At 41.4% G+C, this 250,047-nt stretch overlaps 3 protein-coding genes and 4 pseudogenes across 5 annotated transcripts; 5 read left to right on the forward strand and 2 right to left on the reverse strand.

Annotated features, from left to right (window-relative positions):
- Positions 1-6,805: 6,805 nt before the first annotated feature.
- Positions 6,806-9,506, forward strand: LOC123821376 (annotated as a pseudogene).
- Positions 9,507-12,660: 3,154 nt separating this feature from the next.
- On the forward strand, positions 12,661-13,417 carry LOC123821430 (annotated as a pseudogene).
- A 10,347-nt stretch (positions 13,418-23,764) lies between these two features.
- On the reverse strand, positions 23,765-102,474 carry SLC26A8 (solute carrier family 26 member 8). Its single transcript, XM_045842744.1, has 20 exons — positions 102,354-102,474; positions 96,783-96,969; positions 84,897-85,036; positions 76,817-76,933; positions 75,240-75,421; positions 67,092-67,256; positions 66,276-66,425; positions 62,087-62,169; positions 45,822-45,969; positions 44,811-44,924; positions 40,169-40,246; positions 35,914-36,009; positions 34,716-34,822; positions 34,566-34,635; positions 34,042-34,134; positions 33,796-33,927; positions 29,707-30,078; positions 27,110-27,164; positions 26,827-27,011; positions 23,765-24,184 (listed from the first exon to the last, which is right to left on the reverse strand). Exons 2-20 carry the CDS (start codon positions 96,965-96,967, stop codon positions 23,765-23,767), a joined length of 2,892 nt encoding a protein of 963 aa, XP_045698700.1. The 5' UTR covers positions 96,968-96,969; positions 102,354-102,474.
- On the forward strand, positions 74,600-75,159 carry LOC123822156 (annotated as a pseudogene).
- A 1,996-nt stretch (positions 102,475-104,470) lies between the features above and the next one.
- On the forward strand, positions 104,471-168,945 carry MAPK14 (mitogen-activated protein kinase 14). Of its 3 annotated transcripts, none has more exons than XM_045844260.1 (12): positions 104,473-105,024; positions 129,667-129,796; positions 136,177-136,235; positions 143,783-143,894; positions 144,626-144,655; positions 145,002-145,049; positions 146,035-146,149; positions 146,731-146,802; positions 159,833-159,912; positions 162,231-162,309; positions 165,688-165,861; positions 166,589-168,945. In XM_045844260.1, the coding sequence occupies exons 1-12, from the start codon at positions 104,909-104,911 to the stop codon at positions 166,654-166,656; spliced, it is 1,083 nt and encodes a 360-aa protein (XP_045700216.1). In that variant the 5' UTR covers positions 104,473-104,908; the 3' UTR covers positions 166,657-168,945. The 3 variants fall into 3 exon arrangements, with proteins under 3 accessions (XP_045700217.1, XP_045700216.1, XP_045700215.1); XM_045844259.1 differs by lacking the exon at positions 159,833-159,912 and adding an exon at positions 155,727-155,806 and having other exon boundaries at positions 104,474-105,024; XM_045844261.1 differs by lacking the exons at positions 159,833-159,912; positions 162,231-162,309; positions 166,589-168,945 and adding an exon at positions 155,727-155,806 and having other exon boundaries at positions 104,471-105,024; positions 165,688-165,849.
- Positions 168,946-192,968: 24,023 nt separating this feature from the next.
- MAPK13 (mitogen-activated protein kinase 13) lies at positions 192,969-201,984 on the forward strand. The gene is made up of 12 exons (XM_045844258.1): positions 192,969-193,202; positions 194,037-194,166; positions 195,398-195,456; positions 198,977-199,085; positions 199,260-199,289; positions 199,706-199,753; positions 199,877-199,991; positions 200,135-200,206; positions 200,729-200,808; positions 201,033-201,111; positions 201,201-201,374; positions 201,654-201,984. Exons 1-12 carry the CDS (start codon positions 193,084-193,086, stop codon positions 201,734-201,736), a joined length of 1,098 nt encoding a protein of 365 aa, XP_045700214.1. The 5' UTR covers positions 192,969-193,083; the 3' UTR covers positions 201,737-201,984.
- A 5,311-nt stretch (positions 201,985-207,295) lies between these two features.
- On the reverse strand, positions 207,296-208,409 carry LOC123822099 (annotated as a pseudogene).
- Positions 208,410-250,047: the final 41,638 nt, after the last annotated feature.

The following is a 250,047-nucleotide window of genomic DNA, read 5'->3' on the forward strand; positions in this document are numbered from 1 at the left end:
CTTGGCATGAATCCGTCATACCTATTCTTACTCTGGGTGACCATTGCTTCTCTCTGAGAATTTACTAGTCTTTTGTTTAAGAACTCACTTGAGATTTTTTCTAGAGTCGATGTCAAATTCACTGGACTAAGTTCTCAAAATTGACCGTTTCTCCTTTTTTATTTACCTGTTTTTTTCCCCTCATCCTTCCAGCATGCTTCATTCTCCACACCTGTCCTAAAATCTCTGTAATTGTTTATATGAGCTAGTTGGTATTTATTTTTCCCCTATTCTAAAGCCTATACCTTGTTTTGTGCTTCGTGCTTTAAAGGTGACTTTAAATATTACTTCCTCCTCCCACCCCCAATTTGACAGGGCTTGTCCTCTTCTGGACTTTACCCTTCCAAAAGTCATTCTAAAAAGTAGTGGCCATTTTTGGTATTCATTATCAGTTACATGAATACCCCTCTCCCACAACTATTTTTCTGCAAGTCCTTTTAAAAGTAGAATTATTCAGAGAACATGAGCCATCATCATACTTTTTGCTGCTTGTGGGCAGTGTCAGAATTTAATTCCTGAAAATATCCCATTCCCCTTGAACTACTTACTTTTTAAGACCGCTCTGGGACCCTGGCTGAGTACTTTAGTTGGTTAGAGTGTCATCTTAATATGCCAAGGTTGCAGGTCCAATCCCTTGTCAGGGCACGTACAAAAATCAATCAATGTTTCTCTCTCTCTCCCTTCCTCTCTCTCTAAAAATCGATTAAAAAAAAAAAAAGACTGCCCTGGGATCTTCACTAATGCTTCTTTGAAATTTTTTAAATCTGAGCACTTAAAGAATAGGATATGTTTCATTACACCCAACATTCCCTGTCTTGGTTACCACAAACTCTTACACCTGGTCCAAAGTTTTGATTTGAATTAAATCCCAAACATCACTTCCCCTTATGGCTTCCCCAGTGTTCTGTGAGGTGAAATGGATAACAGAAGAAAATGCAAATATATCACATACTTTATTTTGAATGATAGAAGATTCCCAGTAGATAGCTGCATAATTGGAGAACACCAACAGAACTTATCTTGCCCTTGTGATATAGTTTTGTGAAATATATTGGGAAATAATTATATTCTAGACTTGAGGATCAGGAAACACAATGCATATTCAACAGAATAATTAAACAGAATTGAGTGAAGGAGTTGAGGTATGGGTAGGGTTAAGGGAAAGCCACAGGGATGATGGGGCATCCAGGGATGAATAGCAGGAGTCTTTACCACCTCTAAGCTTGAAGGGGCAAAGGGTGGAGGTGTTGCCAGAACATAGCAACAGCTTGTATGAGACTACTAGGGTTGCCATCACAAAGTGCCACAAACTGGGTGGCTTAAATGATAGAAATGCATTGTCTCAGTTCTGGAGGCCAGTAGTTGGAAATCAAGGTGTCAGCAGGGCTGGTTCCTTCTGAGGACTGTGAGGGAAGGGTCTCTCCTCTTTCCTTGGCTTGTAGATGACCATCTTCTCTGTGTCTCTTCATATTGTCTTCCCTCTATGTGTATCTCAATCTGTGTCCTATTTTCTCCTTTTCATAATTGACATCAATCATATTGGAAAAGAGCTCACCCCAGTGACCTCATTTTAACTTGATTACCTCTGTAAAGACTGCGTCTCCAAATAAGGCCACTTTCTGAGGTACTGGGTATTGGACTGCAATGTGTCTTTTTTGCAGGGACACAATTCGACCCATGAGAGCTATAGCGGTAAGAAAGGACTGCCTGACAGCAGCTGTGCCCTTTGATAAAGGGGTATAACCATTGCCCAGCAGGAAGTAAGTACCCAACTTCTTTCTCTTCTCATCCTCTCAGCCTAATGCCTCCCATTGACAAAACCCAGCTGGAAGTCAGGAGGGTACCTGGGTGATATGGGCCATGCAAGCCAGCTTCCTAGGGTACAGAGCAGGGTGGAGAAGGGTGACGGGTGATTACGGAAGGGCAAACAAACAATATCCAGCACAAGCCTGTCTGGCCAGTCCATAATGTACACCCAAATCAGCTAGCACTTTACAAGCAAGTAAGCCAGCTGGTTGGGCTCCATGGTCCCTGGAGAGGCTTGAGAACAGAAGCTACTTAGAGATACCTCCCTTTCTGGCTTTGTTCTATAAAAGCTTAAGCTTTACAAGGAAACTGCTGGAGTGAAAGGTTGCGGGAAGTAGGTGGAGGAGATAAAAGAGTAAAAACTTTGGCTTGGTTGGGTAGGAAACCATGTAAGTTCTTTGAAGTCTCAACTCTGTCCTTTTGGACACTCTGGCCATGCATGAAGGTTGGAAGAGGGGAGGAGGACATTCTCTAGCAATGAGGAGGTTACAGAGATCAGTGTTTCCAGAGGCAGGTAGGGCCTTGCTCTGCTCCCTGGAAGGGCTCTGGTAAGGCAGCAAGGTTTTGCAAACTGACCTAGGCTGGTCATGTCTAACACTTAGTTCCTTTTCACGGTTAACAATACCTGCCAGGGAAATTTGAAGTGATGAGGATTTGCCTGCCCCACATCATCATTCTTGGGATATAAAGAAAACAAGGTAACCTTTGTTAAACAATCACTAGTAGGCAGACACAAAAGAGCTCTTATGATCTCTGAGTTCTTCTGGGTTTCTTTTTTTGGATGCTCTGGCCACAGCTTGAATGAAAGGTTTACTCAAGGCAGGGACAGTGATATCCCAGGGGCAGGATGCTGTCACCCATGTAGTTGTCATCGGGCAACGAGAGAGGGAGGCTCCCTTGTACCTTGTTACCCTTTTTCAATCCTGATCAATGCCAGAGGTGTTATTGAAAACAGGATTTCGCTGCTGAAATGAGCTGCTTGTTAATTCGTGTCATGGCTGTTATAAAAAGAGCTATCATTGGCAGAAATGTTGGTGTTCATTTACTCTGACCCACTTTTTCAAAGCTACCTGATCAGAATGGTTGCTAACCTCTCCTGGCAAGGGAATTGCTGATTAGAACACAAGCTGCGCCTGGGTGGAACTTCAGGTAACTGACAGCTGCAAATGTCATCCTGCCTTTGCCAGAAGTTTGAATGTGCCCAAGCATTTTGTTTTGAAAAAGTCGATCTTTTGAAAATGCCAGTTAAAAAAGAAGCAATGTGGGAGTGTGACACTAGGAGAACGGTTAAGAAAGTTTCACAGTGTGTCTATGTGAGATGCCAAAACAGGGACATTTGGAAGCACATCTGAGGTCTGGAAGTCCCAGAGGAGCTTTTTTAAACATCTTCACCCAGGCTATGCTTCTCTTGCCTTGATTCCAAGGATAAAGGCCAAAGTATTTTAAGGTAAATTGTGAACATCATGAGAGGTGGTACCTTAGGTGGCCACCAGGCCAGGAAAGACCCTCTGCTATATTTAACTTGTTCAAGGATCATGCAGGCTTGGATGATAAAAATAACGGACTGAAAATCAGCAGTCCTTTCCCTATTTTGAGCAGTGCATAAACCTCCCAGTCTCTAACATTGCCCTAGGAAGAAGAGCACCACACTGACTGGGATTTAATTTCTCCAGCTCGGCAATCTTAGGATCAGAGTGAAGGCAATTTAGGAAATACACTGACATGGGCAATATCCTTTTTTCCCCAGATATTTTGCACCATGCTCACCCTCAGGACAAACATTTACTGAGTGCCCACGGCAGGCCAGGCATTAGACTGAGGGCTGTGAAAAGCAGAGAAGAAAAAAATCACAGGCCTTGCTCTGTAGGACTTAATAACTAACTCTTACGTGATAATTACTGGTTACTGGACACTGTTGTCTCTCAGCCCTCAAACAGCCCTACGAGATAGGTACTATTATTATCATCTGGTTGACAGATGAGGAAACTGAGGCACAACCAAAGTCACACAAACTATTAAGAGGCAGGGTTTTGCATCTTGATAGCCAGGCTCTCAAATTCATACTCACCCAAACACTGTATCGCCTGCCTAGTTTGGTGGGGGTTGGGGGTGGCCACATGAGTAATTAAATGCAATGCACAGTGGTAGATGCACCGAGTACCACAGGAGCTCAAAAAAAGAGGCCCGCTCAGCTGGGGACTTGAGGAGGGGTGAGGAGAGAGGTGTCCTCTGAATGAGATGACACATGGGCAGAGTTTGAAAGCATGAAAAGGAATCAGCTGGGAACAGAAGGGAAGAAAGACAACTCCAGCCAGAGAAGACCGCATGGTGTGTGTGGGGGAGCCATAAACAGCTCAGTATCACTGGAGTATAAAAATCAAGGGTGAGGAGGGAGAGAGTTTGCTCCAAAAATGCCTATCGGGTCCCTTTTGTGTGCAGGCACGGTGATTGGTGTTGGGAGTATTGCAGGGACAGGGCATCTAAGGAACTTGAACTTGAGCTATCAAGCATTGTGCTCCCTTACTCACTAAGGTAACTTTTTGAAACTACCCCCATTCAAAATACTCAACAAACTAGGGGTAGAAGGGAACTTCCTCAACCTCATAAAGGGCATCTGTGAAAAAAGCACAGCCAACATCATAGTCAGTGGTGAAAGACTGGACGTCTTCACTCCCAGGATCAGGAAGAAGACAGGGCATCCATTCTCACCACTTCCATGCAGGGTGGTACTGGAGGTTCCAGCCAGGGTCAGTAGGCATGACAATTATAGAAAATGCATATGAATTGCAAAGGAAATTGACATTTTAAAATAAAAGTGTTACATTACAATTTTGGATGCCATCCAATGGAATTTAAATACAATAGCAATTTGATACCTGCCATCATCCACTTATATGTGTAAAAAATGTAATATTACTTTGTTAACTACAAGAAATTTTATATTACCCCTTTTCTCCTTGGACGTGTATTTTTTTCTACTTTCCTCCCACAGACGTTTATCCTCAGGTAATATAATTTTTTCTTGAAAGTCTGTTATATTTCTCCATATTGAAATTTAATATGTAAGAATTTCCTGAGATCATAATCCTCTAAAACCTTTTTTACCTATCATTGCAAGTATTGTTATTGTATGGTTAATAAAAATAATGTATAGCATCACTTTTTGATAAAGGAAATTTTATTGCAGATGTATCTCAGTGCAGTGGTAGGTGATTTTTCTCAATACATCTTGTGTCTTTCTATTCTTCTTTTTTTTTTTGCAGTGGCTGAGAAAACTTATTCACATAAAATAAATAAATGGGAATGTAAAGTGTTTTGCTGTACTAATAGCATTCAGTGTTTCTGAAACTACTTCCAAATAATATGCCAAAAAATACATAGTAATCATCATCAAAACTTATTGTAATGACCCATCAGGAGGTTCTTATTTAATTTTATTGAAAGCAAATGATTGGAAACTGTCTGACTTTTGGAAGGATGTGTTGCCCAATCACTCAAGTTGTTTACTATATCAATGCAGACACACCCGTATTTCAATATGTCCCTTTGTTTGGACCCCTATGAGGTTCATGTGCCCCCTGACAGTGCATCGGAGAATGATTCTTTGGGGAGGGAGAGAGGCCTTTTTGTGTGTGTGTGTTTGTCTTGCATGCCCCTCTCTTCCTTGGAACGACAGTGACTTTTGTTCACTACTCTATCCTTGGGGCCTAGGGAAGTGTCAGGCACATAGTAGGCGCTCAGTGAATATCTGTGGGATGGAGCTCAGTGAATATCTGTGGGATGTAATGAAAGAATGCAAAAACCGGGGGTGTCAGGGTGTGTGGATAGGTGGGCAGGAGAGGAGGCAGAGACACAGAGACACCCAAGGCACTGATTCGGGTTTTTCAGTTCAAAGACACCAACTGAAAGTCCACCGTTCCCCAAATCAAAGTTGCACTGAGGAGAGGAAAGGTCTACTTTTTAGCATCCAACCTAGATTTGAATTCTGACACTGATATTGAATAGCTGTGACTTTGAACAAACTCTTCGCCTTACCCTGGATGAAAAAAGATAAATTGAGGATAAAAAGAGGCATAGAGGGAAGTGATGATGAAATATGGTAATGCCTGTAAGGTATCTGCACCATCTCATAGACTCAGGAAATAGGATCGCCCTCCATCTGAACCCTGCTTCTTTTTTTTTTAATATTTTATTTATTTATTTTTAGAGAGGGAAGGGAGGGAGAAAGAGAGAGAAAGAGAGAGACATCAATGTGCGGTTGCTGGGGGTCATGGCCTGCAACCCAGGCATGCGCCCTGACTGGGAATCGAAACTGCGAAACTGCGACACTTTGGTTCGCAGCCCGCGCTCAGTCCACTGAGCTACACCAGCCAGGGCTGAACCCTGCTTCTTTTCCTTTGCGGGGCACCACCCTTCTCTCTTACTAGGCTGGAAATTGGACTCACCCTCAAACCCCACCGTTGCAGATGCTAAGCAGTAGACAGATGGTAGTTAGGGACCTCAAGTGGAATCCAGGGGAGAGCGATTTCCTGTCCTACAGTTTCCTCACCTAGAAACAGGAATAGTGATAGCTCTGCCTCTCAGGTTGTTGTGCAGAAAGATGTGTTTAACTTTTGTGAAGTGTGTGGAAGAGAGCCTGGCACACAATAAAGGGTTAACAAATGAGAGCCACTGTCTTGGCCTGCCTGTAGGCCACTGATAAAAGTACATGTGTTTCCTGGAAGAGAAGGGGCAGCCCAGGGTAGTAGTGGGAAGGGACAGCGGGGATCTCATTCTGTCTCCCATGCACTATCTCTAGGATGTATTGAGATGTCAGACAGTTAGGTTCTACCAGAGGAATGAAAACCAGTGGACAAGTTTCAGTGGGTGTAGCAGGTCAAGGACATCAGAGGAATCACACGTTTCCTTCAAGGCTCCTGTCCTTCCAAAGCCCCTCCTGCTGTTGGTCATGATCTAATCAATGGATAAGGTGGGGAAAATGTAGAATAACTTCAAATACAGGTGTCAGAATGTCTTCAGTCTTAAGGGAGGAAGCCATGGTGAACTCCAACCTGTGTTTGTCAAAGACGAAAACATCGGTATGGGAGACTCAGCACCTCAGCAGCAAAGCAGTCCCATTATAGAAAATGTTGCTTTCCAATGGGATTAATTCTTTCAAAGACTTCGTCAAGGAGAAACCAAAATTATGCCATTAAAATTCCTGAGATTGTTGAAATAAGCTTTGAAACAGGTAATGATTCATGTGTTCAAGCTGGGAGCAAGACTTACAAGAAGAGATTGCTATTCTTCACATGCTCCATGGAGTGGGAAGAAAAAACATACCTGTTCTACAAAGACACAAAGTTCACAAGATTCTTATAAGAAGTTTGGTAGAACTCAGAGCAGATGTCAAAGGAGAGAGAGGTGATGCGATATAAGCTGCGTGCGCGATGGGGACTGCATTTCTAGCACATCCATGGGAAGTTGCTGTCTGAGACAGAGGTGCAGGGGAGTGTGGGCTTGTGTTGTCCCATGAAAAGTTACAAGCCATCAAAGCTCTTCTTTTGTAATAAAAAAAAATACACCTTTCTGAAAAATGCTTGAGAAATGTCCTTTTCCTGTTGGCTCAGGTTTAGGCCCAAAATGGCATTTGATTAAACAGCATTCAGTCCCTGTGAGCCCACATTCAACATTTTTTGGTACATTTGTTCCATCCTTGGCTTCTACAGAAGATGAAGAAGATAAGCTTAGAGAGAGAAGGTGGCTTACTTTTGAAGAAGGGGTTGACCTCCTCCCAATGACAAATGCATACATTTGAATCCACTGCGCAGGGTCATTTGTTATACAAACTAGGACCAAAGTTTGGCTCCTGGAATGACTGAGATAGGTGGGGACAATTATGCAATTTCACAAGCTAATTGTGACTCAGAAGAGGGCACAAGCACATTGCGTCTGCAGTCACGTAGGGAGAAGCACCTCCAGGTGTCTGGAGAGAGCCATGTCCATGCCAGCAGACACAGAGCTTGAAAAGTCTGGACACAGATTGATTACATTCACTGCCTCGTGCCAGTGTGCTTCAGATTACAGTAATTTCTGTTGCTGGAGAGTGATGGATGGTTACAAAGCAGAGGCTCCTATTTTATTTTATTTTATTTTTTATTATTGATTTGTGTGTGTGTGTTTGCGTGAAAGAGAGAGAGAGATTTGTTGTTCCATTTATTTATGCATTCATTCTTTGTTTGATTCTTACATGTGCACTGACCAGGGATCAAATTGCAACCTTGGTGTATCGGGACAACACTCTAACCAACTTAGCTACCCAGCCAGGGCCAAGGAGAAGCTCTTCTCAGAGGCAAACCTGAAGGTACATTTTTGCTCCCGGAATGCGCAAAAGTCCTCCTCTCTGTGAACTCCCCACACTACGACAGATCCCTGCCTGCCTGAATTGAACAGTAGAATCACAACTTTAGTTTTGGTGTTCATCACTCTTGTGAATTTCACTCCTCCGCTGTAACAGGACTTCTGCAACATTATAAAGATCCCAGTTCTTAAATGTTTTTGAACCAATTTACTATGTCACTAAACAGGACTTTCCCTCTTAGCCCACCAGTTTGTCTGTGGTGCCGTAATCTGCAGTTACATTGCATGTGATGGAATGAATGAGATTCCCTTACCATCAGTGTTACTGGATTTTTAAAAAAATCATTATATCAGAGTATCATTATAAACAATAAGTTAGCATTCTCACATTAAAATGAGAACCAGTCAAGGCAAGGTAAACCATCCTGTCTTCAAAGGGCATTAACTAGACCTGCTCTCATGTGCATACCTGTATTGCTATTCAGTGCAGTATGTAGGCTTAGTGTTAGTACCCACCAGATGTGATGTGCTGTTAGATAAAGGTGGTACCCATTGAGACAACAGATAGAGACAACATTTTGCCAATTTAGCTGTTTGGTTATTTGTTATTTTAATTTTTTTAAATTTATTGGGGTTTTTTAAAGAAAGAGAGAGAGATATCAATTTGTTCTTCCACTTATTTATGCACTCACTGGTTGCTTCTTGTATGTTCCTTGACCAGAGATCAAATCCACAACCTTGGCATATCAGGACGATGCTCTAACCAACTGAGCTACCCATCTAGGGCCAGCTGTTTAGTTTTTGATGGCTGTAGTTACTGAGTGAGGCAACTCTGGGGCATTTGCTATGAAGAACTTTATTTCTTACTGAAGAATAAAATATCAGTATTGAATGAGTATTTCAACAGTGTGACTAATGTTTGAAATTATTTTTCAGAAATTTTCTGCAAATTTCCAAAAGTAGCACTGTTTGTAGTTACTATAAATCAAGCTTTGGAAGTCCAAAAATTAAAGACTTCCTTCCTCTTAGGAAAAAAAATTTCAGTTTTCTGGCCACTTAGAGCAGTGCACATAAGTACTGATATAGTTCATTCTTGAGTAAACCGTTTTCTAAATAATAGTTCTTAAAATTTCAGATTTATACAATTGGTAATAGAATTTTATTTAAAGGCTTTGGGTATTATTTCTTTAATGAGTGCTTTTACTTAAACATTTAGAATAGCTGCTATAATGTAGTCCTGTGCGTGATTTTTTAAGAAGATTTTATTTATTTATTTTTAGAGAATAGGAAGGGAGGGAGAAAGAGAGGAAGAGAAACATTAATGTGTGGTTGCCTCTTGCACAGCCTCTACTGGGGACCTGGTTCGCAACCCAGGCATGTGCCCTGACTGAGAATCGAACCAGTGACTCCTTGGTTTGCAGGCCAGCGCTCAACCCACTGAGCCATACACTCCAGGGCTTTTATTAAAGTTGACAGATACAGTCTAATTGTCAATTCATTGAAGTTGGATCTTTTTGTCTGTCCATGATGAGTTTGTGAACCACGAAGAAAATGAGACTAGAAGATGCCCAAATAAATCAGATAATAGTAACTACAGTTGTTGCTGGTGTTGAGATTATTGTTAGATTGTAATTAGTAATTTGGATGGCAGTATTTATCTCTTTGTTGTAAACTCATAGCTGAATTACTTAAGCACAATTACAGAATTTCAGTGCGTTTTATTTTTTTAGAAAATCTGAAACTTAAATTGCAGATTTAAAAGCTACTGTACAATGATTGTATCTGTAAAAAAACTTTATTTAGCACCTTTTTGTTACTTACAGTAGTATACAATACTACTTGGGTGAGCTATTTTGGAAGTAATAACAACTTCTAGTGTTTGCTTCTTAGTATTAAACTGAATTTACACTTCTGTCGTAGGCATTTTGCAGTAAAGCAGTTAATTCATTCTTGTGTTTTTGTGTTAATGTGCTCTGAACTACTGGTCAGTGCTCCTTAGTTACTGCTGCTAGAGAATGTTGTTTCACATCTCTATGAGTACAAAATACTACCAAGTCTACAAAAAAGACTACAAAATTACCAAGACTACAAAAAAGAAAAGCTGTATTTGTATGCAACAGTAACTCTTTTACTGCTGTTGTATGTTTCTGCTTGCTGCCTCTTGTTATGGCTACTTGTTTGTGCTAATAAAGTATGTTTGGTGTTCTTGTAAAATACACATACACATACACACACCCTCCAAAAAAAACTAAAAACCTTTCTTAATGCCCCCAGCAGAGGGCGTGGTAGAGTTCTGCCTACCTCCTCTCCCTCCAAGTCTGCAAGGTCTTGAAACAATACAGGGGATCAGTGTATTCAGCATTATAGTCCCTGGGTTATATGCTTTCTCCCCCTGCAGCCTATGATTTTCCTTCAGAGCAGGGAGTCATTCTGTAAAATCTCAGATGAGCGTAGGGCTCAGCACATGGCAAGCACTCGAATGTCCCTTAAGTGAAAAAATCTGAAGGTAAAATGCTGACTTCACAGCTTGGCTGAGGACAGCCTGTCCTGAGGCTGGAAGTGTAGCCATGGACCAAGGCTCCCTAAAAAACTGGAGAGGGTGGGGGAATCTCTGGAAGTTCCTTAACTTTATTAAATCTGAAGAAACGATGATAGAAATAAACTTGTATGCCTGGGAGCTGCCTAGAGGGCTGGGGCTGGGTGTGGGCTGCTGGAGGGCTTCCCAGGTTATTTTAATCTTCCTGAGAACAAGAAATTCATGTTAGGATGGGTTATTTTTTTCTTAGATTTAATCAGAGCACCCCTAATTTGCTGAAATGTTGAAAGTTTCTATAACTCTGGGAGGGGAGAATCCCTCCTTTATGAAGACAAAGCTCATGGCTTCCAGGAAAGCAAAGGAAGCATCCAGAATGTTAACAGAATTTATTTCTACGGAGTGAAAAACAGGAGAATCTTTTTTCCTGCTGATTTTTGTGTTTTATAGATTTTTATTAAAGAACAAGTATTCTCATAATGAAAAGCTTTATTTTAACAAATCTATATTACAAGCTCAAAAATGTCTTCATTTGCAGATTTATAAAATAATGCAAACTTAAAGCATGAGGCTTCTCTGAATATGTTAAGTCCAATTTTCAGAGCACTGAGTAGAATATGTAGAAAATTTTTGTTTCAGTTTTGGGGAAAAATTAACTCTGGATTAAATGCTTCTCTGCCCTCACCTAACAAAGCATAAAAGTAATACCTGAAGTGAACAAATTATTTCCTAATAACTTAGCCATATCCCGTAACAAAGCTCAAGAATATTTATAGGAATACAATTGTATCCCATCCCCAACAGGACAAAATTTACAATACCTAGCATGATTGGTCTAGTGTCCAGTTAAAGTTAACAAGTATGCAAGAAGCAGAAAAATATGACCCTTAATGAGAAGAAAAATCAGCCAATTAAAATTGACCCAGAAAGTACATTGATGATAGAAATTACTTATTCTTTTTTTAAAAGATTTTATTTATTTATTTTTAGGGAGCAGAAGTGAGGGAAAAAGAGAGGGAGAAAAACATCAATGTGTGGTTGCCTCTCATGCACCCCTATACTGGGGACCTGACCCACAACCCAGACACGTGCTCTGACTGGGAATCGAACTGATGACCCTTTGGTTCACAGGCCGGCGCTCAGTCCACTGAACTACACCAGCTGGGACTGATGATAGAATCACTGAAAAAGAGCATTAAAACAACTTTAACTGTATTCCATATGTTTAAGAAACTATAGAAAACGATGAACATGTAGGGGAGATGTGAAAAAGACAAAAATTCAACTTCTAGAAAAGAAAACAATAATGCCTGAGATGGAAAAAATTCCTGGATGGAATCAACAGCTGATTTAGACACTGTAGAAGAAAAAGAATCAGTAAACCTGAAGATATAGCTGCAGAAGTTACCCAAAATAAAAAACAAAAAGAAAGACTAAAGAAAATAAAAAGAAAAAGGGAAAAGAAAACTGAGAGTATCAGTTTGCTATAGGACAAGTTCAAGTGGGCTAACATACATGTAAGTAGAGTTCCTGGAAGAGAAGGGAGAGGGAAAGATAAATATTTGAAGAAGAATGGCCAAAAATTTTGCAGCTTTGATAAAAACTATAAACCACAAGACCCAAAAACCTCAGTGAACCCCAAGCAGAAGAGACATGAAAACTACACCAAAGTACATTATAATCAATTTACTTAAAACCAGTAATAAAGAGCAATCCTTAATAAGACTAAGCCAAAAGAAAAGTTCTGGTAATTCTGTAAGAAAAAAAAAAAGAAAGAAAGAAATCGTGAAAGCAGCCAGAGATAAAAGACACATTGCATGCAGAGAAACAAGAAAAAGACGACAGCAGATTTCTCTTTAGAAACTATGCAAGCCAGCTCCCTTTTCTACTCATCCAGTCCTCCCCTTCCCCCCAACTTTGCATCCTGCGATCCAGTCCTTGGCCTGCGCTTTAGCCCTTTAGCAGTAGCTGCTGTTCCTTGGAAGTAGTAACTCCCCTCCCCCACCCCAGTCCTGGCCCCCAGTCCCAGCCACCAGTCCAGATGCTGACATGAAGATGAGCAGCTCAGAGGAGGTGCCCTGGATTTCCTGGTTCTGTGGGCTCCGTGGCAATGAATTCTTCTGTGAGGTGGATGAAGATTACATCCAGGAAAAATTCAACCTCATTGGACTCAATGAGCAGGTGCCTCATTATTGACAAGCCCTAGACATGATCTTGGACCTGGAGCCTGATGAGCTGGAAGACAACCCGAACCCGAGTGACCTGATTGAGCAGACAGTTGAGATGCTTTATGGATTGATCCACGCCCGCTATAACCTCACCAACCGTGGCATCGCCCAGATGTTGGAAAAATACCAGCACGGAGACTTTGGCTACTGTCCACGTGTGTACTGTGAGAATCAGCCAATGCTTCCCATCGGCCTTTTGGACATCCCAGGTGAGGCCATGGTGACGCTCTACTGCCCCAAGTGCATGGGCGTGTACACACCCAAATCCTCAAGGCACCACCACACGGGCGGCTCCTACTTCGGCACTGGTTTCCCTCACACGCTGTTCATGGTACACCCTGAGTACCGACCCAAGTGGCCCAGCAACCAGTTTGTGCCCAGGCTGTATGGTTTCAAGATCCATCCGATGGCCTGCCAGCAGCAGCTCCAAGCCGCCAGCAACTTCAAGAGCCCAGTCAAGACAATTTGCTGATTACCCACCGCATGCTCCTCAGTCTCCCACACCTCCATTCCTTTGCTGCCACCCTTTCAGGAACCCTCTGTGGTTCTTAGTTTAAATTAAAGGAGTCATCATTGTGGTGGGAATATGAAATAAAGTGGAAGAAAAGAAAAAAAAAGGAAGAAAGAAAGAAACTATGTAAGCCAGAAGAGTGAAACAACCTCTTTAAAATACTTCAACTGTCTACCTAGATTCTACTCAGTGAAAATATCTTTAAAAAACAAAGATGGAATAAAGACTTTTTCTGACATAAAAAAAATCTGAAAGACTTGCACTACAAGAATTGTGCAAGGAAGTGTTCCAAGCAGAAGGCAAATGATACCAGATGGAAATAGGGATTTACACATGGGAATGAAGAGCAACAAAAATGTAATGTGGGTAAATATTAGAATTTTTTCTTCTTATTTAAATCTTCTTAAAGATAATTGGCTTTTTAAAGTAAAAATAATAGCATGTAGAAGTAAAATGACAATAGCACAAAGCCTAGGAGGGAAGATGTGCAAGGGCACATCATAATGTTCTAATATAATACATGTGATCATATCACTTGAAGGTAGACTGTGATGTTAAATATGTATATTACAAATGCCGACTCAACCACTAAAACAACCCAATAAAGAGTTATAGCTAAAAATCCAACTATTAAAATTATAAAATAGAATCACTAAAAAATTCAATGCAGAAGGAAGCAGAAAAAGAATGAAACAAAAAACAGATGATACAAATAACAAGGTGATAGACTCAAACCTAACCATATCAATAATCACATTAAATGCAAATGGTCTAAATATCCTAAATAAAAGCGAGAGATTTTCAGACAAAGAAAAAAAGCAAGACCCAACTATATGCTGCCCACAAGAAAACCACTTTAAATATAAAGACACAAATATGTTAAAAATAAAAGAATAGAAAAAAGGTTTACCATGATAACACTATATTTTTTAAAAGTAGGAATGGCAATGTTAATATTAGATAAAATCAATTTCAGAGCAAAAATATCACCAGTCACAAAAAAGTATCATTTCATTAGGAATAAATGGGTCCCTTCATCAAGAAGCTATAACAAAGCTAAATGTTAAGCACCGAAGAGCAGATCATCAGAATACGTATGCAAATGTGACAGAATGAAAAGAGAAATAGACAAACCTACAATTATAGTTCCTAGAAGAAAAGAGAATTTGGGAATGAGAGTGTGGAATGGGGCTAGGAGCGAGATATTTCGCTGATTAACTTTTTAAATAATTAAGTTAATTTATTTTTTAGAGAGAAGGAAAGGGAGGACAAAAGGGAGAAAAACCCACAACCTAAGCATGTGCCCTGATGGGGAGTCAAATGGGTGATCTTTCACTTTGTGGGACGATGTCCAACCAACTGAGCCATACTCTTTAGGGTTCACTGATCAACTTTTGAAATAGTTTTTACTATTTTAAAAGATAATTAAACAATAAAACAGAACTCAGTTCTGGCTGAGAAATAGAAAAGAACAAAGTATTGACAAATATCAGTTAACATGAGGGAAAGTATAATTTGTTGGAACTTTTGTCTCAGGGAGGGGTGTGTGTGTGTTGTGCTATAAAACGTGGACTACAGTCAAAAAAGAGTGTATGGCACTGTCCCGGAAAACTCATCTCTCCTCCTTCTCCCCTCTGTATATTTTCTTTATCAATTTTTGGGTTGCTCACATCACACTGTAGTTTATTCTTCTATCCATCTGTCTTCTCATCCAGATTATGAATACCTTCATGGCAAGGACTATATTGAATATTTGATCTGTGCATGCATGGAGGAATAACAGAATAAATAACTGGGTAGGTGAATGAATGAGTGAAAAGATTCAGATATATAGAAAGCTGCTCCTCATGCCACATTCAGGTGGGGAAAAGAATGTGGGCTAAAATGATTTTCAGACCTTTTTTTTCTTTGATGACACAAACAACTTTTTGGAGTCAGTCTGAAACAGAGACTTCAGAAATGAACAACATGTATTTGATCTTCACAACAGTATGAAGTTTTTTCTCCTTGCTTGTCCCTTCTCCTTGTTTGATTAATTGAGTTCACTCTCCACTATTGTTCTCTTTACTGGTTTGGAAATTACATGTTTCATTTATTTTAATGGCTACCCTTAAAATATTGCTATACATATTTAATTTGAAAAATAGAGCTAATCACCATCTCTATCTTCCTCCTGGAAAATACAAGGAATCTAGAATATGTTGTTTCTGCACTGAAACAATTGTGTTAAAAAAATCTTCAACTGTACTCATAGATTTGTTTATTTCTCCTCTTGTTTCTGTAATTTTGCTCTAAATATATTGAAACTATGTTATTAAATGCACATGAAGTTAGGGTTATGATCTGTTTAATTGGCCCCTTTCATCACTGTGCAATGTGGCCTTTATCCCTTAGGAATACTTCTTATCTCCCATCTTCTTTGTCTGATATTAATATTGCCATTTCAACTTTCTCTTGGATACCCTTTGCTTGGTGTATTTAAAGTGTCTCTCTCATAAGCAGCATGCATAATTGGATTTAAAAAACATTCATTCAGAAAAACCTGTATCTTTTCATTGAAATGCTTAGTCTATTTAGTTATCGATATAGCTGAGTTTAAGACTGCCATCTTGGTATTTCTTTACTATTTGTCCCACATATTCTTTGTTCTTTTATTCAAGTTTCTGCCTACTTTGGGTTAGTCAAGGGTTTTTATTATTCCATTTATCTCCTATTAATTTTTAATTATACCTTTAAAAATATTATTTTAGTAGTTTCCCCAGATATAATATTTATCTTTCACTTATTACGATGTACCTTAAATTTGTTCTTTACAATTCATGAATAATTTAGCTCCATTTACCACTGTCTTTTGTATTTTTTTAGTCACATAGCATACTTTTACATTTTATAAACTGCCAAAAACAGTTATTATTGTTGCTTTAAGCAATCACAGTCAATATTCTTCCATATGGATCCATATATTTAACCTTCCCAATGTTCTTCATTCCTTTGTGCACTTCTGAGCTTCCTTCCCCCCCGGAGTAATTTTCCTTCAGCCTAAAGAACTTTAACATTTCTTGCAGAGAGAATCTGTAGGTGATGAATTCTCTCAATTTCTGTTGGTCTAATAACATCTTTATTTCATCTTAGTTTTTAGAGGATATTTTCACTGGGTACAGACCATTTTTTCTTTCAGAACCTAAATAATGTCATTCTATGTTCTTCTGGTTCTCCATAGGTTCTCTTAAAAGTTAGCAATAGTGTTGTTTCTCTGCAAGCATGTGTATTTACTCCAGCTGATATTAAGACTTGTTGTTCACCTTTGGTTTTTTGCAATTTGACTATGATAGGCCTATGCTTGGCCTTCTTTCTATTTATCTTGCTTAGAGTTTGTTAACCTTCTTCAATCTCTGAGTTGCAATCTTTCATGTTTTGGCAAATTCTCAGTCACCGTATCCTCAAATGTTACTTTATGCATTCTCTTTTTCCCGGCTAAAACACATATCTTAGGCCACCTGACTATGTTCTATGTGTCTTGAATGCTCTCTGCTGTTTTCCCCCCTATTTTTCCTCTATGTGCTTCATTTTGAATATTTTCTACTTACTCTTTTTGAGTTATATAATCTGTATTTTGGTTTATCTAGTCTGTTGTTAAACCTGTCCAATGAGTCTGTTATCTTCCCAATGAGTTTTTGTTTCCAACATTTTGTATTTCACTTTTAGAATGTCCATTTGATTCTTTTTTCCGTAGATTATAATTCTCTTTTGAAATTACTCATCTTCTTATTCATTTTGTACATCTTTTACTCTACTTTCTTGAACATATTTATAATAGTTATTTTGAAGTTCTTGACTGCTAACTCCAACACCTGGATTATCTGGGGGACTGCTTCTATTGTATACTTTTTCTTAATTATTAGATACTTTTCATGCCTCTTCAAATGTCTTATATATTTTTTTCTTAATTGTGTGCTGGGTGTTGTACAAAAAATAAAGACTGAAGTCAATATAATTTCTCCTCACATAGGATATGTACTTGTTAGGCAAATAAGGTAAGGGACTAATCATCTCAATTCTATTAGAAATTGAGCTGTGTTGTGGCTTTAGTTAAATTTAGTCCACCTCTGGTTTCAAATGTTTCAAGGTCATATGAAGGGATCTTTTCTCTTCAAGAAGTAGAGAGTATTTGCCCTCATGTTGAATCAAGGCTGGCCTTGTCACTTACTTTGATCAACAGAATGTGGTTGGTGACTCACTGCCTGGAGCAGCCATGTAAGGTCCAGGTACCCCCCTGGAGAGACCATATGGAGAGAGAGAGAGGCCTGGCAGCCTCCAGCTCTTCCTACCATCCCTGCTGAGGTGTCAGACATGTGTAAAGCCATCTTCAATTTCTAGCCCCAGTTGAATCTGTAAATGACTGCAGCCTTATGAATAGGCCCAGCTAAACGCAGCCTGATGGCAGAACTATGAACAAATAAATGCACAACTATTGTTTTAAGCTACTAAGCTTGGGGGTAGATTGTTATATAGCAACAGATTATTGAAACACAGAGTATTTGAGATACAATGAATCTCCCAGTAAGTGTTTGTTAAATTAAATTGTAAGAGATTAGATGGGTAATTAGACTAGATGATTCTTACAGTCCACCCTAGCACTGAGATCCTATTATCCCAAGATCATTAATGATTTTGTATCATGACATTACTTCCTCTATTTCTACTGATAAATGAGAGTTGAATCTAGATGCAACATAGTTAAGTCCTTGGGTGTCTTAGGCCATTTGGGCTACTGTAACAAATTACTACACACTGGGTAGCTTATAAATAACAGAAATTTCTCACAATTCCAGACTCTGGGAAGCCCAAGATCAAAGTGCTAGCAGATTTATTGTCTGGTGAACAGCCATTTCTTTGTTTGTGGATGGCCATTTTCTTGCTGTGTCCTCACAAGGCAGAAGGGAGGAGGGATCTCTCTGAGGCCTCTTTCACAAGGGCAATAATCCCATTAATAAGGGTGACCTCATCACCTTCCAAAAGCCTCACTTTCTAATACCATCACCTTGCAGGTTAGGATTCAAGATATGAATTTTGGGAGCAAACATACATCCAGACCATAGCATTCCACCCCTGATAACTCTCCCACTGGCCCCATGTCCTTCTTGTACATCATCAACTCAAAGGTCTAAGTCCAAGGTCTCACCTAAATATCATTTAAATCAGATATGGGTGATACGCAGGGTATGATCATTGAGCTTTCTGATATGTAACATATTTAGAGACGGCAACCTAGAGTCACCTATTTTGATCTGTTTCCCTTCCAAACCTACTTTTCTGCAGTTCTATTGATTCTATTTAATTCTTCCCATATAAAAGGCATGCCACAAAAACCATTACTATAGAACATAGGCTTCCCTGAGGTTTTTTAACAGAGAAAAATTTGTGCTAAAACATTTATACTTTCAGACCCAGACTATACTAGTTTCTCAGTCTTTAGAACTTGCCTCTAATTTCTTATTAGAGAGATAAAAGCTTTAATGATGACAATGCTATGAAAAGTAGCTAGCCATTGATCTGTGTGTCTGTTCTTATGCCATTACCAGACTGTTTTGATTACAGTGGCCTTGTAGTATGGTTTGATATAAGGTATTGTGATCCCTTCCACTTTGTTCTTCTTTTGTAAGATTGTTCAGGGTCTTTTTTTGTTCCATAGAAATTTTTGAAATATTTTTTCTTGATCTGTGAAATATGCCCTTGATATTTTAATAGGAGTTACATTGAATCTATAGATTGCTTTGGGTAGTATGAACATTTTAATGATGTTAATTCTTCCAATCCATGAACATGATATGTGCTTCCATTTATTCATATCTTCCTTAATTTCTTTCTTCAATGTTCTATAGTTTTCCATATACAGATCTTTTACCTCCTTGGTTCAGTTTATTCCTAGGTACTTTATTTTTCTTGTTGCTACAGTAAGTGGGATTTTTCCCCCTAGTTTCTCTTTCTGATATTTCATTGTTGGTATACAAAATTGCCATCAATTGCTGAATAATGACTTTGTATCCTGCTATTTTGCCAAACTCATTAATAGGTCAAGTAGTTTTTTGGTGGAGACTACAGGGTTTTTTATGTACACTATCATGTCATTTGTGAATAATGACAGTTTTACTTCCTCCTTTCTGATTTGGATGACTTTTCTTTTTCTTGTGTGATCCTTGTGGCTAGAACTTCCAGTACTGTGTTGAATAAGAGTGAAAAGAGCGGACACCCTTGTCTTGTTCCTCATCTTAGTGGGAAAAGTTTTAGTTTTGGACCATTGGGTATCATGTTGGCTATAAGTTTCTCGTACATGCTTTTATTATATTGAGGTATGCTCCATGTCCACTTTGATGAATGTTTTTTATCATAAATGGGTGCTGTACTTTATCAAATACTTTCCTAGCATCTATTGATATGATCATGTGGTTTATGCCCTTCCTTTTGTATATGTGGTGTAGTAAATCCAGAAAGAAACCTAAGTCTCTATGATCAATTAATATTTGACAAAGGGGGCATGAACACATAATGGAGTAAAGATAGCGTCTTCAATAAATGGTGTTGGGAAAACTGGACTGGTACATGCAAAAAAATGAAACTAGACCACCAACTTACACCATACACCAGAATAAACTCAAAATGCATAAAAGACTTAAATATAAGTTGTGATACCATAAAAGTCCTAGAGGAAAACATAGGCAGACCAATTTCAGATATCCCACATAGCAATATTTTTAGCAATAAATCTCCTAGAGCAAGGGAAATAATAGAAAAAATAAACAACTGGGACTACATCAAACTAAAAAGCTTCTACATGACTAAAGAAACCATCATCAAAATGAAAAGTAAACCAACCACATGGGAAAATATATTTGCCAATTATACCTCGGGCAAGGATTTGATCTCCAAAATATATAAAGAACTCACATGACTCCACTCCAGGAAGACAAAGAACCCAATTAAAAAATGGGCAAAGAATCTGAACAGACACTTCTCTGGGCACAGGACATGAATAGACACTTCTCCAAGGAGGATATACAGATAGCTCACAGCCACCTGAAAAGATGCTCAGCATCACTAGCCATCAGAGAGATGCAAATTAAAACCACACTGAGGTTTCACCTCATACCTGTCAGAATGGCCATCCTTAAATTAACAAACAACAAGTGCTGGCAAGGCTGTGGAAAAAAGGAAACATTGGACCACTGTTGGTGGGAATGCAGACTGGTGTAGCCTCCGTGGAGAACAATATGGAATTTCCCTAAAAAACTAAAAATGGTACTGTCTTTTGACCCAGCAATTCCACTGCTAGGAATATACCCTAAGAATCCTGAGTCACCAATTCAAAAGAACTTATGCACCTCTATGTTCATAGTGGCACTATTTACAATAGCCAAGTGCTGGAAACAGCCTAAGTGCCATCAGTAAATGAGTGGATCAAAAAACTGTGATACATTTACACAATGGAATACTACACAGCAGAAAGAAAGAACTCCTACCTTTTGCGACAGCATGAATGGAACTAGAGAGCATTATGCTAAGTGAAATAAGCCAGGTGGTGAAAGACGAATACCATATAAACTCATCTATAACAGGAATCTAATGGACAAAACAAACTAATGAGCAAAATAGAACCACAGGCAAGGAAACATGGATCAGACTTAAAGTGACCAGAGTAGGGGAGACAGGGATAATGGTGGAAAGAAGGGGAAGGGACTAGACAAAGAACATGTATGAATGGCCCACGGAAACAAACAATAGTGTGGGAATTAACTGTGGGAATGGGGGGTAGGATGGGAAGTGGAGGGCAAAGGGGGAAAAATTGAGACAACTGTAAGTAACAATAAAAATGATTTAAAAAGAAAAAAGTAGCTAACCAACCGAACCATAGCATTTTGTAAAGTTTGAAATGATGTAGAATTTTGGGTGATCTGTATTTGGAAGAAGTCTCAGCCTTTTAAGTATTACTCACGTTACTAGTTACTATTAACAATCAATTAGCCAATTTTCTTTATCTTACTACTTTGGATGAGGCTGGATGCTATGGATTTATAGCAGAATATTCTATAAAGATAGACTGTTATCCAAGCATCTGGTTGGTTTTCCTGAGGTCAAGCATCAAAGCCAAGATTTAAGTATGTTGTAGTTGTAGCAGGAAGAACCAAATTCTAAACTCTACCACTTGCAGCCCAGGTGCCAGAAGCCATCGATTTTGTGTCTAAAGACCTTCCTCCAACAGAAATGTGGGAATAGAAGGGAGTGGAAGTGAGAGGGTGGTTTCCCACCAAAACTGGGCTTTTCGTGCACTTTCCCATCTCCCATTTTAAATGTGTTTTCTTGGTTTTGACACAGTTCTGTGCCTGGCCTCCCCCTCTGACAGTTCTGGTTTGACCCAGTTTCTGGTGAAGGCTTTGGTGCCATGGTGATTACTCTTAGGCTCCATCTGGCTGTGTCGCTGGGTGCCCAGCTTCTGTACTCACCCATGGTCACCACTCTTGGTCCACCATTTGGTGGACCAAGCTCTGCCCTCCTGGCAGTCATTGGAACCTGCTTTAAGGCTAACTGCTACTTACCCTTCAGAGGCCAGTTCACATGCCATTACTACAGGAAGAACTTCCTGACACCCAAGATAGTTTGAGGTCCTCCTGATGTATGCCCTTGGAGTCTCCTGTGTTTTACCTGCAAGGTACTTACCACAACTTATAATTATTTTTGTCATCTGTTCATCTTACATCTTCAGCACCTGGGACAGTAAATGCCACATAGTAGGAGTTCAATAAATGTGTTGAGTAAGCATGAACAAGTGAAACTTGTGACTTGCGCCCTTGCCTCTTTTATCATATGATTGTATATGACTTTGGGCCAATTATAAAACTTATCTGAGCCTAAGTTTATGCATGAATAAAGTAGGGATAATACTGTTTTACTTACCCTACTGTTTGGGGTGCTGTGTATGTAGTAGGTGCTTAGTAAATGTTTGTAGAATGAGTGAATGCATATGTTATCTCTGTGATGAGACACCTGAATTTTAACAAGGATTTCTTTCATCTAACAGATGAGAGAAATTGAGTACCTGAGCAAGAGGAATTTTGTTTATTGAATGGGAAATAAAATTCAAGATTCCATATACCTTTGCCCAGGGATCTTTATTTCTCCTCTGGTTTTAACTTCATACTGGAATTTTTTAAATGGGGGAAGGGGAATTTTTTTAAGGGATTTGGACCAAACTTGTAGTGATTGACTTTTCCAATTCTTAAGGGGTTCATGCCTGTCACAGATTTTAACTAAGTTTGATCCAGCAAGAGCACAGATTCTGGATTGCATGTACCTTAAAAACCTAAAAAAGAAGCAGTGGTGAATGTTCATCTGAAGACCAGAGAGAGTTCTACAGAGTTAATCTTCCCATCAATTGGTACAGCTGCTTGGCCTTCTGAAACAGTGGCAGAATAAGATACTGACCTTGGAGATATGGCAAAAATGCTTTCAGCCTAACAATTCCTTGTCCTACATGCCTCAGAGGTTGGCCTAGCTTAACCTGCCTATTTCCACTATCAGTGCAGTAAATACACCTTGCATATAAAATATAAATTTCTTTTTCTTGCTCATCTCCTCTCCACCTTATTCATGCACTTCTGGTATTTCTCCCTCCCATTTCCTTAGTCCAGAGGTGTCAAACTCATTTTTGCTGGGGGCCACACCAGCCTCGAGATTGCCTTAAAAGGGCCAAATGTAATTTTAGGACTGTATAAATGTAACTACTCCTTAATTAGCAGCAAGGAACTCGGTGCTGCTGCCTGGTAGAAACAAGGTGCCCAGCCGGATAAAACAAGGTGGAGGTCCAGATTCAGCTCAAGGGCCTTGTTTGCCACCTGTGCCTTAGGCGTAAAGAATAGAGAGAAGGGAGAAAATGCAGGGAGGGTCCAAATGTAACTACACTTATATATTTTATTTGAGCCTCATCTCTTTGGAGAAAGGGAAGCAGCTGGAAGGAATAAGTTAGAGATGATCTGATAAAAAACACCAGAGGTGCAAAGAAGGAAATCCTTCATTAGAGTATCTGCTGAAGGTGAAATGAAGTGAGCCTGGAGACGCAATTCAGAGATAATTCTTGGTATTTAGCATTGTGATCTGGGAGTGAGATCACACTTCTGAGCAAGGAAGAACAGCAGGTGGAGGAACTCCAAAGCAAGTACTGTGAGTTTATAACTAGTCTGGGGCTTCTGACCAAATGACTCCATTTGGGTGGCAGGATTTGTCAAGGGAATCTGACCCTTATTCCCACTTTATCTCCTAGAGGTCTGCAGCATCATTGCCCTTAAATGAATATGAATTCATGTGTGGACGCCTCTTGTCCACTGACCATGTCCTAGGCTGAGTGTGACTCGGGGAGCTCGGAGGCCAGTACTGCTGCTGAGGGTACATCTGAGACCTTGACCTGGATCTGGGCTTGGGCTCAGGCTCAGGCTCAGGCTCAGGGTCAGGGTCAGGCTCGAGCTCCAGCTCAGATTCAGGTTCTAGCTCTGACTCAGGCTCCATCCCATGATCCAGGTCCAGCCCGGTCTGTAGTTCCGACTCCAGCATGGGCTCCAGTTCCATGTCTAGCTCTGACTCCTCCTCTGTTATTGGCTCTTGGATCTTGGTCAAGCCAGGTCTTATATTTTGGGGGACTTCTAGAATACTGCTGCTTGTTTTATATTTTGAATTCATATCCTGAAATACATACAATTCGATGGGTTAAAATTTCCAATTAAATTGAACTTTTGAATAGTCAAGGAATTTCAGAATGCAACAGGACTTAAGGTACTAGAAATCATGAGTTTCTGGCAAAGTAGAAAATATTTCTGGCCTAAATCTGCTTTTCATCTTTTTTGTACCCACTGGTTCCTCATTTACTCACTATTCTTTAGGCTCAATCCATAACTCCTGGTTTCTCTGGATTTTCTAACTAGTCTGGCTTTCATGATCAACCATGTGAATAGCAATGGTCTTGGCAGCATTCTGAAACATCTTGTCTTCTTGATCCTGTCTCTCCAACCCCCCGATGTAATCCTCAGCGGGGTGTGTATGGCCCTTTATGACCTGGCCTCTGGCCATCTTCTTTAGCTTTATGTCCACACTCTGCTCTAGCCATAAAGTTAACCAAAGATGCCTGACTACCGCTTACCTTTGTTCATGCTGCTCCCTGTGCCTGCCTTGCCCGTGTCCCTCTCAGCCACTTACACTTATTCATTGTTCCAGAGTCACATCAAAGATCACTAACCAGGAGCTTAGCTTCCTTTGTGTTCCACCTGTACCTCACTCACAGCTCTATCATAGCACCAGAAATGTATTGCCTTATTCATTTACAAATCTACCTCTCCTATTAGACCCTAAGCTCCTTGAGGTAGAGCAGGGCCTGGTTTCTGATATCCCTGGTACCAGGCACTGAGCTTGCAACAGAGCAGATGCCCCAAAGGCTCCAGAACCAGCCTTGCAGCAGCATTCCACAGAATTAACACCTTTCACCCTTTCTGAAACATTTTTTTCTCTTCCACCATATGACACTCTTTTGCTTTTCCTCCTTTCTTCCTGGTTGCTTCTTTCTGTTGTCTACTTCTTCTGAATGTTGGCACGCCCTGAGGCTTGACCCTGGGACCCATCCCTTCTCCATCTATACTACCCCCATAGGCAATTTTATTGAGTCCCATAATTTTCATTGCTGTCTATATGTGCTGATGACTTTTGGTCATAACCCTTTCCATGATTGGCTGGTTCATATATCCACTTCCATTCTTGACATCTCCACTTGAATGTTTAATAGGTATCTCAGTTTTAATACATTGTAATGGAAATTTTCCTTTCCTAGTCTTCCCCAGTTTAAATGCTAGCAAACATGATATATTCAATACCAAGCCTTAAGTTCTGATGAAAATGTTAGTAAACTAAAAAAAAACTTTTTAAAAACATAGTAAATATAGTGTCCATCTTAAGTCAACTATTACCACTATCCTTAGTAGAGAGACATAAGAAGCTTTTCTCATTAAATTCAGGAGTGAGATAAGACTCACCATTATTACTTAAATTGTTCTGGGAGGACTAGCTAATGCCATGATATGATACTAAAATAAGAATTCTAACAATTAGAAAATAACATTTATATTATTTATAGAAAATCTTTTTTATCTTGAAAACTCAAGAGAATTAACAATGGAACCTTCCTTGACTGGTAAGAGAATTCACAAAATGGCCAAATAATTAAAAAAAAAAATCAATAGCTTTCCTATATGTCATCAGTTGCCAGTTAGAAAATATAATGAAAAAGAAGATTTATTTTAAAAAGCAATAAAATTGTAAAAAGATCAAGTGTAAAGTACCTAGGATTTCTCTATATAAAGAAAGCCACAGAATCTTACAATGAATACAACATTTAAAAAGACTGAGTAAATGTAGAGGCTGCCCATGTAGAAAAAACATGTTCAAATCTAGCTGTTGGGGAGACAGTTATTCTGGATAAGCAGAGGCACACAACCTGTGCAGATTCTCAGCAAAGGTAAGGAAATACCTGGTAATACATTACTTAGAGAAATAAAAGGGCTACCTTTTACTTATTAAAATTTCTATAAACACGGCTCTGGTAATTCTTTTTTTGTCACAAATTCAAATGTTATCAAAATGTAGTAAGTCAACAAATCTGGGGTTTAATTAAAAATAATCTCTAATCATTAGGTGATATGTTGGTGCCCATCTGTGTTTTCTTTTTCTTTTTTTTGCGGGGGGAGGTCACTGTTAACCCTCAAAGATACTGATTTGAAAACACTGAGGTGGGCCTGGGTCTTTATTTGTTATTAACAAATGATTAAAAACTCTGGCTTGTATATCGTTCTCCTTTGCATTTGGTCAGGCTGAGTAAATCATATTACTCAGAATGGAAATAGCAGCCCAACTGTTAGACTGGCAGATTTTTTCCTCTGTGAGTTCATTAGTTTTATTATTTGTCCCATGTGTGGGGTGGGGTAGATTGCAAAGGCACAGCTAGAGAAGATGTTTGAAATATTTAGTCACTGATATGGCACTGGCACTAACTAAGCTCTCTGCAAAAGGGCCCCTGTGTTTCTGTGGGGTGGGATAACCCTGTCTTCAGTTGGGACAGGGCCCTGAATGGCACCCAGATGCCTTGGCAATGGGGGAACCTGGGACAGAGGTCCACTGCTGTTTGCCACCTGATAAGGAACATTTCATCGTCTCAAAGTCTGGCACAGCCCAACTCAAAAGCCTTTCCTGGACAGCGCTCATCTCTATCTGATCAGGTGTCTCTCCTGATCTTATCCCCCATGCCACCCCCCACCTCACCCTGATGCTTCACATCATCCAACCTTTTCTGTCTCTGAGTAGGTTTCTTGTATCACTGTCTCAGATTCATCCACGCTTAACTCGGAGGACTCTGGAAGCTTCCGTGACAAGGCAAATAGCACAGCATCATGGAGGGTGAGGAAGAGTTGGGCCTTGGTGATGCCAGCATCAAAGAAGTCGTTTCTCTCAAAGGCCTTGACCACAGAGGCTACAAACCAAATCCGGAACACACACAGGGTCAGACACCTGGGGAGGAGAGCACCCAGGTGCAAAATACAGCCCTCGAGTTGGGTGGAGGCTACTCACAGTGACTCCCTGCAATGAGCACCAGAATGTTGGCGTTCTGGAAGGCGTTGCACATCTGCAGGGAGGGAGCAAGTCAGCATTAGGGATTCTCGCATTCACTGGGAAAGAGCCTTCTAATTAGCTGAGCTGTAAAACCCCTTTGGTCATTCACTTGTCCGGGGTATATGTACCTTTACATACAGTTCAAACTCTGTAAATCTTTGATGGGTGGGCTTCTATATGCTGGGCAGTGTCTATGGTGCTGGGGCTACAAAAGAGAATCAGGCCATCTCACACGGGGTGGGGAGTGAGACAGAGGGTTGCCCACGGTCTAAAGGGGGAAACAGTTCACGTAAAGAGAGAATGTCATGTGAGGACAGTGCGAGGATAGAGACAGGCACAGGTATGATGGGAACACACTGTACGGTCCTCAAGAACAACTATCTCTTGATATTAGTCCTTAGTGTTTGCATGTAATCCCCTCCTCCCAGAGATGGTCAGATGAGACACGGTAGGAAGTGGAGCTCAGGAACCCTGAGGATCATATTCAGAGAAGCTCTGCAAAGTTGTACTTGACTTCAGTAAAACATCAGATATTTAGAAGTATCAGATTAATAAGCATCTGATATTGAGCTCAAGTTTACTTTAGCCAATATGTGTGCTCTGGGACAATAAATAAAGTTCAATTCAAAGCAAGTCAATGTTAAACTTAATACTCTGAGGCTGAATAGACCAACCCTGAGCACTAAGTTAAAAATGTGAAAAAAAAAAACCCCCACCAAAACACAAAACAACTAAAACAGACTACTTTTTTCACTTGCAAGAGGAAATAAAGTCATCCTTGATCGCATGGTAAATCATAAAGTTGTTTGGTAAAGAGCCACAATGGACATACTCTAAATGACACGCAATGGGAGACTGAAATCCCATGAATTAGGAACAAGTTTAAATTGAGTGGTTGTCTCTAGTAAGAACGAGTGCTGGGATTTTTCTTATTAAGTTCAAATTTTCAATTACAATATTTGAAATTATTTCCTCTAATATGGTGGCAAAGAACAATTACAAAAAGAATGAAAAAATCTGTATTTAAGTATAAACGTGCACCATGCATCTGAAGGCTGTGAAGGTCGGTATCTGGTAGTGCCTCCATGTTGGAGCTGGAGCAGGAAGTCATCAGCACGGGCAGCTGTGGATGGGTCCTGCCAAGGACCAGAAGGCAAGAGAGGAAAGGGAGGAGGAGGGGATGGCACAACTGCTTTAAGTTCTGATGATGCACATGCCATTTACTAATTGTGAGCCCAGGACTCTTAGGAAGAAATATGGCTTGTCTCTCAGGCTGTGTAAGATTTAAATGGGATCATGTATATAAATGTGCCCAACTCAGCATGTAGGCATTTAATAAGGTAGGATGGATGAACTCTGAAATAACAACTAGAGCACGAGCCTGGGAGAAGAGAACACAGCTTACTAGGATGACTTAAGATGGAAAAACCCAGAAGACAAGGCATTATCATGTATCCTTGATTCTGAAAACAGGATGGGAAAAAGCATCTCATGGCTGAGCCCCTGAACACTAATCTCTTCCACACCTCTGAATTTATAGGTGAGGAAATCAAGGCCCCATGCAATTTCATAAGTTACCTCTGGTCAGATGGACAGTAAGCAGAAGCTAGGGCAGAGCATACATCTGCAGACCACCCACCAGAGTTCTTGCTGCTTTGAAAATAGTATTCCTTTAGGAATAAGAAGGTTTGATAATATAGGATACCAGGATAAGAGATGGAAAATCAGCCAGAGAAGAGTATGTCAAGAACAGGTGCGTGTAGTCAGAGCTGGGAAGTGGGTACTCAGAATGTTTAAACCTGAGCCATCACCAACAGAGGCAAGAGTGAGTCAGCAGGCTTTAAACTGGGGTAAGCTGGCTGAAAAAAAAGATACTGTGCTTATTGGATATCAAACAATAAAACCAATATGGTTAGTTGTGTATCTCCACTGACTGGCCTGTATAAGAAAGAGAGACATGAAAACTGTTGGAGAAACCAGGGAGTGGAGAGAAACCAGAACACAGGGACACAGCTTTTGAAGGAAAGGTAGATCTTCCCTGCCCTTTTCACCCAAAGATGCAGCAGTGAAGGGGGGACCCTACGGGTACCACAGCTCCAGGCTTGCGGTGTCATCTCAAGACAACTGCAAATCTGAGTGTCTTTTACAATGTGGAGCTTGGAGCGGCTGAATAATGGAGAATTCTTGGTGAGCTTTTTTTCTGTAGCAATCAAGGATAGCAAGCATCCTTGAAAAGACTTGCAGCTAACTCCCAGGATACATGGGGAGTTGCTGGGTGAGGCACAGATTGCTGTTCCAAAGGTGTTAACAGTTTCCCAGTTTTCATTCCTTGAGCAATACTATGCCATACTTAGGGAGCCAAGCCCAGTTCAGTAAATAAGAGTTGGTTCATTTTCTATTTATTCTGGTTAACCTTAAACTATCTCAGTATCCAAGTTTCTAGTGGCCTAGGAATCACGTAGTAGCTGATCAGTGACTGATGCAATTTAGTCAGGGTTGGGGCAGTGCTGGTAGATGGGGATCATAGCTTTTGTTAAAGCCACCTCACTGCTTACCTGTCTTAATATGACGGAAGCCCATGAATCCACAAAATGCACCATGGAGAAATCCAGGATGATGGTGTGGGTAATGGGTAGAAGAGATGATTCTGAATAAGGGATGACTGATCTGCCCCTGACCTGGCTTTCAGCAGCAGCAGGAAATGGTAATGCTCTGTCTCTAGAGAGGTTTTTAGAAAGCCACATTCTCTCCACATCATCATAATTTTGCTCTTGATTTCTCTGAAACGTGGACGATGGTACATACGGTACTTGTTCATCGGATGAAGTTTGGCTCGTGTTTCTGCTGTCCAGACGTGTGCAGTGGATCAGGTTAATGGAGGATCTGTCATAGTCCCGTTTACTTTCAAACCTTTCTGTGTAAACAACCTGGACAGGAGTTAGGGGAGGGCTGCCATAAGACTCAGACAAGGGCTGGAAGTGCTCGCAACTGTGCCATTTCTGTCTACTAACTCCCTGTCCTCTCCCAAAGGAAACTTCTCCACAGTATATGCATCTTTTACTTGGGTGCCTCACTCTCACTTCAAGCTCATGACTAAGAAAACACATTCATCTTGCTTTATCCTCACCACTCAGGAGCTTCCCCTCTCAACTTCCCTACGTGCATCAATGACATCACTATGGTCCTAGTAAGCTGGACTTGAAGTCACCTTTGATTCATTTCCCTCATCCCTGGGTTCTAATTAGCCTCCATTGCCTTCTAATGCTTTGAAGTATTTCTCCCATCAGTTCCTTTTCTCAACACCACCTTCTTTTATCAGTGACATGGTCTTCTGACTTTCTTAAGAAGTAAAAAAAACTACCTGAGCAGGGATGTCTTTACCTTTCACTCTTTTCATCCTTCCAACAGGTCTGGATGCCTGCCATGGCTGAAGTTCACTATCAAGCACGAGGAATACAATAGCCTGCAAGATGTGAGCACCAGCTCTGCAGTCCAGGGACCCAGTTCTACCCGGGGAATGACATGTGTCCATTCAAAGGATAACTAACAATATATGTAGACAAGCGCTATAAGGCACATGGAAGAATGGAAGGAATTCATTTGCTAGAGTGGTACAATTTGGGAAACATCCTTTTTCCTCTTTCATAGTCTCTTAGTTCTGGACATATAGCAGGAGCTCGATAAATATCAGATGATTTTATTCTACTCTCAGGTGTATTTGCTGATGTCTTGCAAATGCCCTCTATAATACTCAGTGCAGAGTGGATAAACCATAAAAATTAGATATAGGATTGATTCTGTCCTCTTGGCAAGAAAGTTGGTATTTTCAGGGAGTTCAGTAGAACCTACACTTTGTTAGGGCATATGGCAACCAGCGTGGCTGCTCCGTGTTTGCAGGGGCCTGCGTGAGGAGGCCCCTTTGCCTGGGACAGGAGGTGTTTGTGTGTGGGTGTAAACCTGTGTGTGTGTGTGGGGGGGGCCTGTCTGGAGATAGAGCTGCTCTTCCCAAGTATGCGTGTAGACTGGGTTAGAAGCTCCACAGCTAGAGACTTCCGGCCAAGATGGAGGCATAGGTAGACACACTGTGCCTCCTCGCACAACCAAAATAAGGACAGCAACAATTTAGAAACAAGATAACAACCAGATCTGACAGAAAATTGAACTGTATGGAAGTCAGACAACCAAGGAGTTAAAATATACACATTCATCCAGACCAGTAGCAGGGGCAGAGTCCGGCAGCCAGGGGGTGAGGGGTTAGCACAAAGAGAAGTGGGACTGGGCACATAAGGCACCCTGGGCACATAAGGCATACTGAGCACACAGGCAGCTAGCAGACCCAGTGAGGTGGTGACTGTGAAGTGAGGCACTGCAAGCAAGGCTCCTGGCTGTCTGGGCCACGTTCATTCACAGATAAAGCAGGCAAAATTGGGCAGTGAGACAGACCAAGCAACCCAGGGTCCCAGTGCCAGGAAATAGAACACCTGTGGGGGTTGAGGTGCCAGGAGAGACTCCCAGCCTCACAGGAGAGTGTGTTGGAGATACCCATGGGGTCCTAGAATGTACACAAGCCCACCCACCTGGGAATCAGCACCAAAAAGGCCCAGTTCCTGGGAAGGAAAGGGAAGGGAAGGGAAGGGAAGGGAAGGGGCAGAAGGGACTAAAATCCGATGGAGAGAGGAGCAAGTGCCATTGTTCCTTCTCGGACCCATCCCCCACATACAATGTCACATCCCAGCGACTGGGTTGCCCCGCCCTGGAGAACACCTAAGGCTCCACCCCTCATACATAACAGGCATGACCAGACCACCGCCCCCCACCCCAAAAAGAAGGCTCAAACCGAAATACAAATCAAAGCTCCAGAGCCAATACTTTTAAGCGACTGAGAGATAGCCAACCTATCAGATACACAGTTCAAAGCACTGGTGATCAGGATGCTCACAGAATTGGCTGAATTTGGTCACAAACTAGATGAAAAAAATGAAGGTTACGATAAGAGAAATGAAGGGAAATGCACAGGGAACCAATAGTAATGGGAAGGAAACTGAGACTCAAAACAATAGAGGGGACCAGAAGGAAGAAAGAAACAACCAAACAGAAAAGAATGGAGAAATAAGAATTCAAAAAAATGAGGAGAAGTTTAGGAACTTCCAGGACATCTTTAAATGTTCCAATATCTGAATTATAGGAGTACCAGAAGGAGAAGAGGAAGAGCAACAAGTGGAAAAGGTATTTGAACAAATAATAAAGAAGAACTTCCCCAATCTGGCAAAGAAAATAGACTTCCAGGAAGGCCAGGAAGCTCAGAGAATCCTAAAGAAGTTGGACCCAAGGAGGAATACACCAAGACACATCATAATTACATCAGCCAAGGTAAAAATGAAGGAGAGAATCCTAGAAGCAGCAAGAGATAAGGGGATAGTAACCTGCAAAGGAGTTCCCATCAGACTGTCAGCTGATTTCTCAAAAGAGACCTTGCAGGCACAAAGGGGCTGGAAAGAAGTATTCCAAGTCATGAAAGTCAAGGACCTACATCCAAGATTGCTCTATCCAGCAAAGCTTTCATTTAGAATGGAAGGGCAGATAAAGTGCTTCTCAGATAAGGAGTTTATCATCATCAAGCCTTTATTTTATGAAATGTTAAAGGGACTTATCTAAGAAAAAGAAGATAAAAAACATGTCCAGTAAAATGACAGCAAAGTCACAATCATTAACAACCACACCTAAAGCAAAACCAAAAGAAACTAAGCAAACAACTAGAACAGGAACAGAACCACAGAAATGGAGATCAGATGGAGGGTTAGCAACAGGGGAGGGGGAGGGGGAGAGAAGGAGAAAAGATACAGAGAATAAGTAGCATAGATTGTAGGGAGAAAATAGACGGGGAGGGTATGAATAGTATGGGAAATGTAGAAGCTAAAGAAATTATGACCCATGGACATGTCTAAAGGGGGGAATGTGGGTGGGAGGGGGTGTGCAGGGTGAAGGGGAGTAAAGGGGAAAAATGGGACAACTGTAATAGCATAATCAATAAATTATATTTTTAAAAAAGCTCCACAGCTAGAAATGAGCAGCCCTGCCCTGGGGAAAGGGAATATTTAGACCAAGTCTGAGTTGGAAATAATGAACACTGTTCATCAGCTGAGATAACCTTCAGGTGCTGTAAAATTCCCATCTGTGCTTATGGCCATTCATAGCCTGTCATCACTTCTTTGGTCACAGGCAGGCAGCAGGAGACCCTGATAGATCCTTGTGGACCCCAGCCCCCTTGACCCTTCCTGAGTTGGGATTATAAGACAATTTTTAAGGCCCAATATTTTCAGAACTCTAAAGGCAGGCAGCTAAAGGTCTGGAAAATAGGCACAACTAGGGAATTACTCTGTACTTAGTAAGTCTCTAACCATTGAGTAGGGAGTCAAGAGTCACCACCATGTCCTCCTACCTACTTACAGTCAAGATCTGACCCTCAGAAGGGAACTCGCATCTTCATTTCTGAGTAGAAATCTTTAATTTCCAATTACCCATGGTCCATCTAAGAGTCAAAATCCCTGAGGGGCTTTGATTTTCTTTTCTTAAAACAACAATTAACTGCCTATACACATCTTTAGAAACATGGGGAAAAATGCAGAAAAGAAGAGGTTCCTAACCCTGGGTGGTGGCTCCAGTTCATCACAGTTGCAGAAACACCGACAAATCTTGCCTTCCTGTGAGCCATCTTCATTTTCATGAAACAGGCTGAACACTTCTTCTTCTTTAAGCGGCACCCTTACCATCTCCATCTGACGGACAGAAGAGGGCTCTCACCTAGATGGCAAGTGGCGGCAGGTGGCCAGGAGCAGGCCCAAGGGAAGGCAAGGGGAGCAGGTGGAGAAGAACCAGAAGGGAGCCCTCACCTCTTCCAACAGCTTGCGCTTCAGGTGGTGCACATTTACAAACGTGATGGAGTTGCAGCACTGGAAGATTTTCACCCCGGGAATGGCCGTGATCTGCAAGACAAATGTAAAGTTCGGAGAAATTGCTCAGGTCTCTTATGGAGTAAGGAAAAATCTTTAGAACCTCCTGGAGACTCTGTATTCTTTTTAAGAGACAAGAGCCGGCAAGTTTCTTCCTCCCATGTTCACCCCCTGCTTTTCCTGCTTTCTTTTTTCCCCTCCATTTCCTCACTCCTCTCTTTCACTTGGACCTTCCACCCCCTAAAGTACATTTTAAAATTATCCTCAACTGGCTGCAGGACTCTAGAATTTACCTACCTCGTCAAGTTCCCCACCTCAACCATTGTGTGCCCCTCTCCCCGCCTTTGTCAAGCATGTCTAGAGTGCAGCGAACAATGGCAAAGAGATTTTGTAGAAAAACTAAGCAGCAGACCCAGTCTACCCCACCCTTTGGGCAAAGGAGTGGGGCTGGTTTGGAGTCTTACCTCCCGATAGTCATTGATGCTTCTATAAATGTTGGTGTTAGGGATCTGACCCAAGAGGAGAATTTTAGTTCTGAAAGGAAATGCATTTGCCTTTAGGTTATAGTTGCCTCACCGGCCATAGCTAATGTCCTGTTGCCTGAGCCTAAGTACCTGTGTGACTGAACAGTGATCAAGAAGAAGGCAAAAGCTACGGAAACAAGTAGTCCGATGTCCAGTCCCAGGAAAATTGCAGATGTGAATGTCACCATCCAAATAACCTTATAGAAAAGGAGAAGGGAAAAAGAAAAACGTGATAACAAGCAGAATGAAAAAAATCACCAGTCCTACCTCCCGGGTCACCTTCTCCCTCTCCCTCCTGACACCTGGGATTTAGAGAACAAATTCCAACAGCTCCATGAGCTGACGCCATTATAAATGGCTGGGTTGCAAGGGACTCAAGAGAATTGCCAAGCAATTCTTTTATGCTTCCTTGGGTCATTTCTCTCTTCAATTCTCTCTTGAAACTTTAGTTTCCTCACATGCAAAATAGGGGTAAGAATATCTACTTTATAGGCTTTCTTGAGATTAGAAATGCCATTTGTAAAGCAACCCAGAGCACTCACCAAATGGCAGTTGCTTTTTTAAGATCTATAATAGTTATTGGGAGTTTCAGCATCCTTTGCAAGCCCTTCTCCATCACTCCCAGCAGGTTACTTGACTTTCCCCTTCACAGAGAAGATAGGCTGAAGCTCCCTCAAATGCTCACTTCCCCCTCCACCTGCCACTTGTTACTTAGCGTCTGTACTCAATGTTCCTCCACCTCCTCCAGTCCTGTCAGAAGTGCTCTCTCTCCCCTAGAGCCAGAAGCCCTGCCTGTGCCCCGGACCATATACTCTTAGCTCCTCAGGGACCTGAATCCAGAAATTATCCCCTTGTATCTCTCTCCTTCTACCCTCCCCCATCTTTTATTTCTTGCTGTTTCTCCTTTCTGTCCCCCAGTTCTGTGCTCCAGCAAGAAGGGGGAAGCTCCATCAGTTACTCTAGCAAGACATCTCCTTCTCTTAGTAGGTTTTGTGTCTCTGGGTTAAAAGTCATTCAAATATGCAGTGCATGACAAACCCTTTGTACTAAATGTCTTTGTAACTATAGCCACTTAATTAATTCCTTTTTATTTAATTTTGCATAGTTGGAGTGAGGTCTCAGTATTTCCATGCACCAACAACTCAACTCCCTATTTAAAGCAAACGTAGAGTCCTAGGCCTCAGAGTTGCTAGTGTCCTTCATGTTGATGTCTTTTGTTTGTCCCCTTTCCCTCTGTCCAACCTTCCCCTCCACCCGCCCCTAAGTCAGCCAGTGCATCTACACTCACACAGTCATATTGGCTCTGCCTCCACAGGTTGGGGAGGTAGTAAATGGTTTCAAGGTAGGGTAGGATGTTGCTCACAATAATACCGGCCAGCACAGCCTGTGGGGAAAAGATAAACTCTGCTTTATTTTCCCTTCAGGGGTAAACTCCCAAACCTTAACAAAGGAACCACCAAAAGTTAGCATTGCCACTTGCAGACATTAGGCATTGATATTTCATAAAAATATCATGTTCGTGCTTTAACTCATTATCTAATCGAATAAGTATTTACCACATTGTTCTTTGCTCTCCTCTGTGATTTGTCCAGCCCAGGACAAGGCAAGGCCAGGGTCTGATTCAGCCAGGAAGCCTCACCAAGCCCCTTTTAGATTCCGACAGTGGGAGGAAGCGTAGCCAGACTGCAGCCCTCTTGCCCCTCTGTGTCCATGCTGTCACTTTTGGCGCATGGGGGAGGACCCTCAGGGAAGGGCACCTTTGGCCTTTTGGCCTTGCTTTGTCTAGTTTGTTTGTCACATCTATGTTACTGCATTGTGTAGAACCATTGTCAGATTGGATGACAAATTAAGGGAACTTCCATTCAGAGAAACTCTGAAATAGTGTCAATTGGGCTTTTATTCCAGTCTAATCAAGATACACTATAATTGTTTCAACAAAGAGATTCCATTTATTTTTTGTCCATCAAATAGCAAGTTGAAAACATCCCATATGCATGGTTGTTGCATATGAAACAGTACAACCCTATTGGAAAATAATCTGGCAATATATCAATATATGGTGATATGCTTTCACACAGGAATTTTGTTTTACTTTAGAAATCTATGCTAAATATAGAAAAGGGCAGATGTACAAATTATTCATTGTTGTGTTATTTATAATAACAAAAATTCAGACAACCTAATTTTCCAATAATAAGAAAATAATTGCCCCAGGTTACATGCCTGGGTTGCAGGCCATAACCCCCAGCAACTGCACATTGATGTTTCTCTCTCTCTATCTCCCTCTCTTTCCTCTGTAAAAATAAATAAATAAAATCTTTTAAAAAAAGTGAATGTGTAAGATGCAACCAACTTTAAAAAAAAAAATAATTGCCCTAGCTGTTGTGGCTCAGTGGATGAGTCCCGGACTACAAACCAAAGTGTCGCCAGTTTGATCCCAGTCAGAACACACACCTGGGTTGCAGGCTAGGTCTCCAGTAGGGGGTTCACAAGAGACAACCACACATTGATATTTCTCTCCCTCTCTTTTCCTCTTTAAAAATAAATAAATAAAATCTTAAAAAGTATAATTTATTATAAATAAATTGTAATATGAAGTATCATGCTATATATTAAATACAAACAAGAATACAAAGTTGTATTTCCGGTTAGGTCACAACAGTGCAAAGCAACATCCATTCATAGAAAATAATATTGATCAGATATATGCCAAAATGTTAATAGTGGCTTATTTGTAGTTATGGATAATATTTTTATCTATTATGAATTTTTTAAGTTTTTTAAAAATAAGCATATCTACTTTTCTAATAGAAAGAAAGTTTCTTAAATATGAGAAAATGAAAATCTATACTTGTGCCCTGACTGGTGTGGCTCAGTTGGTTGGGCGTCATCCTGAATGGCAAAGGGTCGCCAGTTTGATGATTTCTGGTCAGGGCACACACCTGGGTTGCCAGTTTCATCCTGGTTGGGGGTGTGCAAGAGGCAACCGATCGATGTTTCTCTCTCACATCGATGGTTCTCTCCCTTTCTTTCTCCCTCCTTTCCCCTCTCTCAAAAAATTATTAAATAAATAAATAAATAAATAAATAAGCCTTTAAACAGAATCTGTACTGGTAAGATGTAAAAATCATCAGGTCCTTAAAGTAGAACTAACTTTCTTTAAGAAATATTTTCATGTGTTCATGAAGTTCTAGCACTGGCTTAACATTTCTCAGCCTTTTTCTAGTCCCCCTCTCCTCCATACACTCTTCCCTGGGAATCAGAACTGATCCCACCCAGTCCTGCCCTCCAGGACTGGCTGCATCCAAGCTTACTCTGGTTTTCTGAGGTTACTCAGTGAACAGTTGGATTCAACAGTAGAGGGGGGAAGAGCAAAGATGAAGTTAGCAGAAATCATCTTTTATTATTGATTTTACATTTACTGAACTTTGATCAGATAAAGTTGATCAGTATGTAATTTGGAAACATTTATTAAATTTCCTTTTGATATTAAAAAAAATATATATATATGTCAGTCCTAATCTTGATTACTAATTGCATGGGCTCTTTCCATCTGCTCTTGTTCAGGATTTCCTTTTTTTGAAGTTTGCACCAACTGAATGTCTAAGCTGCAAAGATCTGTATTTGTTGGAATTAAAGACTGTTTAGTTTAAAAAAAAAGAAGTCAGCAGAAATGACTTCTTTCCCATTTTCATCTTCTTTTCAGTTAAGAATCTCTAAACTTTCCACAATTTGCAGGGAGACATGGTGGGAAGAAAAAGAATTTCAACTTCATAGGGTTTTTGCAAGACTTTTGGCTTGAGAGAAGGAGTGGAAAGAGGAAACATTTTAATAAAACAATATATAATAAAAATTTTAACTTTCTGAATATTAAGGTTAGACATGCTCATGTGTTACACATGCTCATGTGTAAAATTAAGGAAGAATTTTGGTGGCATCCAAGAGATTACCATTGTTAACATTTTAGTGTGTTCTACACTTTTATTTCACACAAATTAAAACATTATTTAATATACTATTTTGTATCATGTTTTTAAAATTTTGTGTTGGTCCCCTTGCTAACTAATTGATATCTTAGGCAGGATGCCACCAAAATTCTTCCAATAAGGATTTTGCAACAAGCAATTCACAGTCTTTCAAAGAAGAGAGGAATCTTTAGTCCCCATAGGGCCCATTGGTACACTGATTCAGATGTTCCACTGATAGGATTGTGTCCACATTTCTCACCCAGAACATCCTAATGAGATGCTGTAAAAATCATGTCACATAGCATGGGTGACCAAAAGCAGGGGTTGTTCTGTCTCTAGCATATGTACAATAAAGGAGTGCTCCCTACTTTTATCACTAGCTTTCAGTGAATACTGACAGATTTTTATTTGTTTGGAATTTTTTTAAAAATCTGATTCTTCTAGCAACAAAGAAAAAAATATCACTGTTCAAAGTAAATCAGTGACTGGATTTGCTAAAATAGACTCCAAGAGTGATCGCACCAAAGGTGCTATACAAAGTAAATTCTGGAGATGACTTCTGCTGGGGATCAGAGGACAGCTTGTGTGATAAACACAAGCTTACTCCCACCCGCCAGGTGTACCCTCTGTGGCTGGGTTTCAAGGTCCCTGAATGACAGGAGTGGAAGGCAGCCACAGCCTTGAGGTGGTCCTGCTCTGCGGCAACCTGATATTCACCAGGTGGAATCAACATGTTCCAAAGGATGTGGGTGGCATTTACAACCACTCCAGCTTCAGGGACTGCCACCTCAGTGTGTAACCAAGCTGCCAACGCGAGAATGAAACCTCCTCCCACCTCCCTTAGTACTATCTAAAAAATGGCTAAAGGGAACATTAAAGAAATGTAAAAGGAAATTATGTTCTCTAAGCATTGATTTCTATTGTAACTTAGAACAAATTGATTAATCAATTATTAATTAATTAATGCACCTGGAATCTCTCAATGCAAGGTGGTCCGTTTCAAAGGGAAGGAATGACACATAAGTATACAGGAGCATCCTAGGTGATCACATTTATAGCTCAGCTTTCAGACCTTGCATTGTAAACTAACCAAGAGACAGTGTGGAAGCAAGAGAGAGATTGAGTTCACATGAATGCAAATCAAGGCCTGCTGGAAACGGTTTAGGAAACCAGATGGCACGAATGCACAGTGAGTTTCTAAGCCTGTGTTGGAATGGGCGTTCTGGCATCTGAAGTCTATTTTGATCATCTTTAACTGAATCCTTACTTGTAAAGCTTACTTAGAGCTTTAACCGTTAAAAGATGATTAATGAGAATGAGAATAGTAACAATAATGACTAATGTTTCTTGGGTGCTTATTATTAGTGCACACTGTTCTCTCTATATTACATATAATATCTTATTTAACTTTCAATCCTGTGAGGTAGATGCTATTATTTTAAAGGAAAAGGACAAGCACCAGGCCAGGGCAGACGCTGGAGACAAGCTGAATGCAATTCTCCTCAGAGATACCCACCAAGATGCAATCTGGAGATCAGGCTTTCTTGGCTTAGTTATTTGATCAGTTCCACTTACATTTGGCAGTTCGTAGAAAAAGCGTTCCACCTTCACCATCAGGAGCAGCATCACACCTGCTCCTACCAGAGATGCAAACTGAGGAGACAGAGTGGGTTGGAGAGAGACCATCAGGAGCGTGTTGGTCCCTGCCTGCAACTGAGGCCTTCAGCTGGGTAAAAAGCATGTCATTTTTTATTAAAAGGTCCCTGCCTGCAACTGAGGCCTTCAGCTGGGTAAAAAGCATGTCATTTTTTATTAAAAGGAGTTGAGTGTAACCATCAGCATAAGTGCATTTTTGTTCAACTGGTGATATTGTCAGGTCTTGTCTAAGTGCTAAATGCATGCTAAATACAGAGTTGTTGAGTGAACACATAGATGCTTTCTGAAAAGTTGCAAACTGTCTTGGTTATTTGAATCTATTGCCGTAGCTGTTCACTATGAATCTGAAATCTCCTAAAACCCTGAGTGCATTCTCTCCTAACTTTAACCCCTCCTTGAACAGTTTAGAAAAATCCTAGTAGAGTCATCACTATCAGCCCTGAAATCCCCATCATTTTACTTCCCTTATCAATAAATATCTCACCCCTCACTTAGAGGATGGGGAGAAGGCAGGGAGGCCAGTTCTTGGAAAGCAGAGAAGGAGGAAAGGGACATACTCAGGGAGAACAGGGAACCACAGCGGTCAGACTGAATAAGCAGGAAGGTGGACTTGGGGACAGTCCAACTGGACATGGTCCTGGGGCTTTTCTTGTCCCTTTTGATCTGGGCCTGCCAACCCCTCAGGCCCGGGCCATGGTGGAAAGGGCTATAACCAGTGAAGACAAGTGGATTCTAGATCTGGAAAAACTAAGGAGAAATCCAGACACACACATATACACAGCTTGTATTTATGCCAGACAAAAAAAAATAGAGCTGCTCTTGGTGGCAGGTCATGTCTGAGAGGTTCAGAGCCAGACCCCTAGCTTCTCTGTAGTACTAAGGAAAGTTGAAGAGATAGAGATGTTCTTAGGCAGAGGGAATCAAAAGTCCCTAGAGAGAAGGGATGGAGAGAACACTCACTGACGAAGAAGGCTGAGCCTGTCTGAGAGGCCTTTTTGCGTACAGATCAGAAACTCAGTGTGCAGGTTGGGCAACTCCCACATGTAGGGCCAGAGGCCAGCAGCGTTCTCTGTTTGAACTAGTGACTTGCAGTGGGCAAATCAGGGTCTAAGGGAAGGATTCACCAGCTTCCCTAGAGATGTGCCTCCCATGAAGGGTCACTGTAGGGAGAGATGTCATTGGTAGGAAAGTGCGCTGCGCATGAGAATAATGCAGTCACGGAAAACAGGATGAGAGCCGTGGGCTGCCTTGGAGGTAGGCACTTTGTCCAGCAGACACAAGCCACCCCAGGCTGAACTGAAGCCCTTCTCCCTGCCCACCATCTGCACCCATCTAACCGTCCCTCGGTAATCCACAGAAGTCCCACTTCCTCCATCCTTCTTCTTGCAATATTTATGGCATCTTCAATTCATTGTACTTACTCTGCACTTAATTTTACTTGCACAGCAATTTGGTTTTCTCCAGCTGTGTATTTATTTAACGCTTATAGACTGAATCAACAACGTATGCTGTCAAAAGACACTGGGAACTAAAGCCTGGAATTGCCATTTCCATGTCTTCTTATCATAAAACCCTCTCATTCTGACTTCAAAGGCTTTTTGTTCTTCAATAGAACATCCTTCTTTCTAACATTACCCACCTTCCTTCTTCCTGTTAATGAGCAGTGGAAAAGGGTTGCTCCATAAAGCCAATGTATCTGGTGGAAGCTCTATGATGACAAAGTTCAGTCCACATCAATAGACTGATATAACATGGTCTTACTCTAGACCCATGCTCTTGCCCTTGCTCAATATTCTGACTTTTATTAGCTTTCACCTGACATTTCACCAAATTTAGCCTGAACTGGGACACTTTATCTTTCCTCATTAAAAGTTAGTGTCCAAGCAACGTGGGTTGCGCCACCCTGGTGAACACCTAAGGCTCCACCCTTCACTATGTAACAGGCACATCAAGCAAAAAAAAAGGCCCAAACAAAAGAACACATCAAAGCTCCAGAAAAAATACAACTAAGCAATGAAGAGATACCCAACCTATCAGATGCACTGGTAATCAGGATGCTCACAGAACTGGTTGAATTTGGTCACAAATTAGATGAAAAAAATGAAGAGTGTAATAAAAATGTAATAAAGGTAAATGTACAGGGAACCAATAGTGATGGGAAGGAAACTGGGACTCAAATCAACAGTGTGGACCAGAAGCAAGAAAGAAACATCCAATCAGAAAAGAATGAAGAAATAAGAATTCAAAAAAATGATGAGAGGCTTAGGAACCTCCAAGACATCTTTAAACATTCAAACATCTGAATTATAGGGGTACCAGAAGGAGAAGAGGAAGAGCAACAAGTACAAAAGTGACTTGAACAAATAATAAAGGAGAACTTCCCCAATCTGGCAAAGAAAATAGACTTCCAGGAAGGCCAGGAAGTTCAGAGAGTCCCAAAGAAGTTGGACCCAAGGAGGAACACACCAAGACACATCATAATTATATTACCCAAGATTAAAATTAAGAAGAGAATCCTAGAAGCAGTGAGAGAAAAGGAGACAGTTACCTACAAAGGAGTTCCCATTAGACTGTCAGCTGATTTCTCAAAAGAGATCTTACAGGCAAGAAGGGGCTGGAAAGAAGTATTCCAAGTCATGAAAGGCAAGGACCTACATCCAAGATTGCTCTATCCAGCAAAGCTTGCATTTAGAATGGAAGGGCAGAGAAAGTGCTGCTCAGATAAGGTCAAGTTAAAGGAGTTTATCATCATCAAGCCCTTATTTTATGAAATGTTAAAGGGACTTATCTAAGAAAAAGAAGATAAAAAACATGTACAGTAAAATGACAGCAAAGTCACAACTATTAACAACCACACCTAAAACAAAAACAAAAGCAAACTAAGCAAACAACTAGAATAGGAACAGAACCACAGAAATGGAGATCACATGGAGGGTTATCAACAGGGGAGTGGGAGGAGGAGAAGGGGGAAAAGGCACAGAGAATAAGTAGCATAGATGGTAGGTAGAAAATAGAAAGGGGGGAGGGTAGGAATAATATAGAAAATGTAGAAACCAAAGAACTTATATGTATGACCCATGGACATGAACTAAAGGGGGGGAATGTGGGTGGGAGGGGGTGTGCAGGGTGGAGGGGAGTGAAGGGGGAAAATGGAACAACTGTAATAGCATAATCAATAAAATGTATTTTTTAAAAAGTTAGTGTCCATTCTTCTGACACTTCAGTTTCTGAGCATGGCTATATCCGCCTACCATGCTTGTACAGCCTTAGCTTGTCTTTGACCTCTGTCACTATTTCTCTACCTTCTGATCCTTGACCTATTCCCTGATTTCAATTCTGACGGTTCTTCGACACTTTGACATTTCATCAGGCTGCAGAGCTGAGACAGAACATCTCTCATGCTGTAAAGTTGTGACTTTGATCTAGTAAGTTCAACATTCATGAGTGTTGCACTCATGCCTGCAGTTAGGCGAGGGGGTTGGCCTTTAGAGCCTTCCTTACCATCAGTCTTTCTTTCCTCCTCCAGCCCCTGGCCACCCGCCCATACACTTAGTTTACTCATTCAGAATACCTGAAGAGAGTCTGACCTTGACAATTTTCTCTTACACAAAGGTACAATGGTCATAAATTCCCTAGGCTCGTCTAGACAAAGACCTTTCTTTCTATCATGAGACCCCCATGCCAGGCCCTTGGAGGAAGCCAAGACAGTTTCTAGTTTGACTGCCAGGATGAAGAGAGCTGTGTTATTGCTTTCCCAGACTAGGGCTAAGAATATATCTCTCATAGAAAAAATATTAATGGGGTGATGGTTAGTTTATCTGCAATATTGTCTTTTAGGTATGTTACATGGAAAATCCTTTTTTTGTAGGCTAAAATAAAGAAGCTTCTCACATAGAATAATACTTCTATAGAAAATGACTTTCAAGTTCCACAATGACAAATAACTTTTAAGACAAAAATCTAAGCAAAAATTAAGGCAAGCATGAAATCCAAATTATTCCAAGAGATCTTCCCCAACAAGTGTAACATTGAAAAGTAACAAAATGGAAACCATTATACTAAGTGAAATACAAGTACCATGTGGTTTCACTCATATGTGGAATCTAATGAACTAACAAGGAAAATAGAAACAGACTCATAGAGAACAGACTGACAGCTGTCAGAGGGGTGGAGGATTGTGGGGTGGGTGAAAGAAGTGAGGGGACCAAACAAAGAAGACAAAAAACAAAACAATCAAACAGAAAACCTCATAGACACAAGCAACAGCATGGTGATTACCCGAGGGAAGGGGAGTGGAGGGAGGTGGAAGAGAGTAAAGAGCAGATAAATGGTGACAGAAGGAGACTTGACTTGAGTCAAGTCAAGTCAACATACAGGTGATGCAGTATAGAATTGTACATCTGAACCTTTACCATTTTATTAACCAATGTCACCCCAATAAATTCAATTAAAAAATAAAATAGCATCATGATTAAACTAATGCAATTCCTTTCTATGAATATATATATAAGGAAACATAAATATCTTCATAGGTTAGAGATCAAATTCTGTTTCAACATACCTGTTGTCTTCCTCCAGATTTATCCTGGATTATGGTGCTGACAACAGCACCAGTAACCACACAAGATCTGAAAAATGAGCTGACGACATTGCAAAGCCCAATGACTATTAAATCCTATAAAGAAATGGCAAACATATACTTGAAGCCTGTGTGATCTTGTTGCCCAATGTCACCTCAATAAAATAAATAAATAAATGAATACATAAATAAATAAATAATGAGCTTTACTAAAAAAAAAAGAAATGGCAAACAATTTAGGCCCACTACTTGTTGAAGAATGCTGACTTGAAATAACACTGAAATATTCTTAGAAAGGACAAAAGGATGGCACATCTGGTTTCTACATTAAGATGAAACTTCATTTTAGGTAGTGATCACAAGAAAAGCTCTTTTTCAAAGTGAGAAAATGAGACCTTTGCCTTTTTATTCTCCTTCTCATGATCACTAGGACTTAGAATGACAGAGAGGTCTTAGTACTGTTTTTCTCTCTTCCTTCTAAACTATCCTAAAAGTCAAAGTGGGACACCTCATGCTTCCAGATTTCCTTTTTGAATCCTAGGGAAAGGGCCAAACTGAGGAGATTTTCCGAAAATAAAAAAAGACAAGTCTTTCTGGGAAATTGACTTAATTATATAAATTAGCAGCCTGGTTTTGCTGTTCCATATCATTTCTCACTGCACCTCGGAGTGTGGCTGACTTCTGAGGACTTGGTGGACAGGGAGATAAAATTAAGAGGAGAGACCTCTGCTAGCTCAACAACATGATGCCATGTGCTATCTTCTTGCATCCCTATACCGTATCTGTTCTAGGGGAAATAACACATCGATTCAGGTAGCTTCATAGCTAAGTGTGCCACACTTCTCAAAAATCCTTTGGTAATTACAGTTTAAATTTTGGTCCATGTGATTCTCTGGTTACAGAAAAATCCAGTCTTCATATTAGAAGGAATCTCAGTTTAGAGAACAAAGACTTAAGGGTCAGAGGAAGTAAGAGAAAGGCCTGCCTTCTCACCTGGTTGGAATTGACATTATAGTTATGGAAACTGGCAATCTTCTTGCCCAGGAATACGAGCAGTGAGGAGCTCACTAAAGCTAAGAAGAAGGCTTCTAAAATAATTTCCTGAAGAATGTTGAAGTCTGGAGTAACAGGATACAGGAAGCTGGAATAAAATGGAATTATTCCTGGAGAGCAGGAATCATTTATTGGCCCCTCCCCAACTCCACCTGTATTATACAGGGCAGGTCCTGATGCTTAAAAATAATAACAATAACAGAAATAAGAACAATGGAGGCAGCAGCCTGCCAATGCTGCCAGCAAACTAAGCCAAATTACAAAAGCCATTAAGAGGCTGTACTTGGCTGTCTTGTAGTTCAAGGTTTCTGCCATGTAGCAATGGGAACAAATAGAACAGGCAAAACCCACAAAGATGGATGAGAAATGGTTTATTTACAGTATTTGGGATCATACCAGTGGCCAAACAATAGGCAGATGTCACACCTAAGATGGTTTACAGCTAAAAAGCTCAGTGTATTTCCTTCTATTCACACTCACTTTTTAGGGTGTAATTTTAGTCATTTTCCTTTATACAAATTACTTCCAATTCTATGTACACCTTCCCTCCTGAGGTTTTATTTTCCTTCAAGTTTTTGCTGTTGTGGTAAAAAACGCATAACTTGAGATTTACCATCTTATGCATTTCTAACTACAGTTCAGTAGTATTAAGTGCACTCATAATGTGCAACCATCACCATCATCAGCTCCATAACTCTTTTCATTGTGTGAAATGGCAACTCTATACTCATTACTCACTAACTCTCCATTTCACCCTCCCCCCAGACTTGGCAACCACCATCCTATTCTCGGTCTTGATGATTTTCTCTACTCTAAGTACTTCATATAAGTGAAAAATACTGTATTTGTCTTTTTGTGACTGGCTTATTTCACCTAGCATAATGTCCTCAGTGTTCATCCTGGTTGCAGTATACATGAAAATGTCCTTCCTTTTTAAGGCTGAATAACAGTTTACTGTATGAATGTATGTACCATATTTTGCTTATCCATTCATCTGCTGATGGACATGGTTTCTTCCACATTTTCGCTACATGAATAATAATGCCACGAACATGGGTGCACAAATAGGAAGTTGAGACCTTGCTTTCAACTTGAGACCCTGCTATACATTCAGGAGTGGAAATGCTGCCTCATATGAAAATTCTATTTTTAATTTTTTGAGGATGTGCCATACTGCTTTCCACAGTAGCTGTACTATTTTACCTTTTTTACTAACAGTGCACAAGGATTCCATTTTCTCACATCTATACCAACACTTGTTAGTCTTTTTTTTTAGCAGCCTTCCTAGTGGGTGTGTGAGGTATTATCTCATCACAGTTTTGATTTGCATTTCCCAAGTGATTAATGGTGCTGAATGTCTCACCTTGTACTTATTGCCCATCTGCATATCTTCTTTGGAAAAATGTCAAGTCCTTTCCCCATTTTTTGAATCAGGTGGAATTTTCTGTTGTTGCTTATCAGGAGTTCTCTATATATTTTGAATATTAATCCTTATCAGATATTTGATTTGCAAATATTTTCTCCCATTCTGTGGGTTACTTTTTTACTCTGTTAATTGTGTCTTTCAATGCATGAAAGTTTTTAATTTTCATGAAGTCTAATTTGTCTATTTTCTTTTGTTGTCTGTGTCTTTGGTGTCATATCCAAGAAATCATTGCCAAATACAACGTATGAAGCTTTTGCTCAATGTTCACTTCTAAGAGTTTTATAGTTTTAGGTCTTACATTGAGGTCTTTGACCAATTTTGAGATAATTTTCATATATGGTTTTAGGTAAGAGTCCAACTTTATTCTTTTGCATATGGATATCCAGTTTTCCCAGTACCATTGTTGAAAAGATAGTCCTCTCCCATGTAGTCTTGACATTCTTGTGATTTGACCATGTATGTGAGGGTTTATTTCTGAGCTCCCCATTCCCTTGGTCTGTATGTCTGTCTTTATGCTGGCACCACAATGTTTTTGATTATTGTTGCTTTGTAGTAAGTTTTAAAATTAGGAAGTGCAAGTCCTCCAACTTTGTTAATCTTTTTCAGAATTGTTTTGACTATTTGGGGCTTTTTGAAATTCCATAAGAATTTTATTGCATATGAGGTTTTTTATTTCTGCAAAATCTTCATTGGGACTTTGATAGTAATTGATTTGAATCTGTGCACTGCTTTGGGATGTGCCTCCATTTATTAATGTTTTCTTTAATTTCTCTCACTAATGTTTTGTAGCTTTCATTGTGTAAGACTTTCACCTCCTGGGTTAATTCCTAAGTATTTTATTCTTTTGATACTATTGTAAATGGAATTGTTTTCATAACTTTCTGTTCAGATTGCTCACTGTCAGTCTATAGAAAAGTTGTCTCTTTTTGTGTGTTGGCTTTTATCCTGCTACTCGCTAAATTTGTTCTCATAATTTTTTGCATGTGGAATCTTTAGGGTTTCCACATATAAACTCAAATCATCACAACAAAGGTAATTTTACTTCTTCCTTTCCAATGTGGATGCCCTTTTTTAATGCCTCATTGCTCTGGCTAGCGGTTCATGCACTATGTTGAATAGAAGTGGTGAAAGTGGGCATCCTTGCCTTGTTCCTGATCTCAGAAGAAAAGCTTTCATTTTTTCAACATTGAGTGTGATGTTTGCTGTAGATTTTTCATATATAGCTCTTTAAATTTAAAGTCTATTTTGTCAGATATCAGTATACCCACTCCTGCTCTCTTTAGTTTACTACTTACTCAGAATATTTTTTCCCTTTCTTTCACTTTCAGTCTGTCTTTGGATCTAAAGTGTGCCTCTCGCAGACAGCATATTGTTGAATTATGTGTTTTTATCCATTCTGCCAATCTCTGTCTTTTGGTTGGAGAGTTTAACCCATTTACATTTAAAGTAATTACTGATAAAGAGGAATTTTTGTAATTTTTGTGAACTTTTGTAATTTTGTTATTTATTTCTTTTCATGCCTTATAGTTTAATTTGTTCATTTCCTGTATTACTGTTTTCTTTTGTGTTTAGTTGCTTTTTTATTTCTTAAAATGTGTCTGTTATTTATGTTCTCTTTATTGAGATACAATAGACTATAAAATGGTAAGATCTTTAAAGTGTACAATGAGATAATTTGATATTTAGTTGATTTTTTATAGTCAAGTGTTTAAATTTCTAATTTCCTTTTGTATATTCTATAGCTATTTTCTTTATGGTTGTCATGGGGATTACACTTAATGTCCTAAAGTTATAACACTCTAATCTGAATTTATACCAGTTTAACTTCAGTAACACATAAAAACTCAGTGCCTTTACAGCTCTATTCTCACCCCTTTTGGTTATTGGTTTTGGTCACAAAATTACATCACATATGTTGTATACTCTGAAACATAATTCTTATAAATGCATTAGTCTCTTAAATTATGTAGAAGTCAAAATGCAGAGTTAAAAAAACATTGTAACAATAATAGTAACTTTTGTAAATGCCCAAAATTTACTTTTATTGAGATATTTTTTTCCATACAGCTTCAAGTTACTGTCTAATGTCCTTTCATTTCACTTTGAAGACTCCCTTGAGCATTTTTGCAGGGTAGGTCTAGTGGTAATGAAGTCCTTTAGTTTTTGTTCATCTGGAATGTCTTAATTTCTCCTTCACTTGAGAAGGACAATTTTGTGAGATTTTGGATTCCTTTTTAAAATTTTTAAATTTTTAAATTTATTTTTAAGTATTTTTTCATCAATGATACTATTACAGTTTTCCCGATTTTCCCCTCTTTGTCCCCCTATGCCCAGTATCCCCTTCCCTCCAGCAATGCCCCCCACCCTTAGTTCATGTCCATGGATTAGGCATATAAGTTCTTTGGCTTCTCCATTTCCTGTACTATTCTTAACCTCCCCCTGTCTATTTTGTACCTACCAGTTATGCTTCTTAATCTCTGTATGTTCCCCTCCATTCTCCCCTTTCCAGCTCCTAGCTGATAACCCTCCAAATGATTTCCATGTCTATGATTCTGTTCCTGTTCTAGTTGTTTACTTAGTTTTTGTTTTTTAAATTCAGCTATTTGTAGTTGTGAGTTTGTTGCCTTTTTAATGTTCATAGTTTTGATCTTCATTTTGTTAAACAAGCCCCTTTAACATTTTATATAATAATGGCTTGGTGACAATAAATTCCTTTAGCATAAGCTTCTCTGGAGAGTACTTAATCTGCCCTTCCATTTTAAACGATAGCTTTCCTGGATAGAATAATCTTGGTTGTAGGTCATTGCTTTTCATCATTTTGGATACTTCTTGCAAGTCTCTTCTTGCCTGAAAAGTTGTTTTTGAGAAATCAGCTGACAGTCCCATGGGAACTCTTTTGTAGGTAACTCTCTGCTTTTTTCTTGCTGCTTTTAAGATTCTCTGTTTATCTTTAACCTTTGGCATTGTAATTATGATGTGTCTTGGTGTGTTCCTGTTTGGGTTCAACTTGTTTGGGATTCTCTGTGCTTCCTGGACTTGCATGTCTATTTCCTTCACCAAATTAGGGGAGTTTTCTTTCATCATTTTTTCAAATAAGTTTTCAATTTCTTGCTCTTCCTCTTCTCCTTGTGGCACACCCATGATTCAGATGTTGGCACTTTTGGAGGTGTCCCAGAGTCTTCTTATACTCTCCTTGTTCTTTTTTGAATTCTTGTTTCTTCATTTTGTTTTGATTGAATGCATTTGTCTTTCTTAAGTTCCAAAGCATTGATTTGAATCCTGGCTTCCTTACCTTCTCTGCTAGTTCCCTGTGGATTTTTCTTTATTTCATTTAGTGTAACCTCCATTTCTTCCCTTATGTTTTTGCCATACTCAGTGAATTCTCTGAGTATCTTTATGACTGGTGTTTTGAACTCCGTACCTGATAAGTTGGCTATCTCTGTTTCATTTAGTTTTTTTCCCCCTGAGGTTTTATTCTGTTCTTTCATTTGGTCCATATTTATTTGTCTCCCCAACTTGGCACCCTCCCGGTGTTTGTTTCTGTATATTAAGTAGAGCTGCTTTGACTCCCTGACTTAGGGAAACTGTTAAGCTGTAAGGGACAGAGCCGTAGGTATTCTCCAAGGTGGTGCAACATGCTTCACTACTTTGTCGTGCTATGTGTTGAGGGGAGGGATTGGAGAGGGGACCGTGCCATTGCCTGGCTTTACTCACCCCATTCCAGTCACTTCACCCACTTCCTGTATGCAACTGGTACCCTTCTAGCTGTTGTCCTGGTGGTGGTTCCCAGAGTGGGTGGGTTTGTGTACATTCTAGATCCACGAGCACCCTTTAAATGGACTCTCCTGAGAAACTGGCAGTGTCTTCTGCTGCCTCAACACCCACTGGTTTTTACAGCCAGACATTGTGAGGCTTTATCTTCCTGGCACGGGAACCCTGGGCTGTGTGGTCTGGCCTGTGGCTGAAATTGCTCACTCCCAAGGTCTCCCTCCCAGTTTTTATCCACCACAGATGAATGTGGGGTAGCCTGTTCCACCACTGTTGCCACTGACACATTTCCATGCTGCACCGTGCCCTCTCTGCCCTGGCTCCCATCTCTATCCCTCCTACTGGTCTGGATGAATATACCTTCTTTAAATCATTGGTTGTCAGACTTCCATACCCTTTGATTTTCTGGCAGTTCTGGGTGTTTTTTGTTTTGAGATTAGTTGTGATTCTTCTTGTGGTTGTGCAAGGAGACAAAGCATGTCTACCTGTATCTCCATCTTGACTGGAAGTCCCAGGATTCTTGATTGATCCTTTTTTTCTTTTAGTATTTTCAATATGTTGGCCTATTACATTGCGGCCTCTAAAGTTTCTGACAAGAAATCTGCTCATTTATTTTATTGAGAAGCCCTTGTGTGTTATGAGTCACTTCTCTCCTGCTGCTTTCAAGATTCTCTCTTTGTCTTTGGAAAGTTTGTTTATAATGTTTCTAGGTGTGGGTCTCTTTGAGTTCATCTAACTGGGAATTTGTTGAGCTTCTTAGATGTTTATATTCATGTCTTCCATCAAATTTGGGGTGTTTTCAGCCATTATTTCTTCAAATATTCTCTACACCCCTTTCTCTTCTGTTTCTGAGACTCCCATGATGTGTCTATTGGTCTTCTTGTATGATGTCCTAGAGGCCCCGTAGGCTCTGTTCACTTTTCTCCAATCTATTTTTTTTTCTGTTCCCTAGACTAAATAATTTTCATAGTCCTATCTTCCAGTGCACTGATTCTTTTGACTACTCAAATCTGCCTATGGATACCTCTATAGCCATGTGTTGCTTAACGATGGTGATACATTCTGAGAAGTGTGTCATTAGGTGATTTCATCATTGTACAAACATCACAGAGTCCATTTACATAAATCTAGATGATACGGCTAACCAGAAACCTAGGCTAAATGGTACAGCCTATTGCTGCTAGGCTACAAACCTGTATAGCATGTTACTGAACTGAATATTATAGGCATTGTAACACAATAGTAAGTATTGGTGTGTCTAAATATATCTAAACATCGAAAAGATACAGTAAGAATGTGATATAAAAGACAAAATATGGTACATTTGTATAGGGCATTTACCATGAATGGAGCTTGCAGGACTAAGTTGCTCTGGGTGAGCCAGTGAGTGAGTAGTGAGTGAATACAAAGGCCCAGGACATGACTGTATATGGCTGTATGCTTTACAAACCCAGTATACACAGGTTTGTAAAGTATACAGCAGTGTACAGTAATTTTAGCTACACTAAATTTTGAAAAAAGTAATTTTCTTTCTTCAGTAATAAATTAACCTTAATTTACTATAAACTTTTACTTTATAAACCTAAAATGTTTAATTTTGACTCTTTTGTAATAAACCTTACCTTAAAAACATACAATCACATACAACTGTACAAAATATTTTCTTACTTTATATCCTTATTCTATAACTTTTCTATTTTTAAAGTTTTTTTCTTTTTAAACTTTTTGGTTAAAAATTAAGACACAAACACACACATTAGCCTAGGCTTATATTGGGTCAAGATCATCAATGTTACTGTCTACCACCTCCACCTCTTGTCCCACTGGAAGGTCTTCAGGGGCAATGACACGCGTGGAGCTGTCCTCTCCTATGGTAGCAATGCCTTCCTCTGGAACACCTCCTGCAGGCCCAGCCTGAGGCTCTTCTTCAGGAGGTGTCACTGTTTTCAGAAATTTTGTCCATTGTGGTTTGCTTGGTTTGTTTATTTTTTTCATCATAATTTGATCATAAGCAGATAATGCACTATGAACATTTCTATTAATAAAAACCTTTTGGTGTTGGGTTTATGTTTTCAAGAAGCTCGTTAAGGTCTGCAAAACTTTTGTTAAACTCTTCACTGTTAGTTTTGATGAGGGTTCTTATTTTTCTGCAGTTTCCTTTTGTCTTGCCTATTTTTCTACTATGTGATCTTGTTCTAGTTCCAACAACTCCTCACTAGTCAATCCCCCAGGAACTGCCTCTGCAAGCTCCTCAATGGCATCCTCACCCACACCCAGGTTGAAGTTGTTTTCCAGCTCAACCACAACCTTCTTAATTTTTGTAATCTCTTTATCCTCAGAAAATACTTTGAAGTCATGGAAAAAATTCTGAGTGTCTTCTTCCAGATGCTGTTCATACACTCCTTAGTGACATGACCCCATGTCCAAGCCAGGTTCTTGATGTAGTCATATACATTGTGATCCTTCCAGAATTTCATCATTGTCTTCTCAGCGTCTTTGTGAGCTGCAGCAATAGCCTGAGCAAAGGTCTTTCTCAAGTAGTAGGTCTTAAAAGCTGTTGTAACTCCTTAATCCATTGGTTGAGTCAAAGAGGCAAAGTTTGGAGGGTGAAATACCACTTTGATATTGGGATGAGGGTCACCAATAAAAGGAGGATATTTGGGATCATTATCAACAATAAGCAAAATCTTGAGAGGTATGTTATTCTCTGAACAGTACTCCTCCATCGTGCTGGTGTAGTGATTCAGGACATCTTAGAAGAGGACCTGGGTCATCCGGTATGTGTGGTTCCTGCGGTGCACTGGCAGTGTGTGAGTACTGACATGCTGGAAGGTCCCGGGGTTCTCAGGGTGCCAGGTCACAAAGGATTTCAATTTTTTAGCCTGCAATATCACCCCCAAGCAAGGCTATTATCCTGTCTTAAAGGCCTTGAAACCTGGAATTGCTTGGCCTCCTTATGGATGGAAGTTCTTTCAGGCATCCATTTCCAGAATAGGGAGGTTTTTCATCCATAATGAATATAATATTTGTTCTGGAAAGTAATTTTCTTCCACAATCAGCTTACTTAGAGTTTCCTTCATATCAGCACTCATAGAACTTACCACTCACCTTCACATTATGTAATGAATATCGAATCATTTAAGACACCCAGAGCTAGCAGTAAATGAAACACTGTAGTTGGATCCAGTCTTTTCTCTCAAGATCACAAACTTTTTGCTGTGGCCCTGATGTCATGGTGCTAAGAGAGATACATACAATTCTGTATCTGGTCTCCAGTCCTGGCCATTATAAGTTTCTCTATGTCTGATATAGCTCTTCTTGAGATTTTGTTAGTCTTGTTGCCTTCAGTGAACTAGACCCTTTAACAGGTGCCATGATTTCATTCTTGCTTTTCATGATCACAGCCATGGTGGAATGGGACACGTCTGACTTGCGAGCTGTAACCATCACTGATTTTCCACCTTCATTTTAAATTTTTAATCACTTTTAATTTTGCATCTAGGTTAATCATTCAACATGGCCTCTTACTGAAAATGCTAACAGTGTATTTTGTCTGCTTAGTGGCCACAATGAATGGAAACACAAGATTAATCAAGCACAAAAGAAAATGATGCAGTCAGAGGTGTGGTAAACATGAAATGTATGAGGCTGCTGCTGGCATAACACAGCACACTGTTTTACAGCAATTTTTTTATAAGAAGAAAGACTACACTCTAAAATAACAATAAAAATATAGTATAAAATATAGATAAACCAATTACAATCATTTATTATCAGTATTGAGTTTTATGTACTGTTCATCATTGCTGTGCTATACTTTCTTCCATGTGACAGCAGTGCGGCAGGTCTGTTTATACCAGTATCACCACCCACATGTGAGTGAGGTGTTGCACTACAGCGTTAGGATGGCTATGATGTCACTAGATAACAGAAAATTTTCGGGTCCATTATAAGCTTATGGGACCACTGTCATATATGCAGTTTATTGTTGAAATGTCATTATATGGCATGTGATTGTAGTGAATTTTCATTTCAGTCACTGTACTTCACAGCCCAAGAATTCCATTTTTTAGGTTTTCTATCTCTTTTTTTGACATTTCTACTTTGTACATCATTTTCTTGACTTTGTCCACCTCTTCCTTTAGTTCTTTGAGTATCTTGAAGACAGTTGTTTTAAAGTCTCTGTCTGGTAGATCTGCCACTGGGTCTTTTTCAACACAGTTTTCTTTTTAAATCCTCACTCAATGATATGTTTATTGATTTTTAGAGAGAGAAGAAGAGAGAGAGAAACATCAATGTGAGAGAGAAACATTGATCAGTTGCCTCCAGTATGTGCCCTGACTAGGGATTGAACCTGCAACCTTTTGGTGTACAGGACAATGCTCCAACCAACTGAGCCACCCAGCCTGGGCTGGGGCCAGTTTGTTGATCTACTTTTTTCCTTTGAATTGGCCATACTTCCTATTTCTTTGAATGCCTTGAGATTTTTCTTGAACAATGGACTTTTGAATCCCATAATGTGGTAATTCTGAAAGTTAGATTCTCTCCCTTCCCAGGGTTTGCTGTTTGTGTTAATGTTATTGTAGGCTGTTGCTATGGCAAAGTTTAGCCTGAGGTGTAAATGTAAGGTCTTGTCTGGTCTTCTCTGAGCCATTCTCTGGGTGTGTATGGTTACTTTCTAATTTCCCCTGCATGTACAGTTGTTTTTCTGATGTCCTAATCTTTCATGTCTGACTTCCAAAAAAGAAAAATAAAAAGGAAAAAGGAGGTTCTGGCCCTTTATATCTTATGGAAGTCACTTCAGCCAGAGGGTGCAGGGCTGGCAACAATGGGTGAAATGCAAAAAAAAATGGCTACCCACCTCTGTCTGCACTTCTGTGATCAGAAACAGCAATCAATGATCAGAGCAACCAGATCTTCTATATTTGGAGAATAGGGGTCCTTTTTGCCCACCCAAGCTCCTGCAAGCCATGTACAGGCTGCTCCAAGAACACATACGTGCTGCCTGACATGAGGATGGGGAGGGGGGTGGTAGCTGCTTCTGTGCTAGGAGCTCACATTGACTAAAATTACACAATATACCAACTGAGCCTTCCCCTTGAAGTTGTAAGTCTTCCATAGGCTCCAGAGTTCTGAAACAGTTACAACGTCACTGACATTGTTGCTTAGGTAGAGAGACAGATTCCTGGTGTTTCCTGCTCCTCCAGCTCCCAGAATCTTCTCTAACCTCCTGTTGTTTCGAAGTCACTAGAATTTTCAGAGTTGTTCAATTTGCTGGTGGTCATGGTCATCTGATTCTACTTTGTCAATATATTCTGTTTCTACTAAGATCATATATACAAAACTTTGCCAAGCACATATAATCATGATATATCTCCTACCATATTGTTAACTAGGAAACTCTCCTTGAGACAATAAAATTTCTTCTTTTTCAGTATTACTGTAAGATTGCTGATCAGAGAATTAATGACCACCTTAATTCTTATAAGAAAAGGTGCTTGTTTGTTTCTGTGCGGGTTTAGTAATTTTACTCTGTTGCCCAGAGTATCTGTGGAGTCAGCTTTTGTGTGGTAGATTTTAGGCTATGATTTCTTAGGGATCAGAATCTATATTTTTGGTTCAATTTATATGCATGCAACATACATAGTACCACTCATAAATGTTTGATCTTTTATTTCAAATGTGCAAAATTTCCAAACATTTACAAAAGAAAGAGTAGTATAATGAACCCTGGTATACCCAAAATTGACTTTCAACATTTAACAATTTATAACCAATCTTAACTGTACCTGTGCTCCTACCTAAGGCCTATCCCAAATGTTACTTCAAAGAAAATCCCAGGTATTAGTAGCTTAATTGTAAATATTTCAGTGTACCTCTCTAAAAGATGTACACAAAAAGTTGTTACCAATTTCTTAATGTTATAAAACATATAATTAATGTTCAAATTTCCCCAGTATCTCATAAACATATATTTTACAATGCATTCAAATTAGAATCCAAATAAAGGTCATATATTACAATTGATTGCTAAGTCTCAGATCTCTTTTAAGCTTTAGGTTCCCTCTACATATCTTTGTGGGGTTTTTCCCTTCTATTTTTGTTGTTGTTGTTGTTGTTGTTGTTGTTGTTGTGGAAACCTGGTCATTGGTCTTGCATATTTTCCCACAGTCTAGATTTTGGTGATTGCATTTTTGTCCTTTAATGTATTCTTCTCTTTCTTACATTTCTTGTAAATTGGTAGTTAGCCCTTCAGGTTTGGACAAATATGGGATAGGGCAAAAATACTTCACAGGTGATGGTGTATACTTCTGTCAGAAGGCACACAATGTCTAATTGTTTTTTATTTACAAAGATTTTCCTTATTTATTTTTAGAGAGAGGGGAAGGGAGGAAGAAAGAAAAAGAAAGAAACATTGATGTGTGAGAGAAACACAGGTTGGTTGATTGGTTGCCTCTTGCACGCACCCCCACCAGGGACAGGGCGGCAACTGCTGGCATGTGCCAGGAATCAAATGGGTGACCTTTTGCTTTGCGGGATGATGCTCAATCAACTGAGCCACACTAGTTAGGGCTAAGTGTCTTTTTTGAGATATATTTGACATCTAACATTATATTAGTTTAGGGTATAAAACATAATAGCTTGATATTTGTATGTATTGTGAAATGATCACATTAAATCTAGGTAACATCTGTTACCACACATAGCTACAATTTTTTTCTGTGGGATGAGAACTTTTAAGATATACTCTCTTAGCAACTTTCAAATATATAATACAATAGTATTAACTATAGTCACCATGCTATACATTACATCTCCATGACTTACTTCTCTTATAACAAGTTTGTACCTTTTGACTCTCTTCACCCATTTCACCACTCACCACTCCCCACCACCGGCAACTACCAATCTGTTCTCTGTATCTATAAGCTTAGTTGTTTTCATTTATTTATTTTTTGATTCCACACCTAAGTGAGATCATATGGTATTTGTCTTTCTCTATCTGACTTTTTTCATTTAGCATAATGTTCTTCATTTTTATGGCTGAATAATTTTCCATTATGTATATATACCATATTTTCTTTATCAGTTCATCTATCAATGGATACTGAGGTTGTTTCCATGTCTTAGCTATTGTAAATAATGCTGCAGTGAATGTGGGGATGCATTTATCTTTTTGAGTGACTGGTTTCATTTCTTTTGGATAAATACCCAGAAATTAAATTGCTAGATCATATAGTAGTTCTATGTTTAATTTTCTGAGAAACCTCCATTCCCGCCCTCAGTGCTCAAAGGTTCCCTTTTCTCCACATGCTTCCCAATACTTGTTATTTCTTGTGTGTTGTTTTAAAATAATAGCCATTCCGCCCTGGCTGGCGTAGCTCAGTGGATTGAGCGTGGGCTGCGGACCAAAGTGTCGCAGGTTTGATTCCCAGTCAGGGCACATGCCTGGGTTGCAGGCCACAGCCCTCAGCAACCACACATTGATGTTTCTCTCTCTCTCTCTTTCTCCCTCCCTTCCCTAACTAACTAAATAAATAAATAAAATCTTTTAAAAAATAGCCATTCCAGCAGGTGTGGGTGATTTCTCATTGTGCTTTTGATTAGCATTGCCTGATGATTAATGATACTGAGCACATTTTCATGTACCTATTTGCCATCTGTATGTCTTCATTGGAAAAATGTATATTCATATCTTCTGCCCACTTTTGAATGAAATTAATTTTTTGCTATTGAATTATATGAGTTTTTATATATTTAAGACATTAACCCCTTACCAAGTATATACTATGCACATATTTGCTCACAGTTGACAGGCTCCCTTTTCATGTATTTTATTTTTTTATTGTTGTGCTATTACAGTTGTCCCATTTTTTTGCTTTTTCATTTTTTTTTGCTAGTGTCATTTGCTGTGCAGAAGGTTTTTAGTTTGATGTAGCCCCACCTGTTTATTTTTGCTTTTTTTTCCTTTTCTTTTAGAGTCAGATCTGAAAAAAATCATCACAAAGATCAATATCAAGAAGCTTACTGCTTATGTTTTCTTCCAGGAATTTTATGATTTTAGGTCTTAAATTTAAATCTTACTCAATTTTGTTAATTTTTGTGGCCTGGTTTCATTCTTTTGTTTGTGGCGGTCTAGTGTTCCCAACATCATATATTCAAGAAACTGTCTTCCCCTTTGTATATTCTTGGAACTCTGTTATAAATTAATTGATCATATATGCATGGGTGTATTTCTGGGCTCTTTATTCTATTGCTTTGACCTATATGTGTGTTTTTATTCTTTTTAAGTATGTTATTGATTATGTTAGTACCATTGTCCCAATTTTTCCACATTTGTCCCCTTCTGCCTGGTACCCTCCTTTGCTCCAGCAATCCCTCTACCTGCCTTAGTTCATGTCCATGGGTCCTGCATGTAAGTTCTTTGACTTCTCCATTTCCTATGCTATTTTTAACCCCCTCTTTTGTACCTACCATTTGTGCTTCTTAATCCCTGTACCATTTCTCCCATTCTCACCTTCCCCCTCCCAGCTAATAACCCTCCAAATGATCTCCATAATTACAATTCTGTTCCTGTTCTGGTTGTTGCTCAGTTTGTTTTTTTGTTTTTTGTTTAAAGATTCAGTTGTTGGTAGTTGTGAGTTTGTTACATTTTTAATGTTTATAGTTTTGATCTTCTCCTTTTCTTAAATAAGTCCTTTTAACATTTCATGTAATAATGGCTTGGTAATGATGGATTCCTTTAGTTTCACCTTACCTGGGAAGCACTTTATCTGCCCTTCCATTCCAAATGATAGCTTTGCTGGGTAGAGTAATCTTGGTTGCAGGTCCTTGCTTTTCATCACTTTGAATACTTCTTGCCAGTTTCTTCTTGCCTACAAAGTTTCTTTTGAGAAATCAGCTGACAGTCTTATGGGCACTCCTTCATGGGTAACTGTCTCCTTTTCTCTTGCTGCTGTTAAGACTTTCTGTTTATCTTTAACCTTTGACATTTTAATTATGATGTGTCTTGGCATGTTCCTCTTTGGGTCCAACTTGTTTGGGACTCTTTGTGCTTCCTGGATTTGCATGTCTATTTTCTTCACCAAATTAGGGAAGCTTTCTTTCATTATTTTTTTCAAATAAGTTCTCAATTTCTGCTATTCCTCTTCTTCTGGCATCACTGTGATTCAGAAGATGGCATGTTTGGAGATGTCCCAGAGCCTTCATATACTATCCTTGTTTTTTTAAATTCTTATTTCTTCTTTTTCTTCTTGTTGAATGTTTATTTCTTCCTTATGTTCCAACTCATTGCTTTGAATCTTGACTTTCTTCCCTTTACTATTGGTTCACTGTGGATTTTTTTTTATTTCACTTAGTGTAACCTTCATTTATTCCCTTATGTTTTTGCCCTACTCAATGAGTTCTCTGAGCATCCTCATCTCTAGTGTTTTGAACTTTGCATCTGATAGGTTGGTTATCTCCATTTAATTTAGTTCTTTTGGGGGGTTTGTTCTGTTCTTTTATTTGGGCCACATTTCTTTGTCTCCTCAATTTGGCAGCTTCTGTGTTTGTTTCTGTGTATTAAGTAGAGCTTCTTTTATTCCCTGTCATTGTAGTGTAGCTTATTTAGAAAAGGCACCTGTGAATTGTGGTGCAGAACCTTAAGAAATTGCCAGGGTGGGGCAACAAATTTCACTGCTGTGGCTCTATGTGGGGAGGGCCTAAGGAGGGGACAATGCCATTACCTGGCTTCTGGAGGTTTGCCTGGCACTCACCTCATTTCCAGTCACTTCATCTTGTCTACCTATAACCTTGAATTTTATGATAAAATATAAACAAAAGCTGACTGCATGGTTTCTGTCATTAGTAACAGAAGCATATTGAATATAATAGAGTGGTCATAGTCAGATTTTGGAATTAAATAGAAATGGGTTCAAAGAGTAGCTTCACCACTGACCAGGTGTGTGATCATGGATGAGTAATTTAAACTTGGCAAGTCTTAGTTTCCTCAGCCATAAAAAGAAGATAATATCTACCTCATAATTAATGTTAGGAGTAAATTAAATAAAATAATTATATGATGTATCAATTCCATTGTTTATATTATTTTTTTCTGAGGGTAGAGACCAAACCTTATTTACTGTCACATTCCCTAGGGTCCGCCCACTCCCCCCCTGCAAATGAAACAGAATTTCAAATAGATTTAGCCATCATCCGGTGTCACTGAGAACTGTAGGATATTCAGTCTGGTTTGTTGAAGTAGCCTCCTTGGTGACCCTGGGGGCGAGCCACTATCTCTAACTCTTGACAGTACTCCCCACTGAACAGTATGAGGAAATGAACAACATTCTTCAAAAGCCTACCTATGAGCCAACAAACTGCAGTATATTGCCTTTCTTAGCTAAAGTGATCATCTCATCAAGGTTAAAGAAATTATAACTTCCCAACAGAAGCGAGAGTGATGCCCCATAGTCACTGGTAGGAATTATAATGTAAATTAATTGTGAATCCCTAAGAAGTCTATATGCCAGACTAGTTGAGGATAGCTTTCTACTCAGAGTAATAGTACAATGTTACTCAAGAACATCGATTCAGTCTAAGTGGCAGAAGACAAAAGGAATGCCCATCTCGTGAGTAGTGAGCCCCAAGAGAGAGGCTAGGAAAACAGAGGCATCCCTTGTCCCATCCTGGAGAGTTAACCAGATAGGCATGGAGGTTGAGAAGGCCCATAATGTCTTAGGGAGAAAATGCACAAGTCTCGTTGGTACTCCATGCCTCCAACAATTTACTTGGGAAAGGGGACTGGTTCAACTATGGGAAGAGTCAGGAGCTGACCAGAGAAGAAACAAGGGGGTTGTCCTAGACACTTTCATGAACCTCTATGTTCTAAAATGAATGTAAACTTGTGTCCTGAATGGGGCTGTGGCTTGGAGACCCCTAGTGGAGCATATTAATCAAACTATGTGGTCAGAGGCTAAGAGAAGGTAAGAGAAAGAGAAAAGTAGTTTCGAAAAATGAAATTACCAACCTATAAGGAATCATATCAATGAGCATCTTGCTATTTTCTGTGGCCATGTTTATCTTGTTTGCGAATGCACTGAAGCCAAGAACCTGTAGGGGTTAAAAAAAGGCATACAATCATGTAAGTATTATTTTATGTATTGCTTCCAGGAGTGGAGGTGCCCTTAGCTTCTGGCAGGACAGGGAATGAAATGTGTGTCAGTCCCTACGCATGAAGGCTGCAGAGGGAGGCAGGGCTGGTTCCCTGCAGCCAGGAAGGCAGAAGTCCTCCCTGACTCTTAGTTCCCAAAGCTGTTTTGAGCACGGTAGCCTGAATGAAGAGCAGCTTCAGCCATACAGTGGGGACAAATGAATGCCCTGGACTTCTCTTTCCTCACCAACTATGAACATCTAGCAGGGTGTCCAACCTTTTGGCATCTCTGGGCCACACTGGAAGAAGAGGAGTTATCTTGGGCCACACATTAAATACATTGTGACATGTAATCACGAAAATATCTCATAATATTTTAATCATAAAATTTATGATTTTTGTGTTGGGCTGAATTCACAGCCATCCTGGGGTGCATGGGGCCCGTGGGCTGCAGGTTGGACACCCCGATAGAGCAAATATAAGCATGTTTTCAGGTAAGAGCTGTATCAAGGCCTCAGTTTTAAATAAGATGTAGGTATGCTGCACTTATATAAATAAGTCTTTTGGGGATTGTTGAGGTATGTTGAGAATTATACTACTAACTAACTGTTAATAATATGGAACAGTATTTTATAGCACAAGGAGAAAGGTCTTTAGCAAAGCAATGACTTGCCTTTTTTCCTTCCCATTCATTAATTTCTAAAATGGCAAGTCTCCCTTTCATTTCAACTAGAAGAAAAATAGATAATCTAACTGCTGTTATACCTCACAAAGCCCTCACACCAAAGCAAATTAAACCATGGACAATAGAACTCAATGCCTAGGGTTTAAAATTTTTTAATTATTGATTTTAGAGAGAGAGAGGAAGAGAGAGAGAGAGATTTGTTGTTCTACTTACTTATGCATTCATTGGTCAACTCCTGCATCTGCCCTGATCAGGGATAGAACTCACGACCTTGGTGTACTGGGACGATGTTCTAACCATCAGAGCTACCTGGCCAGGGCCCTCAATGCCTAGGTTTTAAAATAATAACTATATAGTTGCTTTACCCCATTTTCCTAACATATAAATCTTTTCCCAGCATCTACTCTGAGAGTTCAACCAGACACTGAGCAGGTAGCAGCTGGTCTAGCTGTGGTGCTGTGACCAGATGAAGACCCCTCGGAAGCCTAAAGCTCAGAATGGAGGGAAGAACCTGGATCATGGCTTGAGTCAGAGAAGACAAGCTTTGTTTTTTGTGTAGTTAAGAGGCAAGAAGTATGGCAAGTAGCCAAGGAACTCTTTTATTTCCAGTGTAAAGATAATACTTGCTCATAAAGGAAAATAGAAAAATATGAAAAATTAACAAGCAAAACTAAATTACCCAAAGACAACTACTACTGACACTTTTTTCTTGATATTTGCTACACAGTTTAACTATGGACACACAAATAAATGATAAACATATAATATGTATCATTTCTTATAGCTATGGGACTCTTGAATTATTTGTCAGTAGATTCTAGCTGGATCTCAGTACAGCCTTGAAAATGTTCCTCAGGTCTGAGACCACCACCTTAAGGACAGGCATTGAGGGTGTGTGAAGGCTGCGCCGCACATCTAAACAGTAGCTTCTGGATGGCCCTGTGAGAAACTCTTTACACCCCAGGTCGTAGCCACTATTCTCTTCCGTCTCCTGTTTTCCTCACCAGCAGGGGAAATATGAAGTCTTTTTCCAGTTCTAAACTGCACCTCTAATCCCTGCCTTGGGGCAGAAAGTGTTCCCAATCACTGGATAAGTGTATAAGTAGCATATCGGAGGCTTCAGTAGCCTCTGAGTATAAGTGAAGTCACAAAAAAGTTTAATACCTAAGTTGCAATGATTCAAAGTCTTCAAGGACTTGTATTGCTGGGCCTCAGATTCCTCCCTCACTTCGCTTCATGTCGTATCCTAATTACTTACAGCATTCCCCGAACGTCTTAGCACAACCCATCTGCCAGCCACAGGAAGCCCACCGCACCCTCTGTGCTCTCACTTCCCTCCTTCCCTGATTCATTGCTTTCCAGGTTGCTTGAAGGTTAGTACTCCCATTCCTATTGCTGATGTCTCTCAAGAGAGGGTTCGTTTGTGACAACATGGGTAGGTGTTGAGGGCATCATGAGTGAAATAAGCCAGACAGAGAGAAACAAATACTGCCTGATGTCACTTATATGTGGAACCTGAAAACAAAGCCAGTCACACACAGAGAAACAGAGAGTAGAGAAGTGGTTGTGGTGGAGGAAATAGGAAAAAGTTGATAAAAAGGTACAGACTTTCACCTATGAAACGAACACAGTGTGAGGAACTAATGTAACATGAGGACGATAGCTGATAACTGTGTACTGTATATTTGAAATTTGATAAAAGAATAGAGCTTAAAATGTTCTCACCCCCCACTCCCCAAAAGATGAATATGTGAAGTGATGGATGTGTTAATTAACCAGAGGGGGGAGTCCTCTCACAATGTACATGTATGTCAACATGATGCACAATTTAGATATCTTACAATTTTACATGTCAGTTATACCTTGGTAAAGTTGAATTAAATGAGACAGCTGATGTCTGTGATGCCATCTGCTGGTGGCTCCAAAGCCTTGGGTTCCTAAGGTCCCAGAACTGGGTGGGGTTCCAGGGAAAGGAGAGGTTGCTACTGACTCCACTCCCCAAACTCCATTTGCACATTGCCTCCTGGGCGCCAGGGCACCACTATTTGCACACAGTGCTTTAGAAACCTTTTGTAAAAGCAGACCTTCAGCCTTTGTCCTTTATGAATTAATAGCTTTTCAACTATTGCAAGGAAGAAAGAATATGCACCTCTAGAGAGCCAAACAGTGATGAGACAAAGCTTAGTCTCAATTTCCAAGCAGTTCCCATGCTCTTTCAGTCATGAACGGTAGAGACCTGGATTAGTTAGTGTAGGATAGGTACGCTGTGGCAACGTACAAACCATGTGATCTTAACACATAAAAGTTGTTATTTGCCTGAACAAAGTCCACTGTGGGTCTGTGTCTCTCCAGGGCAGCTTCTTTGCAGAGGGTGCCTCAGAGATCCAAGCTAATTCCACCCGCAGGTGCTATCATCTCAGCAAACAGGCCCTCTGACTATCACAGCAGGGGAAGGAAGTACATGGGGGCTCACACCTTGTCTCCCATGCTTTGGCTCCAAAGTCACATGGTCTTGCCTAACTGCAAGGGTGCCTGGGAAATGTGGGGGAGCCTGAGGATATTTGGCAAACTTTAAGTATCTCTACAAAGAGAACACTTCTTAAAGGGAAAATAATTCACCTATCCTAATATGAGAAATACTGACTTAAAAATTCTTAAGCTTTATTTACGAAAGTGTCTGTATCATTTTAAATTTTTAATTATAACTGCAAAAGATAAATGTTATCAGTGGATTTTTAAATAAGAAACAAGAAATGTTATTATTAGTAGTGAGCCCCGGCTCTGCCACTTACTAGTGACGTGGGTTCGGTGATGCCTTTCACACCTCATCTACCTCGGTGTCTGTACCGTGCCGTGGTGGGAACGGGAGGAAGCCGAGTGACTGCAGGACTGCAGCTAGACTAAAAGAGAAACCAAACTTCTACAGAGAAGAGGATGGAAGTTCACCAACACTCAGCATAGACCCATCATGTATTTGTTTGGAGGATGAAAAGGTGAGTAACTGAACATCTAGAAGTATCAACTGTAGTTGACTTTGGGTGGTGCAGTTATAGGAATTTCTTCTCTTTCCTTTTTTTCCTTCTTTATGTTTTGCAAAATTGTTAGGATGAGCCTGTATTGCTTTCAAAAGGAGGAGAAATCTTAATATTTAAATAGTATGAAAAAGAGGCAATAGATGAAAGTCCTTTGAAAATAAGTATGTTTTACAAATATAAGCTAGCATTTAAAACTAAATGTATTCCACTTTGTCACAATTCAACATATGTTTTTAATTATTATTTTTATAGTCTTTCCCTTCCTGGGTTGCTTTTTACTTAATTTTTTAAAAGCCAGGTATTTTAAATTATCTGAATCATGAATTTGAGGCATGAAAACACCTACCAGAAAAGCTTCCATGGGAAACTCAATGGGGTACTGATTGAAGGAAATTCTGATGCATTTATTGATTCTCAGAGTGACAACAGCAGTTAGAAACAGTAGGATGCTGGTGGAATTAGCTTTCGGGAGAGACATACAGTAGTTAACTATGTTCTGAAAGAAAACAAAATTACAAAGTCTTAGAAAGGATATGTAATTGCCTAAATCTAGAAAATGACACTCTAAATTAGTTCAATAAGAAGTCCCTAAGCGGTGTTGTTGGGCAGAAGAGTCTTGACCAAGTGAGCAGATATGTATTTTTTTTAGTTGAAAAAGTGATATTAAAAGATTGTAATGTACAAAAAGGAAAGAATACACTTTATATATTTCAGTGTAACACAAAGGACCCAGGAGTTCTGTTTGTTAGCCTAATCTGTATTAACTTTCCCAGACCATATAGGTACTTGAGCTTGGCTCCTATGCCATTCTTGCATTCAGGGATTATGTGGCAATTTATGTTCTTTCAATATTTTAGGATACATGTCTGTTATGAAGCATGTAATGGGAAGAATTATAATAGATATATTATACTAAAGATCACAATTTAATGTAAATCACTTTAGTTTAAAAATCTGAGTAACATGGTTAATGCAACTGAGATCAGGCTTCAACTGGTTGGTGTCTCCAACGAATCAAGATTGTAAACTGAGGAAAGAGAAAATTATTTCTAGATCCTGTTGACCCAGCTGCTTATGCAGGAGACTCTCCACTCCAATCCACTTCTTTCGGGGTGCAAAAGGAGGGGCATTTGTAATTTGGGTGAGAGTAGAAACTACTCACGTAGAAGAAGGAGATGGGACCAGCGTGGAAATGAATCATAATCCCGAAGATGCAAGTCAGCTGGGACTGTATGATGTGTATTGCCGTCGCAGCCAGGTAAGCACTGATCGCAGCCTCCGGAAGATACGTGGTCACAAAGCCAAAACCTAACATGCCCATTGACAGCTGCAGAAAGTTCGGATGAAAAAGAAAAACAGAGGCAGAATGTCATCAAACCAGCAATGGCACCAGCTAACTTCTCTTCAGTGGCTTTCCAACAAGAATATTAGGCCAGGCCCCTTTGATGATGCTTTCATTTCTCCTTCCCTAATCAGCTGTGATTAATGAGACACCACAGGCCCTTGGCATTCATTTGGAGGCTGCCTACGGGCACCAGACCACACTTCTTTCTTCCCTCACAAGCACCTAAGCTTAATTTTTTGCTCTAGAATCCATGACCTTGTTGACTTAAGGTTAATGGTAACAGAGTAATCAGAACATGCTTTGCCTTCTTAAAGAGCCTTTTCATTAGAAGCTCTGAGAACCCTTTCCAGGAGATATTAACATTCCTGTGAGGAATGAAGCTTTTCAGAAAGGAAAAGACAATTTAAAAAACTTGAGTTTCAACTCAAGCTTCTGGACCCTTGACTCTTATCTTTACTAAGAGTAATTAAATGGAATTTATGTCTTCAGGATTATATATGCTATATGTGTGTGTGTGTGTATAATAGTATTCCACATGCACATATGCATATAAAACATAAATATATATTTTAAATGTTATATATAATAAAATAAATTATGTATGTTTATAAATATACAAAAGATCTTAAGTACAAACATCAAACTATTAATAGAAGTTATCTTTGGGGAATGGGATTAAAAGTTAGTGGAAATACTTTATAATTTATACCTTATTATTTGAGATTTTTGCAATATACATGTTCATCTTTTACAATAAAAACACAGTTGGAAAACTGATGGATAAAAGGTGGACTCCAACCCCCTTAACAGGGTAGGTTCAGAAAACTGGCACAGCGCATGAAGAAGACGGGGAAAACACCCCAAAATCTTGAAGCTTCCTATTGTCACCACTTTATCTTCCACTGGACTAGAAGCTCTCAGAAAACAAAGCTGGAAGAATAAATCTTGTAACTTTAAAAGCTTTTTGTTTCAAAGCTTCCCGTCAACTGGGTGCCATGTGGGTCAACTGATACACATGGGTTCCTAGAACACTCATTTAGTGGGGAAAGCCTGTACACAAGGGGCCTGCCATCCAGAAGACAATTCTGGTTTTGGGGGGTCCCTTCTCTTATCTATAACCATAGAACTCTTTCTTGCACAGCTATTATGTGGTATCAGAATCTGTGTTAACATAGTTTTCTAGGGAGCCATTGTCAATCACTCAGAGTTGTCTTGTGACATGAAACCCATCTGCCATTCTTATAGAAAGCAAGCACTGAACGTTCAATGAATGAAAGAAAGGCTCAACAAATAGTTGTTTCCTTCCCATACAACCCCAAGCCAACTAAAGATTATTCCTTTATTTTATATTTTTATGACACTAAACTTTTATTAATATTCACTTTTATTAACATTAATTTTATTAATATTCACTATTGAAGTTTGCACTTTATCTAGAGCACAGATTCTGAAGGCAGATCATCCTGAGCCAGAATCCCAGTTTTGGATCTTACTAGCCAGCTAAATGCCTTGGGCAATTCACTTAACCTCATTGTACATTTGTTTCCTTAAAATAAGGACCATTGTAGTATCTGCCCTCAAAAAGGGAGGGTTGTGAGGATCCAAAGACATAATACATAAAAAGTGCTTTCAACAATGACTAGTACATAGAAATAAATGTTAGACGTTATCATCTAGTTTAGATATCTTTAAATTTATACTTTTTATGTTCAACAATTGTGGGTTGATAGGCAGTTGTCAGAAACAAAAGAGAGACCTGGTGCATTCTTTACCTGATTTTCCCTAATAGTAACGTCGTGAAAAGCTAGAGTGCAATGCCTCAATTAGGATGCTCAATAATTCCATCACTGCAAGGATCCCTCCTGTTGATCCTCTGTAGCCAAACCCCACCTGCCTCTCACCTCCCATCCCTACTCCGAACCTCATTCTCCTACCTCCACCCTCATCCTTAGTCCCTGGCAACAATCTGTTTTCCAGTTCCATAATTTTGTCACTTCAGCAATGTTACATAGGAATCATGAGTATGTAAGCTTTCCTATTTTCAATCTCATTTATTTCTGCTTTTTATTATTTCCAAACTTCTGCTTATTTTGGGTCTAATTTGCTCTAGTTTTTCTAGGTTCTTGAGGTGGGAGCTTAGACTATTAATTTGAGCCCATTTTTTTCTTCAACTGTATGCATTTTAGTGCTATAAATTTCCCTTTTTCCCTTTCAATACTGCTTTAGCTGTATTTCTGCAAATTTGGTATTTTTATTTTTCATTTACCCTAATGTATGTTTAAAAATTTTTCGTTGAGACTTACTTTTTAACCTATGGGTTATGTAGAAGTATGTTGTTTAATATCAAAATATTTGGAGATTTTCCTGATAACTTCCTGTTACCGAGTTCTAGTTTGATTCCACTGTGGTCAGAGAACACACTGTGATATTAATTCATTTGAATTTATTGAGGTTAGTTGTATGGTTCAGGATATGGTTTATCTTGGTATATGTTTCATGAGTCATTAAAAAGAATGTGTGTTCTGCTATTTAGTAGATGGGCTGTTCTGTAAATATCTCTTAAATCCTGTTAGTCAATAGTGTTGTTGAGTTTTATTATTTCCTTGCTGCTTTTCTGACTAGTTGCTTCATCAGTTATTGAGAGGAGTGTTGAAGTCTCCAACTATAACTGTGAAATTGTCTGTTTCTCTTTTCAGTTCTATTAGTTTTGCTTCACATATTTTGTAGCTCTCTTGGGTGCATATATACTTAGAATTGCTGTGTTTTCTTGGTAGAGTGATCCTTGATCATTACATAATGTCCTCCTCTACCTCTGGTAATTTTCTTAGCTCTGCAGTCTAACTTATCTGATATTAATAGAGCTGATTCTGCTTTCCTTTGATTCATATTTGCATTCAATCTTTCTATTCTTTTACTTGCAACCTGTCTATATCATTATATTTGATGGTTTTTATAGACAGCATATTTTAAAATATGTCAACCTCTATCTTTCATGTAAATGTTACTATATTAGGGCTTATGTCTGCTATTTTTCTGTTTGTTCTGTTTTCATTTCTCTTTTTGTTTTTCCTGACTTTGGTGGGCTACTTGAACATTTCTAGAATTCCATTTTTATCTATCTATATTGTTTTGAGTGTATCTCTTTGTATAGCTTCTTTAGTGTTTGTCTTAGGTATTACATTATATGTACGTAACTTATTACAGTCTACTGGTGTCAATATTTTACCAGTTCAAGCAAAGTATAGAAACCTTACCTCCCTTTATGTTTATAAAAGAATTGAGTTATAATTTTGCTTCAACAATCAAACATAATTTAGAAAACACAAGAGGATAAGAAAAATCTATTATATTTATTCACATTTTCACTCTTTCATTCTTCCTGATGTTTCAAGAATCCTTCTTTTAGAATTTCATTTCTTTTTAAGGAACTTCCTCTAGCCGTTCTCTTAGGGTAGGTCTGCGTATGACAAATTCTCTTAGTTTTCCTTCATCTGAGAATATCTTGACCTCCCTTTCATTCTCAAATGATATTTTCAGTGAGTATATGATTTTGGATTAACAGTTCTTTTCTTTCACTGGACAAAAAACACTGTGCCTGACACCATTAAAGTCCTAGAGGAGAACGTAGGTAGGAAAATCTCAGATATTTCATGCAGAAACTTTTTTACTGACATGTCCCCTAGAGCAAGGGACATAAAGGAAAGAATAAACAAATGGGACCTCATCAAAATAAAAAGCTTCTGCACAGCTAAAGAAAACAGTATCAAAATAAAAAGAGAACCAACTGTATGGGAAAACATATTTGCCAATGATACCTCAGACAAGGGTTTAATCTCCAAAATATATAAAGAACTTACACGACTCCACTCTAAGAAGACAAGCAACCCAATTAAAAAATGGGCAAAGGACTTCAACAGACACTTCTCCAAGGAGGACATACAGAGGATCCAAAGACACATGAAAAGATGTTCAATATTGCTAGCCATCAGAGAGATGCAAATTAAAACCACAATGAGATACCACTTCACACCAGTCAGAATGGCCATCATAAACAAAGCAACAAGCAACAAGTGTTGGAGAGGTTGTGAAGAAAAGGGGGCCCCAGTGCACTGTTGGTAGGACTGCAGACTGGTACAACCACTATGGAAAGCAGTATGGAACTTCCTCAGAAAACTCAAAATGGATCTGCCTTTTGACCCAGCAATTCCACTGCTGGGACTATATCCTAAGAACACTAAAACGCCAATACAAAAGAACCTTTGCACCCCAATGTTCATAGCAGCACAATTTACATAGCTAAGTGCTGGAAGCAACCTTAGATGCCCATCAGTAAATGAATGGATCACAAAACTATGGTACATTTACACAATGGAATTCTATGCAGCAGAAAGAAAGAAGGAGCTCCTACCCTTTGCAACAGCTTGGATGGAGCTGGAAAGCATTATGCTAAGTGAAATAAGCCAGGCAGTGAAAGACAAATACCATATGATCTCACCTTTAACAGGAACATAATCAACAAAACAAAGAAACAAGCAAAATATAACCAAAGACACTGAAATAGAGGATAGGCTGTCAGTGACCAGAGGGAAGAGAAGGGGAATTTCAGGGGAGAATGGGAAGGGTTTACAGGAACAAATTTAAAGGACACATGGACAAAAACTAGGGGGAGGGTGGTAATGGGAGGGAAGTGGGGAGGGTTGGGTGGGTGGTCTGGAATGGGAGTAAAAGGGAGAAAATTGTATTTGAACAATGATTAAAGTAATAAAAGAAGATAATAATAATAAAAAAACACTGTGCCACCTCCTTCTGGCCTCCATAATTTCTGATAAGAAATCTGCTATCATTTGAATTGTTTTCCCCTATAGGTAAAGTGTTTCTCTCACTGCTTTCAAGATTTTTCCACTGTTTTTAGTTTTCAGAACTTTGACTATGATTTGTCTTGTTGTGCATTTCTATGGATTTATTTTTTGGATTTTCTCAGCTTCTTGAATCTATAGGATTAGATATTTTGCTAAATTTAGGGAGTTTCCAGATACTATCTTTTTTTAAATAAAAATAGTTTTATTTTATTTTTTTCCAGCTATTATTTCTTTAAGTAACTCAGCCTCATATTTTTTCCCCTCATTCTGGACTCCTTTGTCACAAATGCTAGATCTTTTGTTATAATCCCACTGTTTCTGAGGCTCTGTTAAATTTTTTCAGTCCATTTTCTCTCTGTTGTTCAGGTTGGGTAATTTCTATCATTCTTTCTTCAAGTTCATTGCTTTTTCTCTCCATATTCTCCATTCTGCTGTTCAGCCTGGCCTTTAAATTTTTTATTTTGTTTATTGTATTTTTCAGTTCTAAAATATCCATTTTGGTTTTTTTTATATTTTCTATTTATTTGCTGAGAATTGATTATTTTTTCAGTTTTATAAAATATGTTTATAGTTGCTTGCTGAACCATTTTTAGGATGGCTGCTTTAAAATCTTTCCAGACAATTCTAATATCTCTGTCATCTCAGTGTCAGAATATTTTTATTGTCTTTTTTCATTCAAGTTGAGATTTTCATTGTTCTTAATATGACAAGTGATTTTCAATTCAATCAGTCATATATTTTGGGTAGTGTGTTATGAGACTCTGGATCTTATTTGAGCCTTCTGTTTTAGCTAGATTATTTTGACAGAGTGCTGGCAGGGGAAGGAGAGGGTACCACCTTGTCATTGTCTGGTAGAAGTCCAGGTCCTCCTCTCGGCCTCCACTGACACCTGAGGCACTAGGGACTCTCCAAATGCTGCTGGGCAGGAGTGAGAGTTCTGGCTCTACACTGAGCCCATCCTGGCTGGGATAGAAAGGAATGCCTTTACCTCTTCCCACATGAACATCACAGCAGAGGAAGCTTGTCCTCATCACTGCCATGTGGGGGTGAAAGACCTCACTGTTCACTCTGCCTTCTGACATCACCCCAGCATGGAGTCGGATGGGTGTCTCATTACTGTCCAGGGGATACAAGTTCTGACTGTCTATTTAGCCTTCTCTTACACTATCCTGGTTGGGAGCGGGGGAGCACCTCATTACAGGTGAGTGAGGGTAGAAGTCTAGGCTCCCCACTTGGCCTCTGCTGACATGAGTGGCGGTGATACCGTAATTCCATTCTTTGTTGGTGTTTGCAGTAGACCAGTCAGTGTATTAATGTTTTCAATCTTGCTGGCCTATCCTGGTCCTGTGGCAGACTTTCATTGGGGCTTTTTTTTTTCTGGTCTGCACCTATTGGTACTTTGGGTTTCTGTCCTCTTCAGCATGAAGATTAAGATATATGAGGCAAAAAAGAAACTCACCACTGTGTTTCTCCCAGTGTCCTGAGGTTCCCAGCCCATTTGCCTTCTTCTCTCCACTTTTCAGAATCTTCTTACATTTGTTTTACATATAAGGTTCCAAGGATTTTAGCTGCACTTAGCAGGAGGAATAGAGGAAAGCACATCTATTCCATCTTCCTGAGTATGGAATGTCTCCTTCATTAAATGAAAAAACTGAGGGGGCAGAACATGCTCAAGGCCTTCAGATGATTGACAGGTTACTGACTCACTGCCTGCTATTTCGTCTTTTCCTACAATACTGGATTTTTTTTAAGTACAGGAATTATATCTTTTAAAAAGTATTTTGCTCTCTGTTAAAGTACCAAATTTATTTCTCTGTTGTCAGTAATTGTAATTTATGAGGCTTACTAAGTGACAGGTTCTCAGCTGAGCGTTACATGTATTTTCTCACTTAATCCTGACAAGAACCCCAGAAAACAAACACTATTCTTCTCACTTTATGCTTGAGACAGCTAAGGCCCACAAAGGTAAGATAATTTAAGTATGTTCATACACCTGGCAAATGTCAGGGCTGGGGTCAGCCCACCCTAATAACTTGCCTTTTTAGGCTCTCAACAAATCCTCACCTAATGAAAGATGGTCCCAGGATAGATCAGTGAAAATTGGCTAGAGATTGGGCTAGTTGAGAAGAAAGGGAAATAAATCTATAATATGTGGTTTTAGATAGGTAGATTAAGCTTCAGATGGTAGATTCTCAGAGAAAAATGAAAGACATTGCCAAAAAATAAACATTGATTTTTAACACATCTTTGATATTATTGTCCTTGAGCTGTGGTCCTATCATTGCAGGAAAAGGTTCCAGGTCTGACTCCAGTGTTTACTAACCCAAGACATTGTATTTGAGCCTGTCAGTGCTATTCTTATTGAAAGAATATAGAGGAATTTTTAAAAACATGAAATCTACTAAGGCCCCTCTTTAATTTTAGAGAAAGGATGGGTGAGTGTGTACAGTATGTCATCCAAAATTAATGGTGGATGACTTTTTCCTCCCCTGGGGACGGTGTCTTCAGGCATTCACAGTGGCCCAGGGTTTGACATACTGGTGGCAGCTGTCCTACAATACCCCCTCTCATAAAACTAGGCTGTCCTGAACCCCTGGGAACAGAATTATTTACTTTTACACCAAGAAGGCTGGGAAAGCACCACAGTCTGCATGTGGCATGCACCCAGGCCAACTTTGTGGAGTTCGTGCTATGAGACCTAAAGTTCTAGTGAGGTGGTCTGAAAGGAAAAACTTGTCAGCAGGGCCTGTAGTGGGTCCATGTGTGCTAAATGCATCTGTGGCAAGACCAAGCATGCTTTCTTAGTGAGGAGCAGAAACTCATGTGACAGTATTGAAGGCGCAAGCACAGAGTCTGAAAACGAAATTTAAAAATGAAGCTGTTTTGAGTAATAAAAACAAAAATAAAACCAATGGTGGGTGATTTCTGGCAAGGCAGAAGACTCTCTCTTGTTACAGTCTATTCACACATCCCACAAGTTTTCCAGAAACAAATCACTGAAGTTCCAGGTGTATCATAATGGGTAGCAGGAGCAACTAGGGGCAGGAGTCTATTTGTAGCCCCTTTACTTATTTCTCCTTCCAAGGTTTGGAGACACAGGTCCTACCTGAATAATCCCAGTCAGAAATGTTGTGGATGCTACCACACTCAAGGATCTGTTATAAGCCGTGTAGAAAGAAGGGTTGGTAAAGTCCTGTTTGATGAAAGAGCCCAGTATCAGGTGGCCACTGTTGAACGGGTGCAACTTCAGGATATTGATCACCAGTGTGCTCAAAAGGAAGAAGGGACCTGTGAAAGAAGATGTTCAGGCAGAAAGTAAGGTTTTAAGTCCAGGTAAACTGAAGATATTGACAAACTCAAGGCATGATCTTACGTTGCTTTGTCCTTGATCTGATGAACTTTTCTTATTTTAAAGTGGCCATGGAGAAATAAGAGAGAGAAAAAAGCAAAGCAAAACCTCTGGCTCCACAAACTGTGACCAAGTCATAGCACTTAGATCTTGGTGGTCCAGGTAATAACCTCTTTCACTGTGGGCAGGTAGAGTGGGAATCAAAGGGTGTTGGCTGGAAATGTGTATCAGGTTCAGCCCCTGTGCCTGCTCTTAGAAGTGGTGAAAGGTGAGGCGGTGGTGAAAGTATCAGAAAACAAAAACTAAACCACAATATTATAAGGAGAAGGATACTTAACACTTATGAAAAATTTACTAGGTGCAAAATGTGACTGAGCTCAACCCATTTCAAAGATAATTTCGTTTAGTCTTCATAGCAAAGGCAAACCTGACTTTTAAACTGCCTAACAGAAACAAGCCTCTACTAGGCCTCATTATCAATATTTAGAAATAATTGTGATGTGCCTTGGGAATACGGGAATACAATTTTTCTACATGTTCAAATGTAAAATCAACACATAATGGATTTTAGTAAAAATATGTGATATTGCCCTTTCAAAAGGCACAGTAGCACTCCACACCTAGAAGAATGGGATGGCTCCAGACTGAACAAACACATCTGGAGAAGAGGAAGGTCAGGCAAATATATTGCTGTTGGCTGCGTGGGGAAGCCAGGAAAAGGCACTTCACTGAGTGAATGCTGGCCACGCCCTTCCAAGACTGCTGGGCAGTTCGTGATTTGATTTCTATGCAGGTTCACCTAGTACATGTGCTGATTACATAACCTTTAACTAGTTTGGTTTCTGTAACAGTCATTTCTAATTATTAAATAGTAAATGGACTTTTGACTCTGAGAAAGAAAGTACTCATCCTGAGGATTTGAGTGTTTTGATTACTGTGACAGCATTTTCTCACTGTAAATTAATAAGCTGACATGGTAATTATAAATCAGGCCCACGAAGTTTGCTTATCATGGGTCCAGCTGAGAGATGGATCCACTCTAAAAGTAATTGGCAAAATTGTTTCTAGATCTTCCTGGTTGAGAGCAGCCAGACCCCAATATCCTTTAATTCCTTTGGGAAACAGCTTTCTGGCCTGCTTATCTGGCAGTGGCATTAATAATGACACACTAGAAGTGTTCCATTTCTAAAATCTAAACACTAATCCTGTGAATAGAATGTCCACCCTGACGCCTTTCTACCTTAAACATAGCTTTAACTTGGGTTCCTTAGCAATAAGTCAATAATTAAAGTGGGAACTTCATCCACCTTGTGTGGTTCCAGTGCTGAACTCACCAATGGACATTTGATGACATGATCCAAAAATCACATAAAGTATTGAAGAACAGAAAGCTGCATATGAGACATTGAGAGGTGGAATGAGTTGCCTCGCCAGCAAACTGAACGTCAGGACTGAAAAGCAAGACAATTTAAGTAAGAAAATGTATCTTGGCTTTTAAAAGTCACCTTAAATAAAAACTGTAAAGAATATTTAAAATAAACATGATCTACATATATAGCTAACTGAGTATGATATTAGTATCCCTTGGCATACTGCCTTTAATTAATACCTTTTTTTATCTCCCTTTTTGTATTGTACCAAATGGTTTTACACCTCAGTTATACATCATATGCTTCAACACCTTTCACTGCGAGGTCTTCATGCTTCATGGAAAGAGAACATCACACCAATGAGACCTCAACTTCCGACAACTCAGAAGCAGCCCCTCTGCCACCCCCAGCCTAGCACAAGAAGGCCCTGAGAATTCTCCAGGACTGACGACAGAGCTGGAGAGCAAGGCGAGAATCACACTTAACTGGCTTGACTCCAACTCGATATGTGTTGTGTCTCTTCCATATGCTAATCAGTCTCATCTCTTCCTCTAGCTCCTTCTTCACTACTTACATTCTTTTCTAAAAAGCACCACGAGAATCAGGAATCTTTTTTTAAAAAAATATATTTTATTGATTATGCTATTACAGTTGTCCCATTTTGCCCCTTCACTCCCCTCCACCCTGCACACCATCTCCCACCCACATTCCCCCCCTTTAGTTCATGTCCATGTGTCATAAGTTCTTTAGCTTCTACATTTCCCATACTGTTCTTGCCCTCCCCTGTCTATTTTCTACCTACCATCTATGCTACTTATTCTCTGTACCTTTTCCCCCTCTTTCTTCCTCCCACTCCCCTGTTGAATCAGGAAATTTTGAAGCAAACAGGTTAACATGCATGGTGTCACCTTTTAGATGTCTCAAGCCCCATAGCTCCCGCCCTTGAGGGCCTCAACTCAGATCACACCAGGGAGCCCACTGAACCAATTTACTGCCTTGGACAAGCAAGGCTTTTTTTTTAAGTATCCTTTTCTTTTTTAAAATATTTTATTTATTTATTTATTTATTTATTTATTTATTTATTTATTTATTTATTTATATTTTAGGGAAGGGAGGGAAAAAGAGAGAGAGAGAGAGAAACATCAATGTGCGGTTGCTGGGGGCCGTGGCCTGCAACCCAGGCATGTGCCCTGACTGGGAATTGAACCTGCGACACTTTGGTTCGCAGCCTGCGCTCAACCCACCGAGCTACGCAAGCCAGGTAAGGCTTTTTGTTTTTAATGCAAACGTTCAATCATATATAAAAATAGAGTACAGCAAACTCCTGTGTATCCACCACCTGCTTCAACAACTGTCAAGGCATGGCCAGTCCTGTTTCACCGGTTCCCCTACTCTCTCCCACTCCACATTACTTTGAAGCAAGCCTGAAGACATGAAATCATTTCTTCTGTAAATATTTCAGTATGTATCTTTAAAAGAAGACCCTCTTTTAACTCAACTATATTATCATTATCATATCTAAAAAATAATGGCCCTTTAACATTATCAAATATCCAGTCCGTGTTCACATTTCCCTGCTTATCTCACACATGGTTGCTGTGGTCGAGGGCCTGCAGTAGACAACTGGTGTTCATGCCCTATGTGATCCCTGCCCTGTAAGTGTGGGGTGGAACTTGTAAGCTGCTTCTAATGAATAAACTACAACAAAAATGATAGGATATTAGTTTCAAGATAGGTTGCAAGAGACTGTGGCTTCTGTCTTGGTTGCTCTCTTTCATGCAAGTCAGCAGCCACCCACGTTGAGTTCATGGCTGTGTGACTGAAGCAATCACATAGAGCCCTAGGCTTCATGCTCTACTCTGACCATCTTGAAATTCTGAATAATTTTTGAACTACAGGCTCTGCATTTTCATTTTGCCCTGGGCCCCGCACATGCAGTTGCTCCTGCCACCTGCTATGCTGCAAGGACATTTAAGGAACCCAGGGAGAGTCCCACATGGCGAGAAAACCAAGCCAGCCTTGGCCGGTGTGGCTCAGTTGGTTGGAGTATCGTCCCCTAAACCAAGAGTTTTCAGGTTTGATTCCCAGTCAGGGCACATGCCTGGATTGCAGGTTTGGTCCCCCGTCAGGGAGTGTGTGATGGAACCAATATATGTTTCTCTCTCTCTTTCTCTCCCTCCCTTCCCCTCTCTCTAAAATCAATAAGCATGTCCTTGGGTGAGGAAAGAAAGAAAGAAAGAGAGAGAGAGAAGAAGGGGGGGGGAGAGAGAGAGAGAGAGAGAGAGAGAGGAAGGAAAAGAAAGAAAAAAGAAAACCAGGCCTGCCAGCAAACACATATGTGAGCCTGGAAACTGATCCTCCTGCCTCAGTAGTGCCTTGAGATGACTGATACCTTAACTGGAACCTCATGAGAGACCTTGAGCCAGAAATGCAGTGGGTTTCAGGGTGACCTTTAAAAAATCATTTGCTATTATATGCTGTGATTTCTTTTATAATCTTTGTTGTTTACATCAGGGCTCAAATATGATTTTCACATTGATCGTTAAATTTCTGAAGTCTCTTGTAATTTATAGGTTCCCCTTCCATATTATTTTCCCTAAGCAAGGCTCTGTTGATTGCAAAAACACAGCAAATCTGTTCAGATTAGCTTAAGCAAAATAGGAAATTTATTAAAAGAGTACAAAAGGCAGTTGGGCCAGGGACTGGAACCAGAACTAAAAAGTCATCAGGAGCCAAGGCAGTACTGCCCATTCTCTTTGTCTCTGGGCTTTTGTGGTTCCCCGACTTTGTTTCCAGTTTGGGGCCATTATGAGCAATACTGCTATGCATGTTGTTATACACAGGCCTCCTGGTGCACAGCTGTATAAGTTCTTTGAGATGATATCCCCTGAAGCATAATTGCTGGGACATTTACCAGAAAATGCCAAACTGTTTCCAAATGGTTGTACATTACACTCCCACCAGCACTGTATGACAGTTCCCAGCATCTACCTGTGTTAGCACATGATACTGTCAGATTTTTAATTTTGTGTGTATGAGTTAGTGCAGGTGTGTCAAACTCATTTTTACCAGGGGCCACATCAGCCTTGTGATTGCCTTCAAAGGGCTGAAATAATTTTAGGACTGCATAAATGTAACTACTCCTTAACAGTCAACTGCTTACTGTTAAGGAGTTGAAATTATATTTGGCCCTTTGAAGGCAACTGCAAGACTAATGTGGCCCCTGGTGAAAATGAGTTTGACACCCCTGAGTTAGAGTGTAACTCATTTTAATTTCAGTTTTCACTTCATTGGTTACTAATAATGTTGATCAATCTTATGTTTCCTTACAGATCTGTAGGTGTATATATATTACAGATTAAGTCGCTTGTTGGGTATATTGTTACAAATCTCTCCCATTCTGTGGTTTGCTTTTCAGTCTTCATGTTTTCTTTGAATAAACAGTCCTTAACTTTTACTTAATTCAATTTGTCTTTTCTTTTTTAGGCTAGTGCTTTTGTGTCTTTCTTAAGAAATCATTTTGTACCTCAAGATCATGAAGATACTCTTCCATATTATTCCCCCAAATGTTTATTTTATTGCTTTACCTTTAATATTTAGGCCTTCAATCTACCAAGAATAGATTTTTGTGTATGGTGTGACGTAGAGGTCTAAAAATTGTTTTGTGCACATAAGAATCCAATTATTTCACATAATTTATTTAAAACTGTTTCTATAGTAACACATCTGACATAAACCATTTGATTTATATATGTGTAACCTTTTTTGTTCCATTGACCTAATTGTCAGTCTCTGTAATACCATACTGTCTTAATCAGTTTTAGTAACTAATTTAGTAATAGTTTTGATAATTTAGTAATACCTATTTTCATTGTGAAATATAATATATACATAGAAAGTACATTAAAATAGGTGTTGAGCTTACTAAATATTTATAAAACAAATATCCACGTCATCACCACCCAGGTCTTTGATCACAACTCCATTTCTCCCACACAGGTAGAGTTTGACTTCTGTGTTAATAATATCTTAGCTTTCTTTGTAGGTTTACTACTAGTAAAACATATCTCCTAACAATATAATTTAGTTCTGCCTGCTTTTGAACTGTAGATTAATGTTTATTTCTGCTTTTTTTTCCATGTTGTGGTGAGTTGCTTGAGATTGCTCATTTTCCTTCTGTGTATTTCAGTGTATGCATATATGAATGTTTATTTATTCTTTCTACCTTTGCTGTACATTATCTTAAAAAATATTATAACTTTGTTGTCTTGATAGCTGCAGAAGCAAGTCTGCCCATGTTTTTCTTCAAAAAAATTGGCTGTTCTTGGCTTACATACATTGTAGAATCTGCTAATATTTTATTAAAAAGTCTTCTTAGAATTTACATTGAGATTCTAACAAATTATAAATCAATTTTGAGAGAACTGAGATTTTCAAATATTGAGTCTTCAAGCCACAAGTATGTATTTTTTATTAATGTAGGTCCTTATTAATATTACTAATTAAAGTGTATTTTCCTTTAGAGGTCTTATACATCTTAGTTTCATTATAACTTAATTCACATTTATTATGCTTTTGGAAATAGCATATTTTAAATTTTTTTCACTGTGGTTTCTGCAGATATATAGGAATGTAATTGATTTTTATATGCTGATCTTGTATCCAGCAACCTTGATAAAATCTTATGAATTCTATTAATTTTTCTGTAGACTCTCTTCAATTCTCTATATTTAAAAAGATATAAATAATAAAGTTTTATTTCTTTCTTTACAAGCCATATACTTTATATTTCCTTTTTTTGCTTCAATACACTGCCTATGAATTTCAGTAGAATGTTGAACAGCCCCTATTTGCCCTTGATGAGCAACATTAGCATGAAGAGGGAGTCTTTGAAATGTAGGGTTTCAAACAACTTACCAATACAGGGAAGGTAAGAGAATTAGTTGGTAACAGCCTATGCTAAGTTGTCCGGTCTCAGTTAAGCTTAGGCTGTGGAGAAATAGAAGGAAACCAAGTTTCCAAACTTCCTAATACCCTTAGAAACTTTTATATTTTGAATGACTAGTTTCAGACTTATAGAAGTTACAAAAATAGACGGTTTTCACATATCCCTCATGTAGGTTCCCCTAATGTTAACATTTTACATAATCATAATGATCAGAACCAGAAAATTAACATCAGAAATTAACTAAAGACTTTATTTGAATCTCATCAGTTTTACCACTAATTTCCTTTTTCTGTTCCAGGATTTTACGCAGAGCCCTACATTCCAATTAGTTGTTATTTTTCCTTAGTCCTGCAATCTATAATGGTTCCTCAGACCCTATTTGTCTTTCTTAACATTAACACTTTGGAAGAATATTAATAGATCAGTTATTTTGGCAAATGTCCTGTAATTGGGGGTTGTCTTCAGTTTCCTCATGATTGCACTAACTATCCATTTTTGGTGAGAATTCTATAAAAATGATGCTGTGTCTTCTTGGCCCATCATGACCCAGGATTTGTGATCTCTGTGTGTCTTACTGCTGGTGGTGACAGCACTGATCACATGGTTAAAGTGGTCCCCCCAAATCTCTACTGTCAAGTAGTGGGGTAGTTAATAAATATTTTGAGGAAGATACTTTGAAACTATGCAAATCCTATTTCGTGGTTTACAAACTTTTACCCACCAATTTTAACAACTTTTAGGGAATTTTATCTACAACAATGATCACTGTGGTGTTTCTCCAATGGTGATTTTCTATATTCTTTTACATTTATGAATTGGAATTCCACTGTACAAAAGATCCAGAACATTTTAAATAAGGTCTTTACCATATAGTATTTTTGTTTCATTCAAAGAAAAATTTTAAGTCATTAGGGACTACCTATTTAAGTAAAACTTTTGAGTTATTCACACCACAAATTATTTCATTATTAATACTACTTAAAATAATGTACAGTCTCTTAGCAAGAGTTACATGGATTTATTCATTCATATAGTTATGTACTGGATGCCAGGTATGCTTATACATCATAATATTATTCTTATTTTAGTATCGAATCACACTGATGAGCTGATAATTTAGCAATAGGATGTCCTCAAACTTTGGCCATAAGTGAAGGGCCTTTGATAAGTAGAAGTGTGTGAGGGATGCCAGGTAAAGCCTCAGTGCCAGAGTTGAGGTTGCTCATTGCAGCACCACAGGAACGCTCAGGAGACTTTCTGATGCCTTCCTGGACATGGGTGTGCAGGATCACTTTGGTTTGCACCTGCCAGTTCAATATTTACAACTCAGTTAATATAATCCACCATGCTAGCAGTCTAAAGATAAAAACCACATGATCATATCAATACATGAAGGAAAAACAGTTGGCAATATGCAACATCCACTCATTATAAAAATTCTCAGCAAACTAGAATAGATGGACAGTTCCTTCACCTTGCAAAGGACATCTACGTTGCTGACGGACATGTAAAACAGTACGTATGGCAACTCTGGAAAACAGTTTGGCAGTTTCTTATAAAGTTAAACATACACTTTACATGATGAACAGTACTACTCCTGGGTATTTACCTTAGAGAAATGAAAACATGGTCACACAAAAATCTTTACATAAATCTTCATAGCAACTTTATTTGTGACAGTCAAAAACTGGAAACAAAAAGCCCATCAAAAACAGGTGAATGGATAAATAAATTGTGGTACAGCCACACAATGGAATATTACTCAGCAATAAAAAGGAACAAACTATCAATGTATATAACCATTTGTGTTAATTTCAAATACCTAATGCTGAAATAAAGAAGCCAGCCTTCAAAAGTTACATACTGTAAGAGTCCACTGACATGATATTCTAAAAAAGACAGCACTGTGTTGAAGGAGAGCAAATTAGTGCTTGCCGGGGCTTTGAGGTTAGAGGAGGACGTGACTGAAAGGGCTGACAGGAGAGAGGTTTGAGGCTGATGGGAATGTTAGGTACCTTGACTGTGGTGGTGGTTACACAAATCTATGTATGTGTTTAACTCCACAGAACTGTGCGCCAAAAGGAAGTCAGTTTTGCTGTATGACAGTTTTTTAAAAAAGGGATTCCTTTCCCCTAACTAACAGTTCTGTGTCAAAAAGCTACCACTTGCCCCTTTGGCTGGTTCTTTTGTGCTGGGCACAACCTGTACAATCACAAGTTTCAATCCTGCCTGCTTGGCCCCAGAAAAGTAGGGAAATAGAGGTGTTTAAAGACTACATACGGAACTGTGAACCACTGTGAGTAAAGAATTAACAAAATCCTTCCTCTTTCTCTGTGGGTAAATTTATCTTGAGTTAACTTTCTAGCTGTTTTTTTTTTTTTTTCAAAACCTGGTAACAGTGGAATGTCAGCTGTGTTACCAGCCAACATTGGTTATCGTGAAAATGAGCATGATTAGTGTACTCTGTCCGGACTGAGAGGATGTGAATGCAGGATATGTATCCAGTGGGAGGTCCTCATTTTGGCTTCTCTGAGCACAATGATCTTGTAACTGGGCATGTCACTTGTGGGACCCAGAAAGCAAGTGTTAATGAAAATTCCCAGAGAGGTTGGTTTCTATTTGAGAAATGAGGCTTCTAAAGCCCAGCTAGCTCTCTACCTACCTGAATGATCTTGTTGCCTTAAGTCTGAACTGCTACTTGGAAGACCAAAGAGTAGCCCCTGGACTGCTATGTGTGTGACTGGTGGAAGAGATGCTAACATGCTATGTTTCCTATCCTTCACCTTCCTAAGCAAAACCAGTGCCAATAAGGTCTTTTGTCGTCATGTGACTCTGAAATATCTAGTTAAGCAAAAAAAAAAAATGACCATGAATAGACATTGCAGATGCAAGAATTCAGGTGTGCAAACTAAACCAAGTATTTTGGAACCATTCTGAGTTAGAAATCTGGCAGGTAAGGGAACAAACAAATGGTAATGATGTGAATGGAATTCATATTTTTTTTCTATTCATGTAATAGAAGTAATTGTTTACTCTGGGTGAGTGGACAAGGTCTGACACATTGTCTGTGGCTGAAAGGCTTTGTATCTTCCTTACCTTGGGGAACTTGCACAAGGCCAACACTCATACCAGCAAGTAAGTCTCCAAGAAGCCAGTCCTTGAATCGATACAAACACATCCATTCTAGGAAGGGAAAGATCGTAAGCATGCATCTTAGGAACTTGTGCCATGAGCAGCTGTGAGAAAGAAGAACAGAGACTTGATTATGTTCTCCAAAGAAAAAGTCCACATAGCCAAGAAAAGGCACAGTGCATAATTCTTCCAATATAGCAGAGCTCCTTGTTAGCACTGTCAAAATGTTGATACACTGGACTGGATAATTATTTGTTGTGGAGCTGTCCTGTGCATTGTAGGAGGTTTACCAGCATCCCACTAGATGCCCTTTCCCCCAGTTGTGACACCCGAAAATGTCTCCAGACTTTGGCAAATATTCCCTGGGAGACAAAAATCACCTCCAGCTGAGAGCCATTGTCCTATATAACAAAACTCTAAGCCTTGTAAGTCCAGTGTTCAAATCAAGTTTTTGTTTTTATGGGATGTTTAGGAAGATTCAAACTTACCAACTTTCCAGTAGAAAACTGACTTAGTGCTTTCTCTTGATAAGGACAGTTTTTTGATATGTGATACTGGTGAGTGGCGGTGCAATTAACACAGTCATAGCATTCCCATATACCAAAATTTTTATTGAACATTAACTCTATGTAGTTTTGACCTGTAATATGTAGAAATGTAGAGAAAATATAGAATATGGAGTTACCATACTTAAGGAGTTAGATATGTAAATAAAAAGCAGTAAAATAAGACCTCGTGATTCTTTAACTCGGTAGATACCAACCAGAAGCAATCCTGTTTCCCAGGGGGAATGCCTGCAATATCTGGAGACATTTTTGATGATCGTGATGGGCATCAAGTGGGTAGAGGCCAGGGATGCTACTAAACATCCTGAAATACACAGGACAGCTCTCTGTAAGAAATAATTTTCTTGTCCAAAATATTGATGATGATAAAATTGAGAAAAGCTATTTTAACTGTTGGATCATCAAAAACAGAAGAATGACCATCAATCAACTAATCCATCAATCAGTTAATTAGTCAGTAAAACCAGTTTGGTTTTAAATTGCTTTTTTAAAAAGTATATTTTATTGATATTATGCTATTAGTTTTCCCATTTTTTTTCTCCCCTTTCTTTCCCCTCTGCCCTGCACACCCCCACTGTCCAGCATCCCCCCTCCCTTAGTTCATGTCCATGGATTGTGTATATAAGTTCCTTGGCCTCTCTGTTTCCTATACTATTCTTAATCTCCTCTTGTCTATTTTATACCTACCAATTATGCTTCTTCTTCCCTGTACCTTCCCCCCACCCGCATTCTTCCCCTTGCTCTCCCCACTAATAACCCTCCATGTGATCTCCATTTCTGTGATTCTGTTCCTGTTCTAGTTGTTTGCTTAGCTGTTGTTTTTTAGGTTCAGTTGTTGACAGTCATGAGTTTGTTGTCATTTTACTGCTCATAGTTTTTTATCTTCTATTTCTTAGATAAGTCCCTTTAACATTTCATATAAGAAGGGTTTGGTGATGATGAACTCCTTTGGCTTTACCGTCTCTGCACTTCCATTCTAAATGAAAGCTTTGCTGGGTATAGCAATCTTGGATGTAGGTCCTTGTCTTTCATGACTTGAAATACTTCTTTCCAGCCCTTCTAGCCTATAAGGTTTCTTTTGAGAAATCAGCTGATAGTCTTATGGAAACTCCTTTGTAGGTAACTGTCTCCTTTCCTCTTGCTGCTTTTAGGATTCTCTCCTTACCTTTAACCTTGGATAACTTAATGATGATGTGCCTTTGTATGTTCCTCTTTGAGTTTAATTTTTTGGGACTGTCTGGACTTCCTGGACTTCCTGGAAGTCTATTTCCTTCGCCAGATTGGGTAAGTTTTCCTTCATTACTTTTTCAAATAAATTTTCAATTTCTTGTTCTTCCTCTTCTCCTTCTGGTACCCTAATGATTTGGATGTTGGAACATTTGAAGTTGTCCTGGAGGTTCCTAAGCCTCTTGGTTGTTTTTTTTTTTTGAATTCTTGTTTCTTCATTCTGTTCTGGTTGAATGTTTTGTTCTTCCTTTTGTCCCAAACCATTGATATGAGTCCCAATTTCCTTCCCTTCACTCTTGGTTCCCTGTATATTTTGCTTTTTTTCACTTTGGGTAGCCTTCATTTCTTTCTTCATTTTGTGACACAGCTGAATCAATTCTGTGAGCATCCTGATTACCAGTGTTTTGAACTCTGCATCAGGTAGGTTGTCTATCTCCTCATTGTTTAGCTATTTTTCTGGAGTTTTGATCTGTTCTTTCATTTGGGCCTTATTTGTCTTGGTGCACTGTTATGTAAGGAGGCAGAGCCTTAGGTATTCACCCAGGTGAGGCAACCCTCTTTGCTGTGTTGTGGCAATACCTGTGGGGGAGGGGTTAGAGAGGGAACAATGCCACTCACTCACTCTGCTCTCTAGTCCCACTTTCCAATGAACTCTCCTGTGAGACTGGGAGTTTCTCCTGCCATCACATTCTCTGCAGTATTTTATAGCTAGAGGTTTTGAGTCTTTAGTTTTCCATTCAGCCAGCCCTGCCTCATTTGCACAGTTCAGTATGGGCTGAAAGCAAAGTGCATGAAGATTTTTCATGTATGAGATGAATCTGGATAGTTGGGATTTGATTATAGCAACAAATATAACTTTGATGTATTCAAGGCTAAAATATGTGCTCAGAAGAGAGTATGTTCACATATGTTTGACTCTCATAACTGTGATCATTACTATCCCTAAGGTAATTAGGGCCAAATAAGTGTAAGTGACTTTGCCAGGGTCATGGTAGTAAGTGTGGGCAGAGCTGGGGCTAGAAATTAGATCTTCTGATTCCTAGTTTAGTGTTCTATCCACTCTATTACTGACAGCTGTTAAATTCTGCTCAGGAGTCAGGGGCAAGACCCTTGATTTGAAAGAACATCATATTGCTATTTATATGAGAGTCCCTGAGTGTTAGACAGGTGCATGGAATGTTCCCTCTCCAATTACAGCCTTCAATGGAAGTGAGCAGAGCACGGCATTGAGATAATTTGTTTCTTCACCTGGTCCAGTCTTCCTTCCTCTCCTCCATTCTAAGTGCCACTTGGTAAAAGACCAGCCACCCTAAGCAGAGTCATCAAAGCCCTTTAACATGGCAAAAAATAAAATGAACATGGAATAATTAGTATCTAAGACTGAAAAGAATAAAGGAGGTTGTTAGAGGAACAGAAATTGAAGTTGGTGGGGAAAAGTATAAGGATTCGACATGAATCTGAATTTTAGTTAAGGCATCTTAAAGGTGAGTAATGTAAGTCAGTGTCACAACCAATGGGGTATTTTGACTAGAAAGGATGCATTTGCAGTTGCTAACTAAGAGGGAGAAAATGAAAAGAGATTAGGTTTTCTGAAGAAGGAAAGAGATAGAGTTTAAAAACTGTGGATTCTTTTTTTTTAGATTTTATTTATTTTATTTTTTTAGAGAGGGGAGGGAGGGAGGGAGAGAGAGAGGGAGAGAGAGAGAGAGAGAAACATCAATGCGCGGTTGCTGGGGGTTATGGCCTGCAACCGAGGAATGTACCCTGGCTGGGAATCAAACCTGGGACACTTTGGTTCCCAGCCCATGCTCAATCCACTGAGCTATGCCAGCCAGGGCAAAACTGTTGATTTTTTTACTAAAAAAAAAGTCCACTTAGTGATTTTTATGTGCTCAGTGCTATACAAATACTCTTTAAATTCTCAAAATTGACAAACCGTTAGCCAGACTCATCAAGAAAACAAGAGAACTCAAATAAATAAAAACAGAAATGAAAAAAAGAGACTACAACCAAAACCACAGAAATACAAAGGATAATAAAAGAATACTATGAACAATTATATGCTACTTTTTGGACAACTTGGACAAACTGAAAGAAGTGGATAAATTCCTAGAAACATAGAACCTCCCAAGAGTGAACCAGGAAGAAACAGAAAATCTGAATAGACCAATTACCAGCAATAAACTGAAGCAGTATTAATAAAAAAAAAGCTCCCCCAAAATAAAAGTCTGGGATCAGATGCCTTCACCAGTGAATTCTACCAAATATTTAAAGCAGAATTAATATCTATTCTTCTCAGACTATTACAAAAAAATTGAAGAGGAAGAACATTTCCAAATTCATTCTACAAGGCCAGTATTACCCTGGCACCAAAACCAGACAATGATGGAAAGAAAAGAAAAGAAAGAAAATTATAGGTCATATCCCTGATAAACATAGATGTGAAAATTCTCAATGAAATAGTTCTAGCAAACTGAATTTAATAATACATTAAAAAGATTATATACCATGATTAAGTGAGATTTATCTCAGGGATGCAAGGATGGCTCAATATCTGTTAATGATGTGATAACATCACATCAACAAAAGCAAGAATAAAAATTATATGGTCATCTCAATGGATGCATGAAAAGCACTTGACAAGATTCAACATCCATACATGATAAAAACTCTCAACAAAGTGGATATAGAGGGAATTTACCTCCACATAATAAAGGCCATATATGATAAAACCATATCTAACATCATACTAATGATGAAAAATTGAAAGATTTTCCTCTAAGATCAGGAACAAGACAAAGATGCCCACTCCCACCACTGTTATTCAATAAAGTATTAGAAGTCCTAGTCACAGCAATCAGACAAGAAAAAGATATAAAAGGCATCCCAATTGTAAAGGAAGAAGTAAAACTATCACTATTTGCAGGTGACATAATACCATATATAGATAAACTTTAAAGACTCTACCAAAAAAATTAATAAAAGTAATAAATGAATTCAGTAGAGTAGCAGAATACAAAATTAATATATGAAAATCTGTGGCATTTCTATGTAGTAATAACAAGTGACCAAGAGGAGAAATTAAGAAAACAATCCCATTTATAACTGCATCAGAAAGAATGAAATACCTAGGAGTAAATTTAACCAAGGAGGTGAAGACCAATGCTCTAAAAACTATAAAACACTGAAGAAACAAATTGAAGAGGACACCAGAAAATGAAAGACTATATCATACTCATTGATTAAAACGATTAATATTTTTAAAATGTTCATGCCACCTAAAACAATGTACAGACTCAATGCAATCCCTATCAACATACCAATGTCATTCTTCTCAGAACTAGAATAATCCTAAAATTTATATGGAACCACCCAATACCATGTATAGCCAAAACAATCTTGAGAAAGAAGAAGAAAGTTGTCAGTGTCACGCTCCCTGATTTCAAACTATATGACAAGCCCATAATAATCAAACAGCATGGTACTGGTACAAAAACAGACACACAGATCCATGGAACAGAAGAGAGAACCCAGAAATAAATCCTTGCATATATGGTCAATTAATCTATGACAAAGGTGGAAAAATATACAATGAAGAAATGAGAGTCTGTTTAACAAGTAGTGTTGGGAAAACTGAATGGATACATGAAAAAAAATGAAACTGGGCCACTTTCTTGCACCACATACAAAGATGAACTAAAAATTGATTAATGATAAACATTCAACCTAAAACATAGAACTCCTAGAAGAAAACATAGGTAATAAACTTTAATATCACTCTTAGTAATATCTTTTTGGGTATGTCCCCTCAGGCAAGGGCAACAAAGGAAAAAAATAAACAGATGGAACTACATCAAACTACTTCACAGTGAAGAAAATTAACAACGAAATGAAGACAACCTACTGAATTGAAGAAGATATTCACAAATGATACTCATATATTCAATAAGGGGTTGATACCCAAAATATATAAGGTACTTACACAACTCAATAAGCAAAAACTAAACAAATGATCAAAAAATGGACAGAGACTGAAATTAGACTTCTGGCCAAGATGGAAGTGTAGGCAGATACACTGTGCCTCCCTCGCACAACCAAAGGAAGGACAACAACAATTTAAAACGAAAAACAACCAAAACTGACAGAAAATCAAATTGTATGGAAGTCCAACAACCAATGTGTTAAAGAAGACACATTCATCCAGACCGGTAGGAGGGGTGGAGTCAGGTGGCCAAGCAGAGAGGGCTCTCAGCAAAGCGTTGGCTGGTGGACCCTAGGCGTGCAAGGCAGCAGCGGGTGGACCCAGTGAGGCGGTGGATTGTGGAAGGGTGCAGTGCACAAGGCTGCTGGTGGATTGGGTGGTCCCACATTCACATGCAGATAAAGCAGGCGAAACTAGGGAGCAAGACAGACCACATAACCCAGGGCCCCAGTGTGGGGAAATAAAGCCTCAAACCACTGATTGAAAACACCTGTGGTGGCTGAGGTGCCTGGAGAGACTCCCAGCTTCACAGGAGAGTTCATTGGAGAGATGCACAGGGTCCTAGAACATACACAAACCCACCCACCCGGAAGTCAGCACCAGAAGGGCCCAATTTGCTTGTGGGAAGCGGCAGAAGTGACTGAAATCTGGCAGAGAGTGGAGCAAGTGCCATTATCCCCTCTTAGACCCCTTCCCCAGGTACAGTGTCACAACCCAGTGACTGGGTTGACTGGCCCTGGTGAACACTTAAGGCTCTGCCCCTCACTATGTAACAGGTGCATCAAGACAAAAAAAAATGGCCCAAACAGAAGAACAGATCAAAGCTCCAGAAATAATACAACTAAGCAACAAAGAGATTGCCAGCCTATCAGATGCACAGTTCAAAATACTGGTAATCAGGATGCTCACAGAATTGGTTGAATTTGGTCACAAATTAGATGAAAAAATGAAGGCTATGCTAAGTGAAATAAAGGAAAATGTACAGGGAACCAATAGTGATGGGAAGGAAACTGAGACTCAAATCAATGGAGTGGACCAGAAGGAAGAAAGACACATCCAATCAGAAAAGAATGAAGAAACAGGAATTCAAAAAAATGAGGGGAGGCTTAGGAACCTCCAGGACATCTTTAAACGTTCCAACATCTGAATTATAGGGGTACCAGAAGGAGAAAAGGAGGAGCAACAAGTGCAAATGGTATTTGAACAAATAATAAAGGGGAACTTCCCCAATCTGGCAAAGAAAATAGACTTCCAGGAAGTCCAGGAAGCTCAGATAGTCCCAAAGAAGTTGGACCCAAGGAGACACACACCAAGACACATCATAATTATATTACCCAAGATTAAAATTAAGGAGACAATCCTAGAAGCAGTGAGAGAAAAGGAGACAGTTACCTACAAAGGAGTTCCCATTAGACTGTCAGCTGATTTCTCAAAAGAGATCTTACAGGCAAGAAGGGGCTGGAAAGAAGTATTCCAAGTCATGAAAGGCAAGGACCTACATCCAAGATTGCTCTATCCAGCAAAGCTTGCATTTAGAATGGAAGGGCAGAGAAAGTGCTGCTCAGATAAGGTCAAGTTAAAGGAGTTTATCATCATCAAGCCCTTATTGTATGAAATGTTAAAGGGACTTATCTAAGAAAAAGAAGATAAAAAACATGTACAGTAAAATGACAGCAAACTCACAATTATGAACAACCACACCTAAAAGAAAAAACAAAAGCAAACTAAGCAAACAACTAGAACAGGAACAAAACCATAGAAATGGAGATCACATGGAGGGTTAGCAACAGGGGAGTGGGAGGAAGAGAGAAGGGGAAAAGGCACAGAGAATAAGTAGCATAGATGGTAGGTAGAAAATAGACAGGGGGAGGGTATGAATAGTATGGGAAATGTAGAAGTTAATGAACTTATAAGTATGACACATGGACATGAACTAAAGGGGGGAATGTGGGTGGGAGGGGGTGTGCAGGGTGGAGGGGAGTGAAGAGGGAAAATGGGACAACAGTAATAGCACAATCAATAAAATATATTTTAAAAAGTGAACAGAGGCCCTGGCCATTGTGGCTCAATTGGTTGGAGCATTGTCCTGTACACCAAAAGGTCACTAGTTCAATTTCTGGTTAGGTCATGGGTTATATCCCCAGTTGGGGCACTGACGGTAGGCAACCAATTGGTTTCTTTCTCACGTCAGTGTTTCTCTCTTTCTCTTTCTCCTTCCCCTTCCCACTCTTTCTGAAAATCAGTGAACATGCCTTCAAATGAGAATAATAAATAAATAAATATTTTTTAGAATGGACAGAACACATGAAAAAAAATTCTCCAAAGAAGACATATGGATGGCCAACAGACATATGAAAAGATGCTTAGTATCACTAATTAGAGCAATGCAAATCAAGACCACAATGAGGTAACACCTCAAAGCAATCAAAAAGGCTAAATAACAAAGTCAACAAATAACAAGTGTAGGTGAGGATGTGGAGAAAAGGGAACCTTGTGCACCCTTAGTGGGACTATAAATTGGTATGGCCACTATGAAAAACAGATGAAAATTCTTTAAAAAACTATATAAAAAAACTACCATATCACCCAGCAATTCCACTTCTGGGTGTTTATCTGAAGAAAACAAAGATACTAATTTGAAAAGATATATATATATATATATCCATATATTCATATGTAACATTATTTACATTAGCCAAGATATGGGCACAACCCAGGTGTCCACTGATAGAGGAATAGATAAAGAAGATGTGATACAATGGAATATTACTCATCTATAAAAAAGTGAAATCCTGCCATCTGTGACAACATGGCATTATGCTAAGTAAAATAAGTCAGACAGAGAAAGGCAAATACTACATGATTTCTTTTATGTGTGGAATCTAAAAGAAAAAAAGAAACAAATAAAACAAAGCAAAAACAGACTCATAGAAAGAGAGACAAACGGACGGTTGCCAGAGGGGAGGTGGTTGGAGGGGTGAGTTAAAAAAGGGAATGAGAATTAGTCCATAGTACCGTGATAACTTTGCCTGGTGACAGATGGGCACTAGACTTAGTGTGGTGATCACATTGTAAGGTATATAAATGTCAAATCACTATGTTGTATACCTGAAACTAACATAATATTATATGCCAATTATACTTTAATAAAAAGAATAAACAAATCCTCACAATCACCTTATGAAATAGGTGCTATTACCATCCCCATTTTACAGGTGAGGAAACTGAAGCACAGTAGGGTAGATAGCTTACTTAAGGCCGCACAGTTGGGAAGCAGGAGAACTGGGATTCAAAACCAGGCAATCCAGCTTCTGAGTCTTGCCCTTAACCACAGTGACTTTCAGGTTAAAATTCGGAAGTGGATATAACTGTATGTGTTAGAAGTAGGGAATAAAAACTGCTATGAGAGCCCATGGGGACAGAACATGTGAGATTTAAATGTCTAAGGCTAGGGCAGGGGGAGGGGAGTAAGTACCTGTTTATGCTGAAGGATAAGTCCGGAAAAGACTATCCTTTTACAGAGACAAAGCCAAAGTGGCCTCCAAATTCCCTCTTTAATGAATGATGTCTGACCCACCCTGGAGCAGAAAAAATAAGAGAAGTGTTGTAAGACTGGGAGGGACACCCAAGACCACAACTTGCAAAAGGCAGGATATGGACAAAGGAGGATGCCTCAGAGAAGAAAGTGCCGCGGAGCGGTGCGGAGGCTTCCTCTCATTACCCAACACACACTGTGGGTGGTGAACCCAGAGCCTGCGTGAGGGCAGCTCGAGAATTGGGGTTCACATCACGTCCTAGGTCACAGAGGGTTTTTAGCCAAAGGTCCCTAGGCTCCCTAAGTCTGTAGATGAAATATTATGTCTTTATTTTCACTAACCTCTGAACTGAAATTTAGTATTTCTTTCGATTATGAATGTTAACAACAAACCATAGTAGTATCAAGAGAATTTGAATTTGTCATCAATAGAAATCACAAATATTTTTATATTACATTAAAATTGCTACAGATATCTTAAAATATAATTTATATTCATTGCTACTTTGAAATTATGGTAGTTATTAGACCCACATTATGAAATTACATAATATTTGGATTTTTCATATTTTGATAAACTATATTTCAATAAAACTGGTTTCCTTTATAATTTTATGTGTTTTGTGCATTGAAAAAATTTCAGGCCAAGATCATTCAATGGGAAAAGAACAGTGTCTTCAACAAATAGTGCTGGAAAATGGGATATCCACTTAGCAAAGAATGAAGTGGGATCCTTACTTCACACCATACAAAATTAATTCAAAATGAACCAAGGATCTAAATTCAAGACCTACAACTATAAAACTCTTAGAAGAAAATATAGGGAAAATCTTCATCATCTTGGATTTCACAATAGTTTCTTAACTATGACACCAAAGTCACAGGAAACAAAAGAATAAATAGATAAGTTGGATTTCATTAAAATTAAAAAAAAACTGTAGTGCATCAAAGGACACTAACAACAGAGTAAAAAGACAGCCTACATAATGGGAGAAAATATTTGCAAATTATATATTGATAAGGATTTAATATCCAGAACATATAAAGAACTCCTACAACTTCAACAAAAGACAAACAACCTAATTTTAAAAGGGGCAAAGGAAAACAGACATTTCTCCAAAGAACACATACAAATGACCAATAAGTACATGAAAAGATGGCTCTTATATTTGGTCATTGGGAAATGGAAAACAAACAAGCAAAACCCACAGACAGATACCACTTTACACCTGCTAGGGTGTCTATAATAAAAAAATGGTAAATAATAAATGCACAGGATATGGAGAAACCGGAACACTTGAACATTGCTGGTATGAATGTACCATGGTGTAGCTGCTGCAAAAACATTTGGCAGTTCCTCAAAAAGTTAAACATAGAATTTCCACATGATCCAACAATTCTACTCCTAGGGATATACCTAAAAGGACTGAAAACAAGGACTCAACAGACACTCCTATGCCAATACTCATGGCAGCATTATTCATAATACTCAAATAGTAGAAACAACCCAAGTGTCCACCAGCAGACGAATGGATGAACAAAATGTGCTGTATACATATAATGGAATGTCATGAGCCATAAAATGAAGTACTGATTTGTGCTCCAACATGGATGAACCTGGACCACACGGCTAAGTGAAATAAGCTACTCATGAAAGACAAATATTGTGTGGTTGCACTTAAGTGAAATATCGAGAATAGGCAATTCATAGAGACAGAAAGTAGAAGAGAGGTTACCAAGAGCCAGAGGGGAGGGAAAAGTGGGGAGTTATTACTCAATGGGTACAGAGTTTCTGTTTAAGGTAGTGACAAGTTTTGGAAACAGATAATGATGATGGTTACACAATATTGTGAATGTCATCAGTGCTGATTTGTACACTTAAAAATAGATAAAACTGCTAATTTAGTGTTATATATTTATAATATATATTTAGCATTATATATTTATATATAATTATATTTATAATGTTATATATACTTATAATATAATGTGGGAACATACATATTTACCACAGTAAAAAAATAAAAAGAATATTCTGCAAAGAGGTTCATAAGCTTTCGTAGACTGCTAAAAGTCGCACAGCACAGAAACAGGTTGGGAGACCCCAGACTGTAAGGCCGCATAGTCGCAGTGGGTGTCAGAGGAGGGGGGTCCCCTGTTGATGATCATGAGTGCCGCGTGGGCACAGCCGGCTGTGAGATTAAAAGGATGCCATTCTGCTACCATTAATTCATCCACCATGGCTGCTTTTTGTTGTCATTGTTAGGAGACTAGTAATGGTGGTTAATCAAACAACGTATTTATTAAATATCACCCTTAGATGCTGTGGGGGGCATCCAAGGTGTCTGTGCTCAAGAAGTTTACAATCAAGCAGGTGCTACAGGGCACAGCACACACACACAATTGAGGAGAAATCGCTGTAAACTAAGGCTCCAATGACAGGAACTCAGAGGAGGAAGACAGAGGGAGGCACGGAAAGGAGCGAAATAGGGCTGAGGTGCTGCCAGCTGGGCAGCAGGGGAATGGCCGCACACACGCACCGGCACTGGACGTGGTGTCTGACGGTGGTGATGTCGATGTCCATGTTCCCAGAGGAAGCGGACTTCCTTCTGTGTTCCTGTTGAAAAGTCTCCTCATTGTACACATCTCGCTTAACATCATACGTGAAAGAATTCTCCCTGTATTTAGAGTCAAACTCTTGACTGCTACTCTCTACTTGCATCATTCCTGGATGGATGAAAACAGATCAAACAAAAAGCAATTTAAAAAATCTAGACCTTTTTAGGTAAAATTTCCATATAATGATACCTTATATTTGCCTAACACATTGCAGTATTATAAAACTTTCTCATGCGTTTTACAGTTTTATACTCAAAACCACCCTATAAAGAATGCAAGGTGAGAATTATTCTCATCTTGGAGAAACTGGGGCTCCAAAGTGTAAACAGACTTGGCTGTTACCCAATTAGAGTCGGGACTAGAACCCAGGTGTCCTGCTAGGAAGCCTAGTTTTATTTATATTCAATTATGCTGTAGGAAAATGATTAAGAGGTACAAGTCAGTATAACCACTGACTTTCACAAAAGAAAATGCAGAGGTTAAGTGGTCAGTCAACAGTATCTTCCTAACTCCTTCTCTATTGAAATAGCGTACCTATTGTTATCTCTTTGCCCTTCACTGTTCTTCACAGCAATTGCCAACACCTGATCTAGCACTGTTTCTTTGACCATCGTCTGTTCCTGTACTAAAACGGGAGTCTAAGAGGCAGGACTTTGACTGTTCATGGCTGTATTCTCAGGGCTCAGAAGAGTGCCTGACACTTAGCAGCCCCTCAACAAATATTTCTTAATGACTATGTAGTATTCAATTAGTGGCCTCATGGTGTAGCAGAAAAAGCATTGCACAGGGTCTCAGGAGACTGGGGATCTAGCCCTGGCTGTTTTTCTAGCTAGCTGCCTGATTGGGGGCAAATTTCTTAGAAAACAAGTTTCAGTGTCAGTTTCCTTGTCCATAAAATGATGTGGTTGGGCCATATGATCTCTAAGGGTCACGTTAAGCTTTAAAGCTCTGTATGATCTTGCTCTTTTAAGAGAATGGGAAAGAGGAGTTCATGAGGATGGATAGAGTTCCCTCTCTGCAAGAAAGTGTAATCATTCTTGATTATCTGTGTTTTTGAAAAATAAAAAAGGCATAAACTCTAAAATTCTTCCACATAAATGTAAAAAAGTATATATGTATCATAGCTCTAAAATACATTGACAAACATAAAGTATGTAGGTCATACAAATAGTTCATTAATAGCTGAGGCTGGAAACACATTTAATGTGTCATGAGTGTCATTGTCCTTCCCGGTGATCACGCATCCACATCATCGCCAACCTTTGCAAAGCACTTACTATATGGCAAGCGTTGCAGTAGATTTTTTTCATGAGTTTTTTCATTTGATTCCCACAACAATTCTAGTACTACCGTTATCCCTATTTTGTAAGTGATAATACTGAGGTTTTAGAAAAGTTAAGTAACTGGGCCATAGTTACATATTGTAGTTTTACCCTCAAAGCATTGGGTAGCAGTAGTGTGCTATATAACACCTTGAACTAAAATCACAAATTCAATAAAGAAGTGAGAATGTGGTTGGGGAATACAGAGGAGAATGGAAGAGGTATTTTACCGTGTGTCACTTAAGAGAACTAGTACTTTGTGTCTTCTACAGAAAAGAAAAACAGGTAGAATTGTACACTAATACCTGAGTAATATTTCCCTTCTTTCTCCCATCCATAGGAATATTTGACCCAGTTTCCCTTTTTTTTATACGTAATCTTACAATAAAGTTCCATTACTAGAATTTATGTGTTCCTGGCAACTAAAAGAGCCTACTTAACTTGTTAATTATATTGAAATTACAGTAACTGCCACCTTGGACTAGATCCAGGGCCTAGAACCCAGCATTTTGTCTGTGAAAGTGGCAGTGAGGACGGGCTGGTGAGAAGCAGGCAGTGCCTGAACGTCAGGAACAGCGGCGACAGTAGGACTGGGGCGGGGGAGGAGCAGCAGCAGTACTCAGTGCCAGCAATGGCTGTCGTGGGTCCTGCTGGGCCCAGCATGGCCAGATCCGATCTTTTCCAAGAGAAGCCATAATTCCAGATTTTATCTGAAGTTCTGATTTTTAAATGTTGTCAATTACTTTATATATTTTCAAAAACATAGTACACATCTAACTGAACACCTCTGCAGGCTGGATTCAGCCTGTGGGCTGCCACGTGTGACTTGTGTATCAAGAGTATTGTTATTGAAGACACAAAAAATCCTCTCCTCCCATCACAAATTATAGTTTATCCCCTGAGAATTTCCCTCTCTTTCGAAGCTAAGTATTTATATTTTCTGTTGTTGTACCCTTTGCAGGCATCATATCCTATTAGTTCACTTACGGAAAGTAGTGTTTCATTTTCTTGACTTCAGTCTACATCGTTTATATTCAAGAGGTGCCCTTCATCTACTAGCCTTCAACTTACTGTCGAATTTAGTGAGTTCCTCAGGGTCCTATAATAATAGCAGAGCCAGAGTCTGACCTCAGCCTTTCCGATTCCAAAATAGATACCACATCCTAATACAATGTAATCTCCCACAGAGTGGAATTAATATTCCCAGCCTAGAAAGATGAGGAAGACCTCCTGGAGGAGGTACGATTTCAGCTTTGCTCTCTCCACACTGGGGGCAGGGAGGAGAATAAGGTGTTTTAGGGATAGGACAGGATAAATTTCAGAGACAATAAGATAATAAGGCAAGTAATTAAATAAATCTTAGTAAAATCAATGTTAGCTTAAATGTCCCCCAAAAGTAGGTTGAGGCCTATTAGAAGGTCTTGGCTGCTGGGTCCCACCTGGACTCTTTAGCTATTTAAAGTGCTTGAGCAAATGTAGTGCTATGCAGGAGACCCCTGCCTCGGAAGATGAGTTGTGTCGATGAGGTGGTCTAGAGCTGTGCTGTCTGGGGCAGCAGCCTCAGCTACCTGAAGCTATTTAAATTCAACTTAGTTAAAATAAAATAAAAAATTCAGTTCCTCCATCACACTAGCCACATTTCAAGTGTTCAACAGCCACATGTGTCAGGGGCTACCATACTGGACAGCACAGACATGAAACATTTCCCCTATCACGTTAAATTTACCAAACAGTACTTGCTTGGGGTTAGAGCCGGAGCTAAAAAGGCCAACTGGAGATGATTACTATTACTGTTACAGTAGCCTATGGGAGGGTAATCAAATCCTAACCTGCAGCGCCCTGATGGGGATGACTAGGAGGGACATGTGGAAGGCTGTTGTTAAAGGGCTCATCCCATGACTGGCTACGGCAGTAAGAGAAGACACATGATTTCCTTATTGGGTGTTTTTTTCATAGTCTTCTCTGGAATTTCTCTAGCTTCATTATGTCTTTCTTGATTTCCTAGAAACCCTAGTGGTTCCTTTTTATGCACTAGCAGGACCCTTTCCCCACAAGGTGCAGTGACCAGAAGCTCCTGCTGACAAGTGGCAGATGCACTTGGGTGTGGAAAGGTGATGCATTTCAGAAAATCATCATCCCAACTACATTGACGGGATAATGACCTTTCAGCCAAGACACAACACAAGAGAGAGTCTCCGTTACTGCCTCCTAAGCATTAGCACAATGGGGCCTCTGCACACAGTGAGATCAGCAACACGCAAAGCTCTACCCATAATCTGGAAGATAAATGTGCGCATAGAAAACAATTCTCTGACGCTCCTGCCATCAGACAAAATATTTAGGCAGGTGAACCGTGGGTATGAGCTCGTTACAGTTTCATTGTGGAATTCTATAAATGTGACATAATTTGGGGTACCTGGATTCACTACGAACTAATAGAAATTAATTTGATCTCTGTAAGTCACACTCTGTTCTTACATAAACAGCATCACCACCACCTGGGAACTAGGTTAGAAATGCAAATTCTCAGGCTCCACCAAGCAAGACCTAAATTAATCAGAAACTCTGAGTATGAGCCAGCAGTATGGTTTAGGAAGGCCTCCAGGTGATTCCAACACACAATAAAGTACGTGAACCACTGTAAATGTAGCCAATTATTTTATTTAGCCTTTCAATGCTAAACTGGGGGGCACTGTTAAAATACAGGCACTTTTGATCTAGCTCCTTCAACCCCTAAAAGACCCCTACCTATCTAGCCACCCATTGATTCATTTACATAATGTGAAAGTATTTTAAAAGTCAAGAATAAAAAATTTAAATGCAACCGAACATACATGAAATCCTGAGCCTAATTTAGTTGCAAGAATTTTTCCTCCAATAGTCTTAAACATCTTTCATGTTCTCTATAATCATGGGAAGGTGAAATGCACTTCCAAAACTTCAAAATAAGCATTTGGACTTCCATCAGAAACACCTCTTTCCCCTTTATCGCCTGCATTTTCACGGGGAATGTATCTGGAATATTGGAACAGGCACACAAACAAGCAAAATATTAGAACAGGCACAAACAGAGCATTGCTTTTAGTGTCCTTCGGTCACTCTGTCTAGTGGCTGGGAGGAATAATAAGAGGACAGCCCCGTGGAGCTGAGCTGACCGCTGGACACAGAAACAGCTATCTTACTGTGACGTGGTGACAGGATAACAATTAGGGTAGGGTGTGTGCGAGAGAACTCGCTACTGGGGTGGGGATGTTGGAGAAGGCTCCACAGGGGGCCAGCGACACACAGGGTTTGATAAGAAGAGAAAGGGGCTAAGCGGGGGTGGTAGAAGCGTGGACTCAGTCACGGGGACCAACATGAACAAAAGCAGTGGGGTCTGAAAGCGGGAGGCACGCCTGGGCCGCGGGAGATGGACGGGAGGTGGGGCGAGGCCGGCAGCGCACCAGTTCTGGGGCTCCTGACAGTTCAGGCCGACGAGTGTGAAAGGATTCACTTTGCAAAACGCGCACAACTGTCACTGCCATTCCACGCGGCCTTTCAAAATCAGAGAAAATGCCTCTGAGAGATAAGCTCCCAGGGACGACCGTCCTTCATTCATTCATCCCGCACATTTTGACTGAGCACCCGCGACGAGCGCAGCCCCGGCCGGGACGACGCGGCCCCCGCCCGGGGATTTCGAAATGCAACCGGGGACCCTCGCCCCGGGACGCGGCGCCCGGGGCCGCCGCAGCCTCGCCACCCCGACCCGCAGCCCCGGGACCGGGGCGTCTGCCGGCGGCGCCTCACCGGGTTCCTCGGCCGGGGCGGCAGTGCGGGCGCCGGAGGCCCGGGCAGCTGCGGCCGGGCTGGCGGCGCTGCCGGCACCGGCGCAGGCGGTTCCGAGCCGTTGCGGCCGAACCCGCGGGCGTTCCGGCGGGCGTTCCGGCGGGCGGGCGGGCGGCAGGAGCGGGGGCGAGAACGGCAGCCCAGGCGGCGGGGTGCGAGCGGGTAGCCGGGCCGCCCTCCCGCGGACGCCCCTGACCTGTGCCGCCCCCGGACCTGTGCCGCCCCCAGACTCCACTCGCTTCCAGGTCCGACTGCCCTTAATCCAGGGCCTTCCTGACGCCACGCCTCGTGCCCCGCACCTCACACTCAGCAAGTGTGTCACCCGAAGTCTCCCCACAACCTCACCAGGTCAGGTGGGGCGCGAGAAAACTTGGGGCTAGAGGGTCACCCAGACCTCCAGCCTCGCTCTGGTCTGCTCCAGCCGGGGTCCTCCCGCTGCAAGATGCTGCGAGACGCTGCGGCCGGGGCCTCCTCTCCGCTCTCTCTCGGTCTACCGGCTTTAACGCCGCCTGCCGAAGCTCGGGGCCCGTCACTTTCCACTGCAGCCTTATATCCCTGATCGGCTCTTGCAGTTTTACACTGGCTGGACTGCCGTGTTAAACGTTATTCACTTTACCTATTCCTTTTTGTAAATTGCCTCACCCCTAAAAAGTCAGGGATTTTTATCCTTAATTGCTGAATCAGCAGGACCTAAAACAGTGTGGTAGATACAGTAAGTGCTCAATAAATTTGTGTTGCATCATTGAATCATTGCCCTGAAGTTAACTGTAAGCTTTTGTGGGCAGCAACCGTGTCTGTTTTTTAGTCACCCTTCCATCAGAAGTGCCTGACACCTAGTAGGCATTCAGTACATATTTGTTGAATGAGTGAGTAAATGTCCTACTCACTTCATCGTTACCCTTGTGGTCACTCTCACCTCATCATCCCAGTTTGTTGGATACATTTGTGAATTTCTTAGAATTCTACTTCCAAGTTTCCTCTCCTCTGTTTTCCATTTACTCATCCCCTTGATTCCTCACTCCCTGTCCTTGTTTTTTTTAGTCACATTTTTGTTCCCATTCCTTCTTCAGCTGTCATTACTTCTTTCAAAACCCCCTAACCTGCAGGTTGACTTGGAACATTTTCAAGCACCATGTTTTTGTAGGATTGAGAATCCGGGCTAGACACATTGTTTGAAAAAAAAAAAAAGAAGAAAGAAAGAAAAAGAAAAGCTTCATACGAATCACCCATGAATCAGGTCTTATGTTTTCTTTATTTTTTTTTCTTTGACAAGCACTGAGGATCCTCCACCACCTCCTAAATGGAGATCATGGTCATTGTTCATAATTTGTTCAACAAATATTTATGGGGTATCTTTTATGTTCTAGGCACTATGCTAGATGCTGGGACAGGCCAGGCAAATCTGAGCACAGCAAGGGATGCATAACACAAAAGAGAATAATCATGGGAAGTGATGAGAATTTTCCTGACTTGGACCTACTTATTTCTTTTAGGGTCCAAAGACCCTAACAAGCTTACTGTAACAAGCTTTGCATAGGAATAGGTTGGTAACAGTGGGAGTAGGTATGGGGTTAAAATAACTTGCTCATACAAATTTATCTTGTTCAGCTTTATAAAAGACCCTATTAGGTGGAAATGCAAGAAAGGAATTCTCTTTTGCATGAACTGGAACTAAGGTCTAAGAAAGATCAACTGGCTTGCCTAATAATACCACTCTACCCTGTTCTTACTCTGAGAGGCCTGACTTAATGCTTAACATCCTCTTCAGTGGAAGCTCTTCAGGGCAAGAGTCAGTTAGTTTAAAAAATGCTTCTCAAAGGGAGATACCAGAGTGTTTCCTGAATCAGAACTGCTTGGGGTTTATTGTAAAAATGCATATTCTTGGTGCCCATCTCGGACCTATCCAATTAGACTCTCTGAGGGTCCTGGAAATCTGCATTTTACACTCCCAAGATGATTCTTATGCACCTAAAGGTTTGAAAACTACTAGGAGAGTTTGGATGTAATACGTCGACTTTAGTGCAGGGCTATTATTTGCTTTTGGGACAGATTTTATTAGAATTCCGAAGAGCTGGCCATATGTCCTTCAGCAGATGGGGATGCAACAGCTTTTTGGCCAGAACGCTTCTCTCTCTTTTTTAAATGCAATTTCTTGGCAAATGCGGGTTCCGCTGAGCAGGTGCTCTGCTGCTGGTGGTGACTAATGGCAGTTCAAAGATCTTTTGGCTCTTTTCCCGACACCGTGTTTGTCAGTCACTTTCTACCAGGCATTTGCCCCGCCGACCACGGTGGGGCGCACGCGGCATGTGTTGCCAGCTCATCCTCTCCTTCCCTGGTCCGCCTTCGCGCCTTTAAAAAGAACAGACAGTGAATTCCTTCTTCTGGTCTCCAGCTGTTGATCTCTTCTCGCGAGAACTGCGTCTCCCGTCCTCCTCCTTCATCAGCCCCCTCCCAGGGGCAGGTTCCATATTGGGTAAAATCTCGGTTCGCGGAGAGTCCCACGAGCTCTTCTCGCGAGAGTACAGCGGGAGGCTCCTGTTCGCCGCTTCTGGAACGGCGACTACTGGAACAGCAGCAGCTGGAGCGGTAGCCCGTGGCGCAGCCCGGAGTTGGCCTGATCCGGGAGAGGGTGCAGGGAGATCTTGGCGGGCGCAGCCCTGAGCTCCGGAGTGTGTCCTTCTCATTAGCAGAGCTTGTCCCCTCGCTGAGGCGCGTCCAGCCACTGCGGCTGGTAGGGGCCGCGCGCGCGGGAGTCGGCAGGGTCGCGGCTGCAGCACCTGTGCAGGCAGCCGGTGCGGGATCCCCGCCCTGCAGCGTGGGGAACGAGGGCCAGGGAGCGGGTGCGGGTGCAAGCGCGGCCCCGGAGGGCCACCTCCTCCCCCCGCGGCCGCCGCTGGAAGATGTCTCAGGAAAGGCCCACGTTCTACCGGCAGGAGCTGAACAAGACAATCTGGGAGGTGCCCGAGCGTTACCAGAACCTGTCCCCGGTGGGTTCCGGCGCCTATGGCTCAGTGTGGTGAGTGTCACTGGGTCTGGGGCCGTGGTGGTTAGCTGGCCTTTATGTCCCGGAGCCAGGCCTGCCCCCACGGCTCAGCGATGCACCAAGCGGCAGGAATTTTCCCTGGGGGAGGGCATGGCTGCCCCTTCGACCCTTGTCCAGCACCTCCTGTACCCCTTGCACCTCTCACCCTGCACACGTAGGTAGGTGGTCGTCCGTGTGCAGGACGCAGGTCCACGGTGGGCAGTGGATGGTGGTGCTGGCGCTCGAACCTGGCTTGCACTCTGCGCCTTCCCTTCTTGGAGGTTGCTGCTCCTGGAGCAGGCACCCGGGGAAGCTCTTTCGCGGAGGGGTGGGGGGTGTCTCCCTAATGGCGTCGAGCAGAAGGACCCTCTCTTGAGGTGCGCCCACCCTGGGCGCCGGAGTCTGCCCTCTGAGCAGACAAGCCCGGGGAGCTGCCGGGAGAATCAGAAGGGCAAAGCCAGACCCGGAGGCTGCTGTCTTCTGAGCAGAACTGACGACGCAGGGCGTCCTTTCCGGGTTTTTTGCAAGACTCTGTCGAAATCCCATTTTGAGAAGCGTTCTTTTTGAATCCTCAGTTCAATTAGGAGCAACCCATAGAGCTTAAAATACCGACTTTATCTCGGTGAGCACTGTGCCAGCTTGAGTGCTGTGTTTCCGATTCGGTTGAAGGCGTATTTCCTTTTCGCAGACTGGGGAGTGGGTGATAGTGCCTGCAAGAACAGTGCAGCTTGAGAAACTGGCGGCCTCACTGATTAGTCACATTCCACTGCTCATTTAAGCATTGTTTGACAAACAATTTTCTCATTTGGAGCAAGTGAGATCCGTTGGACGCCCTCGAGATCAAAAAGTTCTGAACAATGCTGGGAGATATTGTAAATATTTTTTTAATTACGATAATTCTTGTGAATAGAACAGTGTTTTTAAAGCCCCCTGAGAGAGTTTGCAGGGGACTTATCTGCGTTTATAGCCTGAGGTACACGATGGTTTTCATAAGGATGTGGAATATATCAGTTTTAATTCACACTGTGAGTGTGTTTTAATTAAATTAATACCATAACATTTCCGGACCTGAAACATTCACTAACTTCTCTAACTTACAAAGTTTTATACACTCTATTTTAGATTTACTGTAATTTGAGAGCACCTGATCTGAAAGATCCATGTAATTCATGCCCATGCAACATTTGAAAAGGGATCTATAAAATTACTTCTTGTTTTGAAACAAATTCCAGCCTTTGAACGTATTAATCTTTAAATATAATTCCTGTGTTTCTTAAAGTCACATCATGAATTTCCTGTTTGGTAGAATCTTCTGGGTAATCGAGATTGTGCAATTGTGTCTAGCAACAGATCATATTGCATTATCTAGTTCATGCTGCTTGAACCATGTTGCCGAGGCACCATGCCTGACATCTTTTCCACATTTTTATAGTAGACAGCATGTTTTAAGGGACTTTGCAACATTTTACTATATATGTGTGTTATTGACTTGCTAATTTTCAAAAATAAATTTGGATATATCTCCTTTAATAGCTCATTAGTTTACTTTGTTTTTCATTCTTGAATTGACACATTAGTTTTTATAGTATCAGGTTTTTGTTACCAATGATATTTAAACTTTAATGGAATGATACAGCAGAATAGTTCAACTATGGTGAGTTAAGTGAACTTGAAAAGACCTGCTTGCAAGGTTTCCCTGCTGTTGGTGTGAATAGCTCTGCTCTGCATCTGGAGATCCAGATTTACAGTGACGTGCCATTAGAAGAACTCCATGTTTCTTTAGTGTTAGTATATTTTTCTGGCTTAGAAGCCAGAGATATCTGACACTTGGAAGTAATTAAGTTAAACAGATTTTTTAAAATAGGTAATACATTCACATTATATAAAAATCAAAAGGTATAAAAGTATGTTCAGTAAAAAATCTTTTCTTCTGTTCTACAAAGATGCTATTCCTTTCCTCAGAGACAACCACCCTTAAGTTTCTTGTGTGTCTTTCCAGGGAGGCAGAGTTGGTTTGTTCTTTGGTAGTATTTCTGTGAAGGGCACTTAAACGGTGTAACCTATAGCACATTGGTGGAGGAAGATACAACTGATACACGTCACAATTGACTGTAAACAAATATAACCTATTTTGGATCAAAAATATCAGAATTAGATTTACAAGTAAGTGTTATGTCATTCAGAGTAGTTATTTGAAGTTGTTCTTTCAATTAGCAACTTTTCACATGTGGCAGAAAATACTTCTTTTTGTAACTTTTTTTAGAATTCATTTTACTGCCTGTGTTTTTTTCCACCATCTTCATTCATCCTTTGAGTGCAGATTTGATTTTAAGGAATTACAAAATGCAATTGAATCCACACAATTTAGAGAATTTGTACTAAAATCCGGTGAAAAAGATTTAGCAATCAGGTTGGTGATACTGTTTTATACCTAATAGGAGTCTCAACTAAAACGTAATGACACAGAATTTCGTGTGTGACTTGTAGAGCTAGACCTGAAGTCTCTTCCCAAAAGTATTGCTGAAAGTATTTTAAGGAATGCAACATCATTGAAATGTGCCAGTTTCCTAATTTGATTGTTCTGAAGTGTGATATACTTTGATGTAGAATTTAAAATTTTATTTTTTATAGTAAGGCAATTTTTATTATTTTAACTTGTACTAAGTATATAGTAAAAAAGCAAATAGAGCCAGTGTGATAACCATCCATGAATTAAAGATCAAGAAATCATACTAGAAATTTGAGAATCATAGGGTTTTATAAATATGCCTTTCCTTTTTAAGGAGGAAAGGGAACTAAACTAAGTCTTGCAGTTTTAAGGAACTTTGCGCATTGTTTGAGGGGAAATGAAGTAAAATTGTTTAAGAATACATTGTTGCAAAGCATTGATTTTGTGGTTTTGGGACAGGAATCTTTGTGGTTATTTTAAGGAAATATAAACAGGAACTTAAATGCCTTTTCTCTGGGGTATGGTTTTCCAGACCCTTGCTGTTGATTAGAGGAGGTGGGAGGCACTGGTAATGTAAAAGAGGTGAGAGTTGAGAATTTTTCTTGAATCATATTCAATTCTTTATTCAGCAGTATTTATTAAGCACCAACTGTAGGCCTGAGAGCAGACAAGACAGAGCAAGGTAATACCTTCCCCTCAGAGAGCTTACAGCCTGTGAATAGTAATCACAGTTTATGGATTGCTTACTCTGTTCCTGGCATTGTGCCATGCAGTTTATTATATTTATCATCAGTATATAAAGTATATAATAAGACTTGTAGTAAGAGGTTGACAGATTTTACTAAGAAATCAAATCCAGCTCCCCAAATGCTTGTGGAACAAGATGGTATATTAATGAATATAATAAAAATAAATGAAGCTAATTTTTTTAGTATTAATGGCCATCACCATTTTAAATCTTTTATTTAAAATTTTTTTTTTAGGATGAGCCAGGGCACAAGTAGATAGAAATATGTCATTATTGGGTATGCAAAGGTGACTGACTTCCTTGACTTCTGATCAGTGAGAAGGGTTTGCCCTTTACTTTTCTTGTGATAATAGGCCCAGGCTGATCTTTTCTTCCCATTTGCTTTTCTTTGTAACAAAGATGATGTCATTGGCTGCATGTTATCAGTGCCAACCAGTAAATATTTAAATATTGATATTGCTACATAAAGACTTCTAAGAAGGAGTTCAGTCAAGTTGGCTATAAAGTCATTTTCTTTACCAAATCTCATTTTCTCACTGATACTTTTCCACTGGTTCCCATTCAAAAATAAGGGTATTCTGGGCCTCTAACTTCTCAATTTTGCCAGTTTTAATTTCTCTCTGTTTTTAAATTCTCACCTGAGGATATGTTTATTGATTTAAGAGAGAGAGGAAAAGGAGTGGAGAGGAGAGAGAGAAACATTGATCAGCTGGGTATGCACCGGACCAGGGAACCTGCAACCTAGGTATGGACCCTGACCTGGATAGAACCCGCAACATTTTAGTGTACGGGATGTCGCTCCGACTAACTGTGCCATCTGGCCAAGACTGCCAGTTTAATTTTTTGATGCTAAGGAGTACTCTGCTTTTGATTTCACTCTGACGCGTCCTCAGAGGTGATCTGTGCGTTGACTTTGCTTTTCCTGGGCAGCTGCACAGATGGTGCTGGGCCCCTGAGGCTTAGGATTCAAAGGTGGAAGAATTCGCTGAGTTTAATCACTCCCACTTTAGAATTAACTGGAATTTTAATGGGATTTTATATTTTATAAAGTATTTTCATCCAAAGTATTATCATTCAATTTTCCCTGGCTTTATGAAGGCTGGTAGTATTAGCTGAGTTATGTAGCTGAGGAGCTGGACTCATTCATTGAAGGAATGGCATACTTGTCAATGCTGCTTTGGACTGATTCTGGGGTTTCAACACTTTAAAAGTCTCCTTTCCTATACCTGCTGTTGAGGTTGTGCTCGTTGCCTCCCCGCTCCTTCCTTTGGTGAAGAAAGGGGTTGCTGGGTCACTTGTAATAGAGCTGTGGTTATGTGCTACCAGTCCCACTAGTGCCAGTGCACAGCTAGTCTGCGGGGTAATGCCTTGGCTTATTAAAGGCACCTCTCTTCTGCAGAATTGATGAGCTGAAAAATGAATTTGTTGTCCAGATTAAATTTTTCCTCACAGAATTATTAGGCGCTGTGCACATAGTTAACTCCTGAATATATGAATCTTGTTGGTTTGAAATTCTTCATTGTATGTTTTGTAAATTTGGAACTTCTGTGTATGTTTGTGTTATGTAAATATAGGGTATAAATAGAAACAATTGCCTCTCCAGACCTGTGAAAATACATCGGATTTTTGCTCTTTACTGTGAAATTTGGTACTGATTTGTTCCTATCCAAGAGTCATAAGTATGGTAGTGTTAGCTTAAAAAAACCCAAAACCTCATTATAAACTGGGTTCTCTGACTTGAAATCTAGAGATTCCATCTCAGGGTTGCCATGTACTTGGAAGTCATGCACATGTTTCTTCAGGACAACAAAAAGATCTCTTTAAACCTTATTTATTTATTTATTTATTTATTTATTTTTGTAAATGAAGCTTTCACTATTAGAAGTAGTTTTTCTTTGTATAGTGCTTCCATAAATTAAGTACATGTGTTAAAGATTTATAACATTAACTGGCTTTTGAGCATTTTATTCTTTTTAAAATTTTATGTTAGGGAAGAAGAAAATGGTGGCCTGTAAATTCTGCACATTTGAAAAATGGGTCCTGGGTTCTGACATGCTTGGTTTGCAGGCTGAGCGTGGGGGAGAAAGGTACAGCAAGGAGAGGAGTCTAGGATGACCCCTGAGTTTTGGCGTAGGACAGTGAGTAGGTTTAGTGTCACTATCTGAACTTTGGAGTATTACAGGGTGTGGGGTTAGGAGGCAAAGGAATAGAAGGTTTGTTCATGCGAATCTCTTTGAGAGTAGGACTCTGTATATATCGATACTTTGAGCACCTACTGGGAAAAACAGACAAAAATTTCTGCCCGCAAGAAACTATATTCTGCGGGGGTGGGGTGTGGAAATAGAAGGAGAAAATAAGTAAAATTGATAGTATGTTAGGTGATAAGTGCTATGGGGAAAAGGAAGCGAGGAAAGGAGAGGGAATTCTGGGGATGGCTCTGTTGTACTTTTATGTGGGGTAGACAGGGTAGGCCTCAGGATAAAATGACGATTGAGCAAAAACCCAAGGGAGGTGAATTAGAACACCTGTTGGATGTGGGTGTGGAGGGAAGAACATTTCAGGCTGAGGGATCAATCAGCTGGTGCAGAAGCCCTGAGGCAAAGGCCCTTTGTTCTCTAGGAATAGCTAGTAGACCCGTTTGGCTAGAGCTGAATGAACCAGGGGCCAAATAGTCACGGTAGGAGGAGGTAGAGGGGCTGCAGATGTGCAGGGCTCATGTAGGGTCTTACTTGCCTTTGTAAGAACCGTGTCTTTGACTCTTGGATGAGAGGGGAAGCCATGAAGGGTTATGCCCAGAGAAGAGACATGATCTAAGTTTTAACAGATCACTCTGCTCTGGTGTTTTTTAAATTTCTGTTTTTATCAATTACAGATGCTAATTGTATTGGGTTGGCCAAAAAGTTTGTTTTTTTCTGTAAGATGGCTCTAGTAGCTCTTACTTGTTTTCAACTTCATTGAAAACAATTTTGTTAGATTGTTTTATGACAGCTGTTATATCAGCATGCATTTAAAAAAAACTTAAAATTGGTGAATTTTTGTGTAGCCATTTTAATATTGAAGGTGGAAGAAAATATGCAACATTTTCAGTGTATTACATTTTATTTCAAGAAAGGTAAAAACACAACTGGAACGCAAAAAAATATTTGTGCGGCGTATGGAGAAGGTGCTGCGACTGGTCGAATGTGTCAAAAGTGGTTTGTGAAATTTCGTGCTGGAGATTTGTCGCTGGACAAAGCCCCACAGTTGACTAGACCAGTTGAAGTTGATAGTGACCAAATTGAGACATTATTGAGAACAATCATCATTATACCATGTGGGAGATAGCTGACATAATCAAAATATCCGAGTCAATAAAGTTATTGGTGAAAATAAAAAATTTGTCTTTTTTTAGCAATCATTTTATTTATTTCAGAGATTTCATTTATTTATTTTTAGAGAGAGGGGAAGTGGGGAAGGGGGGAGAAGGAGAGGGAGAGAAACATCAATGTGTGTTTGCCTCTTACATGCCCCCCTACTGGGGACCTGGCCTGCAACCCAGGCATGTGCCCTGACTGGGGATCGAACTGGTGACCCTTTGGTTCACAGGCTGGCCCTTAATCCAGTGAGTCACACCAGCCAGGGCAAAAAATATGTCTTTCATTTTATGGAAAAATTAAATGGTCTTTTTGGCCACCCCAGGAGTGTAGGGTTGAATGGAGAGTCAGGCGAATTGGTGCAGTCCTGCCAGTGCTCCCAACTCTTATTCCAGAAGGCTCAGAGTGCCAGAGCCTGTTCTTTTGGTGGGCCCTGGAAATTGAGGGCACTCAAGTTCTTTAAAAAGCATGGGCTCATTTCACTTTTTCAGGTTTGTATTGCCAAAAGGAAGGGAACAAAGAAATTATCTCTAGACTTCTGACAAAAGATTAGCCTCCTTGCAGATTGAATGTTTAAAAGTCATTTTTACCTTCCTTCTACATTTAAGGTCTCATTTATTTGGCCCTGTATCTACTTTACATTCCCCCACCATTCTTCCATTATAGTAATTTTGGCAGAGGTGGGATTGTTGTTACCTACTACTGATATTCTGGTATGAGGCCCCCAGAACTTCTTTGATAACTTGAAGAAATTTTATTTTATTTTTTAAATATTTTATTTATTTATTTTTAGAGAGAGGGAAAGGGTGGAAGAAAGAAAGGAAGAGAAACATCAATGTGTGGCTTGTGACTGCCTCTCGTGCACCCCCAACCTGGGACCTGGCCCACAAACCAGGCATGCGCCCTGACTGGGAATCAAACCAGTGACTATTTATTCTCAGGCTGGCACTCAATCCACTGAGCCACACCAGCCAGGGCTGAAGAAATTTTATGGATTGAAAGATTCTACACATATATGACCCTATAAAAATCTGTAGAATTTATTGTCTTCTCTGCCTTCACAGATACAATTCTCTCCTCTTTCATGAAAGCTGTCCTGCCTTTTACTGCTCTAGCTGCAGAAAATGAATGTTCCTAAACACAGATTCCCTTGGCAACATAACAGAAAGGTTATAGGACAAATGTTTATTTGGTTTAGATCTGCTGTCTGAGTAACTTTAGACCTTGAACATGTTAGCTCCTGTTACTTTGAGTGATGTTGTTACAGATTTCCTTATTTTCCTGAAAACCTCCTCCCTTATGCCTTGGAGGCGCAGTCACGGAGCCTGTGACACAAAGGAAGGTATGTGGCGTGTGCATCGCTTACTGTCAGTGTGCCCACAAGTATGCTTTGGTTGCTTGTCCAGTCCTACGATCCAGAGTGCAGGCATCACGGAGCACATGACCATAACAACAAAAGAAAGCATACCAGTAGTCCCCTTCGTTTTTTTAAATTAATTAATTTAGTATTTCCAGTGCCAGCCACTGTACTAGGTGATGTGTTTATAAAGATTAAAAGAACACAAAAGCAGGAAGGGTTTCCGTTCTTGAAAGTATCATTCTACAAGGGATGTATTTGTGTTTCCTCAGATTGCCATGGAAGTCCTCTTTTGGAAGTAGCTCTTTTTTCCTGCAATTTTTAAAAAACTTAAGTTGCCATTTCATTTACCTTTATATTTCTAGTGCTTGCCTTGAAATCTTTTAGGTTCTTCTGTGTCTCTCTTGAATCTGGTGACATAATGGTCAGTTTTTACATCTACGGCAACTTCATGCAAGGATACATGTTGGAACTCTGTGTCAGAGAAGCCTTTCCATCTGATGATTCAGATCTAGAAAGTGATGACATCAGCATGGGCCTACAAGAGGTCAGAACTTCTTCTTTTGATCTGCCGAGGGCTCAGGAAGGCTCTGTTTTAGGGGAAGGAAGGGACTGTGAGGGTAAAGGCCCTCTTAATCCTCACCCCAGCCCTGTACTTCCAGTTAAGGTAGTGTCTGCTGTGACAGTTTCTCCCTCACAAATTAATCTGCCCCAATCTTGTCCTTCGACTGTCTTGTGACACTCAGGTTGAGGTGTCTGGTTTGTGCAGATGGATATTGAACTCTTAAACATTTTCTCGTCCCTGCAGTAGATATAACTTTATTCCTAGAAATGATCACTTTATTCTTAATATCCCCAATAGCTATTTCTTTATTTTCTTTTCTGTCAAATCCTGCCTCTCGGGCTTTAGCTAACTTGAACCTTCTTGTACTTAGATTTTTGAATAATAGTTTCTATTTATGTTTTTTTCTCCAGACTGCCAAATGCTGGTGAAAATCTTAGTTGTCTTCCTAACTTGGTATAATAAAATATGACTCCCTGATATTATTAGTATTAAATTTAAGTGAAACATTGATGTTGGTATCTTATATTGATATATTTCTAATAATGTCCTCATCTGACATTATAAATTCAGCTTGCTTCATTTTCCAGTTCCTAGTTGGAGATTCTAAGTGCCTTTATGCTTTGAAATGAATAATCTCAGTAAATGGTACTGATGGCAAAAGGAGCAAAAGGGCAAAAATAGCTAACTAAGAGAACAAAGTATTATGAGCATCTCTCAAGCTGTGTGTACATTCTCTAGGGTACATAGTCTCACCTAGGGTTACTCAATCTATTGACATTTGGGTGGGATACATTTCTTTGTGGTGGAGGCTGTCTTGTGCACTGCAGGATGTTTCACAGTGTCCCCCTACCCTGCCCACTAGATGCCAGTAGCAACCCTCGGTTGGTACAGCCCAAAATATATCTGGACATTAACCCACGCCCCCTGAGGGTAAGTGGTTGAGAACTACTTGTGTATTCTGTATATTTGAGTTGATTGTCCATGACTAAAAAAGAGATCAGATAATTTGAACCTTCTACCTGCACAAAAGGTAGAAACAGTGTGCTTTCTGTGCATATTCCTTATGAACTCATTACCTGAAACAATTTCCACAGTGGCCTTGTTCACATACTGTGTGTCCAGGTTTGTACTTCCAAACTTAATCTCAAGAACATCTCACCCTTTGGATTTTAAGTTTGTTGAAATGTAATGTTTCATGGTTTCCCTCTATTATTTTTCTACACATTATTGAGGACAAAGCGCTCAGAGACATGACCCTAACTATCCTAGGAATAGCTTCATGTAAAGTTGTGTGGTTCAGCCTTAGGTATGCAGAGCTGGTTTTTGAAGAAAGCTTATCATTAGGTGAATGATAGTCATCATGAAAATAACAATCAGGAAATGAGCAAATTACCTGAAGATTTCTATTACTCCAGGTATTTAAGGCACCATAATTTTCAAAGTTTGGAATATGTGTACAAGGTCTGTCTGGAAAAAAGTCCAACCATTGTTAATATAATAAGAACAGTTTGCACAACATGGATGTCACATGGCAGCCAAGGAGAGTGGACTGGAATGCGCATGTGTGAACAGTGACAACTTCACTGTACTAGTCAGTGGGGGCAGTAGATGCCATTGAGTGAGCATGTGTACTGTGTGGCCATCACACTCAAAATGACTGAGGGGGTATAATAAATCTGCATCAAATTTTGCATTAAGCTTGAACATTCTACTGCAAAAGGTAATTGGATGATTCAGAAGGCTGCAGCTGTGGGCAACCAGTGATGGGCAGCTTCATCACGGCAATGCGCCATGATGCATCACATCTTGTACAGAGGATTTTGGCAAAACATCAAATCACCCGGGTGACTAAGCCCCATTACAGCCCAGATCTGGTGCCCTGCAACTTCTGGCTTTTCCCCAAACTAAAATCATCTTTGAAAGGGAACAGATTTCAGACCATTGATGAGATTCAGGAAAATACGACGGGGCAGCTAATGGTGATTGGGAGAATTGTGTGAGGTCCCAAGGTGCCTACTCTGCAGGAGACTGAGGCATCATTCTCCTCTGTACAATGTTTCTTGTATCTTGTATCTTCTTCAATAAATGTCTTTTTCATATTACATGGCTGGATACCTTCTGGACAGACCTCATATATTTATGTTTGTGTTTTAGACTTACAGTAGGAAAGGAAATCTTTTGATATACATCAGTGTTAAATGTTTACCAGTGTATAAAAGAAATAAACAAAATATTAATGTACTATATATAAAAGGATTGATATGTATAGAGATGGGGCATTATGAGCTATAGTGTTAATAGTAGGTGGTTTCATGGAGGGAGAAGAATTTGAAAATTATTTTGAAGGACGGGCAGTGTTTGGAGAGGAGGAAAAGGAACATTTTTAGGTTATAGGAGAAACCATAACTAAGAGAATTAGATTTGAGATGGGCTCGCCTGACAGAGGAATATCTCAGTTGGATGAACCCAGTTGTTCTTAATGCTAGTGGTTCTTCAGGATCACTTATGGAGCTTTTAAACACACAGGTGCTTGGTTCCTACCCCCGGAAATTAAGAATAGGTCTGGGCCCTGGCTGGTGTGGCTTAGTTGGTTGGGTGTCATCCTGCAAAGTAAAATGTTGCAAATTCAATCCCTGGTCAGGGCACATGCCTGGGTTGTGGTTTGGTCCCCAGACGGGGCACGTATGGGAGACAGCCGATGTTTTTCCCTCACACGGCTGTTTCTCTCCCTCTCTTTCTCCTTCCCCTCTCCTCTTCCCCTCTCTCTAAAAATAAATAAATAGAAGCTTAAAAAGAATTAGGTCTGGAATAGGGCTAAGACAACTGCACGTTTGTAGGCAGTAGAGAGCTGAGTTTGAAGTAGCAAGGAAGTGTCCTAAACTGGTCTGACTGAGGAACAGAGTGGATTGCAGGAAGCAAATGTGTTGCTTTGTAAAAAGCCTTCAGTAATTTTTTATGTGTCTCTGTTCATTCTGACTCCCCAGCTAGATTTCTCAGTTCCTTGAGGTCAGGAACTATCTGCTTAGGTGTGTATTTATTAATCTCACAAAATGTCCCAGGCACTGGGCTAGATTCTAAGGATAAACTGTAGCTTCTGCTCTCCCTCACAGTCTGTCTAAATTGGGAAACAAATGTATAAAGGAATAGTTTTTTGTAGTTCAGTGCCATTAAGTATTGGCTACATTATATTGTTGATTTTAGTAGTTCTTATCTAATAATTGCTGAATAAGTATGCATATTAACTTATAGAAACTATATTTTAGTTATCCTTAGCATGACAACAGATGATCAAGGATATAGGCTCTCAGGTTTTAATAATCTGCCCTATGTTACTGTAATTTCAGAGAAATACTCACCCTCAAATTTGAAATCAAGAGATCTAAAAACAGATATTGAGACTTGAGTATGTGATAAGCCCCATGCTTATTCTTTTCACCTTGAAACATTTAAAATTACCCTCTTTTTATAGTTCATAATACTTTCATGTAATTATCTTGAGCCTCAGAATGTCAGTGGGAGATGAGCAGGGCTGGTCACACCACCATTTTATCGATTTGGAAATGGGCTCATAGAAGCCTTGGCCAAGATCACCTGCTAGGAAGTGCCGGAGCCTGAACTAGAACATGTCTTTTCACTACTAGTTCACTTTTCTCTTTACCAGACTGCATGCGTTTATGCTTAATAGAATTTTTCTAGATCAGCTCATTAAAGCACTACAAACAGAGATCATTCACTAGGATGCAAAAATAGCTTTGTTAAATGGAATTTCAGTGATTTTTCTAGAGCACTGATAAGATTTTATCTAGTATTCCCCAAAGTAAATGAGCTATCTTGAAAATTCCAGTATTTTGATTAAAAAAACAAATTGCTTTGGGCTGGGAACACATAATATTATATGCAGATGATGTGTTATAGAATTGTATATCTGAACCCTATGTAATTTTATTAACCAATGTCACCGCAAGAAGTTTTATTTAAAAAAGAAAAATACCAAATTGATGTGTAATGATTAAAAATAGGGCCATGAATTATTTCATATACCTCCCTTAAAGAGATGGAACTTAATTCTCCTCCCATTGTGTGAAGACTGTACTTAGTAACCCAGTTCTCCAGTGTATGGAATGTGGCAGGAACGATGGAGCGTGACAGCTTGGCATAGGTTGGTCATAGGCGACATTGTGGCCTTTGTCTTGTTCTCCCTCTGAGATCAGTTGCTCTAGGGCAGTTTCTCAACCTCAGTATTATTGATGTTTGGGGCCAGATAATTCTTTGTTGTGAAGGATGTTTAGCAATATCTCTGGCCTCTACCCACTAGATGTCAGTAATCTGCCCCCATCCCCCCGCCTCCCGCAACACACACACCATTTGTGACAGCTAAAAATGTTTGACATGTAAAGGTCCCCTGGGGCTGGGGGTCCAGTTGCCCTCTGCTGAAAACCACTAGTTTAGGGGAAGCCAGCTGCTATGTTGAGAAGACACTGAGGCAGCCCTATGGAGAGGCCCACGATGAGGAGAGCTGAGACTGTCCTCTCCAGGTGCTCCAGCCACCTTAGAAGTGGATCCTCCAGTCTCAGTCAAGCCTTCAAATGGCTGTAGGTTTGGCCAGCATCTTGACTGCAACCTCATGAGAGACTGTGAGCCAGAAACTCCCAGCTAAGCTGCTCCCAAATTCCTGACTTGCAAAAGCTGTGAAATGATAAATCTTGTGTAAGATGTGAAATTGGGCAGTAATTTTTTGTCCTGCATTAGATAACTAATACACTGAGTACTGCTGTAAAAAACATGTACATGTCATAAGATGGAGAATCACAGACTGAGCAAACCCCCAAAGTTGTTAAGTCACATTAATGTCTGTTATGTACTCTGTAGCTATGTTTACAGCATGTATTTGGAGGATACTTCCCTGGATGTGAAGCTTACAAACAGCATTACTGTAAAAGCCTTTTCATTGTAGCAACAGGGGAAAGTGGATTGATGGTAATAGTTACAGTGTAATATATGGTTAGTTTATTTCATATTTCAGATTTGCTTGAAAGGAATTAAAATTTATGATAATTGCAAAAACATTTGTTACTGAAATTTTCAAACACACAAAAGTAAGCAAGGTGTACTGATGGTGACAACATTCTAATGAGGATATGGAAAATAGTTGTTTTAAAAGAAACAATCCACATGTAATATTTTTGCAGTCAGTATGGGATAACCATTGCTCTTGATGCATATATATCACTTCACATTTGCAATCAAAGAAATATGTTAACTGACCAGCATTTTGTTTTAATATTTTTAAAGATTTTATTTATTTATTTTTAGAGAGGGAAGGGAGGGAGAAAGAGAGAGAGAGAAGCATCAATGTGTGGTTGCTGGGGGTCATGGCCTGCAACCGGGCATGTACCCTGACTGGGAATCGAACCTGCGACACTTTGGTTTGCAGCCTGCGCTCAATCCACTGAGCTACGCCAGCCAGGGCTAACTGACCAGCTTTAATGAAGAAATAAAAAATCATTGTATTTTCAGAGCTTGCAGCGAATGAAGATGAATTGCATTTTACATTTTAATGTAAATGGTTTTGGATTTTTAGATTGTGTCTGAGAATGTCTGCATTATTGGAATGTTAGTTTTCATCAGGTCAGTAAAAACTGAAGCGGTTGTGAAAACTGTTTTCACTCCAGTAGTTCAGAAGCTTTTGCAGCAGGAATGGGACCAGGTCAGGAGTGGCGAGCATCTGGCATGCGTGTTGCCATTCTCTGCGTTTCTGTCCTATGGCTGGAGTCCCTAAGGGATCCAATCACAGATATGTTTTCCTGTCTGAATAAGGTTTTCATTAAAATAGTGAATGTGCCTAAAAGTTCTTGAACCGTAAGTTCTGCAAGGCAAGGTAAATGATCAGTTAAATGATTTTTTAAGAATTTGGGCTATGTTTTAAGCCTCTTTGAGAAGAAATTTCAGAAACTGAAAAGCTGGAGATTGGTCATATTGCACATACTTATAACAATTGTATTGATACCATTTGATGTTCTTCCGTCTGAAAGTGATGTGGTAAGAAACTAAATTCCATTTTAAAATACCATGTATAGTGCAAATAGTCAAATAATTTTGTGATTTAAAAAAGTATTTTATAGCTATTAAAACAAGGTATTTGAGAATTAGTGATGACATTAAAAGAAAGCTCACAATGTTTCAAATGTTATAAGTTTTTAAAGTCAATTTTAAGTCCCTTTCTACTCTGAAGAATTTTTTTTTTTTTTGCAATTCCTAAATCAAAACTTGAGCTCTAGTTTTTACATAAAGTTGCCTTTATTTCCATGTTATTTCCAAATGGAGGGGCAGAGCGTAGCATCAAAACTACAGTGTTACAGAGAGAAAAAGTAGGTTTCTGGAGTAGAGGGATATATGTACTGACAGATATTTCCAGTATGGTATCTATCGAAATGTGTATCAAGTATTGCAGGTAAAGAGAAAGTACCAGTTAGTAGTCTGAATTAGTTATTCAGAAGGCACATTTTGAAGGCTGTTATTAACTTGAATTTAAGTTGGGAAAAAGCCTGAAATTGTGTGATTGGTAGAAGAGTATTTCCATTGATGTGTTTTTCCTGTTAACCATTATCAAGGCTCCCTTTTCCTTATTAACATCATTTAGAGATTAGAAAAGCCACCTATAACCATTCAAAGAAATTGTAAAGTTACTATGATCTCCACAAGTTACTCAGAGAGTAGCCAGGTGATTGCTTATTCTTCATCCTGTTAGGGAAAATCCAAATTGTTTTTTCGAGGAGAGTCCTGGTGCCATCGTTTGTGCTTCATGCTTTGTGGACGTGGGCACTTGTCCAGGTTAGGCAGCACCTCACCTTTTTAAGAGGGTGTCTCCCTCTACCTGCCAACTCAGCTGACTGTCAAAGAATATTGATCTGCCTTTATCTTGTAACAGCGAATGTGCAAGCCAGTCATGGTGCCAGTCATGGAACGTGAGCACAAAGTCCTGTCTGTACCTATCCAAAGCTTGGTTGATGGAAATCATCTTGGAGGATTGTTTAAGGAATATTGAGTTTAGAATCTGTCTTTCTAAACACACGTAAGATTTCCTCTTGGATTACGTCTGTCGAAGCAGCATGGCATGCTGTTTTATACTCGCCTCCCTCCTTTGGTAACAATGAACTGTATTTTGGCTTTGTGAATGTCTCCACTGGTGGATGCTCTAAGAAAGGAACCACCTGAAACACATACGGTATTTGTGTAAGGATGTCAATAGGACATTTTTGCCACATTATGTGTCTCCTTCGTAAACATATACAGGAGGGACTTTTCTCTGGTTTTATTATAGGAGTAATTATGCCTCTCTTCAGTTCTCCTGAGTACCTGGTTTGTTTTTATTATATGGTTCCTGTGACGCATGTCTTAACTGGTTGTGTTTTGTGTGATGACTTTAGTGGACTAGGAACCAAATTTGAGGCCCATCTCAACCCTACTTTTAGAAAGGTCCTCCTGATAAACTCGTGCTAACCTTACCCATACTGAATTTCTTATTTATTTTCCCTCAATTACTTATTATTGTGTCAAGTTGTAGAATACATTTCCTGGCTGCTTTAAATCCGTTGTGGAGTAAAGCAGGGTGGTATGTGTAAATAAATTTAGAAATTAAACAAAATTATATTAGGATGTATTGAGAATCTAGTAAGCTTTTTGCCAGTTGCGGGGGAGGCAAGTCTGAATGTGTAACAAAACATTTAATTTCCTTAATGAATATTATTGTGTCTTAGGCACTGTATCATGATCAGCAGTAGATGTGTGACAGTGATGTCCCAATATTATAATAACTACTTTTAATCAATTTTATATTTGTTCCTTTATTTTGTGAAGCCACATTTATAATTTTATAAAATGTGAATTAACTGTAACTTTGGAAGACCTCATGTGACTTTACATTGGGCGGACAAACTTATTAAGCAATGTATCCTATCCTGAATTTTAGTTTGGAGAATCTGATCATCGTAAAGATAATTTCATTTTATGATGCTGTTTATGAAAACAAGGTTTTATTTTTAGTTATAGCTTTTAAAATGTGATTTAAGAGGAATCTCCCAACTGGTAACACTAGTAAGTGAATTATTATAATAAGGGGAAAACCAAAAGCTGGTCCTAGGCTTGTCCTCATCCTGGAAAAAGAATGAGCATTGAAATTAGACGGACTTGTGTTTGAATCTCACAGCATATGAGTTATATGACCTTGGGTGAGCTGTTCATGTTTCTGACCACTAGTGTCTTATTTTGGAAAGTAAATATAGCTATATCTCATAAAGTTATTAGTGTAAGTATTAAATTAAACATTGCCTGGATAACATTTGGCATAAATCAGGTGTTCAGCACATTTGAATTTCTTCTCAAATGGTTTCTGCTCCATTAATTGATTTTATCAGGTGATTTTTTATTTATTGGGAATTTCTGCTTTGGGAAATTATAATGTTCATTTTATTTTATGAAAGATTTTATTTATTTATTTTTACAGAGGGGAAGGAAAGTACGGAAGAGAAACATCAGTGTGTGGTTGCCTTGTGCCCCTGACCCGCAACTCAGGCATGTTTCTTGACTAGGAATTGAACTGGCCACCCTTTGGTTCCCAGACTGGCACTTGAGCACTGAGCCACACCAGCCAGGACCTACAATGTTCATTTTAGATAAGATACGTGATTTCTCCCCTCTCCAAATACTGCTTTGATCAGTGATAAACAGGAGGCTAGTTCAGAGCAATTGATTGCTTAAAGATGTGGGGGCAGGAATGGATTGTATATTCCTTTGGCAACTTTTCATATAGCAATTACTAATTAATAAGTACAGAGCAGTTCTCTTTTGTAAGTAAAATATGTTTTAAAAAGTGGGAGAGGGTGTCCTTTAAATGAAAATTATTCATCTGTTCTGAGGAAATCATGCAGTTATGGAAGAAGCAGTGTGAATTAAGATATCCATGGTATTAGTATTTATATTCTATGTGTGTTTGTGAATGGAATGGTTATAATGCCCACTGATAAGAATCAATGAGTAGATTATGGCACAGATATATAATGAAATGATTGTTAATGACTGTTTAGTAAAATGGAAAATGCTTATGATTGAAGGATACAAATTTATTTATACAGGGATGGGCAAAAGAAGGTTTACAGTTGTGAGTACATGAAACAGTTTATTCTTGTATTATTTTCTTGTATTACAACTGTAAACCTACTTTTGTCCAGCTCTGTATTATGAGTATAGCCATGTAAGTATTATCATCTGAAGGGAATATTAAAGTTTGGGTGTCTTTTGTTTTAGGGTAAAAGAACAACACAGATGACTTTTACTTCTAACTTTAATGCTCTTATTAAAAGATATAAGCTCATGTTTTTCTAAAAATCAGAAGATGGAAAAATATAAAAAGCAAAAATGTTTAAAGTCTGAGTATATCAGGCATTTTTTTCCTGCATATGTGTATACACACATATGAGTATACATCCCCCGCCCCAGATAGATAGGATCATTCTTCTGAATCTTGTTTTCTTTCCCATCAATAACATAACGTGTACATATTAGCGTGTGGAGGTTCTTGTTAGTGGTTGTAATGAATGGTGCATAAGAATGTACCCTACTTTAAACTCTCCCCTGTTGGACATCAAGATAGTTTCTGGTTTTGTTCTTGTGAACAGGTTGCAAGGGAAATTTATATATTTTTAACCTAATTTATATATTTTATACATAAAATTTTAAGCCCAATTTACATATATAATCCTCACCTGAGGACATGCTTATTGACTTTAGAGAGGGGAAAGGAGGGAGAAAGAGAGAAACATTGGTTGCCTCATGCATGCACCTGGACTGGGGACCAAACCCGCAGGCTAGGCATGTGCCCCGACTAGGGGTGGCACCCGCAGCCTTTCTGTTTACAGGCTGACGCTCCAACCAACGGAACCACACTAGTCAGGACCCAAGATACAGGTTTTTGAACCCATCTTTTTTGGAAGTGGTCGGCTGTCTGTACAGAGTTGCACTATATTATGGGGCATCTTTGCTTTCATGTATGTTGCATCATCCCAGTTAGACAGGGGGTTCTAAACATTAGGTACTAAGTTTAATGTTCCTTTTCTATCCACAAGGGATTTCATGGAGGAGGTATTTCAGTAAATGCTTAGGATGTGAGGTAACACCTCATTGATTCCTTCAAAGTATTCCACTTTCACGGGGAAGTAGTAGAACTTCAGAGATTGAAAACTTCTCCCTAATAAAGTATCTAGAGTGAAATTGATTTCTTATGAAATACTTTTCATTAATACTCTCCTCTCCTGAGTTCCCTTGCACACCAAGTGTAAGATTACAGGAAAAACTTTTTCCTTATGAAATGCAATTGTAGTAGGAAGCATTTTTCAAAAAGAAAAAAAAACCCCAAGTCCATACAGTTAGAATATATTTTGAATGGACTGAACTCTGCTTAGCAAAGTTGAGCTTGGTTTTCCATCATAGTATAACGGTTGAGTTCATGCTTCAAACATACCACTTGGATTTGTGCCTCAGCCCTGCTGTTTTCTGTCTGTCCCCTGAGTGCCTTACTTAACCTCTTGGTGTCTCAGTTCTCTCATGTGGATATAATAATAATGCCTTCTCATAAAGCTGTGATAATTAAAGATGTCTATTCACATAAAGATCTAAAAACAGTGACTAACAATAATAAGCAGTCAATAAATGTACATTTTAACATTAATATGAGTTTCTTGTTAGATGCTATTGAATTTATATAAATTGAGAACCAAATGAAAAGTTAAAGTTTTACCTTTCATATTTTAGATAAATATGGTTATGAAATACTCTTTTATACTTTCATTAAGCATTCATTGAGAATGTACCCGGTGCCAAGCATTATGCCAAGTTTGGGGTAATACAGTAGTGACTCCTCCGCTCTCGGGATCCTAGGGTGAGCGGGGAAGGCGGACGTTGGTGGTGTCTCGTACTGGGCTTTACAGTGGGTTAGGCCCTTCACTAAATGTATTACAAAAGTTATTACATTTGATCCTAACAAACACCCTACAGATTAGATATAAACATTATCTTCATTTTATATATGAGGCTGAGAGAATTTAATTAACTTTCTCAAGATTATTTAACTACTAAATGACAGAGTGAATTAAAATCCAGATGGTGTAATGCTAAAAATCCAGCCCTTATTTAACCACTGTGCTGGATTGTAAGTAAATATATAGTAATAAATTGTAATTGGGGTCTGTAGGGTGCTGATTAATCCTAGGCTGCGCTTTGATTAATAGATACAGAAGTCAAATAGAGATCAAAATGTGTCTTTATTACTGTAAAGCTGGTGTGGGGAATGCTTTCTGATGGCTTGGACGTGCAGCACAGGTGGGCTTCTTATTTTTCCCCCACTGAGTTGGATTTGCACACCAAGTCATGGGCAGCTCAGCTAGAAACCTGATGACATGCCTTGCTCTAGGAAGCCCCGGCAGGCCCACCCATGGAGGAGAGGAGAAGGTGCTTAGCCAGGCAGCCTCTGAGGTAGGGGGTCGAAGGGAATGGGTCACACAGGAGCAATGGCCATCTTCAGCTTTCACCAGAGCCAGTGAGGAGTTTAGGGAAGAGTGTAAATTTACCTGGTATTTCCAAGAAGGGAGAAGTTACTGTTTCATGGGTTTATAGGAACTTGGGGAGTAGAAGAGAACGCCTCTCCCTATATGGGGGACAAGGTAGGAAGCAGTGAGGGTGTTGTGACAGAGGGTAACTGCATGAGACCTCTTAGATACATCTCTGAAGGGATGAGTGTGCGACCCTGTGCTTCAGGGAGAAGGATCAGCTGTGGAGCGGAGTGGAGGTGTGCAGAGAAGAGCATCTCAGGAACCAGGACCCGCTGGCTTGCGGAGTGGAAGGAGCTGACAGTGGCCAGCATGTTCAGCACACAGAGTGCCTGAGGCGAAGGAAGGGCTAGCACAGGAGCAGGGTGGGACGGTCATCACAGGTCACATCACCTGAGCCTTGTAGGCTGATAGGAAAATTCCATTTTATTTTATATGCCAAGGAGTTCTTTGAAGGATTTGGAGCAGGGGAGTGGTGTCATCTAAGTTATATTTTCAAATGATTGTATTGGATGCTTGTGGAGAGTGTATTAGGAGCGAGCAGAACAGGAGGCAGGGAGCAGTGTAAGGAGGCAGGCTTGCGGTGAGGATGACGTGGACTGGTGTGGGAGCAGTGAAATGGAGAGAAGTTGAATTGGAGATGCATTTTGGAGATGGGAACCAAAAGACTTGCTGAGAGATTTGCATGGGGGAGTGGGCAGGAGACTAGAGGAAAGAGAGAAATCAAGGGTGGCATTCGAATGTCTGGTTTGAGCAACTGGATGAAAAGTGCACTTGTTGAGGTAAAGGAGATAGAGAAATACTTCTGGGTGTTTGGAACGTGGCTGAGGTTAAGGTGCTTGTGCATTTTTATATGGCGATGTCAGGTAGGCAGCTAGGCTCAGAGGAGATTTCAGTGAGAGACGTAGATTTGGCAGTTTTTAGCATAGGGACAGCATTTAATTTCACATCATAGGTGGAGAAGAGATCATCTAGAAGGAGAAAGTGGGAGAGGGAAGAGAAGAGGGCCCAGTACCACGCCCTGGGGAGCTCCAGCACGCAGAGCTTCAGTGGAGGGACCGCATGCAGTGGGACAGAAGGAGCTGGTGCAGAGGTCACAGCCAGCAGAATGTACTGCTGTGAGCTCCAGGATTTAGTGTTTAGAGAAAGGGAAAGTGGTAACCATCTCCATTGCTAATCCAGAAAAGTGGCCATTGGATTTGGTAACAGAGGTCATTGAGGACACTGGAAGAGCAGTGCAGGAGGTTGAGGAAAGAGTGAGAGCTGAGGAACTGTGTAGATCTGTGCTTCTCAAACTTCCAGGGTCTGAGAAGCCCTCATTTCTAAGAGCACCCAGACGATACCAGTGCTGCTGGTCCAGGCAATAGTGGTTCTCAAATTCTAGTGTGTGTTAAAACTATATGGAGGACTTGATAAAATACTGATTACTAGACCCATTTCAGACTTTCTGATTCAGTAGGTATGGGGTGGCACCTGAGAATTTGCATTTCTTACAGGTTCCTAGGTGATACCAAATCTGCTGGTCTGGGGGATTCCAAACCTGCTGGTCTCCAACCGCACTTGGAGAACCACTGGAAAATTTCAACCATGATGGGAATGTGTCAGGGAGATTTTTCATTTATTTGTTGAGGATAGGAAATAACTGCAGCATACTTATGCTGATGAAAATGATCTCTTAGATACGGAGAAATTGATGATGTAAGAGAGAAAGGGAACAAGGGACTAAATCCTTGAAAAGGTGAGGGAGGACGGCTCTGAAGCATGTATTGCCGCCTTGGGTTTTTATGAGAAAGGGCTTGTGTCCTTAGTTACAGCAGGAGAGAAGGCAGGAAACGTGCGTCCAGTGCAGACGGGTTTGTAGATGTAGCGGTAGGCAGGTGGGGCTCCCCTTCAGTGGCTCCTGTTTTCTCAGTGAAGGCATGGGCTGGCTACTCCTGAGAAAGGAGGGTGAGCTGGAAGTTCGAGGAGAGAGTCTGTCAAATGATGACTTTGTGTAGGAAAATCAACTTAAAGGGAGAAAAATGGCAGTATTGAAACCCTTATTTGAAATTAAGGTCAGAAATTAAGAGTGGAACCAGCCCTAACCACTGTGGCTAAGTTGGTTGGGCATTGTGCTGTGAAGCAAAAGGTCACCAGTTCTATTCCCAGTCAGGGCACATGCCTGGGTTGTGGGTTCAGTCCCCAGTCAGGGTGAGTACAAGAGACAACTGATCAGTGTTTCTCTCCCTCTGTCTCCCTCCTTTCCCCTCTCTCTAAAAATAAATAAAGTCTTTTAAAAAATGCAACCAATCTGTATGATTATGCTGCCCCCCCCGCCCCAACCACAATTAGTTCTTGGATTCAGACATGGAGAATTAAATAGTTGAGCTCTCCCAGAGTTAGACTTTATCTAGGTGAGTATGTCAGAGAGAGACAGGTGCAAGAGAGAGGCACAAGGGAAATTATGCCTCTACTCTAAGCCAGACAAAAAGGGAAATGAAGACAGGAGAGGGCTGCAGGGTAGAAATAAGCATGATGAGGAGGTCAGTACGTTATCATAGTCAGGGTACAAATAAACTAAAACTAAAAGGCACAGGTTTGTGATGGGGAAAAGTGCTGGCATTCACAATTTTGTAGGCAGGGCAGTTCTTGCTGGTGATAGAGGTCCAGAGTCTGACCAGAAAGGTGGCTGAGTGAGATGGAGTTTCCTGGAGAGGTGAGGGAACTGAGAGGCCAGGATGTGGAGGTGCCTGCCACCTGGATGTTGACGTTGCCAAGAATGATGGCAGAGTTGGGAGTGGAGAGAGACTTTGAGGTAGGAACTAACTTCTAAATGAATGATGGAAAATTCCCATCTAGTGGACAACATCAGCATAGAGGGAGAGAAGGTTGGGACAGGGACTTTTATAAAACAGAGAGTTATAGTCTAGAAGTGGTAATGCTTGGCAAGGCAGACAAGCATTGAGGGAGCTGGGATAGGACGGAAAGAATGCATTCTGGATGCCAGGCTGTAAGAGAACTAGTGTTTTCAAGGTACTGCTTAGTTTCAGTTAAAGCGAAGAGATGGAGGGGAGGTTTGGACAAGGCTTTGAACGTGTACAGGAGTTTATCACAGATCTGGAGTTCAAGAGCAAGGACATGCATAAGGATTTGGGAGTGAAGGTAGAGAACTTCTGGAATCAGAGTCATATGGGAGAGTTTGGTGATAACAGATGATCTGAAAGTCTTGGGTGCCCCTTAGGGGCATTTCTACAGATGTCATTTCTATGAAAAGGAGTATGAGGCATGATGGGATTAGCTGAGTCTCTAAAAATGATACAGTAACATGCACATTAAGTTTGCTGAGGAAGGTGTCCTACATGGTCAACCTCTGCCTGCCTCTCTGGCCTCATTCTCCTGGCTCTACTGTCCCGTTCCGCGCACACACCATCTCTCTCTCTCTCTCTCTCTCTCTCTCTCTCTCTCTCTCTGCTACTCCAGCATGCCAAAGTGTTTTACCTGTTTCTTTTCCCCTTTGTTTGCGTGCGCTCTTCTGAGAGGTAGCGTCATGAGCTCTGGATCCAGACTGCTGCTCTGCTACCTTGTAGCTTTGTGATGGTGGGCAAATTCATTAACCTCTCTGTGCTTCAGTTTCTTCATTTGTAATAGGGGAATGGTAACAGTACTTACTTCATTAGGGATGTTGGGAATTAAAATAGTTAATTTTTTAAATCAATGTAAAAAGTTTAGAATAGTTCCTCCTGTGCATAGAATCAAGTGTTAATGTATTTTACTAATACTTGAAGCTCTTTTTCCCTATTTCTTTACATGCCTGCTGCTTTCTCATCATCGAGTTACCTCAGCTCAAATGTACTTCCTTAGACATCCTAGCAAAGGGAGCATGACACTGTTGGGTTTTGTTTTGTTTTCCTTAGTCCATTATACTGTATTATTTAGTTGTATCATTCATCACTATTTGGAATTATTTTATTATTCTGCTCTTCCCCTCTCCCCCCTTCCCCTGAACTGGTCCCTACTGTATCTCAGCTTCTAAAACATGTCAGATACTTTATAAGTGCCCAAGAAGTTTTTCTACCAAACTGGCCTAAAAACAGGGTGATTTCCAAGGCCTCTACTTTGATCAGGCAGCATATGGTGGCAAAGTGACCGTGAGACTTAGGCAGACGGAATCTAGCTCCTTGTCTGTCAGTGTGTTGGCTCATCTAGAGCGGGTGGCCTCCTCTTCTGCTGTAGGGACAGGGCCACATTCCTTTTTAAATGTGGCCACTTTTCAGCTACAGCCGCAGAGGTGAGTAGTTGTGACAGAGGCCCTAAGCCTCACAGAGTCTAAAATATTTACCGTCTGGCCCTTCACAGAAGAGTTCACTGACTTCTGATTTAGATGCATAGAAAAAAAAGACTAGAAGGAAACACCAAAAATAATAACAGAAGATTTGTTTGGGTAATGGGATTATAGGTCATTTTAGTTTTTATCTTTTTTTTTATTTTGTTACAGACCCATTTAATGTGGAAATGAAGTAGCCTCGTAAATGCTAATTTTGAAGTATTTAGAGCACATTTAATGATGGGTGTTTTTTCCCCTTAGTGCTGCTTTTGACACAAAAACTGGGTTACGTGTGGCCGTGAAGAAGCTCTCCAGACCCTTTCAGTCCATTATCCATGCCAAAAGGACCTACAGAGAACTGCGCTTACTTAAACATATGAAACACGAAAATGTAAGTTCTTCATTCAAGAAAGAATAAATCCTGCTCTTGAATAGACTAAACAATAGAAAAATTGTTTCAGCTACTGCAGTGGAAATACATTAGAGCGTATCAGACTTTGGGCCGTGCTTCTTATGCTGGGGTGTTAGTGGCCGCTGCAGTATGTAAGGTAGCTACTCACAAAGCCTTGGGATGAAATTGGTGCATCTTCCTGGACTTTGAGTTTTACTCAAAGATTTTTAGAGGGAAAGAATTAAAAATGTTAATAAGAAAGGCTATATTATGAGGTATAAGGATTTTAAGAGAAAATATTACAAAGAAATTTTGTATTCTTTACCTGATTTACCTAAGACTGTCTTCCCAGCATATGAGAGTCTGTGGCTCTTCTGTGTTACGGTTATTTCAGTGGAGAAGTTTGAGGAAGAGTGCCTTGGGCTTACTGATAGTTTTATCAGAGATGGCTATTACTTTATGTACAATTTAATATTATAATTTTCCTTTTTAATCTGAAAAAACACCTTTACCAAATTTAGGTATTTTAATAAATGTGACAAAGATATTGTTTCAGTTAAATAATTTTTTCTTTTCTATTAATTTGGAAATTTGAGAACTTTGAGAACAATGCCACCCTGCAAAGGGGTGCTGAACAGTTCAAACACAGTAAATAAATGGGTCCAATTGGTATATTAACTGACATTGAAAAAAACAGTTGACTGATTATTTTCCTGTATTTCAAAAAAATCAAGTTAAAAAGAATTTATGTGATTACTATATGAAAGGAACTGTAAATTTTGTAGCATTGTAGAAACAACGATCATAGAGATTAAAAAAAATTTTTTTTATTGGAGCCCTGGCTGGTGTGGCCCAGTGGATTGAGCATCGGTTTGCAAACCAAAAGGTCGCTGGTTCAGTTCTGGTCAGGGTGTATGCCTGGGTTGCGGGGCCAGGTCCCAGGTTGGGAGCTTGCAAAAGGCAACTGAACAATGTTTCTCTCCTCCTCTTTCTCCCTACCTTCCACTCTCTCTAAAAATAAATGAATAAAATCTTTAAAAAGTTTTTTTTATTTGATTTGAGAGAGGGATTATTTATTTCATTTATTTATGCATTCATTGGTTGTAGTTTGTATGTGCCCTGACTGGGGATCGAACCTGCAACCCTGGCATATCAGGATGATGCTCTAACCAACTGAGCTACCCGGCTAGGGCCAATCGTAGGAATTTTAGAGTCATTTGACCCTATCGATTGTTAGTGTGAAGAAAAAAATTCAAAACCTAAATTTATTACTTGTCTATTCATACTTTTTCTGTTTTATTAATTGAACTTTTTTTGTCCATAGTAACAGAAAAATAGCAGTTAAGGGATATTTTATTAATATACATTTGTTTCATAAAGTATAAATTCTAAATTGAGAGCATTCAGACTTAAATTTGGAATTGGATTATAATCCAATTCCATTATAATCACAGCTGCAGTTTCCTATTTATTTTCATGTTTTATTTTAAATGCAAACTATTTAGAAAATCCTGTTTTCTGCAGGTAATCCTATTCCTAGGTATAATTTTATATGAGCATCCACATGCAAACTGAGTTTTTAAAATGTCATTGCATAGCTGCAGGCTTTCTAATCAGTGACATGTTTACCAGAAATTGAGATTGTGGGAAAAGCTGCCAAGAGAAGCTTTCTTCCAAGGTCTGCATAAAATCAAGGTGGCCTGGTAGCTTAAATGATAAATTTACATTTGGTTTTCATCACAGTTGAATGTGTATGTTGATTGTCATCACACATTAATAAATGTGACAGAGACATTGTCATAGCTTTTTAAATGTAAAGAATACTTTGACCCTGGCTGGTGTGGCTCAGTACCTTGAGTGCCAGCCTGCTAATCAAAGGGTCGCTGGTTCGATTCCCAGTCAGGGCACATGCATGGGTTGCAGGCCAGGTTCCCAGTAGGGGGTGCATGAGACACAACCACACATTGATTTCTCTCCCTCTCTTTTTCCCTTCCTTCCCCTCTCTCTAAAAATAAATAAATGAAATCTTTATTAAAAAAAAGCATACTTTGAAAATGGATTGCAAGCTAAACACAGAACCCCAAGAGACCTCCAGGAGGCCCTGGGATCCCACTGATGTTGCCTATGCTAATTTAAGAACATCTGGTTTACCAGCGCTATACTTTATTGTTTTGCTTTTCTTTTCTTTTTTTTTTAAGATTTTATTTAATTATTTTTAGAGAGGGAAGGGAGAGAGAGACAGAGACAGAGACAGAGACAAAGACAGAGACATCAATATGCGGTTGCTGGGGGCCGTGGCCTGCAACCCAGGCATGTGCCCTGACTGGGAATTGAACCGGCAACACTTTGGTTTGCAGCCCGGGCTCAATCCGCTGAGCTACGCCAGCCAGGGCATGTTTTGCTTTTCTTTATAGACAAATTAAGCCACTGCTTAGGGCACACATTATTTTGGGTTATTGGAGTCCATGCATTGGCTTTCCAATGATCATAACTACCTTACTTGGTTTTTATGCTTTAATTTTCCATAATGGGATAATTTCACGTGTAACTTGTGTGATCTTGGGCTGGTTACATTTGGGCTGTTTTGTATTTGTAGAAATGAGGAGGCCATAGTGATGGATATAATTTTTCTAATTTAGCAAAGGTTACAAGACTTTTAAAAAGAGGGCTGACAGTATTAGAAAAATGGTTTTAATTTACATAAATTGTTTCATAAGCAACTTAATAGCAGTCCATCATCTTTATATTATATTAAGATGTTTGGATTTTTAGCAGTATCAATGCAGACGGTCACCTGTATTTGGATATTGGTGATTTGTTGTGTGAACAGAAGAAGGAGGTGCACGGCTGAATGTTTCATAGTTATCTATTGTCTTGGTAGATGTTTGAAGGGGGAATCGGAAGGGACCAAAAGACTTTGGTACAATATAGAAAAATTCCTGCATTTCAGTCTAGTCTGCAAACAATTGGTAGGCGCTTACTGTGTACAACAGTTTTACCTGGTAAAGAACCAAAACTGCTAAGTCAGCTTATCTGAGGATTTTAAAAGGAATTCTTCTCTTTTACCCTCTTCTTCCTCTTTCTTTTCTTTTTTTTAAAAGTGACTGTTTTGGGCCACCATCTAATTTTTAGGTAGCCATCTGGCCTCCAAAAGCAACAGCAGTAGCAACAGCTTAAAACTTTTTAAATTTTTAAGTAAATATTGGTGACAGATTGTTTAGATGCCAGAACGCACATGTGCTCTTTCACACAAAAATGTCTCTGACCCACAATTCATTGTTCATGTTACTTCTTTCATGGTAATGAGTGATGGGTATGCATTTGTCAGATGGGTAACAAGAGCTGGGTGAGGTTTTCTGTGACTGTAAGAGTTACTCTGAGCAAAGTTAGCTGCGTCATTCTTGATTGAACTTGCAATCTCGATCTCCTGCATACCTGCTCTAAGGGAAGATAAAAGGGAAAAATATAAAAGCCGCATCCTCGGCTGTCTGGGCAGGTGCTGCAATACAAGCACTGCCCAGTCAAGGAGTCAAAGGTCTGCATATTTTGAAATGTCTTCTCTAAAAATGTGATTCCTGGGCTACTTTGAGGTGTCATATATGTCAGAATGAGTAAGAGAATAAGCCAACATGTGACTTGAATTAAAAGGAAAATTTCATTTAAGAAATGAGTAGATTATGGAATATTCCTAAAATGTTTGCTACATCTATTTTAATTCTGGGAAACACCTTTCTACAGAATTTGTCTTTTGAGTAACACTTCATAAATATGATTAATAGAGAAGGGATATTTTATAAAAACCCACAAAAAATTTAAAATATTTTGATGTAACACAGGTGGTTTTAATCTCATGGAGTGTGTGCCATTTAAGAAAATTAAAATTTGATAGGGCATTCACTAATATGCTCTGCTCTATTTTTTCCAAATAAATTAATTATATTTCTTGCAGCCATGTTTTTAAGTTATTTGAATAATTTACCTCATCTTTATATCTCAAATTTTGTTACTGAAAGTAGCTGCTTCAAAAACTTTGTTTCTGTGATTTGTATTTTGTAATTCTTTACAAAACTCTAAGGGTGTGGTTACCACTGTCTCAGAGGAGATACCTCTCTTTCGTTTCCTTAACAAACGTTCACTGGATTGCTGTGCTTTCGTTTCCTTAACAAACATTCACTGGACTACTGTGCGCCGGGTGCTGCCCTGTGCACCAGGCACTGTTCCGGGTGCTGGGGTTCTCAGAATGAAAGACACAAGCTGGTGGCTTGGAGAGACCACAGACTGGCTGTGGGATGCAGACTCTCAGCTATTTGGTTCCGGATGACTGTTGTGCTGTCAATGGGGAGTTGGAACTTTTCTTTGAAAATCTTTCAGACTTGTTTTGTTTTACCGTTCTTGAGGTAACTATTGCATGAGTAATCCAGGATAAAGCTGACCTCTGGTGCTTTAATTTTATGTTGACCTGAGAGTAATTTTTCACCAATCACAACGGATACAGTGTGAAACAATATAAATTGTTTTAAATTTCTCTTGTATTGAGGAGATGGGCAACTCATAAAAAGAATCAGTGGTTAGAAAATGTCAGAACAGGGGGATAAAATTGGCTTTTAGAGCTCAGCTACCTTAAAATACAAGTGAGTATAGGGGAGAAAGTAATCAAAAGACCAGAGATTTTAAAGCAGCAGTGTATCAAACTCAAGGAAAACAGTTGTGGAGAAGGAAAAATAAATTATTTCACTTAAATTTAAAGCATCATTTAGAGCCATTAATAAGGTCATGGGTGGATGCACTGTTGGTGGGAAGGTAAGTTAGCCTCATCCTCACAGAGGACAGTTTGATGAGATTCAGATCCTTCAATATACTGGTGTCCTTTGATAATGCAAACCTATTTCTTAACATTTGTTCTCTGGAAGAAAATATAAGATGTGCAGAATACACGCACGCACGCACACACGCACTGGCAGTGTTCCTTAAATGTCTAAAGATAGGAAATTGGGTAAATTATGATACATATATATGAATGATAGAATATATTATTGAAAATTATTTGAGGATGTGAGACTAGTCTTGTATTAAGTGACAAGGCAGTGTATAAAAGTATATGCATAGTATAACCCCAGTTTAATTTATGTACATCAGGAAAATCAAAGGAAATATGTCAAAGTGTTCATGATTATTGTGGGTAGTACAATTATAAGTGATTTTGGTTTTCATGTATACAGTTGTGTAGTAAGGATCTGACAGTACCTGCACCTTTCCTTTGCGTAAGATGCAAAGAGTTGAAAAACTCTTCTCCTTGAATTCCAAGGGTTTTTTTTTCCCCCTTCATATTGTTTTCCTTTTGAGTTCAGGCTACCTGAAATTGCTTTCAAAGTCTGGTATTTGGGTGAGTGGAGTGACACTCTCACCAGAAATGCTTTTTCATGACAGTGTTTTGAGTGCTGGCATATTTCATCCTCAGAGCCCTTTGTTTAGTGTTGCTTGGTTGGCACAGTGTGCTGACTCGGCCACAGTGATGGGTCATTTTTAATAAGGGCCATTTGGCTTTCATTTGTTTCATTTCCAAATACCCTCAAATCTGGCTGGGATATTAGAAATGTATTCTAGTTCTTGTTTGCCTCCTCAGTGCCTAACTTTGTGGAAACAAGTGGTCTGGGTTTTAGTAGGAAAGGAGGGGAGTATATGTGGACTAATCAGTATAATTCCTAGACCAGAAAAATTGCTCAAACACCTTGGATTACAGAGTATTAAGTAGCTCTTTGCTTTATCCATGTATAAAGATAGCTTTTTTCTTTTTTAAATAGTCTTATCTAAGTACTTGATAATGATTAAGAAATTATCTTAATATTAAGGATATTATAAGGATATTATAATATTAAGGTTATTATATCAAGAATATACTCAAAGAGTATTTGGGGTTTTTTTAAATGTCAGTTTTGAAGATTGTATAGTAACAAGAAAATTTTTATGGAATAATAACTATACATCTAATAATAGTACATTTAAAAAAGAAAATGATATCTATGATAACAGCTGTAGAAATGTGACTTTTTTCTGTTTCTTAATCAGACTATTATTAGTGCATATGTTAAGTCAAAAGCCTTAAACCTTTTTGCTTCCTTATAAACTAACAGCTATATGTTACCAAATCCTAAGGAGTTAAATATTTTTAATAGTAAACTAGATTTTTATGAGAGGTAATGTTAATGAGTAAAAAACAAAAGCATAATTTGGTTAGAAAATAAATTATGAAGTATGTGTATGATTTTGTGACATTACTGAACTCAGTGGGATTTGGAATTAGTTCATAATCAAAGACCCGATGGGTCCTATATAGTAATTTCAGTATTTATTTACTGTTTGATTTTTATGTTTTCTTACAGGTGATTGGTCTGTTGGATGTTTTTACACCTGCAAGGTCTCTGGAGGAATTCAATGATGTGTGAGTAAATCTTTTGCACTCATCCTCCTCAGCTGGGAGATGAAGATTAGCAGCCCGTTTCTCTTCCTGAACTGTTTAACAGTATACAGACTTCAATTTTTTTTTATTTCTATCATCCAGTTCTTTTGGGGGATGGGATGGATACATAATAGGGGTGGTGAGTGTATTTACATCATTTCAGACGTATTGTACTATGTTCAGAGAGTCTGCAATGAGTCCTTGCAAGAGTTCAGTGGAGGAAAGTACAGGGAGTTTGGACTATGATTTTTGTTTTCAAATTGCCTGCCCCAGCTTTTAAAGGGAGACCTTTACATTATTACGTTTACATCAAGAAATATAATGGAGCCCTGGTCCCGTATAGGTTCTTCCTTCCCTTTTTTTTGACTTGTATGTGGGAAATGGTGCTAGAACTGCATGCTGATCCTTGAAGTGTTGTATTTCTGTGCTGGAACAAGGGGTGGGCCTCACGTGTTGAAAAGCTGATGAGTAGTGCCACACTTCCCAGTTTTGTGGCCATCCCTGTTATGTTAGCCTGGGAGTCCCCTGGAAAGCAGAGCCTGGAGCCTTAGGAACCAGCAGTGGCGGGGGTCAAGGGGTGGGGGGAGCGGTAGGGAAAATGAAGCAGGCAAGGAGAGAAAGCTACCAGGATGTGTTATTAAGTTGGTCACCATTGTGGGCAGCTGAGGTAAAAACTGCCAGGATCTTCTAGGAAGCCATAGAGTATACCTCAGATGACGAGCATTTACCCACTGGCTCTGACCCCTTTTGGCAAGGGTTACTCCATGGGCCCTTGCATGCCCAGGCTACACATGTGTGAGTGTAAGACACATGAGTGCATTCATTTGAGTGCAAGATAGATCCCAGCAGGCGTTTCTGTGTGTGTATGAGTGCTGCACTGTAGCTTTCCCAGTGTGGAACGAGCAGACCTTCCTCTCAGAGTGACACTTTTTTTACTAAGGTTGAACCTACATCGACACATCAAAATCACTCAAGGTCCATAGTTTACCTCAGGGGTCACTCTTGCTGTTGTACAGTCTATGGGTTTGTACAAATAACAGTGTATCATTATGATATCATGTAGTGTGTTTTCACTATCCTTGGAATGATGGTTTTGATATCCTGCCTAAAAGTGGAAGAAATGCTGAAGTAATATGTTTGTGAACTCCTTTGGAAAACATTTGAATCAGGTCTGAGCTATAACCCAAAGTTTTAGGTACAGTGAGGATGGATTTATTTAACAAGGAGATTTGTGATTTCCTGACCTAGGCAAATGCTGTAGTTTGTCTTAATCAGGCATTATGGAACTGGATTATGAACCTGTTTTTCCTATGTGAAAAGACCTTATGTAAGGCTAGTGTCTAGTTGAAAGGCTAAGTTTTATCCATTGTAGTGCCTTTGGCTCCTTTATCCATTTCAGCACCTGCCTACTTCAAGCACACTCACTGAACTAATGTTGCATTTATTTCTCCATTCATTCAACAAATACCATGGCTGCTGAGCAGGAATCTGTTCTTTCTTCCTAACTGTAACGGAACTTCCTTCCTTCCTTCCTTCCAGCTTTACTCAGATGTAGTTGACACACAACCTTGTGCAAGTTGGGTTCCTATTTACAAACAAGAACTGAGTTTGTCTCTTGGAAGCATATCTCAGTACTACTTGTTGAATGCATGCTGAGTGGAGTGTTGGAACTTGCTCCAGATAATCAAAACGCTAGTCTTTGCCCTAATGAAATAAAAATATTGGTAGGAGAAATAAATTCAGAATACTTTTGTAAGTTACCAATTGGCTGTGTGACCTTGGACAAGTCACTTTGCCTCTCTGAGCTCCAGTTGACTTCCCTGTAAGATGATGAAAATTGAGGTGGTTGACTTCTGAAGTGTTTTCAGTCCCAGAGAATCTGAAAATAGAGTGATGAATCTCAGGTTGCCTTTAGAAAAATGTTGTTGTTGTTGTTTACTCTTTATGATGTGCTTATATCACTAAAAAAAATTAGTCTTGTCCAGGATTGTGGTTATTTCAGTGTTTTCCAAAGTCATTAGAATTTGCATAAGAGAACAAGTATCACCACCTACAATTGCAAGGTTTGCAAATTTAATATACCTAAACTGAGAGAGGGTCTGAATTGTGTAATACCACATACAAAATTGCAGGCATCCCAATTCTTTTGGCTCTAAATCTTTTTCTAATCACAGCTTTCTTGATTTAGAACTATGATTATTATTTGAAGTCTATTAACCCTTCTTATTGGATAAATACAGTACTTTTATTCCTTGAAAATTGGCTGAGTGCTCAAGATAGGTAATACAGGAATAGAAACGGTCTGGGAGAAAAATGAATGAGTTAACTGTATTAAGTTAAATTTGCAACTGACTTCCTTATCAGAGAGGTCCACTGAAATAGAGGTGGAGAGTTGGTGAAACTCTTTGTAAACGTCTTCATTGATTCACATTTCAAATGTAAATGAATTACACATCCTTTAAGAAAATGCCATTTAGTTTTTGTCTCAGATCATCAATAAGATGCCTCGTTTTCTCAGATCAGCTGGCAATTAAAAGGTTAAGAAACGTCAAGGCCTAGCTTATATAGTTTGAGTCCTTCAAGGAATCTTTTCCTAGTTAACTCCTTCCTGCGTCTGGGTGGGGACCTCTCCTGGGTGTTCTCTAGCACCTGGATGTTCCCTTTTTTAGCTCTAATCATGTTCTGTTATGGTTGTATTTTTACATATGCCTTCCTCTCATCTCAACAGTGTCTTTTTCCACTGTTGCGTCCCCTGTGCTCGATTGTTGATGGGGTGATTGAGTGAACCACACCAACAAGGTTGAGTGAACCTTGTGCTATCTAGTTTATAACTGGCGCTGATAGCATGCCCAGAGCATTCTTTTGACTAGCTTTTTTGTTTTTATCCTGTGATGTAGGCTGTCTGGTAGAATACTGACTGGGTCTGGTTTGGCTGATGCACGTACTGCAGGGGACATGTTTCAGTGTCTCTGCTTCAAATGAAAATAGTTTGTTGTGAAATAAGTGGGCTAAGCCGCCTGCCTGGCTGAATGGTGTTTTTACCCCTTACCTTACAACAGTCTGGTGTGCTTACCAGAAAGATCTTTGGCATGAGTATTTCTATAACATGTGTTCTTGTCTGCTCTTACAGTAATGCTGTGTGAGTTGTTGTGGGTCATTCAATCCAATTTGGTAGCAATTGAGCACCTACGATCTGCCAGACACTGTTCTAGGTACGTTAGATACCACCAGAAACAGAAAAAGAACTGTCCTTGTTGAACATTGTACAGAGAAATAGTGATAACAATGTGCAAATAAAAGAAGAAATTAGACAATACGGTAGCAGGCAGTAATGCTACGGACAAAAAGGAAAGGTAGAGAAAGGAAGGGAAATTAGGAGTGCGAGGGCAGGGGGAGAGATGCAATTTTAAATGAGGCAGTAAAGCCATGACTCATTGAGAAGGTAAATTTTGAAGTAGAAATTTGAAGGAGCAGAAGAATTAGACTCATGGATGCCTGTGGGAGAGCATTTCAGGCAGAAGGAACAGCCAGTGCGAAGGTCCTGCGGCGGAGGGCTGTGTGATGTTTGGGATTGCAGCAGCAGGGCCTGTGTGGGGCCTGTGTGGTAAGGCCAGTGTGGGGTGAGCGAGAGCAGGCGAGAGAAGTAAACGAAGACCCGAGAGTGATAATTGGGGCAGGGCACTGCATCCTGTAGGGTTTTATCTGCAGTTGAAGGGATTTTTGCCTTTTGATAAGAGCAGTGACATGATGTAATTTTTAGTTTAAAAAAATCACTGTCTGCTCTGTTGAGAATAGACTGTAATTAGTTCCAAGGATCCTTGAATGTATATATTTCAGAGGCCTGTTGTTACAAGTTGTCAATCTCTGTGATTAGTTTAAGTAGTTTCTTTAAATATGAACGTCTTTTTTGCCTTTTTATAATTGCTTTATCAAATAGGGCTGACAGTAGTAGAGATGTCAATCTATAGATATAAAAGAGGTTTTTTTTCCTACATAGGTTCTTTCTGACTGCATTATGCTTTAAAAATAAAGATGGGCCCTCACTGGTGTGGCTCAGTTGGTTGGATATCATCCTGCAAAGTGAAAGCTTGCAGGTTCTGTTCTCAGTCAGGGCACATACCTGGGTTGCAGGTTCGATCCCTGGTCGGGGAGCATGCAAGAGGCAGCTGATTCATGTTTTCCTCTCACACCGATGTTTCTGTACCTCCCTTCCTTACCCTCCGTAAAAATAAACAAAATAATCAATCAATCAATCAATATGGTAGGGTAGGAGTCTTGACGATTGGGTGTTATCCAAAAAGTGCTTACTAAATAAAGATCTAGGAGAGGGCACTGTGTACAGAACTGAAAACCACTTACTTAGACTTCCGCCTTTTTGCCGGTACGGTACACTTTAGTTATGAGTCACTTTGAGAAATGGTGGTTTATGCTCTTTATAGTTTCATTAAATTTAAAGGAGACCATCTTCACAAGAAAAGTGCAAAACACAGTTACCAATAGCTGTCCAGCTGTCTCAAGTCAAACCTTCATTAATTTACTTGAGATGTTACAAACGCTGACAGCAGCAGGCATGTCTTTCCCTAGAGGTCATTGCATTTGCTCTCCAGAGACAAATACTGCAGACACTGCGTGGCTGTCAGTGCTTCTTTTGGAATTGACTTATTTACAATGTGCTCATCTATGTTTTCCTCCCACTCCCTTGTTCACAACTTTTAAAAGTTGGTATGTCTTTCATAAGCATTGAGAAACTTTGCATGATGCTTGCTTTTGTCCACGGTTGCAAGGTTTATTTTGGAAACCTTTCTATATGTGATGAGTTGAAATTTGACAATTGGTTATCATGGACTGGTCTTGGAGCTTCATGGAAACAGCATACAGTGATTTTGGTAGTTTCTGCAAGATACTTCTGCCAAGAGAATAATGCTTTTCAGTTGATTTGATTGTAGCCTAGCAGCAGTGCTTGAGGGTTATTACTGGATAGACTGATAAATCTTACATACTTACATAATGTTTAGACAGTCTCACCTTCCATCTGGAAGTTTTAGTGATAAAATGGATGTGGCCTCTTATGGGGAGGGGTCTTGAGGGGAATTACACAGTGGTGGAATATTCTAACTAAAAGTATGTTCTCTCTCACTCTCGAGCTGTGTGGTCAGTGGCCTCCTGACTGTACGGGATTTCTTGTCACTAGTAACCATGGAAATTCAGTAGTTACACTTGAAATTACTGTGGCTGCCTTGGTAATGCTGCTCAGCACCTTTGTGAACTCGCACAGACATGGCAGAGCAGCAGTTTGCAACCTTTTCATCTCGTTTTAATTACTAAAATTCTGTGGCACACCAAAAAATATATTTTTTGCCGATCTGACAAAAACAGTTAATTTTGATCCATTCACACCAGATGGCTAATGTTGTGTTGGCTGTTGTCATTTTTTATTTGACAGCTAAGGGAAAAGAGGTCAGTGCCTCTGACTACAGAGTCAGGTACTGCGTGTTTTAAAGATTCTTGCAGCACACCTGTTGAAAATCGCTGTGATAGAGGGTTAAGATTTTTTAGATTTTATTTCAAGATAAATTAAGACAGATTCTAGGTAGAATCATCCAAAGCAATGCTTCCATTGCTTACCTTTCCTCCTTCAAATTGTTTTTCAAGGTTGAGAGAATGACCTTGTAAGAAAGAAATTAGATTCTCTCTTCCCCAACCTGAGCCTTGTCGTAGTTGGTGTCACGGATGTGGCAGCCATTAGCTGATTTTCTGGGGGCAGTTCTGATTTCAAAATATGAATCAGTTATTCACAGTTTTCTCACTTGTCAGATTATGTGTCAATTTAGGGTTAAAAAATACAGCGACTGATTAGAATGGAGTATGCATTGCTGTTTTTCTGCCAGCTTTCTTTTTCATTAAAGTTTAACTTTGATAGTAAATATTGGGAATTGATAAGAAAATTACTTCCCTAGTTTTTGTGACATTTATAAAACATATTTTTAGAAAATCATTCTCTTGACTCAAATTTTATGTCAGCTGGGAGAATTTGGAGGCAGTATGTGCAGAGGTGAAGATCACAGACTCTGAGATCAAACAGTTTTGGATGCAACCCCTGGCGTTACCAATCTTTTAACCTTGAGCAAGCTTATATTCTTGTTCTGTCCCTCCTTCCTCATCAGTGAAGTGGGAGTACTAACAGGACTCCCCTCACAGAGTTGTTGCGACAGTACCTGAGACACGGGCCTAGTAAACAGTGCTTGGCCCAGAGTAAGCACTCATTGGCTTTGGGTATGCTATGTTGAGCTTGGAACATCTCTTAAATAAGAACTGCCTTTATGAAAACATTTTAAAAAGTCCAGTGTATACTTCAGATAACATTTAGAGTCCATCCTCTCCTCGAGGCAATAAAAACATGCAAGCTTTAAAAATATGAAATGCTAAAAATCTTACCTTAAGGTCATATCTAGGCTAAATCCTTTTGATCTTAGTGGATCTGGAAACTGATCATAGTAGCCCAACATGGAAAATCAAAAACAGGAAAAAAATTCAGTTGTTCCTTGAGGAAAGACATGAATAACTATAATGGTTGTGTGTATATGTAAAGAGAGGTCATACACATATTTATTCATATAACACATTGCAGTAGATTTAAATTTACTGGCCTGGTTTCTTTTCCTCTAAATTTATTATAAAAAAAAGAAACAGAAATGAAGTGAAATCAGCATTCGTTTAAGCTGAACTAGTATACATTATTATTCAGCCTCAGGATTGCGTAATGATTCTTACACACTAGATGAAACCTAGCCTAATTTTAAAAAATCATCCTCTTTAGTACTGATGTGGTTTTTATGTTCCCTTCCCTGCGTAATACAGTAGTGAGTTGGTAAGGCATTACATCTAGAATATCTCTGGTGAACCTGTTGGGCTTGAATGTAATCATTCCCTAATCTTACCACGTAAAAATAGGATTAATTGCCAGCACCACACCTATGAGAAGTTCTAGACTGCCTCATCTTGATTGCAGATAAAATGTGTTCCTCCTTTTTTTAAAAGTAAGTGCAGGAATGTTGTCCGTGAATAATGTCCTTTTACTAGTCATTCCAGAAAAAGAATTATAATTTGAAATTTTAAAGATACTCCTATTTTAGAACCTACAACGTGGAGGGGTTATAATGCGGTGAAAACAGAATGATGGATTGAAAATACAAGATGCTTTATCATTTAGTTATCCTGTGTATTTCTCATGCACTAACTATTTTAAAGAAAATGATGTTAACACATGTCATTCTATTATCCATTTTTGCTGTTTACTTTTTCTTTAGAGAACCTAGGAAAAGATATGTCAAGTAGGAACAAGTATAAAATTTTTAGAAAAATAGATGACAGGTGATAAAGTTAGAATAGTGGTGTTGAAGATGAACCCCCGTGAGAGGTTACTAAGCTTTTAGCTGGCACTCTGGTACTTACTGGGTGGCCTTTTCTTTAAAAGATAAGAACTTTCTTAGGATTTCTAGATGACTGTGTAACTCTCCCTTAATTTCTAGGTACCTGGTGACCCATCTCATGGGGGCAGATCTGAACAACATTGTGAAGTGTCAGAAGCTCACGGACGACCACGTTCAGTTCCTCATCTACCAGATTCTTCGAGGTCTCAAGGTACAGGCAGTATTAGTAATGATTTTGAGACATGAAATTCTTTCCTTTTCTCTCCTCTACTTAGGGCTTAAGAAGAAAAAAAACTTATGGAAAATTTCGAGCCCTTACAAAATCACTAGTAACAATCCTAGTTTAATGAACCCTTGTGTTTACTCAGTGGCCACAGTCACCAGCAGATGGCCACTTCTGTTTCTTTTGTGTCCCCAAGCCCTGGATTACTGTGAAGCGAGTCTAGACAGCAGCTCAGCCCGCCTGTCGGCACTGCAGTGTGCATGTGCAGGCATGGAACACTCTTCATTGTTACAGCTGCACAGTGCTGATCAGTTCTTGGTACAATCTCATATTTGGTTGGTGCTTTGTTGAAACTTTAAAAACATCCTCAGGGAGGCTAATTTGTTTGTGGGAGGGGTAAATAAACTGTTTTAAAATTAAACCATTTTTGATATTTAGCAGTTTTGAGTCCTTATTGAGCTCCAGAGAACCAACTAGAAAATGAGATTGAAAGCTTTATTTTACACATGCTTTAGCCCTGAGTAAAGTTGATGGTCTGGAAATCATAGTTATGATAAATGTAGACCACTAATAATTACTTGTTCTGGTTTCTAATCCCATTGTTAATACTAGCAATTCTTATTGATTTATGAGAATGTACTTCTAATAATCATATAATGTGGCAGTAGGAGGCTGGAGATAATGATGTTTCATTTAACTGACTCTTTTCTGTTTCACAGTATATACACTCAGCTGACATAATCCACAGGGTATGTCTTGTGTTTTTATTGAATTACTTTGGGGGACTGGGTGGGAGGGTGTGGTGGCTCGGAGAGACTGTCGTTTAGCCGAGATCCTAACCCAGGCTTACTTCAGCCGTTGGAGTATTGATGCACTGCAGCTTCACTCTAGGTTTAAACTGATTAGAGAAAGAAGATGTGTAGTTTTTACCTATTTAACACTAATTAGGACTAGAGAGTGATGCAAAATGAAGATGGTCTGTTCATAGCTGGGTGAAGTCTTAAGTTTATGTTTGGATCTTCATCATTGCTGCGAAGGAGAGAATTCTCCACGCGTCACAGCGCTGACCCTCTCCTCTCTGTGCTTGCGTCCCAGGACCTGAAACCCAGCAACCTGGCTGTGAACGAAGACTGTGAGCTGAAGGTAAGGGGAAGAGACCTCGGGAAGTACGCGTTTCACCTTGTGGTCATGTTTGATTAACCAGCAGATGTATGTCGGGAATGGTTTATAAGTTGTAACTTTTTATCTGAAAATTCATAAATTCACATTGTCCTTAAGAATATCAAACTTTGAAATTTAACTCACAGATTTAGTAAGCTTTAGTTTTAAGTGGCATTAAAGGTGGTATCAGGTATCTTGTTTTCATTCCAAAAGTTAAATTTGAAATTTAACATTTTAAATAAAGGAAAATTATAGTCTGAATATCAAGTAAGCAATCCTGAAGAGATTTTAAGTGTACATTTGACAAGTTTATATATCCATGTAACCACCAACTCAATTATGATAAAGAACATTTCCATCACCTCGGAAACTTCCCCTGGGTCCCGTCCTAGCCAGTCCCCACCCCTCTACCCCTAGTCCTTGCTGCAGCCAGTGATCTGCTTTCTGGCACTAGGGGACAGATTTATCTTTTCTGGAGTTTCATGCAAATGAGTCATACAGTGCTTATGTGTGTGTGAGAGAGACTTTTGCTTGGTATAATATTTTTGAGATTCATCTGTATTGTGTGTTTCAATAGTTCATTCCTTTTTTATTGCTGAGTGGTGTCCATTTCATGAATATACCACAATTTGTTTATGTGTCCATCTACTGATAGACATTTGCTTCAGTTCGAGTTTAGGGCCGTGTGAGGCTCTATGAGTATTCATGTGCAAGTCTTTGTGTGGACGTTTGTTTCCGTTGCTTTTGGGTAAATAACTAGGAGGGGTATTCTTGCTTTGCTTTTTGTAATTTCATCTTTCACAGTACTTGCTGTGTTTACCGTGCATTCTGAGCATAGACCAGGAAGTATATCTGTGAAAATGCTTTATGGTTCTCCCTTTTTTAAATACACTAGGATTTTTTCCCTCCTGCTTTACAAGTTTTAGGAGTTTGACTCTCAGTGTATGATTTCTTTCCTTTCCCTCAGATCTTGGATTTTGGACTGGCTCGACATACAGATGATGAAATGACAGGCTATGTGGCCACCAGGTGGTACAGAGCCCCTGAGATCATGCTGAACTGGATGCATTACAACCAGACAGGTATTGCTTACATTGGTTATTTAGGGCCTATTAATGCCAGCTTGGGTGTATTAGGGATTCTCAGTAGAGGTGGTAGGAATAGAAGGAAACATCTTTTCTTCCTTCAGTGATCCTTTTAAAGTTCACAGATAGAAAATATTTCAGTTGCTCAGACAGAGAAGGTCAAGTTTTAATACACAGCTTTCAAACATTTTCTGGTTTAGCGATTGGGTTTCTATTTATTTAGATTTTTAACATATTCTCTTGAGTATTTCTGCCTGAAGGCAGTGGATTCATAATCTTAACCTCTCAATATTCGTTGGAAGAATCCACCATTTCTACCAAGAAGGAACTTTTGCCCCTTTGTAAACAGTTTATTTCTCTCGCCTTAATTATGTTTTGACTTATCCTACCTATGAAGCCCATTAGTGCAGTAAGGGTCTTAATAAGCTTACTTACTTCTATAAAAATTAGTATGATTGTTTAACCTCAGATGTCTTAGATATTCAGTTGAGTGTTTTGCCCCTAGTTACAGTTTCATTTGTGGCCAAATATGATAATAGTGACATTGTATACACTTTATTTCTGTTTAATTTTGCCAGTTGACATTTGGTCGGTGGGATGCATAATGGCTGAGCTATTGACTGGAAGAACGTTGTTTCCTGGTACAGACCGTATCCTTTAAAAGTTTTGGATGTTTTTTTTTTTTACTGTGTTTCAGTGTCTATGGAAATATATTACTTTTGCCTGTCTCTCAGGAAGGTTCTCAATTACTTGCCTTTAGAGTCCATATATATATATGAGACCTGCCCTCTTGCTGAGTAGTATCTTGCCTTGACAAGAAGGAGGCTTCGTTTTACTTCTGTGAGTTAGAAAAGTTCCTCATAAGCTGGGAAACCCTTTTTTCCAGTGAGTTTCTTGTTCATATTCTGCAACCTGAGTGTATTCATGAGAAGCTCTAGGTTTCAATGACTGGTTAAACCTGCTTGTACAAACACTTAATGAACACAAATACCCAATTTGTAAGTCAGGAGTATCTTTTTTATGTTTGGTTTACATATTAAAAGCTATGTTTGGTCTCTATAATTAATGACACACCTGCTGACCCTCATTATGTTTGTTTAAGCAAGAAGGAACAAGGCCGCCCTGCTGTGCTCCTTTTTTTTTTTGTTTTTTTCAAATACAACTTAGTTTTTACCCTAGATAGTAGCCAAACTTTAATTTACTTCCAGATTTGTTGTCTAGTTTATGGTTTATCTTGGCCTCTTTGTATTAACACTTTTCCTATCTGCCGCATGCCTACTGCATGTCTTAGTAAGAATATCAAAATAGGCTTTGATGAAACTCCCCTCGGTTCTACTTGGTGAAGATGTTTACATGAGAAAGAATGTTGAAATAATATTTCTAGAATTAGGTTTGAGGATTTTTGCAAAATTCATTTGACTAGCCTTCTGTGGGGTAGGCTGGGCCTTCAGATGAGCCACAGGCACCAGGTCCCATCGCACTTAGAAACCTGGAGGCAGCCTCGGTCCCTCAGCAGAGCAAGCTTTGCAGGTGTGAGCTGAACGTCAGTTTGCTCGCCATAGTCTGGGGCATGCTTCTGTGGTGACTGTGGTGTTCCGGGTCTCTATCCACATATTCTAACTCTCTTAAGACTTCCAGAGAAAATGTACTTTCCTAGTCAACTGAGAAGGCCCGTTCCTTTGGGTAAAGCTGTTTATTTTCCTCTGAATGTTACTGGGTTGATAGGGTTCCGTCTCCTTATATTTAGCTCTCCTTATTGCTCCTCATCTCCAGATTTGAAGTTAGTTTAATTGTTTGCGTTCCTCCTTTGCCTTTTGCTTCGTTCACCTTATATCCGTTCCTTAGAAATTTGGTATAAACATTACGGTCAAAGCTAAGAGAAGTGGGAGAAATTTGTATTCCTCCTTTTCCTTGGGTGCATGTCTCAGGGTCTGTCCTCCTGAGCACACTGCCCTAATGCCGTCCTCTGTTTGCCTTTCTCTCTCCTCTTTATGTCTGTCTCCCCGTCGCCCTTCAGTTAGTCTGAGGCACTCTCACCTGCAGACACACGGAGCACAGGCTGTGGGTGAGACTCCGGGTTTAGACTGTGACCTCTTTTACTCCCAGCTGTGTGGCTTTGAGCGAGTGTTCTCAGCTCTGTCTCTGGATTTCCTGAACTGTAGAATGCTGATAACAGTACATAACTCACAAGGTGGTGTGAGAATTCAGTGAGATGACGTCTGGAAAGTGGCTAGAACAGAGCCTGCCAGGAAATGTTAGCCATCTTATTTGGGAAGCATTTTCTCCCTTCATCTTCACACTCTGTTATCTACTCCGACTCATTAAAGCATAACTTTCTGTTTTATTTAAATTTTGTGACAGGCAGGAAAGGATGGATCTGCTTGGGAGGCTGCTGGTAGGTTTCGAAACAGTTGTGCCCCGTGGGCCCGCCTCAGAGACAGCTGCCCGCTCCCTCCCTGGTGGCTCGGCTTTTAGATGCCAAATTGCAACCTGTGAGACACCTTCCCTCCTGTGCATATTTCTTTTCCTTCTATAGCTTTAGATAGAAACCCTGCATCTAAAATTTTTAGTAGGCAATTCTTTTTTAATGCATGGGAATTCATTTCAAAGTTCTTATTTTAGTAATATGCTATTTCCTACTTGGCTCTTTCTGAGGCAGATATTCTCCAGGATCATAAAAATCAAATTCTCACAGGATGTATTACCAAATTTAAGGTCATGAAGATTTACTGTTTCCTTAGTAGAGTTTTATGGGTTTATCTGTTATACATAGATCTGATCCATTTTGAGTTAATTTTCTTTTAAAGATTTTATTTATTTATTTTTAGAGATAGGGGAAGGGAGGGAGAAAGAGAGAGAGAGAAACATCAATGTGTGGTTGCCTCCCACACGTCCCTAACTGGGAACCCAGCCTGCAACCCAGGCATGTGCCCTGACTGGGAATTGAGCCAGTGACCCCCTGGTCCACAGGCCAGCACTCAGTCCACTGAGCCACATCAGCCAGGGCATTTTGCATTAATTTTTTTTGTGATGTGAGGTTGGGGGTCCAATTTTATCTTTTGCACGTGGAAATTCACTTGTCCCATTGAATGGGCTCGGCCCTCCTGTCAGTGATCTGTTCCAGTCCATCGGTCTATATATCTGCCCTTATAGTAGAATCACGCCGTTTTCAGTGCTATAGTTCTATGGTAAGTTTTAAAATCAAGAAGTATGAGCCCTATCTTGTTCTCATTTTCAAGATTTCTTTCTTTCTTTTTTGTTTTTGTTTTTTTTTAAATTTTTTGTTTGTTTGTTTGGTTCTTTAGGCTCCCTTGTAATTCCATATGAGTTTGAGGATGTGCTTTTCCATTTCTGCAAAAAAGCTGTTAGAATTTTGATAGAGATTGCATTGCATTTTTAGATCACCTTGGGTAATATTGACATCTTAGCAACATTAAGTGTTCTTATCCAGGAACAGGAGCTGTCTTACCATTTATTTAGGTCTTCTTTAATTTCTTTCAGTGATGTTTTATAATTTTCAGTTGACAAGTCTTTTACCTCCTTGGTTAAATTTATTCATAGGTATTTTATTATTTTAGATGCTGTTGTACATGGAATGTTTTCTCTATTTACTTTGTGCTTTGTTCATTGTTGGTGTGTAGAAACACAACTGATTTTTGTTTGTTGCTCTTGTACCCTGCAGCTTCGCTCAGTTTGTTTACTAGCTCCAGTAGCTTTGCTGTGCATGTTGATATTTTCTACATATAGGATCATGTCATCTGTGAAGAGATAGTTTTACTTCTTCAGTTCCAATTTATATGCTTTTCTGCTTCTCATCGAATTGCTCTGGCTAGAACTCCCAAATACAGTGCTGACTCACAGTGGTGAAAGTGGGCATCCTTGTCCTGCTTTTATCTTAGAGGGAAAACTTTTAGTCTTTCACTACTGATTTTATCTGTGCATTTTTCTTAAATGCTTTTTATGGTGTCAAGAAAGCTCCCTTCTGGTCATAGTTTTATATACTGTGATCTGAATTTTCAAGTTCTTTAGACGTGATTTAGATTGCATTTACATTTAATCACATTGATATTACTATGCAGTTTTAGTTCTCTACAAGTCTTTCTATTTTACCTTTTCATTTTTTGTGTGTGATTAGTTTTTTTCTGTAGAGATTCCTTTGGTACTGGTTGTTAATAATTCCTGGAGTTCCCCTAAAGATATAAGTAATACTAATTTTTGTCTTGAGGTTAATTATATATATAGTTAGGCTAGAAAGTTTTCTCATTTGTGATTTGGCAGAATCACAATGAACTCAAAATAGAGTTGTAAATTTCTTAAAGAATGAAGCCCTTCCCTGTAAGTCTGGTTGACTGGGCATGGCAAGTGCACACAGCGGACAGAACTTTAGAAGAGAGTGAGGATCCAGATTGTCTCCTCAAGTACAGTGCTGACTTACTGTAAATAGCCCTGGCTTTGAAAAGAGTGGGCCAGTTACAAAGTGTTATTACTGATATTTAATAGTCTGCAGCCTAAGGAAGAGAGAAAACAAGTGTTGTAGCCTGTTAAACATCAAATACTGCTTTCTCTCCCAGAGGTCACAGCCTTTGTTTACTTTCCTTTCCTAGGTAATCAAATGACTGTCCTTCATGTGTAAAATTTTTTCTCCTTGTATTTTAATAGAAATGGTACTCCTAAGACATTAACTGGAAGATAATGGGGCTGTCGAGTTAAAACCCACTTGCCATCAGCTTGCTGTCCTGCTCCATGAATTTTCATAGTATATTAAATTTACTTCTTAGTTCTGCTTAATTGTTACCTCCTTTGATTTTTTCAGGTATTTCATGAAATACTTAGGACATAGAAAAGACAAAGAATAATAAATGAACACCTATGTTCATGTGACACAGATTGTGAGATAAAACATTGTCTGTGGAGCTGAAACTGCTGGTGTCTCCTCCTGTCACATCTGCCCCTCGCTTCCAGACATTGATTTCAAATACTCGCTCTCATTTTCAAGATTTTATTTATTTTTAGAGAGAAGGGAAGAGAGGGAGAGAAACATGGATCGGTTGCTTTTCACCTGCCCACAACTGGGCCCCTGGCCCACAACCCAGGCATGTGCCATGTGCCCTGACCAAGAATCAAACGGGCAACCTTTCCGTTTGCGGGACAGTGGGCAACCCACGGAGCCACACCAGTCAGGGCTTTGCTCTCATTTTTTAAAAAGCAGTTATACTTTAGACACTAAAAGCCAAGTGTCTTAATGAATGTTGAAGAAGGACAATACAGTGGAACTTTGGTTCTTTAACTTAATTTGTTCTGGAAGCCTGTTGGAAAAGAGATTTGTTCAAAAACCGAATCTCCTTTGTTACCTGAAAGATGCGTGGCTGATCAGACAGGCATCGGCACGACAGGATTGTGGGTTGAGAACCGAAGTTTTGTTCAATGAGTGAGACTTTTTTTTTCCCATGAACACCTTGGTTGATACCCAAATTGTTTAAGATGGGAGATCTTTGAGAACCAAGATTTCACTGTATTTATTGCGTGGTATTTGCCCTCCCTTCTCTAATTTAAAAATGTATTTTTCCAGAAAAAGCCAGAATTCTCAGGTTTGTTCACAAACCTAGAGGACTTTAAGAAATTTTCTTTGCATGACAGTGAAAATGACTATTTTGATGACCAAGAAGACAAGCAAGTAGGCTAAGTCTCATTCTGGTCCAGGCTTTTTGACCCCAGGAGGATTTCCTGCCCTCCAAAGACTGGTGTTCTGGCTTTGCCCCATATGGATATATGTATATATATTTTTTAAATTGAAAACTGCTGCCCACAAGCAGTAGTAGTTGCAGGTAGGCCCTGCAACTTGTCCTTTTAGTCATCTTCAATTTTCCAACCTGTGGAGCTTTCTAAAAGATGCCTAGAACACTTGGAGATGACTAGAATATCCCTCTTACTTCCCTCCGGTTTCCCTACTACCCCAAGGTTTTTCCCTCACCTACTCCTTCTGGCCTCCTTTTACTTGGGTTACGTTCTGAGGACCTAATCTAAAGAGGAATCGTAGGCTGAAGTCATTGTTTTAGGAAGTGTCACCAGATTTATGATTTGACATTGTGATCATTATAATTAAAACACTTTTAACAATAAAAATAACACCAATCTAGGGGGAAAAGGGGTTAAACCTATTATGAAGGATGGCTTGCTGTGAAAATAACTAATTGTTATATGTGGTAAATTTTGCTTTGCTTTGCTTATATAGCTACTTGAAGCTCCTTCTGGCCTTAACTGCCTGAACAAATTGTAGTGGCCCTACAGTAGCTGGCACTGTGGGAAGACTGACCTGTGTTTCAGTGGATTTGCCAGCTTTTGGAGAACCTATGGTGATGTCTTCTGAGGTTTGCATGCTTTCACTTCCTTCGTGCAAGTGCTTTTAGCTACTGAGTCGATTTTTATTTGGCATTGTGTGTTGATTAAGCTCCTCATATTGGCTGTCACACTCTACCAGCTCCCTTTGTCCCCAGCCCTCACACACTGATGGCATAATATTTGTATACTCTGCATGGTGTAAACACCTCAGATGGAGTGTTGGAGAACTTGCAACATTAAATGGTATAATTTTTCTTGACTACTCTTTTATATATAGGCTTTTCAGAAAGCCTGGTTTTTCTAGATTTTGAGGGCAAGGCAGAGGGGTGGAGCTGAGTTTGAAAGCATATTATGGAAAGTTTTTGCAAGTGAATCAGTATTTAGTGAGCTGCTCTGTGGAAGATGCTGGGGATAAGGTAGTGCCTGTCCCCCGAACCAGAATGATCATTCTCAGGGGAAGGTGAGTTACAGGAGTTCCTTGAACAAACTTCCACTCTGATTATAAAATAAGACAGAGTGACAAAAAATACTATAATGGAGGTTTAAATGAGTTACTGAGGAGAAACAGTGACTAATTCAAACTCAGGACAACCAGGAATACTTTATGGCAAAGTTGTGATTTGAGCAGGGCTTTGAAGAGTAAATAAGAAAAGAAAGGCCTTGCTAGGAGGGGAAAACGGAGGGTATGCCTGTTTCTGACTTGGATAAATAAAAAGTTGGAAGCTTAGAAGTATCTGGAATGTTGTTGTGAATTTAAGCCTGTGTGCATTGAGGAATAATAGGTTGAGGCAGAGTCGGAAGAGAATCCTGCTGCCAAGTCCCGAAGGGCCAGGAACGGGGGCTTTATTCTTCAGGCCTGAGATTGTCCATCCTGGCAGAGGTGGGGAAAACTCGTAGGGTCCCCACCTCATTGTGGCTGTGAGCTACTAGGACTGGTGGGCATGGCCTGCTCTTCAGGTATGTTGTTGGGTGAAGTGAGGGCAGTTGAGAAACTCACAATCCAGTCTTCTGTCCTCATTCCGGAGCATGAAACCTGACTCACATTTTTAGTAGCCAGACGTCTCTTAAACAAGACTACCAGTCTCAACGTCATTTCTAGAGATGAGTTTATAAAACTACCTGTTGGAGAGCTGAGGTAGACTAGATTTTCATATGCATATTTTATATAAAATATAGTTTAGCTTGTGGGATAGTTGCCTAGTTAAATTTATTCCTGAAGAGTGTGATGAACAAAAAGGATTCTGTATTAAATTCCATTGTAATATAGTTAGATTATTTTAAAGCAATGTGGCCTCTATCCTCCTCTCTGCTATGTCCTCATTATTGTATGCTTTAATTTTTTTTCTCATCAACACCATCAAGTAAGAGAAGAAATAAATATTGAAATGTGAACTTCCAGCACATCTTGAGTTTTGTTTGCTGTTTGCAGATGACCACATTCTCTATTCTTAATTCAGAAATAACTTGTGTGGGTGGACTTGTTCATAATTTCTAGGTCTAGGATGGGGTTCTACAAACCTTTTCTTAAAGGGCCAGGTAGCAAATAGTTGAGGCTCCGGGGACCCTGTGGTGTCTGTTGTGACGGCTCAGCTCAGTTCTGCTGTGTCGGGTGAAGGCAGTTGTAGACAGTACGTAGATGAATAGACATGGCTGTATTCCAACAAAACAGGTTGGGGTTTGCTGACTCCTGTCTAGAATTCTCTTCCACTTAAGCCAATTTCATATCTGGGGAAGAAATAGAAGAACAGGGCAAGATGCCGGTGATGATACTACATAAGTAATTCCTGTGACTTAGGCAGCTGTGACTTACAGAGGCCATTATTTTTAAGTTCCACTGTAATGCCTTTGTATGTATAACCATGAGAAGAGATAATTTCTTCTACCTTCCTCTCCATCCTGCTCTGCCTTCTCCCCAAACATTCTGAGTACCACCAGGAGGCAGGTGCTGCGCTGAGCACCATGAGGCAGGTGCTGAGATAGGTAAGGGGTGAACTGGCAGAGTGGCCCCTTCCCTCAGAGAGCTCCATAGCAGTAGAGGTGGCAGACAGTAAGCAAAAAATTAGTCGTAGATTGTGATGAGCACTGTGGTATTTTCAGGCCTTGTGCTGAGGCAGAATGGCAGAAGTGGGGGCTTCTTTATACAGAGAGAGTTGGGGGAAGCCTGTCTGGGGAGGTGAAGTTTAAGCTGAGACCGGAAGTGGAGAACCTAATCATGCAGCAAGCCCGACAGGGGTCAGGAGGCAGTCATCCTCCCCTCCTTTTCCCTCGAATGTCAGTGTTGATGTGGGTAAACTATTCAGATTTTCACAGAGATTATTAAAAGCTATTTTGTAAGGTTTTTCCCTCTTTTTTTTAACTTTCTTTTTAGGCAAGGCCAAAAGCAGTAAGGACAAATGGAAGTTTTTGTCTTCTTGTTAATACATGCACATAATTTTCTGGGTGTGCTTGGAAGACTTGGGTACCAGAATGAAGGTTTGGGCGTTGTGGTCTGTTCTTTAGAGCCTCTGGGATGTTCGAGGTTTGTTAGTGCATTTATAAGAGGGGAACCTCCTGTGTCCGGCTTCATTATGGCACTCCTGACGATCAGATGCAGTGGGGTGTGGGGCCCTCTGCTGGCTTGTCACTCACAGTTCTCTGCCTACTGTGGCCAGTGCAGAGGAGCAGTGGTCTAGAGGAAGCTCAGTGGTTAGGCTCAGGGACCCACACGGGCCCCTACCATATTCCAAGCTCCATAGGTCAGGCTTCCTCACCGGAATATTTACAGGTAGGTTTGTATGTCCCTGGCCTCTGTGCTCTGCTGCTGCTTTCTTACCTGTACACTCTGCTTCCCACTTCGCTTGATTTACCTGGCGGCTGATGCTTTGGTGGAAGGTGAGGAGGTAGGTGTGGACTGAGCCTGTGGACTGAGTAAGTGCTTGGGTTTTCCCTGCTGTCTTTGTCAGCTGAGTATCCAGCTAAAGTTGTTTCACTTTACTAACAGGGGATGTTGACAGGTGCATGAAATGAATGTGAGATTGGTGTGTGTGCAGCAGCATTTTGAACCTTCATACAGGAGGAGCATGTCGGCCCGTCATGACCTGCAGAAGCCTTGCCTAGGGGAAGTCACCATTTTGGTTTAGTTTGGGTTTTTAATTTTTGTTATTGGGGTATTTTGTTTGTTTGTTTTTGTTTTGTTTTATTTGTTGTTTTTCATTTTTATTTTGTCCCAACATTTTCCTTTATAGTCCACCATTAGATATTGATCAGTTGAAGCTCATTTTAAGACTCGTTGGAACCCCAGGGGCTGATCTTTTGAAGAAAATCTCCTCAGAGTCTGTGAGTTGATGCTTTGATTGTAATTTTCTGCCCTGTTGGGAGCCTCTGCCATTTGCCTTCCACCCAGCTGCACTGTGACCAGGGTGTTTTTAAGCACACGTGCCCTTGGTGTGCTGACTTCCAGGATGAATGTCTCTGTGTGTGTGTGCATGTTGTACACTTGCACATGTGCACACACACTTGCCCAGTCACTTGTGTGAGTGTGTCCCCTCCCTGCCTGGGTATGTACTTAGATCATGGGAGCCTGTATTGGGCTGTAGTATCCTAGTAGTAAGTGAGATTTGAGATTCTCATTCATTCCAAGAGGTTAATGGAAAATTTAGGCCTCTGTTCTCCAGCCCTGACTTCATCTTTTTCAAAAGTTTCACATGTACTCAAGGGCTCTTTTCACTGTTTGGTCAGTGTTTGTTCTCAGAGCATGAGGCTCACCATGCAGTAGTCTAGTTCATCACTAAAAGAATGAAATGTGCATTGTCTGCACACTGTTGCCCTTTGCCAGAAGCGCCTTGCTTTCTGTTGTTGTAAAATAGACCGCCTGCACAGCTCGTGTAGAGTCTGTTCAAACAGGGCTCCTCTCTGCCCCGTCTCCAGACCAGTGGAGGTTACATCCCACTCCGGAGAGCCACAGGAGGAGGGTTCTAAATCCTTCCTCCCACAGTCAGCCGACAATTACAAGTTTTAATAACCCAAGAAAAAGCTTGGGCTAATGCTTTCCTGCCTCTACGCAGGCGTTTATAGAGAAGCCGTGGGAATGCGACTTGGACTTCCTTTGGCTATGATTTCCTGCTGGTGGTCATTTTCTTGGGCAGGAGATGTGAGAGAAATCATGAAAGCCCAGCCTTTCTCCCTTTTCCCCTCTGTCTGCTGCCAGGCAGTTGGATGAAAGGGAAAAAGAGCTGTGGAGCCAAGCGTCAGTGGTGCCTTCCCGGATTCTCCTCCCAGCATTTCTGACTGACGGGTCCCTTTACCCACCCAGTTGGGAAGACTGCTGGGTAGCTTGAGGCAGGCTTGAGCAGGTGAGTTTGAATGGTTCCTCATCTCCCTGTAAAAAAAAAAAGAAGAATTGCATCTGGTACATGTCTGGTGCATTCCTTAAAAGGACCACAAAGCCCAGGGAATTTATGAATTTCCACTCTGAGGATATAAGGGAACATACTGGCCCTATTTTAGTTTGTTTTATTTACTTATTTAGGATGAGGAAGCAAAGACACAGAAAGGCTGTGGCTTGCCTGAGTCATGCCCTGAGTCACTTGGCAGAGCTGAGTGTCATCCCAGATGTCCTGATAACTTAGCTAAGCCTTAATCTCAAGTGATTGTGCACTGTTTTGAAAGTCATTGTCAGGCCACAACGGCAGCCTGAAGGAGGGTTGGCTTTTGCTTTATGAAATGCAGTAGAAGCTGCATTGGAGTGAATCAAAAGAAGCTATGAGAAGATGCTTAAAGAAGATAGTGCTTTTTGTTTTAAATGCCTTTGCTTGGAAAGATTGGCTAATAGGACATGAGGACAGGGGAGTAGGGTTGAGAAGAAGTGGGTTCGTTAATGAACAGTGCTAGCGAGACTAAGAGAGCAGATTCGTCCCCTCTCTGGGGATGGCTACCAGCGTCTCCTCAGCTCCCTCCCCCACTCCCAGCCGTCTGCCCTGGACACGTGTGCTGTTAGTTGCAAGAATTCCTAAAAGGAAAGATAAGGGTAAAATAGTATTTACCTGTCATTAATCCACCATTTGTTTTTCAGAAAGAAACAACACCAAGTGCCTGACCTAAGATTGAGATGTCTTAATTTTTTTTGTAAAATAGGGCACATTGTGTATTACAAAGCTCTGGTATAAAGCTGGGCCTGATAAAATTGAGTACCAGAATTTAGAACTCGCTCAGACAGTATTGTACTGAGTATAGGAATAAGAGAGGTTTGCTTGTTTTTTTCCTACATAGTTATGGCAAGTGGATATAAGTAATGTAAACATTCAGGAAGGTAGGCAATATTAAGTTGATGTCAGTAATGCTGCCCAAGTAGCAGTTTATTTTAAAAGCACATGATACTCAGAACACATGATATGTAAATAACACAACCAGGTGAGTAAAATTGTTTAAATATTTTAAAAACTAAAAGAAAAATTTGTTATGGAAGGAATGTAGTGAACGGAACAACAATAGCTATTTTCGTTACTCCTGAAGAGAAGTGAAATAGTGAGGAAACTCAGCGAGCACAGAGCGGCACGTTCTGGTGAAGAGACTGCAGTGCGGGGGCCCATGGAGAACGCGCTAAGACGTGCCGTGAGAAGGGGGTGCGGGGGTTGTGATCGGTGGCTAAGGGAATAGGAGTGTTTTGGTTGGTGACCCTGTGCCTATAGTAATTAGTGAAAGAATAAAAAAATCATATTAAGGGGGGGAAAAGCCCTTTTACCGAATCACTCTGACATCTTTGTCTAGAAATTTATTTTTTCTAACTCCCAACAAGAAGGTGATGTCATAACCTGTCCGACTGAAGCAGACAAACACAGAAAATGGACAGGCCAAGTGCAGGGTGGGGCGAATGGAGGGATACAGCTACGAGTATGTGAGACACTATTTATTATTATTACTTATTAACTACTATTTTTCAGATGAGCAGCCGTAAACTTAGTTCTGCCCCACCCCGTATTATTCACGGGAGAGGAGACAGGTGGCAGGGTTCTGACTTTATAGAACCCAGCTGGTGTTCTGTGCTGGTTCACTTTACTGACGCCCTTTGTTATTTCTCTTGGCATGCAAAGGACTGGCTGTTATGTCATTTGTTTATAGGTAAATCTAAACATTGTTGTGAGAATGCGAAAAGAACTTCATGTCACCTTTTGAATATGCTGGCCTTGCGCACCGGGAGCGCAAGAGGCAGGGCCTACCAGCTCTGCCCCGGTGGCCAGCCTCACATGTGTGCCTGCAGGAATCCGGCCGCGGGGACTCTGAGTTCAGGCAGTGAGCTCAAGTGGAAAAATTACTCAGGGAAGCCGCAAAGCAGTGAGATCACTTGACCAGGGTGCTTGTTGAAGACCATGCTGCAACCAGATGAGGGCGTCAATAGCTAACAGGAAAGGGAATATAACAAGGTTTTTATTGACTTGTGTTGAAGAATTTTAAAATCCCATCACTTCTGCTTTAATAGAAACACATAATAAACTAACATTTCTCATCATATTTTGAAGGAAGGGGAATTGTGTTAAAACCGATGGCACAGTTAGAAGTTTGGAGTACAGCTTAAATACGTGCTTGTCTATATGGAAGACCTCATGGTTCTGCCTCTGTCAAGAAATTGCACTGTTTTGCAGACTTTGTCCCAGATGTTTGATAGGTGAAGTCAGTGTGGTCGCCTGTTAGAGAGACTGGGAGAAACATTGTGGCATGCAGCCCGTGACTTCTATTTTGTGTTTGCCATTAGCTTCTAACTTTCCCCCCATGTTCCCTTTCTTCACTTACTTGTATGTTTGTGGCATGTATTTGAGATGTACAGCTACTAATGTCTTTGAAACTTGACATTGCTTATCAGCCCATACACCCACCGATATCTAGAGGGGTGGTGGTGCCTTGGAGAATCACCAGAACCTGTGCCACAGAAATTAACCTCTTCCTTAAATGGATATATTGCATATATTCTTTTTCCCTGAGTTGAGTCAGTATTTTCTGAATGAACTCCATTCACCTACAAGCAAGCAGGTTCTGGCCATCAGTACTTGAAAACAGTTCTCTGGCTGGCATCCTGGATCGAGGGGCAGTCTCTTTCCAAGGAGCCTAAAACATTTATGTTAAAGATAATGCTGAAACCACAGAAAACTTATCCGCACAGCTAGACACTGGCTACATGCCTAATAATTCTTCTGGCATTCACAGAAGCATGCTTTACTATGCAGCCTTGGGCTCTGCCTGGAGTGGGCGGGACAGGTGGGGAGTAGGTTTTTTATTTGTTTGGGGTGGCTTTTGGCCTTTTAAAACTTGAGTTAAAAGTTATTTTTTTTGCACTGTATGTTTAACAATGCCCTTGACTAGGCATCTAAGATATTAACCAGCTTCAGCAGATTATGCGTCTGACGGGGACACCCCCTGCTTATCTCATTAACAGGATGCCAAGCCATGAGGTGAGCACGAGTAGACTGCACAGGGACATGTAACCCAGAAGGCCACATTCACATTGATTGCCACCGTGTGACCGCCCAGTGTTTAGTGTCACTGAGTGCCTGCATGTGCCTTGATGGCTGCCTGTCGCTGTTGCAAAATGTCGATATTTGGGATAAAATGCCGTCCGGTCCTGTGGACTGAGAGTACAGGTTACAGACTGGTCCATAGAAATGATGTTACTTTTGTATTTGGGTTTTATGAATTTAGTGCTCAGGAGGCTGTCTATGTTTTCCCAGGCCTCATGCCTGCGGTCAGGCTGCACTCCCATCTGATGACTTTCAGCCAGAGGTGCTGCCAACTGAAGGCATTAATTAGCATGCTTTCTGCTTGTCACTTTTTGTTAATGAGCAAAAGAGGATTATTCAATGGAAAAAACTTCAACTATCCAACCACAAATAAGTGCTATATTTAAAAGAATATATAAATAATATAGAATAACTATGAATACCTATGTAGGGTTTTTTACCACTCTTTTTTTAAACCAGTTTTTAACTGTGTAATCAAACTCTGGTTTTATCGTCAGAGATGACTGGGCAGTTTTTCTGAGGGGCCTTCAGTCTGGGTACCAGGCTGTGGTCGCTGCAGCCCTGCCCTGCCCTGCCCTGCCCTGCCGCTCCGTGCCCCCTGCAGCTGTGCTCCGTCTTCCTGCCTGCCTTTGTTTGCCTTGTGAGAGGGGTGGCTGTTCTCTGCACGCCAGGTCTCTCTCCACCTCTGTTTTTATCTCCACCTTCAGCCTTTTATCTATCTGCTCAGGCAGGCAGGGAGTACAGCCATGTAGATGTTCAATTCCTAGAACTTTGTTTTCAAAGGAAAGATTCTCAGCTGCTTTTGAAAGCGGGTCTTGCCTGCTCACTGCAAGCATAATGAGAAGAAGGTGAAGTTGCCCTAGCAACTAGAACTTTTTCTCACCTCCTATGTGGGTGTGTGAGTGTGTGTACATGTACATGATTGCCTTTCCTGCTGAGGAATTGTAAGGGGGTGGTTAAGGTAGATTCAAAGAAGTTGTATCTCAACTCCTCAGATGGACTGACAGTGGGACTTCTTCATTGAAACAAGGGAGGTCATCCATATAGTTTAATACCTAATATCTGAGAAACACACTTAGGAGTTACATTTGTGTTTATGCGATTATTCTCAAGACCAATTTTTTGGTTTTGCCTTGATTAGAGCTGTCAGTCCTTGAAAGAAGCTCAGAAATTGGGAAGTTGGACCATCCTGAGGAATTGAGAGCAGATTTCCTTCTAATGGCCGCAGTCAGTGGTAGCAGCTAAGGTTCGGTGAGCTCCCACCAGGACCAAGGGCAGGCTGGTCTGCTACCGCGAATCCTCGCTCAGCGCCGCCACGTGGGCGCTGGCCCTAGTCCCCTCCGCAGAGGAGGAACTCGAGACTGAAAGATGATAAGTAACTGGCCCAAAGTATTAAAGTCAAGATTCAAATTCAAGCCTGTCCCACCCCAGGGACGAAACTTAGAACAGCTCTATTGGTAATATAGAATATAAATGTTTGTGTCAGAATTTTAGTTTGAAGCTCTTTTATGACTTTCATCTTGCGTGAGTAGCACAACCACCGTGAGGTATAGGCAAGCCAAATACTATTGCTAATGTTTTGTGGACGAGGTCATTGATAAGTTACTTGAGACTTGCCTGAGGTGCAGAGGTGTAGTTTTTAAGTGGTGGAGAAGGATTTCTGCCTGGGCCATGTAACTTAAAATTCACTTATTGGTTTAGTATTTTTAACATATGTTTGAACCTCTCAGGATAAAATACTAAGCTTATGTTTACTTTCTTCTCACCAAGATTACTTTGTTAGCAAGGTTTAATATTGATCCTTTAGAGGTACTGAGAGCACCCGCTGAGATCAGCACCATTGAAAGACTCCCAGTCCTAGACTTTCCTTAGGAATACCAATTCCTACGCCAATTCTAGCTTTTAGGAAGTCCTGTCTCAGAGAGGGCTATTTCCTAGATACCTTGGCCTCAATTTTTAAACTTCGGATCCTGAGATCAGAAAGCTAATGAAGGGAGCTTAACTGGTTAGCATTCTTATCCCCTTGAAATACAACTGAACTATAGCAGGAATATAAGTAAAGATAATGACCGTAAATAAGGAAGCTAGGATGGCAGTGAAAGAGAAGTCTGTAATGAATATCAAAGTTGGTCGTAAACACTGAGGCCAGCAGACTCTGTCAGTTCATACTTGTTCCTTGACAGGACCAGGATGCTTTGAGAGCAGTAACATTACCAAACAAAAACCACTTTGAAAACCCTTTGTTTTCACAGGCTAGAAACTACATTCAGTCTTTGACCCAGATGCCGAAGATGAACTTTGCAAATGTTTTTATTGGTGCCAATCCCTTGGGTAAGTAGCCTGTGACTTGCTCACAGCCGCTGTCGTTTCCTACCCAGGCTGAGGGTAGGAGCAGGGGAAGCATGGCCGGTGTTAGCGGACCACCGGGAGCTCCTGCAGTGGGCCCTGCTCTGCCTGTTGTTTCCGGGGGCCACAGGACCCGTCATCCTGTGTGCTGTGTGTGTGCTTTCCCTGCCCCTGTCCTCCCTCTGTCCCTCTGAGACGGGACCCGTCCAGCTGGTGGAGCCAGTTTGCCGCCTCAGGCACATCCCTGCCGCCATCACCTCCAGGATTCTTGGCAAAGGGACGTGACACAGCAGCTGCAGCCTGTGTACTTCCTTGGCTAGAGAAGGAGCTGCTTTCTTCCTTAACGCTGGGGGCTGATGTGTGCTTCAGCTGTCCCCCAAAAGTGGCACTGTCTGAGTCTCTAACGCCCTGACTCTGGAGGGCACAGTGACTAGTGGCAGACGCAGAAAAATCAAGGCCAAGGCCTCCGTCTGCCGGGAGGGGAGCAGTGGGAGGCTATGATGACAGTGCACTGGGCCTCCTCACTCGCCTGCAGTTGTATAAGTGGGCCACCCATCTGCTCAGGGGTCCCGGCAGCCGTGCTTCAGGCTCAGTGTATCCTTTCGGAGCTGACAGCCGGGAGGACCTCTTCAGAAGTGGAGTGAAGGCTAAGTGGTGTCACCTCTGAGCACTTCATCCATCGTGATTGTTGACGGGTGTCAGTGTCACTGTGATAATTCTTGTAATAGCGCAGATGCTCGTGCTCTGTGAAGTGTCGGCAGCCACGGGTGAGTTCCTGCCAGCCCTGGAGACGGAGGGTTTGTCACATCTCGCTTCCGAGAATGAACGCATGAGCTCGTCACAGGCGCACAGCATTCTTCCGGGTTGGTTTAGCTTTGCATCTGCCCTGCTGTGTTCTCACTGGCCATGTGTGATTTATTGAAGCGGTATTACCTAATCCAAGGATCTGCGAGAAGCTCTCTGAGTCATAAGTACTCCAAGAATTTGGGAGGTGATGATGTGTGCTGGTAGTTTTCTTGTCTGTCACTCTGGTCTGAATTCTTTTCATCGTATCAGCTCGTGACTTAGACGTGGCAGTGCTCCCTGTTGGACTTCCTGTTAGCTCGCTGGATTTGCTCACCCGTTTTTCTTGGTCTGCGGGATGTGTGCATCCCAGCAGCTCGTTTAGGTCACGTCCATCCTGATAGGTGTCCCCTTCTCTGGAATTATGACATTTAAACATTCGAAAGAACTGGATACCACTCAGCAACACAGACTGCAGGGGAGTTGAGTGGAGGCTTTAGACCTTCTGGCTCAGCACCACAGCTCTCAGAGTTGAAACAGGCCCGGCACCCTGCTGGCGGAGCCGTGTAGACCTGCAGACTTCTGACCGCGGGCATCATGCCCAGTGTGCTAACTGGGGATGACCACACCAGTGTGAATATTGGCATCTGTCAGTCACTGGCTGTGTTTCACATTACTCTCAAAACAGGAATCGAAACTCAAATCACCCCTTCATGAAGTATGTGTATTTGTATCGGTCAAGATCTTAGAGGAATCTTTTTCTTACCCCTGACCTTATTCAAGAAGAGAAGAATACATATATGGGCATTTCTCCCAGGGCTGTAAAGTGTAAACTTGCAAACTTGAATTGACACGCAACACTGCACCTTGTTTCTGTGTCCCTTTGAGAACCACGTTTCTTTGGGTCACTCTGGAATGCAGGCTGCAGGCAGGGGTCTTGTAGACCCTCCTGTGTGTACTGCAGTAGGTCTGCAAGGGAACGTGTCCTCTTCAGTTCCCTGCCCGTCCCCTTTGCAGTTAAGGAAGCATCAGTGATTTGCAAAGCCTCAAAAACCTTGTTTCAGCCCTGGCTGGAGTGGCTCAATACATTGAGTGCTGGCCTGCAAACCGAAGGGTTGCCGGTTTGATTCCCAGTCAGGGCACATGCCTGGGTTGTGGGCCAGGTCCCCAGTAGGGAGTGCGTGAGAGGCAACCACAGACTGATATTTCTTTCCCTCCCGCTCTCTCTCCCTTCCCAAATAAATAAATAAATAAATAAATAAATAAATAAAGACTTAACCCCAAAAAAGCCTTGTTTCATCAAGTGCTTTCTATGGTCATGGCCTTGTTTGTCCTGCACTGATCTGAAACTCAAAACACTCTTCATTTGAAAGAAGTAAAAAAATCACCATTTTGTGACCCCTAATGAAATAATTGCTGTGAAGAAAAATCAGTAGATTTCTCTTAAGTGAAAGGATATTCGTGTGGTTTCAAAGTATCATGTGGTTTCTTTGCTTAGGGCAACAAAGAAACAACTCTGTGATCAAATGCATCATCGTTCATAATGGCACAGGTGCCCCACCAGGTACACAGAGTCCTGTGAAATGTTCGTGCCAAAAATGTTTGAGCCCATTTTAACAAATTTTTGGATCTAACGTGGTTTTCAGGAAATACAAGGGGTAGAGGAAAATGGGGAAGATGCATGATGGGTAGTCTAAGACAACCAGACTGAATGTCCTTTGAGGTCAGAATACGAATGGGGAGGAGGATTATTCCAGATTCAGAGAAACTGAAGAAACCCAATCAAATGCAATGTGTGACCCTTCATTGGATCTTGGTTTGAACAAAGAAGGTGTAAATGACAACCTTGTGATAAATGGAGAAATTTTAACTTGAACTGGATTTTAGATGATATTTGGGAATTATTGTCAGATGTGATAACAGTTTTGTAATTTTACAGGAAGGTGTCTTTATGCTGAAATATTTAGGGATAATGTACCACATCTATAATTTTAAAATGGTTTAACAAAAAATAGAGAAACTGAATTTTAATTGTTGGATATGGGTGGTCAGTATATGAGTATCCACTGTATTGTTTTTTATATTGACATTTTTTATAGTGAAAATTTCATACAAATACCACGTGAAAACCTCAGTTTGTCTGTTTGAAGACCCATTTGACGAATATTCATTTGCCTTATGTTAGTAAGGAAACAAACATGAAAGACGACAAACTGAAAAATTAAAGACTAGCCCTGCTTACCTCTTCTGGAGCACTGTGGTTCTAGGCTTTCATGTGTACACAGCCTGACTACAGGGGTAATGATCTGACATGGACGTTCCACAAAAGATTGTTCAAACAGAATCCCAGTTATTTAAAAAAATTCTTCAGTAATGTATTCTTTAAAAATAATACGAAATACATCCACACTCACACACACAGGGGAGAAGGATAGTATGTCCTAGAGCTGACGCTTTGGAGAATTCTTTGTTTAGGTTTGAAGGGTCAAACCTGTGTGTCTGTTTAATATGGCGTATTTTCTGGTAACGTGTTAAAAATAAAAACTCTTATTCTTTCCTTCCAATCTGTGGTACTAATAGCTGTTGACTTGCTGGAGAAGATGCTGGTGTTGGACTCGGACAAGAGAATCACAGCAGCCCAAGCCCTCGCGCACGCCTACTTCGCTCAGTACCACGACCCCGACGATGAGCCAGTGGCCGATCCTTACGATCAGTCCTTTGAGAGCAGGGACCTCCTTATAGATGAATGGAAAAGTAAGTCATAAAGGCAGTGTTACCGTCCAGCTTGAGAAGTTAGGTTTGAAAGTCTTTCCTAGGTGAGCCGCTAACAAACACTGTGGGAAAGGTAAAATTTCTAGCTATAGCCAACTTGGTAAATCTCTCGTGCCGAGTGAACGTGCTGCTCAGACGGAAACTTGTAGCTGGCGATGCTCCTGTCTCATCCGATTTTGCACACAGCCCCTCACATCTGCCTGGCTCCGCGAGGTCCTTAGAACCTTCTTCACAACTCGAAGATTAGTAGGAGAAAAGGCATTTTTACAGTTTTACAGTTGATACAGTGGGGCCAAGAATTTATATCTTACCTGTTATCTTAGAGACACAGCCAAAAATGGAACCTATGTCTCCTATGTTCAGTTTCTTATCTTTCCATAAAAAACAAATTCAGAACTCCAGATAAATCCCCAAAACCAGGATTATCTGTTGCTATAGCTTGAGGGAGAGTTCTGTTATTTCTGAGCTTTAAAGAGGAGGCTCTGAGTGATGAAAGAAACAAGAAAAAAATGGCTTTTCTATATGTATCCTTGACCTTCTGTGTAACACATGGTCCATTAGGATATCACACACAGTAGGTACTTGAAGTAGCCCATTAAAGCAGTAGCATGGACCGGGAGGAAGGATCTCGAGCTTAGAAGGTACAGTGCTTGTCAGCAAAGAGGATAATCCAAACTCTCACTTCCTGCTTTCCCTTCCCAATTTCTAGGCCTGACCTACGATGAAGTCATCAGCTTTGTGCCTCCACCCCTTGACCAAGAAGAGATGGAGTCCTGACCCCCTGGCTTCTGTTCTGTTGCTCCCACTTCACTGTGAGGGGAAGGCCTTTTCTCGGGAACTCTCCAAATCTCATTCAAGTGCCTCTTGTTGCAAAGATCTCCCCCGTGGTGGAAGAGGGGTGTGTGTGTGCGCGTGTGCACGCATGTGTGTTAGGGCGTGTGTGTGTGTCTGTCTTTGTGGGAGGGAAGGATAATACAAGCAAACTATGATCACAGTGACTTTATGTGGGTTACAGATGTTCTGTGACAGCCTCTGCTTGCGCTTCTTTGTGAGAGTCAGCCCGGGCCGGCAAGAGCTGCCATCGTGTTAGGGTTTGTTAAATGCAAAGTAAAAAAACAGTAAACGTCCTCGGTCCCAGTCATGCAGTTACCGTTTTGGCCTCTCCTATAGCCCCACCTTGGTGGAGGGTCGCCTTGACCTTGGTAGCACAGAGAAGGCTCACACCTCTCGCTGCTTCAGACCCGAAGTCGTTCCTCAACGATGCCTACAGCGAAAAAGGACCAACTGGCTTCTGTGCACTAGTCTAAGATGAATTTGCTTTGTATGAGTCTCAGAACTCAGCAGGTCTATCTGAAACTTAATATGTTTGTGCCTTAAAAGAAGAGAAGAGAGTGTAGATAGTAAGAAAGCGCAGCAGATGAAGTTTTGAGCCACGCACGTAGTCAGCCTGTTGGATGGCCACGTGTGAAGCAGGGAGCCTTCAGAGGCACCGTGTGTGCATGTGTGAGCATGCGTGTACTGCTTCTCTCTCCCCCCCACTCCCCCAGGTGTTGTTGCCATTTCTCTGCAGTATTACCCCACCTTCGGTGCAGAGGTTTCTTGAGTGTTGGACCCCAGTAGCCAGAAGCCGGTTCTTGCTGTCCGTGAACTTCCTGTGTGCTCCTCCTTGCTAGCAGAGTGACGATGTGTTTTGCACGTCTTGCTGTTTGAGCATGCACAGCTGCTTGTCCTGTTTTTGTTTTTTTTAGGGAAGCCCTGGTGCCAGGCAGGTTTGCTAGTGAAGACTTCTTGGGTAGTTCAGAACCCACGTCACCTTGGCTGCTGCTGTGGGCGGGTGACATCGTCTTCTCTCAGCCCCCAGTGCTGTTTTGTGTTGAACACAATTGATAATCCAGGTGCTTTTGATGTGAAAATTATGAAGAAATGGAACAGATGGATGTATAGCATTTTCTTTCTTGCCATCTGGTTTTTAACAAACTCTTTTTGGGAGCCATCGTGGGAAAGTCAGGGCTTTTCCCAGGAATATCTCAGACTTTGGGTGACAAGTTGTTCTCTTCACTCCCGATAACCAATGCTAAGAAATGTCGAAAGTCAAAGTGAAAAATTCAAAAGCTCATGAGGCCAGAAACTCCTTTTGCTATTTTTATCTAAAGATGGTTATATTTTTTTTTAAAGTAATGAGGTATCTTTCCCACCCTTCTTTGGAAAAGGGTCTTCTTGGCAGCTTAACATTGACTTCTTGGTCTTGGTTTAGGGAGAAATGAATTTTGTATATTGCAGGAATCCTTTGAGAATGTGATTCCTTTTGATGGGGAGAAAGGGCAAATTATTTTAATATTTTGTATTTTCAACTTTATAAAGATGAAATATCCTCAGGGGTGAGAGAAGAGTTGTTTTCATAATTTTCTGAATTTCAGGCATCTTGTGCTACATAAGGACCCATATATTTAAACCTTTTGTGAAATAAGAAAGTGGAAAGCCACTTCCAGTGTTGGCCATGTGACAATGTCTAGTATTTCGGCCAAGGTGTTTCCATTTCTCTGGCACAGTGCAGTGCTCCGTGCACTCCAGAGGGACAGGGTAGGACCAGGTCACCTGGAGCAAGAAGAAAGGAGGCAGGCTAGTGGTGATCGCGCCTCACCTGGGGTTCTCCCCTCTTTAGAGGAAAATGGGTGCAGAGGCCTCATCTCCTTGATGCACAGTTCACATCCTCACAGTCCGCTGCAAGATGAATTTCGTGAGCCATGCTGGGTTGTGGGTTCTAGTGTGATTTCCTGCGGAGCTGCTCTGAGTATGTTTTCCCAAAGGTCTTTGCAGTTGTGACCATCCGCGTGTTAGGAGGCTGAATGCTCCTGGGAGCCTGGACTCAGCTGGCGCCTGAGGAAGTGCTCCTTGGTTTCTGAGAATCATGCTCCCATCTCCTGATTTCTCTGAACAGAAAGCAGAAGAGAGAATGAAGGAAACTGCTATTTTATTTGTATTCATGAACTTGGCTGTAATCAGTTATGCCATATAGGATGTCATACAATACCACTGGTCAAAATAAAGGCTATTTTTCAAATTTAATGAGTTTCTCAATTTTATTATTTTTTCTTTTGGTCATTTTAATTTAATATTCAATATGGTTTTATATCAGTGTTCTTTCAACTGTGGCCTGGCATATGTTTCTAACAGATCATAGTATTACTCCTAAATTTAGAAAACACTTACAGAACTCCTCGGTTGTGCACTTTATGGTGAAGCAGGCCTGAGTCTTTGCAGCTAATGGGCAAACGGACACGACAGAGCGTGGCAGGCCCTGCGCTGCGACCCTGGGCGTCAGAGTGGCCTGGGACGGGGGTCAGCAGACCTCCGCCCATGGGCAACAGCCAGTCTGCCACCTGTTTTTACAGCCCCTAAAGATGGTTTTTACATTTTTAGTGGTTGGAATAAGAACAGTATTTCTACAGCATGTGAAAAATAACAGTGTAAAATTCAAATATCAGTGCCCACAAATAAAGAACACATTCACACCCATGTTGACGTGTTATCTGTGGCAGCCTCTAGGCTCCAGGGACAGAACTGCGTGCCTGTAGCCGAGACCATGTGGCCCACGGAGTCTAAACTACTTACTTTTTCACAGAAGACATTTGCTGACCCCTGGCCTAGATTTCCAAATCCTCGTTTGTAAAACCAAGTTTTTTAAAGTAGATGTTTGGGTTCTGTTCAGCTTTGACATTCCAAGATGATCTGCAGAAAGCAGATTTTTATTTTTAAGTTTCCAGAGAGAAGGTTGGGTGTGTCCATTGTTTATAGACTTTTAAGCAAATGTCGTTTATGACTCTTGTCTGTGGCCGTTGATGGTATTCTTCACAACTGCTGGATTGTATTACAGGAGTTAAAGGGCCACGAGAGCCCTGGCCGGATGACTCCGTTGGTAGACCATCCTGATAGCCAAGGTTGCAGGGTCAGTCCCCGGTCAGGGCGCATACAAGAGTCATCCACCAGATGCGTAAATTAGTGGGACAACAAATCTGTCCCTGTCAGTAACTGTGTATATGTGTGTGTGTGTGTGTATGTATATGTCACGAGAGGCCACAGCTGTTTTTAGGGTCTGTGTTGGTGTGCTTCCTTTCTCAGTGGCCCAGGGATGTGGACAGCTGCCGCAGGGTGGCTGGTGCGGCAGGCTTTTGTCCTGTGCCATCTGGTCCCTGGCCAGCAGCTGGAACGATGGTGGTGGTGGGAGGCAAGCTGAGCACAGGCTCTCTTCTTTATCCTGTTCTCAGTGACTGAAAGGGCTAGAAGACACCTGGTTGTCACATGTGATGTGTCAGTCCCTGTAAGGACTGGACTACTGCAGGAAATATTTTGCCTTCACACACTAGACATGAGCACACAACCTGCCTAGGCTTCTGGGAATGGAGAGCTGTTCAGCTCCAGGAGAGAGTTGGCACCAGAAAACGCTCACCTAGAGTGAACCCACATCACTTAGGGACCAGGGTTTCATAGTATGTGGTGGAGACTGAGGGAGAGAGAAAGGCGATTGGGACTTTTATCATGGAAACAATAGAATTACAAAGGTATACTCAATTTCAAATAGATTCTTACAATGTACAAAGAATGAATCAAGTGTTTGGTTTTAAAGTGAAACCATAGTTTCCTACAATATCCTTCCCATTTGATTTTTATAGCATACTCTTGGGTAATTTTTGCAAAAATATTTGAGGGGCTTCCTGTTTTCTAAGGACCCCAATCTTTTGATATAACATCTTTCTTTTTTGTGAGTATTAGTTGTTGATAATTTCATCATCTTACCTTTTGTCTTTAACTGGACTGAGTCTGCCAGTCCACGTTTTCAATGGCTTTGCTTAAGATTTGAGTGGTTTTCTAGTATTGTTTATAAAGTTCATCAAATCCACTGTCTTTTACAAGATTTGCAGTTATCACAATTAATTTTCATTATATTGGGTTGGCCAAAAAGTTCATTTAGTTTTTTTCATAAGATATAAAGACACATTTTTCATTTTCACCAATAGCTTGATTGATTTGGATGTTTTGAGCATGTCAGCTGTCTCCCACATGGTGTAACGGTGCTTGTTCTCAGTTAATGTCTTGGTTTGATCCCTATCAACTTCAGCTGGTCAGCCTGACCATGGAGCATCATCCGGCAAGACATCTCCAGCATGAAACTTCACAGACCACTTCTGGCACATTCGATCAGTCACAGCACCTCCATACACTGCGCAAATCTTTTGCATTTCGGTTGTGTGTTTACCTTCAAAATTAAAACACTTGCACAAAAATTCACCAATTTTCATTTTTTTAAATGCAAGCTGATATGATAGTAGTCATAATACAATGTAACAATTGTTTTGAATGAAGTTAAAGACAAACTAAGTGCTACTAGAGCCATCTTACAGGAAAAAAACAAAAACAAACAAATGAGCCTTTTGACTAGCCCCTCCCTCTTTGTGTCATTTGCCACACACTTGCAATGTAGTTGGAGGCTAACAAGACCAGACCAGAGTCAGTGGATAGACGCTGGTTCAGATACTTAGGAAGCCAGGAAGGACTGATTATATAAGGAGTCGCTTCAGTAGTGAGTGTTTTTGTGTGATGCTTTTACAAGGACTTGGCTGATGAATATGTAAATAGCCAAGACCCCCCCCTTTTTTTATAGTACAGGTGTTTTAATACACATACCCTTTAAAACTTAGCATTTACACTTCTCAGAACTTAGAGACCTCATACATGTACACAGGAAAAAGTAAAAGGTTATTCAGCATTATGTTCTTTGTGATAGCAAAACATTGGGAGCAACCCACATATCTGTCAATAAGGCCTCGATGGAATACGATGCCCGTCTGCACAGTGGAACTCCACACTGCCAGGTGTGGGCAGGTGCAAGAGGGATTACGAGTGAGAAAAATGAAGTGGTGCACTGGAGCATACCGTCAGCCTTTTTGTATTGACAGTGAAAATGTTCGGCTAGGAAAAACCCCAGGGGAACACAAACCAAACTCAGCAATCACCTCTGGGTAGTGCCATTATAGGTGGCAACAGTAATTTTTTCATCAAAAATTTGTTCTGATGAGAAAGACTTTTAAAGTCTGTGTGACCTGACCTGGGAACCATTCCCCAGTTCAGTTCTGCCAGGGCCAGAGCCCAGCTCTGCAAGGCGGAACACTGGCTGCAAGCATTGCCCCTGCTGTTGGGCAACACCCCCCACCCCCGCAACTTTGAAGCAGGATTCTCCTGCTGGGGAGGGCTTGGTAGTTGTTTCCCAGTAGGAAAGAGTATATTTTAAGGATCTGAAACAGGATATTTCAACTTTGGAACTACTGACATCTTGGGCCAGGTGGTCCTTTGTTGCAGGGGCTGTCCTGTGCATTGTAGGGGGTTTGGTGGCAGCCCTGTCCTCTACTCGACATGACAGCAGCACCCCCTCTCCCAGTTACAACAGCCAAACACTTCTGCAAACAGTGCCCGTGTCCTCCGGGGAGCAAAGGCATTCCTGGCTGAGACCCACTGGTCTAAAGCTCGTGACAGCTCAGTCCTGCAGGACACCAAAGCCTCTTTTCTGGAAATAATTGAAGGTTAACATCTACTAACCTGTTAGCACCCAAAGAAGTGGCCTGATATCTCATTGGGAAGTACAAATATTAAAAGCCTTTTTAAAGATGAGTATTTCTGTTTGGGGGGGGGAATATTAGGAAGTTCAGAAAGAAGTATATTCAATAGTAGATTAAGGCTATTCCATTTCTCAAAAAAAAAAAATGAGTGTTGAGCGAATAAAGTTATCCTTTCTTTCAGAAGCTCTTTGGCCATTATCCACAAGCAGGATGTCTAGTGATTAAACTGAGGATGACTGCAAGATTTTTTTAGGTAGGCAGGTGATGGGTTACAGTGGGAAGAATACTGGGTTTTGAAGTCACAAAGGCCTGGGTTCAAGTTCTGGCTCAAGATACTGTCAGCTATGTGACCCTGGGGTAACAGTTTCTATTCAAGTGATTGTAAAATAAAAGGAAATAACAAGCCTCAATGTGCCTGATATGTTATGGATACAAAATGCTGGTTTGCATCTCACTTGAGTTGACCTTGGGCATCGAGGCTGTCCTGTTAGAGTACGGGAGTGTTCTGCCTCTGGAACCGTGTGAGTTCCTAAAACCAATTTGGAGGAGAGCTCCTGGAGATGAGATGGGCCAGGGGCTAGCTCCAGTGCAGTTTCCAGAAAACTGCCATTATTGAAGCCAGAGGCTGCAGTCTGAGTGAGTACCCACAGCCCATGTGATAGTGTGAGACTGCAAGCAATTTGATTAATTCAGTTTAAAGAATGTGCTTTGTTTAGAAGTCACTAAGCAGTTAAGTGAGGAAGTAACCTTAAGTCCAATTTTGTTATATGTCTATATCTATATAGAGAGATATATCTATCTACACACACACCACCACCACCTTTTGAGTGTCATTTGAGGGGGGAAATACATATGCAGGAGATTCAAGATGGCAGAGAAGTAAGTGGAAGCTACACTACCCTCCTGGGACCAATTTGTAGTTACAACTAAATTGTAGATAAATCATCCAGAGTAAACAATGGAACAGTAGCTGGAAAGAAGCCTTATAACCACAGACAGATAAAAGAAATAGCTTCACCACAATGCGACCATACAGAATGCGGTGGAGACATGAGAGGGCTGGCTGGGCCCCCACAGGCAGCAGCTGAAGTGCCAGAGGGTAATTCAGTGGCCAGAGGGGTCCCCCTGAGAAGTGTGAGACCTAAACCCCAAGCTGGGCTCCCCAGCCTACAGCACCAGCGCTGGGAAAGGAACCCAGATAATATCCAGCTGTGAAAAGCAGCAGAGTTCCTGCCTGCCAGGAAGAGATGGCTGGAGTCACAGAGAACCTTTTAAAGAACGAACACATAATTTTATTTGCAGCCAATTATCCTGGGCTCTGGCAAAGGTGGACTGAGTGGGCTACGGATGCTGGAGGAGAGTCTGGGGATGGAGGTTTTAGGGAGAGAAATGAGGGGGCATCCGCCAGGATCCCTGTGCAGAGTCGTTCCCCATACTGTGGAGGCCACCTTTCTCAGGCAGAAGAACACTCCTGAGAACACAAGTGGCATCAGTCTGAGGGGAAGCAACAGCTCCGCCCACAGGAATTATTCTGCCCCACCCAGTGGTACTTAATCCTGACTGCTGATTACAGATGGATTAGATTAACAACGGAAGGAGATAGCCACAGATTTGGGATCACTGGTAGCCTAGAACAGGCTGTCTAGGGCCAGACTGAGACCCCATCTCACATCACTAGGGGCAGATCCAGAAAGAGAACACAGTGAGATGAATTCCGCCATGGTCTTCTTATGATTTGCATTATTTTCTCTCCTGCATAACTTTTCAACATTCATCTCTTGTCCTTCAAGTTTATGCATATTAAGTCACTAGTTTTTATATTACAGTTTATTTCAAGTCTCATGTTTTGCTCCTCTCTTCTCTTACTCCATTTTATCTTCTTTTTTCCTCTTCTTATTTTCATTTTAAATTTTATTTTCTCTCTTGTTATGACTTGTTTACATTCCACACTCTTACTATTTTTCCCCATTCCAGCCTCTCAAAACCACTTTTCTTGTCATTAGTCATCTCACATTCTTTTTTCTCTTCTTTATACCCTTATTCTCCCTCTACCTTTACTGGTCAGTTGTGGATATGGTGGCTGTGGTTGCATTTCTCCAACTTTATTTCTAGATCTTCATGTTTTTGTATTTCAAATCTCAAGTTTTACTGTTGCCCTCTCCTGCTCCATTTTGCCTTCCTCCTGCCCTTCCTTTTTTCATTTTAAATTTTAATTTGTCCCTGTTTTTGCTTGGCTTTCATTCCTCCCTCTTAGTATTCCTTCTCCCTCTGTCATCTCAAAATCACTTCTCTTTCCTCTAGACATCTCTTAAGCTTTCTTTCTTTCCCCACCCCCATTATTCCCCTCCCAGCTATGTTCATCTTTGCTCATTTTTGTTGATAGCACTGTGCTGGACCTTTTCCCCAATTTGGTTCCTATTTTTTCCTAATCACTACTTTTTTAAAAAGTTGTTCTGTTTAAATCTAATACTATACAGTTCCCTTCTCTAACTCCATTGTGCCCTCTCCCCTCCCTTTTTTATTTACAACGTAAGTTCTTTCTTTCTTTGCCTTGTTCCTATTCACTGCTCTTACTATTGCTTTTCCCTCTACCCTCTCAAAATCATTTTTTTCTTTCAGTTACTCATATATTCATTTTTCCTTTCTTATAATAGTCTTAATTTCTTTACACCTTTATTAATATTGGCTCATTTGCTGTTGACAGTGTGATTGTGGGTGGGAGTTAATTTTGCATATGTGGGTTTGTTTCCTGAGCTGTATGATTTTGTTCTGGTAGCACCTGTACAACAGTATACAAGATGTGGAAGGCGATTGACTCTCAGCCAGCCAGAGGGAAGGACCCACCAAAGAATGACCCAACAAGAACCAAAACCCAATTACAACAAGACAGACCACATAAATGGCATAAAGGGCATCCCAAGAGCATAAAGTTCAGGAGATCAAGGAGACTGTACCAATAAATCCCACAGGTCTCCTACCACAGAAATCACACCATGAAGACAGGGAGTGAAAGCAGATCAATCTAAGAAGCAGAAACAAACAAGAAGAGTCACCTACAATGGAGAGATAAGGGGGGAAAAAACAATTGAAAGGAAAGGAGAAATTCCCCAGAAAGACTGCTAAATGAAATACAGGCAAGCAAACTATCAGATACTAAGTTCAAAATAAAGGTTATAAGGATGCTCAATCAGCTCAGTGAGAAGTACAAAGAACTCCAGACAAGCTATAAGGACCTTATTGCAAACTACACTAGCATGTAAAAGGGCATTGAAATTATCAATAAAAGCCAGGAAGAAATGAAGAACACAATTTCTGAAATGAAGAACACAGTAGAAGGACTTAAAAGCAGGCTAGATGAAGCAGAGGATCAAATCAGTGAGCTTGAAGACAAAATAGAAAAAAATCCCAGACAGAGCAACAAAACAAAAAAGACTCAAGAAAGAACAAAGAAGGGTTAAGGAAACTGTGGAACAACATGAAATGTAATAATATCTGCATCACAGGGTTACCAGAAGGAGAAGAAAAAGAGCAAGGGATAGAAAACCTGTTTGAAAAAGTTGTGACAGAAAAATTCCATAACTTGATGAGAGAAAAAGTCACAGAACTTCAGGAAGCACAGAGGGTCCCAATCGCGATGACCCCAAAGAAGCCTACTCCAAGGCACACGATAATTAAAATGACAAAATTCAAATACAAAGAGAGTCTTAAAGGCAGTGAGGGAGAAACAACTAGTAACATAAAAGGTATCTCCAATAAGGTTATCAGCTGACCTCTCTGTGGAAACACTACAAGCCAAAAGGGAATGGCAAGAAATATTCAAAGTAATGAAAAGCAAAGGTCTGCAGCCAAGACTACTCTACCCAGCAAGGCTCTCATTTAAAATGAAAGGTGAAATAAGGAGTTTCCCAGACAAAAAAAAAAGGGGGGGGCTAAAAGAATACATCTCCACCAAACCAGCAATGCAAGAGATGCTAAATTGACTGCTTTAAGAGTGAAGAGAAAGAGAGAGGGACACAGGTACAAAGGACAAAAATGGCAATGAATAAGTACTTAAAAACAACAAGATTAATGTAAATGGATTAAATGCTCCAATCAAAAGACATAGGGTAGCTGAATGGATTAAAAAAAAAAAAAAAAGAACAGGACCTGAACATATGCTGTTTACAAAACACCCACCTCAGAACTAAAGGTCTACATAGACTGAAAAAAGGGATGGAAAAAAATATTCCAAGCAAATGGGCATGGAAAAAAAAAAAGCTGAGGTAGTAATACTTATATCAGACAAAATAGATTTCAGAACAAAGACCACAAAAAGAGACCAAAAAAAGGACAAAAGGACACTTCTTAATACTTAAAGAAATAATCCATCAAGAAGACATAACCCTTGTAAATATATATGCATCCAATATAGGAGCACCCAAGTATACAAGGAAAATCTTGGAGGACTTCCTAAGAAAGATACCTACAGCAAGGGATACACCCTTAGGAAGGGATTTTAACACCTCATGGTCAACAATGGATGGATCTTCCAAGCAAAGAATCAACAAGGATATTGTGGCATTGAATGATTCTCTAGATCAAATGTACTTAATTGATATATACAGAAACTTTCACCCCAAAGAAACAAAATATACCTTCTTTTCAAATGTACTTGGAGCATTATCAAAGATAGACCATGTAGTAGGACAAAAGCAAGTCTTAACAATTCAAGAAAATTGAAATCAGCCATGACCGGTGTGGTTCAGTGGATTGAGCATGGGCCTGCGAACCAAAGGGTCACTGGTTTGGTTCCCGGTCAGGGCACATGCCTGGGTTGTAGGCCAGGTCTCCAGTAGTGGGCATGTAAGAGGCAACCAGACACTGATGTTTTTCTCTCTCTCTTTCTCCTTCTCTTCCTTTCTTTCTAAAAATAAATAAATAAAATCTTTAAAAAAATGAAATAATATCAAGCATCTCTCAGATCATAATGGCTTATAACTAGAAACCAACCTCAAGGGAAAAAACTCAAAAACATTAAAAAATTCATGGAGACTGAATAACATGCTATTAAATAATGAATGGGTTAACAATAAGGTCAAGTAAGAACTAAAAAATTTTCTGGAAACAAATAAAAATGAACACACTACAATCCAAAACTTATGGGACACAGCAAAGGCAGTCCTGAAAGGGATGTTTATAGTGATACAGGTCTACCTCAAAAAGACAGAAACATTTCAAATAAACGATCTACAAGATCTAGAGGAACAACAACAAACAAAGCCCAGAGCAAGTAGAAGAAAGGAAATAATCAAGATCAGAGCACAGTTAAATGACATAGAGACTAAAAGAACAATTCAGAGAATCAATGAATCTAGGAGCTGGTTCTTTGAAAAGATAAACAAAATCGACAAACCTTTAACCAGACTCATCAAGAAAAAAAAAGAGAGGGGACTCAAATAAATAAAATCAGAAACAAAAGAGGAAAAATCACAACTAATATGAGAGAAATACAAAGGATTGTAAGAAATTACTACAAACAACTATAGGCCAAGAAATTTGACAACCTGGGCAAACTAGACAAATTTCTGGAAACATATAGTCTTCCAAAACTGGACCAAGAAGAAGTAGAAAGCCTTAATAGATCGATAACAACTAGTGAAATTGAAACAGTAATAAAAAAAACTCCTGGCACACAAAAGCCCTGGACTGGATGGCTTCACAGGTAAATTACACCAAACATTTAGGAAAGAGCTAATTCCTATCCTTTTCAAACTATTCCTAAAAATTCAAGAACAGGGAAGACTCCCAAACTTATTCTACAAAGCCAGTATTTGGCTTTACCTAATTCCAAAACCAGGTAAAGACACAACAAAGAAAGAAAACTACAGACCAATATCACTGATGAACATTGATGCTAAAATCCTCATCAAAATATTGGCAAACTGGATCCAGCAATACATTAAAAAGATCATACACCAGGATCAAGTGGGATTCATCCCAGGAATGCAAAGATGGTATAGTATTTGCAAATCAATAAATGTAATATACCCCATAAACAAATTGAAGGACAAAAATCACATGATCATATCAATAGATGCAGAAAAAGCATTTGATACAGTACAGCATCCATTTATGATAAAAACCCTCAGCGAAGTGGGAATAGAGGGAGCATACCTCAATGTAATAAAGGCCACATATGAAAGACCTACAGCAACATCATACTCAATGGGTAAAAACTAAAAGCTTTCCCCCTAGATCAGGAACACGACAAGGGTGTCCACTTTCACCACTTCTATTCAACATTTTATTGGAAATCTTAGCCACAGTGATCAGACAAGAAAAAGAAATAAAAGGCATCTGAATTGTAAAGGGGGAAGTAAAACTGTCATTATTTGCAGACAGTGTACCTAGAAAACTCTATAAGCTCCACCAAAAAAACTACTCAACCTAATAAGTGAATCTGGCAAAATAGCAGGATACAGAAGTCAATGTTCAGAAATCAAAGGCATTTCTGTACACCAACCATGAAATAACAGAAAGAGAAACTAGGAAAAAAATCCCATTTACTATAGCAACAAGAAAAACGAAGTACCTAGGAGTAAACATAACCAAGGAGGTAAAAGACCTGTACTCGGAAAACTTCAGAACACTGAAGAAAGAAATTTAGAAAGATATAAATAAATGGAAGCATATACTGTATTCATGGATTGCAAGAATTAACATCATTAACATGTCCATTATATCCAAAGCAATCTGTAGATTCAACACAATCCCTATTAAAATACCAATGACATACTTCACAGATTTAGAACAAACATTTCAAAAATTTATATGGAACCAAAAATGACCCTGAACAGCCTCAGAAATCTTGAGAAAAAAAGGACAAAGTAGGAGGAATCACAATACTTGATATCAAAATATATTACAAGGCCTGATATCAAAACAGCCTGCTACTGGCATAAGAACAGACACATAGATCAATGGAACAGAATAGACAACCCAGAAATAAACCCAAGTGTCTGTGGTCAATTAATATTTGAAAAAGAGGGTAGGAGTATAAAATGAAGTAAAAATAGCCTCTTCAGCAAATGGTGTTGGGAGAACTGGACTGGTACATGTGAAAAAATGAAACTACACCACCAACTTATACCATACACCAGAAAAAATTCAAAATGGATAAAAGACCTAAACATAAACTGTGACACCATAAAAATTTTAGAGGAAAACATAGGCAGTAAAACATAGGCAGCAATATTTTCACCAATATACCCTTTAGGACAAGAGAAATAAAGGAAAAAACAAACAAATGGGACTACATCAAATTTAAAAGCTTCTGCATGGCTAAAGAAAACATCACTAAAAGGATAATGAAAAGGGAACCAACAGTATGGCAAAGTATTTGCCAGTGATACCTCAGACAAGGTTCGGTCTCCAAAATATATACAGAACTCATATGACTCAACACAAGGAACACAAGCAATCCAATGAAAAAGATGGGCAGAGGACCTGAAAAGACGCTTCTCCAAGGAGGACACACAGAGGGCCCAGAGGTATGAAAGAATGATCAGCATCACTAGCCATCAGAGAGATGCAAATTAAAACCACAATGAGATACAACCTCATACCTATCAGAACAGCCATCATTAATAAATCAACAAATAAAAAGTGCTGGTGAGGATGTAGAAAAAAAGGGAACCCTAGTGCACTGTTGGTGGGAATGCAGACTGGTGCAGCCACTGTGGAAAACAGTATGGAATTTCCTCCAGCAGTATGGAAAAACTAAAAATGGAACTGCCTTTTGACCAGCAATTCCACTGCTGAGATTATACCCTAAGAATCCTGAAACACCAAATCAGAAGAATCTATGTACCCCAATGTTCATAGCAGCATTATTTACAATACCCAAGTGCTGGAAACAGCCCAAGTGCCCATCAGTAAATAAGTGGATCAAAAAACTGGTACATTACACAATTCTGCTGCTACACAGCAGAAAGAAAGAAGGAGCTACTACCCTTTTGAGAAAGAATGGATGGAACTGGAAAGCATTATGCTAAGTGAAATAAGCCAGGTGGTGAAAGACAAATACCATATGACCTCACCTATAAGTGGAACCTAATGAACAAAACAAACAAATGAGCAAAATTGAACCAGAGGCATAGAAACAAGAAACAATGATAGGGACCAGAGGGAGGAGGGAAGGGCATAAGGGGAGAAAAAAGGGGAAGGGTCTAATCAATGAACAGGTATAAATGACTCATAGACATGAACAAGGTGGGGATTTTCTGTGGGAATGGGGCTGGGTGGGGCTGGGGAGAGCAGTGGGGGAAAATTGGGACAAGTGTACTAGAACAACAATAAGAAAAATCCATATGCAAAGTACATTCCTGGCCTCTCCCCTTGACAAAGACCAGTGGTTCTCAACACTATCAGATCCAAAACTTCTGGTATAATTAATATTTTATAACATCCCTTTCATGATCCTGAAGTGGAAATTCATAGGTAGCATACATATATACACACAATTTCACAGAAAATATAATGATCTATATAAATGATGGATAAAGGAAAAAGGTAAACACACTTCCATCTGTAAATGTTCAGGCATAACTACATGAAAGAGGGTGCGGTCAGATGCTGGCTCCCAAACGCAGAGCCGCCTTGAAGGTGACAACTGCGTTTTGCTGTCTGCTCAAACACCGTGTCTAACTGCTGTTGGTCATGTGGCTTTCTGAAATGGTGGACAGATCTTGGGAAATTTAAAAAAACATGTATTATCCTTTTAAAAAAATTTACTCAGTTGTGATGCTGGACATTTTAAGTATATTAATACATAAAAACTTTGTGTTTTATACATGAAATCAAGTTACAGTCCAGGTTCAGGTAGCCAGGTTTTGCTGCCCACCTCAGTGTCCCACAGGATGTGTCTGTGGGACAGGAGTACCACTGCATGGTGGCTCCTACCTGGGAAACATCAGGAAGGCCCTGGTCGTGGTGACCACCACCAAAACGGGCCCCACAGATTTCCAAAGCTCGGACATATACAAAATGACTCAGGGGATGTGGAGCCCTAAGAAGGGAAACCTCCAAATTTAAGGACAGATGTGACTTTCTATTCTCTGTCCTCCACCTCCTCCCCGCTTCCCTACTAAAAAAGAGTGATTTTATTGAACCCCTATGGTATATTATGCCATTTATATTTTTACCTGTATAATATCTCAAATTCCCCTCCAGAACCACATTACAACTGAGATTGGAACCTATAGACTGTCCTGACACCAACCTCTAAGGACCTCTAGTTCACAGTTTTACAGCATTGACATTAGACATGCCTCTCTTGGTTCAGAAAGAAGATCAAGGAAAATCTATTCATTTTGCATAATTTCCTGAAGGACTTGCTGGCTGCTGCTGGCCAAATAGAGGTGTCAAAAGGACACCACTGTCTGTGGCAGACACAGCTAGGCACTCAGTGCCTCATCTCCTCCAGTGTCCACCGGGCTTCTCTCAGGTCCCAGCTCCGTCTCCCTTGCTTCCTTACTCATCCAGGATAGAAATGCACCTCCAGGCCCCTGTCTGGAGAGAAGGGGGCTGTAGAGGGGCTGCAACAGTGACCTCCCCCTCCCATCGGCTCCACCTTAGAACTTCACATCACTTCTCTCACTCTCTGAGCTGCTGCTCTATGTGAACAACACCACTGTGTGCAGGATGGTCCCTCTGCCTAGAACCCCAGCCCTCTCCTTCCCCACGCCTCCAGGCCAACTCTCCATATCAGTCCACCTGTAAATCCTCCCTGACCGTCCCCAGGCTGGGGTCAGGCAGCCCTTCTGGGTGCTTTTGTACTCATCCACATTGATCTGTGGTGGCACTGATCATGCTGCTTTGTCAATGCCTGGTGTTTGTATCACCCACTCAAGAGAAAAACAAAGCATCATGACAGGCTCTGGAACCCGTTTACGTGAGTTCAAATCCCAGCCCCTCTATGTCCTATGGGAACAATCTTGGGAAAATTACTTAATCCCTCTGAACCCACCTAACAGAGTTGTTGTGAGGATTAAATAAGTTAGGGCATGTAAAGCTGTTGGCATACATTAAATGCTCAATAAATGCTAGCTCAGGGGACAGACTGTCTTGTTCGCTACTGTGTCCCCATCACCCAGCATCGCACCTGACACAGCAGGCATGTCCAATCTTGATGCACTAAGTCAGAGAATGACTATCATCTTCTAATCATTGCAAATCACCTTGTCCTCTGCTTCCTGCTTTTACAATCAACAATCTTTAGAAAAAAAGATTATCTAAAGAAAGAAACCAAATATGTTCAGATTATCTGCCCTGAGGAACGTTGCTGTGTGTGTGTTCCCCATTAAGAAGAGACAAGTGTTAGGAGAATTAGATTTTGATTCTCCTGACTATGTTTTGCTGTGCCATTCAAATTGGATACAAAACAATTTAATGAATTGGAATAAGAATCAAAAGATCATTGGCCCTGGCTGGTGTGGCTCAGTGGATTGAGCACCAGCCTGCGAACCAAAAGGTCTCTGGTTCAATTTCGCAGCAGGGCACATGACTGGGCTTCGGGCCAGCTCATGCAAAAGGCAACCAATCGATGTTTCTCTCACACATTAATGTTTCTCTTGCTCTTTCTCCCTCCTTTCCCCTCTCTTAAAAAATAAATAAAATCTTTTTAAAAATCCACAACCTTTAAAAAAACATTATTGAATGTTGTGATTGGCCACGACCCAGGTAAATGCTACCATTTCCCCATCCATCTGCCACTTTAAAATTAAAATACTGAGGAAAAAGAAAGGGATTTGGGAGCCAGTGTGGTATCTTGTGCCCTCATTCAGTCATTCCACAAACGCCTATTGCACCACTCTCTGTGTCAGGCCCTGGGGACATGCGATAAAAAGAGTCGGCCCTTGGAGCCAACATTCTACTGGCTGGGAGACAGTTGTAAACAATGACTCTCACCAGTTTCCTGGCACCCCTAAAACAGGACCTCGAGTGCCTGTTGCTGGTGGCCATTTCTGGGCCAGGTGTACCTTTGCTCCACCTCCCTGGAACTCACCTGGCAGACGGTGGGATTTTTTTATCGGGAGTCCTAGGCTTGGGTGTCCTCCAGGACTTTACTTTGACCTGATCAGAGGGCTCCTCCCGCGGGGCTGCCAGCGCAGCCCTGTGTTTCCCGCCGTGAGGTGAAGTCAACAGCCACCACCATTGCACAAAGGCGCGCTTCCCCTCGGCGGTTGCTCAAGCATGACAGAGCCCACAGCCTGGGCTCTGCCCGATGACAGGCAGTGACTGTCCTGCGACGGCCACTGACAAAGTGCTTGTGGTGGGAGTGTCTCCATGTGGAGGCTGTTCTGCCCGCAGCCAGCCCCACCCTGCTCCCCAAGCAGGAACAGCCGCCCTCTCCCGGCCTCTCCGGAGCCGGGCGCCCGCCCTGGTGTTTCTGCAACTGGCACCAAGCTTGCTGGTGTCAAAGTGCTCACCACATTATTCTTTTCTAATCATCATTATTCTTTCGTGACACAAATAATGTTTGTTTGTTGCTGAAAAACTGTAAATGTAGCTAGGTAACATCTATTATCCCACTACCCAAAAACCATAGCTGTTGACAGTTTGGTGTGACTCCTAGAAAACTTCCTATATTTGTAAAAATACACAAGTTACATGAAAATTAATGTACATCATTCAGTCAACTATGCCAATAGTATGCGGGTGCTGAAACCGGCAGACAAACCACTTCCCTCCTTTAGCCACGACCACTTCCAGACAAATCAAAGATTTAAGTGCAGACCGGCTTTTGAACATGTCACAAATTCCTGAAACTGAGAGGGAAGAGGCCAATGAATACGACTGCACGCAAACTCAGACTTCTGACGTGGGAAGCAGTTTGGCAGGACTTAGTAAGGGTGCTGGCTGCCCACGCCTTACAATCCAGGGTTCTACTTCTAGGTAATTGTTCACGAGAAACTTTCCAATTTGGGCTCAATGAGATGAATACAGGAACTTTCCACTCAGCATTATTTGTCATAGAAAAAAACCTGAAACAAATCTCAAAATCCATCAATAGGAAAATAAACTGTGGCACATTCGCAGCACAAAATATTATGCAGCAGTGAGAAAGAATGGACTAGAATGACTCTGCCTCACCCCAGATTCTATCTGTGCCCCAGGGACCATTGGTGATGTGCTTCTGGAGACATTTCTGGTTGCCACAGTGGGGGTGGGTAGTAAGCTACTGGCATCTAGTGGGCAGAATAATTGGGCCCAAAACACCACTAGCACCGAGGCTGAGAACCAGAGCTGGACTGAATTGACTTGAGCAGCTCTCACGAGTCTGGAGTGAAGAGGAAGTTGCAGAATGACACTGTCCAATAATTTGACAGACGCAGACATGCAGCGCAAGTAAGAAGCACATATGGGAACAGCGCACAGCAGCTCTCCAAGTCCAGACCAGCCCGTCCAGGCTTTTCTCCTCTCACTTTCCCCCGTTATTCTGGAAACATCTCCCTGTTGATGATAATATAGTGTTGAGAGTGCGCCCCTTGTCTGTGTTACATGGATTAAATTGGTAGCCCTGGAGTTGTCAGGGTGAATGAGGGGCACAGTTCATCATTTCGATAGCACGGCCCTGAATCCGTGGGCCCATTTGCATGTCCACCTGCAGGGGACAGTGTGCTGTTTCCTTTTTTGCTCTCCACCCTCACTGTGTATGAGCTCGAGGACAGGGACTGTGACATTTGTCCATGCCTCCTCAATGTCTTGACAATACATTGCTAAGTGGGTACAGAGGATAGAGAGAAATAAGACACACATGCCCTCAAGAAACTTACAGTTTCATTTTGTTTGAAAGGTAACTGGCGAATCAGGTCTAAGGCCTGGCTGTGCCCCAAGTCCTGCAGCAGTCAGAGGAGGGGAGGGCCCTCGGGTGGGAGTGGCCTGGCAAAGCCCAGTCTTGGGGCCTGAGGGACCTCCCATTCTTGGCAAACAGAGGAATGGCATTCCAGACTGGCTCCAGGATGAGTAAGGCAAGTTTGTGAGATGGCTACATGCAGGAAGTTTGTGGAGAGATGCCATGGAGGATCCGATTGGCAGGAAACACAGGGCCTGGTAGGGACAAGCTCTGTCCAGCAGGCCACGAAGTTTAAACTTCATCCTGGAGGCAACCGGGAGCTGATGCATAGGGAGTGTTGGGAGGAAAGACTGCTCTAACCAGGAAGACCCATCCCAGCGGGCCGCCTGTCACAGCTGAGCTGTACTGCTCACAAGCTGCCCAGCTGGTGCACCCTCCCCAGGTGACAAAAGCGAGATGCCCCCAGGGCAAGGGGGCAGCCCCAGGAAGTGTGAGGTTGGAGTGGAGGAGCACAGTCCCCAGGCCCAGGGGATGAGCTGGCGGTTTGTACGCCAGTAATCCCTACTCATCCCTGGTGCCACACCTTTGTGTGGCTGACAGGTGTGCTGGAGCCCCTTTGCTGTGGCTCCTTTTTTTTTAAGGTTTTATTTATTTATTTTTAGAGTGAGGGGAAGAAAAGGAGAAAGAGAGGGAGAGAAACACTGATATGTGAAAGATACATCGATTGGTGGCCTCTCACATGCCTGCCCCCAACCCAGAGCCTGGCCAGAAGCCCAGGCATGTGTCCTGAACCAGGAATCAAACCACCGGCCACTGATGGCTGGCAGGACGACATCCAACCCACTGAGCCACACCAATCAGGGCCCTCTGTTGCAGCTCCTGAGAGCTGATTTTGTTCTCAACTCTATGTTCAGTGACATCCGGTTAGCAACTTGAACTTGGTCGTGGTGGGATTTTTTATACCACAGAAACTGACAAACACTATGCATTAGGACTCCCCACCTCCTATGGCCAATGCACCACCGGCAAGTAAGGGAGATGCAGTCATTAGATTTGGAGAAGGGCAAGAAGGTAGATTCTTGTTTATGGAGGTCAAATGAAACATTTAGGAAAATGAGTTTGGCCAAATAATGGAGGCACCATCAGAAGTAAATTCAGGTGCCTAAAAGACAAAGGCTGGTCCTTCAAAGGCGATATCCAGGCACTCTGCAGGCAGACTGCCTGGGTCTGAATCCTGGCTTTGCCATGTGTCAGCTGTGTGACCTTGGGCAACTCACTTTATCTCTCTGTGCCTCATGTGTGCCATCTGTAAAATGGAGCATATTATTAACCCATCTCATAAGGTTCTTAAGAGGATTTAATGAATTACATGTACATAAGGCTCTTAGGACAATTTGGGGCAAGTAATTAGCAGCACTCTGTCCATATTTGTTAAGTACATAAAATAGAAAACTGAAGTTCCCAGACAGGTACCGTCTTAGCTAAGGTCACGCATCAAATTCGAGGCAGAGCTAGAGTCAGAGTCCAAGCCTCCACCATGGCAAGTAGTCCTACTAGTCTTGTCTGGATTTCTTTGACCTTGACAAGAGTTGGGTGCTCCTGAGGATGGTCCATGTGTCCTGGTGTTGAATGTTTACATGGAAGGGGCGGAGCAGGCAGACCCAGTGACCTCTGCCCTGGAAGGGCAGGTTGTCGAGGTGGCCTCCAGAGTACACAGCCTCCCCTGCTGGGTGCAGGTGCACAGGAGCCCGGGCAGGGCAGCGACACTGTTCCTGCTGTTTGGCGGGTCACTGGGGCTGGGACTGCTCCAGGCATGAAGGTGAATTTGGCCTAGCTGTGCACAGTAATGACAGTGTCTTCCATCTGTAAAGCCCCTACTATGCACCTGCCATTCAGTCAGTCACTACATGTTGGGTTTGGGTTTCAGCAAAGGACACAGTAGATAAAACCCCTACCCTCGCAGAAATTCCAGTAGAGAGTAGAGAGATGATAAATGAGTAAACTGAGAGATATATAAGGGCTTGAAAGAGAATGAAGCTGGGTAAGGCAGGTGGGGCATGGCTTGGGATGGAGTCGGGGGGACTCTCAGAGGAGGTGACACAAGCAGTCCCAAGGGACAGGAGGAAGCGCCAGGCACAATGCTGGCAGCCCTGTCAGCCACAGTATCATTAAATCATTTACTGATGAGGAAGCTCAGAAACATGCAATCCACCTGCTCAAAGTCACACAGCTGTGAGTGCTGGCTCGGAAATCAAGCCCAGCTCTGCCTCCCTGCCCTTGGCTACCCTCCACTGGCCCATGGGAGCTCAAGTTCACCCAGAGAACAGGGACATCACAAAGCCTGGGTGTGTGTGGTAGAGGCCAGCAGAGTCCTGGGGTTGGGGGTGTGTACGGGGGTACTGGGGTGAGCAGGTCTGGAGTTCACTCCAGGGTACATCTTTAAAGACTGGAAGGAAGAGCAGCAATTCCAAAGGGCAGAGGATCTGTCTGGCTTGTCTAGAACCTCAGTGGGACAGTGAGGGCCATGGGCAGGGAGCAGCCAGCTTTGGAATGGAGTTTGGAACAAATTCTTGGTGGCAGAAGAAGTTTCCAAATTTGGACTGTGCCCCTGGTTATTTCTCAAAGACCTTTGCCTCCACACACAGGTCCAGCCTCGTGCCAGCAGCACATGGAGGGCTGCGCAAGCATGCTGCTCCCAGGCCTTGTCTCAGGGAGCAAGGGAAGAGCAGAGAAAAGCCGAAAGCCTTCCAGAGCAGGTTGTGCCCAGCTACATAGAGACGCACGTTCCTGACGTTTCACAGGACATGATTCCAAGCAAATTCCCTACTATTGCTCCTCGATCCCACCAACTGGGTCTTCAAACCATACCCTTCACTGCCTCTTAGTCCCACAAGACACGCACAAATCTTTGGTTCATCTGTTCACTAAGTGTTTACTGAGTATTGACTGCAGGCAGCATGGTGACCAAGAAGCAGTCCTTGCCCTCCCCTCGTCATTCTTCCAGTGGCAGGGATGGCCATCTCACAGAGGGCAATACTATACACGACAGTGCAGGGATCAGTGCAGCCCAGGCCTTGCTGGAGTGTCCCACCAGACTGCCCCAGACCATATCTCCACAGGATTGGGCCAAGGGCCGTCCTGCAGGCTGGGTGAAGGGACATGGGTCCTGGGGTGCAGAGGGGCACGGGGTGGGGTGAGAACCAGAGAGGTGTATGGTGTGAAGGGGGAAAGGCTACTTTCTGGTGCCCAAGAAGGCAGGCTGGTAGCAGCCATGCTGGCAGAACGGTCCCTACCCCTGTCCTCCACCAGGGGGTGCTAACACTGAGGGCAGGGAGAGAGGACCAGGTCAAAGCCAGGGGCTGAGAGGCGGAGAGAAAAGCTCATACAGTTGAGGGCCCTGTGAGAAGAAGGAGGCTGATACTTTGTTCTTGGCATGGATGTTCTACTCAGGCCCTGAGTCGGCTGACCAGCCCCAGAATCCCAGAAGGGAAGACATACTGGGGAAGAGTGGCCCAGTAAGCCAGAGCCAGCAAGCTGCCCCCAGCTGTTCTGAGCTGGGTCTCAGTAGGGACTGACCAGAGACTGCTGGGGATGGGGGCAGGGGGATTGAAGAAGGAAGGAGGCTGGAGGGAGGGTGTCAACTGTGGAAACAGAGTGGAAAAATTTGGAAGGCAAACACTTGCTCCTCCCCCAGAGACCTAGAGGGCTCTATGCTTTGCCCATTCAGGGTTGCTCGAAAGTCACCTCCTCAGACAGACCTTCTCCGACACACAGCTGCGCTGGGCAGGCAAAGCTGGACAACGCTGGGGAAGAAGTGCCTAGCAAGCAGCTGCTACGTGCCAGACAAGAATTAAACACGTCTCATGTCACCTCCTTTTGTCCTCATGATGGCCCAGTGAGATGGGTATAATTACCCACTCCCGTTTTACAGATGAGGAAACTGAGGCTTAGAGAGGCTAGCTAACTAACTTAAGCTGCAGAACAGCCCCCATGAGCAAGGCTTTCCCCTGCATCTCCCTACCTCCTTGAGATCTTGTTTGTTTCGTGTGTGGCGTTTTGAGATGTGCGGAGGAGCATGGGAGTCTCTAGGTTGGGGCCAGAGCTCCGGGGCTCCCTTGCTGTTTCATTACCATGGGGTCCCAGGAATGTCATAGTTTCTCGTTTGTACACATCCTGTGACCAATGGTAGAGGGGATTTGAGTTGCTGGCCCTGCTGTTTGGGACAGATGAGGAGCTGCCACATTCCTGACGAAAGATGGAGTCTGGGTAGTCAGGCTGGGTCAGGGGCAGCCAGCCTCATCACCATGCGGGGCTTCTGTCTCAGGTTTAAGAAGCCAGTCATTGGTCCCCAAAACATGTCCATGGCCTCCAGAGGCTCAGAGCCTCACCAGGAAGACAACCCTACAGTAACTGCCACTTCTTGGGCACTTCCTGGGCACTGGACAGTCTAGCGGGTGGTTGAATGTGCGGGCTCTGGAGCAGGTTTGAAGACCACATCCCCACCTTCTTGGTCACGTGTGACTTCAGCAAATCGCACACCAGGCTTCAGTGTGGCGCGGAGCTGGCCTGGCGCAGCTCGGTCTGCGTTTGCTCCTGTTGCACACGGACAAGGCCATCTGTGATCGAGATGGACCGAGACGAAAACAGGACCGCTACTTCATCAAGTCTGAACACAGACAAAACATGAATATTGTCTAAACCACAAAAATGACCAAATATCCCCCATCCAGCTAATCCAAGTGAAGCCTGCTTCTTTTCTTCATTTTAGGTGTCCCTCCTTCTAGCTGAGACTTATTAAAATACCTATCAGAGAATCACCTCCTTTTCCTAAAATCATCTAATCCAGAACAAAGGCCATCTTCCTTAAGTCCTTCACCAGTCACCCAACACCAGCCCGAACCCTATAGTAAGTCCTTTCAAACCCCATGGTCCTCATGGTGCAGGTCCCTACTGTGGCAAGGAGTCATAGATCCAGTTGTTCACCCACAGGTGTGTTTCTGGTGACCTTTGGCTGGAGGCATGGACAGTCAATACCTCGCTGGGTTGCTGTCATACTGCACTTAGGATGATATATTCCCAGGACTCTTTAAACATACTTGTCATGCTTTAATGTCATTTCCATTTTACAAAGGGGACACTGAAACTCAGAGAGGGCAAGGAACTTTGCCCAGGTCACATAGCTGCTAGTATAGAGCCAGGATGGAAATTCAGGTCTCATTCCAAAGTCAGTTTCCTGCATTAATAGGGCAGAAACCAACACTACAGTGGCCTGGTGTCTGGGAGCGGCAGAGCAGAGGGCCAGAGCTCAAAGAGGAAAGAACCCCAGGGGCTGCGGGAGGGGAGCACCCAGGTCATCCTCAGTGACCCTCCCCTCTTCCTGGCCTACTTGTGACTTCCCTGACTGCATCCTTCTCTCCAAGGCTGCCAGGCTGCTGAGTAAACACAGGTCCAGCAGAGGCTGAGGAGTGGGTGTCGGTGTCAGCAGAGCCTGAGGCCTGAGTCACTTCCTGACCATTGCCTAAGAGGAGTTGGGAGCCATGTCCCGAGTGGTCAGCTGTGCCCTTGCAGGGCTGCGCTCACTTGGGCAATGAAGACTTCCCTGGTATTCCTCACCTTCCTGGACTCACTTCCGCCACACTCAGGTTTTCAAGACACAACGGAGAGGCTCAAGCCCCATCCCTGCCCTGGAGAACTATTTCCTCAACCCAGAAGGAAACCTAGGTCTCTTGTCTGTGCCCAGTCCTGAACTCTGGCTTCTGGGACACTGTTCCAACTTCAGAAATAGGGTGCCTTCCAGTCCAAATGTCCAAAACTCCCCTAGGCCCCCCAGGCCTCCCTGGCCACCCTTTCCTTTTCCTTCCACAGGGTTTCGGGGCCACGGTCAGGGGTGGGGCAGGGAGGAGGGTGGGGAACAAACGCGTCAGATACTAAGGGAGACATGCATGGTTACAGCAGTAGACACGTCCTCATGATGTGGGCGGGGCGGATGATTTCAAACCGGGGCCATTTCCTTCGAGGAGCAATGATGTTCAACCCAGAGACACCGCATAGCCTCAGGGCCGAGAGCCTGGACTCCAAAGCCCGGCTATACTAGCTTTTTCAACCCTGCTCTGCCCCTTGCCAGCTGTGTGACCTTCAGCAAGTCACATAACCTCTCTGTACTTCAAGTTTCTCATCTCCAAAATGAGGATAATACTCGTACTGACTCATAGGCCTCTCACCAGGATTAAGGGGGTTGTGTTTGTACAACACTTAGGATAATGGCTAGCAAGTGGCAAACACTAGTGTTCATTAAATAAATATTTTTTCACTTCCAATGGGTTGACTCTTCCATTCATTCTCTGTAGGTTTTTGATATCCTACTGTGTGCCAGGTATGAATAGACTGAATCCCTGCCTGCAATGCCTGTTGGGTATTTCTGTGGCTTCCCTGTGCCCCTGCCCCACAGGTGGTCGTCAGGACTGTGTCTGATGTGCAGGACTTCGTGGGAGGGGTCGTGGCACCAGGTAATGAGGCCACAGTTTACTGTCAGCCACGAGCAACTTCCTTTCCTTCTTCAAGCCACCTTCTCTCTGTTTGACAAAGTGAAGCAAGTGGTCCCCACCCCTTCCACAACCCATCCCCAGGCCAGTGAGGGGTCAGACAAGTCAGGCTGGGCATCTGGACCTCTCGAGGCCATTCTTGGACCCCTACCTGTTCCTGGGAGGCCTCTGTGATTTAATTTGAGCACAGAGTTTTCTTCAGGCCACACGAGCCACCCGACACAGGTGGCAGAGACCCTGGTTTGTCATCACTGTCTAGGCCATTAGGAAGCTAGCAAAATCCATGTTTAAAACTGAGAATTTAAACCTAGACTGGATAGTTGACTATTATAGAATTACTGTTATTAATTTTAGGTGTAAAATGATATTGTGGTATGTTTTTAAAATAATGCTTATCTTTTTGAAATACAAAAAATATTTATGGATGAAATGCTATGATACCTGATTTTGCTTCAACATAATGGGGGGAGAAGGGATGTAGGTGGAATCGAAGTGACTCAGAGCGCTGATGTAACCGAGGGACATGGAGGTTCACTAGAACCTCACTTACCGTCACAGTGTGGCCCAGAGACCCTCTGAACCTGACAGCTGGTTAGAAATGAAGTATCTTGGCTCTACCCCAGACGCACTGAATCCGAAGCTGTGTTTGAATGAAATAAAGTTCTCAGTTGATGCGTGTTCACAGTCAAGTGTGAGAAGCACTGCGCTATTTTGTCTATTTCTGTACTTGTTCAAAACTTTCCATAATCAAAAGGTTGTTGGGTTTTGTTTCGTTTTTCCGAAATTGTCTTCAATACTCCCGGGGAGATCTTCCTGCAGAGTCCCGGGCTGCGCAGAGCTGGGAGACCCTGCCTTCCCTCCGGCCGCCCTACGCGGGACCCCGCGGTCTACGGGGCCGCATCCCGGCGCCAGCACCCGGCCGGGAAGCACCGCTCCAGGCCGATCAGCGCGCCTCCGCTCCCGCTCCGCTGCTGTCCCGGCGGAAACCCGGGGTTCACCGCGTCGCCTGTCGCGGCAGGCCCGCGCGGGCAGGGCGCCGCACCTGAGCGAGCCTGCAGGTGGGACGCGCCGCGGGCCGGCCCCGCCCCCGAGCCGGGGGTGGAGCGGGCAGCGCGGGGCGGGCGCTGCCGGGACCGCGACGGGGGCCTGGTGCTGGGAGCCCCGTGGGCCGCGAACGCAGCAGACTCGCTGCGGCAGCCGAGATCGGGTGCGCGGGATGAGCCTCACGCGGAAAAAGGGCTTCTACAAGCAGGACGTCAACAAGACCGCCTGGGAGCTGCCCAAGACCTACCTGTCCCCGACGCACGTCGGCAGCGGGGCTTATGGCTCCGTGTGGTGAGATCCCCGGGCCTGTGCGCGCTCTGGGGCACCGGGAAGGGGGGTCAAGGGGTTCCCGGGGCGTCGGGGCGGACAGACCGCGGCCTCCCAGGTCACGGGACTCAGGTGGAGCCACCCGAAGATCGAAGATCGGGGATGGTTCAATGCACCTCCTCTGCTCTTCCGGGCTCACCTGGGATGTCCCCTCTCCTGTTGGGCCCCCGGGGTCGCGCGCCCACCACCTTGACCGTGGACCACAAGGCCCAGTGTCCCGCGGGCTTGGAAGACCCTCTCGGGGGCTTTTCCTGGGCCGACTCGGGGAAAGCTGGGACGCTAAGTAGCGTGTGAGCGACAAGCCTCAGGCGTTGGCAGAGGCTGGCCCGGGACCACCCCCGGCGCCGTCTCCCTTTCTCTGGCTTTGTGGGGTTTCTGTGGGTTGAATTAAGACTGGGTCTGGTTGCCCAGGACTTGAACCTTACCAAGGACCCCAAAGTTCTTCCGGGCGAATCCCCGTTGTTACAAATGGGTGCACTGAGACCCAAAGAGGGAGAAGTGACTTGCCAAGTTGCACAGAGTGAGACTCCCTGGGGCTCTGGATCCCCTTGTGTTAACTGTGTCTGACTCGGGTGCATGGACTTCTCTCAGGGTGTCTGCTCCCTCCTCCAGCCCTGAGCCCCACGGTGCTTCATCAGCTCCCTCACATTCCAGGCCCTGGGCATCCGTTTCTCCTAGCCTAGTCTGCAGGCCAAGAGGGATGGGGGTGAGGATATCCTGGGACATACCACCAGGATCTGGAGCGGCATTGCCGGGGGAGGAGAAGTGCTGCCTGCTGACCTGCCTGTGCCCCCGCAGCTCTGCCATCGACAAGCGGTCAGGGGAGAAGGTGGCCATCAAGAAGCTGAGCCGGCCCTTCCAGTCTGAGATCTTTGCCAAGCGGGCCTATCGAGAGCTGCTGCTGCTGAAACACATGCAGCATGAGAACGTAGGCTGAGCCTGGGGCTGCTGGAGAAGGCGGGAAGCCCTCCTGTGCGTGGGAGAGGGCCTGAGAGGGTACAGAGAGCTCAGGACAGGGTCAGAAGAAAGGCAACCTCCTCCTTGCTCCTCTGACCCTAGTTCCTCCCTTCATTATTAAGATGGGGTGCAGGACCTGCCCTGCCTACTTCCCAGGAAGGGTACAAAGGGTATGTTTGGCAGTGGCTCAGAATGAGCTTTGTGAGGTACAGGCTTACTCTCTCACTGTTATTAGAAAATGGGCACAGAGGAATGTCGTAGCATGTTCTAGATCTAAGAGCTGGTGCCCAGAATCCAGGTTACTGTTGTTTGCCCATGTGACACTGATAATAATAACCACGACAACAATAAAAATAGATACATACAGTATTGAGCACCTATTGCGTAGCAGGCTCCATTCAAAGAGTTTTGCATAAACCAACTTGTTTAATCCTCAAAGTACTGTTACTCCCATATACAGATGGGGAAACTGAGGCACAAAGACCCACAGATTGCATGGGTAGTCAGTGGCATAGCTGGTATTTGAATTTAGGCAGCCTGGCTTTTGGTCTCAGTGCATAACCATTCAACTGTCCTATCTGATAGAAATGGCTAGAAAACTAGTGACCCAGCATTGGGCCTGGCAGCAGGACTTTGCTCTAGGATACCCAGATTGGAAGGCAAACATTTAAAATAACAGTTTCAAATTTTTGTGCACATTTTAAGCCCCATTCCTCTTCAACAACCCTCCCTATGGCCTCCGGACAGGAGTGAACTTGCCTCTGGCTCTGAACCAGTCCTTGGCAGGCAAAAATCAATGAGGCAGAAGACCCAAAATCAAGGGCAGGGAGCCTATTGGCTGGAAAGCCCCTTCCCTGTTCCCTCCTTGATTCCCTTCACCACTCATGGCTCCCTGCTTGAGCTGAGAGTGAGTTCATGCTGTTTGCCCTGAGTAACTAGATTTGGGGCAGTGAGCACAGGAATGTCCACCTTCCCTTCTCCCCAGCCTGCTCTCCATCACTGTACACCACAGGCTCTCTCCCAATTACGGGGATTCCTCTTTCACCTCTGCCCCTTAACTGCTTCCAAGAAGGCTGGGAACCTGCTCCTGCTGGAGATGGTGTATTAGGAAAGGGTGGGTGGTCCTCTGCATGGCCTGGCTCTAAGGGAGGTAGGGAGAGGGCTGAGTGGCTACCAGCACTTACCAGCAACCTTCTCCTCAGGTCATTGGGCTCCTGGACGTCTTCACTCCAGCCTCCTCCCTGCGGAACTTCCAGGACTTGTGAGTCTGGCTGCACTGGGTTCCAGGGTATTACAGTCCTTACTTGCCACGCGGGCGGGGGGGGGGCAACTTGGTAGTGGGGGAGTCCAGATTCTGTCTTCTGGGTAGGGGACTTCCTGACCTGGCAGTCCCTGTGCCTTTGGGTCATTGAGATGTGATTCTCTCTCTTGGGAGATCCTTTCAGCCAAGGGTGTTTATTTTAGAGGCAGTAACATTTTATCTTTTTACCCAATTTCTTGTTCTTTCTCTTCTTCTGACACCCTTATTATGCAAATGTTGAAATGCTTGCTGTTGTTCCAGAGGCTGCTTACACTGTTCTTGTTTATTTGGAGTCTTTTTTTTTCTTGTTATTCTGATTGGTTGTTGTTATGCTTCCTTATGTTCTAAAAGTTTTATGGCTTCAGATCTTACATTTTAAGTTTTTTATCATTTTGAATTTATTTTTGTATATGGTGTAAAAATGTGGTCTAGTTTCTGTCTTTCTTTTATATATATATGTATATATAAATATATATATATATATATATATATATATATATAAATATATATATATATGGCTGTCCAGTTTTCCTAACACCATTTATCAACTAGACTGTCTTTACCCCAGTGTATTTCCTTGCCTCCTTTGTCCTAGATTTATTGACTATACAGCTGTGGGGTTTTGAGGTTCGCTCTCTATTCTATTCCATTGATCTATGCCAGTACTATGCTGTTTTGATTACAGTAGCCATATAGTATAGTTTGATATCAGGTAGCATAATACCTCCAACTTTGTCTACATTATCAATATTGCTTAGGCTATTTGGGACCTTTTATGGTTCCATAGAAATTTTAGGATCACTTATTCCAGTTCTGTGAAAAATGCCATTGCATTGAATCTATAGATTACTTTGGGTAGTATAGACATTTTTAACAATGTTAATTGTTCCTATCAGTGAGCATGCTATGTGCCCCCATGTATGTGTATCTGCTTCAATTTCTTTCTTCAATGCCTTAGAATTTTCCAAGTACAGGTCTTTTACCTCCTTGTTTAAATTTATATCTAGGTATTTTGTATGCAGTTGTAAATGGGATTGTTTTCTTAGTTTCTCTTTCTGATAGTTTGTATATAAACATGCAACCAACTTCTGAGTATTAATTTTGTATCCTGCTACTTCACTGAACTCATTTATCAATTTTAATAGTTTTTTTGTGGTATCTTTAGGGTTCTCTATATTTAGTATGATATCATTTGCAAATAAAGACAGCTTTACTTTTTCATGTCCAATTTGGATGCTTTTTATTTCTTTTTTCTTGTCTGACTGCTGTGGCTAGGTCTTCTAGTACTATGGTGAATAAAAGTGGTGAAGGTAGACCTCCTTGTCTTTTTCCTGATCTTAAGTAAAACATTTTGAGCTTTTCATTGTTGATTATGATATTGGCTATGGGTTTGTCATATATGGCCTTCATCATGTTGAGGTATGTTTTGAATGGCGTTTTTCCTATAATGTGCTTAGCATTTGGAATTTAATGTGACCAGCTCCTCTGGCAGGGTAAGGGTCCGGATAGGGTGAGAGTGTGGTTTCTGAATTAATGCTAATAGTAGTATGGTCAGTGATCTAGGCAATCTAGGTATGGGTAGAGTGCTGAGGACTGCATACTGCCTTGGGGTTTCACAGAGGAGGCAACATTTGATCTCAAGCCTGAAGGGTGTGTAGAAGTTCGCCTTGGGTAGAAGGGGCTAGGGCATCCCAGGTAGGAGGGACCGTGGGGGCAGAAGCCATGGTGCATGGAAGAGGCTGGACTGTTTGGGCAATATTGAGAATTTTAGTGTGGCTGGTTTGGCTAAGCTAAGTCTAGACTTGATCCAATAGGCAGCTTCAAGTCCATGGAGGATTTCAGCAGGAAGATGATGTCAGATTTGATTTTGAGGATGTACTCTGGTGGCATCAAGAAAAGAACAGGGAGGAGCTTTGGGAGGCAGACACCTAGAGGGTAGTGTTCAAGACCCAGACCTTGATCTAAATAGAGTAGAGGTGATGGTATGCCAAGAGCAGACCAAAGTCCCTTGGGATGTAGTGGCTGGGAGAGGTAGCGAAGGTCAAGGTGCCAGAATACAAAGTGGAGGAAGAACAGATGTTGGGGGAAAGATAATGAACTTCATTTTTGAGACTTCACTTTTGAAGAGCCTATGAATATTCAAGTGTTTATTCAGAAGTTGCAAATAAATCTGGAGCTCCGGAGAAGAAGGTCTGGGCTAGGAATGTGGAGTGGGTTAGAATAATCACCCATGGATGACAGCCGAAGCCCAGGGACAGGCTCGTGGAGAGCATGACACGACACTGTCGATGACAATATCAACATTCAAGGGAAGGTCCAAAGGATGAGCAGGTGAAGAGCTGGGAGCATCTGATTGGGGACTGAGGAAAATAGGTGGAGAATCTTGAGGGAGTGTCAGACTTTGCAAAAGGTCAGATAGGAAGAGAGGGAGCCAGGGGTGAGTTGGGCCATTATTGGTGACCTTGATCAGAGCAGTTTTGGTGGTGGGGGTGGGGCAAGAGCAGACACTATGTTGTCGGAGGCCCAGGCAGTGGGGTCAAAAGGTGTGGAACACTCTAGAGTTTGGTGTGGACAAAGAGGGAGAAGGGGAAGTTAGTTAAGAAACAAGGTCAAGGGGAGGTAGTTCTAGCACGGTGAGGCTTCAGCAAGTGTGTGGGCCAAGTAGAAAGAACCAGGGTCCACGTAGAGAGAAAGACGGAGGTGGGGAGGGGACTGTGTGTGGAGGAGGGCTGGCAGGAGGGAGGGTGTGGTCAGGCGGAAGAAGGCTTCCAAAAGCCACAGGCTCGTGTAATGGCCTCCACCACATGTTGTTTTGGGGGTTTTTTTTGGGGGGGGGTTGCCTTTAATACTTTTTTCAATCTTTATCATTTTTTGTTCTGGACTTTACTATTATTACCTTGAGTGCCAGTTACATTTTGCTGACCTTGATCTGTTTTGCAATCCTTTAAGAGGGTGCAGTGGCTTAGCCACCTCCTTTCTTCTTCCATCCTCCTGGAAGTTGCTTTATTGTTCCCCTCTTGGGAGAGCAGATATTTTTGGTTGATCCTGGAGCCATCTCAGCCAGGCATGACCCTCTGGGAGAGAAATTTGGACTGAAGCAGAAGGAAATATCGAGAGATGTTTCTAACTCACAGCTCTGGCTTTCTGTGGGGCACAGAGGAGGGCAAGGAAAGAGCACCTGTGAACAGAGGGAACACAGATCCACTTGGTTTTCCTGAGCATGCTCCCGCTGAAATGCTCACCCTGACCTCTGCCAACTGAGCAGCTGCTGTGGCGAGGCCGGGAGCCGGGAGCCGGGAGCCGGGAGCCAGGAGCAAGGAGGCCCGTGTGGGGCTCTGGCTGGCTGTGGTCAGGCTGCTTCTGCTCACCCATGGAGGTCCTTTTGAGGCCCCTGTTTTGTTCCAGCCCCTTGCCTCCCCTCTGAGCTCAGACCTGGGCTGGATGGGACTCAGGACTGGACACAAAGCCCCATACCTTGCAGCTACCTGGTGATGCCTTTCATGCAGACGGACCTGCAGAAGATCATGGGCATGGAGTTCAGTGAGGACAAGATTCAGTACTTGGTGTATCAGATGCTCAAGGGTCTCAAGGTGGGCAGGGTCTGGAGGGTGGTAGAGGGGGTGAGACCTGAGGTTTGTGGGAGGCCTGGCCTTGGGGCTGGGAGAGCACGCCGTGGCAGGGCAGAGGAGGCTCGGAGCCAGCCTGGAAAGCCTGCTGTGAAGCTGGGCTCAGGACCCACCTTCCTCTCTCTCTCCCCCACACAGTACATCCACTCCGCCGGGGTCATCCACAGGGTGAGTGCTTTCTCCGCCACACTCCCTCCCACCCTGGAGGGGTTCTCCTCAGCCAGGGAGGGGGAAGGTAAAGGGAGGGCACAGTCCTTGGGGAAATGGGAGACAGATTTTTCGGGCCTACCCTTGGCCTAGGAAGGCCTGCTTCAAAGGAATTGCTGTGTTCAGAAGAATTTTGGGGGGAAATGCTGCAAACAAAGCAAGCTCTGGTATTTCAGGCTCCAGGAATAGGGAGCATTTTAGAGCTGGCTGGGCCTGCAGGGCAGCTTGTCCAGCCCTCCAACCCTCGTGTTACACCCGAGGAGCCCGACACCCAGAGAGGGGCGGGATTTGGTGAGGTTGCATGCCGGGCGGTGGCCAAGCTGGGACAAGCTGCCATATCTGCCTCTCAGCCGGATGCTCGCTCTCCTGTCATCTAGGACCTAAAGCCGGGCAACCTCGCTGTGAATGAGGACTGTGAGCTGAAGGTCAGTGGCCCAGGCAGGGTCAGCTGGGTTGGGGTGGGCTCCTCTCCCCCAGAAGCCTCCTTTAGCTGTTCTAAGAGACTCTTCTCCTCAACAAGCTCCTTCCCTATGTTCTCCGAGTCACAGATCTTGGATTTTGGGCTGGCGAGGCATGCAGACGCCGAGATGACTGGCTATGTGGTGACCCGCTGGTACCGGGCCCCTGAGGTTATCCTAAGCTGGATGCACTACAACCAGACTGGTCAGTGGTCAGCTGCCTGGGGACAGCCTGGAACTGGGGGTCTTCTCTGGCAGCTTCCCAAGGCCATCTTGGTTACTCTGGGTTGACTGACCGCTGGGCTGTGGTCAGCAGTCCAGGTGACACTTCCTCCCCTCCCTTGGCAGTGGACATCTGGTCTGTGGGCTGTATCATGGCGGAGATGCTGACGGGGAAAACGCTGTTCAAGGGGAAAGATTGTATCCTTTGCTGGAAAAGCCAAACTCCATCCAGGGATTCATTCTTTCAGCAGGCACTTTCTTATTTAAATCTCTCTTTTTCTTAATGTGGGAGATATACATGCTCACTGTAGAACAATTTTAAAGTGCAGATGAGCAAAGTGATAAAAAGTAGCCACCTGTCATTCCACCACGATGGAGGAAATACTTCACCTTTTGGCGTCACACACTAATTGAGCGCCTGTGTGCAGTGCAGCATTGAGGAGGAGGTGCGTGTCTGCCCCGCCAAGTCAGGGGTGGGGAGACAAAGAGGCAACCGATGAGTGTGACCAAGGAGGCGGCATGTTCGGGAGCGTTTCTGGGAGAGACCCTTAACCTAGCCCAGCTGGAGAAGCCTTCCAGAGACCGAAGCACGAGGGGAATAGGCGTCTGGAGGCTGGGTGTTTGCCACAGGGCCTGGGTGGGAGTGATGGAGAGCTGGCGGGAAGGGCAGTTTCAGATCCTTCAGCAAAGAGTGAGGCTGAGCCTTAACCTGCTGCCAAGACCTGGACCAATTGACCCAGATCCTGAAAGTGACTGGGGTGCCAGGTGCGGAGTTCGTGCAGAAGCTGAATGACAAAGCGGTGTGTGGCAGTGGGCCTAGCTGAGCAGGTGGGCGGGCTGCGGGCTTCGGGCTTTGGGAAGGAGAGCTTACCTCTGCCTCCCTCTTGCCTTCGTCCCTCTTCGGACTCTGACCTGAGCCTTCAGCCCTGCTGGGCCTTTTCTGGAGTCCCTGCTCTATGCTCCTAAGGCCTGAGCCCCAAAGTGCTGACAGTTGGGGATTACTCAATGCTTTTCTGTCTTCCAGGCCAAGTCCTACATCCAGTCCCTGCCACAGAGCCCCAAGAAGGATTTCTCTCAGCTCTTCCCACGCGCCAGCCCCCAGGGTGAGTCTCAGGCCTGGGCCTCCGCATTCTGTCCCGGCGGGTGGCCTGGCTCTCCCAGGCCTGGAGTGAGGCTCCTGCTTTTGCTGCAGCCGCAGACCTGCTGGAAAAGATGCTGGAGCTGGACGTGGACAAGCGCCTGACGGCCTCGCAGGCCCTCGCCCACCCCTTCTTTGAACCCTTCCGGGACCCAGAGGAGGAGACAGAGGCCCAGAAATTTGATGATTCCTTAGAACATGAGAAACTTACGGTGGACGAATGGAAGCGTAAGAGCTGGGGGCTCGGGCTTTGTCCTCTCTCTGCCTGCAGCCTTTCTGTCCTTTACCACCTTTGTTTTCATGCCTGCCTCTCTGCCAGCCTCTCTGCCGGCCCCTCCACCCCCCTGGAGCCTACTGCCTCTTTCCCTCTGAGCAGATGTGGTCCCCACATGCATTCTTCCTCCCCAGCTGACTTGCAACTCCACGCTTTGTCTGTGGGGACCGGGGGCCAGCTCTTTCTTGCCCTCAGCACCCCCTCCCCACCTTGAGCCACCCTGCCTTTCTCAGAGCACATCTACAAGGAGATTGTGAACTTCAGCCCCATTGCCCGGAAGGACTCGCGACGCCGGAGTGGCATGAAGCTGCAGTGACTTGTCCAGCTGACCCCTGGCTGAGCCCGGGGATCACCATGTGGCACCCCCTGCCAGACACTGCCCCTAGGACCAATATTTATTTGTCACTACTGAGCCCTTCTGGGTTACAGCCTTCCAAGCACAGGACTGAGGACCCTAGTCCTTGTGTGGGAAATAGGCCCAGTAGGTGCAGGTTTCAAAGATGTTGGTTGGGGGAAAGTAGTTCCGGTCATAACTGACCACATTAAATGCCTGTCTGGAGACTTGCCTGTGTGTGGACTCCTTTCCTTCTCGGCTCTGGTGGCGCTAAGAGGGCGGACTGAGCCAGGGCTGGGGTCTACATCGGTGGCGGTATATTCGTTTGCTAGGGCTGCCATAGCAATGAGCACAAACTGCGTGGCTTAAAACATCAGAGACTTATACTCTCATGGTTCTTAAGGCGAGAAGCCTGAAATTAAGGTGTTGGAAGGGCTGTGTTCCCCCCAAAGGGTCTACAGAAGAACCCTTGCTTGCCTCTATTTGTAGCTTCCTGTGGCTCCTAGGGTCTTTGGTGTCCTTGGCTTGTGGCTGCTTCAGTCCACTTTCCGCCTCTGTCTTTACAGGGTCTTCTCTCCTGTGTGTGTGTTTGTCTGCCTTTCCCTTCTTCTTATAAGAAGACCAGTTATTTTTTTCCCATATTTTATTTCACTTAGTTTTGGGTTGCACAACAATGTGAATATACTTAACACTTTTTTCTTTTTCTTTTCCATTACCATTTATCCCTGTATACCCCTCACCGCCCCCCACTGCAGTCACCACACTGTTGTCCATGTCCATGAGTCCTTTTCCATTTTTCCTCCATCCCTCCACCCACTAGCCTCCGCCCCCACCCCCCCACCCCCCAGTTGTCAGCCTGCTCTCTGTGAGTCTGTCTCTGTTTTGCTAGAGCACCAGCTATTGAATGTCTAGTCCACCCTAATCCGGTATGACCTCATCTCAATCCTTACTCATTATATCTGCAACGACCCTCTTTCCAAACAAGGTCACTTCCTGAGGTTCTGGGTGGGTCTGACTTCTTGGGGAACACTATTCAACCCACTCCAGATGGCCACGAGGGAGGGCCCTTTCCTGGGCCCAGTGCTCTGTCATGGAGCCAAACGCATTTGGCGGCTAAATCAAGAAAGTCTTAGAGGGAGCTGCAGCTGGTGAGACATGGCCCGCAGGTTATTTTGGGTGAGTGATAAGCAATCAAGATATGAAACCACAGCAGGCATGCTGACTGGGAGCTGCAGAAGGCAGAAGCGGGCTTTTTCGGGCTTTCCACAAAACTGTTCTCACCCATCTCTGCCAAGTTTTAACCTGGCAATGGCTGAGATCCTTCTGCTTAGATTTGAAAAACTGGTCAAATTCCTACGTACAGTCAGGAGTCTGGCCCCATAGTTCTTGCCCTGCGCCCAGTGGAGCTCCAGCTTCCCCGTGCACCATGGCCCTGGTTAAAATGCACATTCCGGGCCTCGCCCCAGGGATTCTGATTTGGCAGGCCTGGGCTTCAGAACCTAGAATGTGTGAGTGAGGACCCTCATCCCTCAGCCCAAGCCTAGTGATTCTGATAGACATCGGACCATATTTAGAGGAACATTTAAATGACTTCTGTGCTACTGAATTTGTCAAGAGGCCTAAATTAGGAATTTACAATGGGGGACTGAGGGGGTTCAGATGAGCTTCACACTCTCATTTTATGAGTGTTAAAGCCAAGGCTCAAATGGCCTTTTTAGGGTGGTGAGACTATTCTCTGTGACACTAATGCTGGATACCTGGTGTGCATTTGTCACCACCCACTGAATGTACAACACAAAGAGCGAACCCTAATGTAAACTGTGGACTTTAGTGAATAATAATGTACTGATACTAGCTCATCAGTTGTAACAAAGGCACCACACCGATGCAAGATAAGATGTTAATAACGGGAACTGCAAGGGTAGGGAGGGAGTATATGGAAATTTATGTACTTTGGGCACAGTTTTTCCGTAAACCTAAAACTGCTCTAAAAGTCATGGCTTAAAAAAAGCCTCAAGTAATGTCCATACAAATAAATAAACCAAAAAAAGAAAACCTTGAGTCCACACTACCCCTCCCTGAGAGACTCAGTCAGAAACCCCCAGCAAGGAAGTGCTGGGCTCAGGATTCGACCTGGAGCAGCCTTGACCACTGCCAAAGGCTCTTAACCCACACTTGGATTCGATGATTGCCCAGCATTCCCTCCCTTCTAGCCTGGATTTTGCTGCTTCTCCCACAGAGTGGCCCTACTGTCAATGAGGGAGGAGTAGGTGGTGGCAGGGACTGGCTATGTCCTGCCGTAGCCCTGACCTTGCTAGTTACTGAACTGTACCAGGTCCCCTGAGTCTAAATCCCTCAGTTAATTGCCTGCTGAGACTACTTACTGGCTCCAGGGAAAAAAATCCAGCCTTCGGGTCCTGGCCTTCAAAGCCTATCAAGTTCTCTGACCTCGTCAACTCCTGCCTCCCTTTCTTTTTTCATGCCAGCGTAGCCTGCTATGGAGCTTGAGTCCCGGGGTACACCAGGAGGCTCACCCTGCATATGAACAGTCTGCAGGCTCTGACAGGTCCTGCAATAAATGTTCAACATTGTTTAATCCAGACTTCCTAAATGTACTTAGCCGCAGCACCACGCTCTCTCCTGGCAGCCGTCACACACGGAGCCTCTGCCCAGTGCCGCCTGCACAGGTCCCGACACCTGGGCTCCTTCCCGAGCCTCTGCACAGAGGCCCTTCAACCCCCTTCTCACTGAGGAACATTCTCCTCATTCTTCAAGACCTAGCCTCAGGCCTCCCTCCAGGAAGTCGTTTTCCAGCAGACCCCGCCCCTGTCCCCAGGCCCTCTGTGCAGGGCATCTGTAGTGTGTGTTCTGTGTCCCCTCTCCAGGGCCTGCTGTGAGCCCCTGTGGGGGACAGGTAACTGTGAATGCATGAATGAGCAAATGAATGAATGAACAAATGAATGATATCCTGGGTCCTGGTGGTCATTTCTCTGCCCCGACCAGACCAGCATTGTATCAAGAGCAGCCAAGAACCAAGCAGGAAGCGGAAGTGGTGGCCAGTCACTCCCCCGAGAATCTCTAGGCTCCTGGGCTCCCAGGCCACTCCCCGTCATCACTCAGTGCCCTCCAGTCCAGCCCAGAATCACACTTCTGTGTGTTGCTTCGGCCCCTTTCCCACAGGCACCTCAAAGCTGAGCAGTTTCTCTGAAGGGAGGTCAGGGTACTGAGCAGTGGGAAGAGGTCCATGGATCCCAGCCTTACCCTGTGGGCACATGGGCAGAGTAAAAGGAAAGGAGTTGGTTCCCAGGCTGGGTGGGGGCAGAAGGGCTGAGTTTGGGGGTTCTGGGCCCCCATAATCTCATAGTTGGGCTGCACGACCTCAGGCAGGCCTTGTGCTTTCAGGCCTTGGTGGACAAGGCTGGCTTTGCCCTCTCCAGCGGGACAGCTCAAAAGAGATAAGACAGTCCAGTAAGAGTAGCTATGTCCTTGACTCCCACCTCAGTGAAATGAAGGGTGTCCTTGCTTGATGTTTCAATGGCTCCTATCCCAAGGCAGCTGGGGACTGGTCATCCGTGTCGCCCAGGGCAGAGCTTGCCTGGTGGGGGCCGGGGTGGCACTGCTCCAAGTGAGGGGTGCTCCGGAAACTTTTCAGGCCTCCCGCAGGGCTGCACCCTGCTACCCCCCCACCCCCCGCACCCCCACTCCCCGCAGGCTAGGAGGGAGAAATCCCTGTCTCTCCCCTCTCTAGGCTTTTGTGTCTTTAAATTCAGAAACAGTCTCTCCCCTCTATCCCACTGTGAGCTCTTGCTCTGAGCTCCTTCCCTAAATCCCCCTGCGATCTAAGCTGACAGGCTGGTGATTTTCATGTTTTTCATAGTGGGCAGCTGAGGCCCAAGGCCATTCAACTAACCTGTGAAGCTGGTTAGTGAGCTGTCCCTGTGATGCCCCCACCCCCACCCCAGATTTCCTGGAGCAGGTGGAATTCTGACCTGGCTTCCCCGGCAGAGCCTCTGGTCCCTGAGCAGCTGCCCTCACTCTGGGCCAGGGTGTCAGCAAGGACCCCTGGGTTGGGAGCTCTTCTCCTTGTTTGGACTGTGGATCCCCTCTCAAGATAATGTTTTCATATGCATAAAATAAAATACACAGGGTTGCAAAGCAAGCTAGTCATGTTGGAATACAGTTGTGAAAATATCGTTTAAATGTGGTGTTGTAAGACATGGGTTCCTTTATTAACACATTAAATACAAGATCTAGGGGTGAGCCTAATAAGCTACTGTAAATGTGAAGGGGAAATGAGGGCAGACGACGTTTCAGGGTACCTGCACCCGGGCAAGGGCGGCAGAGAGCTCTGTGCTGTCCTCTGGCCCCACTAACACCGCTGTAGCTTGCCGCCTGGATTCAAATGCAGGTGAGTGGAAGCAAAGTTGTAATCACTCCCAGTCCAAGTTCATGGGCCTGTGAATTAGTGTACAGTCCATGGTTTATGGACCCCAGTTAAGAACCCTTCTTCTAGACACTAAAATGTGACTTGAGGTGTCCTCTGCAATTTCTTAACCGACCTGCATGCCCACCTTGTTTGCTCATGCAGCCAGGTTGTGCCCAGACGCCTACAACACATATTGCCCCCCAGCCCCAGTGTCTCCTGGCCTCACTGTCCAGGAATGGGTCAGCCTGGGACATTTCCTAGGGAATTAGCCAGGCCTCAACATCTACTTTGCAAACTGGATGGAATTCTCCCATCCCTACCCCAGAGCATTCCCTATAAATGGGAATTTTACTGATGAAGGTATTTGGGCCCAGAGTGGAAACTGGGGCCCAGGCCCCATCTACTCACCACTGTGCTTTTCTGTCCGCTGCAGCCGTGGCATGGCATTTACTGAGATTAATGTGCGGTTTGCACTCCCTGCATTACTGTCCCTGTCTCCCCAACCACTGAGGCACAAAGATAGCCTCAGGGACAGATTTGTGTTAACTGGCCAAGAGAAGATGCTACCAGAAAAATACTCATTTTTCTTTGCTTTCCCAAAGGTCTCAACTTACCCTGAGAACATTTTGCTAGGACTCTAGGATGGGGAAAGGTGGGGGGTGAGTGAGGGAAGTACGTCTGAGGAGCCATATGGCTCAGCTAAGGTGTTTCTTCTGACTGGGAGGAGGCAGAGGCAGGTTAGTGCCCACATTCTTTGGGGACTGTGCCCAGCTCCCCAACAACACTCTGGCAAAACTCAAGAGGAGGCTGCTGGGTACACGCAGGGAGGCTGGCCTTGGGCATGGGGCTCCTGGTCTTGGCTGAAATTCCTGTGTCCTGAGTGTGTCCTGGGGCAGCAGAACCATGATTGACAGAGCCCTGTGGACTGGGACAGTGGGGTTTTGTGACAGACACAGCTCGTTTCCTACCCATAGATTACTGTCTCTGCCTCCCCTTTTTACAAAAGGTAGGCTACATTTATTTAGAGTCACAGGCAGTTAACTCATGCAGTGACTCAAACCACAAAAAGCCACTCCCACCTCACACCATCTGAGTCCTAGCACTGTGGCCAGAGTGGAAGGAGCGCTGCTGGGGCCCATTCACAGGTTCACAAGCTTCTCAGTGAGGGCGATCTGTGACTGTGTGAGGTTGACCAGGTAGGTCACCATCAGCAGGTCGTTAATGTTGCTGTTGAGCATGGTCTCAAAGTCTTCGGTGGCTACCTTGGGTACTTGGTTAACCAGGCTCATCAAGAAGCGGCCCACAGTATTGTCAGCTGACACCTTTCCAGACAGGACATCTCCCGAGTATTGCAACACTGCTGACAGCGTCCTGGATGGGGGCCGATGACCCCGCTACCTGCTGCAAGTCACTTGAGAGTCCAATCACCCGGTTGGGGCTGAAACAGGTCTTCATGATCAGGTGAACTCCAATGCACTCAGTGTCGTAATACGCATATTTCACTGTCAGAGGTGTGAACATCACGCCCACGGTCCTCCCAGGGACAGCCATTAAAGTACTGACATAAGCCTTGATGCTCATACGACCATTCTGGAGGCTCGTGTTCACAGTGAGGTGAATGGGGTTGGGGGCTTCGTGGCTGTAGTACTCATGGATCAGCACAGAGTGCTCTGTGATGTCATGGCCTGTCTTGTACCAGCCTAGGATGAGCTCATTTGGAGAAACTTTCTGGTGCAATTCATACATATTCTTAGCAAATTCCATGTCAACAGCCACCTCATCTTCTGACTCATTGTGAGGCACTGAAAAGCAATTGGTGACTTCCACGGAGTGCTTGTCAACAGTTCCCAGCAGAGTCCCAATAACTGGGGCATCACCCTCGTTGCGTCGCTCGTAGCTGTCCACGTTGGAGGCCAAAATGACCGGGTGCAGCCAGACCACACGGCCCCGGGGAAGGGTCCTGGAAGAGCAGGGCCAGCCAACGACCGCGCCAGTGTCTGTGCTGGGGCCGGCGCTGAGGCCGGGGTCTGGCCTGGCGCCTCGCTCGCAGCCGCAGCTGCCACTGGGTCTTGGGGATGAGGCTGGCGCTGGAGTGGAAGCTGGAACCAGCGCTGGAACTGGAGCCAGCGCTGGAGCCGAGGCCGGGCCTGAGTCTGGGGCTGAGGCAGGGGCCTCAGCTGGGGTTGGTGTGGCCACAGAAACACTCCCTAGTACTGCCGGTGTGGCCATCTTTTCGAGAGCCTCCTCCTCCTTAAAGAACCCACATTTTGTTCAGGCTGCAACTTGTGCAGGAGGGTGGGCCTCTCCTGCAGCCCCCCATGGTAACCTGTTGGGAGCCCATCAACAGCTGACCTTTGACACAGTCAGGTCGATGAGATGCATCTGCACAGCAGAGGCGACTGTGGTCAGATCTCCTGTCTATCTCCTCCTGTATGCCTGTCCCTGCTAGCAATAGGTGGTGGGATTTTTAGATACCTGTGTGTTATAACAAAAAATCTGCATGATGCCTCTGATTCTGCTCGAAATGACTTGCTGACCACAGAATAGAGACCCCTAGCAACCCTAATGTTGCTTGCTCCCCCTACCTGGGAAGTTAAGGACAAAATTAAACTATGGGCAGACCAACTACCAGAATGCTGAAGGAAGCTGTTGCTAGGAATGTTTCTTAGGGAGTCACCACCTGAAAGCTTAGATTTACTAGAACCACTACCCCTCCCATACCCTGGACAGGACTGTAAAGAAGCAAGGAGTTCTAGTTGAGAATAATAATCTCAATACATGGAAATGAACACAAAACATGCCCACCCCCAAGATGTAGAAATCAAAAAACCTTGGCAAAAAATCAGTTATCTAATTGAGATAAATTTAACCTTAATGGTTAATAGTTGATTTCTATATACCTACAAATCACCCCTTGCACCCTTTTAATTTAGACCAATTCCTAGAATCTTAATAGACATCTAGTTACTAATCGGCACCTGAAAGTTTGTGCCTGTATAGCTTTGTTGGCTATCTGATTAATGACCCTCTTGGTCAAAATAAACTTTGTTTAATATGGTTGATCTGTGGGATCTCCTGTACTTTTCGGTTATTTCTTTGTTTAACATGATTGATCTGTAAAACCTTCTGTGTTTTTAGAAATTATTTCTACGGTAACTGTTTCTGTTTTAATAACCACACTATGCGTTGAATATTGTATAACCTCCCCTATAAAAATAAAGATTGGTTTTCCTCGGTGAGTCAGTTGGGCCCAAAAAGCCTGGCTGTCCTCTGGCACCCCACCGGGTATCTGGCTTCATTCGAGTCGCCTTAGCCGTGCATCCTTTGGGGACCCTGAGACCCCACCCAGGCTGGATGCTGGCAGTAACCTGTGATTGTTCTAAACCAATGAGCTAGTGTGTCCTTTGCTAGTGATTGGTTCAGGGCTCAGTTCCAACCCAGAGGACTTGGGGGAGGTTGGGAAGGGGGTCCAGGTGATCTGCATCTGTTGTCTACCCTGAAGACAGTTGTGGGAACGCTTTGGCTCCAGTAGCCTTTGGGGACCATGAGGAAAGAAATCTAAGGATCAAACAAATCTGCACATTGAGGATGATAGAATGTGAGGATGGGAATGTCCTGAACCCTTGGAGACATCAGGACGCTGTGAAACCATTTCAGGGACTGCCTGCCTGCAGACTCTTTAGGTGAAATAACTAAATACCTTTGCAGGAATTTACCTGAGCCACTATCACACAGGGTCCTCCGCGACGAAGCCCATAAATTCTTCTTTGATGCAGCATCTCAGTGGCTTTAAGTACAGACTGAAGATGAGAGGGGCTTTCTCATGTTGTGCGGTCTTTAAAATCCTAGAACTTTTGTGTATTCCAAGGAGGAGACACAGTAAAGACTGCGGCTGGGTTTCCTCCAGCCCAGCAGGACAGGGCCTCGGCTTTACAAACTCGAGCTTGGCCCTGGCTCTCCTTGTCCCTCATGAGAGTAACACCGCTGTCTCATCCTTTTCTTTCCCCGTGGGCTATGTGCTCAGCAGTTTAAGTGTTGGGCACTTCAGGCACACTGCTGGCTGCTCTGCCATTAACCAGACGTGTGACTTTGGGCCTCAGTTTCTTCATCTTTATAATGAGGATAATACTAAAGAAATTAATATAAGGAATGCACATAGAACGGTGCCTGGCACATGGGAAGCACTTGCTGAGTGAGAACTATTTATTACTTTCTCTACCACACCCTCCTCCCTGTGTGATTACCACATCTTCCTGACTGCTTCACTTCCTCCTTCTCCACAGCAGTTTTCTCCACTCACCTGGTCTCCTTCACCTTACACCCTCTTCTCAATAGGTCGGTCCTTAAAGGACCCTAAGAGGTCTGGATCCAGTCACTCTTGGCTTCTATTACAACTCTGATATATGCAAGCTCTCATGCAGGGCTGGGAGGCAGCAGAGTGATGCATCGAGAACCTGGGCTTTGCGTACAAAAACACCTGGGGTTAAGAGAAAGGGGAGTTTAAGGAAGTGGCTTAAGTGACTCAGGGCAGGGGGTGAAGGTTGGCCAGTCTGACATTTGTCGGGAATGCTGGCAGGCTGGAAATTTATGCGGGGTGTCTGTATTAGAGTCTTGAGGCAGAATTCCTTCTTCTCTGGGAAACCTCAGCCCTTGCTTGCTCTTAAGGCCTTAGACTGATTGGATGAGGCCTACCGACATTACACAGGGTAATCTGCTGTACTTAAAGTGGGCTGATTGTAAATGCTAATCACATCTACAAATTCTTCACAGCGTTATCTAGCCTAGTGTTTAATCATACAGCTGGGTACATAGTCTAGCCAAGTTGACACATAAAATTAGCTATCACACCATGCATTTGGTCACAGCGTATTTTAATCCTCTGGGGCTCATTATTTTTCTTTACAGTGGAATAACAGAAAAGACCACCTAATGGGATGGATGAGGGGTAAGCGCATGGAGTGCATGGGGAACGTCAGCTGTTTGTGCTGTTGTCGTGGCTGCAGCAGGAGCTGCTCAAAAACACATGTTGACAATGACAATACTCTTAGGGGTGCCAGGAAACACACCCCTGCTAATGCACTCACGTTTTTGGTTGAGTTGCGTGGGTGTCACGCAAAGCCATGGAGGTGTTCTGTGCTTATTCCCATCTGACTCCCCACCCAGCAGACTGGGCCAGAGCCTTTAAGTTCACGTGAAAATCCCCAGAGAAACACATCTTTAGGAATTCCCCACTCTCGTCTTTGTGGGGTGAGGAGGAAAGCTTCTTCACTGGGTTTCTCCGTCTTTGAGACAGTGTGGGGCTTAGAGCAATATGTCAGAAAAAATTACATTCCCTTCTTCAGCAGGCATTTCACATTCTATATGAACTGCATATTCATGGCAGTAAACAGCCAAGTAGAAGCCAGATGACAGCTCAGTTTTCCTGGAAATCAGCAAGTCAATCGAGCTGCCAAACAGAAATTTCTGCATGTGAAGTACTGCTAACATTCCAGAAAGTTGTTTTGAGTAAGAGTGATTTTTAAAAGGGGAAATTCTTTCTTGCTTTTCGTCCCTCCCTCTTTATCTTCCTCCCTCCCTCCCTTCCTTCCTTCCTTCCATTTTGAAGCCAATGTTGCCCATTCTTTGACTATTTCTTCTAGTGCATTCAGCCTCAGCATGAGTTTTTAAAAATAGGTGGGATGACATAGGGGTCTCTCTGCCTCTTTCCGAGCTCTTTCCATTGTTCCAGTTAACCAGCTCCCTGGTTTGCCTGTCCAGAAATCAGCTCGCCTTTCTTCCCTCCCATTTCCCATCCTCTCCTGCAGCACGGCTGTGATCCCAGCCACCTCTTTCAGAGTCAGGAGCACAGTGATCCAAAACACCTGCTCTGCACCCAGTATCAAGCTGCCCCTTTGAAAAAAATATTTGTGTATATGCACATATACATATATACATATGTACATAAACATATACATTTTTAAATATGCTTTTTATTTTACAATAGTTTTGGATTTACAGAAAAGCTGCAAAGAGAATACAGAGAATGCCCAAATACCACTCACCCAGTTTCCCTGTTATTAATACCCTGCATTGATGGCATGGCTCATTCACCACAAGTAATGAACCAGTATTGACATATTGTTATTAACTAACATAGGCACTTTATTCAGATTCCTTCATTTTTACCTAGTGCTCTTGCTGTCCCAGGACCCCTCCATGATGCCAAATGTCTCTTTAGGGCGTGATAGTTTCTCAGATTCTCCTTATTTTTGATGAATTTAACCATTTTCAAGAGCTGGTTGGGTATTTTATAAAATGACTCTCAAAACAAGTTGGAGTTTGTCTGGTGATTTCCTCATGATTCGGCTGGGATGATGTGCCCTGGGGATGAAGGCCGACAGAGTAAGACGCCATTCTCATCACACTGTCACGAGCATATGTGTATCAGACTGACTTACCACCGAGGTAAGGTGGTCTTTCCCAGACTTCTCTACTCTGAAGTAGATTTTCCTGACCTTCTCATACTGTACATTTTGGGAGCAAGTCACTAAACACATCCTACCCCTAAGGAGGGGAGTTACACTTCCTTGAGGAGGGAGTACCTATTAAAGTTATTTGGAGTTCTTCTGTATGGGAGATTTATTCAGCAATTGATTTATGACACAATGAAATCATGTATATTTATTTAATACTTTGGGTTATAATCTAATATTAAAATAAAATATAAATCATAAGTCATAAAAGTTTGTCCTTTTGACTTGATATGTAGCTTTTCTTCCTTTTGTGTGAATTGAGTCCATATCCCTGAAAGGACCTGGAGGTACACCCACAGTGGAAGGAGAGTCCATTCACCAATCGTGAAACCCCTGGGGCCCTTGGGGTTGGTGGGAAATATTTTTCACTTCTCCCATTTGGATGCTGGCCAACCCAAAGTCCCCTTTGGATGGGCACCCTGAAGGCACTTCCCCCTCTTGTCTGCCTTCTTCCTGGTTGACATTCTCAGTCTTTCCCACTCCTATGCCCGCCCACCCACACTTGGTAAAGAATTTGGGGGACCTTCATTCTATTTGCATGAAATAATAAAGCTCAATACAATAAATAATATTTATAGGCATTATAGATATTCTTTTGCTGCATGTTTTCAAGGTGGACTGTTTTGGGTACTGTAAATACATTATTTATAATCTTCACACTAATTGCAAGGTACTTACTATCCCCGTTTTACATACACAGAAGCTGGATCTCTGATAATTTAAAAAATCCCCCCGAGGTTTTCTTCCTCCTGCACAGTTTGCTCCCCCTCAGCAGTCTCCTTCACTAGTTCCTCTTCTTCTCCCCCACCTCCTATGCGGCCGCAGGCCGATACATAAGAGCCTCAGGCTGTTGTCAGGCAACGCTGTTGGATGAGTTCAGTGAGATGCACGGAGAGTCTTCCACACTCGCCACAGAACTCAATAAATAGCATCCGTTACTACTGTTCATTTCATAAGGACCAAATTAATGTTTTTTTTAAAAACTCTTTCTGTTTTTGGTTCTATTTATTCTCACTTCTAATGATTGCTTCTACTCTCATGGCTTTCAATATCACCTATATGCCAACAAACGGCAAATGTCTATCTCACCTTGGGTCTTTCCTCTAAATTTCAGATAAGTCAACATCTTCATCTGAGCATTTTAAAACAAAATTACAGATTCTTCTTCCAGTAGTAGTGGAGTAGCCTGTATTGTATTATAATGAGTATGGACTGCAGACAAAATTTTAAAAACAATTATTTCAAGGGATTGGAGAGAACGAAAGCAGGCAGAAACTGGAGAGTGCCAACCACTGAGAGAGGGAGGTGTGGTGGTTGAGATTCATGATTCTTGTAAGGATTTGCCTGAAGGCACTATCCAGAACTTGCACCATGGGATGGTCAGAATTCAAGCATAAAGTTGCTAGTCTTACTGGTTTGACAAGTCAGAGAACGGGTTTTAGAGAGGAAATCCAAGAAAGGAAGAAGCCACAATGGCTTTCTTAAAGTGCAGATAAAACTTGACCAAAACCTTGGTTGACCCCTGATCGGTGCAGGGGATAATCCAAAGACCCCTGCAGAAAACAGCAAGAAAAACAAGTTGAAGCTGAGAGAACTGAGCAGAAATTTTAGCTGCAGCCAATCTGAGGGGTCAGAGAATTTGAAATTTTATGCCTTCCTGCTTAAAAATACCCTTTAGGTAGAAGATAAAAGAATCTAGATTTTCTACAATTTATCGTCTACAATATCCAGTATAAGAAACTTATTAGACAGGGCAATGTGACCATAGCCAAAAGAAAAGCAGACAATAGAAACTAATTCTGAAATAACCCAGATACTTAATTAGTAGATAAAGATTTCAAAGGGCCTATAATAAATATGTTCAAGGACTTCAAAAAATATATACCCATAATGAATGAACAGATGGGCAAATTCAACAGAGACCTAGACACTATAAAATAGAACTGAATGGCAATTCTAGAATTAAAAAGCACAATATCTTTTAAAAAATTTTTTTTAAAGATTTTATTTATTTATTTTTAGAGAGGGAATGGAGGGAGAAAGAGAGAGAGAGAGAAACATCAATGTGCAGTTGCTGGGGGTCATGGCCTGTAACCCAGGCATGTACCCTGACTGGGAATCGAACCTGCAACACTTTGGTTTGCAGCCCGAGCTCAATCCACTGAGCTATGCCAGCCACGGCAGAAAGCACAATATCTTAAGTAAAAAATTTACTAATAGTCTGAATAGATAGAGTATTGGAGATGGAAGAAAAGTAAACTTGAATAAAAATTTTAAAAATGTACACCAATTTGAAGAACGAAGAGAAAAACTATTTGAAAAAAATAAGCAAAGCTTCATTGACTTGTAGGACAATATCAAGTCATCTAACATACGTGTAGTTCAACTTCTAGAAGGAGAGGAGATGGACAGTTAGACAGAAAAATTATTTGAAGAAATGATGGTAAAAAATTTGCCAAATTTGATGACAAATATAAGTAACAGATCCAAGAAACTCAGCAAACCCAAAGCTTGATAAATACAAAGAAAACTACTCCTGAAACACATCATAATCAAACTACAAAAAAAAACAAATATACAGAGAAAAACTGGAAAGTGACTAAGAAAATCAACATGGTATACACAGGGACCAGTAGTAGAAAAGTCAACTGACTTCTTATCAGAAATATGGAGGCAAAAACAATAAAATATCTTACTCAATGTGTAAAACCTGTCAGCTTAGAATTGAATATCTAGCAAAAATATTCATCAAAGATGAAGATGAAATGAAGATACTTTCAAATAAAGAAAAAAAACTATAACATTTATCACTAGCAGATGTGCACTATAAGAAACACTAAAGTTGATTCTTAAGGGAAAATGACAACCAATGGACATTTGGACCTATAGGACAGAATTAAGAGCACTGGAAATGGCTATATGTGGGAAAACTTTAAAATGTATGCATATTTATGTATATGTACTATTTATTAATTTTTTTAAGTTTTTTTATTTTTAATTACAGTTGACATACAATATTATATTAGTATCATGTGTACAACTCAGTGACTAGACATTTTTGGAACCTATAAAGTGACCAAATCTAGTACCCACCTGATAGCATACATAGTTATTATCGATGTCACTGACTATATTCGCTGTGCTGGACTTTTTACATCCCTGTGACTACTTTATAACTGCCAGCTTGTCCTTCTTAATCCCTTCCCCTTTTCCACCCATCTCCCCCAACACCCTTCCATCTGGCAGCAATCAAGAGGTTCTCTGTATCTGTGAGTCTGTTTCTGTTCTGCTGATTTGTTTATTTTAGTTTACTTTAGCTTTTTACATTCCACATAGAAGTGAAATAACTGGCATTTGTCTTTCTCTGGCTGACTTATTGAATTCAGCGTGATAATCTCTAGGTCCATCCATATTGTTTCAAATGGCAGCATTTCATTCTTCTTGTTTTTTATGGCTGAGCCGTATTCCATTGTACACTTCTTTACACATTCATCTACCAATGGGCACTTAGGTTGCCTCCTTTTATTGGCTATGGTAAATAATGCTTCAGTAAACATAGGGATGCAAATGTCTTTTCAACTTATAGTTTGGGGTTTCTTTAAATACTCCAAAATGGAATTGCTAGGTCCTTTTTCGTCTCTTGTTATCACCTTGGTTTCACAGCCTATTTTTTCTGGAGTAAGTATTGCTATCCCTGCTTTTCTTTTCATTTCCATTTTCATGAAATATCTTTTTCTGTCTTTGCACTTTCAATCTGTGTATGTCTTTCAATCTGAAACAAGCCTCTTGTGGACTGCAGATTTAAGGGTCTGGTTTTGTTACTGCTGCTTGCCCTGGCCTGTGCTTCCCTGCGCATCAGTTCAAACAGCCCAATACAGTGGTAAACTGAAGTGGAGACAGTGGGCGGCCTTGCCTTGCTTCAAAGGAAGTGCTTCTAAAACAGCGTTGCAATGAAGTATGAATATTTACTGCTCTTTCTTAGATATGCTTTATCAGGTTGAGGAAGTTGGCTTTTTTCCTTATTTACTAGCTTTTTAAAAAATTACATAAAAGTGTTCAATTGTATCAAATGTCTCTTCTATGGAAAAATCATGTGGTTTCTTTTGCCTTTAAATCAGTTAATGTAATGAATGTATTAATAGATTTTCTAATGTTAAACCATCCTTAGAGATTCCCCTGGTGAATCCTTCTTGGTCATAATACACATACATACAAAACATATCTTGTGTTCTTAGTTATTTTCCTTTCCCTCTAGTGTTATGTAATGATAAGGAGGTTATAAAAATGACTTCAGGAATTTCTTTCTCTTTCAATTTTGCTAGAGCTTTTCTAATTTCTACCTTTTCAATCTTTCTTTTCATAAAATCAACGTTTGGTTTTGCTGATCTACTCTCTATATACTTTCAAACTAGTTTCTGCTCTTAGCTTTAGTTTTTTTAATATCTTTTATTGATTATGCTATTACAGTTGTCCCATTTCCCCCCCTTCGCTCCCCTCCACTCTGTACACCCTCTCCCACCCATATCTCCCCCTTTAGTCATGTCCATGTGTCATACTTATAAGTTCTTTAGCTTCTACATTTCCCTACTATTCTTACCCTCCCCCTATCTATTTTCAACCTATGTTCTATGCTACTTATTCTCTGACCTTTTCCCCCCTCTCCTCCTCCCACTCCCCTCTTGCTAACCCTCCATGTGCTCTCCATTTCTGTGGTTCTGTTCCTGTTCTAGTTGTTTGCTTAGTTTCTTTTGGTTTTGCTTTAGGTGTGGTTGTTAATAATTGTGAGTTTGCTGTCCTTTTACTATACATGTTTTTTCTTTATTTTCTTTTCTTAGATAAGTCCCTTTAACATTTCATAAAATAAGGGCTTGGTGATGATAAACTCCTTGAACTTGACCTTATCTGAGAAGCACTTTATCTGCCCTTCCATTCTAAATGAGAGCTTTGCTGGATAGAGCAATCTGGAATGTAGGTCCTTGTCTTTCATGACTTGGAATATTTCTTTCCAGCCCCTTCTTGTTTGTAAGGTCTCTTTTGAGAAATCAGCTGACAGTCTGATGGGAACTCCTTTGTAGGTTACTGTCCCCTTATCTCTTGCTGCTTCTAGAAATCTCTCCTTCATTTTCACCTTGGCTAATGTAATTATGATGTGCCTTGGTGTGTTTCTTCTTGGGTCCCACTTCTTTGGGCTTCTTCTCTGAGCTTCCTGGATTTCTTGGAAGTCTATTTCCTTTGCCAGAATGGGGAAGTTCTCCTTTATTATTTGTTCAAATACGTGCTCAATCTGTTGCTTTTCCCCTTCCCCTTCTGTTACCCCTATGATTTGGATGTTGGAACATTTAAAGATGTCCTGGAGGTTCCTAAGCTTCTCCTCTTTTGTTTTGAATTCTTATTTCTTCATGCTTTCCTGCTTGGTTGTTTCTTGCTTCCTTCTGGTCCACTCTATTGTTTTGAGTCCCAGTTTCCTTCCCTTCACTATTGGCTCTCCATGTATCTTCCTTCATCTCTTTTATGGTAACCTGCATTTTTTTCATCTAATTTGCGCCCAAAATCAACCAGTTCCGTGAGCTTCCTGATCACCAGTGTTTTGAACTGTGCATCTGATAGATTGGCTATTTCTTGGTCGCTCAAAAGGATGAGTCCTGGGGTACTGATCTGTTCTTCTATCAGATTCATGTCTCTCTCTCTCTCTCATTTCTTTTTTTTTTTCCAGTCTGGTTGCTCTTGTTACAGTGTGGAGAGGAGCCTTAGGTGTTCACCGGGGCTGGGCACCCCAGTCGCTAGATAGTGACGTCCCAAATAGATATGTGGGCGCGGGGGCGGGCGCGGGGGCGGGCGCGGGGCGGGCGCGGGGGCGGGCGCGGGGCGGGCGCGGGGGCGGGGCGCGGGGCGGGCGCGGGCGCGAACAATGGCGGTAGTTCCGTTCTCCTGGAATCTCTCCCTTCTCCGGGATCCTGAGTTGCATGCTCTGCCCTGGTCCACAATCACCGCCTCACTGGGTCCACCAGCTGCTGCTTGCATACTCAGGATCCACCGCTGCAATCTTGCGCGTTTCGGAAGGCTTACGAGCTCCCAGTGCCTTATGCGTTCAGTTCTCCCCGATCTCCGTGTGCCACGACCCTTGCCCGTTCCTCCTCCATGCCCCTCCTACCGGTCTGGAGGAACGGGTCTACTTCAACTTCTCGGCTGTCGGACTTCCGTTCAATTCTCTATCAGTTCTGGGTGTTATTCTGGCTCTAAATTGTTGTTGTTCTAATCTTGGTTGTGCATGGAGGTACAGCGCGTCCACCTATGCCTCCATCTTGCTGGAAGTCCCAGCTTTAGTTTTTTTAAGTTTTATTTTACTGTTCTTTTTCTGACTTCTTAACTTGGATACTTACCATATTTTTTGGACCATAAGACGCAGCTAGGTTTTACAGGAGGAAAATAGGAAAACAACATTTGAAGCAAAAAATGTGGTAAAATATTTAATAACATAAATAACATTTCACCAATGTAAACATAAACAGAGCTCAACAGCAGCATTAACAACCATTATTCCTACCAAATGGGGGGGTGCATCTTATAGTCTGAAAAATATGGTAGCTCCTTAATTTTCAATTTTTCTCCTTTTCTAATATATTTATTTAAGGCCATAAGATATAATATGTAGTATCTAAATTATTATTTTTCAAATATTCATTGTGATTTATTTTGGGACCAATAAATTACAGCTGACCCTTGAAGAATGTGGGGGTCAGGAACACTGACCCCAGCACAGCTGAAAACTGTGAGTCACTTTGGACTCCCCCAAAACGGAACTACGAATAGCCCATTGTTGACTGGAAGCCTCACTGCTAAAATAAACAGTAAAATAACCCATATTTTGTGTTACATATATTACATGCTGTATTCTTACAATAAAGTAAGCTAGAGAAAAGAAAATGTTATTTAGAAGTCATAAGGAAGAGAAATTACATTTATAGTACTGTACTGCATTTATTGATACCATAGTTTACATCACCTGCTTACAAGGTGAATCGTCTGTCAGTACCTACATCAGTATTTTCTTATATGATAAAAAACACTGTGGATGTTACAGGTATTACTAACACTAGCTACCAAAAAAGAAAAGATGTGAAAAATCAATTTATATTCACATGCATTGATAACAAAGAAGCAGCAATATGACTGATTGCTTTATGGTAGCTTAGCATGATCCATGCAATTGCTTCACAGTGGCTTAACCCACACATTCATGAATGAATCACTGTAAACTTTTTACGGCAAACAGTATTACAGACATATTCATAATATAGTATTGGGAACATTTCTTACATTATAAAAACCATTTCCTGTAATGACAGGCTGATGTATAGTTTCTCCAGTTACTGGAGAGATATATGGTAATGTAACTCTTTGAAAGCAAAGTTATAAAATGGTAAGAAAATTAACACATGAATTTTATATGAAATATCACTTACCTTATGCCTATGAGAACGGGCTATCCACTATGAGCACCGAGTCTCGCACGTGGTGTTCTGCAGGATGAATACTTAAGCAACAATAATGATGACACAAAAATGTTTCAGACCGTTCGTGCTGTACAGTTACTAGATTTTCACACAAGGACCCTCCCCACACACACACATGCAGTTAATACGTTTATTAATGGTACAGCATGATGACTATTTACTAGTCATTAAGTGGAAGTGGATCATTATAAAAGTTTTCATTCTCAGCGTCTTCATGTAGAGGAGGATGAGGGGGAGGAGGAAGAAGAAGGGCTGGTCTTGTGACCCCGGGGTGCGGGGAGGCACAGGTCGCAGCGGTAGAAGGGGAGGCAGGGGAGGCAGGTGTGCTCCGTGTGACCTCATGGAATACATGAAGTGATTTTTGTCTGACTTCTTTTTCCTTTTCATTTCTCTAACAGTGTTTCCAGGCAGCAGCAATCCTCCCACCTTTTGCTTTAGATCCAGTGTCTGTATCATAGAAGGGTCCACGTGGTAGAAGTCAAAGCAGTCTTGAATAACTGGAACCCTTCCGCCAGATCGTCTAATGCCAGTTTGTTTTCTGGCTCTGTTTCTCCTACGTCTTCTTCCTCATCGTCTGGCACTGGCTGGGAAGCACTCTTCTCTGTCAAGTCATCTTCTGTTAATTCCTCAGGTATAATGTCTATTAGCTCTTGAATTTCTCCAAGATCTATATACTGAAACCCTTCACCTTCACACCCGAACCTTTAAAAATTTTTTCCACATCTACAATCCCTTTCATGGCTCCCTGATTAATTCTGTGGTAAATCTTGTGAGGTCATGCACAGCATCTGTACAGAATGTTCTCCAGCAAATTTACTGTCTTGGTCTTGATGGCTTTTATGGCTTTGTCTATAATAAGGATGTGTCTTCAGTGCTGTGGTCCTTCCAGACTTTCATGATGTTCTCTTTATTGGGGTTCTCCTTCCACAGCAAAGACAGTCCTTCCCATCAGTACTGTGTGTAATGAACTTCAGAGATTCTTATGACCCCACCTTCCCTGATCTAGAGGCTGAATTAGAGGCATTGTGTTGGGAGCAAGCAGACCACTTCAACATCTTTGGTTGAACACAAGGAGTTCTGAGTGGCCAGGGGCACTATGCACTACCAGAACTTTAAGAGACAGCCCCTAATTGGCAAGGTGCTTTCTGACATCAGGGTCAAAGCATCAGTGGAACAAATTCAGGTTGTCTTAATGGGATCTGGGAACTCACCTGCTGCCTCGGCTGGCAGAAGCTGCTCCTCCTGCTGTCTTGACATTTTTTTTTAAAGCCAAACCTCTTTCTAAAATTGTCAAATCATCCTTTGCTGACATTAAATTCTCCAGCTTTAGTTCATTCACCTTCATTTTGCTTTTTGTAGAATCATATTAGAGTCTATAGATCTGCCTTTCTTACAGGGATCTTGCACACACATAAAAACTGCATTTTCAATATAAAACAAAGTTATTTCTCAGAAAGTGCAAGGCTCTCATACTTGCTGTCATAGCTGCAGTGATGGCTTCATGAGTTTCCTTTCCTTCCCTTTTATTTTTTTTAAACAATGGCCCTTATGCTGGATTTATTTATCTTGAAGCTGTGGGCAACCACAGCTGCAGCCCTCAAGCTGTGGTACACATCAAGTACTCAGCTGTTTCTTATAATGTCATGACATTTCTCTGCATCTTGGGAGCAATTTCAGCATCACCAGTGGCACTTTGCATGGGTCCCCTGGTGTTATTCAAGGCTGGTGGTATTGCACTAAATATGAAAAATGTGTGAGATCACTTTCTACTGCCATACGCAATTCACAGAAGCAATGAGCTGCTCACACGGAGATGACTAGTGCCACATGGTGTTTTGAGTGGGGATGCTCGTTGCATCTGAGCTCAGTGCAACAGCAACAGTTGGTGGCTATAAAATTATCACAGGACAATTTAATACTGCATCTTTGCATTTGTTTATATTTATCTTGCTGAAAATGGCACCATGTATAGTCTGTGTTTGTGTATGCAAGTTTTGGTAAATTTTAACTTTTTATAATAGGTTTGTGCATGTTTTATGGTAATAAGTGATAAAATAAACTAGTCTCTATGTATATTTGTGTATTCATGATATATCTAATTTTTTCTTTCATTCTTTTTTTTGATATTTCTAGGTTATGTAGTTTGTGAGATTTTCCAAATTCTTACAAATCTCCAAGATTTTCCCAATATATTTACTGAAAAAATATGCATATAAGTGGACCCATGCAGTTCAAACTCATGCTGTTCAAGGGTCAACTGTATTTATAATTTTTTACATTCCAAAGATGGGATTTTCTTAAAAGATTTTATTTATTTATTTATTTATTTATAGAAAGAGCGAAAGGGAGGGGGAAAGAGAGGGAGAGAAATGTTGGTGAGAGAAAGAAACATTGATTAATTGCTTCTTATACACACCGGAACTGGGGACTGAATCTGCAATCCAGGCAAGAGCCCTGACCAGGAATCGAACCAGTGACCTTTTTTGCTTTGTGGGATGATGCCCATCCAGCTGAGCCACACCAGTCAGGGCCTAAACACTAGATTTTATATTTACCTCTTTGTTATTCATTTCTAATTCAGTCCCATTGTGTCAAAGAACATGATATGGATGGTAGTAATTTTTTAAAAAATAAACTTTATCTTTTAGAATAGTTTTAGGTTCACAGAAAAACTGAGTAGATAGATACTCAATATAGGGTTTCCATACACTCCCTCTCTTCCTCCCCACAAAGTTTCCCATAATATTAACATCTTGTGGTACCTTTATTACAATGATCACACCAATATCAATGGACTCTTATCGTAGTTAAAGATCACAGTTTACATTAGGGTTCACTCTTTGTGCTGTACATTTCCATGCATTTTGATAACTGCATAATGTCATGTATCCATCCACATTACAGTGTCTGTTACACAGAATAGTTTCCCTGCCCTTGTGCTCCATCTATTCATCCCTCCTCCCCTCCTGATGCACCAGGTAATCATTGATATTTTTACTGTCTCTACCATCTTACCTTTTCCAGAGTTAAACTCATACAGTATACAGACACTTCCCACTGGTTTTTCCGTTTAGCGATATACATTGAATATTCCTCCATATCTTTTTTGTGACTTGATAGCACATTTCTTTTTTTTTAAGATTTAATATTTATTATTGATTTTAGAGAGAGAGAGAGAAAGTGGGGGAGGGGAGAAAAACATTAACTTGTTGCTCCACCCATTTACGCATTCATTGGTTGCTTCCTGCATGTGCCCCGACCAGAGACCAAATCACAACCACCCAGCTGCAACCACTGGTCAGGGCTGATAGCGTATTTCTTTTTCCCGCCCAGTATATTCCATTGCCTGGATGCACCACAGTTTGTTTATCCATTCACATATTGAAGGACATTTTTGCTGCTTCCTGTTTTCATCTCTGTGTTGCTATAGATCTGTGTGCAGATTTTTGTGTGGGCATAAGTTGCCATGTACTGGCTACTAGCAGAGTGTACCCCAAGCATGCTGTCCCTGCTTGTCAGGATTGCTTTGTATCTTACTGGCATTGGAAGAGGGCAGCTGCACTGCACTAAAGAATGGGAACTGCATGCATCTCTCCAAGTGCTAGGTGACTAAAAGGGCATGTAGGTGGAGGGATCCTAGTCGCCATGGCTCCCCAGCATTCCAGCTCTTGTCATTCTTCCACTAAAACACATGATGTGCAGCAACTGGACTATCAGACTCTCCTTCAGGTAGGAATCTGTGAAGCCATTGCTGTGCATGATGCTGCCTTCTCTGTCAAAGCTAGTGATCTTGGGCCTGGATGAGCATGTTGTGACTTCTGAGTGTGATTGACAAGGTGAAGCTGAAAACTGCTGCTCTTGTGGTGTCTCAACTCTCTTATATTTGGGGAGATTAAATATCAACAAAATCTCTCTTGAGTCAACAGAGTTTTCCAAATTTATTTATTAGTTCCAGGTAAGGTTTCTTTGTCCATTCCTTACTTAACATTATATTATGAAGATTCCCTAAGTTTCCTAATGCCAAAAAAAAACCCAAAATAAAAAAGTATTATATATTCTTATTCTCCCCTTTATTACACAAAATATATAGTTTCCCATGGACACATTTTGCTAATCTGAATTTAGGAAAATGCATATCAAATCACACTTTAGCATATCTTGCCAAGTGACTTTTCCTTCAAATCCTCACCTAAAAATTAAATACTATTATTTTTGAAAATATCAAGTACAGAAGACATGACACATATGTCATTCCATTTGCTTGTCTTTTTTTTAACTACTCAGTAAATTGCACATTTCTTGTTAAACTTATTCCTAGAAAAATCTTTTAAGTTAGTATTTTAAATAAAACATCTTCCATTAATCTACTGATTCCCAAATATTAGTTTTGTATTCAGTCACCTGATGAAAGACTCTTGTTATATACAGTAGTTTCCTTTAGTCCTAAAACCTCTCAAACAAGCAGTTTCTCACTTCAGTGTGCACTGCTTCTATTCCTAAGTAGTCCCAGGCCTGGCAGTAGCAGCAGCTGGCCTTGGTTCACAGCTTAGACTCACTTGGGCACCTACACACCCAGCACAAGTAGCAGTGAACTGAAGATTGCTTTGTAGCTTATGCTGGTGGCCCCTGACAGAACACAGGCGGTGGCTGACCTTGGCCAGCACTGCACAGGAGGTCCCAGAGCCTGTGCACCCAGTGGACAGCTACAGACCATGTCAGAACACCACTCTACCACCCCCACAATTGGCACACTCATGGGGCAGACTCTGCAGGCACCTGAGCCCCACTGAATAAGTACTGCTCTGTGGAGTGGGTCCCTACACAGCTGATCCTCCACAAGGTTTAAGGTAGGTGGTCAGTGGTCACAGCCAGTCCTCGCAGCTGATCACCCTGAGTAAATCCCTCTCCTTGATGTGCCAACAACAATCAAGGCTCAACTACAAAAAGGGGGTGTACACAGCCCACATGGTGGAAACACCTTGAGGACTCAGTTTGGGTGAAAGGGGAAGGTATGTCTCTGGACCCTACAGTACACATCCTATAAAAGACCAATCTTCCAAGCCCGGGAGTAGTAGCAGCTCTACCTAATACATAGAAACAAACACAGGGAGGCTGTAAAAATAAGGAGAAAGAAACATGGCCCAAATGAAAGAACAGAACAAAACTCCAGAAAAAGAATTAAACAAAATGGAGATGAGCAAGCTACAAGATGCAGAGGTCGAAACACTGGTAGTAAGGATGCTCAGTGAACATAGTGAGAACTTCAACAGCATAAAAAAGGGCATGGAATCCATAAAAGAAGAACCAGTCAGAAATGAAGGATACACTAACAAAAATGAAGAACAACTTACAGGGAATCAACTGCAGAGTGGATGAAGCCAAGAATCAAGTCAGTGATTTGGAATAAAAAGAATCAAACAAGCAAACAAACAAATAAACAAAACAAACAAAAAAAACAACAACCACCAAATCACAATAGCAAGAAGAAAGAAGATTTCAAAAAAAAAAAATGAGGATAGTGTAAGAAGCCTCTAGGACAACTTCAAGTTTGCCAACATTCTCATCATGGGGGTCCCAGAAAGAGAAAAGAGAGCAATAAATTGAAAACCTATTTGAAAAAATAAGGACAGAAAACTTCCCTAACTTGGTGAAGGAAATAGACATACAAGTCAAGGAAGTGCACAGAGTCCTAAACTAGATGAACCCGAAGAGGCCCACACCAAGGTGCATCATAATTAAAATGCCAAAGGTTAAAGATATAGAGAGAATCTTAAATGCAGCAAGTTAGATATTATAAGGAAGTTCCCATAAGACTGTCAGCTGATTTCTCAAAAGAAGCTTTGCAGGCAAGAAGGGATTTGCAAGGAATATTCAAAGTGATAAAAAGCAAGGACCTACAACCATGATTACTCTACCAAGAAAAGCTATCATTTAGAATGGGAGGCCAGATAAAGAGTTTCCCAGACAAGGAAAAGCTAAAGAAGTTCGTCACCATAAACCAGTATTACATAAAATGTTAAAGGGTCTTCTTTAAGGAGAAGATAAAATATATGAATAATAAAATGGCAAGAAATACATATCTATCAATAATTGAATAAAAAAACAAAATAAATGAACAAGCACAACATACACAGTCACATAGCTAGACCATTTTGATGGTTGCCAGAAGGGAGGGGGTTGGAGGATGGATAAAAAAAAGTGAAGGGATTAAGAAGTACAAATTCTTGGTGTACAAAAATGCCTTTGATTTCTGAATATTGACTTTGTATCCCACTGTTTTGCAATTCACTTATTAGGTCAGGTAGTTTTTTTTTGGTGGGGGGCAGTCTATAGGGTTTTCTATGTACACTATCATATCTGCAGACAATGACAATTTTACTTCCTCCTTTCCAATTTGGATGCATTTTATTTTTTTTTCTTGTCTGATGACTGTAGCTAGTACTTCAAATACTATGTTGAACAGAAGTAGTGAAAGCGGACATCCTTGTCTTGTTCCTGATCTTAGGGGGAAAGCTTTTAGGTTTTGCCTATTGAGCATGATGTTGGCTGTAGGTTTCTCATATGTGGCCTTTATTATGTTGAGGAATGCTCCCTCTACTCCCACTTTGCTGAGTGTTCTTATCATAAATGGGTGCTGTACCTTATCAAATGCTTTTTCTACATCAATTGATATGATCATGTGGTTTTTGTCTTTCCTTTTGTTTCTTTTTGTGGTGCATTACATTTATTGATTTGCAAATATTGTACCATCTTTGCATCCCTGGGATGAATTCCACTTGATCATGGCATATGATCTTTGACACCAAACTATATTACAAGGCTACTGTAACCAAACAGTCTGGTAGTGGCATAAGAACAGACACATAGACCAATGGAACAGAATAGACAGCCCAGAAATAAACCCATGTCTCTATAATCAATGAATAAGGGGGCAGAAGCATAAAATGGAGTAAAATATTCTCTTCAACAAATGGTGTTGGGAGATCTGGACAACTACATGCAAAAAAAAAAAACACACACACACACAAAAACAAAACCTCAACCACCAATTTATACCATATACAAAAATAAACTCAAGGTAGATAAAAGACTTAAATATAAGTCACAGCACCATGAAAGTCCTAGAGGACAAGGACACATGGACAAAATCAAAAGGGGGTAGGGTCAAGGGTAGGAAGTGGGAATGGTTGCCGGGGGAGTGGTGGGGAGAAAATGGAGACAACTGAATTTGAACAACAATAAAAGAAAATGTGGGGGAAAAGTCCTAGAGGAGAACATAGGCAGGAAAATCTCAGATATTCCATGAAGCAATATTTTCACCAATATGTCCCCTAGAGTAAGGGATATAAACAAAAGGGATAGGAAAGAATAAACAAATGGGACTTCACCAAAATAAAAAGCTTCTGCATGGCTAAAGAAAATATCATCAAAATGGTGATGAGAAGGGAACTGACCGTATGGGAAAATATATTTGCCAATGATACCTCAGACAAGGGTTTGGTTTCCAAAATGTGAAGAACTCACACAACTTCACTCCAGGAAGACAAATGATCCAATTTAAAAATGCACAAAGGATTTGAACAGACACTTCTCCAAGGAGGACATACAGAGGTCCAGAGACATGAAAAGATGCTCAATATCACTAGCCATCAGAGAGATGCAAATTAAAACCAAAATGAGATACCACTTCACACTTATCAGAGTGGCTATCATAAACAAAGCAACAAACAATAAGTGCTGGCGAGATTGTAGAGAAAAGGGCACCCTCGTATACTGTTGGTGGGAATACAGACAGGTGCAGCCACTATGGGAAACAGTATGAAATTTTCTCAAAAAATTAAAAGTGAACCTACCTGTTGACCTGGTAATTCCACTGCTGAGATTATACTCTAAGAATCCTGAAACACTAATTCAAAAGAACCTACAAACCCAATGTTCATAGCAGCACAAATTACAACAGTTATGTGCTGGAAGCAACCTAAATGCCCATCAGTAAATAAGCGGATCAAAAAACTTTATACATTTACACAATGGAATACTACACAGCAGAAAGAAAGGAGCTACTACCCTTTTGTGATAGCATGGATAGAACTAAAGAGCATTATGCTAAGTGAAGTAATCCAGGCGGTGAAAGACAAATACCATATGATCTCACGTGTAAGTGGAACCTAATCAACAAAATAAACAAGCAAGCAAAATATAATGAGAGACATTAAAATAAAGAACAAACTGACAGTAACCAGAGTGGGGAGGAGAAGGGGATAATGGGGAAAAGAAGGGTAAGGGTCATTAAGGAACATGTATAAAGGACCCATCGACAAAGCCAAATGGGGGTAGGATTGAGGGTGGGAGGTGGGGGTGGGTGAGATGGGGGAAAGTGGTGGAGGGAAGATGGAGACAACTGTATGTGAACAACAATAAAAAGTATCTAAATGATCTGATTTTGTTTTTAAAAAAGTACAAATTGGTAGTTAGAGAACAGTCATGGGAATGTAAAGTACAGCATAGGGAATATAGTAGTCAAAGAATATATATGTAGGACCCATGGGTGTGGATGATGGTGTGGGGCTTACCTAGGGGAATGGGAGGGTCTAGGTGAAGGGAGGCAAAGGGGGAAAATTGGGACAAATGTAATAACATAAACAATAAAATATAATTTAAATTTAAAAAATAACAAATACATTAAATAAATGATATCCTTTAGATTTTCTAGTTGAACAATTATATCACAAATGATAATTATCCCTTCCCCTTTTCAATTATTTATATTCTTTAGTTTTCTCTTGTATTATTATTTAATGGGTACAGTAAGAGAATTACTCAATTAGAAATGTAATCAACGTTTCATGGAGGTCTTGATCATTATTCGGTAAAATATTAAATAGTCTTTCTGTCTTGAACTGTCCCTCATGAATACCTCAAAAATAAATATTCTATGTTAGAGTCATAAAAAACATCTTTGAGACACAGTTAGGTGCCTCTTTTTTAGAGGAAATTCACATAACATAAAGTTAACTATTTTAAAGTGAACAATTCAGTGGCATTTAGTATATTCAGTATTGTGTAGCTACCACCTCTATTTAGATCCAAAACATTATTATCACCCCAAAATAAACCCAACAGCCAGTAAGCAGTTACCCCTCCTCCCTCTAGCCCCTGACAATCCCAAGCTTTCTATGGATTTACCTATTCCAGATAGTTCCTATAAATGACTCATACAATATGTGACCTTTGGTGTCTGACTTCATTTTCTTCACACAATGATTTTAAGGTTCATTCATGTTGTAGCGTGTAACAATATCTCACTCCTTTTTTATGGCTGAATACTATTTCATTGCATGCATATATCATACTTTGTTTACCCATTGATGGTCATTTGGGTCATTTCTACCTTTTGACTATTGTGAATAGTGAGTTGCTATGACCATTGGTGTACAAAGATTTGTTTGAGTCCCTGTTTTCAATTCCTTTGGGTATATAGCTAAGAGTAGAATTGCTGGATCATGTAGTAAAATCTATGTTTATGAGGAGATGCCAAACTGTAGGAGTTAAATTTTAAATGTATTTTGACTCAACTTATGTGAGACCAAATGCAAGCTGCAGGGGAGAATGGATGCTGCCTTAGATGGAGAAGTTTCTAAGGAATTAATGCATATAATCAGATTTAGTTGTTTTTTTGTTTTTTTGTGTTTTTTTTGGAAAATGAGAGCAAAGTTCATTGAGTTTAGACATGACATTAGATGAAGTGCCAAGCGAGCTGGGACAAAGTGCAGGAAATTATCATGAAGCTGTGTAACTGGTCAGAACGTTACAAAATGAACTATAATATGAGCAAATATAAGTGGAAATAAAGTGTGAGGAGTATGAACTCTAAGCTATTACTAATGATGAGAAAACAGCTCTCAGTCAAGAGTGATTCTTCTCTTAAGAAATCACATTAGTGAGATGTGAATTCTTGTGCACGACCAGGAAGAATACTGGACAGAAGTGAACATTACCTTATTGCAGCAGCAATTTAAAGGCATGACTCAACTGTACAGTGAAATATGACATGGTTATTATTCTTTTAACTTATTTCAACCTTGCTGAGCATCACTCATTTTTCCTCAGAGGCAATAATACAAATTCTTGCCAAATAAATGTAAGTACATCAGGCTGGATTACAAACAAGTCTCTCCAGGCTCTTGAGTGTACACCCATATGGCATATCTTACAGGAACAACCACAGATAATGGATTTCCTGCTCTATCACCTAGTTAATACTTAAATGACTGCAAATGTCAGTATCTAGCTCCCTATTTGTTAAAGAGAATATGACAAAGGCACTCAGGATTAAAGGACAGGAGGCATGACAGTCTTTCAGCCATTTAAAATATGGACTGTCACTAACAGGAAGAGGGTCCTTCATGTTATCTCTGGCTTACCTGGCCAGCCCCTTTGGAAGTGTCAGAGAGTAGAGGCCCCAGCACAGAGAGTGCAGGTCTGCTACTGAACAACTAGTGTTGGGGGCCTGGGACGATATACTATCACCCGAAAGAAAGCCCCAGGTCTGTTATGTCCACCACCTATAGGAAAGATGTCTCTCAATGCCAGAGATTTATGAAAAGGAAAGAAAATTTTTATTTAATGCTATACAAACTTAAAGTAATGACCTAATGTCTTCATCAAAATCCTAAAGTCCCTTAAAACACCCACAAACACACACAGTCCTTCTTTCCTCCTTTGCCCAGTCTGGGGTACAGTATCTCAGGAAAGGAAATAGAAGTCCTTGGCTCAGGCAGCCCCCGGTTCTTCCCAGTAATCCGTCTTGACTGGGAGACCTCCCTGGGTTCCCGATACCCTCAGCTGTGTCGTTGGAATCTCTGCTAAAGCTGGGTGGTGGTTCCCCCTTCTAAAGCTGCGGGGGTCGCCACTCTGGCAATGGCACATGGTCCTCTCTCCACTGCTCCAGCCACGTGGTCCTCTCTCCCCCAGGGACACGGGAGTTCCCACTCAGCCAAAACCATGTGGTTCTCTCTCCTCAATAGCTGCGAGGGGGGCTGGTTGCCACTCTGCCAAGGCTGAGTGGTGGTTCTCTGCTAAAGCCGCATGGTGATTCTCTCTCTGGAAGGGCTGCAGGAGTCCCCACTTTGCTAAAGACCTAGTGGTCCTCTCTTCAATGGCTGCTGAGTCTGGGTTTAAATCCCCGAGCCAATCTTCCTCTGCAGCCCCATTTTCAATTCCTCCTACAATCGGCCTCACATGCCAGAACTTATATCCTTCCAGCTTTACTGGGCTGCCATCATGAGTCTGGGCAGGTGTGGCCTCATGTCATGGAGCCAATCATCTCCAAGCTCCCATGCAGGCATTGTAACTCGGGGACCTGCCCCCCAGTTACATCTTGGTGGGGAAGTTACTTCCATTCCCCTGGCTCAGAGCATAGCCACAGCTATTTAACATATCTATGCAACCAGTTAAAGGTTATAGATATGTTAAATGACCATGCCAGAGGTTAGCTGCAAAGCTGTTGCTTTGCGGAAACAGCTCTCAACAGCCCTGCTCCATTTGTCCCTTCCCCCAACCCACACCTGGGGGGGGCAGTGAAGACACCCTAAAATCTCCTGGACACCTTGAGTTCTGGACCCCATTTCAAATGCCCATTTGGGGTCCCCCTCTTGGCTGCACCCTGTAACAGGTCTTTGGTGAAACATCAATATTTTCATTTTTTATTTTATTTTTAAAAATAAATTTAAAAATTTTTATTTTATTTTATTTTAGAGAAAGAGAGGGAGAGAAACATCAATGTGACTGAGAAACATCAATTGGTTGCCTTTTACCTTCTACAAACACCTCAATGGGGGCAGAGCACAGAGCTCGAAACCCAGCCACGTGCCTTGACTGGGAATCGAACTGGCGACCTCTCAGTGTGCAGGATGATGCCCAGCCAACAGAGCCACACTGGCCAGGGACCAAATATTTTTTAAAATATCAATTATTTTGGTTTATGCATACTTTTACCTTCACTATCATTGGGAATATCATATTTATTACACAATTTTTGTCTGCATTTAAGACTTTTTTCTAATAAAATGTCATATTACTATTTGCTAGATTATAGCAAAAAAAATGTTTTTGACATAATGATAGTAGCCATGTAAATATAATAGGATGGTGCTTTTTCTCTTCTCTCACACTTCCTTAAACTAACAAATGGCATAGCTGAGCTATTTTATCTCTCGAATAGTGACTTATACAAAACTCATTCTCTTTTGTTCATTTAACAATGACAGACTGCAAAATATTGTGTCAGATAAAGAGGATCTAAAAAACTGAAAGATTAGTGTCCTGGAATTTTTACAGAGAGCAGGGAATGAACCCATGATTACAGGGGTTTGTGTGTGTGTTAAAATATGGTAGACAGGGCTCTGAAAACATGTTCACAGGGTTTTATAAAAGCACAAAAGAGGACATGTAACTGAGAACAGGGGGGCATAGGAAAAGGGGATTCAGGTAATACATTAGAGAGAAAGTGATACTGAAATCGAGTCCCGAAGGATGCATTGCAGCGTGCCTGGCAAAGGACAAGGAGAGACACTGTAGGCGTGGGACTGATCTGAGCAGGGGCACTGAGGCAAGATAAGTGCCACACGTTCTGGGAACACTCAGTAAGCCACAACACGGAACATAAGGGTTGGGAGAGGTGCGAGAGGAGCATGGAGAAGTTGGCTCTTTCAATATGTAGTTTTAAATTTTTTAATTTTATTTATTAATTTTAGAAAGAGAGGGAAGGGGAGAGGGAGAAGAAGAGGGAGGGAAGGAGGGAGAAAGAGAAAGAGAGAGAGAGAGAGAGAGAGATCAATTTGTTTTTCAATTATTGATGCACTCATAGTTAATTTTTGTATGTGTCCTCACCAGGCACCAAAGCCGCAACCTTGGTTGTGAGGGGTCTCCGCCCACAGGGTCCCCAGCCGCCACAGATGAGAATAAGTCTACCAAGACACAATCTACTTGGGGAGGAAAGGTGGCCGATCTCTCAAAGGAGAAGGGCTAGGAGCATGTTCCTCAATGGCCTTTTATTGGGTTCATTTGCACAAGAATACAGGTAAAGCTCATTAATCATTATCAGGCAGTAAGGATCAAACAATAGATAACAAAGGACTCTGAGGGCCTATTTTGCATCAGGGTCAGATAGCTAAAGAGCTGTAAAACTTTGAGGAACAAACTTACTTCTTGCTTGGACTCTTATCATTTAAGTGAAAGCATTCTAAACAGAGCAGGTTTCACAGAATTTTACATATTCTTTCTTAGGCCTGATCGCCTGGGGAACGTGCCCTTTCCAGCACAGGGCTGCACTGCCCTTTGTCATTGTTTCAGGCTTAGGTGGAGCAAGGGAAGTAAGGCAGCCAAGAGATAAGGAGATTTTCTCCCAGATGATGAGGACTCAGGCTATGTCAAAGCCGAGGGGCAAGGGTACATCAGCCCCTTTTGCTGTAGCCCCCTAAGTACTTCCTTAGGGGCCTCCCACGTGATCATACCTGGCTTAGGTATTTCCCCACTTTGGGGAATCTTACCCATCATTGGCTAACCGACCAAATATTGGAGGCCAGTTATGGATGAAGTAAAAGGAGCAGAAGCGCCGCTCCTGCCAGGGAGATAAGCTTTTGTCTCCTTAGTGGCTTATGGTCCAAGGTCGTTCCCTCAGCCTTAGCCTTGGCGGGAGTTACAGCTTCTGAAACCAGGCAGGGCAGTTCCCAACACTTGGTGTAACAGGACAACACTCTAACCACCTGAATTACCTGGTCAGGGACTTTTAAATCGTTTTAAAAAAATTTTATCAGGGAAGCTTTGTTGAATTATCAGTTTTAGTATTTGTTCTACTTCCTAATTTTTAAGAAAGATTTTATGTATTTATTTTTAAAGAGGGGGGAAGGGAAGGAAAAAGAGAGGGAATGAAACATCATTGTGTGGTTGCCTCTCACATCCCCCTACTGGGGACCTGGCCTGCAACCCAGGTATGTGCCCTGACTGGGAATTGAACTTGTGACTCTTTGGTTCGCAGGACCACGCTCAATCCACTGAACTACACCAGCCAGGGCTCTACTTCCTAATTTAAAAAATAACAATAATCGTGAGACTCATATTATATGTATGATGGTTCTTCTTTGCCTACCCTCAATATTTGCTGTTTTCTCTCAAATCCTTTTTTATCTTTAAAAAAAATTCTTAAAATTTTCTTTCTTTTCACCTTATATTTCTCTTAAGACATCTATTATGTCTTTTTCACTGTTTCTTTTAACTAGGTCCCCATTTGTGTAATAATCTTTATTTCTAATTTCTGAATTTTGTCACCTCAATCTAATTTTTTTCTATTTCTGATATAGGGGCTTTTTCATGCCATATGTATTTTTTTGTTCCTTCCTTCTTTTTTAAGTATATTTTATTTATTATGCTATTACAGTTGTCCCATTTTTTCTCCCATTGCCCCCTCTGCCCAGTACCCCCTTCTCTCCAGCAATCACCCCTTAGTTCATGTTCATGGGTCATGCATATAAGTTCTTTGGCTTTTCCATTTCCTATGCTATTCTTAATCTCCCCCTGTCTATTTTATACCTACCAATTATGTTTCTTAATCCCTGCACCTTTTCCCTTCCCTTCTCTTCCTTCCACCTCCCAGCTGATAACCCTCCAAATGATCTCCATGTGTAAGATTCTGTCCCTTTCTAGGTTTTTTGCTTAGTTTGTTTTTGTTTTTATTTTTTAGATTCAGTTGTTGATAGTTTTGAGTTTGTTATTATTTTAATGTTTCTAGTTTTGATCTTTTCCTTTTTCTTAAATAAGTCCCTTTAACATTGCATGTAATAAGGGCTTGGTGATGATGAACTCCTTTAGCTTTACCTTATCTGGGAAGCACTTTATCTGCCCTTCCATTCTAAATGATAGCTTTGCTGAATAGAGTAATCTTGGTTGTAGGTCCTTGCTTTTCATCACTTTGAATACTTCTTGCCAGTCCCTTCTTGTCTGCAAAGTTTCTTTTGAGAAATCAGCTGACAGTCTTATGGGCACTCCTTTGTGGGTAACTGTCTCCTTTTCCTTGCTGCTTTTAAGACTCTCTGTTTATCTTTAACCATTGACATTTTTATTATGATGTGTCTTGGTGTGGTCCTCTTTGCGTCCAACTTGTTTGGGATTCTCCATGCTTCCTGGACTTGTATGTCTATTTCCTTCACCAAGTTAGGGAAGTTTTCTGTCATTATTTTTTCAAATAGGTTTTCAATTTCTTGCTCTTCCTCTTCTCCTTCTGGCCCTATGATTTGGATGTTAGTGCATTTGGAGATGTCCCAGAGTCTTCTTATACTCTCCTTATTTTGTTAAAATTTTTGTTTCTTCTTCTGTTTGGGTCGAATATTTATTTCTGCCTTATGTTCCAAATTGTTTATTTGAATCCCAACATCCTTCCCTTCACTGTTGGTTGCCTGTGGATTTTATTTATTTCATTTAGTGTAGCATTCATTTCTTCCTTTATGCTTTTGCTGTACTCAGTGAGTTCTCTAAAGAGCCCTATCACCAGCATTTTGAACTCTGCATCTTGTAAGTTGTCTATCTCCATTTCACTTAATTCTTTTTCTGGGGTTTTGTTCTGTTCTTTCATTTGGACCATATTTCTTTGTTTCTCCAACTTGGTAAGCCTCCCTGTGTTTGTTTCTGTGTATTAGGTAGAGCTGCTTTGACTCCCTGTTTTAGTGCACCTGTTACATTATATGGGGGTGGAGCCCTAGATATTTGCCAGGGTGGGGCAACCCACTTCACCACTTTGTGGCACTGTGTGCAGGGTAAGGGTCAGAGAGGGGGCAGTGCCACTGCTTGGCTTCTGGAGGCTTGTCTGGCAGTCACCCCATTTCCAGTGACTTCACCTACTTCCTGTATGTGACTGGGGCCCTTCTATCTGCTTCCTTGACGGCAATTCCCAGAGTGGATGGGTTTGCGTATTTCTTTTAAGCAGACTCCCTTGAGAGACCAGCAGTTTATTCTGCTGCCCTATCCCCGCACCAGTTTTCACAGCTGGAAGTTCTGAGGTTTTATCTTTCCGACACTGGAACCCTGGGCTGCACAGTCTGGCCTGGGGCTGGGACCGCTTGCTCCTAAGGTATCCTTCCTAATTTTTATCCACCACATGTGAATGTCGGACCACCTGTCCCACCACCACCGTGGACACCACTGCCACCTCTGCCTCTCCACACCACTCCTCATCCTCTCCACCCTGGCTCACCATCTCCTACCCTCCTACCCATCTGGGTGAATGTGGCTTCTTTAAATCCTTGGTTGTTGGTCCTCCATACAGTTCGATTTTCTGGCAATTCTGGGTGTTTTTTGTTTTGAGATTAGTTGTGATTCTTTTTGTGGTTGTACAAGGAGAAATGTGTCTACCTATGCCTCCATCTTGACCAGAACTCTATGTTAATGTCCTTTAGCTTGTTTTAAAATAATAGGTTACAGCTTTGATCTACAGTTTGAGCTTGTCCTGGCATGTGTACATTAGCATAGGGATGTTATTCTACATATTACTCTTTTTATTACAATAATTTCATATGGAAATAATTTTGTTATTTTTCTGTGGCTCTTCTCTTAGTTTTTCACATTTTGTTAAAATACACAAAATTTGCCATCTTAATCATTTTTAGGTGAACAGTTCAGTGGTATTATTGTAAATACATTCCTAATGTTGTGTACTATAACTGCTGTCTATCCCCAGAATTCTTTTCATCTTGTAAAACAAACTCTGTAGCCATTAAACAATAATTCCCCATTCTTCCCTGCTCCAGTCTCTGGAAACTTTCTGCATCAACATTTTGGCTACTGTAAGAATCTCATACAAGTGAAATCATGTTTGTCTTTCTGTAAATGACTTATTTCACTTAGCATAATGTCCTCATCTGTCTTGTAGTATATTGCAAATTGATTTTTACAGTTTAAGACTGAATAATATGTATATACTACATTTTCCTTATCTATTCATCTATTGATAGATACTTGAGTTGCTTCCATGTTTTAGCTATTGTAAATAGCATTGCTATGAACACTGGTGCACAAATAATTTGAGATCTTGCTTTCAAATAATTTGGGTAAATACCCAGAAGTGAAAATGTTGAATCATATGGTAGTTCTATTTTTAATTTTTTTAAGAACTTCCATATGATTTTCTATAATTGCTGTACCATTTTACATTCCCACTGACAGTGCACAAAAATACAAATTTCTCCACATCCTCACCAATGATTGTTGCTTTCTGTTTTTTTTATAGTTACCTTAATGAGCATGAAGTGGTTTCTTATTGTAGTTTTGATTTGCATTTTCCTAATTGTTAATGATGTTGAGCATCTTTTCTTGTATGTATTAGTGATTTGTATATCTTTGAAGAAATGTCTATTCAAGTCCTTTTGTCCATTTTTTAATTGGGTTGTTTTTGTTATCATTGAATTTTAGGAATTTTATATATATCCTGGATATCAATCTCTAATCAGATATATGATCTGCAAAAACTTTCTCCCATTCTGTGGATTGCCATTTACTCTGTTGATATTGTCTTTTAAAAAAAAAACAACTTTTTTTAATCATCACTCTAGGACATTTTTTTGCCATTTTTTTAGAGAGAGAATAGAGAGTAAAGGAGAGAGAAAAATGTTGATGTGAGAGAGAAACATGGACTGGTTGCTTCCTATATGCAACCAGACTGGGGATCAAACCTGCAACCTAGGTAGGTGCCCTGACTGGGGATCGAAACTGCAACCTTGGTTACAGTACAATGCTCAACCAATTGAGCCGCACCAGCCAGGGCTATAGTGTCTTTTAGTGCACAAATTTTTAAATTTTCATGAAGACCAATTTGTCTATTTTTTCTTTTGTTACCTGTGCCTGTAGTGTGAAATCTAAGAAATCATTGCCAAATCTAACATTGTGAAGCTTTTTTTTCCTATGTTTTCTTCTAAGAGTTTTGTTGTTTTAGGTCTTTGACCCATACTGAATTTTTGCATATGGTAAGGCTCTAACTTCATTCTTTTGCATATGAATATCTAGTTTTCCCAAGCATTGTGTGTTGAACATGTTGTCCTTTCCCTCATTGAATGCGTCCTTGTCAAAAATCATTTGACTATACTTATAAGGGTTTATTTCTGGGTTATCCATTCTATTCCATTGGTTTATATGACCGCCTTTTGGCCTGCACTACACTGTTTTGATTACTGCAGCTTTGTAGTAAATTTTGAAAAGTGAGTTCTCTAGTTTTGTTATTTTTAAAAATTGTTTTGGCTAATTGGGGTCTTTTGATATTCCATTTGATTTTTAGAGTGAATTTTTTTATTTCTGCAGAAAAAGTTATTAGGATTTTGATAGGAATTACACTGAATTTTTAGATCACTTTGGGTAATATTGACATTTTAACAATATTAAGTTTTCCAATCCTTGAACATAAGATGTATTTCTACTTATTATATCTTCTCTAATTTCTTTTAACAATATATTGTAGTTTTCATTGTCTTTCACCTCCTTGGTTAATTCTAAGCACTTTATACTTTTTTATGTTATTTTGTTGGTTTCTTTCTTTCTTTCTTTCTTTCTTTCTTTCTTTTTTGAAGAAAGGTTGGGAGTGAGGATGAGGGGGAGAGAAATACTGATGAGAGAGAGAAACACGGATTGGTTGTCTCTCATACGTGACCAGACCCGGAATCAAACCTGCAACCTAGGCATGTACCATGACTGGGAACTAAACCAGTGAGTTTTCACTTTGTGGGATGATGCCCAACTGAGTCACATCAGTCAGGGCTGTTTTTTAATTTTTTACAACTGTTTATTTGTGCCCAATTGATGACATATACAGGGAGCAAGTTCTCAAATGCTCCCATGAAATTGTTTTTATAATTTCCTTTTCAGATTTTTTATTGTTATTGTATAGAAAAGCAACTGACTTTTGTCTGTTGACTTTGTATCCCATTACTCTGCTGAATTTATTAGTCTAGCATGTTTTTTTGTGTGGAATCTTTAGAGTTTTCTACAGATAAGGCCATATCCTCTGTAAATAGAGATAATTTACTTCTTTTTCATTTTGGATGCCTCTTATTTCTTTTTATTGCCTAATTCCTCTGGCTAGAACTTCCAACACTATGTTGAATAAAAGTATTGGAGGTGGACATCTTTGCTTTGTTCTTTCTGTTGCTCATTTTTAAAGTATATTTTATTGATTATTCTATTACATTTGTCCCATTTTTTTTCTCCCCTTTATCTCCCTTCACCCTGCATGACCCCCACCAGCATTCCCCTCCTTAGTTCATGTCCATGGGTTATACATATATATTCTTTGGCTGCTCCATTTCCTATACTATTCTTAACTTCCCCCTGTCTATTTTGTACCTACCATTTATGCTTTTTATTCCCTATACCTTTTCCCCCATTCTCCCCTTGCCCCCTCCCCATTGATAACCCTCCATGTGATCTCCATTTCTGTGATTCTGTTCCTGTTCTAGTTGTTTGCTTAGTTTGTTTTTGTTTTAGGTTCAGTTGTTGATAATTGTGAGTTTATTGTCATTTTACTGTTCATAGTTTTGTTCTTCCTCTTTTTCTTACATAAGTTCCTTTAACATTCCTATAATAAGGGCTTGGTGATGATGAACTCCTTTAGCTTTACCTTACCTGGGAAGTACTTTATATGTCCTTCCATTCTAAATGATAGCTTTGCTGGACAGAGTAATCTTGGATGCAGATCCTTGCCTTTCATGACTTTGAATACTTTTTTCCAGCCCCTTCTTGCCTGTAAGGTTTATTTTGAGAAATCAGCTGATAGTCTTATGAGAACTCCTCTGTAGGTAACTCTATCTTTTTCTCTTGCTGTTTTTAAGATTCTCTCCTTCTCTTTAATGCTGGGTAATATAATTATGATGTGCCTTGGTGTGTGTTTCCTTGAATCCAACTTCTTTGGGACTCTCTGAGCTTCCTAGACTTTCTGGAAGTCAATATATTTCCTGTGCCAGTTTGGAGAAGTTCTCCTTCATCATGTTTTCAGATAAGTTTTCAATTTCTTGCTCTTTCTCTTCTCCTTCTGGCACCCCTATGATTCAGATATTGGAACATTTAAAGTCCTGAAGGTTCCTAAACCTGTCCTCATTTTTCTGAATTCTTGTTTTTTCATTCTGTTCCACTTTGGTGTTTCTTTCTTTCTTCTGGTCCAAATCGTTGATTTGAGTCCTGGTTTCCTTCCCTTCATTGTGGGTTCCCTGTATATTTTTTTATTTCACTTTGCATAGCCTTCAGTTTTTTATTTTGTGACCATACTCAGCCATTTCTGTGAGCATCCTGATTACCAGTGTTTTGAACTCTTCATCTGACAGGTTGACTATCTCTTCATCCCTTAGTTCTTTTACTGGAATTTTGATCTGTTCTTTCATTTGGGCCATATTTCTTGGTCTTGGTGCACCTGTTATGCATTAAGGGGCAGCGCCTTAAGTATTCACCAGGGCGGGGCAACCCATGTTGCTGCATTGTGGTGCTGTTGTGGGGGAGGGGTCAGAAAGGGAACAATGTGGCTTGTTCGGTTCTAGGCAGGCTTTCATTCCCTTCCCTAGCTACTCACAAGTAAGTTGGACCCTTTTGGTGCTGATTCCCAGGTGGGTGGGTTTGAGTATATTCTAGGACCCCATGTGTCCCTCCAACGAACTCTTCTGTGAGGCTTGGAGTTTCTACCATTGCTGCAGCCCCCACAGGTTTTCACAACCAGAGGTTTTGAGGCCTTCTTTTCCTGCACTGGAAACCTGGGTTACACCATCTGTCTTGTTCCCCAGTTGTTCTTCTTAGTTTATCCGCATGCAAATGTGGGACTGCCAGCCGCTGCCTTGCTGCACATCCTCTCCTCCTGGGCTACCTATCTCCACCCCTCTTACCAGTCTGGATGAATGTTTCTGCTTTATCTCTTTGGTTGTTGGACTTCCATACAGTTCTATATTCTGGAAGTTCTGATTGTAAATTTGTTTTTGTCCTTCTATTGGTTGTGCATGGAAGCAAAGTATACCTACCTATGCCTCCATCTTGGCTGGAAGTTCCCCTGTTGCTCATTTTTAACATGAAACTATTTTCTCTAAACTGTTAGAAGGAAGTGTGGTCAGAAGAGTTTTTCTAATGTCACATAGTTCTCCTTTCTGCTTTCTGTAGTGTCCATATAATTGGAATTATACCTTCTGGGATTTTTTTTTATTCTCTCTCCCACCTCCCAATTTTATGTTGACTTTATGTTTTATTTGCTCCTGGTATGGTCCCTGTTTTGCTCAATTTGGATTCCACTCCCCAGCTTCTCCTCAGTGTGGAGATCCTAGGATGTCAGTCCAAGGAATGAACAGAACCCGGCCTTCCTGGGGATGGCCTTGCACTAACTGGCTACTGGAATAAGCAAAATCTCTCCTGTTTTCTGCTATTCTCAGAATCCCCCACTGCACTTTCCCACAATAATTTGGGGGACTATTTGGAATTCTCCTTTCCTCAGGTCCCCCAGGCACACCATCCCTTTCTCTGCTTCCTCTTGCATGTATGCTGATACTGTACAGGTGTGGGCCTATTGTTTTAGTCCTACTTTCTGTTATTTTGGGGTTTGTCACCTGGTTTTGTTACAAGTATCATCCATGAGATTTTTCATTTAACTATCTATCTAGTTATATATTTTTAACATTAGCAGAAATTCATTGTGATACTCAGAAGATCACATAATGTGTGATTCCATTTATATAACCTTCTTGAAATGACATAATTATAGAAATGGAAATAGAGTGGTTGCCACTGCTTAGGGATGACAGAAGGAGGGACAAGACAGATCTTCACTGTGATGGAACAGTTCTGTATCTTGAGTTTAGTGGCAGTTATGTGAATCTACATATGTGATAAAATGATGCACACATTGTGTACCAACATCAAATTCTTGGTTTTGATATAGAACCATAGTTCGGGAAGATGTTACCATTGGGAGAAACTGGGTGAAGAGTGCACAGGCTCTTTCTCTCTGTACTGTCTATGCAACTTCCTATGAATTTATAATTATTTCAGAATAAAAAATATATTTTGAAGACTTTATTTCTTTATTTTTAGAGAGAGGAGAAGAGAGGGAAACATCAATGTGTGATTGCCTCTTGAGTGCCCCCTACTGGGTATTTGGCCCACAACTCAGGCATGTGCCCTGACTGGGAATCGAACCAGCAACTCTTTGATTCACAGGCCAACACTCAATCCACTGAGCCACAGCAGCTAGGGGTGGGGCGGTGGGGAGGGGAATTTAAGGAGGAATGAAGTATTGATACATGCTACAAGATGAGTAAACCTTAAAAACATGATAAATAAAAGAAGCCAGCCATGAAACATCACATATTTTATGATTCAATTTAAACAAAATGTCCAGAATAGGCAGGCCTAGGGACAGAAAGTAGATTAGTACCTAGAATGGAGAGAACAGGGATCTTGCTTTACAGTGAATTCGTCAAATTCCAGGAAGTGACTGCTAATGAATACGAGGCTTTTTTTTTTCAGGGGGAGGAGTAATGAAAATACTCTAATAGTAGATAGTGGTGATGGTTGCACAACTTTGTGAATATTCTAGAAATAATTGAATTGTATACCTTAAATGGGTGAATTTTATGATATGGAAGTTATATCTCAATAAAGCTATTTTAAAAATTAAAAAGACTGGCTTTAGCAAGTATTGGTGAGGATGCAGAGTCACTGGAACTCTTAATACACTCCTGGTGAGAATGTAAAGTGGTATAACCACTTTGGAAAATGACTTGACAGCTTCTTAAAAATTTAAATATCAACCTGCTGTATGATCCAGCCATTCCACTCATAGGAATTTACCCAGGAGAAAGCAAATACAGGCCCACAAAGACTTGTTCATGAATGTTCATAGCAGCTTTATTTGTAATAATCAAAAATGAAAATCTAAATATCCATCCACAGGTGAATGATAAACTGGTATAACCATATATTGGAATTACTACTTAGCAATCAAAAGGGATTATTGATACATGCCACAACATGGATAAATCTTAAAATAATCATGCTAAATGAAAGAAGCCAGACAAATAAAAGTGTACACTGTATTATCCTAATTACATACCACAGATTGCCTTGGAGGGGATGCAGGAGAATAAGAGAAAGGAATTATAAAGAGGCCTGACCTAACTTTTGAGGTGATAGATGCCTTCATTATCTTGAATGTAGTGATGGTTCGATGAATATGTACAGAGGTCAAAGCTTATAAATTTACAGTTTTACATATGTGTACTTTATTTTATCTCAATTGTACCACAATCTTCAATTTTAAAAACTATGCTGCTATCATCATTTTCCACAAGTCAGCATAGTTATAACTGTCAGGATTCTTTCCTGTACTTTGTCCTTTTCTTCATAGTATTTTGATTTGTTTTCTGTAAAAAAAGCTAGATATTCGAAAATATTAATTATTTGTTGTTATTGTTTTTATTCTATTTCTTCAATTGTCTCTGTTGTTAGATTTTTTTCAACTTGGTTTTCCACTTTCATGCTATGGAGGTCTTTCTCAATGTCAGGTGATCTTTGGTTTTCTGTTCGTATTATAAAAATAGAAAAAAGGACGTCTCAGTGAGAGCTGTGTGCACAGCAGGCCTGTATTGCTTTGGGTAAGATGCAGGGCTCCTGCTTTACAGTGAAGTCCTCAAATTCCACCGTGAGGACGGCTTTACTTGGGGTGCCAAAACCCACCCGCCCTAAATCCTCCCGGGCTTTGTGTTCCGTTCCTGCTAGAAAATAATTCTGTGCTCTGTGCTAGGATGTGGGTGGAAGGGAATGCCAATTACCCTCCTGTTTGACTTCATCATACACTTCCACTGTCATTAGCCATTAAACAATCTTTCCTCCCTTATCTAATGAAGCTATTTCTCCCTTGCTTGAAAACACATCTACCCCTTCCCTTACAAGAGAAAGGCAACCTTCTATAGCTACAGTCAGATCTGAGTGTGTTCTGGGAGGAAAAAGTTCAAATCAAATCTTGGAGAAGGTGGCTTATACACCCAAAAAATAATTATAAGGATTTTGCTAATTTATAGCAGTGCTGGATTCTGTGTCTATCCACCAAGTCAGGAGACATATCATTTTAGATTGGAATTAAATTTATTGATGTGGGTGTCCATACTCAAGAATTTGGGCTCGCTGTGCTAGCAGCTGAAATTAGTTCTAACAATTTGCTCAGCTGGTTAACCAAAACCAGATCCACTTTGGTCTTCACTTAACAATGGACCACAAGTTGAAGTGACAGAAATGTTTTAAAATAATACAGAAAAAGAAACTTCAAGACTTAGGAAGACTTAGAAAGGCTAGAACAATTTATCCTATGTAAACATTGTCAGCAACACCGTGTTCATACAATTATGGGCCCTCAGTGAGCCCAGAAGACATTCCTTTCACCAAAGGCTTAAGATATCATTAGTAAGGGGATCCCAGCATCTTTGAAGAGCACTTTAATGTCTCTCCTTTGGAAGCCACTGATGTTGCTGGAACATGAAAATGAGATGAAATGCCTCCATTTAATGGGATTGGGAAATTCCAGGGTGGCAGAAGTCATATACAAGAAGGCACTTAAGCACCAGAAGCAAAGTACCCATAGGTCTGGTTACCAAAAAAGGCAGGAGAGATCTTAGAGGTGTTTAGTTTGAGTCCATATTCACCCGGATGTTTGATTTTCCAACATCTTTTCCACCTCAAATGATTAGTCTCTAAGTCAGTCATGGCACTTTTATTCCCTTTGCCAGTGATGGTTTAGGACTTGACATGTCATCAATTCTGGCCAAAGAGATATGAATTCTCCTGAAGGCTTCTAGAAAATGTCTCCTCAATTCTGAAACAAGATACCCACACCCTCACAGACACAGGAAGAGGAAGGGAGAGAACCTCTCTTCTTTCTCTGGACTGTGTGTCTGGATGTGACACAGAATTACTGTAGCCACTTTGTGATTTTGAGGGAAGCTAGTCCAAGCAAGCCCACCACCCAGAGGGATGGAAAGTAGAGCAATGGAAAGAACTTCTGTAATGACAGTACTGAGCACTAGTCATAATGAACTCTACTGAATAGCAACCCACAATGAATCACAGCTCACCCCACCACTAGACTTCCAATTTATGCAAAATGATAGCTTTTCTTATTTAAGATCATTTGAGTTAGGGTTTCTCCTATAGTCAAAAGCATCCTGATAAGTCCCTGGGATGGAAGAAGGTGAGCAATATAGTCAAGACCTACTTAATGTATTTAACTGAAAATCCCTAGTGGGAAGGCAGGGGGTTCTCTCCCTTAGCCTTTATGCCCCAGTGGGTCTAGTGGCGTTCCATGAGTGGGTGGCACACGAGAATGCCTTACGCAGGTTGTGGCAGGCCCCAGTAGGAATCTGAGCAGAAGCCCTAGAGTTATGGAGCAAAGCTGTGGCCTCTCAGGCAAATGATCATTTTCATTTAGAGAAACTGTTCTAGCCTTGTACATATTGAAGCTGCCCACTATTACCCATGCCACCTAGCTGTAAAGGGCATTCCCAGCAATGCTTTTATTACTAGCTGGAAGAGATATAACATGCAGGATTAGGTTCCAGACATTTCTAAAAACATAATAATTATTTATGAGTGTGTTACTCATACTCCCTCCATGCCTAGACCAGCAGCGTGCCTCACGAAACAGCAGAGTGACCTACTGAAGATCCAATTGATCTTCCAATTGGGACAACATCTCATAAGGCTGGGATGCTGGCCTGAGGGATGGATTGTATGTTGGGAATCATGAACCAATGTATCTGTATGCATGGCTTCTCTTATATAATTAGAATATGTAGGCATGGGAACTATGAGATGAAAGTGGGATAGTGTCTTTCATGATTAAGTTAAATAACTTAGCAAATAAGTCATTTGCTCTGCTGACTTGGGATTTGGGAAAATAAGAGATAATTGCTTGCATAAGGGGAAAAAGACAATGTTTCCAATGCTAGTAATTTGGGGCTTTTTTATCATAAATGATTAGGCAAAAAGGGGGTCATGGTGTTAACTGAGGCAACTGATCCCTAATAATCTTGACTATCAAAGGGAAAAATATTGCCACTTCAAAGTGAGTTTAAGGGAATCTTAACAGATCTGTTGTTCTGGAGCAGGTCTTATACTACCACACCCACTGGGAAAGTTGATGGAAGACTACCATACTCCTGTAAGGAAAGAATTATCAAGGGCCCAGGTCCCTGGGAAGGTAAGTTTGGTAAGAAACCCCAGGTCACTGAGTGCCTATGTGAAGGCAAAGGAAACATGACACAAATTACAGAGGGGGAAAGTCATAAATGCCAACTACTTCATCATAAACAATTAAAGAATAAAGATGGTCAACTTGCCCCAGCTGGTGTGGCTCAGTTGGTTAGGCATCATCCCACAAACCAAAAGATAGATGGTTCGATTCCTGGTCAGGGCACATACCTTAGTTTGCAGGTTCAGTCCCAGGTTGGGGCACGTACAAGAGGCAATCAATCACTGTTTCTCTCTCATATCAAAGTTTCTTTCTCTCTCTCCCTCTTTCTCTCCAAAATCAATAAACATATCCTCAGTAGGGATCAACCAATCAATCAATCAATCAATTAAAAAAAATGCAATCACCCTGTGAGTGAACAACAAGAAACCTTAAAAGGAGCACAGAGAAAAAAGAAGTTGAAAAGCTCAGAAAGAGAGATTAAGCAGGATAGAAAGCAAAGATCTAATGTAATTTAATCAGTCATAGAAGAAGAGAATAAAAAGCCTGGAGATAAGCAATGTTTGGAAGAGCAGCTACTGAGAATTTTCCAGACCAGAAAAAAGGCATGAATCCTCAGATCCAAAATGCAGAATATATACAGAGCACAATTAATTTTAAAATACCTCATCTAAACACAACATAGTACAACTCATAACGTGAAAGACAAAGGGAAGGCTCTAAAAGCAGCTAAAAAGAAAGGCAGACCACTTAGAAAGGGACACTAAGCTGGCTAGCAGCAGACTTCAGGATAGCAAGAACAAATTCTGGAATATTGAAATAATTCCCAAAAAGAGACAGAAAATTAATTAAAATTATATGCCATAAAGTTATTTTTCAAGGAAAATTATGAACTAAAGATATTTTTGAGTAAACAAAAAAAACAACAAGTTTTCTCTGAAGGAATTTCTAAAGGGTGGGAAAATGATCCCAGTAAGGGGGTCTGAGATGAGTGAGAGAATAGTAGGCTAAAACAATTATAAACTTGTAAGCAAATGTGAGCAAACATTTCATAAAAAGATAATAATGGAAATGTGTAATATGTAGGTCAATAAAAGGTCAAGATTTGTTGTAAAAAGGAAGTACTAAGAGCAATTTTTCTCTTCTTAAAGACACTCTACAAAAACTGCAAGACATCCAGGGGATAGAAACAAGTAAACCCCATTTTGGACTGACTGACAGATATAATCTATGTACTCAACAATGCATAAGTGCTTCTGATTGCATCAGAGAAGCTGCATGGGCATCCAGTACAATAGATACCACAGCGGATTACATAAACAGAAAGAGAACAGAGATGGTGGATCTCAGAACATATTAGTAAAACTACATTTCCTGTGGTTAAAGGGCTCACCCTGAAGCAAACAACCTACATCCTTTACACAACACATGAGCTGAGAGCTGGAAATCACCAGGCAGAAAGCAACTGCGTGAGTGGAAGTACAGTAAAGATGAAAGGGAGAGAGATGAACCAGCAGTGACAGATCTCAGAAAATGCCCATATGACACACTCACTGAAGGAATCTACAAATGGTTGAGCCAGAAAAATCCAGCTCATTGCATAAAAAGTAAGAAAAAAGGAATTGGTATTACAAAGATACAGGATGGGGCAAAAGTAAGTTTACAGTTGTTCATATGGAAAAGAATGCAATAGTTAATAAATAATAATACAGGAATAAACTGTCTTGCAAATTTACAACTGTAAACCTACTTTTACCACACTTTGTACTATAAGAAAAGAGGTGGAAAGGAATAGCAAAAGTTAAGAAATGAAGAACCAGACAAGGTAGGGATTAAAATGTTGACCGAAAATTAACTATAAGTAAAGTAAAACAAAACAAGCAACTGTCTCAATGAAGAAAGGCTTCATAGCTGAAATGCGAGAAATGAAAGAAGAGATGGCAAGAAAACAGGTGGAGCATGAGTTGGCCAAACTTAAGAAATAAATAAAAGAGGAAAAAAAAAAACCATCTCTGAATGTCACAGTAAGAGACATAAAGGACAGGTATGACAAAAACAAACTGAAATGGAAATAAGAAATGTTCAAATGAGTGGCCATGTCCAATAGAATTTTTTAATTTTCTTTAATATATTTTATTGATTATGCTATTACAGTTATCCCATTTTACCCTTCACTCCCCTCTACCCTCCTCACCCTCTCCCACCCACATTCCCCACCTTTAGTTCATGTCCACATGTCATAATTTCTTTAGCTTCTGCATTTCCCATACTATTCTTACCCTCCCCCTGTCTATTTTCTACCTACCATCTATGCTACTTATTCTCTGTACCTTTTCCCCCTCTCTCCTCCTCCCACTCCCCTCTTGCTAACCCTCCATGTGATTTCAATTTCTGTGGTTCTGTTCCTGTTCTAGTTGTTTGCTTAGTTTGTTTTTGTTTTTGTTTTAGGTGTGATAGTTCATAATTGTGAGTTTGCTGTCATTTTACTATACATGTTTTTATCTTCTTTTTCTTAGATAAGTCCCTTTAACATTTCATAAAAGAAAGGCTTGGTGATGATAAACTCCTTTAACTTGACCTTATCTGAGAAGTACTTTATCTGCCCTTCCATTCTAAATGAAAGCTTTGCTGGATAGAGCAATCTTGGATGTAGGTCCTTGTCTTTTATGACTTAGAATACTTCTTTCCAGCCCCTTCTCACCTGCAAGATCTCTTTTGAGAAATCAGCTGACAGTCTGATGGAAACTCCTTTGTAGGTTACTGTCCCCTTATCTTTTGCTACTTCCAGAATTCTCTCCTTCATTTTTACCTTGGCTAATATAATTATGATGTGTCTTGGTGTGTTCCTTCTTGGGTCCAACTTCTTTGGGACTCTCTGAGCTTCCTGGACTTCCTGGAAGTCTATTTTCTTTGCCAGATTGGGGAAGTTTTCCTTTATTATTTGTTCAAATAACTTTTTCACTTGTTGCTCTTCCTCTTCCCCTTCTGGTATCCCTATGATTCGGATGTTGGAATGTCTAAAGATGTCCTGGAGGTTCCTAAGCTTCTCATTTTTTTAAATTCTTGTTTCTTCATTCTTTTCTGTTTGGTTGTTTCTTTCTTCCTTCTGGTCCCCTCTATTGTTTTGAGCCCCAGTTTCCTTCCCATCACTATTGGTTCCCTGTTCATTTTCCTTCATTTCTCTTATGGTAGCCTTCATTTTTTTCATCTAATTTGCAACCAAATTCAACCAATTCTATGAGCATCCTGATCACCAGTGCTTTGAACTGTGCATCTGATAGGTTGACTATCTCTTGGTCGCTTAAAAGTACTGGCTCTGGGGCTTTGATTTGTACTTCTGTTTGAGCCTTTTTTTTTTTTTTGGTCTGGTCACGTCTGTTATGTAGTGAGGGGCAGAGCCTTAGGAATTCACCAGGGCGGAACAACCCAGTGCCTGGGATGTGATGTTGTATGTGGGGGCAAGATCTGAGAGGAAACAATGGCACTTGCTCCTCTCTCCATTGGATATCAGTCCCTTCCATCCCTTCCCCCAAGCTTACTGGGTCTTTCTGGTGCTAATTCCCATGTGGGTGGGCTTGTGTACATTCTAGGACCCC

This window comes from Phyllostomus hastatus, unplaced genomic scaffold, assembly GCF_019186645.2.
Source record: "Phyllostomus hastatus isolate PE091 unplaced genomic scaffold, TTU_PhHast_1.1 phas_contig_40, whole genome shotgun sequence".
NCBI classification, from domain to species: domain Eukaryota; kingdom Metazoa; phylum Chordata; class Mammalia; order Chiroptera; family Phyllostomidae; genus Phyllostomus; species Phyllostomus hastatus.

Bases quoted from the DNA above. Each gene is read 5' to 3' on its own strand.
- MAPK13 (XM_045844258.1), top strand. From the start codon at position 193,084: ATGAGCCTCACGCGGAAAAAGGGCTTCTACAAGCAGGACGTCAACAAG. The intron at 195,457-198,976 runs GTGAGTCTGGCT...CATACCTTGCAG, and splicing joins CTGCGGAACTTCCAGGACTT to CTACCTGGTGATGCCTTTCA. The intron at 200,809-201,032 runs GTGTGTGGCAGT...TCTGTCTTCCAG, and splicing joins AGAAGCTGAATGACAAAGCG to GCCAAGTCCTACATCCAGTC.
- SLC26A8 (XM_045842744.1), bottom strand. From the start codon at position 96,967: ATGATGCAAGTAGAGAGTAGCAGTCAAGAGTTTGACTCTAAATACAGG. The intron at 66,426-67,091 runs GTGAGTAGTTTC...GTTTTCTTTCAG, and splicing joins GTCCCATCTCCTTCTTCTAC to AACATAGTTAACTACTGTAT. The intron at 27,012-27,109 runs GTGAGTAGCCTC...TTTGGTTTGTAG, and splicing joins GCTCATTGCAGGGAGTCACT to CCTCTGTGGTCAAGGCCTTT.
- MAPK14 (XM_045844260.1), top strand. From the start codon at position 104,909: ATGTCTCAGGAAAGGCCCACGTTCTACCGGCAGGAGCTGAACAAGACA. The intron at 136,236-143,782 runs GTGAGTAAATCT...CTTAATTTCTAG, and splicing joins CTGGAGGAATTCAATGATGT to GTACCTGGTGACCCATCTCA. The intron at 145,050-146,034 runs GTAAGGGGAAGA...CCTTTCCCTCAG, and splicing joins ACGAAGACTGTGAGCTGAAG to ATCTTGGATTTTGGACTGGC.